The sequence below is a fragment of the Microtus pennsylvanicus genome, chromosome 1 (genome assembly GCF_037038515.1).
Source record: "Microtus pennsylvanicus isolate mMicPen1 chromosome 1, mMicPen1.hap1, whole genome shotgun sequence".
In the NCBI taxonomy this organism is placed as follows: Eukaryota; Metazoa; Chordata; class Mammalia; order Rodentia; family Cricetidae; genus Microtus; species Microtus pennsylvanicus.
In genome coordinates, this window is record NC_134579.1 from 108,515,960 (window position 1) to 108,804,317 (window position 288,358).

Here is a 288,358-nt window from a genome sequence, read left to right on the forward strand (position 1 = left end):
AGGACATGGTGCTGCAGCTAAGACTGCATGTGGAACGGTTCTGGGTGGGTGGGGACATACCTGGTGGACTATATCTCTCAAGGAGAAGGCTGTGTGAGTACTGGGCAGCAGCAGTCAGGAGAGAGACCCTGAATGTGTGTGGTGGGTGAGGAATCAGACACTGTTGGGCCTGGGAGCCATCCCCTCTGACTGACAGTTGGTTCACTCACTAAGTCTTACCAAGTATACATGTGACAGGCCCGAGGACAGCTTCCTGTCCTGCTTTGCTTGCCAATCTTGCCTCACTTCCTGGCCTTCCTTGCTTCCTATTTCTGCTTCACTTCAGGTTCTTGCCTTACTTCCTGTCTCACTTCCTGGCCTACCTTGCTTCCTGTTCCTGTTTCACTTCCTGTCTTTCTTCCTGACCTGCTTTGGTTCCTGTTCTTGCTCCACTTCCTGTTCCTGTCTCACTTCCTGGCCTACCTTGCTTCCTGTTCCTGTTTCACTTCCTGTCTTTCTTCCTGACCTGCCTTGCTTCCTGTTCCTGCCTCACTTCCTGGCCTGCTTTGCTTTCCCTCGTGCCTTGTGTCCTGTCCCACTTCCGGTTCCTGCTTTGCTTCTTATTTCTTGGGCACTTGCAACTCGCTTTGCTTCCTGCCCTGCTCTACTTTCCCTCCTGCACCATCCTGTCTTGCCTAGCTTCCACCTCCCACTTTTCTCCCTTCTGCAGCTTTCTCTTCCTGCTGCACTTGAGCGGCGCCCCCCCCCCCCCCCAATGCTGGCTTTAGAGTCACACGGTCCCAACACCTTCCTAGCCACAGCCTTGCAGCCGGTGGGACAGACCAGTGGAGCATCCTCTGAGGTTGGGGCAGAGTGCTGGAGACCCACTTCTGAGTCTTTTCCACTCAGATGTGCCTGCTGTGCACGGAAGTGCGGTTCCCCAGTGACTGCTCACAGCTGGCTACATTGATTTCTCTGTTCAGGTAATACGTTTCTGTCTCAAGACCAAAATAAAACTATACAACTAAAGCCAAAGGCAGAATCACATAAAAGCAGAGAGTGCTGGACGCTGGTGGCCTCTAATCTCAGTACTTGGAAGGCAGAGGCAGGAGGATCTCTCTGAGTTCAAGGCCAGCCTGGTCTACAGAGTGAGGCCATGGTCAGCCAGGGCTACACAGAAACCCTGTCACGAAAAAAACAAAAACAAAAACAAAACAAAGCAAAGAACAAGGTAGCCACTAGAGGTCAGGATGAAGGCCAGGATACTATACCAGGCAGAAACGGGTCTCCTGGTCTCCAGGCCACCTCCATCAGTGCCACCGTTCCCCACTGAAAAGTCACTTGAGCCCCTAACTAGGGTTCTGCTGGGTCTCTCAGGACATGCTTTTAAAAAGATTTTCCTCCCTCTTCCTCTTCCTCTTCTTCTGTATGAGGGTTTTACCCACACATATGTCTGTGCCCCACGTGTATGCAGTGCTTGAAGAAGGCAGGAGAGCATCATATCCGTGGGATTGGAGTTGCCAACAGCCACTAGATGGGTGCTAGAAATGGAATCTGGGTCCTCGAGAACAGCAGCCAGTGGTCTTATACTGCTGAGGGATGGCTCTCTCCAGACATTTTTGTTTTGTTTTTCGAGACAGGGCTTCCCCGTGTAACAGCCTGGGACTCAATTTGTAGACTAGGCTAGCCTTGAATTCACAAATCTGTCTGTCTCTGCTTCCTGTGTGCTGGGATTGAAGGCATGCACCACCATGCCCAGCCATATGCTATTTTTGAAGGCTATATGTGACATGGGTGAAGCCTTGGTCTCATCTACCGGGATTAGTAGCTGTCACACCCTGGTTTTCTGGAGACTGTGGTCTGTGCTGGTGGGACCGTTTGCTTTGGGTGTCTTTTAGCAGATTGAGCTCTGAAAAGAGACATTCTCTTCAAGGTGTCCATATAGCCCACTCTCCCTACTGTGCTGGGGCTTTGGCTTTTAAGGTCACCTACTCGGAGAGGCCTAGCATGGCCGTTTCCCCTCAAAAATCCCCATTCTCCATTTCTTCGTAGGATTATCCCTCAGTTCTTCCTGCCTCACACATGCTCCGACCAGCAGGTGGCAGCGTTGCTCATTGTGCTCTCTGTTCTAGGACAGTTGTCTGAGTGATACATACATATAAAAGCTAGATATACATATACGTATGTACGTGTAAAATAATACATGCATATACAAATAATGAAGACTCAGAACAGGAGTCACCATCTGCAGTGCCGGCCCATGTCCTTGCGTTTAAATGCTACAGCTGATTTAACATACTGACTCGACTCCTTTGTTCAAGTGTGGGCAAGTATGGAGGCGCCCTTTAACTGGGACTTTGGAATCCAGAATGGGGAAAGGGCAGTGAAATTAGTTCTGTCCAGAAGAGGTGTGTTTTAAAGGGGTTCCCCCCTCCCCCCCACTTAGCTGTTCGGAGAAACAGCTAAGGAAGGGCCTATTTTGGCTCCCAGTTTCTGAGGTTTTGACTGCGGTAAATGGCTCCATTGCTTTGGCAGAGAGGTAAGGACAGGGAGTGTGGCAGAGGCTGTTTACTTTATGACAGGCAGGAAGCAAGAGACACAGAAGCAAGGACCAGGGACAAAATAGACCTTCCAGAGACACATCCCTCTGAGACCTTGTGATAGTTATTTTTTTGTTTGTTTGTTTTGTCCATTTGACACACGGTAGGATCATCCGAGAGGAAGGAACCTTAATTGAGAAAATACCTCAGTAAGATTAGCCTGTGGATCATTTCCTTAACTGATGATTGATGTAGGAGGATCCAGTTCACCGTGGGTGGCACCACTCCTGGGCTGGTGCTACCTCTTGGCTGGTGGTCCTTGGTGAATGAGCCATTGGGAGAAAGCCAGTAAGCAGCACCTCTCTGCTTCAGTTCGTCCCTCCGGGTTCCTTCCCGGGGTTCCTACCCTGGCTTCGCTCAGAGATGGACTGTGAGCTCTAAGCTGAAACGAATCCTTTCTCCCCCTCTTTGCTTGTGGCCATAGTGTTCCTAACAGCAATAGAAAAGTAACTGAGACAGGCCCCCTTCCTCCCAGGAGCCCACTGATAAAGCTAGCACTCCGATCACCTCTCGATTGAGGCTGAACATGAGCCTTTTGGGGGTTGCTTCCTAACAGGACCACAGCAAGGTAAAAGACAAGAATTCCCTGGCCATGCAGGTAAGTGGGGGAAGACAGAGGAAGCCTGCGCTCCAACAATGGAACGGTTTGCAGGGCAGGAGTTGCATAAAAGAGCTTGGTGATTTCTTTAGAAGTGCTAGGAGAGAGATGGCTCAATGGTTAAGAGCACTGGCTGCTCTTCCAGAGGTCCGTTGGTAACTCCAGTTCAAGGGAATCCAATTCTTCCTTTTGGCCTTCCTGGACATCAGGCATACATGTGACATACATACATGCAGATAAACTTCTACACATTAAATAAAAAATAAAATCTTTTAAAAAAAAAAAGTCAAGTTGTCTTCTGACCCAGAAATTTCACACTTAGGTGTTTGCCCAAGAGCACAAAATCATTCATTCATACAGTGACTCCAGAAGCATTCCTCAAGTAATGGAGAGCAACTCCGACGGCCCTCACCAGTGACAGGATATGACTAGCCCCACAGGGAGTGCCCCTCAGCAGCATGGGGTAGCAGGCCATGGACCCACTTCACCATGCAGTGGACCTCCAGTGACAGAAGCCAGACACAAACGACAGCATGCTGCTGTCCACTTGGAACCCCTGACAGGTGAGGCAGGAAGCAGGTTGGAATTTGCTGGAGGCTGGGCCAGGAGGACCAGGATGTCGTCCAGGTTCTGGAGATGGCTGAGAGGGACCTACAGTAAAGCAATGGCTGTCCTGGGATGGTCCGTTCTGCAGCAGGCTTGCTATTCCCTAAGGTCGTGCCTCAGAATTCTTAAATTATGAAGATGCTTGCTGAGTAGAGTTTATTTTTTATGAGTGTTTTGCTTACATGTATGTTTGTGCACCGTGTGTGTGCCTGGTGCCCATGGAAAACAAAAGATGGTGTTGGATCCTCTGGGATGAGAGTTACAGGAGATTGTAACCACCATATGGTGCTGGGAATCAAAGTGGGGTCCTCTGGAAGAGTAGCCAGTACTCTTAACTATCGAGCCATCTCTTCAGCCTCTTTCTGTACATATTTGAGTCCAAATCATAGTCATTTATGTATACAGTGTGATATGATCAAATCAGAGTCGTTAGCATCTTCTGTTAAACATTTTTAAAGTGTTCAATCAGTGTGTATTAACTGTATTGTATGTTTATGGGATACCTTGAAATATTTTTTTAAACATTTATTTATTTATTATGTATACAATATTCTGTCTGTGTGTATGTCTGCAGGCCAGAAGAGGGCACCAGACCTCATTACAGATGGTTGTGAGCCACCATGTGGTTGCCGGGAATTGAACTCAGGACCTTTGGAAGAGCAGGCAATGCTCTTAACCACTGAGCCATCTCTCCAGCCCCCACCTTGAAATATTTTATTACATGCAGTACAGCAAGCAATGATTGGATCAAGATGTTTGACATTTCTATCTTTTAAAAAATACTTTTTAAATTTTTTTATTTTTTTTAGACAGGGTTTCTCTGTAGCTTTGGTGCCTGTCCTGGAACTAGCTCTCGTAGACCAGACTGGCTTCTAACTCAGAGAGACCTGCCTGCCTCTGCCTCCCAAGTGCTGGGATTAAAGGTGTGTGCCACTACCGCCCAGTGGTATTTGTCTCTCTTTAAAAAATTATTTTTATGTGCATGTGCACTACTTGTATACAGTGCCTACAGAGACCAGGAGAGGGTGTTGGATCCCCTGGAACTGGAGTTAGAGATAGTGGTGAACTATCATGTGGGTGCTGGGAGTCAAACCTGGGTCCTCTGCAGAAGTAGCCGGTGCTCCTAACCACTGAGCCACCTCCCCAGTTCCAGTATTTGTCTTTCTGAGTCTGACTCAATTTATTTAATATGATTATCACCAGCTGCAGCCATTTTCCTACAAATGATACAACTAGACTTTATGGCTAAAAATAAATCCTCTCTCTCTCTCTCTCTCTCTCTATATATATATATATATATGTATATGTATACACACATACATACACACATATATGCATATATCTGTATATATTTGCTGCTCCTCAGGCTCATACAGAGCTACTAAGCATCGGGGGAGATCCTGCTCTATTATTAAGGCCAAGACCATTGTTTCACTCCGACTATTGATCAGACAGAACCCTTTCCTCCTTGAGGTCCCTCGTGGGTTTCTACCATCTGACCCTGAGGTGTATATGTGATATCCATCTCACATCTTCCTCACACAGTCCTCTGTTGATAGACACCCTGGTGGGCCTCATAGCTCAGCCACTGTGTACGGTGCTGCAGTGAACTGGGCACGCAGGTGTCTCTGTGATGTACTGACTTAGAGTCCTTTGGGAAAACTATCTGGGAGTTTGGTGTGCCTCGGACACACAGTAGGTCTATTTTCAGTTTTCATCTTATCACGGTGTGGGGAGCCTTTGGACTCTTCAATATGTATAAAACATATAATGGATGGTGAATGACCTTGTTTGCTTTCTGTTGCTGTGTCCAAACACTGACAAAAAGCAACGGGGTGTGGGGATACGAGTTACAGTCATCACCTAGGGAAGCCGAGGCAGGAGCTCAAGGCAGGAGCTTGAAGCTAAAACCATGGGTTCTCTGCTTTCTGCCTTGCTCACAGGCTGTCAGCTCCCTTTCTTACACAATCCAGACCCACCCGCCTGGGGATGATGCCGCCCACAGTGGACGGGGTCCTCCTTCATCAATTAGTAGTCAAGAAAATGTCCCACAGACAGGACCACAGGCCAATTTGATGGAAGCAGTTCCACAGTTGAGGTGTCCCCTCTTCCAAGGTGTGTCAAGCTGACGAAACAAAGACTAGCCAACAGGGTGAGTGATCCTGTTTCTGCCATGGAAGCTGTTTCCAGCTTTGCGTTTGGCTTTCTCGGTGCAAGAGGTGGGATTGTGTGGTCCCTGTTATCATTTGCCCTGACAGCCTGCAGGGCATACTGTAGGCAGCAGAGGGCGCTTGCTCACAGTGCTCCAGTTCAGACCTTGGCCCTTCGTGGAATGTGGTTTCTTTTTACTCCTTGGCAATAAAATCGGTGTCAATCAAATCCCCTTTTCCCCCTGACCTGTACGACCCATTAAGAGCTGTGTGTTGTTGCTTCTGAAGACAACTCTCTTTCAACTGGAGGCCTCAGAGCCAGCAGAACATAAATGGTCCACACACAATGACTACCTGGGAGATATGGTTTGCTCAAGACCTCCTGCTCTGAAGAGACCTCAGGGTGGCAGGCTCAGGCTATGGGAACCCACAAGGGACCTCTGGGGGAAAGGGGTTCTGTCTGATCAATAGCTGGAATGAAGCACCGGCCTGAACTTTAATAATAGAGCAGGAAAGTCTCCCACAATGCTTAGCAGCTCTGAGTGCACCCAAAGAGTGAATATATTGGTGACCTTGAGGAGCCAGCGCAGCAGCACTGTGAGCTCTGAGCCACCTTGGCTCTGGGTGGAGAGTTTAGTTTGTTTTGGAAAGTCCCGCTTGCTGGGTTTTTAGAGGCTTTATTTTTTATTGTGTGCTGGCACATGCACATTTGTGCATGCTATTACATGGGTGTAGAGGTCAGAGGACAACTTGCAGGAATCAGTTTTTTCCTTCTGCCCAGGGCATCAAGCTTGGCAGCGATCACCTTTGCCTGCTGAACCACCTTACCAGCCCAAGGCTGGATTGATTTTAATTTCAATGCTTTTTCTATTCTGTTTTGCATTTCGAGGCTGGGTCTGTGATGTAGTCTAGGCTGGCCACCAGCTTGCAATCCTCCCTCCAGCCTCAGCCTCTGAGTGCTGGGAATGTCAGGCCTGAGCCACCCTGAGACATTTGAATTCCTAAGAGGAAACTGGTGCAAGCCACCCGGATTGCAGGTGCTTGTGGCACAGGCTTGGCACTCATCAGGGTCGGTAACTGCACTGACGAGATTCAGACAGGCTGGGGGCTTCTGGAGGTGGCTTCAGGCCGAGTCGTGGTGTAACTAGAGGTAAGAGCAGCCATTTTCTCCTCCTGTTAGGCAGAGAAGGGGAGCCAGGAGGCTGTGGTCCTAGTTCTGTGTGCAGAGGGCCAGGTAATGCTGGCCTTGGGTTGCTTGGAAGGACTTAGGTTTTAAATTTTTAAAATTGTGTGTGTGTGTGGTGTGTGTGTGTGTGTGTGTGTGTGTGTGTGTGGTGTGTGTGTGTGTGGTGTGTGTGTGTGTGTGTATGTGTGTGTGTGTGTGGTGTGTGTGTGTGGTGTGTGTGTGTGTATTGTGTGGTGTGTGTGGTGTGTGTGTGGTGTGTGTATGTGTGTGTGTGTGTATGTGTGTGTGGTGTGTGTGTGTGTGTATGTGTGTGGTGTGTGTGTGTGTGTGTGGTGTGTGTGTGGTGTGTGTGTGTGTGTATGTGGTGTGTGTATGTGTGTGGTGTGTGTGGTGTGTGTGGTGTGTGTGTGGTGTGTGTGTGTGTGTGTGTGTGTGGTGTGTGTGGTGTGTGTGTGTGTGGTGTGTGTGTGTGTGTGTGTGTGTGTGTGGTGTGTGTGTGTGTGTAGGTGATGAGGGAGGCTAGAAGAGGGTATCAGATCCCCTGGAGCTGGAGTGGCAGGTGATTGTCGTCATCTGACATGGGTGCTGGAAACCAAACTCTGATCCTATGATATGCTCTTAACCAGTGACCGTCTCCCCAGGCCCGGAACTTGTGTTTGATGAGGTGAGCGATGCCATTGGCTTTGGAGCTGCTAACCCTGAGGTGCTGACAGGCTGTGGGGAATGCTCTGCTCCATGTATGTGTGGTACCTGCCACCTGGCCAGGACAGAAGTGGGATGAAGCCCCCAGAGCAGCCGTGGTCTCCTGGAAGATGACAAACTGTAAAGGGTCACCATGCTATACCAATTGAAAGTCTGTCAAGGGTGACAGATCTCAAGGGAAAACAAACAAATATGGGTGTGGTCATGTGGGAAATGAAACTGTGGTTGAAAGAAGTTTACTCAACAATTATATTGTTTTCCCTTTTGAGAAAAGATCTTGCTACTATGTAGCTCAGGCTGGCCTTGAATTCTCAGCAATTTTCTGCCTCAGCCCCCACATCTGACCAATGGTATTTTTAAATTTAAATTATTTATTTATAATACTTGAAATTGACACACCATAATTGCATTTTGGGGTCTAGCATGTCCTCGGTATGAAATGGCCCCATGAAAATAATGAACACGTCCACCTCCTTAACATCGGTCACTGCTTTGTATTGGGGACTCTGAGAACCTCTTCTAGATCATTCCTGAATCATAGCTAGCTGCTATGAAGTGGCCTCTGTGCTTCCTCACCTTTCTGATCATGTGGGACACCATGTCCATATCTCTCCCCAACTCCCTACCACAGAGGCCCTATTGTACTCTTTTTTTTTGACATATTTTATCGGCTATATGCAAATGTGTGACACTAGTCTTTCTGTATAGAGCTGATGTCACGTAACATAACTTCCCCCAGCCATGACCCTGCTGGTGATTTTCATGGCGATTTCAACTGCAAAGAAGGAGAAGTTGCACAGTGACTGTGAACTCTAGGACCCTACATTCACCCATCCCTCCTTGTGCCACCTTCCTTCTTCCTCCTTCTCTTCCCCTTCTGTTTCATTTGTTTTAATCCTAAAAGCTGTTCGGTGAGTGTTGCCAGCTCATGCCAGCCTCCTGACATCTTTTCCACCAAATCTTCATCACGGTGCTGCTGTGGGATGCAATAGAGCTCCTAGATAAACACCGTCAACTCAGGAGCTCCAGTATGCCTGTCTCTAGGGTAAAAGGGCCAGCCAAAGAAATACACCCTGACCCTGAAACTAGAGCCCGTAAAAGAAACACAGTTTTGCCCTGAAACCAGAGCCAAAGAAACACATTGTGCCCCTAAGCATAAAACCAACCAATCACCTGAGCAGGAAAACCAACCAATCTCTGAGCATGAAATCCAGCCAATCTCTGAGCTTTTCCAAGGTCAGGGATGGACATCGACCAATTCCCACCCTGAAAATTTCCTTCCTGGAAAAACTCTGCCCCTAAGAAGCTCTATATAAACCCTGTGCCTATTCAGACTCCTTGACTCCTGGAGACTCCAGCCACTCCTGGACTCCTCTCCCTCAATAAATCTCTTGAATGAGTTTTGGGTGAAGACCTTCTTTTGCTGGAGTGGAGCAGAGAAGCAATGGGCATCTCTGCTGGGAAACTCTCTGCAGAGTGGAGAAGAGTGGAGAATGGCTCTCAGAGAGGAGCAGAATTGCTGCATCCCGCAGGGAAGCCATCCCCCACGGGAACACAGCTGCAGGTATAGCCTGACTTCCGGGGCAGACCTGATACCTTTTCCTCCAGAGCTGTAACACTTGCGTTGTCCGCTAGAGTACATGGCAGAAGAGCATGTTCAGTGGGTTACCAAGGGACACAGAAACAGTAGGGTTGGTGCCATGCTGCTTGTGTGTATCACCTACCTTAGCCCTCTCTGTGCTCTAATTCGCTCCAGGCATCGGCACTGTCACACCCCGTGTACTGAGAAAAGCAGATGCTGTAGGTCGAAGTGACTATCCTCATCCCTGCTAGTTTATGGTCCTGAGAGGGTGTGTGCAGTGGCGGGCGGCAGGCCCTTCCATCTGGGCCTCCAACAGGACTATGTACCAGAAGTACTTTCTCTTTTCTCTAAAAAATAGTTCGTTTCTGATTCATGGTCTCAGGTAGTCCAGAGTGGACCAGGATGACCTTGAACTTCGGATCTTCCTGCCTGCCTACCTCCCCAGTGCTGGGATGACAGGTGAGCTGTACCACGCCTGGTTTATTCGGTTTATTCAGTGCTGGGGATTAAACCCAGCCCAGGTCTAGAGAAGCATTTCTAACATGCCAAGCAGGCAGTGTTTCCCACACATCCGGAGCTGGCAGGATCAGCCACTTCTCGTGGCGGGACAGACACACCGGGAAGGCAGTCTGCAAGGTGGGTTGCTGGCTCTGCACCTCTGCCTCTGGGTACAAGTTACATCCAGGGATAACCATGGAAGACCCATGTAAGGTGCCGCACAGCAGAAGATGAAAGGCACATAGGTTGTAGAATGTTCCGAGCGTTCAAATGTCACTACTTACAAGAAGAGTTGATATTACAGGAGAGTGTTTATTCAGCAGAACACATTAGTGACAAGACAGAGCTTAGAAAAACAAGAGACAGTAACAGTGACTTTTCCCTGGGTGCAACAGTGACTTTTCCCTGGGTGCAGAAAACGGAATGAAAGTGATCTTGTACAGACTGCATAAATAAACAGAGGGGCCAAAACCCCAGCCCACTCAGGTAGGGGTGCAATGACGGGGCATTCTTTTTGCCTCAGGAGTCGGAGTGGCCACCCTCCATGGCTACCATGAATGTGGAAGAGATCACCCAGGGCAGGTGAGATGGCTCAATGGGCAAAGCCCCCCCCCTTAAAATTTTATTTATTTATTTATTAATTATTTATTTGCTCTCTATTCAAATGTGGTGCATGTGTGTGCATGCACATGTAGGAGCCAGCCATGGTCAGCTAAATATGAACAGATCAGCCAAAGGAAGTTCTTTTATTTATTTATTTATTTAGGATTTCTGCCTCCTCCCCGCAACCGCCTCCCATTTCCCTCCCCCTCCCCCGATCAAGTCCCCCTCCCTCATCTGCTCGAAGAGCAATCAGGGTTCCCTGACCTGTGGGAAGCCCAAGGACCGCCCACCTCTATCCAGGTCTCCTAAGGTGAGCATCCAAACTGCCTAGGCTCCCCCAAAGCACAAATCTCAAGGTCCAAATCAGGAGCAGAAGGAGACGGAGCACGAGCAAGGACCTCAGGACCGCGAGGGGTGCACCCACACACTGAGACAATGGGGATGTTCTATCGGGAACTCACCAAGGTCAGCTGGCCTGGGTATGAAAAAGCATGGGATAAATCCGGACTAGCTGAACATAGAGGACAATGAGGCATACTGAGAACTCAGGAACAATCACAGTGGGTTTTTGATCCAAAGGAAGTTCTTTACTTCCAACCATTATCACCTGCCAGAGTAAGACTCAGCCATCCATAAGTTTAATGGAGCCTGAGTCTCAGTAGTTTACCCTGAAGCAATCAATACTTGGTTGTAGAAAGGATCATAAACTAAGATTACCAGAGCACCACCCAAGAACAGACCATCCAAAGGAAATGCCTAACATTCCAACCTCTGTAGATAGGACCACCTGCCAGCACAGTCACCAGGATACCCCCAGACAAATGTCAGCCAATCAAGGGCCCTGGACCTCACAAACCCCTCATCCCCACCTCTACTACTTTAAAAACCCAACTCTAACTGAGCTTGGGGCTCTCCATTTATTCCAATATGTTGGACATACAGAGAGACCGCGTTTGCAAACTTGCATAAAATAGCTCTTTGCTTTTACATACAGTACTCGGTCTCCTTGTTGGCTTTTGGGGCACTTCGCAGATTTGGACATAACACACACATACACACACACAAACACACACACACACACCTTCAACAATAAAATAACGTAATTAAAAAGTGCCAGGCCGTGGTGGTGCACACCTTTAATCCCAATCCCAGCACTCAGGAGGCAGAGGCAGGCAGATCGCTGTGAATTTCAGGCCAGCCTGGTCTACAAGAGCTAGTTCCAGGACAGCTAGGGCTACACAGAGAAACCCTGTCTCAAACAAACAAACAAACAAACAAACAAACAGACCTGACTGACATAGTCAAGTCCCCATTCTTTTTCTTATTTTGGGTTCAGAGAAGGAACCTCTAGGTGGCACCAGAGAGCAATGGATCTTTCTTGCTGAGCCAGCCTGGTGGGGGGCCACTAAGGAACAAGGGACTTGCCCTGTGAGATACTGACACTTCACTGCTCAGGGTTGTCGCTGCACCTTCAGTCTGAAAGAGCAACCAGAGCCAAGACAATGGACTCCCTAAAGAGTCCTCACCAGGTCACACGTGGCTGCTCTGGGTGCCATGCAAAGCCCCAGGAGGCTGACTCTGAGCCTTTCCTTCCTCTCACTGAGGCTGGAGAAAACCAGTTTCAGGTCTGTGTGGACAAAGGACCCCCAGGCAATGTTTTGAGCCCCCGTGCTCCCCCAGCTCCGACTTGACAGGTTGGAAAGAGCCATCAGCAAGTGGGCTGGTGGGAGCCGCTGAGCACACCAGGGACAGGCAGTGGGTGCAGTGCAGTCTTCTCTAACGTAGTGGGAACACTATACATCCGAAGTATATCAGTCATGGAAAGAAGAGGCAGTTGCTCAGTTTGCAGAAGGAATACAGGATCTTGTGCACAGCAGCGAGCACTCCCTGGCACCGGTTCTGCCTGGATCACAGTTGAGGTTCAGTCTGTTTTGTTATTAGAGTGATTAGGGCTGGAGCCTGTGCCCTGGCAGCCAGAACAAGATAAACTTGGTCCTGGGATATCTGTTGAAAAATCCAGGCTTGTGTGTCCCAAAGTAACGAGTTGAACCAGGGACTCAGGCTTAGAAATAGAAATAAAGATACTATCTTAGTTAGGGTTTTTATTGCTGTGAAGAGACACCATTGTTGTGGAATATTAGTTGAAGATATGCTCCGTTAGTTTATGCTGTGGAATATCTGTTTGATGATGCAAAGATATGTTGTATTCTTTTATGTTGCATTTGTTTAACTCTGTAACGCTGTGTTACTTTGCTTGCCTCAAACACCTGATTGGTCTAAAAAAAAAAGCGCTGAATGGCCAATAGCTAGGCAGGAGAGGGATAGGCAGGCTGCTAGACAAAAAGTATAAATAGAAGAAGAGGAGGAGCGAGAGAAGGAAAAGGAAAGGAGGACTCTGGGGACCACCCACTTAGCCATACAGCCAGCCATAGAGTAAGGAGGAAGGAGAAGCATATAGAATAGAGAAAAGTGAAATCCCAGAGGCAAAAGGTAGACGGGATAATTAGTTAAAAAAAGCTGGCTAGAAACCGGGTGGTGGTGGCGCACGCCTTTAATCCCAGCACTTGGGAGGCAGAGGCAGGCGGATCTCTGTGAGTTCGAGGCCAGCCTGGTCTACAAGAGCTAGTTCTAGGACAGGTTCCAAAACTACAAAGAAATCCTGTCTCAAAGAACCAAAAACAGAAGAAAAGAAAAGAAAAGAAAAGCTGGCCAGAAACAAGACAAACTAGGGCCAGACATTCTTAAGTAAGAGTAAGTCTCTGTATTTATTTAGGAGTTAGGTAGTGCCCCCCCCCCCCAAAGAGTAAAGAGTAAAAAACCACCTACTATACACCATGACCATGGCAACTCTTATAATGAAAACATTTAACTGGGGTGGCTTCTGTATAGTGTCAGAGGTTGAGTCCATTATCAGAGTTGGGAAGGATGGCGGCGTGCAGGCGGATGTGGTACTGGAGTAGCTGAGAGTCCTACATCTTGCAGGCAATGGGAAGTCAACTGACAGACTGGGTGGTATCCTGAACATAGAGAACCTCAAAGCCGGCCCCCACAGCGACACACTTCCTCCAACATGGCCATATCCACTCCAATAGAGCCACACCTCCTAATAGTGCCACTCCCTGTGAGATCGTTAGGGTCAATTACATTGATACTACCACAGGCATTTTATTAACAAAGAGAAACCATTCTGGAGAATAGTATGGGCTAGGGATGGAAGGAAATGACCCCAAAGTGCCAGGCCTCGGGTCATGTAGTGCTTTATAAGACATTTACAGAGTATTGATCCTGCCATATTGTGTTTCAAGGTTTGTTTGTTTTTTTTTTTCTGCTTAGAGTAAATGGAGGTAGTGAAGGGTTTCCACCATTTCTCTGCCAACTGGTTTATTTGTTAATCTCTAAAACATTATTTTTTAGATTTATTTACTTATTTTGTTTTTTTGAGACAAGATTTCTCTGTGTAGCCCTGGCTATTCTGGAACTGGCTCTGTAGACCAGGCTGGCCTCGAACTCAGAGATTCATCTGCTTCTGCCTCCCAAGTGCTGGGATTAAAGGCAGTGTACCACCACTGCCTGCTAGGTTTATTCATTTTATTTTCTATGTATGTGCATGTGCTCAAGTGAAGGTAGGGACATTCTGCATGCAGCGCCTGAGGAGGTCTGAAGAGAGTGTCGGAACTGGAGTTACAGATGGTTGTGAGTCACCGTGTGGGTGCTGGGAAGCAAACCTGGTCCTCCACAAGAGCAGCCGGTGCTCCGAACACTTGAGCCATCTCTGCAGCTCCCCCGTCTGTTAATCTTAGTGCTGCCATCTGGGGTCTGTGCTCCCCTGTCACCACCGTGGATCCACCATGAGACTTCTGGGCAAATTCCCATTCCTGGGGTCAAGTGTTTCACTGTCTGAGTCAAACGGAAGGCACAGCAAATCTTCACCTTCATTCCTGCCCTGTTCACCCCAACATTAGAGCAGGAAGCATGGTAGGAAGAAGCCCTAAGCCATCAGTTTAACCCCAGCTGTTCTCTGCAGTCTAAGATAGAAAAGGAGAAAAAAAACCTGCCGTGTGTGTTTAAGACAAGCCTCACAGAAGCAGGACAACACACAGTCAACAGCTACTCAAACCGAGCTTTCCTTTTCTCCCGTTAGAAGAGGTTTGAACGCAGGCCGCTGCTGCCTATGGGCTGGTGGCTGGTCTACATTGGGGCTGCCTTGCTCACAACTTTTTAAGCCTCTTAGTCACACTTGCACCGTGGGTGCCACAGCTCTGGCTCTCACATCTGGTGGGAGCTAGAAGGAAGAAGGAAGGATAGGGCTTGCTCTACCTGCTCCTCTTCAGAAAGAAAAGCGAAACCCAGCTTCCAGTTCCTCTCCTCACAGACCAATAGTGATGACTGTCTTGTCTCCCATTGTAACCTGAGCGCATTGCTATCCTGGGTTAACCCGTGTTCTGCTTGCAGGAGAAAGAGGTGGCTGGTACTGGGGAGTAGCCTATCAGATTTCCTCAGTGTTTGGAAGCAATGTTTCCTCCTCAGTGAAGAGGATGATACCTCCATGGGAGTGGAGAAGAGGCCAGGGGCCTCACAGAGAAGTCCTGCCTCCACCCCAGTGGGCACCCTGGACACCAGGCCATCTGAAAATGGGGCTATTGGGGGAGGGGAGCCTGGTGTCCAGCCTGGGGTCTTGGGGTAAGTGCCCTGAGCCAGAAGAGTGTGTGCCCTCCCAGTGATGACAGACAGAAGTCTTTACGGTGGCTTAAGGATTTCCCATTGAAAAGTCTTTCAGTTTTGATGTAATTGTCAAAATTATAATTTAATTATAATGGAATTAATTAATGTGTCCTTAAGTCCTATACCAGACACACTGCTCACATCTCATCCCAATTCTTTATACTTCCCCCGCTTTATATAAAAATGTTCACCTCCCATAGCCAGGCAGTGGTTGCTTTAGTCCCTCACCTAACCCTAATTCTAACCCTAAACCTTTAATCCCAGCATTTGGGAGGGAGATGCAGGTGGATCTCTGAGTTCAGGGCCAGCCTAGACTACAAAGTGGGTTTCAGGATGGCCAGGGCTACACAGAGAAACCTTGTCTTGGAAAACAAACAAAAATGTCCACTTGTCACCTTCCTATGTATATATTTATCAACTTATCAATCATCTGTCCATATAGATCTATCTATCTATCTATCTATCTATCTATCTATCTATCTATCTATCTATCTTCCACTTCTCTGTATCATCTATCAATCATCTATCGATCTAATCTATCCATCATCTATGTATCTAAATACCATCTATGTATCTATCTATTTATCATTTATTATCTGCCATCTATTATGTATCTTTGATCTGTCATCTTTGTCTATCACCCACCAACTGTATGTTATCTATCTAATGTTCTATCAGCCATTTATCATCTGCTTCTATCAGTCATCTATCACCTGTCTCTCATCATCTACACATGAGTTTATTATCTATCTACCTATCAATTATCTGTCATCTAGCTGTCTGTGTTTCTGTCTCTATGAATCTGTTAGCTGTCCAGCCGTCTCTTAACCATTCCCTTTGCATCTGCATGTCCACAGGGAGAAAGAGAAGGGGAAGTGTGTGTGTGTGTGTGTGTGTGTGTGTGTGTGTGTGTAGGTTCAAATTAGGTATTGGATACCTTGGAGCTGGAATTACAGGCAGTGTGACTCATCAGACATGGGTGCTGGGAACTGAACTTGGGACTGTTGTAAGAGCAGCAAGTGTTCTTAACTGCTGAGCCATTTCACTAGCTCTCAACTGTTTTTAATTGTGTGTGTGTGTGTGTGTGTGTGTGTGTGTGCGTGTGTGAGGGTTGTGAGTACAGTGCCTGAAGATGCCAGAAGAGGGCACTGGATTCTCAAGAGTTGGAGTTAGAGACAGTTGTGAGCCACCCATTGTGGGTGTCTGAACCCGGGTCTTCTGCAAGAACAATGCACACTCTTAACCACTGAGTCATTGCTGTAGTCCCATATTTCTGATATCTTTTAGAAAATCAAGAATTGATGACAGCAGTCCAATGAACTCAAGCATATGATGTCACCCTAAAACACTAAACTCTGCCATCTGCTCCACCAAGCCCTTGGTGTTTTGGGATAGAAAGCTCAGTGGCATGAATTTCTTCAAAATGAGTACTTAAATATATATATTTTTAAAGGATTTATTTTTTTGTGTATGAGTGTTTTGCATGCATGTATATCTGTGTACCATATGCATGCCTGGTGCTCTTGGCGACCAGAAGAGGACATCAGATCCCCCGGAGCTGGAGTTATGGATGGTTGTGACCTGCCATGCAGACGCTGGTAACTGAACCTAGGTTTTCTCCAAGAGCAGGGAGTGCTCTTAACTGTTGAGGCATCTCTTCTGCCCTGGGGCTCATGATATTTTGTGAATTTCCCATCTCCAGCATCTAAATCAAGATGTCTATGGACTCTCTAATTAGGATAATTTTTGAGCAATCTATGAAGTTCAATAAGCATTGAACCTTTTCCCAAAACCCACTGGTAGATTTTTCTAGATACAAACAGGCTAAAAGCGAATACAATAACATAATGATATAATTCAATAAATGCCCAGTTGGGTTGTTATTTCACTTTCTGTGTAAGCACTTGATTTACCTGGGCCAGAATTTACGTGTAAGATTTTGGTCCTCCTTGGGCTGGAGAGATGGCTTAGTGGTTAAGAGCACTGACTGTTCTTCCAAAGGTCCTGAGTTCAATTTCCAGCAACTGCTTGGTGGCTCACAGCATTCTGCAATGTAATGAGATCTGGTGCCCTCTTCTGGCTTGCAGGTATACACGCAGGCAGAACACTGTATACATAATAAATAAATAAATCTTTTTGTTCGTTTGTTTTTCGAGACAGGGTTTCTCTGTAGCTTTCAAGCCTGTCCTGGAACTAGCTCTTGTAGACCAGGCTGGCCTTGAACTTACTTGTCTCTGCCTCCTGTGCTGGGGTTAAAGGTGTGTGTCATCATGGCCTGGCTAGGTTGTATTTCTTAATTACCCAGTTTCCTGATCATTTGTTGAGTTAAACATCTTTTTTTTTTTTCAGTACTAAGATGGAGCCCGGGATCTCATACGTGTTAGGCAAATGTTGTATCCCTGGAGCTCCACCCCAGCCCATCTCTCCTGCTAGAAGTGTCTCTTTGTCTTCGTTGATTGTTAATTAATTTGATGAGTCTTTCATTGAAGCTGGAGCTAGACTGGTAGCCAGATAACCCCAGTAAGACAAAAATCTTATACATCAAATGAAGTCTATGTAAATAAAGTGCTTACACATAATGGGAAATAATAACCCATCTGTGTATTTTTTTTGTCTTTTTAATTAATTAATTATTACATACCAGTCCCAGTTTCCCCTCCCTCCTCTTCTTCCACTCCACTCCTCCTCCCCACTCCACTTTCCATCTGCTCCTCAGAGAGGTTAAGGCCTCCTCTGGGAAATCAACTATGACTGTCCCATCCCCTCACTGTGCCTAGGCTGAGCAGGTATCTCTACGTAGAGTTAGATCCTGGTCCCAGTGCCAGTGGCTCCATATACTTCCCAAGCCACAGCACTGTCACCTATATTCAGGGGGCCTAGTTCAGTCCTATGCGGGTTCCCATCTGGGTGCTTTTTAAAGATTTATTTATGTATGCATATGAGTGCTCTATTTTCATGGATGCCTGCACGGCAGAAGAGGGCATCAGATCCCACTATAGATGCTGTGAACCAACATGTGGTTGATGGGAGTTGAACTCAGGACCTCTGAAAAAGCAGCCAGTGCTCTTAACCACTGAGCCGTCTCTTCAGTCCCGTCTCCCCCAATCTGGGTGTTTGTTGAAGGTTTCAAAATATTCCCAAACAGCACCACTTACTGGAGCACTGGGGTTACAGAAGATCATGCCTGGATCTTTATATGAATTCTTTGAATTTGAATTCAGACTCTCATCCTTGCACACAAGTGCTTTTACCTGCTCAGTGGTCTCCCTTATAGACTCCTCATTTCTTCATGCTGTATTTCAGTGTCTTCTCAAGCTGCTGCTTTCTCTTGACTCTTGTTGTCCGAAGAAGAGGCATTTCAAGTTGATCTTTGAGGCCTATTTTTTATGGGAAGTTCAGGTTCAGAATTCAGATGTCTAAAACCTCCCAACGTTGCATTGTTGTACTGATTTTGTGGTGGTTTGATTAAGAATGTCCCCCACAGGCTCAGGTAGTTGAACACTTGTTCCCCAGTAGGTGGCTCTGTTTGGGAATAATTGAAAACCTTTTGGAGGCAGAGGAAGAATGTCACTTGAGGGAGAGCTTTGAGGGTTTACAGCTCCACCCCACATCCTGTTCTCTCTTTCTCTCTGCCTTATATTTGCATTTGAAGATGTAAACACTCAACTTCCCGTGCTTATTGGTTGCTGCCTTCCTTCCCTGCCACGATGGACCCTTATCCCCCTGGAACCCTAACAAACTCCATCACTCCTTCTTCTCTAGCTTGCCTTTGTCGTGGTGTTTTATCACCACAGCAGAAAAAGTAAGACACAACCAATGAGACAGTTGATTTAGGGAGAATTTTATGAAATCTAAGTATTTTCCCTGTCCTGTGTCGCTTCCTATTTCACCTCTCTGTCGCTGTGATAACACACTGACCAAAAGACACTTGGAGGAAAGGGCTTATTTGGCTTACAGGTTATAGCTCACCATGGAGGGAAGCCATTGCAGGAACTCATGCAGGGACTGGAGGCAGGGACTGAAGCAGAGGCCAGGGAGGAACGCTGCTTCCTGGCTTGCTTTTACTGGCTCTTAGCCTGCTTTCCTCTGTGATGCAGGATGACCTTCCTAAGGGTAGTACCACCTACAGTGGGCTGGACCCTCCTACACTGATCACCATTGAATAAAACAACCCTCAGACTTGCCACAGGTCAATTGAATGGAGGCAGTTCCTTGGCTAAGCTGTTTTCTTCTCAGGTATGTTAACAATGAGATTAGTCGTCATACTCCCAATCCTGCCACCCTTTTGAATTCAGCATCCCCTTTTCGTTCCTCAATCTTTCTGGTGTGAGTCATACATACCCAAGTTTTTTTTTTTGGTGGGGGGGATGTGGGGTGGGGTGGGAAGTGCCACTCTGAGTGGGATCATCCTTTCCCTCGCTTTCCTTGTGGGTTATTGTTCCCACATAGCAATGTTGCTGAGCTTTGCATATCTCTCTTGCATTAATTTGCAGATATTTATTATATGCATGATTTTTGTTACCAAAAATAATTATTATTCACCTCTAGCAGGATATATGTAGGATCTTCTATTCATTCTTCCCATCCCATCCTCCATTCGATCTCCCATCTCGTCCATCCCATCCCATCCACCTCCTTCTTCCGCATCCATCCCATTCCCTATCTCATCGTCTCACCCATCTACACTGTCCATCCTATCCCATACCATCTAATCCCACCCTCCACCCCATCCTCTCATCCACCTCACACCATCCCCATTCCATCCATCCTATTCCACCTCACCTGTATCATTCTACCCCATGCATCCCATCTCACCACATCAATTCCACACCACCATCCATTCATCTCATCCCATGTCATCCCAACCCATGCCCATCCCATCCCCATTCTATCCCTTCCTGTCCCCATCCCCATTCTATCCCATCCCATCCCATCCCAACCCATCCCCATTCTATCCCCATCTCTTTCCTTGCTCCATCCATCCTTCCTGTCCAGTTCTTAATAGCGCCCATTTGTTTGCATGCTGCTCCCGGGGTTTCTGGGAGATCACTGTCTCAGCACATCTTCTAGCCCTTTCTGCTTTCGAGACTTTCCTTCTTGAGCCACAGGGAATTGTGTAGGTTTTTCTATGAAGAAATGCCTAGCACAGTGCTGGACTTATGTCAACACCTGACTTCAAAATCCTGCGTCAAGGACTTAGCCTCACTTCTGCCCACTTTGGAGCCGGCTGGATACGAAGCTGGCTGTGCTCTGTGACAGCCTGCTGGGGCACTGACGTTCAGCATTAGCAGAGAGACCTATTATTAGGCACATTTCAAACAATGTACGTAGATCCTGTTTAATGCTGAGCCCTCAGAACGCCACTGTCACCAGAATGCCTGGCGCTTCTGCCGGCAACAGAACCCCATGGGGGTGGCTGTGTGCCTTTGTCAGGCAAGGGCTGGGGCACAGAAGGGGCGTTCATCACACAGCTGAGTTTCTGACCTTTTTGTGACATCCTCTGCATGGGCTTTATCCAGTATGAGATAAACTCTTGGTGATATGTTACTGGTCATAGCCTGTGGCAGCCTGGTGACCCGGGGAGCCCCATGGTCTGTCATCTGCTCAGAAGTGAATGGGTTGCTTTAGTTTTATCTTTCAGACTTGGCAGTCCCTGCTTCTGGGCTGGACCTGTCTTCATCCATCCTGGAACAGAGTAGCTTCACCTGTCACCTTGTCTAAAGAGATGAGCCCATGAAGGTGAGAGTCTAACACCATTTCCAGTAGCTCATGCACAAACAGACCCTTTTTCTTTCTTTTTTTTTTTTTGTGGAATTAGAAAATGACATCAAGGAACAGTGTGCTACGAGCTGCGCACCGCCCTGTCTAAGAATTCTCACCATCCTGCTGGGTTTCTCAGGATGGCAACAAGGGTTGCAGCCCCGCCTCCACCCCTGTCATGCTTTTTGACCACTCTGAGACACCAGCAAGGAGGGACAGAGCCAGTGAGCCTTGAACTTGGGGCCTACTAAATGTGTAGGAATGCTTTGAAAAATGCTAAGAAAATAGGGCTCGAAAGCCATCCAATTTTAATACTTTGGGTACTTTAAAAGGGTTTATTATTTAGTAATTTGATTTGATTTATGAGTGTTGTGCCTTCGTGTATCTGTGTACCATGTGTATGCATTGCCCCCAGAAGAGGGCACTGGATCCCCTGGAACTGGAGTTACAGATGGTTGTAAGCCCCGTGGGAGTGCTGGGTATTGAACTTGGGTCCTCTGGAAAAGCAGCCAGTGTTTTTAACCATCAAGTCACCTCTCCAGCCCCAAATTTTTGTTTTCTATGGTAGGGGGATGGAGCACTGGATTCCCTACGACTCAGCTCCAGCCCAGCCCAATATAACTATTGTATCAGTGACTGACTTTTAGAGGCAGGGCCTCTGTAGCCCCGGCTGGCCTATAACTTATAGCAATCCTCCTGCCTCAGCTTTCCAGAGTGCTGGGGGGATTCCAGGTATGCACTTCATTCTGGCTCAGAAGGAGTCTTTTAGAGCAGTCGTGGGTTTATTTTCTTCTGTCAGGTATTTTGTCTCACACAAAAGCCCCACGAAGTTGGCGTGATACTTCAGACAGATGGTGGTTCTGCAGGTCAGGGGCCGACTGACCTGTTCAAGGTCAAGTGCAAAGCCGGCATCAGCGCCGTGCCAGTGTGACCCCAGATTAAATGACACAGTTTGGCTGATGTAGAGTGTGTAGTTCAATGGCATGTGAAGTATCCACAGTGTATGTAGCTGCTGCCCCTCTGGTTTCATGCTGTGTCCCAGAATAAACCCTATGCCCATTAAACGGTGGTTTCCAATCCTTATCATCACCAGTCTGCTGCTTATTTCTACGAAATCATCTATCCTGGACATGTCATAGAAAACACCCAGCGAGATATTGTTAAGTATTTACACTGCATAGTGGAAATCAGTCCTTCATGCTTTTTTATGGCTGAATACTATTCTGTCATATGGACATACTCCATTCTGTGGGTCAGTCATTGGTCCCTGGACTTTGAGCTGTTTTCCCCAGGGGCTACTATGACATTACTGCTGTGAGGAAGAGATACGGGTCCTTGAGTAGGTTCTGGTTCCTTCCATGGTCTCAGGGTGTCGGCAGTTGCCAGAACCTAATGGTTCTGTAGTGTAGGGTATGGCAGGCATTTCACTCCCTGCCTCCAGACTTCGGTGTGAGCCTATGTCTAGGGCACAGGGAGATGCCTGAGTGAGAACTCCCTTCCCAAGGGCCAGTTCAGAGTCATATTTAGGATGCAAAACGAGTCCCGATTAGGAAAACTTTTTAAAAGGATTTATTTATTTAATTTAATGTGTGTGTGTGTGTGTGTATGTGTATGTGTGTACATGTGGGTACCCATTGACTCCCCTGGAGTCAGTGTTATAGTTAGTTGTGAGCTGCCGCCCCAAGTGGGCTCTGAAAGTTTTGCTGAACACATTTTTGTGGTAGGGAGCATCATCTTGGGGGCAGGGGGGTGGGCTGGGGAAATGACATCAGTCCCTTGGCCCCTTAGTTTCAGTTGCTGCAGTTCATTCAGGCTCCACAAGTGAACCCCCAGGGAGTGGGTCCCTTCATCAGAGAGGCCACAGACAGCTCCCAGAAGTCCTTCGTTTGGTAGGTGATACGTGCCAGCTTTGTTTGTAGTTTTCCTCAAGCTTTTCCTTACACAGGCCATGTGGCCCCCACACAGCCCCAGTCAGGATGCTGCTGGGCTGGGCTAAGGTATCCCTTTCAGAGGAGCAGAGCTATTTAGCATTTTTATAGAGTTAACAGTGAGATTCTGACCCAGGGGAGTGTGTGTGTGTGTGTGTGTGTGTGTGTGTCCAACTGTGTCCATTTCCTGTTATTATTCTCTCTTGTGCCTCTGTTGCTAGGTAGCTGGTACATCTGGCAATTGCCAAGTTGAGGATAGGAAGGGCACATGGGGGTGATGGGCAGCTGGATAGGGAGGGAGACTGGACAGGGCTGAAGGACCCAGGCAGCTCGGAGCTTTGCAGAGCCGCCTCACTCTCCATTCTTAGCCTGCCAGGGAAGGCAATCCAGTCTGCCTCCACCTGGCTGCAAGGCCCTGGACCACCTGCAGGGGCAGACCCAGCCCTGGGCCGCCAGGGGAGCTCTTTAGCCCTGAGCCCTGCATCAAGGTCCCCAGCTCCGCCTCCATTTCTGCCCTGCTTTTGACCAGGGCTTCGTGAGAGACGCTGCCGGCAGGGAAGGGACAGAGCCATCTTGGGATGCATGTGTGCATGCGCGTTTGTGTGTGCACACGTGTGTGTGTTAAAACACTGCCTTTTCCAAGCTCTGGCTACTGTTCTCTGGCTGCTGGCTCTTTGCGTTCTCTCTCTCTCTCTCTCTCTCTCTCTCTCTCTCTCTCTCTCTCTCTCTCTCTCTCTCTCTCTCTCTCTCTCTCCTTCTCTCTCTCCTCTCCCTGCAAACATTAAATGAATAATTTCTTAGCTAATTCCAAGCGGTGCCCACACACCCGTGCCCTTCAGTGTTGATTGGATCCCTCTCTGGATCTCTCTCTCTCTCTCTCTCTCTCTCTCTCTCTCTCTCTCTCTCTCTCTCTCGCTCTCCTCTCGCTCTCCTCCCTCTCCTCTCTCCTCCCTCCCTCTGGCCCCAGTTTGTAATTTGACACAGTGACTGCAGAGGCTCAGTCTCTGTCTCTCTCTGGGAGCCCGGGAGGCTGGGCACCGAAAACATCCAAGGTAGGCTGCGATTTGAGATTTAATTTTTTTTTTCTCTCTCCTAAAAATAGCTTCTGTTCCATTCACCTTTCTTCTTAAGAGCCGCAGTGGCCTGGGTGACAGGGGCTTAGCCGGGGGAACTCTTTGCCCTGGTGAAGTTTATTTTCCAGCATTGGGAGGATGCCCTTCGGCACTGGGTGGGCAGGGGTGGCTGCCGAGGACAGAGGCTGCAGCGGGTGACGCTTGGTGTGGGAAGCCACTATGCTCCTGTCATCTTGTGGCTTGCCACCAATGGATCCTTGTCAGAGTGAAGGGAAGGGCTGACTGGCTTCTCTCATCTGTACTGTGTTGGCGATGGCGTTGACGGTGGCGCTGTGGCTCTCCCGGTCTTCTGGGGCCCCCAGCCTTTAAGAAAAGCCCCTCTGGGCAAAGTTTGACACCACGGCTGCCGGCGCAGAGCCCTTTCAGAGGGCAGGAAACTCGATCTTGGTTTCAGACCGAACGCCTGGGGCCTGGGACCGACTTCCTGGGGGACAGCGCAGGGGGGAGGGGGCGGACTCAAAGCATCCCAGTCGCTCCAGCATCCACTGCCCACGCGGACAGAAATGTGCAATGTGAATTTGTCAAACAGTGTCCCAGAGAGTGGCTGCAACGGTTTGTTTGTGGAGACAGATATTCTCGGCACAGCGTGGTGTGTGTGTGTGTGTGTGTGTGTGTACAGAGGCCTTTGGCTAGTTGAGATTTTACCCTCCACCTAGAAAGGTAGAGTGTGCAGGTTTACAGTGACCTGCCAGGACACTGGTGTGGACAGAGCCTGAGGGAGGCGATGGCTGGCTGGGACCTCTGTGGGAGCAGTTTGGTTCTGTCCCCAGGGAGAACATACTGGCTGCCCCTTGAGCTGACCGAGAGTTGATGGCTGGGTGATCAGATCAGGAAGAAAAGAGAGAAAGAGGAAAGGAGGGGAAGAAACAAGAGGGCGTAAAGAAAGGGAGAGAAGGAGAGAGGAAAGGAAGAGGGGAGAAAGAATCAAAGAGGAACACACTAGAAGAGAAAGAAAAGTGTGGAGGAAGAAAAGAAGGAAGAAAGGAGGGAGGGAAGGAAGGAGAGAGGGAGGGAGAGAGGCAGGGAGGGAGCAAGCACATTCCCAGCCCGAGTGGAGGGAGGCAGGTCCACCGTGTTGTGGGGACTGGACTTTGGGCTCCCTAGACTCCCCTGAAAGTCTCTTTGTGTTGTAGATCCTCAGGGTGTTGGTGGCCAGGGCTGGGGAGGCAGAAGGTCCTACCTCAGTACAGACCCTTTGGAAGGATCCTGAAGGAGAGGTGGGTGGGAGAGGGTACTGTCACAGATGGAGCTGCCTAGGAGGAAGAGGAGGTGGTTATGGATGTGGAAGAGTGTGGTGGAGGAGGTGGTGCCCAAGGCCCTGGGCCTCTGTGGCAGGTGGTGGAACCATTTCTTCTCTGTCCAGTTCCGAGCTGGGAGCCGAGAGCTGGGAACATCTCAATGAGTCCCTATGTGGAACGAGCATGGGACCTCGGAAACCTGCCCCATGCCCCCATTTCTCCCAGCCTTATTAGAGTCCCCCCCCCACTCCAAACTTGCTTCCTTTTCATCTCAACAGCTGCTAACCCCCAACATTTGTGGTTTTGAGCTCCATACAAAGTGGTTCTATAGGTGCTTGCATGACAGAGGCACGGAGCTTAGGGCCAAATGACTGCCAATGGCTCAGGACCCAGGGCACAGAGCTCAGCTTTTCCAGAAGTCCGGGGTAGAAGAAGCCGCTGGCCATTTCCCTCTTCTCTCACTGTCAGCGTGAGGGAAGATGGGGAGACGTGAGAACCCCACAGTGTCCCCCCCCCCCGGGGGTACAGTGGCTATGCTGGGCTCACACGCCCATCTGCAAAGACACATCAGGCTTCCAGACAGCTGTCCTGTAGAGACTACCACTCAGTGCATCAGGGGCATGATTCAGGGGAGGGGCAGAGCATCTACCTCCCTAAAAGTTCCCAAAGGTGGCTGCTGTTGCTTGGGGACCCCATGTGAAGACCCCTGGATCAAAGGACAAGCCCTCCAGCTTACTAAGCAACTCTGGTGAACATTCTCCATGCTCTCTTAGTCTTTGGTGGGGGCACAGATAGAGCACTGTGACAAGGCACGTGAATACCATGGAGGGCACAGAGGCTTAGAGGAAAGTGGCCTTAAATCTCCTTCGTGCCCAGGCAGCTCCCAGTGGCGCCACAGCGAGTCGGGGTTCAAATGCATGGGCAGTTTGACTGGGGAGCTTCTGGTCTGTGGGGAGGTTTGAGGAGGTGCCAATCTCCAGAGTGCTCCGCCACCTCCCTCAGACCCATCCTGAAAACAGGGACAGTCTTCCATTGAGCTCCCCGCCTTCTCGTTTGCCCCCACCTGTGTGGAGAATGGTGCCGCTTCCTTGTGATGTGGGAGAGGCCAGTCAGCCTTGGGGAGCACCTGCCATCCTTGCTGACATGCTGTCCACGGAAGGGTGGGGCCAGCACCTCTCTCTTTCCGCGTCTCCTGTCTTTCTCACCCTGCCTCCGTCTCCCTCATCTTTTACCCAACTCCACACTTTAAAAAAAAAAAAGCCGTCTCCATGTCAGTCAAACCCTTGCTCCTGTTTGATATGTGACCTTGGTTTGGGGTCTGTACGAAATGTCCAGTATGCTTTCTCTTCAGGGTTGGATGACTATGAACCAGTGTGCGCCAGCCCCTGGCTGGGTTCTGTTGCCTTGAGTGAATCTGGGCACTGCTGTGTTATAGTCCACAGTGTCTGTCACCCATGCTTTAGGCCCCTTTCCCTCAGAAAGGGTGCTGAGACGTCTCCAGAACCCTGGCACACACTAGGGTTCTTGTGGTTGTGAGCACTGCTCCGGGCTGTATCTCAGAGTGGTCAGTGTGAGCGTATACATCCCACGTGCTCTAAGGAATGGCTTCCTGGTCTTGTGACACATGGCGCTGTAACAGTTCTTCAGTCACTGTAGCGGCTCCCCCTCCGCCTTGTGATACTTGCTCCTCTGGTAACAGTATAGGAAGCACTACAGTCCCAAGCTGAGACAAAGGGACAGAGGGAAGGGACCCCGCCCCTGCTCTGTGTGGTAGGGACAGGACTCAGTCATAGATGCTGAGCTGGTACTGACACGGCTGCTGTTACTGGGGGGCGGGGTGGGGACAGAGACAATGGCTTCCTGGACACGATGATGGGTGATTGTCACTGTGGACGCAGAGTGGCCCTGGTTGACGCTGGCCCGTGTCAATGAGCGTTATTTGCGTGTGGAGTTCACAGGCTCTGCTTCCCCACTTTACAGGTAGAGACGAAGCAGTTTGTCCCAGATCATTTGACTATGAGAGACCAGCCCGTGTTCCACATCTAGGTCCCCTGACTCCAAAGCCTGTTGTACTCCAGCCCCACCGTGCCCTTGGTGTGACAGTGGCACGCGGTGAAAACTGACCCTGGACCCAGTGCATGCTCCACTCCATCCCTGGAACTTTGGAGAGCACTCGCGTTCACGGCATGGCTCCTGGTGCCTAGAGTAGGTGCAAAAGGATAGCATTAAGAAAAAAAGTCTTCATTCATTCGTTCGTGTGCATGTGTACATGCGTGAGTGTGTGCATGCCATGGCATGTGTGTGCAGGTCAGAGGCCAACTTGTGGGAATCAGTTCTCTCCTTCCACCCTATGAATTGTGAGGATTGAATTGTCAGGCTTGGCAGCAAGTGCCTTTACTCACTGAGCCATCTCAGTGGCGTGAGGGAGAGAGAGAGAGAGAGAGAGAGAGAGAGAGAGAGAGAGAGAGAGATTAGGGATGGAACCCAGGGCCTTGCACAATGTAGGCAAGTGCTCTATCCCAGTTCCTCCCTCTGGGGGACTCTAGGCAGTTTGCTCTAGCCACACCCAAGTCCCTCACTGGGGGATTCTAGGCAAGCACTCTACTCCTGAGATACAACGCTGGCCTGGTCAGAGCTACTGCAAAAGCAGAGGTGTGTGTGTGTACAGACCACGCCCCCTTCCGCTTTCCTGTCTTGACTGCACATTCCTTCCGTCTAAAAGAAATATTTATTAATGTATTATTAATATATATTAACATATAATATTACCAACATATAATTACTATATAAATATTTATTTAGATCCCCCAGCTCCACCCAGTTTTGCCCACCACTGTCTTCTTTCCCTTTGCATTGAAGTTTGATCTCTCTTGCTATGGCCTTGGCCTGAGATCTCCTCATGGGCTGTGACTCATGTCCGTGGCCTCCTGCATCCATTTTGATCTTCAGGCCACTCAGCATGACAGAGTCCTGTGAAAGCAGGTCTAGCCTGCTGTGTCATGGGAACCCTGTCCTATCTAGTGTCTGTCAGAGCCACTGTGGGGTCCCTAGAGGTCCCTGAGCATTGGTGATATGGCTGTGTTCATTCTTTCTCCCTTACACCTTAGCTCAGAAGCCTCTACCCAAAGCTGCTCACTTGTCCAGGGCTCTGCTCAGAGGTCATTTCCTCTGAAAGTCCCTTCCTGCCTGACCTGCAGGATGCCCAACCTGACATCTCTTCTCTCCCACTCTCCATGGGCAGGGCTGGTCTCTTTGCTCTCTGCTGCCTCCTGGTGGCCTCTTTCTGTATGAGCACCGAGCACAGGGCACAGATGTCTGGTGCAGGGTCTCCTTGTTCCTGCAGGGAACTAGACTTGTGGCTGAGGTGACTTCCAAACTGCTGGCCCATTGCAGCTCGCTTGCAGGTCAGCATCACCCTGAGGCCACTAGCTGTCCACAGCTCTGTGTGGATCAAGCCAAGCTCGGCTCTAAGACAGAGAAGTTGATCCAGGCCCCTAAGTATAAACTCAAATCTTCGGCATTTTCAGTTTACTCAGTCCTCATGGGTTTCCGGGATGTCAGAGCACAAACAGAGCTCAGTGTACACTTATATTCCCAGCGGCAGGAGAGATGAGAGAAGTCCCTGCTGGCCTTTGGACCACTGAGGTTCTCCTGTGAATTCCACTGCCATCCTTGAGAGGCAGCTTGGAACCCAGTGACAGTCACAACAGGGCACCCTCTGGAAGCCAGACCTGTCCTAGAGGCTTTGTTCCACTTGATCCAGGACCGCAAAGGCAATAGCTACTATGTACTGAGTGCTTGCTTATATTCAATATCTTTCTAGAGCACTCTCGTTCCTTGAAAACACTATGAGGACGCTACACTGTGTCTTTATATTGGAGAAACCAAAGCAGAGCGTTCTGAAAGAGGTGCCTGTGGTCCGTACCTAAAGACCCTGTTTTGCCACCAGACTCACCTGGGAAAGGTCACTTCTGTGGGTCTCAGGCATGGAGCTGCTTCCGCTGACTCCATGGAGCCCTCACAGGCCCGCCTTGCCTGATGCCGGGTTAGTGATGCTCACTGTGGCCACGGCACCGGGTTGAACTTGCCTAAGGGGTTGGGCAAGGGAATTTTTAGCACCTCTGGTTGGAAAACTAAGACAATTGACTGTGAAAAGCTGTCAGGACAGGCCACTGCTGTTATTGAGAGATTCAGATGGGGAGGTCCCATCAAGATAGGAATGGGGTTATTGGGAAATATCTGTGGTTTCACAGCTGCTGCATGGGCCTGCCCAAGGAGATTTGATCCAGTGTTAGGGTTTCTAGTGCTGTGAAGAGACACCATGGTCACCGCAACTCTTAAAAAGGAAAACATATAGTTGAGGTGGGCTTACAAGTTCAGAGCGAAGCATGAAGGTGTGCAGACAGATCTGGTACTGGAGGAGGAGCAGAGAGTTCTATATCTGGATTGGCAGGCAGCTGGAAGAGAGAGTGATACTGGGCTTGGCTTGAGCTTCTGAAAGTCCAAAACCTACCCTCAGTGACACACTTCCTCCAACAAGGCCACACCTACTCTAACAAGGCCACACCTCCCAATAGTGCCACTCCCTATGAACCAGCCTTATAGGGGCCCTTTTCATTCAAACCACCACAATTCCTACTTGTTCCCAGCAGATAGACACATGTCAAATTCCTCTTATGTTGAACTTTGCTCTTTGATGGTAGGGGTAGCCCAGCCCTTCTTACCCTGGCTCAAATGGCATATGAGTTGCCCCCTCTCCTCCTTTCCCTTGATCTCAGTGACTGGAGCAGCTGGATAGACTCGCCCTGTCCCTGGGACATCACTGGGACATGATTCACAGAAGGGGCCCCCTGATGGCTGGTTCATTCCCCTGTGCTACCCCAGGCCTGGTGAGCCCAGGATGCTCCAGTCCAGGCTAGGCTGGGAGCTCTGGTAGAGGGAGTTATGCTAACAGCCCCCAAGAGTGTATGGACCTTTGTCCCCTGTGAGGCACAGCCCAGAATTTCTACAGCCCCTTCTGCAATGTGTGTGACTTTTCCTCTCTTACAAGCTGCACTGCCAAGAGCGCATGCAAAGTGAGTGGCCAGAGTGGGAGGGAGAGACCTTTACCCTTGTGACTTACTGCCTGTATCCTTGTGTCTCCATGAGGGATGGGTTGGGGAGAAGTAGCCTGAACCTTTGTCTCAGCCTGAGATTCTTCACTGGTAATCATCAGCTAGGACCCTGGCCATGCCTGGCCTTGCCCTAGGTATTTTTGCTGTCTGGGGCTTCTTTTCTGCTTCAGGCTTGAGGCTCCATGTATGGAAAGCAGGTGTGGGGAGCAGCATGAGGCATCCAAGGAATGGAACAACACCAGGATGCTGCCAGCAGGCCTCATCATCTCTCCCTCTATCTTCCAGGCTCCTGCCCCATGGCTTGCCAGGGGCTTTAACATGATCTTAGGTTTGACAAGAGGCAGCGAGACCACTGTGGTAGCCTGGCTCTTTTGACTGATTGTTCCAGGGATAGCTGTGTCCCCACCTCAGCATGGCTCTATGACTCGCTATCAGGGGGACATGGGAACACACGGTCGGCACAAGCCACTGACCCAAACCCTGTCTCTGACCTGCATTCTCCGGCTAAGGGTCATGAGACTATTGCTTATTCCCATTGGGGTCAGATCCTTCAGCTTCCACCCTGGAGACATGGGTATCCCAGAAGTTTCCCCAAGCTCCAGTGTCGCTGGCTAGCAGTGCAGACCGCAATAACACCGCTTTCTCTACCTTCGGCTCCCCTCCTATGCCCACGTGAAAGCTCGCCTGTGTTTTACTGACTTTATCTGTTTTCAGTAAGTGTGCTTTTTAAAGACATGCATAATTTAATATAATTGCAGACGAGGGCTCTACTTGAGAGCTGCACATCACCCCTAAATAAAGTTAATGTATATATGGCACAGCTGTGATGGGTGAGGGGGTCCCCAGCCTTCCAAGTCTTCATCCTGACTGCCCAGATGCCTACTCTGATGTTTATTGCAAGATCAGCCTGGGAGCAGCTGACAGCGCCACACTCCCCAGACCTTCAGAGCATCCTTGTAAAGCAAATGCATGGGTTGAATGGGGTGGTCAGATCTTGTGTGTGTGTGTGTGTGTGTGTGTGTGTGTGTGTGTGTGTGTTTGTGTGGCTTACTTTGCCTCTTAGGGAGCAGGATGTATTAATTTAATTAAGAGTTTGGGGGTGGGGTCTGAGACAGAGGAAAACACCCCCAGAGAGCTGTAGACCACAGGGGCAGGGGTGAAGTGCTGTGGCTACCTGAAGACATTGGAGGCAGGCAGCCACCAGAGGTGGTCCCCAAAGCCTGTGGGCACTGTAAGCACCGTTATATCTTGAGTGTTGGCATCTATGGTTTCAACACTGAGAAGCCTTGGCCCAGTGTTGTTCCAACTTATTTTGGAAGCCCAGGCTTTATTCTCATCCACACTGTGTGGATGGGGATACTGAGGCATGGAGAGGTGAATCCCTAGCTGAGACTCCACAGTCAGAAGGCAGTAAAACAGGGATTTGAACCCAGGCTCTTCACCATGGTCAACACAATTGCCAGGGTTGGGGTGGGAGGAGGCGGGGGACTCTTCAGGGTGTTCTATGACACAGGATGGCTTCTAGACTTAAAAATTTAAAAACTCCCTTTTAGAGAACATTTGCTTTTATTTACTTAAAAAGTTAATTATTATTTTTCTAAAGGTTTATTTTTATGTGTATGAGTGTTTGCCTGCATGTACATCTTGTGTGTGTGTGTGTACGTGTGTGTGTGTGTGTTTGCTGGTGCCAGAGGAGGCCAGAAGAGGATGTCAGATCACCTGAAACTGGAATTACAGCTGGTTATGAGCCACCATATGGGTGCTGGGAATCAAATTCAGGTACTCTGGAAGAATAACAGTGCTCTTAACTGCTGTGCCGTCTCCCCAGTCCCTGCAATTACTTATTTTGAGTCAAGACCCTATGTATTCCAGGCTGGAGATGATTCTGCCTTTATTTCTGGGATGCTGGGATTACAGGTGTGGGTCACCATGACTGTTCGGGTGGAAGCTTCACCTGAGCCCCTGGCATCCATATATCCAAAGAGTCTGGAAGTTCAGACCGAAGCTCCATCCCAAATCTCCTCCCTCATCCCTCTCTCCAAACCCTACTGCATCTCAGAAACACCAAATGATGACCCCTCTTGCAAAGATGCTTAAGACCACAGGGTATTTGAACTGCCCCCCAGAAAACAGACATGTGGTTTTCCAGTCTTCCTGTCTCTTCTCTGGGGGGCTGGAAAATCATCCGGGAACATGTATTCATTAAACCTAGGCTTTTTCTAATTTGGTTTGATTTGGTCTGATTTGGATTGTTGCATCGGCAGAGAGGCTTATCAGGGTACAGAAACTTATCAATGGAGTTTTATGTAGTGCTGGAGATGGAACCCAAAGCCTCAAACATGCTAAGCAAGCACTCTACCAACTAAGCAATATTTCCATACTTAATTTTTTAACCCAGAAGTTGGGAGTTAACAAAATGGCTCAACAGTTGAAGGTTTTGCCACCAAGACTGACGGTCTGAGTTCGATCCCCAGGACTTGTACTTCAGAAGGAGAAAACTGACTCCGCAAAATTGTCCCCTGATCTCCACATGAATTCTGTGGCATGTGTGTGCGCACACACACGATAAGTAAATTATTTGATGTAGTTAAATATTAAAAACAAAGCAGACAAACCAGCCAAGTTGGGAGCTGGCTTGGGAAAGCACAGCCGGAAGGGGGGGTGACGTCTCTGTGACTTTGGGGGTGGTGCAGGCGCTTGATGTTTTTACTCAGAAGGAAGCTTTTCCAGGCAGCTCCTGGGCACAGAAAGGGTGAGGTTTAAGGGGACTTTATACAAGACCCTATGTGAGTTGGTGGGGTTCATCTTACTAGCCCGCTTTGGGGACCCATCCCCTACTTCTGCCACATTCAGGAGGCCTCTGTATTGCCGAGGATTTAAACTCTGCCTCTAGATTTCTCTTTGCTTCCAGAAGTCTCTTTTCTCCCTGCAGCTCCTAAGCTCTGTCTGCAACTATAATCCTATTTTACTTTCTTCTCCCCCGACAAACTCCACTTAAAAGCAAGCCTCGTGTATACTGTACATTAAAGCTATTGATTCAGACTCAGAAATGTAGAAAGCCACCAGACCCCAGAGGAGGCCTTGACAGCGTGTGTGGAACGCTAATCAGGGCTTGTGGTGGCAAGTCATGCGGGGGCCTCAGACTTCTGTGGATCCGATTAAAGGCCCAGCCAGGCCTGCTAGGGCTGAACAGGGACAGCAGTCACCCAGCCTGGCCATCCCAGCCCAGGGAGGCAGCAGGAGGTAGGGAATGGGCAGAACTGAGAACTTGAGAGTGAGTGACATGCCCTTTAAAAGCTTGTGATCATTGATGGTCATCCCCCTCCCCCCCCACTGCCGCCCCAAAGACAGAGTTTCTCTGTGTAGCTCTGGCCAACCTGGAACTCACTCTGTATGTAGACCAGGCTGGCCTCGAATTCAGAGATCCGCCTGCTCCTGCCTCCCGACTGCTGGGATTAAAGGCACATGCCACCACCGCCTATTCCCCAATGGCCACTTAAAAACACTCTTTCCACTCAAATTCTAGAACAAGGTGGTTTTCAAACACCAACAGTTTTCTTAGTAGTGAATTAGGGATTCTTGGGAAGACAGTGAGGTGACCTGGGACTGGGTGGGTGGAGTGGACCCACTTGGATGGAGGCCTACAGGAGGCCAGTGGAACAAGAAGCAAGCCTTTCTCTGTTGGTTAGCTAATTGTTCAAGGTTCTCGGAGGGACCACTGGCAGCCGGGGTTACTTCTGGCTTCCAGGCCTTGGTGGGAAACCGACTTTTCCTGACTGTGGACCTTGGAACAGCAGTGTTTCATGACAAAGAACACATTGCTGGCATTAGTCATCTTCTCTGGGCCCTTGATGGGGAAGCAGACGCCTTGGCCCACACTGGCGGGCCTAGGCTGTGCTGCTCGAGCATTTATTTCATGAGGTTGCTACGTGGTTGCTACCCAGCTTTATGTATGGGCAAAGACACACACAGGCCACTCGTCCAGAGTCACAGACTTTGTATCTGGGTCTGGGGGTGGGGGAACCAAGACTCCGGTCTAGATGCTGATTTTAGCCTTCCGTCTCCACAAAGCCACACCCTTCCTCCAGATACTCCACCCACCGTGCACACACACAGACCTGCCGACCTAACTAACCCCCAGTCTCCCAGCTCCTTGATGAAATGTGTGGTTATTTCTTTGTTGACTGTGCTGTGGACAGTTTTGGAATTTTCCTAGAAGCACCGCACAGTTTCAGCTGCTGAGAGGTCTAGCTTTCTCTGCCCCTTGTAGTATAAACCGGCAACTCTGGGAAGTGCCAGGACTCTTCCACGCTGTGTTGCTGAGGAGGGAGGTCTTCGGCCTGCAGTCTCTATTTTCTGGTGTTCCAACCCCCTCTAAGAACAGAATGGGGGTGGCATATTCACCTCACAGGGCAAAGGGTCTGTCCTTAGCAAAGGGATATACGGGGAAAGGTATTTATGGGGGCATCACCATCCTCAACCTTTTCCTGAGAATGTGCGTTGGTCATTTTACTGAGAATGTGCATTGGAGGCCTGCCAGCACTACAGTGGGAAGCCTGAGGACTTTCCTCCCCGCCTCCTCCCCAGCACTCTGGTAAAGTGGGATCCTTGACGCTATAAATCAGGGGACAAATCCCAGTTTAGAGGTGAACACTGATTAAGTTAAAGCCCAGGTCGCGAACCTTCCTCCTGAGTGCTGTTTGTTTCTTATTTTTAGCGTCTTTGTTTGAGACGCCTTTGGGAACACACGGATAATCTCTGTGGGCGGTTTCGATTTCTATCAGTTCTGTTGACTTTTCTGACTCTCCCCTGGGATATGCAAAATAGACCCCAGCGGGGAGGGGCTTCTTTCCCTTTTCCTGTAGCCTTAATTTTTCCTAATTGTCGAGTCTCAGGGCTGTGTCACTGATCGCTGCTCCTGGGGCCACCTGCGCTGGTTATGTCTATTGATGATGTGGTGATGTATGCTAGCTGGGGGAGGGGGAGGGTCCCTCCACTCCCACCCATCACACCAGCTGTGCTCAGCATCCTTCCTAGGAACTACATCTCAATCCGGGGGTGTGACCTGCTGTTGACCAGGGTGGTACTGGGGTTGGGGTGGGGGTGGGGGTGAGAGCAGAGAGAAAATGAAGATGCTGAGCTAGAGAAAGGCCTGGCCTGTCAGGAGATTTATTTCTGTAAACCAGCGCGGGCGCCTTTATTAATTAAAACGTAATAAATTAAAAGAGAATAATGGACCTGTCAGGCCATGGTTTGTCATCTGCTGCTCAGAATCAGGCAGTCACAGGGCTTGTGATAATCAGAGGGAAGAAAGAAGTTGGTGGGGAAACAAAGACGGAGCATGGTGGTGGTGGGGGGTTGGGAAGTTGGGGGAATCTTTGGCAGATCCAGGCCCAGCCAATGGCAGTCTAGGCCCAGGTTTGCATTCAGCCCCAGGCCCACATTCAGCCCCATCACGAAGAACTCAGGCTCCACGCCCCTGGGTTGAGGTTGGAAGCTTCCCTTTGTGAGAAGAAGAAATTGATACTCTGATCCTGAGAACATATGGAACCTTCCAGGACAGGAGTCCAGACAGCCCCTCCTTTCCGGAGGCCTCACTTTTTTTTATATTGATGTTTATTGAGCTCTACATTTTTCTCTGCTCCCTTCCCTGCCTCTCCCCTTCCCTTCAACCCTCCCCCAAGGTCCCCATGCTCCCAATTTACTCAGGAGATCTTGTCTTTTTCTACTTCCCATGTAGATTAGATTCATGTATGTCTCTCTTAGAGTCCTCATTGTTGTCTAGGTTCTCCGGGATTGTGATTTGTAGGCTGGTTTTCTTTGCTTTATGTTTCAAAACCACTTATGAGTGAGTACATGTGATAATTGTCCTTCTGGGTCTGGGTTACCTCACTCAATATGATGTTTTCTCATTTGCTTGCAAAATTCAAGATGTCGTTATTTTTTTCTGCTGTGTAGTACTCCATTGTATAAATGTACTGCATTTTCCTTATCCATTCTTTGGCCAAGGGACATTTAGATTGTTTCCAGGTTCTGGCTATGACAAACAAAGCTGCTATGAACATAGTTGAGCACATGTCCTTGTGGCATGATTGAGCATCCTTTGGATATATACCCAAATGTAGTATTGCCGGGTCTTAAGGAAGGTTGTTTCCTAATTTTCTGAGAAATCTCCACACTGACATTCAAAGGGGCTGTACCAGCTTGTACTCCCACCAGCAATGCAGAAGTGTTCCTTTTACCACACAACTTCTCCAGCATAAGTTGTCGTCAGTGTTTTTGATCTTGGCCATTCTTACAGGTGATAGATGGAATCTCAGAGTTGTTTTGATTTTCATTTCTCTGATGAATAAGGATGTTGAGCTTTTCCCTAAGCATCTTTCAGTCATTTTAGATTCTTCTGTTGAGAGTTCTCTGTTTAGGTATGTACTCCATTTATTTTATTAGATTATGTATTCTTTTGGTGTCCAATTTCTTGAGTTCTTTGTATATTTTGGAGATCAGACCTCTGTCTGATGTGGGGGTTAGTGAAGATCTTTTCCCACTCTGTAGGCTGTCGTTTTGTCTTGTTGACCATGTCCTTGGCTTCACAGAAGCTTTTCAGTTTCAGGAGGCCCCATTTATTAATTGTTTCTCTCAGAGTCTGTGCTGATGGTGTTATATTTAGGAAGTGATCTCCTGTGCCAATGCATTCAAGTGTACTTCTCACTTTCTCTTCTGTAAGGTTCAGTGTGGCTGGCTTTATGTTGAGGTCTTTGATCCATTTGGACTTGAGTTTTGTGCATAGTGATAGATATGGGTCTATTTTCATTCTTCTACATGTTGATATCCAGTTATTCCAGAAGCACTTGTTAAATATGCTTTCTTTTTCCCATTTGATGTTTTTTGCTTCTTTGTCAAAAATCAGGTGTTTGAAGGTGTGTGAATTAATATCTGGGTCTTCTATTAGATTCCATTGATCCTCCTGTCTGTTCTTATGCCAATACCAGGCTGTTTTCAGTACTGTAGCTCTGTAGTAGAGTTTGATGTCAGGGATTGTGATGCCTCCAGAAGTTCTTTTATTGTACAGGGTTGTTTTGGCTATCTGGGTTTTTTGCTTTTCCATATGAAATTGAGTACCGTTCTTTCAAGGTCTGTGAAGAATTTTGCTGGGATTTTGATGGGTATTCCGTTGAATCTGGAGATGACTTTTTGTAAGATTGCCATTTTTACGATGTTAATTTTGCCTACTCAAGAGCATGGGAGATCTTTCCACTTTCTGGTGTCTTCTTCAATTTCTTTCCTCAAAGATTTAAAGTTCTTGTCATACAAGTCTTCCACTTCTTTGGTTAGAGTTACTCCGAGATATTTTGTGCTATTTGTGGCTATTGTGAAGGATGTTGTTTCTTTTATTTCTTTCCCAGCCCTTTTATCATCTGTGTACAGGAGGGCTACTGATTTTTTTGAGTTAATCTTGTATCTTGCTACATTACTGAAAGTGTTTATGAGTTATAAAAGTTCCTTGGTAGAATTTTTGGGATTGCTTATATAAACTATCATATCATCAGCAAACAGTAAAAGTTTGACTTCTTCTTTTCCGATTTGTATTCCCTTGATCTCCTTTTGGTGTCTTATTGTTCTAAGTAGGATCTCAAGGATTATATTGAATAGATATGGAGAGAGTGGACAACCTTGTCTTGTTCCTGATTTCAGTGGGCATTTCTCTCCATTTAGTTTGATGTTGGCTGTTGACTTGCAGTATATTGCCTTTATTATGTTTAGGTATGTTCCTTGTATCCCTGCTCTCTCCAAGATCTTTATCATGAAAGGATGTTGTATTTTGTGAAAGCTTTTTTGGCATCTAATGAAATGATCATGTGGTTTTTATTTTTCAGTTTGTTTATATGGTGGATTATGTTCACAGATTTTTGTATGTTGAACCATCCCTGCATCTCTGGGATGAAGCTGACTTGATCATGGTGGATGATGGTTCTGATGTGTTCTTGGATTCAATTTGCCAGTATTTTATTTAGTATTTTTGCATCAATGTTCATGAGTGAGATTGGTCTATAATTCTCCTTCTTAGTAATGTCTTTCTGTGGTTTAGGTATCAGGATAATTGTAGCCTCATAAAAAGAGTTTGGCATTGTTCCTTCTGTTTCTATTGTGTGGAATAGTTTGAGGAGTATTGGTATTAGTTCTTCTTTGAAAGTATTGTAGATTTCTGAACTGAAACCATCTGTCCTGGGCTTTTTTTGGTTGGGAGACTTTTGATGACTGTTTCTATTTCTTCAGAAGTTATAGGTCTGTTTACTTTGCTTATCTGGTCTTGATTTAATTTTGGAAAGTGATATTTATCCAGAGTTGTTCATTTCCTTTAAATTTTCCAATTTTGTGTAGTACAGGTTTTCAAAATATGACCTGATGATCCTCTGTATTTCCTCTGTATCTGTTGTTATGTCCCCCTTTTCATTTCTGATTTTGTTAATTTGGATATTCTCTCTCTGCCTTTTGGTTAGTTTGGATAAAGGTTTGTCCATTTGTTGATTTTCTCAAGGAACCAACTCTTTGTCTCATTGATTCTTTGTATTGTTTTCTTTGTTTCTATTTTGTTGATTTCAGTTCTCAATTTGATTATTTCCTGCCCTCTAGTTCTTTGGCCCAGCAGAGATCTCTGGTTCCTGCCTAATCTCTTGGAGGTTCCAGATTCACCCAGTGTGACTGGCTTTATGTTGAGGTCTTTGGTCCATTTGGACTTGAGTTTTGTGCATGGTGATAGATATGGGTCTATTTTCGTTCTTCCACATGTTGACATTCAGTTATGCCAGCACCATTTGTTAAATATGCTTTCTTTTTTCCATTTAATATTTTTTGCTTCTTTGTCAAAAATCAGGTGTTTGAAAGTGTGTGCATTAATATCTGGGTACTCAATTTGGTTTCATTGGTCCTCCTGTCTGTTTTTACACCAATGCCAGGCTGTTTTCAGTACTGCAGCTATGTAGTAGAATTTGAAGTCAGGGATTGTGATGCTGAGGCCTCACTTTTTAAGGACCTAGCATTCACCTACGCTTTTGCTGTGGAGGCTCTTGCCCAGGGGCTCATGCCTGGAGCAGGCTCCGCTTTCAGAAAACACTCCAACTCAAGGCTCGAAAACAAAACAAGCAATTATTATACTTTCTTAGGAAAAATCTTTCCTGGTAGAGAAACGTGGATACCTTTGTACTCCAGGTAAACAGAGACTCTTTTTTTTTTTTTAAGTGTTTACCTTCTGACTCTTCCCTGTTGTCTAAAGAGTTTTCCATCTCAAAAGTCTAACTTTTGTTTCAAGATAAGGTTCCATTACGTAAACCAGGCTGTCCTTGAACTTAGAGATCTACCTGCCTCTGCCTCCCCCAGTGCTAGGATTGAAGTTGTACACCCCCATGCCTGCCCTACAAAATGTAACTTTGCTTTTGTCTTTTCCAGACCGGGTTTCTCTGTGTAGTTTTGGAGCCTGTCCTGGAACTCACTCTGTAGACCAGGCTGGCCTTGGACTCAGAGATCTGCCTGCCTCTGCCTCCTGCAAGCTGGTCTTAAAGGCATGCGCCACCACCACCTGGCCAAAATGTAACTTTTATTGGTGTACTTTGTTCAGTTTCTAGTCACCTGGTATGCTTCTTGTAGTTTTCTGTCAACTTGACACACCTGGAAAGAGGGGACCCTTAACTGAGAAACCGTCTTCATTGATTGGCTTGAGAGCACACACCTGGGGCATTTCTTGATTGGTGATTGAAGTACGCACGTCTGTGAGTGGGTAGAGGGCGTCACCCCTGAGCAGGTGTAGGAAAGCAAACTGAGCTTGGCAGCAGGAGCATGTTCTTCCATGGCCTCTGCTTCTGTTCCTGCCTTGAATTCCTAGCTTTGCTTCCCTTGATGAAGGACTCTTAGCATATAAGCCAAATGAAGCCTTTCCTTCCCATGTTGCTTTTGGTAGGTGTCTTACTGCAGTGACAGAGAGCAAGTGATGACGTGGGAGGGTCTTCCGTTTTGTGTTGATTTCATTGGTTAATAAAGAAACTGCCTTGGGCATTTGATAGGCCAGCCCTTAGGTGGGTGACGTAGAGAGAACAGAGTGCTGGGAAGAAGGGAAGTGACTCAGAGGCCATGGAGCCACCAGATCAGACATGCTGAATCTTTCCCTGTAAGCCATCACTTCGTGGTGCTACACAGATTATTAGACATGGGTTAATCAAGATGTGAGAATTAGCCAATAAGAGGCTGGAACTAATGGGCCAGTCAGTGTTTAAATGAATACAGTTTGTGTGTTGTTATTTTGGGTGTAAAGCTAACCCTGCGGGAGCTGGGTGGGATGAAAAGCAGGCCTGCCTGCAGCTCATCACTACAAAGTGAGGGCACCTGGGAACTTAGGACAAGGAGTGATGTTTACTGAATGTGGGGGGGGGGAGGGAGGGAGGTGCGCTCTGTCCCCTCTCATGCCTGCTTTGTTTCGTTTTCCTTTGGCTTAGGAAAGGAACCACATGCATACGTGTGTAGGGTCTACAACCCTCTCAGGGCAGCAAGGAAAACCTCTTGTGCTATTTCCATTTTGAAAATGGTACGGCAGAGCTGGGAAGATGGTGTAGCGGGTTAGGCGTCAGCTGTGCGAGCAAGACCACCCAAGTTCACCGCTCAGAACTCATGTACAAAGAATCGGGTGGCTCGTGGCATGCTTGTAATTTCAGAGCTGAGAAGGTGGAGACAGGTGGATTCCCACATACATACACACACACACATGTACACACTCATACACACATATACCTACACATACACACACACACATATACACATACATACACTCAGAGCGAGTGAGTGAAATAACCAGGCTGTTAAAAAGAGGACAGTCCTTCTTTACAGGAACTTCTTCTGGAGGGTGCTCTTTAATCTTATTAGTGACTTAAACCTTCACTGCTTGCTGGGAATCTGCACTACCCAACTCCCCACCCCCTTGTGTTCTGGCTCGCTCTGGGTCCTCCCTCTCTGCTCCTCTCTTTGGCGTCCTTTTCACTTCACTCCTTCCTCCTCCTCATCCTTCTGGATCCCAGCTTGACTGAGGAGCCCCTCCAGTGGCATCCAGCCAGCTGGCGGGAGATACCCACTTGTTGGTATTGAAACACATGGCCTCGCCCTTGTGGACCCAGCCAAGTGATAACTGTCCTAGCTGTGTGTGCCGGGCCCTGAGCCAGCACTGGGTTATTGTCTGCCTTGTGTCGAGTTTGGTCTTGGCAGACTCTGGTCCTCCTGCACAGTGATGACCTCTAATCTTAGCAGATTCTTGAATTTATGCTTGGCACTGGCCCATGAGGCCCTGCTGTTGGGACCAGCAGAGTGACATGAACCCAACACCAGGCCCCTTGTCTGAGTGTCTGTCTTGTGCGGGACGTTGGGAAGGTGACAGTAGCCTCATGGTTTCCATGTGCACATCACACTTCAGCGTCCTGGCACTTCCTGTTTGTGACACCCCATGGCTCAAGCAGCCCCTGGAAGCAGAGGATATCTGTCACAGCTCTCAGTATGATGATGAGAAAGATCTGTGATGGATGTCACATGACCCCAAATGAGACTTCATTTAGAAGGACACTAGAGGAGGTGGGTGAATTGTGGTCTGGAGGGTTCTATACCCAGGACAGCTGCAGGGACCTCCAGAGCCAGGCCTGATGTGTTTTCTCTCTGGAGAGAAGGACAATGAGCTTGAAACAATGGTATGGGAAGTAGCTGGGATGTGTAGCCTGGTGAGCCGCAGACCCAAGTCTGCTTCCTTGGGATGCCTATCCTGGGGAACTGTAAGTTTTGTCCATGGCTCCGTCTTGGGAACAACCACCTGGAGTAGAGTACGGCTCTGTCAAGAGCCTCTTCTTTTCTCTTGAGCATCATACAGAAGGGTCCTCCTGGCAGAGAGGCCAGATTTGCTGATGCAAAGGGAAGTCAGGCCCTGGTACCTGGATCAGGCTGGCGGAGTCCATGGGAGACAGGGATGTAGTGAGATAGACGAGTCTTACCACTGTGTCGCCACCTCAAGCTTCCAGAGTAGACATTTTCTTCTCATGCTTAAATTCAAGGTCAGGGGATTGGCAAGTCATGCTCCTTGGTGGGTGGGTAGGGAAGGTGGGGTCCTTCTGCCCCATCCCAGCTTCCAGTGGTCATCAGTGCTCTGCACTCCCTGGCTTGAGGTCACGTCTCTGTGCTGTCACCCTTCTTTCCACGCATCTAGGCTCTTCTAGGAACATATTGACTAGCTGGAGTGGTAACCTGATCTTCACGTCTACTTGAATTAAATCTGCAAGGGGCCTGTTGCCAAGTGAAGCCACAGGACCCTTCGATGACGAAGGCACTGTTCCACCCACCATAGTCAAAGAAGCTCACTATATAGCCCAAGGTGGCCAAGAAAACCGTGATCCCCAAGCCTCCAGTGATGGGATTACAATCATGTGTCAACAACACCTGGCCAGTAATCTCACATTAAACATGAATTACCTGCCAGCACTTGGGAGGCAGAGGCAGGTGGATCTTATGAGTTCAAGGCGAGGCCAGCCTGGTCTACAGAGCAAGATCCAGGACAGACTCCAAAGCTACAGAGAAACTCTGTCTCAAAAATAAAATAAGATAAAATAAATAAAACAACCCTCCACCCCCCCAAAAACCTCAAAACCATGAATTACCTAAGCCTCTCATGGCCCTAAAGTAATTAGCAAATCGATAGGACTCCTCATTTCTTAAAAGATAAGATATAATTTATTTACAAATCTTTTGGGACAAATATTTTTGTTATATTAGGGCAGTTTGTAGCTAAAAGACAGACAGTCACATGTGTAACACCAGAATCCTGTGGAAATGGGTCTTTCAAGATTTGTTTTTTAAGCCGGGCGATGGTGGCGCACGCCTTTAATCCCAGCACTCGGGAGGCAGAGGCAGGTGGATCTCTGTGAGTTCGAGACCAGCCTGGTCTACAGAGCTAGTTCCAGGACAGGCTCCAAAGCCACAGAGAAACCCTGTCTTGAAAAAGCAAAAAAAAAAAAAAAGGATTTGTTTTTTAGTTTTCACTTATGTGTATGTTGTATGGTCTATGTGACCAAAGGTCATGTTTTGTTTGGGTGCCTGATGAATCCAGAGAGGGTGTTGGATCCCGTGGAACTGGAGTTTTAGGCAGTCGTGAGTTGCCTGACATGGGCGTTGAGAACTGAACTCAGGGCCTCTGTGAGAGCCATCTGTCCAGCCCTATGGCCCAGCCATAGTGAGAGGGTCTCTTGTTACTGTGTGATCCTCCACAGCATGGTAAGGCCTAAGCAGGGATTAGACAATGCTTTCCATGGCAGGGGTAAATCCAGCCAGGCCTTTCCATCTCCATTCTGTGCCTCTGCTGGATCCACGATCAAATGCCAAGTGTGCACGGTACCATCCACCATTTTTGACGCAATCTAAAGGGCCACATTTTCTTAGCATATTGCAACTTTAGAGACACTATTTTAGCAGTCAGTAGCTTCTATGAACTGTCCCCAATGAGCAATGCATTGTGGGGATTTTAGTTGCTCACGTTGGTGTCCTGCTGTGGGGTAGGCTAATGCTTGCCGCTGGGAATGGCCAGAACTTGAATGGCTCAGGCTGGAGGGTTTACCACATCCTGTGGAGGTGCAGGAGCGACAGGTGTGAAGTCCTGGTAGCCATTCGGGACCATGTGTCTTTGCCTATGGTTTCACCGTGTTATAGGATCCCGCATCTCCACAGTGAGCTGGCAGTGGGAAGAAGGCTTCTCTCTGATCCTCCTTTGTTGTGGCACCTTTCCTGTTGGCACAGGAATGCTGACTGAGTGCTTCCAAGGCTCCACATTTGTAGGGACACTGAGACCTGTCCTGGCCACATGTGTATCTGTAAGAAGTATGGTCTGGGGCTGTCATATGGGGGAAGGAATGGGGAAAGAATCAACATTTCTTAATTACGAATGCTTGTAATTAACACCTATGACCTTCAATTCATCTGAAAGCATCGCTTAAACTCAGCTCGTTAGCTCCACTTAAGGAAACTTCAGCGGCACATTGACAGAGGCTGAGGGTGGATGGCGGGTCCCTTTCGGGAGCCGGGGGCCAAGGAGCTGATGTAAGCATCAGCTCAGGACATAGGCTCAGAACACAGTGGGGGATGAGAACTTTTGGGGCCAATGGAGGTGATGGCTGAACAACCCTGGGTCCCCAGTGTTGCTGAATTACTAATATACAAGCCTGGCATGTGTTTTACTGAAAATCATCTTTGCGGAAGGACAGATGTTTTATTTATTCATTTATTTCTTTTTAAAATTAGTTCTTTGAGAGTTCAGATCTCCTCCCCACCCCCACTTTGCTACCCATCCACCTTTGTGGGGTTTTTTCTTTTCATTTTTTTTTAAATACCAATTTGCATTGCCCAGATAATCTTGGCCATGTGGTCTTCCACTGGAGAATGGTCAGCTTACTGAGGACGATACTGTTAGAGCAAAGTATCTCTCCCAGCAGCAAACAGTTATCATTTGTTCCATGAATGGGGTTGGGGTTGTGTGCCCAGCTCTCCTCTCCATGTCGGGATTTGTTCCGGCTTGGGCTTGCTCAGGCTTTGTGTGTGCTGTTGTGATTGCTATGAGTCCCTATGTGCAGCTTCACTGCTGTGTCCAGGAGAGATTTCCTTGTAGCTCTCCACCTCCTCTGGCTCCTGTGCTCTCTCTGCACCCTCTCTGCAGTGATCCCTGAGCCTTGGGAGCAGGAGAGTGGTGTATGCATTCCCTTTAGAACTGAGCATTCTGAAGCCCCTTATAGTCTGTGCTTTGACCAGTTGTGGATGTATGTGTTGTTCACCAATAATTGCAAATAGAAGCCTTTAAGATGAGATTTGTATCTTAGCTACAGTTCTATTACTGTGAAAAGACCCAACAACCAAGGCAATTCCTATAAAAGAGAGCATTTAACTAGGGGGCTTGCTTACAGTTTCAGGAGGTGAGTCCATTATTATCGCGGTAGGGAATGTGGTGGCAGGCAGGTATGGTGCTGGCACAGTAGCTGAGAGCTTTACATCCTGGTCAGAGGGAGGGGCAGGGGGGAGTGGGAGAGACGGAGGGGGGCCTGGTGTGGGCTTTTGAAATCTTAAGCCCATATCCAGTGACAGTCCTCTTTCAACAAGGCCACACCTCCCAATCCTTCCCAAACAATCCTATTAACTGGGGACCAAGCATTCAGACAGCTGAGCCTATGGAACCATTCTCATTCAAACCGTAGGTTGAGAGATGCATTGATTTCACTCGGAGAGCTTGTTCCTTCTGAAGTTTCTCTTGCTTGCTCTTTAGTAACCTGACTTCATCTGCTAAACTCACACAGAATGCGAGGGACAGCCTCCGCACTCCACAGCCATACCACTGAAACATTTTACCAGACACATTGTGTGACTTCCCCACAAGGGGGCGGCAGACCTGGACCAGATGCCTCCTGAGGACCCCTGCCTTTGAAGCAGATAGTCATGAGTGTGTGTTGGCTGAGTAAGACTCCTGCGTGCCTGGCTCTCTGTCTGCCCTTCTACTCCTTGCTCCTCCTTGACATGCATCTCAGACATGATTCAGGTGTGTGGATTGTCCTCACTCCTTGCTGAAGCGGTGCAGTGGTGAAGTGGTCCTTGGAGAGGGGTGCAGGCTCCTTCCAAATTTGGCCATCTCGTCTGTGAAGTCACTGTAGGTGAGACCTCACGGCCATGAGGATCCTAGCAGGATGGATCCCAGAAGAGGAAACATCTATTCTTAAAAGAGGCGGAACCAGGACAGGAGGATTTCCATAAGTTTGAAGTTACCCTGGGCTATGTTGTGAATTCTAGACCAGACTCAGCTTGAGTGTGAGACAATGTCTTGAGCAAAATAAACAGGGTGATGGCTCATGCCTGTAATCTCAGCACTTGGGAGGCTGAGGTTGGAGGATTCCCGCAAGGTCAAGGCTAGCTTGGGCTGTATAGTGTCTCTGAGGTCAGCAGGGGTCCCAAAAATCTGGAGGCTGGAGGGGGAGGGAAGGGGAGAAAGCCAGGCCAGGTCTCCTTGCCTCCCTGGTTTTTCTAAGTTAGGCCATCTCTGAGTACTCTCCACTCTCGACTTTCCACTGGTTGCTCAGGGTGCAGCTTATGGCCAAGGACATTCGTTTTCTCACTCGGGCCTCTCTTGTCCATAGAGAAGTCCTACCTGTCTTTCTCATGTTTAAAACCACGCACAAATCTGGGTAGATCTGGGTGGAAAGTTAAGTATTTCTATGTGCAGTATTTTGAAGTAGGGCATCTCTCTCCCTCTCTCTCTTTTGAAAAGGGGGTCACTCACAACATTTCTGTGTGAGGAAGTTATGTGAGGAGGGGCGACATTGGCACCAGTACTGTCCTATCAGAACGCTGGAAGTCTCTCCCTAAGAAGGCACCGCCACCCCGACCTCTAACATCATCATTGGGTCTCCAAAGAAAATACAGATTTTAAAAGAGGCTTTGAGATGAGTGTCTTCCTTGAGGCCCTCTCTCGGGGATTGATGAACGTGGGTCTGTTCTGTCCTCTGGACAAATGGTTCATCAGACACTAGGTCCTGGAGCAGCAACCCCTTGTCACCTCTGGGCTCTGCCCTGAGCTCACCAGGAATCAGTCATGCTGGCTCTAGCCTGCCTGGAGACAAAAGGACTCGCTCCCGATGGTGTGCGAGGTACCAGTTGGCCAGATGCCCTTCCCACTCTGGTTGATTCATCACTGCGTGGCCTGTATTCTATCAGCTGCTCTTGTTGGGAATGGGGCAGGCTATATTTTCTTTATGGTGCACTGTTTCAAGGCCCCAGAGCCAGTGGGCTTAATACATTCACAGTGTAAAAATACTCACAGCCTCCTTCCAAGGTTTTGTCCTCTCTCAAAAGAAGCTGCGTACATACCAAACTTATATCAACTCCAGCTGGAAGTTGAGATTTGGAGCATTGGCCAATTTATTAAATACTTCATTTGATATTTATATATGTGTATAATGTATTTGGATCCAGCCCATCCCCCATTCTCAGCCATCCAATCCTCTCCCTTTTTCCTCCCAACTTCATACACTTTTTTCCTTTTTTAAATCCACTGAGTCTGCTTGGTGTAGCCTGTATGTGCATGGGTACAGGGCCATCTACTGGAGCATGGGGTCACCTTTTATGGCATATTTTCCTGAAGAAAAATGATACTCCCACCCATAGTCATCAATTGCCAGTGGCTTATTAGGAGTGGGACTTTGTGAGTCTGTCCCCCATTTTTTTTTCTCCATATGGAGTTACATATACTAACTTAGCCTCAAACTCACCATGCAACCCATGTGGCTGTGTCTGGAGAACTTTGACTGTCAGTGCTAGACCCATGAAGAGAGGCAGAAGGACCAGGCCCTTTAGTGGGTGGTCAGGTAGGAACCCACCCACTCTACTCTGGCAATACCTCTATTCTATTGGGAGGCTAGACAAGGAACTGCTTTGGGGATGCTGAGGGGTTCAGCACGAGTCAGATTCCTCTATCAGTGTAGAGGTAGGTGAGATGCAGGGGATGGGGAGTTGGGGGTGAGGAGGGGGTGACGAGCGGGCTGACAGCAGCACCAATCTCTAGTTACCAACAGAGGAGGCTATGGAAGCAAACAGCCTCATAGTGAGGGTACCTGGGCAGAGGAAGGTAAACGTACAGAGACTGGCATTTATTTATTTGTTTGTTTGTTTATTTTTGGTTTTTCGAGACAGGGTTTTTCCGTAGCTTTGGAGTCTGTCCTGGAACTCACTCTGTAGACCAGGCTGGTCTTGAACTCACAGAGATCCACCTGCCTCTGCCTCCCGAGTACTGGGATTAAAGGCGTGCGCTACCACCGTCTGCCCAGACTTCTCTTTTTGTTTCGAGACAGGGTCTGACTCTGTTGCCCAGGCCGGATCTTACCCTGTAGCCCAGCGTTTCCACCCTCCACCTTGATCTTTCAAGTAGCTGAGATGACAGACAAGCTTGTACCACAAGGCTCCTCAACTTTACTTCCTGGAGGTTGCAATCTTTATTCTTCCACAGCCCCTGCCCAGCTCAGCATCTTTGCTTCCCCATCGCAGGGGTTCCCATCCTTCTGTTAGAACACCCGAGGTTTGCCCCAGGTGGCAGCCTGGGTAGCCAGTGAACCCCCCCTCCCGCTCTTCTGTCCCACCTGCAGAAGGCACTGTAGGACAATCTCAGGGTACAGTGACCTCATTTGATTTGAAAAAAAGGGGGGGTCTGGAGAACCAGGAAGCCTTAGGAAATTGGAGTTTGGTTTGTGTAACATGGTGTGTGAGCTCCAGCCTCCACAAGCCGGTGTTTGCCATCATCCCTGCTGGTGGGATTGCTTATTTCCATAAATAATCCGCCAGATAAATGATTTAATTAACTTAATGAATCAGATTGTGAGAATCAGACCTGGCTGAGAGTACACATATATTTCTTGTTCATTCCTTTCTCTGACTGTGGACGTTTTCTTGGAACCAGGGATCTGGGGGCTGATGTCATGGTCAGTGCTGGAGCTTGGAGTTGATTGACCCTAGACGGCCCATTCTAAGGTGACCAACCAACTCAGACCGTGGTGTTTCCTTTTGTCCTAGGGATTGAATTCATGGTCTCACATGTGCTAAACAAGCTCTCTGTTGCTGAATCACGCTCTGAGTCCTCTTTTTATTATTTTTGAGACAAGATCTTACTAAGTCTGGCCTTGAATACACCCTGTAGCACAGACTGGCCTTGAACTTGCAATCTTCCTGCCTCAGCCTCCTAAGTAGCTGTAATGACAAGAGTGTGTCACCAGGCATGGTGATCTGGGGGCGCTGTAAGTGTTTGCTTCTGGAAAGAATCACGCCACCCTGAATTTACAAGGGTTGTTTTCAATGAACACTAGAACCAATCAGAGAAGACATCAGCACATTGACTGGGTTGTCATGTGACTCATTCCACCAGTGATTTTTCTTTACATGGCAATTTGATAGCAGATGTCCCAGCAGGATTTGGCACTCTCGTGAGCACTTGGCAGAGCCTTTCAGCCATATACCCCTGCCTTCATGAAACATGCTTTCTTGGGATGTCTACTGCTGTGATAAACACCTGAACAGGAGCAACATGGGGAGGACAATGTTTGTTTCAGCTCACAGGCTCCACATCACAGCTCATCATGAATGGAAGCCAGGGCAGGGACATGAGACAGGAACTGAAGCAGAGCCCATGGAGGGACGCTGCTTACTGGCTTGCACCTCATGGCTCGCTCAGCCTGTTTTCTTAACACCACTTGGGACCGCCTGCCCACAGTAGGCTGGGCCCTCCCACATCAATCGTTAATCAAGAAAACACCCTATAGACTTGAATAAAGACCATCTGATGAAGGCATTTTCTCCATTGAGGTTTCTCTTTCCAGAGAACTCTAGGTTTGTGTTGAGATGACAAAAAACAGCTCTATGTGCAGGGACACTAGACATGTCTGCAGAGGTTTTGGTGGTCACAGCTGGATAAATCTCATGGGCTAGGAACAGTTTCCTGTTTTTTCCTTTCTGCAGACACCAGCTCAAGCCCAAGGTTGCCAGACCATCCAAACTTCTGGCTTGCTCATTGTCTGCAGACCTGGGGGCCTCTCCTTCCTGCATAGCCCCGAGGATTCACACATGGGATGGATGGCTCAGTCCAGGAAGGTGCTGTGTTTACAGCAGACTTATCATGAAAGACACATATCAGGACAGGTGAAAAGTCTCATCTGGTGAGGGTCTCAAACTTGAAGCTTCTGTGACAGCAAGACAGGCCACCAGTTTGTCACCAGCATGGATGCTCTTTCCTGCATAGAGTCCTATTGGAGGTCTTGCCCTATCTGTGATGGTCTGAGCTAGAGTCCCAGCTCCAGCCTAGGAGAGAGGTGGGGTGTTCGTTCCTCTCTCCTGGGGGCTTCTCCCTTTTCCTCAGGCTCTCCGCATCTATCTGTCCATCCTTGCAGCCGCTGACCCGCTGTCGGGGCTGTGGGATACTTTGCTATTGACATGAGGATTTACCTTGGTGATGGCCCATGGGAGCTTCATTTCTTTTAAAATTATTTTAGTGGGCCGGAAAGATGGCTCAGTGGTTAAGAGCACTGATTGCTCTTCCAGAGGACCAGGGTTCAATTCCCAGCATCCACATGACACCTCACAGCTGTCTGTAGCTTCATTTCCATAGGACCTGATACTCATGGCAAAACACCAATGCACATTAAATAAATAAATAAATAAAATTTAAAATTATTTTATTATATTTTACTCTTGTGTGTGTGTGTGTGCACACACACACACACACACACACACACACGATGACTTGCAGAAGTCAGTTCTCTTTTCTACCATGTAGGACCCAGGGATGAAGCTCAGGATGTCAGGCTCAGCAGTGAGTGCCTTTAGCCACTGAGCCATCTCGCCAGCCCTTTTTCTTTTAAGAGATTTATTTCTTTTGTTTTATGTGTATGGGTGTTTTGCCTGTGTGTATTATTTGTGTCCAGCATGCATGCAGTGCTGGTGGAGGCCAGAAGAGGGCGTCATAGCCTCTGATGCTAGAGTTGTAGAAGGTTGTTAGCTGCCGTATGGGTGTTTGGAATTGAACTGGGTCCTCTGGGAGAGCAGATGGTGCTCGTAACTGTTGAGCCATCATCTCTCTAGCCCCAGCTTCATGTCTTTTTAATAAGGCACAGTGTCACTATATAGCCCTAGCTGGACTAGAACTCACTACGTAGAACAGACTGGCCTTGACTTCACAGACACCTCCACTTAGTTTTCATGCCTTTTGATGCCGTAGCCTGCTCACAGCCCTGTAAGTGATGTTTACCTGTCTCGGAACCACCCAGGTTTGGGAAGCGATCTGTTTCCAGACAAAATGGAATACAGTCTGTTCCCTCCCTCCCCTCCCCTCCCCGGTACACATCGCTGAGTGAGCACAGTGAGCCTAGGTTAGATTCCTAGGTGAGATTCCTAGGCCCTGTGTGCAGATGCCATGGAAAGACTGGACGGCAACAAGCAGCAGTAAGAGTTGGGGTGCCTGGGTGTGATGGAAATTAGGGTACGCTGGACCAAAACTTTAAAAAAATGTTTCTTTGTCTTGAGAAATGTGTTTGTTCAGATGTTAAGATGTTGGCTTCTGCCCATACTGATGTGTGGCTTACTCATAACATCTGGTTGGTGGCTGCATGCCCTTGAGGGCTTCCTGATTGCACCAAGCCAAGCAAAATCAAGCCTTGCAAACACTGCTGATTTTCCCACCCTGCAGGAGTTCTGATTAGACAACAAAGTGGCTGTTGTGCCTCCGTGTCCATGTGTTAAAGCCGGCCTCACAAACACAGCAGCTTCTCATTAGAATGAATTTCAAGCTTGCCACAGAAGTTGGAAGGAGAGGTTCTGTGGTTCTATCCACCCTTCCCATTGTTTGGGGTCGTGTTTCCTTTCTGCGTTCCCCTCTCTTTTCAGTGACTTTTCAGATAGTGTTGTTGGTTATTTTTACTCTTTGTTCTTAATCTTTGGGAGGCCCGCCACCCAGCTTCCAAATAAATCACACACAGAGGCTTATTCTTTCTTAGAAATGCCCAGCCTTAGCTTGGCTTATTTCTAGCCAGCTTTCCTTAAGTTATCCCATCTACCGTTTGCCTCTGGGCTTTTTTCTTTTCTCAGTTCTGTCTATTTTACTTCGACAGCTGCTCCCTGACTGGCTGTGTGGCTGGATAGCTGGCCACCCTTCTTCTCTCGCTCCTTCCCAGACCTCTACTTATCCTCTCTGCCTGCCAGCCCCACCTATTTCTCTCTCCTGCCTCGCCATTGGCCATTTAGCCCTTTAGTAGGTGTTTCAGACAGGCAAATAACACAGCTTCACAGAGTTAAACAAATGCAACAAAAGGGAACGCAACACATCTTTGCATCACTAAACAAATGTTCCACTGCATCAACAAATGTAACACCCCTTAAAATAAAATCCCACAACAGAGAGTTCACAAAGAAGGGAGGGAAGCGCAAGTTTAGTTTGAGACTGAGTGATAGCTCTCCGAACAAAGCCAGGCTCCCAGAAACCCCCAGACAAACCATCAGAGTAGGGAAGTTGGATGTTGGTCCCTGGGGCCGCTGGATGGTGCTGGGCAGTGGACTCAGAGCTGGTGTGGGAACATAGGAGACACGATGCGGCTCTGTTTGGTACGTCTTATCTGGAAGCTGGTTGACTTCAGGGATCACATGCTGAGGGCGGGTCCGCAGTACCTCTTTGGTATGACAACGTTAGTAAGGTGCGCGAGACCCTGTGGGTGCCCGCTCCTTCTCTAACTCGTCTAAGTGCTTCTTATGGTTGGCATTCCAATCAGTTTGAGCAGTTTCACAGTTTCTTAGACTCCCCCCACCCCCCGCCAAAGCTTTTCCTATGCAAGGGAAATCCTTCTCTTCTCCATCCTGTTTATATATAATTTTATTCATTGGGCAAATTCATTGATATTTATGTTTATTTTAATGCTTAAATTGAAAGGGGGTTGTCTTGAGACTCTTCAGGCTGGCTCTTGTGGGTTTGTTTAGACGGGCCTTCTTTTGTAGCTTGGGCTGGGCTGGAGCTCACAATCCTCCTGCCTCAGCTTTATGAGCGCTAGGATGCACAGCCACATCCGGTTCTCCTTTTACGTTTTGACACATGGCTTCCTCTTTGAGTCTCTTCATCTCTGGTCATCAGGGGATTCAGGAGCTCCTCATACTTGTCTGCCACCTCTCTAGAGCCCCTGCTTCTACCCAAGGTGCATACTCTATGGTTATAGCTGTGTTCATTGCAACTGAGGTCTCTGCTTGTGGAAGCTGCTGAAGGCACAGGAGGGCTGCACACTTGGAATTTCAGGCTTTTTTTTTCAGGCTGACTTTCAACCTTATAGTAGTTAAGTACAACCTTGAACTTCTGATCCTCCTGCCTTCACCAAGCACGTGCTGGGATTACTGGCTTATACCATCATGTTGGATTTTATGTGGTGCTAGGTAGTGAATCTTGGGCCTCATGCATGCTAGCTAAGCCCTTTACCACCATCATCATTACCACTATCACCATCACTGTTGATAGAGGCTTCTGTCCTGCCTCAGCTGTTCAGTCCCAAAGTAGCACACAAAGACCTTTCCTCTTCCCAGAATTCCCCTACTCTGGTCACTCACCTATATTTCCTGCCTGGCTACTGGCCAATCGGCGTTTTACTAAACCAATACAAGTGACAAATCTTTACAGGGTACAAGACCATTGTCCCACAGCACATCACCATCTCTGTCTACTTCTCTTTGTTTCCAGCCCCATCCCCACCCCACCTCTATCCCACCCCATCTCATCTTCATCCCACCCACATCCCAGCCCATTCCACCCCGATCCCATCCTCATTCCCCTCTCACCCCCATCCCACCCCTCCCACCCCCATCTCACCCTCATCCCACCCCATCCCACACCCATCCCACTCCATTCCATCCCCATCCCACCCCACCTCTATCCCACCCCATCCCACCCCCATCCCCATTCCACCCCTATCCTCACCTAGCTGATCTTCCCTCCCAGTCTCTACCCCATTCCTACCCAGCTGCTCCTCCAGCCCCACTTACTTCCACCTATACAATCAACTCATCCATTTCTGGTTTACCCTCTTGCGCTTCTTTTGGTACAGATGAGCACACACGTACACATTCTTTCCTCTAAAATCAATTCTATTTTACTTATTCATCTTTTTTTTTTTGTGCTCGTGCATCCGAGTCTGGGTTTGGAAGACAAAGGACAACTTACAGGAGTCAGTTCTCTCCTTCCAGTCCTGGGAACTGAACTCAGGTCATCAGTCTTGGCAACAACCACCTTTACCTGCTAAGCCATTTGGCTGCCCTCTCTCTTTTCCTTAGCCCCTTACACCATGCCCTCATTTAACAGTGTATCTAATTCATTTGTACAGGAGGGGTACGTTCAGGGGGCTTACTGTGTGACCTTGTGACCACAGCTAACAGCCTGGCTATGCTCTTGATAACTAGTAGTGGAGATATCCAGTGTTCTCTCCATAAAAGTGATACAGAATGATATGCTAATGAACTCATTAGCTCCTCCACAGTGTACGCACATTTCAGGATAACATCCTTTCCCCAATAAATGTATCCACCTTTGTCGATTAATACATTACAACTGTTCCCCCTTTTGATTACTTTTCTCATCGCTGTAACAAGTACTTAGAGAAAAACTTAAGGAGAAGGAGCATCATGGTCCAAGGAAATAGAGTCCATCATATGACAGTAGACACGGTGGCAGGAGAGGGAGTGGCCAGCCATGTGGCTTCTGCCCTCAGGAAGCAGAGAGCAATGATAGCAGGTGCTCAGTGCACAGATATCTTTCTCATGGTATTAGTGAATGGCTCATCTGGGGCCTTCCACCGAGGAGAAGCAGGTTTTACACAGAAAATCCAGCTTTCCAACCAGAGGCATTGGAAAGGCTGCCTCCATCAGCATTAAACCAAAGCATATCAGGTGTCTCTAGGTCCCGTCACCCACATCAGGGTAGGTCTTCTGTCCTCAGGTAAACCTTTCTGGAAACTCCCTCATAGACACATGTAGTAATAGGGGCGGCGGCAGGGCTATGTCCCCAAAACCCCAGCCGCCTGCCCGGCTCGGCTAGCTTATGCCCCAAATAATTACACGGACACTGTATTCTTTTAAACACTGCTCTGGCCCATTTCTAATCATCTGTGTAGCGCCCCTAGGTGCGCTTACCGGGAAGATTCTAGCCTAAGTCCATCCTGGGTCGGAGCTGGGGCATGGTGTGCGTCTTCCCTGGAGCAGGTAGCATGGCGTCTCTCTGAAGGCGTCTGCTCTGGAGAGGAGAGCTGTCGAGTCTGACCTCACTTCCTCTTCCTCCCGGCATTCTGTTCTGTTTACTCCACCCACCTAAGGGTGGGCCTATCCAATGGGCCTAGCAGTTTCTTTATTGCTTAGAGCCAATGAAATCAACAGATTGATATATGACACTCCCACATCACTTCCCCTTTTTCTGTTTAAACAAAAAAAGGAAGGCTTTAACCTTAACATAGCAAAATTACATATAACAAAACAGTTATCAAGTAAAAGTTACATCAGAAACATTCATACATATAACAAAATTGACCTTAAAATCCATACCAATGCAAATTATTCATACCTATATCATTTCCCCCTTTAAATGTAAAAGAACATTTATAAACTATATTTGGGAACATGGACGCAGTTTTTTCTCTCCAAACTGCTTCCTGCTGAATGGGGGCGTCGTTAATCAGATTATTTAGGGTGTAACTTGTGTGCCAGGTTTATCTCAGTTGGCAGTTGAGCAAGGCAATTTTCTGAAGATGTTCACAGCAACCCTTCAGGAGGACGTGGTCCATCATACCAAATCGGAATAGAAGAAATCCATAGAGTCTCATCCTCTGTGAAAACAAAAGAAGACTCTCTCCAAAGCATCATATCCTTAGACCCAAATTCTGAAGTCATACCCTCATGATATCCGTTCTGGTTCCACTTGGCAGCCCATATAATGAAATGTCTCTCTGTACTTAGCTCCTTCACAGTCAAAAATTTTAAAGAAAACACAATGTACATAATCCAGACTCTTTGTGAATTTTTCATTTTTACGCGGCTTAGTTTTACTCTATCACTTTACTTTATTCTGTCTCTTTAAAGACTTTACCTTTTTTTTTTTTAAACCATTAACTTTATTCTCTATATTCTTTTTCTTCTCTGTCCCAAGCCTACGTACATTCATCGAACAGTGTGACTCATTCAGTGGTCTGAATCTGTCCTATTGTGAATCTGCAATTTTTTACTATCCAGGAGCACTTTTGATTTGCGCCTTTAAATCACTAGGCGCTAAGCTGCGACATTTCTAGGTTAACCTTTTGCTTTTTGAGCGCATATCTTTGACCTGTAATAACCCTGTAGACCAGGCTGTCTTTGAACTCTCAGAGATCCGCCTGTCTCTGCCTCCCAGGCATTGGGATTAAAGGCGTGTGCTACCACACCTTGAAGTCACAGAGGTCTATCTCCCTCTGCCTCCCAAGTGTTGGGATTAAAGGTGTGTACTAGGACACAAAACAACTCTCTTCCTTTTTTGTTTTTTGCTTTAAGAACTTCAACTTTCAGCTTGCATATATTTTTAACACACAGTAAATCATTTAAAATTTTGCTTTGTCTTTGACGCTCTCTTTACTGTATATCTCTCTTTTTCTGACCACAAGAGCCTTTAGTTTACCAAGCAATATTAGTAGGACTAAAGGCGTGGCTTTGCCGGCTGGATCCAGCCCATTCCTTAGCTTTCCAGCCTCATGGCTGATGTACAGGCTGCAGCCATGTTTATAGCATTTCAAGGTCCCTGCCAGCCAGCGAGCTACAACAGACAACACTCAAGTCCTCACTCTGTAGCCGGCCCTCCTGCCTCAAACAGTCAGAGTTTGCCCTGGCAGGATGGCCCAGAAAGCCGGCATTTTTAAACGGCACAGCTTTTTTCCTGCTACGGCTGAAAACCGAAAAGCATGTGTTCAGCTTTTCATCAACACTGTTTAAGTGTTTTGTGGCAGGACCTCTTAATGAGCCGCAGGGTTTTGCAGCTAAAGCTGAGTCAGGAAGCCTCTTGGGGCTACCAGGTAGGAGCGGCACTCAGCACTTTAATTCTGAGACTGAGCGTGTAGCACAGAAATTCTTTTCATCCAAGTAACATCCAAATCTGACACACAGAGCACTGCGCAGTCTGAAAACACGTCCCTGTATGGCGGCAGGAATCCGCCATGCTCTTCCGCCTGCCTAAGCCTGATTCTGCCTTCTACCCAGGAGCAGGCGGGGAGCTCTGAGTCATCGTCACGGTCTCAGAGCACTCTCCTTCTGATCCCAAGCGGGAACACAAACATAAAGCCAGAGTTTGCACTGGCGGCACAGCCCCAGGAAGCCACGCTTTGAAATGACACAGCGTTTTTTCTGCTGCTGTTGCCGAATCAGGAAATCTCTCTACATCACGCCACCAACAAACAGCAAAAATCTGTGTTAAACTCTCTCTCCCTTATTTTTAAGCCTTCTCAGGTTTTTTAAGTGGGTTTAGTTAGCCACACGTCTGGGCGTCATTTGTAGTAATAGGGGCGGCGGCAGGGCTATGTCCCCAAAACCCCAGCCGCCTGCCCGGCTCGGCTAGCTTATGCCCCAAATAATTACACGGACACTGTATTCTTTTAAACACTGCTCTGGCCCATTTCTAATCATCTGTGTAGCGCCCCTAGGTGCGCTTACCGGGAAGATTCTAGCCTAAGTCCATCCTGGGTCGGAGCTGGGGCATGGTGTGCGTCTTCCCTGGAGCAGGTAGCATGGCGTCTCTCTGAAGTCTCTCTGAAGGCGTCTGCTCTGGAGAGGAGAGCTGTCGAGTCTGACCTCACTTCCTCTTCCTCCCGGCATTCTGTTCTGTTTACTCCACCCACCTAAGGGTGGGCCTATCCAATGGGCCTAGCAGTTTCTTTATTGCTTAGAGCCAATGAAATCAACAGATTGATATATGACACTCCCACATCAGACACACCCAGAGGTGTGTCTCCTAGGTGATTCAAAATTGGCAATCTAGTGAGTTCAAGGCCAGTCTGGTCTAGTAGTGAGACCTTAGAGAGACCCTGTTTCAAACTCCCCCTGCCAAAGATTAACTACCATCCTCTGCCAACCTGCACCTTATCCTGGAGATTGCACACACCACTCCATGAGGAGTTTCTTTCCTTCTGTTGTGCCCTACAGCCCTTGGCTGTGGGAAGCCTCCATGCTCTCTCCCACCACTTTGCTAGATATGAACCTCTATGGCTATTTCTGATTATTTGCCATGACTTAAAAATATTTTATTTTTAAATGTATGTGTGTGTGTTCAGGTACCCAAGGAGGACAGAGAGAGGCAGTGAGTCCCCAGGAGCTAGAGTTACAGGTGACTGCAAACGGCCCCATGTCAGTGCTGGGAATTGAGCTTAGGCTCTCTGTAAGAGCAAGAAGTGCTCTTACCTTCTGATCCATCTCTTCCACCCCACACTTAGCAGTTAGTAACAAGGCCAGTTCGATAATCCAACGCTTGTGTATTTTTAAATCATTACAGATAATTTTTACTGCTTTGAGTATAAATTACCAGGAGCAGGGTTGCTGTGTCAAGAAGCAGACACATAAGCATTTTTTTGGAAGACACCTACAGAATGCCAATCTCAGGGACATCTGGGGTACCTTTCTCACAGAGTTTGCTGCTGTACATGGTAATTTTTGCCAATCTGAAAGAATCTAAATGTGGCTTTAATATGCATTTGTCTAATAACAGGTGAAGTTGAATGTCTTGTGCGCGTAAATGTGCATGTGTGTGTGTGTGTGTGTATACATCTGTATATACCCGTATGTGTGTGTAAAGATATGCATGCACATACACACATGTATATGTTGGAGGCCTGTTCTGTACTGGAGAATGATCTGATAGCCATACTTGTGGTCTTAAATGAGTGAGTTCATAAGCATATAACAACAAAGTGAAAGAAAACAATTAGCGAATAGCAGAGAGAGAGAAGAGGAGAGGAGAGGAGAGGAGAGGAGAGGAGAGGAGAGGAGAGGAGAGGAGAGGAGAGGGGGGCAGTAAAGCATCATCCAGTCAGGAGTTTAAAACATCCAGCAGAGAAGATTGGAGTAGCCTGATTGACAGAGCAAACAAAGCAACATCATCTAATCAGGGACTTACAACATCCAGCAGAGACCAACCGGAGAAGCAGCTGCCGTGCTGGGGTTCCTATTGAGAGTCTTTTTCCATTGATGAGCTTTGGGCTTCCAGTCCCACTTCAGGCATTTTTACACCATGGGGTAAGCATCAGTGGTCTCTGCTGGGAAAGGTTCTTCTTTTAGCTCATCTCAAGGCTGTAATGTGCTCTTGGACTGTTTTGCTCTCGTTTTCTCCCTGTCCCAGAGTTAAGGTCCAGGCCACTTAGCAAAAGGAACTTTAGAGGACATTTGAAATAAAAATGTTTGAGTCCAGGTAAGTGAGGACCCACTGGAGTCCAAAGCCCACTTTCAACAAGCTTAAACAGCACATGGCAACTTAGCAATACAATGTATGCTGCAAAGCCAGATATCAGCGTCAGGTGCTGATCCTCAGGACTCCGTTTACTTTATCCAGTTTTAAATGTACAATATATTTTATGCATAATTGTGTTTTGCCTACATGTATGTCTGTGCACCACATGGAGGCCAGAAGAGGGTACAGAATCCCTTGGAGCTGGAGCTAGAGCCAGTTGTGAGCTACCCTGTGGGTACTGAAAAATGAACCCAGGTCCTCTGCAAGAGCAGTTAGTGTTCTTAGCTGCTGAGCCATCTCTCCAGCCCCGGTCCACTTCATCTTTTGGTCGCAGGGTCTCTCACTGATGTGGAACTCATCCATTTGGTCCTAGACTGGCTGACCAGCAAGCTCCAGGGATCCATCTTTTTGTCTTTGCTTCCTGCACTGGGAGTATAAGCACGCACCATTATCCTGATTTTTTTTTTTTTGTGGGTTTGCAGGATTGAACTCTGGTCTTCACGCTTGTGTAACAAGCACTTGACCAACCGAGTCATCTCCCCAGACCATATCTTTTCACGTTTTGAGGATGCTATCATTGTGTCTGTATGTGTGATCCTTTAATGATCCCAGTCCCCGCCCCCCTGTATCTCCACTTGTTCTTCTCTTTGTTCTAGAGCCTTCTCTTTCTTAGCTGCTGTCCTGCCTCTTTCAAATGGAAAGATGATATTAGGAATGGAGACTAGAGACCTTGTCTGTGTTGCCAGGGTGATGGATTTAGAGCCACTGAAGGCCAGAGAGTCCTGCCAGCAGGTTCCTCGCTGCTGCCTAGGCTGCCTGTCCCTTTGGCAGGGTGTCTCTTTTCTCTATTCATCGCATGGCTGCTGTGTCTTCTGAGAGGAGTGGAGCAGATGGGGAGACATGCTGACTTCTGGTCCATCAGTCACTCCAGCCTGTCCTCCATCCTCGCTGTCATCATCTTGACAACTGCTGAAAATAGCCCACCAGTTCCTTCTTGCCCCCAGCGCCTGCTGTTTAAGCTGATTGTTCCCAATGTGGCCCAATGTTCGAGCCACTGGGGATGGTTCAAAAGAGCTAGGTGTGGTTCCTCCCCTCCAGGAGATTTTGGTTAATTAGTCTAGAGAAGAGTTGGCCTGTCCAGAGCACCCCCAGGTGATCCTAATTCTTAGTACCATATTGAAATTCTCTGGTTCAAGGAACACATAAGTGGAATTAAGCCAAAAAGGAAGGGGAGGACTTGAATTGTATACCCAGTACGGGGCAGGATTGTGCCAGAATGGTCATCCCCAGGGCTCCCTGGGGCACCTGCTGGCTGATTCAGAGGGTGGAGCCCAGGACCAAGGACAGAATCTTTGTGTGGTGAAGGCCTGTGCAGGACAGAAGGCATTGGTACTGTTTTGTGACTGGAGGCTGTAAGAGCCTAGAGGATATAGCCTAGAGGGGGTGGGGATGACTCCTGTGCCCAGGTCTTGTGTCATCAGGGAGACGCTGAATGCTGAAGGGAAGGGTGTCACCTACATGATGTCTACTCCAAGTGTGGAGCAGAGAGGACACAAGCTCAGGCTTTAGGAGTTCTAGAGCCTTCTATGTTAGTGACAAGGGACTGATATGGATGTCTACAAAGAATTTTTTCTGTGACAGGTGTGGAGCTGTGCTTTTTAAAAAATCATTTAAATTTTTAAAATTTACTTATGTATTTTATATATGAGTATTCTGTCTGCTTGTATGCCAGAAGAGGGCATCAGATCCCATTATAGATGATTGTGAACTGCAATGTGGTTGCTGGGAATTGAACTCAGGACCTCTGGAAGAGCAGTCAGTGCTCTTAACCACTGAGCTATCTCTCCAGAGGCTACGGTCCTTATCTAGTTTCCCTTACTCAGTCACATATGGAAGTTATCCTACTAAGAATGACTTATCCAGCTACCACTGGCCAAAACCCCCAACCCAGCCATGCATGTACAGCAAGGAAAACTAGCTGTTGGTCACTGGGTGGACCCACTCAGAAACCTTCACTCTTACGGGGTCTCCATGTGGGATTGTGTGACCTTGTCCTCAGTTTGATCCTGTTGTGTGATACTCTGAGATGTCAAGTTGACAAAGGATGAATTTGTAATGGTTTTGCATTGATTGTCCACAGGCTCTAGAGTCACCTAGGACACACATTTCTGGGCGTGTTCGAGTTCCTAGATGGGGTTAATTAAGGAGCAAAGACCTACTACCCTGAATGTGGACAGCACCAGCCCACGGGCTGGGAGCCTGCGTTATAAAGAGACAGGGAGATGAGCACTGGTATTCACTTCCCTGCTTCCTGACTGTGGATACAAAAGGTTAAAGTAGCAGTTAAAAATAGGTGTTAGTTAGAATGTTTGACTTAACTCAGTGTATCCAAAATATCAATCCAACACCTTCAGTGATGTGGAAGTCACAGATGCTGTTAACTTTCTTTCCCTCGTCATCTTCAGAGCCCAGTGGCCATCTTATAATCATGGCTTTCTGTTTGGACTAGCCTCGTTTTGGTGCTTGATGGTCACTTAAGGCAGCGCAATAGGCAGGCGGAGCTGAGAGCCGGAAGATGAGAGACACCCACTGTGCATTTAGCAAATGCTTTAAGCCGGGCGTGGTAACTCAGACTGTAGTTACTGGCACTTGGAAATCAGAAGCCAGAGAACTGCCAATTCAAGGCCAGCCTGGGCTACAGAGTTAGATTGTGTCTAACCTCCCCTCCTCCTCACAAAAATTAAGAGATGGAGGAAGGAGGAGAAGAAGGCAGAGAAAGGCTCACCACTGAGCTTCATCCCCAGTCTTGACAAAGGGAGGGAGCAGACATGGCTTTGGGGCCTTGCTATAGCTGGGGTTTGAAGGCCGATATTAGTGAGGATGGCTGCAATGGAACTGAGGAGGAACTGCTGCCTCACTCCTGTGTTTGCCACCTCTCTGAACCCCAAAGACAGGACCAGCTCTCTTGCCCTGTCAGGATTCAGGCCTCCACTGCAGTGAACAAGGGCCATTGGATGTTCCCAGGAGCTGAGCCCCCATATTACCCAACACCCTCTCCCAAACCACAACCTGCTGGGAAGGAAACATGAATCTCTTTTACTACGGCCTCTGCCTCCAGCAGAGGCCCCAGAGTGAGAGGCCACAGACTGCAGCTCTCTGCCTTGGCCTATAAATATTTAAATGGCAGTTTGGCTCTCAGAGCGGAGTGGAGTGCGTCAGAGGCCAAGGGCAAGCTTTTTGACCCTTTGTCAATTTACACAGTGAAATACGATTCTGCTGGTTCCTGTTTTCAGAAGTCCTCTGTGGCTCCTTTTCCCATAGTCCAAAAGGTGGCTGCGCCTCCAGATGCAGAATTCAGAGCGGGCAGGTATGCCTGCATTGATTGCAAATATATTAATGCAGATAATAAAATTCTTTTTTCTTGCCCACAGAATCAGGCCTTGTGGGTTTTCGGCTCCTCCCGCCTGAGCTGTTTCAGCACTAGGGCGGATGGACAGCTCCTGGCGCAGGCCTTAATTTCCTAGGGCTGGGTCCCTTAAAAGCCTCATTCCTGGCTCTCACTGCTTCTCCCTAGGCTGCCAAGCCTGACCTCAGAAGGCCCTCAGGCTCCAGCCTGCCACAACTCCTTCCTGTGTGCTCTCTGGTATTCGGGTTGTCTGCTGTCAGCTCCTGGGATCTTCTCAAAGCCTCTGGAAGGTCAGCCAGTAGAATCGTGGAGAAGAGGATGTGGGGGAAAGGCTGGCACCTGGAGACTTGCCATCTTACTGTTGAAAACACTCCCCAGTGAGCTGTGGCCTGGTGTGTGTCCAGATGTTTTTTTCATGTCTGGTACTGTGATAAAATAGCCCGACAACTGTGAACTAACAGAGAAAGGGGCTTGCCTCAGCCCACCATTCCAGATTACAGTCCATCACTGTGGGGAAATCAAGGCAAGAGTTTCAAGTAGCTAGTCACGTGACATGTGCAGTCAAGGGTAGAGAGAAGTAAATGTACACTCACCTGCTTGCTTGTTCTCAGCTTGGTTTCTTTACTCACACAGTTTCCTGACTACGGAATGGTGTTGCCCAACCAACATAGTTCCCCACAGGCATGTCCATGGGCCAACCTGATCTATATAAGACCCCATTGAGACTCAAGGATGAGAGGAGTTCACTCTGGCTCTGTGTCACATCCCTGACACTCCCTGCTTACACAGCTTTCATATACCCCAGACAGGCCCACAGGACAACCCAACCCCTCATCAACACTCTCTTTCTAGACAATCCTAGATGACAAAGACAGCTAACCAGCTCCTCAGCAAGACAAGCTTCCAACAAAGGAAGGATTAAAGAACAGCCACGGGAGGTGCTTCTGAGTAACACCAAGGGTTGAAAACACAGATTCTATGAAGCTCAGTTAGAGCTATTAGGATGAATCCATCAATATTTATAAAATAAAACTTAATAATTGACTTTCCCTGCCTCTAAAATACCATCTTGGCCAGCCAGATTGTCTCTTCTGCCTTGGGTCAATATTGCAGGTAGATGCGGTTTGCTTTGTTTCAACAGTAATGTTTAACTTTTAAACCATTTCTGGAGGTTTGAATGAGAAATGTCCCTCATAGATCCAGGTGTTTAAACACTTGGTCCCCAATAGGTGGCGCTGCTTGGGGAGGTGATGGAACCTTTAGGAGATAGCACCTTGCTGGAGGAAGTACATCAATGGTGGTGGACTTTGAGGGTTTATGGTCTCAATCCATTTCTCTCTCTCTCTCCTCCTATTCTCCCTCCTTTCCCCATCACTCTCCTTCCCCCTTTCTCCTCCTTCCTCCTTCCCCTTCTTCTCTCCCTCTCCCTCTCTACCTGCTCCCTTTTCCCCTTTCATCTTTCTCTCTTCTCTCCTCCCTTCCCCCTCTTCCTCCCCTCCCACCTACTTTGTCTATATAGCTAAGATGTGATCTCTCAGTCTCTTGCTCCTATTAGCATATCTTCCCTACCACTATGGATTCTGGCCCCCTGGAATGGTAAACTTGGGTTGCTTTTGGTCATTTTTTTAAATCACAACAACAGAAAAGAAACTAATACACTCTCATTTGTGTGTGTGTTTGTGTGTGTAGGTGTGTGTGTCTCCTATGTGGTGTGTGTGCATGCATGTGCCACAGTGCACTTGTGGGGTCAGAGAACAACTCGTGGGAGTTGGTTTTCTCTTTCTCCCATGTCAGTTCTGGGGAACTCAGATTGTCTGGTTTGGCGACAAGCTTGCCAGCCCCAGGTGGTAAACACTCTGTTATTTATCCCTAAGCACTGCCAGTTTAGCAAGGGGATATCTGCTCACTGCCAGCCTTGTCTTCACTTGGACTTCTCTGTCTCCCAGCCAGGGCCTGCTTGGGCCAGGTGTCTTCAGTGTGTCATGGACACTCACCTCTGTTTAGCTTTCTGGCTGTGATGGGTTGACAGGTCTCCCCAGAGCTTCTGAAGTTCTTTCCCTCGGTGCCTGTGAACATGACCTTGTTTGAAAACGGGATCTGTTGTCACAGATGCAAGGTTAGTTAAGGTTATTCAGTGGCCCAAACCCAATGTGACATGTGTCCTTACGGAGTGGGATTTCTCACATGCATAGAGGAGAGTGGTATGAAGACACCAGAGAATTATCCTGTTAGGCCTGAATCCACAAAATCCCCCAAAAGCCAACAAGGAGACCGAGTCCTGCATGTAAAAGCAGAGAGCCTTTATTTTATGCAAGTTTGCAAACTTGGTCTCTCTGTATGTCCAATGTATTGAAATAAACGGAGAGCCCTGAGCTCAGATAGAGTTGGGTTTTTATAGTAGTAGAAGTGGGGGTGAGGGGTTTCTGAGGTTCAGGACCCCTAATTGCCTGGCATTTGTCTAGGGATGTCCTGGTGAGCATGCTGGCAGGTGGCCCTATCTACAGCAGTTGGAACCTTAGGCATTTCCTTTGGATGGTCTGTTCTTGGGTGGTGCTCAGGTAATCTTAGTTTATGGTCCTTCCTGCAACTAGGTATTGCTTCAGGATAAACTACTGAAACTCAGGCCTCCATTAAACTTATGGCAGGTGATAATGGTTGGAAGTAAAGAACTTCCTTTGGGTGATCTGTTCATATTTAGCTTATCATGGCTGGCTCCTACAATCCCAAGCTGAGGAATGCCACAGGCTGAGAGAGGCCTGGGGACAGGCTTAAAGCAGGTTCTCCCAGTTGGCCCTGAAAAGAAACCAGGGACACCAGCCCCTTGACTTTGGACCTCCAGCTTTTCAAACCAAGAGACAGAACACCTTTTTCATTGAGCTCTCAGACTGTAATACTTTTCTATTCAGCCCCAGGGACAAGCCACTGGCTCTGTGTGAGAGAAGACATGAAAGGGACAGTCCTGTTTGCCTCACACTGTCAAGAGCTGGCCTTGTCAGGGACAGGTAGAATTCTAACCTCTGCCATCCATGGTTTTCTACTCACTTCTAGTGGGAGGGGACGCATCTCCTCACAGGACCCTTCATGATTCTTGCAGGACCTGCTCTTACCATAAATGGATGCAATCTCCACTTAGAAGGAGGTTGTTGGGGCTGTAGTTTCCCATACTGCTAGTTAAGACTGTGACACAACCACATTCAAGAAAACACACAGCTTTAGAATCGCTTCTTTCAAAAAGAATATTAAAAGTCAGCCTAAGTATTCGACACTGGAAACCAGATGAAGAAAATAAAGTAGAAGAGGAACAAAAGGGCAAACAAAGGGAAGACCAGAAAATGATGAGTTAGCGACAAGCAGTAGAAGCAGAAGTTATATTTCTAAATTTTGAAAAGATTTATTTTTTTAAATTTTCATTTTTGTGGTTATGCACATGAGTGCAGTGCCATCAGAAGCTAGAAGGGGGAGTCAGATCCCCTGGACCTGGAGGCACAGAGGGTTGTGAATCCCCCCATATGGGTGCTTGAAACTGAACTCAGGTCCTCTGTGATAGCAGTACACACTCTTTACCTAGATCCATCTCTCCACCCCCCCCCCCAGCAAATGTTTTTAAGTCCTAGATAGGCAGTTTCCATTGCAACTCTTTCTAGAAGACTTCAATTGTCTATTCTCCCAGCAAAGGGTAAGACTGGTGCTTCCATAGTTCCTTAAAAGGTCCACGAGTGTGCATCTCCAGATTCAGAGTTCCACTGATCAGCTCAAGCCCTTAGGAAACCTTTACCCAAGACAGTGGTGGGAGACAGGGCTCTGGAAAAGCTAAAAGAAAAAGATCAGATCAAATGCTATTGCTTCCTAGATTGTTTCTGAGCGTGGCTGCCAAGCTGCGTGAGCCTGTCTGCCTTTGCGCCTTTACACCAACGTGGGGACTTCACCTGTGCTGGGATGGGACAGTACCACGGACAGCTCCAGGGCCTGAAGGCTGTGTATGTCCTCAGTCTCTCACTTTCTGCCCATGCGTATTTGTTATGGTTCACTCCTATGGTAAAATACCTGATGCAAAGGCATTCAAGGAAGGAAAGGTATGTGTTGACTCATGGTTGGAGGGCGCCACCCGTAATGGTGGGGAAGGCAGGAGGCCATGATACATCCACAATTGGGAAACCGAGATGAATGCCCGGGATCCCGGCTCACTGAATGCTGCTCCCGGTTGGGCGCGTCTTCCCGCCTCAACTAACACAGTCGACAGAGACAGAGGAGCACGGGACAGAAATCTCAAGGTCCAAATCAGGAGCAGAAGGAGACGGAGCACGAGCAAGGAACTCAGGACCGCGAGGGGTGCACCCACTCACTGAGACAATGGGGATGTTCTATCGGGAACTCACCAAGGCCAGCTGGCCTGGGTCTGAAAAAACATGGGACAAATCCGGACTAGCTGAACATAGAGGACAATGAGGAATACTGAGAACTCAAGAACAATCGCAGTGGGTTTTTGATCCTACTGCACGTACTGGCTTTGGGGGAGCCTAGGCAGTCTGGATGCTCACCTTAGGAGACCTGGATAGAGGTGGGCGGTCCTTGGGCTTCCCACAGGTCAGGGAACCCTTATTGCTCTTAGAGCAGATGAGGGAGGGTGACTTGATTGGGGGAGGGGGAGGGAAATGGGAGGCGGTTGCGGGGAGGAGGCAGAAATCCTTAATAAATAAATAAATAAATAAAAAAGATAAATTGTGGGTTCAACTAAAAAAAAAAAATAAAAGCCTATGCAGTAAAAAAAAAAAAAAAAAAAAAAAAAAAACTAACACAGTCTAGAGACTCCCTCACAGACACGCCCCAATGGTGTCTCCTAGGTGATTCCAGATCTTGTCAGATGGACAGTCTTACCCATGACACCATGAGTCCATGGCTAAGTGGCTTGCCTCGGGGTTGGTGTTCTCACCTGTAAAGTCAGGCTGAGAGTATCAGTTACCCGGTGGGAAGGATGTGGTGGCTTCCGACACAGTGTGCTCGGAACTCTGCCAGGCATGTGGAAGAACTCAATGGATGCGACCGACACCTCTCTGCCATCACGACGCCTTCATTCTTGTTACGGTCTTCACATTTTACCCTAACAGCTCCTTTTTTTTAGCTGTGTCTTTCAGAGCCTGCAACTTCTCTCAGTAACCATGTGACTTACTGTTCTTTTACACCTCCTGCTTCCTGTGGCATCTGTGTGTGTCTGCATCTGTTTGTCCCATCAGTGGGGTGAGAACCTGCAAAGCCACACACAAGCTTGGTTCCATGTAGAGAGCAGTGGTTCTCAACCTGTGGGTCATGGCCCCCAAAAGACCATCGGAAAACACAGATATTTGCATTATGATTCATAACGTTAGCAAATTACAGTTATGATGTAGCAACGGAAATAAATTTACAGCATTGGGGGGTCACCACAGCATGAGGAAGTGTATTAAAGGGTCAAAGCATTAGGAAGGTTGAGAACCACTGCTGTAGAGCAAAATAAATGAGCTGAGTTTTTTTGGACAACAATCCTCTGGAGAGCCTCAGTGAAGAGCCTTCAGGAGGCAGGAGACTCCCAAGGAGCAGGGGGTGCGGGGAGACTCCGCCCTAGCTCTTTTCCCTTTATAGATGTAAGCAGTCCCAGGCTCTCTCCATCCCTGCTTAGCATCCTTGCCATGACATTTACAAAGCAACTATTTTTTTAAAAAAATAACAACTCCTGCTGCATAAATTTCCGTTCATGAAAACGCTGCCTGCAATCTCTTTGACATTTTCGTCTGAGGTCAGCCGCTTGAATGTTATGACCGGCAGTTTTAGGGTATGGTGTTCTTTAAACTAAAGAAGTCACGCTTGTTGGGAGGAACACCTCCTCCCTGTCACTCCCCTTTGCCCCTTGGAAAACAATGATTATTCACAAATGCCACTCGAGGGGCTGGGGGTGTGGCTCAGTTGGTGGAATTAATCCATTGCACTAAATAAACTAGGCATGGAGACACAAGCCTTTTGCAGGAAACTCAAGTGGAGAGGGTCTTTCTAGCCCTAAGTCAACAGGCACTTTGTGGGCAGGGTTTGGAGGACCGCATTCGTTTCTTTTTCTTTTTTTTATTGAGAAAAGGAAAAAAAAAAAACCAAGTTTCCGCCTCCTCCCAGCCTCTTATTTCCCTCCCCCTCCTCCCACCCTTCTCCCCCTCCTCCTACTCCTCTCCCCCTCCCTCTCCAGTCCAAAGAGCAGTCAGGGTTCCCTGCCCTGTGGAAAGTCCAAGGTCCTCCCCCCTCCGTCCATATCTAGGAAGGTGAACATCCAAACTGGTTAGGCTCCCACAAAGCCAGCACATTAAGTAGGATCAAAACCCTGTGCCATTGTCCTTGGCTTCTCATCAGCCCTCATTGTTCGCCATGTTCAGAGAGTCCGGTTTTATCCCATGCTTTTTCAGTCACAGTCCAGCTGGCCTTGGTGAGCTCCCAATAGATCAGCCTCACTTTCTTAGTGGGTGGGTGCACCCCTCGTGGTCCCGACTTCCTTGCTCATGTTCTCCTTCCTTCTGCTCCTCATTGGGACCTTGGGAGCTCAGTCCAGTGCTCCATTGTGGGCAGCATTTGTTTCTTGAAGGGCTTTCTAGATGCTTCCAACAGCATGTCTAAGGCTGAGACAGGAGGATGCTCTTTGGGTAAACAAGCTTTTGCTCCTGCAGGGAATGGAAGACACTACTTCCCCTGACCATGGGCTGTAAAGAGACTCCACCTCCCTGTACCAGGGGCTGTAAGGAGACTCCACCTCCTCCCCTCCCCGTGGGCTGCGAGGCATGGGAAAGCCTTCTCTGATATGCTATGAGATGATTCTTTCTAAGGCCGCAGTGCCTGGCGCAGGGCTGCCTCCAGTAGCAGCAGACACAGGTGTGCTGTTAAAGGGAGTTCTATTTAGGGCCACAGAGTGGAGGAGCGGATGGCACAAAAGCTGAGGATGCTCAAATGTACCCTGAAGGGCTTTTAAGAAAGGCATTGGCAACTGGCTGTCGGGGGGATGGGATGAGCTTGGTCCCCAGAAAGCACCGCCTCCAGGGGGCAGAAATTGCCCTCTGAATGCCTTGCCTTTGGTTCTGGTGCTGGCGGTGCAGATGATTGGCTTTCTCTTGCCACGGTAGTCTGGGGATCAGTGCAGGGTTGGTTTATCCCTCGGTGCTGGTGTGTTTGGTATCTGAGCTTCCATGATGTACTCTATGCAACCTCTGTCCTCTCTGACGTCTGTAGTGCTTTCCCTATTTGAGTTCTAGCTGTATGATCTCCCGAGCCCATAGATGGAGGATGCAGTGGCCTCCCTGCCACCTGGCTGTCTGCTGTAGCAGCATTTTTAGTGAAAGGAACCGGAGGATATTCTGTTAAGTGAAACAAGCCAGGTGTAGACAGACACGGACCATATTATTTTTTTCATGCAAGAATTTTGAAAATTCAAGAGCTGGGCATGGTGGAGCATGCCTTGAGACCTAGCACTTGGGAGGCAGAGGCAGGTAGCGGCCTTGTTCAGAGCCCAAACTGAGAAAATCAGGCACAACGGCTAAGGGTTCTGGTAAGGGATACTTGTCGGTGTCTCCTCCAGGGCACATGCTCTGTCGGCATTGGAACTCACCCTTACTCCTGGCCTGGAGTTGTGATAGGGAGCTGTTTGTTTCTCAGAGGTGGACCTCATTCCCAGAAGTCCTTGGGGCTAGGTGGGACATGTGACTGATTCTAACCAATAAGAATGGGATGTCGCAAGTATGCCTATGTGTGTACACGTATGCATATGTGGTACATGTATGCACATGTGTGTGCATGCATGTGTGCATGGGTATGTACGTGTGTACAAGGCACAGCCTCTTCCCAGCGTGCCTGCAGCTGGATGCTGAGGGCAAGGCCCACAGGCATGTGATAGAGGGTTGCATCTGACTCAAGCCAGGTGAGAACACCCTTACCACCCTCATCTCCCAGGGAGGCATAAAGGAGTGTTGCAGAGGACCTGAAATACCAGCATCTTACTTGGAGCAGAGGTGGCTAACACTAATATGCATGGCTCTGACCCCTTCAGTCACACCCTTCTCCAGCAGTCTCTCCTCTCTCACTCCAGACACTCGACTGAATCTGCGAGCTGCTGCAAAGGGTCTGCCAGAGACTAGGGTCCTGCTCCTTGGGCTTTAAGCTATGGGTTCACAGAGAATCCTGATATCCACATATTGTCATGGGACCAGAGTTAAATACGGCATCTAGGATCCCACGATATTTAACTTATGATGCTTGGGACTGATAATCCCTGTATGTTTTGTCATGTTTGTATGTGCATATCTGCATATGTATGTGCAGATATGCCTGCACATGTGTGCATGGGAAGCTAGAGGTCAACATCTGGGATCTTGCTCAATCACTATCTTATTTTTTGAGACAGGATTTCTCCCTGACTCTGGAGACCCTAGAACTTGCACACAAGAATAACTAATTGCCACCAAGCTCCAGGAGTCTTCTTGTTTCTGCTATTAGTTAGTACTGGGGTTACAGAGGTGTGCTACTGTGTCTGGTAAAAAATTGTTTTTAAAAAGATGCAATTTTATACATAGGTGTGTTTTGCCTGTGTATGTGCACTGTATGTATTCAATCCCTGTAGAGGCCAGAAGAGGGCATCAGATCCCCAGGACTGGAGTTAACAGGTGATTGTGAGTGACCATGTGGGTGCTGGGAACTAAACCCAGATTCTTTATAAGAGCATCAAATGCTCTTAACCACGGAGCTACTTCTCCAGCCTTCTGGCATCTGGCTTTTTAATGTGGGTTCTAGGGGGGAGGTGTCTAAACTCAGGTTCTCATAGTTGTGAAGCAAATCCTTCATTGAGCTGTCTCCTCAGCATCATTTAAAAAATATGATAATGTCAATAGTTTTAACTCCATTAGGGATTCTTTGAAAGAATAAGAGTTTAGAAAACATTTGCATCACCCATATGTCTGTCCATCCAAAATGCTATGCTAATGCATGTTTGTAGCTGGGGTCTTTCTTTGTTGGGCTGTGTAGAGGATGTGGCTGAGTGTATTTTGGGGTATTGTTGGAATAGTTTTATTTAAATCTTCATGATTATTAATATTCTGTGTTTAAATGATACATTCTGTGCATAGTTTAAAGGGGTGGTTTAATTACATCCATTATTTTCCTTCAAACAAATTAATGCGAACCGAATTTTGAATTCAAAGAATGTTTCGAAGGCATTTGGTAAGCAGCCAAAGGCCTCTTAGGGTGGGCGTGCCTTTCTTCCTGTCTCCAGCCCACAAGGCTCTTCCTTTCCTGACAGCCCTGGGAGCGTTTTTTTTTTCCATCTGTAATTTATTATAAAATATTCAGATACTTTGAATATAGACTATTCAAAGAAATATAGACATTGGGCTAAAGAGATGGCTCAGAGGTTAAGAACAGTTGGTGCTCTTGCTGAGGAACCACGTTTGGTTTTCTGCACCCATGTGGCAGCTTACAATCTATAACTCCAGTTCCAGGAGATCTAGTGCCCTCTTCGGTCCTCCTCAGGCACCAGACATTGCTGTACTGTGCATAGATACATACAGGCAAAACACCCTGACACAGAAGACAGAAATAAATATCAACTAGGGCCATGTCTACTCCTTGACAATCACTGCTTATATTTCCTATACAATGATGTGTGTGTGTGTGTGTGTGTGCGCACATGTGCGTGCATGCACTTGTGTACAGAGTCTGTATGTGTTCCATGGGATCCTATAGGCTCATGTTGTGGTGTAGTAAGCTGGGGACCAACCCACGGATGCTCCTCTGGGTGCCCATCACCTCTGCCCCTGCTCTGGGTTCAGAGCCCAACTCTGTGACAATGAATTGTGTGGCCTTCAACAGCCTCTTCACTTATGAGACCGTGTCCCCTTATTTCCCAGGAGGTAACTTCGAAAGCATTCACCATCTCTAGCTTTGCACGGCATGTTTTACAGGAGGGTTTTCTAATTATTGCGGGGTCTCTACCCGACGAGTCAATGCTGAAATAGTTCATTGTCTCTGAGCTCATTTCCATCACCCAACTGAGACCTTTGCAACCCCCAGATTGGTGCCAGGCAAACATGGAAGGGCTTGGTCTCTTAATTTTGGTCAGAAGGAATAATATGCCCTAATCCAAAAATCCACACTGGCTCTGCTTGGACCCCAGGAGAACTTCTATATGGTGAATACAGCCTCCAGGGCAGCCAGCACTGAGAACAGAGATGTGGGGCTCAGACTGAAGAAAGGATGGACACACAGCACACAGGAAGAAGGACTTTCAGTCCTGATGCCCTGGCTCGGCTATCCCCAGAAGCAGGGTTAGCCTAGGATTTCCTGACGTCATTGCTGACTGTGCTGACTCCCCAGAGTGACTATGATGAGACCTTAGCCTTGAACTCAACACATTGTGTCCCCAACACATCATACTTAGCTTCTAAGTTCACACACAAGCATGGTAACTCAAGCAAATTAATTTGGACTTGTTCTTCAGATACTGATAGTTTTAAACCTCTCCTCTGATCCATGGAGACTTGTTGTAATGTTAGTTTTCTTAAGTGGCTAACGAATCAGGGTTTGGCAGGGTCAGGATCCATGTGCAGTTATATTTTGAGGCAGCATGCAACCTGGGTGGCATGTGCGGGTGCGTGCGCGTGCGCGCGCGTGCGCACGCACACACACACACACACACACACACAGCTCTAATAAATTAAAAGCAGCTAGGCTCTCATTAAAATCACAGCCCAGGAAGTAGGTCTGACCTCATTTGCCTCCCTCATCTTCCATTCTGGCTTCAGACCTTTGTGCAGTTTCAGGAAATCTTGCTTCCCCATTTCCTTCCCTTATCCTGCAGTGTGGACCATAGATCGCACTAACTCAGGGTCTGGGAGGCAGAGAAGTGCTAGTGTCCGCTGGAGTTGCCTGGGAGTGGCTTTGGGAGGGTCGTTCTTTGGCCTCCTACGTCAGGGCCTTTGCACCTGCTTCAGCCATGCTTGAGCCCCCTCTCTCCTAGTCCTGGGATCTTCTGTAACAGCGCTGAAACAGTGAAGAGACCCTGCCATATGACCCCACTTGAACGTTCCCGTCCTGTGCTTCACCTCCCAGCACTCACTCCATAGGGCCATGCTACCTCTGGGGTCCCAAGACTCAAAATCAGCACCACAGAAGTTCGTTCTGGTCCTCAAAGGCACCCAGGTTAGGGTAGGGACTTCTGCTGTAGGTGACAACCCAGAGCGGCACTTCACAGCAGGGAGCAGTGCCAGGCTTATTGCCAAAGCACGCTGTGGGTGGGATCTGGCTTGATATCTGTTGTGTCCCTCACAGGGACTCTTCCTCTCTTCCTCTGACCCCAGGGGCCTGTCTTTGATGTGAGGGTCAGGTGGCATCAAGGGCCTCATTTCGGAGCCTTCTCTTTGGAGTGGTACTCAGCAGGAGAGTGTTAGGAACATCTGACTTCCTGTCACCTGCAGGTTATCGTGTCCTGTCTCTGAGTGGCTCTGAAGCAGCCTGATATCAGCTGACAAGAGACAGGGTGGGTTAAGAGAATGAAATGATTCCCTTCTTGTCCTTCTCTCGGGGCACCAGGAGGGCCTTGTTGACTTTATTTGTGGGTATGGCTGCTCAATCTTCGCTTTGTAACATTCTCAGCATTTTATGATATTGATTTATTTCATTTTATTAACAAAAACGGGAACTGGAAAGATGGCTCAGTGGGTAAAGCGCTTGCTACGTAAGTGTAGGACCTGAGTTTGAATCCCCAGCACCCCTGTGAGTGTATGAGAGGCAGAGACAAGGGCTCCCTGGAGAAGGGTGACCAGTCACTCTAGGTTAGACAGTAGCTCTGTGTTCCCCGAGTGCCCCACCTCTACATATGAGGGGAAGAACAATGAAGAAGAAACCAGATATCAACTTCTGACCTCTATATACACTCACACAAATGCACCCACATATGTGTAAACACACACACACATACATACACACACACACACACACACACACAGTGTTCCCTTGGAAACAGCTCAGACCCGTTTCTCTGTGATTTGTACCAACCACCTACATCTTATGGGGTGAGAGGGAAGCCCCATGGCCACATAGGTCTAGATCGGTCAAGTTAAAATTCCAATACCTCTCCTTTTGAGCTGTGCCTCAGTTTCTCCATCTGTAACACAGACACAGTCTCAGTGCCCTCATGGGTCTCCGAGGGGTCCATGTGATACTTTAGCTCAAGTGCTTAGACTGTAGGGTTTAATGTTCAGTAAGTGCTCACAGTGCTGGCTGCCTGCTATCGCCCCAGGAACGTTAGTAATTAGCATTAAAGCTGAAGATCAAAGCTCCCAAATTATTTTATTTTAGAAAATAAATACCACACGCTGAATTTCAGTTCCGAGACAAATAACTGAGCTTGGTCTGCGGCCGAGCCATGTGGTTGTCAGAGGCTTTTAGGAGCGGTGAAATGAAGGTTTCTGGAGAATGATTAACCTGATGGGGTGGCTCCTGGGTGGGAAGGCGTTTAATTAAACTCCAGGCTCGGCTGCTGGGGAGCCGCACTCAGGCAGGCAGCATCCCAGGTGTCCCGCTCTCTGCTCTGCGGGCTCTGTCTTTGAGTGACAGCGGCAATTCCGGTGGTGGGTCCTCCCACCGTCTTCCTTGGAGGCTTAAATACCATGACAGACAGCCCCAGAAAGGTCCCGGTGCTGTTCACCGCCCAGAGCATATAGGTGACAAATCCTGGGTATCGGATATGGAGGTGAAACATGCCAGCCTTAAATGGAAAGCCGCACTGGAGGGCTGAGGGTTTCTGACATATGAGGAAGTGTGTAAGTGATTTTCTTAAATTAGTTATTATGATTAGTGTGTGTGAGTGCACACATGATGTGTGTGTGAGTGCACACATGATGTGTGTGTGCCATGATGCGCATGTGGAGTTTAGAGGACAAGTTTCGTGGCGTTGGTTCGTGCGGGTTCTGGGACTTGAACTCAGGTCATCAGGGTTGTTTAGTGAGCGCTTTACCCGCTGGGCCACCTCGCCAGCCCACAAGTGTCTTTAGATCTCTGGAATTCCTTTATTGATGTCTCTCTAGGGCTCAGAGCAGTCTGACTCCTTTTCCTGGGGGAAGGTTTTATCTTGCTTTCAATTTCCACTCGCTAATGCTCTGTCACTCACGGCCAAGTGGGATGCAAGACAGAAAGTCTTTAATTCAACAATGGGCTTTCTGGCACTTCTGAGGAGCAAGGTGCCTTCCGGGGATGAAGACAGCTTTAAACACAGTGTCCCAGCTCTAGCCCTGTGGGATGTGTGACATGGACCCAGTGAATGAGTCTCACATGCATGAGCTGGAGGGAGATGAGAAGAACCCCTTCCTAGGACGGTGTAGGTACTTGCTAGATGCAAAACAGTAGCCGCTAAGGGGTGTGTGTGTGTGTGATATTTTTGGCCATTTAAAAAATTAGATTTAAACATGCAATTTAGGTTTAAAGTAAACTGATACGGAACTTGGGGTCCCACTCCCCACCTTTTATTCCCCCCATCTTGTGAGTAAGGCACATTTTGATACAAGTGAGACCCAATATTGGGGCTTCGCTATGTTCACATGTCCATAGGTTCCCAGAACTGTGTGCTCTATGGGGTATGGGACCCACAAGGGAAGGGAGAGACAGAGTAGGAAAGGTAGTGTCTTCTGGGCCCTGCTTACTGTTGAAACACGAGATCCCATGGTGGCTCCGTCCGTGTGACTCACCATGACAGATATGCCCTGTGCTAGCAGCCCCCATTTACAGATTGAATTTCCTCTCTATTGACTGACACAAAGCCGCTCCCGAGCCCAAGGCTGTCCATGAATAAGTAAACAGTCTTCCAGCCCCGTGCAGAGCAGAGCAGCCAGGGTTGGAGCTGAGAGAGGCTGGTGAGCACTGGGTGCTGGAGGGGAGGCTTGGCCAGCCTGTGGGAGCCGCTGACCCCATATCCCGTAAGTACCTTCTGTGTGGGATGGGGAGAGCCAGGTGAGTGACTGAGCGTCCACTTAGTTGGATGCACAGAAAGCCTAGCATTCTTACGGGCTGTAGCTGGCAGAAAGAATTGCTGGACCCCTGGGGCGGGGTGGGACAGGGGCAGATTTTCCAGCCTGCATGTGTAACTCACACTTCCAAACTTTCCAGGTTCTAACTATGGTTTGCATTTTGTTTGTCATCGGTGGACTTAACTGTAGACAAGTCCACAGGCCGATGTCAGCCAGGAGAGAGATCTTTGGCCTGGAGGTTAGCTCATGGGCTAGATTGCGAGAAAGGTGTTTGCCATCCCGCATCACTCAGGGCAGTAAGGGCCTCACAGGTAGACAGCTGTGGCAGGCTGCCTGCTGCCGCGTTCCTCTGAGGCTGGCTTTGCCCTTGCTTGTTTAAACATCACAGCCGAACAGTGTCTATTAACCCCGAAGATGCCTTGGGCGGAGCTTTTTCTCAGCATCCTATCCCATTTGAGAACAATGATTTTCAAGTTTTTGAGGCTGACTGATGAGACCATGAAGAGTTTAGGGGTTGAGTAGAATCAGAAAACGCTCAGGAAGATCTCAGCCTTCTCGCTTTGTATCCAGGGGGGCCGAAGGTGGCTCAAGGTAGTTTATTTTGTCAATGTAGGGTGAATCCAAGGAAACAGACCCAACCTTGTGGGTGGAAGGAACAGATCCTCTGCTCCTCAATGGTCCTGTTTACAGTAGAGCAGGTGGCCTGTGTTTGTGTATGTGGCTCGGCATTTGATGGCCGCGGTAAAAGGTACATCAATTAATCATGGCTTTTGTTCCCATCTTCCTACACAGCTCAGTTAATTAAAGCTCGGCACGAAGTGATAGCCTAGCTCTGCACTCAATTCTTCCACGCACGTTCCTCTCAAAGCTGTTATCCAGCCGGACCACTTTTGAATTAATAATCCTAGCTCCTGGGAAGACTCAGAGAGCAGTTTCCCACGCTTCGCAGCCGTGAGCAGACTATTCGGCCAGCCAGGTGGGACATTAGACCTCGCACAAGAGCCAGAATGGTGGTAGAGAAGCCAGTTAACTGATTCTATACAGAGACCCTCCCCCCAAGTTCATGCAATGTATCATGGACCTAGGAATTACTGTTCTAATAACACATAGGCTTAGGGGCTGAGGAGATGGCTTAGTGGTTAACAACTTGCCAAGGAAACATGAAGAGCAGAGTTTGGGTCTCCAGAATGCACAGAAATGCTGGGTGCACACAGCAGCCCCCCCACCCTGTAATCCCAGTCTCAGAAGGCTGAGCCAGGAAACTCCAGCACAAGTCAGCTAGCAAGATGAGCAGTATTGGTGAGCTCTGGGTTTGATTAACAGATGCTGCCTCAATGAATGAGGTGGAAGAGCAAATGAGGACGATTCCTGACATCAGCCTTGGGCTTCCACATGCACGCGTGCACACATATCCGCAAAGCATGCATACACAGACAGGCACACACGCACCTGAAAATGGATAAAGAAAAAAAAGCCATAGGCTTGGGGAAGGTTCCTGTAACTTGCAGGTTAGAATGATTTCTGTCATCTTGCTTTTACTCTTCTTAACAGTTTTCTTGTGAGCATGATGCCTCCGAGAGGCACGCGTGGCAGAGGGAGGAGTAGGGTTCTTGGTATTCTTTTTTTTTTTTTTTTTTGGTTTTTCGAGACAGGGTTTCTCTGTAGCTTTGGTGCCTGTCCCAGAACTAGCTCTTGTAGACCAGGGTGGTCTTGAACTCCCAGAGATCCGCCTGCCTCTGCTTCCCGGGTGCTGGGATTAAAGGCGTGCGCCACCACCGCCCGGCAGGTGCTTGGTATTCTAAGGAGGAAGTCAGGTGACAATCCTGACACATCTCTGCCAGGCAGAGGGTCACACTGGAGGGCTACACTTTGGTGTACTTTCTCTCTCTCTCTCTCTCTTTCTCTGTGAGTGTGTGTGTGGTGCGTGTGTGGTTTGTGAGCATGTGTGGTGTGTGTACTGCATCTGTGGCTCCAGGGTTGAGACCAGACATTGCTGTTAGTTGTCTCCCTTGATTGTGTTCCACCTTAGGTTTTGAGGAAGGGTGTCTCACTTGAACCCGCAGCTAGCTAGCTCCAGGGATTCCTCGATCTGGGTTGCTGGCATTACAGGTGGGCTGTGGGTATGGATGTGAGTTTTGGGTATCTGGGCTCTGGTCCTCACATTTTTGTGAGCAATCTCCTCCACGCTGTACTTAAAAAATGTATTATTATTATTGACTGCTTATACATGTGAGTGTGTGTGTGTGTGTGTGTGTGTGTGTGTGTGTGTGTAGGCCAGAGGGAAACCTAGTTGATCTGAGAATCCTTAAACTTTGCTGCTTATCTCTGTCTCTCCAGACAAGTATGCACTGCTATGCCTCCTTTTCTATTTTATTTTATTTTTTTTAAATTGTGTGTTCTGGGAACCAAACCCCGGTCTTTTGAAAGAGCAACACGTACTCTTAACTGCAGAGTCATCGCTCCAGCCCTATATTGCTATTTTTTGACTCATCAAATTTCATAAATAAACAATAGCACTTTGTACAATGACAGCTGATTGGTTCTCTGGCAAGGACAGTTTTGTCTTTCAGGGAAAACTCTGTCTTGTGAAAGGGAGAGCTGGTCGCATCTGGATTTAGGGTTACTACTCAATTGTCCACTCTGGGAATTACCTGCCTAGAATGTAGATAGGATGAGGTTGGGAAGCCCTTTAAGGGATGAGGAGATACCCATCACCCACACGACCTACACGCACGGTCAAGTCAACAGTTAGCATTGACGTAATTGTCATGCAATGTATTAGCTACAGACCCAGCCAGCAGCAGGGATTGCAGCTCTTCTTCATTGCACAGCTTTTAAATTTTCCTTGAGTTATTCATTCCCTCTCTTTTTAATTATGCCATCTTCAATCCAGATATTAATACTTATTCCTTACACCGAGCCTGGCGGTGCAGCATTCCTGCCTTAGACCTTCCTTAGATCCTCTAGCCCCTCCCCAAAGCCACATACAATTAGGGCACAACTGCGTACAATTGGCTGTGATAAGTGGCTAGATATTCAGGCGAGGGTCTCAGGACCCTCCTTTCAAGGGAACATCAAAAGTCAATGAGCCCAGTTGGGATGATCTTTTGTGAGCAGGCCCAGTTGAATTCCCAACCCCACCCCAGCACACACTTCTTTGCAATATCAAGGGTTTTTTGTTTGTTTTGTTTGCACACACACTTCTGCTTTGGATAGCTCATGGAGGTCAGAGGACAGCTTTCGGGGGTCGGTTCTCTCCTTCCACCATGTGGGGTCCCAGGAATGGAAGTATCTCTCACCCACTGAGTCTCATCACCAAATCTCGAGTTTTAAGCTTTTCAATTGGTTTTAGACATCTAGATAGGAGGTTTGGTTTGAACGAAGAGTCATTCTTGGATTGGGGAGGGGGGCTGCTTGATCCTGGAGAGAAGTCTAAAAATCTTAGTAGGTGTCAGAGGTGGGCTCAGTCTAGATGGCTGGAAGGGAACTGCGGAGGCTTCTGGGGCTACGGTAGGGAGAGAGGCCTTTGCTCTAGATTAGCCTTCTATCAACTTGTTATTTCTGTTCTCGTACCTAAGTGAGGCTGGGGTGGGGTGATATTCGAACACAGGACACCTTCAGAGTCAGGAGGAACGCCCACAGAGAGATTCAGTTCTCTGTTTCTAATATGGTGACCTCTTGTGGGCTCCATCTGCCTCCTCCTTCATCCGGAGTACTTTCATTAAATAGCCCCAGAAAGCAAGCCTTGTCTCCTGTCTAGACGGCCCTTCCTGCACATCCTCCTCACACATCCTCCTAATCTTATTAAACCCCAGCTTCAGATGAAATGATACATGAATGTTCTGCCCTTCTCCAGCCCCGAGTCCTGGAAGGACTGGATCTCATTCACCGTTGGTCTGGGGACCGCCAGGCAGGGCAGAGGTGTACGGCAAGCGCTTGCTTAATTGACAGAAATTGAATCTCGGTCACACAGACGGGTTTTCAGTTCTGAAGTCTGAGATAAAGTCTGGCTGTCTTTGTTCTTCCTGTCACTCACACTGTTTTAATTCCTGCCCGGGTCACTTGCGAGCCTGCTGATGAAACCCAGGGCCATTCACGTTGTCATCTTATCCCCTTGACTCCAGACAGTTGAAAAAATCTTGTTTTAGCCAAATAAAAGGGAAAAGGAACAATGTCCAATGCTTGTTTATCTCAATTAAAGGGTCTGGAGTTCAAACACAGAAACACAGCTCTAATCAGCCAAATATGAGTGACCATGGCCTGGGAACAAAGATTCAGGTTACCATGAGTTCCAACGATTTGTTTCATGAAGTTTTGTAGTAACAAAGTCCCAAATAAGGCAAGTTGCTTTTCAGACTCACTGGGGGAAGCATCAGGTAGACAGCTTATAGCAAAGATGGAAAACCTCTGCTGCAGGCCTCACGAGCTACCAGACGGATGTCTCTCTTAGCCTTTTGGTTGATAGAAAGGAGGGGTTTCCAATACGTTTATACATTCAGAAGGATTCGCTATTGACTGCCATGCTGTTAGCTCATGTACAGGGGTAGGTTATAAATGTCTATTTATAAGGGGACTAAAGGTGGCCCAAGGTAAATTATAACTGGACTCTGGACCTGCGACATCCCAACCTCTCCTCAATTATGGGGCCTCTAACCAGTGAACTGGGCTTGCAGAAGGACGGTGCAAACTGGCCTTCTGGTCCCGGGTGACATGCGGATATTTCTGTTCTGTGATGCCTGATGGCTAAATGGGCATCTCCTCACGTTTTTTGTTTTTTACCGATTTTTTTATTTATTTGTCTTATGGAAATACTTTCAGGATGATCAGTCCTGTTTTGATAATAAGGGCCAAGAGTAGAACAAGCCCCATGTTGACTTGTACGCCACTCACCCCTCCCCAACCCCGTTGTCATCTGGGTAATGAGCCTAGGGCTGGTTAGTTTTTAACTGCCAGCTTGACATGGTCTAGAGTCGCCTAGGAAGAGGACTTGCCTGGTGGTTTGATCAGACTGATCTGCAGGCATGTGTACGAGAGATTATTTTGATTGACGAAGGCTATGGGTGGGTCCACCGAGGGCAGCACCATCCCTAGGCAAACGGGCCCAGGCTATATAAGAAAACTAGCTGAGCACAAGCTTGCGAGGAGCCACTGAGCAGTGGTCCTCCATGGCTTCAGTTCAGTTCCTGCTGTGATTTCCTTCAGTGTTGACATCTTAGTGACCTTTCTATTGTTGTGAGAAGATACCATGACCAAGGCAACTTATAGAAGAGAAACTTTACTTGGGGCTTCCAGTTTGAGAGGGTGAGAGTCCATGACCACCATAGAGGAGGACATGGCAGCAGGCGGGCGGGTATGGTACTGGAGCAGTAGCTGAGAGCTTACATCTGGTCTGCAAAGAGGAGGTAGAAGGAACACACTGGGAATGGCATGGGCTTTTAAGACCTCAAAACCCACCCCCTAGTGACACTCGTCTTCCATCTCCACACCTCCTAACCTTTCCCAATGGTTCCACCAACTGGGGACTAAGCATTTAATCAGAAGAGCCTTTGGGGCAGGGGGGCAGTCTCATGAAATCACTGTAGTTGGACTGTGGCTTCAAAGTGTCAGCCAGATGACTCTTTTCCATGGTTGCCTTAATTCAGTCCTTCCTTCCTTCCTTCCTTTCTTCCTTCCTTCCTTCCTTCCTTCCTTCCTTCCTTCCTTCCTTCCTTCCTTCCTTCCTTCCTTCCCTCCTCCTCCTTCTTTTTAAATCTCAGCTAAGGAGAAGCTATCCCTAAATACATTTATCTTGCAGAGCCTAGAACCTGGAAGATTGATAACTCAGGGCCCACGGAGAGGCTAAGGGTGTGGCTTAGTTGGTATACCACTTGTGTAACATGCAGGAAACCTGGCTCAATCACTGGAGCACCTGCCTCCAATCATAGTACTTGGGAACTGGAGGTAGGAAGACCAGAAGTTCAAGGTTATCCTTGGATGCAGAGTGAATTCAAATCACCATGATCTACAAGAGACCTTCCTTGGAAGGGCTATACAGGAGTTATATGGTTTTTCATAGCTGCCAATCAGGAAATCTGAGTGGTGAAAAAGAAAGTTCCAGACTGGGAGGGGGCTGAGAATCTAGTCACTCACTCTCTCGGCTGCTATTGACACTGGAAGGGTAGCGTCACCCATGACTCCCCTGTCTCTCAGGTATGGAGGAATGTGGAAGAGACTGAAAGCCAACTAGGAGACACTTCTGCCTGCAGAAGCTCATGTGTGCTTTCTCCTGCTCTTTAGAAATGACTCGACACACCTGAAAACCATAGGTGCTCAAGACCATTTGACGACCCAACACGGGGACGAATCCTGCGTGTCCAGGCACAGGGAACCCAGCAGTAGTGCTTGGTGGTAAGTGGTCCTCTGGCCTTTTGGAAACTCTGGCGTCCCTGTGTCGTATAAGGGCTGTGTCTGGCCCTCGTGGTTTGGCAGTTTAGTTAAGACAGATTTATCGAGTGTCAGTTACGTCTCTGGTTTGGGAAGTTCAAGTGAAGAACACTGTGGAGCAAGGAACATTCAGACAAGCGTGACCTCCAGGTGTTTGGCACTGGAGTGTGTTAGGGGGGTGGTGTTCCTCAGAATGAGTGAGAAGACTTGGTAAATTCACGTTCAAGTCTGCCCCGATGCTCATTCATTACTCAGGAGTCACTGAAGCACACGGAGCAGTTCAGAAGAAAAGTGATTTCTTTGGGGTAGCATTTGGTTTGAGGCTTCCCGTGCAGAGAGAGAGGTGTGGCCTAAACACAGGGAAGTTCACACTGTGACCAAGAGATGGGGTTAAGAGGTAAAACATCAGTTGCTTCTGCTGCCACAAGCATGCTTTCACCCCGAACGTGGTGGAGCAGTCCCTGATGGCGGCTATAATCGCTCCATTTGCATTTGGGTTGTGAAGCAGTAAACGAGCCAGGAACTTGCCTGTGTATGAAGTGAGGTGAGGCTCTGGCAGAATCAAATGGTGGTGAGCCTCAGACTCCAGGCAGCAGGATGGCAGGAGGGGGATGATGTCTCATGGTAGACACAGCAGCTGCAGAGGAGTGGGTGATGGCCATGGTGGAGATGGTGATGATACTGACGGTGATTGGTAGTAGTGGTGCTCATTAGTGGCAATATGATGGTGGTGATGATGTTGATGATAGTGATGGTGATAATGATGGTGATGCTACTGATGATGCTGATGGTGATGATATTGATGGTGACCATAGGGTGATAGCAATATATAGTGATGGTGACAATGACACGGATGGTGAAGATGGTGAGGACAGTGACAATATTGATGGAAATGACAGTAATGGTGATGACAGTGCTGTTGAGGAAGGGACCCAGACACTGTGTGCTTCCTGCCCTTGAATTCACACCTAATCCTCTGATTTCTTTTGGCCTGTGAGGAGGCAGAAATGGTCTGTTATGTGGCTCTCAGCTGCAGGACGTGTGCTTGGTAACCTTTTAGCTCCTATGATGAGAAAGTCACAAATCTCACTGTACAAGGGAAGGAGATATCTTCAAAGGAGGGAACTGCCTGGAAAACACTATGTAACTTTAAATTTTTATCATTGACTCTATAATGGCATCAAATTAATTCCACAGTAGGTATCATTTGTAGCGAGCCGTTGTTTGTTCTAAAAAGCCTGAAGGAGTCATTGAAGAATGTTATGCATGGGGGCCTGACTTGGCTCAAGGAGTGAATCATAATTTCTTCATGTTTTTTTCCAAGTGTGCCCATTATTTATCAGCTCCAAGACAAGATACGTAACAGTTACCCTGTTGTGTTATCTCAGGCATCACAGAAGAGTGTTTTGAAGTCTCATTACTTTGGAATGTTTTCAAATTTTGGTTGTTCTGGAGCCGAGAGCTATAGGATGGACTGGACTGATAGCGTGCATAATTTTTTTTGGGGGGCTCCAGATTGTCACCTACTTGAACTGAACACACATGACTGAGAACCACATCTTCGCATAGCTTTGCTCTCACTTTGGAAGGGTATAGAACATCTGAATCACTTAACCACGAAGGGAAAGTGAGAAGCTAGATTTCATAGCTTTTAGAAACAAGAGGTCTTACCCATGGACCCAGAGACTTAGAGAGGGGCTGCTCAGTTGACTGAAGCGTGCCTCAGTCCCGAGGGCTGTCGTAGACTGTCCCCTTAAGCATGCCTTCTCGATCACTAGGCATTAGGGTCTTCCAGGGCAGAGTTTTATAGTCTGTAAGGAACATGATTGTCAACACTGTTGCAAACATACCTGCAAGCAGAGATCAGGGCTCCCTGGTGGGTTGAAAAAAATATTTAAACGTTTATTCGCCTGCCTGAGCTGGAAAAGCTACGGCATCCACATCTCTTTCACAGAAGCGTGATGTGTGTTGTAGGTCTGCAGCTTTAAATAATTTACCCTGTCTTATTTCAAAGGCAACAGAAGTGCCAGGAAAAAGAAATCACATTTTGCAGAGAGGCGTAAGAACGGAAATGTTAAAATGCCCCTGGATAGCTTCCCCGTTGCTTGTCACTACCACAACCACAACCAGACTTTGGTATTTCTTTGCTGAAGTTGTAGTCCCAAAGACACAAATATGCAAGTGGCGTGGTTGGTGTTAGATCAGAAAATGGGCGAGGGTTAATCTTTCCGGTTCGTGCTTGGACGTGTGGTGTACACAGTCTAACATTACCTGCTGGCGTTTGCTACAGGAGTTGGGCAAACATTTGTTGAGATAGGGATCTCTGACTGCAGCAGGAAATGCCCCCCCCCCCACCCTGTGCTTGAGAGTCTTGAAGTACACCATCTGTCATTTACCCTTCTGATAAGCCGTCCAGTACCAGTCTCCTGGCTTGGTGGACAACCACTACCTGCTGGATGTTATGATCTCTGCAAGCAGAGGTTAGATCCACGCATTGAGTTGTGTGTGTCGGGGGGGGGGAGGTGGAGAGAGATCAAGAGATCATTTCTTCTGTCTCTACAGAATCTGAGGGATTTTCTGTTTGGTGAAGTCATCCCCACAACCTGACATTTTCTGGAATAGTCTGCAGGCAACAAAAAGAAACAACAGTGATTAACAAACTTCCTATTGTATTAATGGGGAAAAATATAACCCTTCACTCATGGGGATGTGTTCAGAGACCCCCTCCAGGGTGTCATGGAATTCTGAACCCTACACTTACTCTGTTTTGTGTCGGCTCGTGACCAAACTTCATTTACAAATGAGCAACAGGAGCCCGGATGTAGCTCAGTGGCCCTGCATTTGATCCCCAGCTCCAAAACATATTAACTAATAAAGCACGTGGCAGAATAGCAGTCGATGACAAAATGGAGCAGCCATAGCAATATCCCGCAGTGAATGTTATTTAAAACTTATTATTTCAAGAATTTTCTGTTTAATATTTTCAAATTGTGGTGGGTGTGAATAACTGTGGCTGGGGTGGGGTGGGGTGACTGTAGAATTATTAGAAAAATCCTCACTTCCTTGGGAAGTGGAGGAAGAGGATGGAGAGTTCAGGGTCATTCTCTGCTATTTGGTAAGTTCAAGGCCAGCCTGGGCTATGCAACACACTGTTTCAAACTAGTGTGTGTGTGTGTGTGTGTGTGTGTGTGTTGGGGTTATAGGTGAGGTGGAGCATCTGCTGACTAGTAACCGAGTCTATGCTTTCATTCAAACTTTCTTCTTTCCATATATTTGCATTTATGAATTATCTCATTAAACAAAGTGGCATTTAACAGTGGGCACACTCAGGGAGCTACGTCTGAGAAGCGGGGACCCTGTCTCCTCTGTCCTCGAGATGCCTTGGGTTGCTTGCTACACAGTGGTCGCTTCCTGAGGCCTTGAACCACCAATCTAGGCTGAGTTCTTGGTGGGTGGTTTGGTGAGAACCCCAGGCCTTCTGGTCTGATTATAATGTCGTTTGGGCGGAGACATCTAGTTTAAGTGGCTTTTTATGTCATTATTCTTCCTGGATAAAGCAATTATCCTTTTCAAATCTGATTCTGTTTACTCCTTTTCCTTAAGTAGACAAGACAACATGGAGTGACTGTGTACATGTCAGAGACGGTGTCTGCCACAGGTACTTCCTGTCAGGGAGTACGTGAGGATGTCTGGCTGCAGGCCTGGGGTGCTCATGGCCCTGGGTTTGCCTCAAGGGCAGTGAAGAGTAAAAGGGAGAGGGAAGAAAGAAGGGAGACATACTATTGTAGTTAGGGTTTCTGTTGTGATAAAACACCCTGACCAAAAAGCAAGTTGGGGAGGAAGGAGTTTATTTGGCTTACACTTCCGTATTGCTGGTCATCACTGAAGGAAGTCAGACAGGAAGTCAGACAGGCAGGAACCTGGAGGCAGGAATTGATACAGAGGCCTTGGAGGATGCTGTACTGGCTTGCTCCTCACGGCTTGTTCAGCCTGTTTTCTTTCTTTTTTTAATTGGCTTTCTTGAGCTATACATTTTTCTCCATTTACCTCCCTTTCTTCCCTCTCCCCTTCTATCCTCTCCTGTGACTGCCACACTCCAAAGTTACTCAGAAGATCTTGTCTTTTTCTCCTCCTATGTAGATCCATGTATGTCTTTCTTAGGGTCCTCTTTGTTGTCCAGGGTTGTGGACTATAGGCTGGTTTTTCTTTGCTTTATGTCTAAAAGTCACTTATGAGTGAGTACATATCTTATTTGTTTTTCTGGGTCTGGATTATCTCACTCAATATAGTTATTTCTAGATTCATCCGTTTGCCTGCAAATTTCAAGATGTCATTATTTTTTTTTACTGCTGAATAGTACTCCATTGTGTAAATGTACCACATTGTCTTTATCCATTCTTTGGTTGAGGGCATCTAGGTGCTTTCCAGGTTCTGGCTATTATGAATAATTCAGCCTGTTTTCTTATAGAACCAGGGACTACATGCCCAGGGATGGTACTACTCACCATGGGCTGGGCCCTTCTCCATCAAAATCACTAGTTAAGAAAATGTCCTACAGCCAGATCTTATGAAGGCATTTTCTTAATTGAGGTTCCCTCCTTTCAGATGACTCTAACTTGTGTTAAACTGACATAAAACTAGCCAGGACACATCCTGAGAAGAGAAGAATATGTGTTTGGTAGGAATGGTGAGGACTCTGAAGTTGGCAGAATCCCATGGCAGGAGGTTTTTTAGTGCCTCGGAGAGAGGTCTCAGGTAGCCCAGTCTGGCCTTGAACACCTGATTCTCCTGCCTCCACCACCAAGTGTGTGGACTACAGATGTATGCTACCATCTCTGCTTTTATGTGGTGCTGGATTGAACCCAGGCCTTTGAGTATCTAGTGCTAGGCAAGCACTCTATCGACCGAGCCACACCTCAGCCCTCAAAGATCTTGATGTCGCGTGTTTCCCACTCGCTTTTGACAAAGCAAGTCCTGGGCCACGGACGACTGGCTCGTTTTTCTTTGTTCTGTAGACTAGAGAGGAATGAGGTTGCAGATGTGGCTGCATATTTAGGTTTCTGGAGTCACGACACCCAGTGACATCGCTAATGTTCAGGACTTTAGCTGACTGCTGGTGGAAAACCAGCTCAGAAGTCCCATAGGTAAGGACCGTAGGCCTGGGAGTTAATTGACCTCTTTAACTGAAGTGGGTGTTCTCTGGTTCTGGAACGGCTTGAGCCAGGAGCCCAAAGACTGTCTGGGAGAAGCAAGCTCCTTCCTCTTTCAGGCTGGCTTTGCTTTAAGAGCCCCTTAATGAGTACTTTGCACACAGGCCTGGCACACTGTCACCTTCTGTTGGCAGGCAGGGGAATGGTGCCATCATTGTGTGGTCTCCACACTTGTCCCTCAGGGGTAGTGTCCCCAGTCTTCATGGGCATCTGTTAAAGAACCTGTTTCCCAGATCCATGCAGAAGCTTAGGGGAGCCAGGATGTGAGAGCATTGAGACCATCCTTCAAACTAGGGAGGCCATACTTCTCAGGGTGCCTCGGGGGATGGGGAGTTACTTCTTTGCTTCTTCTCTAAAGGGTATTCTCAATTCTTTATAAAATACTGCATTTGTGTGTGTGTGTGTGTGTGTGTGTGTATACATACTATGGCTTTGTGTGGAGGTCAGAGGACAGCTTGTGGGAGTTTGTTCTTTCCATTCATAATATAGACCTCAGGGATCAATCTCAAGTGGTTACGCTGGGCAGCAAGTTCTCTTGGCTGATGAGCATCTTGCCAGTCCCTAGCTATTTGTCTTATGAAGGGAACTCATTGAAGAATTCAGAAGGGCAAGTACCAGAGAAGCCTTAAGAATCCAGAGAGCCCTGTCAGCACAGGGACCTTCTGGGGTGGTCCTGCAGGATGGCCCCCTCACCACTTTCTGTCTTTGGGTCCTACTGCTTAAGGATTAAGTTCAAAGGGGTGTGACTCACCTCAGGCATCCTCCGTGGGCTGGGGAGGGGACCCGGCTGCACTCTCACTGGACCATCCCCAAGCCAAAGGAGTGAGCCATGCTTCTGGCACTGTCTCTTGGATTTGGGAGCTGCTTGTTCTTGTAGGAGGCTGTCTTAGTTAGGGTTACAGTTGCTGTGATAAAGTACCAGAGCAACGTGGGGAGGAAAGGGTTTAGTCTGCTCACGATTCCATGTAACAGTTCATCATCAAAAGCAGTGAGGGCAGGAACTCAAGTAGGACAGGAATCAGGAGGCAGGAACTGACGCACAGCCATGGAGGATGCTGCTTACTGGCTTGCTCCCCATGGCTTGCTCATACACACACACACACACACACACACACACATCATACATGCACATATACACACATACATACACACAGACACACACACATACACACACACACATACATACATACACACATACAGAAAGCATCCTGGTGGTGCTCTAAGGACAGCTGTGGCTTACAAGTCCCTTCATATGGACTGGGGGTGGGGAATTCATGGTTACTGAGTAGCCAGCATCACAGGCCTGTAGCCAGGCTGCACCTGGTTCCAGGGTGACATGGGGAGAGGGTCCTGCATTCTGGGGCAGAAGTGTGCAATTCAGAGGCTGTGTGGGAAATGAGGAGGAGGAGGGTCACATTTTAGCTGGGCTGTGGCCACCTTAGCCCTCCTTGTAGGAGTGAGAGTGGCAGCTGTCATCCTTCCGGCATCTGTGGACTTGGGGACTCTGTTAGGGGAATCATGGGCAGATCTCGGTAGGAAGCTTGCCATTTCCTCAACTGTAGCTTTGAGAAATGGGAGGCTGCGTGGCCTGATCAGCTTCTCGCTCAGAGGCCTGTAGACCTGAGCTTCTGGATACCTCTGTCTTTATGCATCATTTAAAAAGGGTAATTAACACCGCGTGTGGCATTTTAGCCACTGTCTCTAAAGACTTTGTGTTGGTGGCATTCAAGCGGAGAGAGTGTAGTGGGGCTCCCTGAGGGCTACAGGGGGCAGAGACAGGGGCTTCTTAGACATGGACAGACAGCCTGGGGTGGATACCATTACTTCAGCAGTTTCAAAACTGCTCTAGGGACCAGGGAGCCTCCTAGGAGAGTCACGCCGCGTACCCGCCTCAGAGTTCTAAAGTGACCCGAAAACCTGCAGCTCCACCCATCTGTCCTGGCAGGGCTTCCTAACAGCTGGCCGTATCTCCAGGCAACGGAGACAGCTAAGCTAAGCCAGTTTGAAAGGTCACCAATACACAGGTTCAAGAGGCACAGTGAGTCAGAGTATTGGGGGGTAAGTAGTTGCTTGGAAAAATTATCAGCACTCTGGATGGACAAAGAGCAGCATGGTGTGGGGGCTCTGAGGAGAGAGATTGGGGCCCTGGTGATGAAGTGGGAGTCTCTTCTACCTTCCTGAGGGTAAGGGTTTCATAGAAGGTGCAGTGAGGCGCTCTGATTCCCACGCAGGAGCCTGGGAAGGGGTGGGGAGCAGGTTGCGTGACCACCATACCTACTTTGATATAAACTCACTTTCCCACGTGAGAGACCCTGGATCTGGGGAGTGTGATCGCTAAAGATACACCGACAATTTCTCAGTGGGTGCCTGTGAGAAGGGAAGGGTTGCTGCCAGGACTGCAGCCTGAACAACAGCTTGACTTCAACACCGCATTTTCTTAAAACTCTTTGTCCAAAGTAGTGCAGGGCCATTTGCCTTGGAGGGTCCGAGGCTCTGCCAGGTGGTTCTAGACCGGGACATGAAGCCGCTCATGGGTCTTGCAAACTGCACCCCCCTCTCCAAGCCTCCTTGGAGCAGGGCAGCTGCCTTCCTTGAAGGGAGGGTTTGGGGTCTTCAGTGCCAGACACTGCAGGTGGCAGAGGCCTGCCTGTCGCTTTTAGTCCCAGATGCAACAGGGTATTCTCAGAGCAGACAGTCCCCTGTCTTTGCCCTAGGGCCACATGCACTGAAAAACACTAGCAATCAGAGTGAGCTGGGGTATAACAGTTTTTTTAAAACTGCCTTTGAGAGGTACAGGGTAGTAGGTTCGCCCTGTGACGGACGGGTTTCCAGGTGCTGAGACATCATGGAGGCATGCATGCATGCATGCTTGCTTGCTTGTTTCCTTGCTTAAAGATTTGTTTGATTTTAAATTATATGCATGTATGTCTGTCTCTGTGTGGGTATGAACACATGAGTGTAATCGCCCATGAAATCCAGAAGAGGGTGTTGGATTCCCCCCGAAAGTCGAGTTACAGGAGGTGCGGACATGAGCGCTTGGAACTGAACTCAGTCCTCTGCAAGATCAGTACATGCTTTTAACTGCTCAGCCATTTCTCCTGTCCTAAGACCTTTCAAGTTGGTTCCCAAGGGTGGGTCCAATACACCACCAGTCCTGTTAGTCCCCTGAAATGTCCCGTGGAGCTTCAGAGCTGAAAGGACAAAGGCTGACGAGGTTTTCATGAGAGAAGGAGGGTCCCTGTTTCCTCATCCGCAGAGGAACCATAGTGAATACCTGATCCAGCATGCTTGGTGAGCGTAGGGGTTAATGCCTACCATGTGCCTGTTATAAATTGGCACTACGTAAAATGTTCATTAAATAAAGAAATCTCTGGAAACCTTCCATGGCCAGAGGGAACGGGCTATAATAGACAGCACACTCTTGAACCCCTCTCGAGTTATACACCATTTACTTAAGAGGAGAGCCATAAGCGTCTCCAGGGAATCGGGCCACGGTCGTTTGCATTCTAAATGCACAGGCGCTGCTGAATTAGATGTTTAATTTAATTAATGAATATGCATCTCTGAAGAGCCTTTCTCCCAGCCATGGACTCAGCTCCCCCATCTTTCCCATCTTTCTCTCTGAGCCTCGACTTGCTGGAGCGAGCCTTTGAGGATGTGCACAGATCAATAACTCTGTTTCCATGACGTGTGCACAGAGAGCCAGGGTGGATTCGGAGTGGCTCTAGAGATAAGCAGCCTGTGTGCTGGGAACTAATTGCATTACAGAGCTCACAAACCTCTCGCCCAACATTGAGGCCCCGGCCCCAGGGCCGAACCATAGTAGCTCTGTACTACCCCCTCGCAACAAACTCAATTAAGGCCTCACGTTGGAAGTCAGGCTAGGCAGTAGATTAATTTTTAATCTGTGGCCATAGCTCGCTTTCAAGCACAATGGACATCCTGTGTCCTAACGGCTGCCGGTCCAGCAAGAAATAAAGGAGACAGACATACTGGCCAGCGAGCAAGCTGACCTTTGCTAGGGCCCTGTCTGGGCCGTCCGGAGACGGCCTAACCTGGAGGCTGGCAGCCAGCTAATGAAGTTTGTCTAATTTCTGCAGACAGGAGCCCTGGTGGCTTGGACTGACTTAGCCTTGCTAGTGATCTTGATGGTGGCGCCAGTCACATTTGCTGAATTGCAGGGAATTTACCTTGACATTGAGACTCTAACCCCTCATGACCTTTCCCATTGTGATTTAGTGTGGTTCTGAGGAAGAGGTCTCTGTCTGTGGTCCTGGCAGGAAAAGGGCAGAACCCTCAGGTGTGATTTTGGTGGGGATGTTCCATTTGTAGAGATGTGGGCAGGGCTCAGGGGTTAGAGAGGGATCCAGGTCTGGCCACACAGGGAAGTGATGTCATAAGTGTCCATTTTAGAGTCTTCTACAAATACTGCTTTTCATATTGGTGTTTTTTTTTTCTTTCAAATTAGCCCCCTATGATTTGAATGAAAAAACACTGTATTCGTCAGGGTTCTTAAGAGAAACAGAACTTGATAGAATGAATCTATCTATACTAAAAAGGGAATTCAGTAGAGTAGCTTGCAGGCTGTGGCCCAGCTATTCCACCAATGGTTGTTTCCTGACTGACAGACCAAGAATCCCGTAGTTGCTCCGTCTCTGAGGCTGGGTGGCTCAGCCAGTCTGCCTTCTACATTGGAGTCCAAAGAAGTAGGTTCTGGTTCCAGTGAAGGAATACCTGCCTCAGCATCAAGTTGGGTAAACTTGCCAGCAAGGGTGAGGGCAAGCAGGCAAAAAGCAAAAGCTTCCTTCTGCCAAGGCTTCATTCTTCCAAGTCCTTTTACGTGGTCGGCCACTAGAAGGTACGGTCCCGAGATAGGGTGGGTGTTCCCACTTGAAATGATCCAGTCAAGAAAATCCCTCACAGGGGTGTCCAGATTTCTGGGTTTTAGTTGCTTACAGATGTAGTTTAGCTGATTGGCCATTACAAACACTCCTTTGAATGCCTTTCCCCAAAGCAGGTGTGCTGTTCATAGCTGCTACCCCAATGCCTGGGAGGCTGAGGTAAGAAGGTTTCTAAAAGTTAGATGCCAGCCTGGGTTACACAGTATGATTCTACCTCAAAAAATTTTCTTTTCTTCAAGTGAGATGATGTTCTGGTTCTCAGTAGAAAATACTTGTTAAGAAACAAACTGTGTGCATTTAAGGCATGTAATTTAGGTGTTGACACACGCACATGACCCTGGAACCAGGCTCGAAAGCTGGGGACCTTCAGACTGAACAAGGGTTGCTCCCCACCCGTTATGAGCATCTCTGGCCCCATCAGCAGGTGGCCGCAGCATCTGCGCTTACTCTGGAGGGTGCAGGCCTGTAGTTTTGCAGAAGCCGAGTTCTCTGTGTTTATTATACATAGCCTGCCCACTTGTGGGACACTCGTCTCAAGATTCTCCCAGGTGTGCATGTGTGAACAGCTTGTGGCCTGATGCCCAGGAGTGTCCGCCTATAAACATGTCCCCACTAGCAGAAACCTCCTGGAGAGGGACTCAGCTACCATGACAGGTTGCTGGCAGCACAGTGCTCTGGATCCCCTCCTGTGAGACTTCCACACAAATGTTTAGCTCTCCAGAGCAGTGCTACCTAACCTCCCTAATACTGCGACCCTTTAATACAGTTCCTCAGGTTGTTGTGACCCCCAACCATAAAGATTATTTTCATTTGTACCACATAATTATCATTTTGCTACTGTTATGAATCATAATGTAAATATCTAATATACAGGATACCGGAGACGCAGCCCCTGTGAAAGGGTCATCTGACCCTTTAGGGGCTGCGACCCACAGGTTGAGAACCACTGCGCTGGGGTGAGAAAGCAGGGGTGGAATAGATTACTGGCCCAGGAGTTGATTCCCTCCTATGGGATTCAGGAGTCCACTGTCCATTCCCACCATGGCCCTTTTTGCTCTGGGCTGACCATTTCCCTCCCATAGAGACCTTCTTGTAAGCCATCCATGAAACACCTCAGCTAGCCAGGGCCAGTTTGACTTGTAAAGGCGAAACTGGAGTCTTTCCCGCCATGGGAGGTGAGCCAATCCCAAGGTGCCACCAAGGCTGCAGTTTCTCAGTGGTTCCTGGCAGAAGGGTGGCTCCCAAAGTTACGGAGACTAGCAGTGTTCTTTGGGGACATGCAGGGAACCTGTCTACAGACCTGTCTGGCTGAAAATCTAGGAGCTTCTAAACACATCTGTGGCCCTTCCTGAGGCAAGAGTTTCAATGATTTTCCCAACCAAAGATATGTACACTTTCCCCTGATGGGTGGGGCTGGAGTTGAAAGAGAGGCTGTGGATAGTCTTGCCAGAGTTAATTTTGTAATGGAGACCAAGGAATGGAGGAAGGTGAGGGAGAAGGGAGGCCTGTCTTGGGGAAAGAAGAGGATGTCTTGGCGGGGGGGTGTGATTGTGCACCTTGTCCCTCAGCAAGAGACTTGGCATCTGCCTCCCTCCTGGTTAGCGCGAGGCAAGAGTTCTTCCACAGAGCTACACCTCAGCTCTAGTTCCCACTCAGGTGGTTCTACATGTGTTTAAAAACTTAACCGCACACAGTACTTGGGCACAAATTTTCTTGTACAGAACTGCGCTTCCAGGGGCCACTCTGTCATCCCCAACTTCCTTTCTCTAGGGCTCAAGCAATAGCTACAGCTCATGTGTGTTTCCCCTCTCCCCTGCCCTCCCCAGTCATCAGAGGCTCCAGAGAGGGAAGGACAGGGGTCCTGGACAGAGGTAGGGACACCTGGATGGCATCCTTGTTCTGTCTGTAGTAGCTGTGGCTGTGGTTGTGTGTCTGAGCCTTTGTAGCCTGGGTTTACTCCTCTAGGTGGGAAGTGAGGACTAGACCTGAGTCACAGGTGGTGGTGAAGAGAATGGGGGACAGTTGGTGACCGTGTTGAGCATAGGCCAGGTGTCCAATGCGTGTTCTGTCACTCCGTGCCTGTAGCCTATGGGTGTTACCCTGGAGTGGTTGTGTTGGCACTTCCTCCGAATGCTGCAGGCAGATGAGGACTGAAATGATGTCCTGTTGGGAGGGCACCGGAGGATTGACAGGCGGTTCCTCCTATCAGAGAAAATGTACCCATCTGTGGTCTACCTAACACAGCTAGAAGTGACCCTTTTCCCCCTCTCTCTTTTCCTTCCTTCTTTCCCTCTCTCCTTTCTTTCCTTCCTCCCTCTTTTTCTTCCTGGTTCCCATCCCTTCTCTCTCTCCCTCCCCCTTTCTTTCTTGTGGTGCTGAGATGAAACAGAGCTTCTGAATGGTAGACAATAGCTACCATTGAGTTGGACCCCAGCTCTGAAGGAAGAATTGTGGGAGCAGTATAAAGCCATGCACCCAGGTTCTGGGGTTCTGGAATATTGGGCTTTTACCTCCTGCACCCATGAGCTGGGTGGCATTTGCTTTGTTGCTAGCTCAAGGGTCCTCCAACTTAAGTCTTTGGCAGGGTCGTGGGATGATGGGGGGGTCTGAGTCTTCAACAGGCTCTAAGTCTCTCTCCTCCTGCTGCGGGCTCAACCTCTGCTTCAGCCTCCACGCTGATGGAGTAGGCTACCGGGGCTATTGGTAAGGCTGACCCCACACCAAGGGTCATGGAATAACCTGGAGTCCCCAAGCATGACGAGCACACGTTGGTTACTGGTGCTGCGCATAGAGGTTTGCTATCTGGAGTTCTTTTTTGCTTCAGATCCCAGGATCGTTATATAAACAGAGCTGGGCTCAAGCACCTGTCATGCTAACTTGAAAAATAATTTGCAGTTGGATCCCGGCTCCGGATCTTACACTGAAATAAATTCCAGATGGACTAAAGGTCGGAAGGAGCCGGGTAAAATGCTAAGCCCATAAAAATAGTGAATGATTTACTGGGTGGGTGCCACAGGGAGGAGAGGAGCTGGGTGGCCTCAGGGCTTTTACTTTGATGGACACTCATCATGTGGGGGGAACGACTGGGGGACACCCCAGATGCTCTGGAGCAATAGTTGTGGTTCCTAGGAGGCTTTGTTCAACTCAGGCAGTGGAGTGGATGCAGCCTGCGGAAGAGCCCAGAGGCAGCCACTGAGGACTGGGGTCTCTCCATGATGGCTGCTGGTGAGACTGGCTTAGTGGGGAGAGCCAAGAAGCTGATGCAGGAGGAAGCGATTGTGCCAGCACCAGGGCGTTCCCAGTGGGGCTGGCTTTCCTCAGACCGCTGTGGCCTTACCAGCTTTAGAGATGACAGTTCCTGTGTCCTGGGGTCCCCTTCAGTTCTCAGGAAACCTGGCAGGTAGGAGGGAACACTGGGCAGAAAGTGGGGTATCTGGGAGGAAGCCTCACAGCTGGTGCACGTCTCAGTTTCTGGTCCATGTGCTGGGAGCCATATGTCACAACTGGTGTACTGTCCTGTAGCTGACCCATCCTGCAGCTGAGATTTCAAAGAAGCCTTGTAGGAGAAGTGACACTTTGTGTCTCTGTGTGTTTATGTGTGCAGGTACACATGTGTACCTGTGAGTATAGAGTCCAAAGGACAACCTTGGGTGTCATTCCTTAGGTGCCACCTAACTTGTTTTGCATTTCAAGACAGTCTCTTACTGGGCTATAACTTGCCAAGCAAACTAGACTATCTAGCCAGCCATCTCCGGGGTTCTTCCATGTCTCCCTCTCCCAACAATTAGATTCACGCCTGTGTGCCACTGTGCCTGACTCTTCCTGTGCGTTCTAGGGATTGAGCTCAGGTCGTCTCACTGACTGAGCGATTGCCCTACCCCTCACCCACGTGAGAACCTCTTATTCAGCCACAGTCTCCTGGATAGGAATCGGTGGGCTGTGCCGCTGTACTGGACGCAACTGGAATACTAAGGTGTGTCCCGGGAGGTTTAGTGTATTGATCTTCTGGTCACTGGGTAGTATGTGTGACCAGCATGGAGCCACCAGCTTCCTCAGAGGCCAAGGCAGAAGACAATCTCACGGCACTAAGCCAAAATGCATTTGACTCCTAGAGAGATTAATTTCAGGAGGGAATCCTGATTCTATCATTGCAAATCCCCCCCAGGGGACCCCCGGGTTGCAGGGAAGAATTTCAATCATGGCAGTTTAATAAAGCGCCCACCGAATGAATATCCTCTGTGAGCAGTGTTGATCATGAGGCACCTCCACAGACCCCTAGGGAAGCTGCAAACTGACTCTCATTTGGGGAGAAATCAAGAAATGCCCATTTCTTAAAAGGCTCTGACCTCAACAGTATAATATGTCCTGGGGACAAGCAAGAATTTGATGTATAGGAACATGTCCCAGTGTGTTACAAGACATCAAATCCCAAGGTACCAACTTCCACTCTCCCAAGACTTCTGTCCTTAGGATGGAAGGGCCCCCAGGTTGTTTACAGTATCCCTGTGGCCTCCTGTCAGAGCCCCCCCTCCCATCACACCCCAGTTCTGATAACCTATATAACAAGCACTAGTGACACACAGTGTCCAGCAGAACGTGGTCTGTCCTGTTTGTGTTTTTATTTATCTTTAGAGGGGGATGATATTAGTGCTTTGCCTCACTGTGGTATAATTTAGTGTCCTTGAAGGTCAGATTATTTGATAAAATATTAGAAGAACATGAATTGATCTTTATCAAAAATATTCCTACATGAACAGAATAATCAGGGTGTGGAATTGGCACTGGAGGAAGAGGAAATTGCTTGTGTGAGGGTTGAGAAAAAAAAAAGGCTTTGGAAGAGCTGGAGGGAGGACCAGGAAGAAAGACTTCCCCAGGGGGCAGGACCCCAGCTGGGTTTTGAAGGTTGAAGAGAAGTTGGATGTTGGCCTGGGAGGAAAGGGTGTAATGCCAGGAGCCAAGGTCAAGAATGCAAGTGGCAGCAGATGTTCTAAGGGTTGAGGCACCTGTAAGGTTGGTGGAGGCGTAGTGGACCTGGAGGGGTGCGTGGTGAGGAGGGAAGGAGGCTATAGAGTCAATAGGTCCTCCAGACTTCTGAGAAGCATGACATGGGAGCTGCCACCCAGCTCCGGGGACAGAGCAGAAGGGGAGGAAACCCCTCCTCTGAGTTTTCATTGTAGCCTGCAAATTTCCCTGGGGCTAGACAGCCAGGAAACTCAGGGAGCTTATAGGAGACCCACCCATTGAGTGTTTCCTGATTGGTTGCTGGGGCAGTCAGTCCAAGAAGTCCATTACTGTGGTCTTTTCTGGGCACTTTGTTCTTAGAATCTCAGGGCACATGCTCAAATCCTGTGGTGGAGGGGGAGCCAAGAGGGAGACATACAGACTAGCAAATGAAAGAGAACTGGTATATGTGTCTGGGACCAAGCTACCTTAGCTGACCACCTTGAAGGGGACACTTCTGACCTTGACCTAGCACCAGAAGAATGTGTTAGCTTGCTACACTATTTGGTTTTAAACAGAAAGCAGGAAGTAAGACTTGGATAAAATTTTCTACTTCCTAAAAACAACTAATTAAAAAGATTGAAACAAAACAACTTCTAAATCAAAATGTGAGCGAGTGCTGTTTGTTATTGTGTTTTAGATGGAGGTGTGGCCTCTAGTCATTCATCTTGCATCCAGCTACTAAAATAGGAAGATAAGTCTCTCCCGTTCCCAACATTTTAAACAGGTTTAAACAAGACACAAGGCACTACTTCGCAGGGATGGAATTGATGGTGATGGTGGTGGTGATGGTGATGATGATGATGATGATGATGATGGTGATGGTGATGGTGATGGTGCAACCAATACTTTAAAAGTGCCTGATAGGTGCCAGGGACTTTCTGGGCAATATTCTGTCATTAACTCATTGAACCCTACCAACAATCCAAAAGAGAGGACCCTAATGCTGGGCCCCCTTACTGACCATCCTTTCTGTTCTGCAATGGATACATGGACAATGAGTTGGGAGGGGTGCTCCAGGGGGACAGTGGCTTTGCGTGGGTAGCACAGGTGATTCCCTGTGCTGTGTGACATGTTGCCACCATCCAGTTGGCTAGCACTAGGCTTCTACGGTACAAGGTGACGTCATTATTGTCTTTGTTCCCCTATACCATCATTCCTCCTTCCCATCTTCCTCTCTCCCTATCTTCTTTCTCCTTCTCTGCCTCCCTTCTTCTCTTCTTTTTATTTCTTTTTGATAAAGGATCTCATTGTAGTGTAGTCTGGCTTGAACTTCACCATGTAGCTCAGGCTGTCTGGGGGCATGTGGCTAGCCCCCTGCCTCAGCCTCCCATGTGCTGGGATTATAGGAGCCGCCACCCTTGTCACACCATTTCTTTAAGGAAAGTGTCTGAAGTCAGCTTTCCCACTGGGAGAAGTTCAAGAGGGATGTGGCTCCCAATTCATGGTCCCTGGCAGTGTCTGGATTGTTTCCAACTATGGCGACCGTGGGATTGAGACCAGCAAGAACTGTTGTGGCAGCTGTGGTCGCAGCCAGCCTGAAGCCCCACTTCCTGGCCTTTGTGTTTAGAATGCGAATCCAATCAAACCCGTTGCTGCATCTGTCTCCAGAGTCAGGTGTGTCGCTGCCCCCGTTTTACAGGGGAGAAAACACAGAGTTGGAGCGGTGTGTTAGAGACCAGTGTGCAGAGCGGCCTCAGGCTGTGGCCGGTGCTCAGGACAGTGCGGAAGACTGCAGTGTACTGAGGCTCATCCTGGCCTCCATGCCTGACAGAGCGAACCTCTCTTTTTCCTTCCTTCCCAGCCACCAGGAGAGGTCCATCGGTCACTTATTTTTCCTTCTTAGACTTATTTTATTTTGCGTATATGAGTGTTTTGCCTGCATGTATTTCTGGTGTACCACATGCGTACCTCGTGCTTAAGGAAGTGGTGAGCCTCCATGTGCGTCCTGGGAATCGAACCTAGGTCCTTTGTAAGAGCAAGAAGTGCTCTTAACCACTAAGCCAAACTCTCTGAGCCCCTATTAGACACTTAAAAAAAAATCTCTTCCCCTCCTGCTTTCTTGATTTGAGTCTCACTTTAGCTCAGGCCTATTGTTAACTCACTGTGCACTCAAGGTTGGTTTGGAACTCATGGCTATCCTCCTGCCTCAGCCTCCAAAGGAAGGGGATTTCAAGCATGGGTCAGCCTACCTGGCTCCTTCTTTAATCCATAGCTGGCTCATTCTTCAGTCTTTGGCCCCGATGGAGCACAAAGTGCTTATTCTTTCTCCTGGCTGTGGTGTCAGCTCTTTTCCCCGGGAAGGTCTCTGCATCCTGGCCCTGAGCCTGCGGGGCTGCGATGGAAGCCCATCGTCTTGCAATTTCTCCCCTGGTGTGATGCGTTTAGGATTTGGGACTTCGTTTATGCCATGTGGTGCCTGCATATGCCTAGGCAGCTCCGACTGCTGCTCCCAGCAGCTTGTGTTAAAGAGCTTGCGGCCCCCCTCTCATCCTGCCAGTGCCTCGCCTCGCCTTGTCTTAATCCTCCTCTCTGCAGCTTTTCAGGCCCAGCAGGACACTTGGCTAGCGGGAGCAGTACTGTCTGGCTTGATTCTCCTTTTTTGGGTGATTGCTACGGTCTGAGTATGAGCAAGCACATGTACACGCACCCCCAGGCACCATCTGCTTCTAGTGGAGGAGGTAAACACCTCCACTTTGCTCCAGAGCCATCACTGCAGGGTTCGGGCCAGCATATCATAGCACCTGAGCTGATCTTGGGACTTGGGGGGAACAATATACTGAGACCCCAGATTTGTGAGGTATGGAAGTCACAGTTCATAGTGGGCCCCTGATAGTATGGGAACCATTTCATTTGTGGGTATGTACAATGGTTTTGTCCCCCGGCACTAAGTCAGGCCCTTCTTTTGCCTGCTGGCCCAGCCTCCCTGCTCCCTCCTTCCTCCTTCTCTCCCTTTTCCACTCCCCTCCCTCTTCTTTCTGGCCCTGTGGTATTCGAGTCTGCATTAAAAGACCCAGAAAACTCCAAGAGATATATTTCCATGCTCAAAATAAGATCCAAGGTTCTTAGCACAGCCACAAGACACGCCCATCGGCAGCTCCTCCCTCTCCCCCACGATCCACCCCTAGGCTGTCCAGCCTAGTCACACCAGAGGCTCACTGTCTTCCAGTCTGTCCCCACTCCATGTCTTCACCAACCTGGCTTCTATCTGTAGCACTTTTCCCTGAAGAGCCACGTCAGCGCCTTCCTTATCTCGCTTGGCTTCCATCTTCCCTGGCTTGGTGTCCTGGTAAGCTGCCATCTGGGGGAGGAAGACACAGGAGGGTTATTTTCAACCACTAGACTCTCGTGGACCTGGGCCAGACAGAGACTCTCATGACCGCCCTCAGGGGCTGCTATGAGCTGATACAGGGCGGCCCTGGCTGCCCATGCGCCAAACCCATTCTTCCCGTCGCTCTTCCCTGTTCAGATTTTGCAGTATGCTCCTTGGCCTGTATGTGGTACCCACGACAGTTGTTTTTTTTTCTCACACTAGGAGAGTGGCACTTTTTCTCTAGTGTGGTGCTCAGTGCCTGGAACAGGCCTGGCAGTCGCGGGTATCCGGGGAATTCCAGGCGCTAGTGATAGTCGCATACAGAGGTGTCCGGGGCAGCAGTGTCTGTGACGGCGGCGGCAGCAGACTGGGACTCTGTCTCTTCTGTTGCTCGTAGGGCTGTTGATTCTTGGATCTGTCTGCAGAGCGTAGGGCATGCTGCGGTGATAAGTGACCCCCTGTCTCTGCAGTTTTCACAGCCTGGGGAAGCTCGCTTCTCGCTCCTACCACCCACCACCTGTCCGTTCTGATCAGCTGGAACCTCTGCTCTGCTGCTGCCCCACAGGGACCTAGGCTCATCTGGTGCTTTCCACGAGGGGGAGAGAGGTGTTTAGGTGATCTGCCCTCCAGTCTCGGGTGCTCAACCCCTCAGCTACACTGGGCTGAGAATAGACCATATGGTCCATCCTGTGAAGGTGTCCCTGGCGGAAAGACCCAATCGAAGCTTTGCACCAGGGTAACCGTCGCAGCGCTTGGGAAAGGAGCTGAGCTGAGGGTGAGGGTAAGGGTGCAGATGGAGCTGCTGGAGTCATCAGGCACCCCGTTCCACATCCAGCAGCAGAGGCCCCAGGGTCTTCCCATGAGCCCAGCACCACAGTCCTGCTTGTTGTAGCTGAGTTTACTTCTGAAGCCCTCAGAGGTCTGCTGCTGGTGCCTGGGGCCCCAAGATTTTCGGGGGCTGCCCTCAGAGAGGTACAGTCTCAGAGGAGCAATACTTGGTCTGGAGACCACCCACCCACAGTGCTCCTTGATATAAAACAAAAACAACAATTGTAGTAACCACTTCTCCAGGAGTTTCTTTATCTCTTAGTCTTGGTCTCTCTAGCCTGGGGTTTCACCAATGAGTCAGGCATTCTTCCACCTTCGTCTTGATTTTGGCACCATGGGCGATGCTTCTCCACTTAGGATGAGTTAACTTAGGATATGAGAAAAATCACTGTGCAGCTGGGCTAGAAGGCTGAGCCAGGAGGCTAGTCTGGGGTTCAGGCTAAGTGCAAGGGCAGCTTGGGCAACCTTTCAAGTCTGTCTCAAGATAAAAAAAAAAAAATAGAGAATCTGAGATGTGGCTCAGTTGTCAACTACTTGCCTAGAATGCATGAGACCCTGCATTCAATTCCCGTTACCCGTACCACCCAAAAAATGACTAATGAGCTTGGGAAGGCCGTTCTCTCCCTGAACTGGCTCTCCATCCATCATACACCTGGGAGGGCGACACAAGGCTACTTGCCGTTTAAAAGGACGGTCAGTCTGCTGAGAGGGTGGCGGGGACAACTCGGGAGACCCCGTACCCAATACTGAGCCAGTGTGCGTGTGGCAGAGGTGGGCTGTAGCATAGGTATAAGTAAATATTATGGACACGGCGATTCTTCTGGGACCTGTTACAGCAGGTGTTTGTTTAAACTTTCCAATGCTATTGTTATGGCACTGAACTCACGTTTTAACACAGCCTCCATCATAGGTCGACACTTTCATAGTGTCATATACTTTGCCTCTTTATGTCTTTGAAAGGCTTCATTCAGAGCTGGAGGGAAGGGCTGAAGAGATGGCTTAGTAGTTAAGAGCCTGTTCTGTTTTTTTTTTTATTTCTTACCATTTTTTTTTTTAAATATTTATTTATTTATTCCCACACACTGAGACAATGGGGATGTTCTATCGGGAACCCACCAAGGCCAGCTGGCCTGGGTCTGAAAAAGCATGGGATAAAACCAGACTTGCTGAACATAGCGGACAATGAGGACTACTGAGTACTCAAGAACAATGGCAATGGGTTTTTGATCCTACTGTGCTGTTTTTGTAGTCGATGTGAGTTCAGTTCCAGGCACTAATGTTGGTAGGCACACAGTGGCCTCTAGGGAATCCGGCGCCCTCTTCTGGATGCTGTGGGCACTGCATACACATAGTTAAAAATAAATCTTAAAAAAGAACAGGGGAGATTGAACTTTACCCTATTGACCTTTATTGTTTTATTTTAAAAATTCATTTACATGTATGGCTGTTTTGTCTGAATATATGTCTTTGTACTGTGTACAGTGTCTGGTGGTGCCTGCAGAGGCAAGGCAAGGGTATCAAATCCCTTAGACTTGGAGCTAGAGATGGTTGTGGGCCACCACGTAGCAGCTGGGAATTGAACCCAATTCTCTTTACTGTGGAACTTTTCTCCAGCCTCCCATTGACCTCCTCTCTGGTATTCAGGCCACCGTCAATGAGGTACCCGTGTCTTTCACAGCGTTTGAGCTGGTTCAGCATCCTGTTCAGATGAACCCAGCCTGGACTGTCTAGCTGACGATTTAGCTGAGGAAAAGCTGGGTATGGAGAAGTGTGTGCTATGACCTACTAGGTCACTTATTCATGGGAGAGCGCCGCAGACTGCTTAAAAGGGTGCTGACATCATGAGAGAGGCAGGGTGGGCTCCTGCGCCATGTGTACAGATAACTCACGAATGAATTTTGCAAAGCTCTTAGACATAGGCCCAAACTCTGGACATTGATGTTTCCCTGTTAAATTCCACATGGCACCCAGGACTGCCAGCTTCTGATTTTGCCTTTAAATGAAAGAAACAGGGAGCGGAGTGGACAGGACATGGGTCTGTGCCCACATCAGTCATGCTGACCCAGCTGTCACAGACTTCTGCTTGGATTACGTGCAGGGCACAGGGAGTCTATGCACGCTGCACAATACTCCTGTCTTCCACATTTCCCTTCTTTTTGGAAGTGGCCAAAGAGTTGTGACAAGCCATCACTTGCAGACAGCTCCCTGGAGAGAAGATTCATGTTTACTATGGCCATTGCCTTCCCTGCTCCTTTCTAGCAGAGTTCTGTGCCTTTTCAGACATCTGTCCCTTTTCCTGGTCTCCATGTATATCGAGAGTGGGGACAAGAGGAGCCTGAAGGTTCTTCAACAAAGGTTTCCCCTTTCTTCTCAGGGACCTTCCAGCACCCCTATGCTCCCCCATTTCATGTACTTCCATGCAAATATTCCTAGCTTTGCTAGATCCATTTAACTGCAGCCCAGGTGTCCGTCTGTCTCACACATGGGGACAATTAGAGGCTGGTCACTCGCTATTCCTGAGGCTGGTCCGCTTTGGGGGCTTACAGCTCTGTGTGTGCTCCCAAGTCTCCTGATATACACTGGGTTGTTGTTTCTTACGAACCATTCTGAAGTCTCTCAAGGACTTAGTCAACACATAAGCACCCCAAGTTCCTTGGTGAGTAGCTTTGAAGTAATTTCACGGACTCTGTTTTCAGGTTAGACACCCATTTCACTTGCTGAGTCCTCAAAAAAGACTGCGAGATCAACAGGCACCTGTTTTAAGATCTAAGAGGGTTCACAAAGTGGTATTTCTGCTGCCTGTGTCTAATGATGCTAGTCAGCATGAACCTTGCTCCCATAGAGTCAGTAGAACTCTATGACTCTACTGGTAGGAAAGGAGCCTTGCTTGAAATGGATATCTAGCCTTTAGAAGGCAGGACCTGGATGGCTATTAGCCTTCAGGAGCACTGGAAGGTGTAGCCCATCTTGACTTCCAGTCTCGTGCTCTCTGCTTCCTGTCTAAGGTTATGTGAATAAAAGCTCCTTCATACTCATCTCCCGTGGATACTCTTATGCCTTCGTCACTAGGATGGACTGAACCCTTTGAACCTGTGAGCCAGAATGAAGTCTCCCTCCCTTAAGTTGCTGGTGTCAGGAATTTTTTTGTCATAGATGCAATAGTAACTGCTAATACCAACTGGGAGAGCATCAGCCTCGAGCCTCCCTCCTGGTACTGGTGGCAGCTAACAATCTCGAGTGGTCCTTGGCTGCAGAGTCCCGCCCCAGCCTCTGCCCCAGTCCCCCTAGGCTCCTCTGCCCTTATCCTTCTGTGCCTTCAAACTGTCCTCTTGAAGAAGGTCAGCAGGTATATGGCTGCAGGCTCTCGGCCCCCCCCCCCCCGCCCCATGCGACCTCATTCTAACTTAGACTGGCCCATGAGCCTGTCTTCAAAGAGAGCAACATAATGAGACTCTGGAATCTTGACGTAGGAAACTGGTGGTTTGGCCCAATTCACCCCCCACATACGCATACAGTTATGAGGAATTTTTATTGGGTTCTTGGCTTCTGGGTGGGGTAAGATGTTTTAGGTCCTAAGGGTTGATCCCTACCAGTGGAATTCCTACCCTTACAGAAGCCGGTCTCCATTTGATATAGTCGTGTATGATGGGAGGAACTCTCATGGCTTGAGTTGTGGGTCATGGGAAGGAACAGGTACCAAGGAGAAAAATCCTGTTGCCATCCAGGTGTGTGTGTGGGGGCTCCAGATAAGGTTATTCCAAGTGAGATTGGGTTCTCAGAAGGTCCCAGAGGACACGAGGCTGTGCCTGGTGAAGGGCCTGGTTGTCATGGCTGGATGTAGCTAGGGACTCTGCTCCACATCTAAGAGTCATCCAGAGAGAAGGCCAAGTGGGTTAGCCTTGCAGAACTCTGGATACCCAATCCAACTAGGTCTTTACCAAAGATGGAGGCAGACCAGACAAGATTAAAGAAGGGGTTTGATAGGAGTCATGGCCCTGAATCTGAAACATACTGGAAAGAGCAAGGAAAGCAGAAATCCACCCGCCGCGAAGCCTGGCTCTGGGATGGCTATCATCTTTGTGGTAGCTGTCATACTTGCCTTTCCCACAAGGTGAAACCCTGGCATTGGTACCTTATCATCTCGGTCCCAGGGAGGGAGTGACTTCCTGTTGGCTGTGAGCAAATACTGCCTCTCAATAAATCCATTTTTTGGTATCATAACTGGGGGTGGGGGCGGAAGACCTGTGATCATTAAGGCTTCCTGCTAAGAGATCCATTAACAACTTGGGAGGGATGCAGTATCGCTCACTGGCCTGGAAAAGTCCGAACCATGGAAGAGGAGAGAGCTGGGCCCCAGATGGGCTGCACAGTGTTGGGGTCGGACTTTGACTCGCTGTCTCCAGGGTGAAGCGACCCATAGCTAGCATCCTCAGCAGCCAGGCTGCAACCTCACACAGTAAGAGATGGGAAGAACACACGCGAAACAGCACAGGAGCTGGCGCCCTGTGCAGTCTCAACCTACCTCAGAGGAAGCCGGCCTCGGGCCTGAGTGGCTGCTACAATTTCATGGCCAAGCTGGCAAGTCATTTGAGTGACAGATTTTGTTTGCAGCAACATATAAAGTGATGGTTTCAGGAAGGAACGTGTGTCTTGGGGGCTCCTTAGGAATCCAAGGTCAAAGGCTAGGGCTATAGCTAAGTGGTAGGGCACTTACTTGCCTGGCATGTATAAGGTCATAGGTTCATTCCTCAGCACTGCTGGGTTAAAAAAAAAAACCAGGATGTCCCTGGGTTTCAGAGATCAGTATCTTCCTTCCCATTTTGTCATCTGTCTAAGCCTCGGGAGTGTTGCCTCTGGTAACCTCTTAAAAAGGGTCACCTGCCCTTCACTCCAAGACAGCCCATCCAGGTAAATCCTGATTGACCACACCTCTGCCATCTTCCTTCCCCTCTAGGAGCCCCTCCAGCTGGGCTAACGAATGTCCTTCACCTTGGTGGTTCCAAGGATGGTGTCAGCTGTTGTCAGCGCTCACACGCCCCAGATCTGGCTCACCTAGAGGGTGCCAGCAGTTGATATGAGCCTGTCCCCGGCGGAAGAAAGCCAGCTTCCAGCAGCTGTGTTTGTTCACGTGGGGAGGTGCGCCTGTTGGGGATCATAAAATATTATGATCCCATATGTCCCACCAATCACGTCTGTTTCCACTTTCGTCTGGTGTGTGTGTTATCACCCTGTTAGGAGCTGTCCTCGGGGAGACAGTGAGGGACGGCTCGGTGGTGGACTGACTCCTTTGGGTGACAAGTGTTTACGTGCAGCTGCAGGAAGCCTGGGTTGGTGTCTGGCTATTGCTGCTGAGCCTCATCCCCAGGCGATCTCCACCGTCGTCATGTTCAAGGTGGACAGACGTGTTCTCTCCAGGCGCCCTGCGCAGGGCAATGACGATGCGTACACACGACACACGTATGCCACCCCGTGAGGCTGGAGCTCTGTCAGGCTCACTTTACAAACGGAGAAACTGAGCCACAGGAGCTTGAACAGAAGCTTAGGTTTTACTCTTTCATTAAATAAAAAAGTGTGTGTATGTGTGCGTGTGCGTGTGCGTGTGTGTGTGTGTGTGTGTGTCTGCCATAGATGTGGAGGTGGGAGTTGGTTCTCTCCTTCTACCACAAGGGTTTCAGGGTTGACTCTCAGGTTGTCAGCCTTGCCAGCAAGCATCTTTACCTGCCGAGGCGTCTTGAGGCCTTGTACAGCTTACTTACAACCGGCTGTGGAGTACAGGAACTGGAGGGAGGCAGTTTGGCTTAGCCTACGGTCTTGTCCCTTTTGTATCATCCTTTCAAGATGGCAAAGGTGACAGTATTGTCTGTGGACAAGTCTTGGGAAGGGGGAGGGGCTTATGAGTGGCTAGTATTCTTTAAAGACAGCAGCATCTGCTGCTATTGCCATGTCGTAAGTCACCCCAGGCTTGTGTCTTCAGAGGGCTCCCATGGCTTTGTCCCTGTGGGTCAGGAGTAGTGACACCTTGAACAGGGCCTACTCTGGGGTCTGACATAGGCTCATAGGCAAGGTGTCACCTGGAGTTGGCATTGACCTGGGGTGGGGGTTCTGTTCTCAAGCTCACCCAGAAGTGACTCGCCTTCCACTCACATGGCTATGGTATCCCTGGCGGCTGGACACGCAAGGCTGAGGTGTGGCTCTGAGTGTTCCAGCCCCTCATGGGACTTCCAGGGGTTTCTGCTTTGTGGACACATTGCCTGCTTTCTCGCTGGTCTTCGTAGAGCCTTCCTGGCATGTGTTTATATCTAAGGGAGACTGGTTATATGGGAGGAGGGGCCCCTATCCTGCAGGGCGACTTCCAAATAAGGCTGCCCTCTGGGAGGTGGGGTCAGCAGGTCAATGCGTGACTCTGGTGGCAGGGAACACAGCTCACCACGCAGCAGGTCATGTGTGGGTGAGGTCACAGAGCCTGACATATTTGACAGACATCTCCTGGCCTGTGGTCAATCCTACGGGTAGCTCAAGCACTGACCCTATGTTTTCATCTCCACTCTGTCCTGAACGGTGCTGATCCAACCTTGCCTGAGACTCAGCCAACCCTGTGGATGCCACCACTGCTTGCTGCAGCTGTCTGCCTTCCGGGGGTAGTGAGTGAGTAGCATCCTAGAGCTGGGACAGGAGAGAGCTGTTGGGAAGATGCACCTTGCCAGGCCCTGTAGTGTAGAGCCATCCGACTCAGCTTCCCCGATTTCCTAAGATTCTCCATCCTCCAAGCTCCTTGCTCTCCCCAACTCCTCTCTCCTCTCTATCTTCCTTCCCTGGGTCCTCCCAAATTCTCCCTCCCAGCTCATCCCTCATCCCAGCTCCTCTCTCCTTTCTTCCCTCACCCCAGCCTTTCCCTCCCTCCCAGCCCTTCCTCACACCAGCTCTTCTTGTCTTTGATCCTCTCTAACCCCAGCTACTCCTTCACCTCAGCTTCTCCCTCTTTTCAGTTCCCCACACTGGGCTCCTCCCTTCTTCTGAATCATCTGTCACCCCACTCCTCCCCAGCCCCAGTGTGCTCAGGGCTGTAATTGCTTTCCATAGTTGCTCAGCCAGTTATCTCTGGTACCTGAGCATCCCTGCTGGGACCTGAGCTCTGCCCACGCCCTTCAGAATAGCTCCTTCATTAACTGTCTGGAATCCCAGCTGCAAGTGTCATCTGTCCCCAGATGGCATCTTCGGAGGCCGCTTCCTGAATTCCTGTCGTTTGTGGGAGACAAATGGCAAGAGGGATATTTCACAAACAGAGTAGCTCCTGGGTCTCAGGGTTCTTGGATACCACCTGAGTCACTGGATATGGAGCTATTCCGAGCTTGTTCCTTGTGTTGTGGGTGTTAATGAAGGTCTGGCTACACAGAGCACATATCCCGTGTCCCCAGGAGAGGTCTGCCCATGGCATGATTCGAAAGGAAAGAAGTCTGTGCGTTAAAAATAGAGCTGTTCAAAAAGCTAAGACCCCTGTACGTCAGCATAGCCTGGGTGGGAATCTAACTCCACATCACCACCTCGGATTCCTTTCTTGCCCAAAGTAAGGACCGATAGATGCACCTGCCTCGCCAAGTGGTTGTCGTGACAACCACAGAGTTTCCTTTTGGGCACCGCTTAGCCTGGCTCGCCACCACCACCGTATTTATAGAAGCAGGCCTCGCCCGTTGCCTTTTGTGGTTGCTGTTCAGAATGCAAGCATACGCCGGTGAAGTTCTACCACACGAAGTGTGCTATTTCCGGGGTCTCTGACAAAGTCTCTCTCATGGCCCTAGTGACTGGCTTTAGTTGGCATGAGCTGTTTCATGCAGCCATCTTTCCAAGGTTATGGCCATAAAAAAACCATTAAATTCCTACTGCAAATCAGAGGCCAACTTGGGGAACCACAATCCCCTACGGGTAGAGCTTAATTTTAGATTTTGGAAACCTTTGTGTCATTTCTGAGAAGTGTTGGAGGTATGACTCTGCCTGCAGACAAAATGCAGCAGACTTATGCACAGGAGCTGTGTACAGACGTATGCACAGGAGCTGTGTACAGACCTATGCACAGGAGCTGTGTACAGCTCTTCAGCACAGAAAGTGCCGTTAGCTTCAGAGGCCCAAAGACGAGGTAAGGTCACCGTGTTCAGGACAGCAAGCGGCAGGCATTGTGCAGTCTGATTGCCACGTCTCAGTCACTGCAGCTACTCAAGATGTGATGGGTGCTGTGGAAATGCTTTTTCCTCTCAGGGCTTTCATGCTGAATTCTTAGTGTTCAGTGGATGTACTTTCTGTCTTAACAGAGGAAGAGGTCTCCAAGAGCACTGGGTAAATGGTTGCATGAGCAAGCTCTGGGATCAGAACCCCTTTTTAAATCCCAGCTCCACCGTCACCTTCCTGTGTGACCCCAGCAAGTTAGTGAACTGTTCCGCAGTAGCTTTCTCTTGGTCAGATGGGTGTGATGGGGACACTGGGCCCACAGAGTCATTGTAGACTTTGAATGAATGAATCCAAGTTGAAGAAATGCCTAGGGCCAGCAGAATGGCTCCGTGGGCAGAGGTGTCTGCTGCTAAACCTGATCATCTAAGTTCAATTTTTGGGATCCACAAGGTGGAAGGAGAGAATCAACTCCTGCAAGCTGCCTTGTGACGTCCACACATGCACCAGGATGTGCAGTGTGCACAGTCTTGCACACGTGTATGCATGTGCATGTGTGTGCACACACCCCCCAACACATATTTAGTGTTTTTGCTCAAGAATGCCTTCATAGTCAGCTTCTTTTGTATCTGGCTCATTTGGTGTGTGTGGGGGGGGAGTGTACATGTGTGTACATATGTATGCAGGTATAGACGCACCTGTGTGTGGAGTATACATGTGTGTACAGGTATGTGGAAGTCAGAGGACAATCTTAGTGTTATTTTATAGGTATCACCTGCTTTTCATCCACTTTATATCTTGAGATAGAGGTTTCACTGTCCTGGGACTCGCCAAGCAGGCGAGAATGGCTGGTTAGAGAGCCTCAGGGATCCCCTTTTTCTGTCTTCCTGGCTGTGGGATTTTAAGCATGTACCACCCTGCTGGCTTTTATTCATGGATGCTGGGGATTGAATTCAGGTCATCCTGCCTACAAGGCAAGCAGCTTACAAACTCCATCTACCAGTCCTTGGTTCTGGCCTTTATGTCCTTTTGACCGAGTACCTGTTGTTGGGCATGCATGTATGATGTATGTGACAGTTGCATGGGGCATGCTAGCAGGGCTGTGTGGTTTACTCACGAACATGAGATGTCCCACACAGCTCCCACCATTTGCCTACCTATTCTGCTGGCCTCGGCCAAGTACTGATAACGTCTGGCATTTTTCTAGGCACTTGCTATGAACTCAGCCAATGGAGATCATACCACTTTGTCTCCAGAAAAGCTCTGTGGGGTGAATTAGACCCGTGGGAGCTGAAGGTCACAACAGGACTGGTGTCAGAGCTCTTGGGGGGGGCTGTCTTCCAGTCACAACTTGAATAATGCCCACGGCTCAGTCAGTCTAGGCCAGTGGTTCTCAACCTTCCCTTTAATACAGTTCCTCATCTTGTGGTAATCCCCCTGCCCCCACAACCATAACATTATTTTCATTGCTACTACATAACTGTAATTATGCTATTTTTATGCATCATAATGTAAATATCTGTGATGCAGAATACTTCATATGTGACCCCTGTGAAAGGGTCAGTTGATTCCCAAAGGGGTCGTGACCCACAGGTCGAGAACCACTTCTCTGGGAGCTCATAGATCCGCTGACCACTGTTAAGGGTCAGTGCAGAAGACTCACATAAAACTTGCCTGTGTGTTTATCTCCTGAAGTTTGTGCTGCTCGGTCTGCACCACCAGGGAGGACTGCTCCATCTGTGACCTCGTTGTATGGATCCTTAGAGCCAGTACTGCGCATGGGCCACCGTGGACAGATGACTCTCGTTCCCAGCTCTAAGCTATCGACACCACGATTATTGTGGGAAGCCTTCCCCTATATCTTAGACAAGCCTTTTTCTGAGAGTGATTTTATCACTGTCTTGAAAAGGAGTTTTCCTTCATAAATATAGTTACTTTAGAAAGACAAGGTGACATGTGCCGAAGATAACTAGGAATTTGTGCTGGGAACGTTTGACTGCTTTTCGGTGGACTCAAATGTCCTCCACTGGCAGGGCTGGAGAGATGGCTGAGCAGTTAAGAGCACTGGCTGTTCTTCCAGAGGACCCAGGTTCAATTCCAGCACCCACATAGCAGCTCATTACTGCATGTAATTCCAGCTCCAGAGGATCCAACACCCTCACACAGACATTCATGCAGGAAAAACACCAATGCGCAGAAAAATAAAAATAATAGTATATAAATCATTTTTTTGAAAGTTCACTTACATTTACCCCATTTAACTAAACAGATCCTGAGAATGTGGGCTTTTTGAGTCTTTTGACCCAACACAGGCAACAATGATATCCGTTCTATTATAAGCAATACTTCTCAATTTAATGCCCGGGGCATGGGTTCTAATCACATGGGCCATTGGGTCTTGAGAAAGAGAATCAGGGATGGTTGGGTACAAGCCAGGCTGGGGCAGCCTTTCTGAAATCTCTCCCACACCACTATAAATTCCTAGCGTTAGTTTAATATCTAAAAAGATGGGTCTTGAGGATCATGTCTTGAGGACTTCATTTCAGGATACTGTAGCATCCTCAGTTAGTAACCTCCCTCCCCCCGCCCCTTCCAGAGCAGAAGCTGTAATCCTCCAGCCTCGCTACCAGGCCAGGAGGCTTCTGTGGGCTTTATTGTATCTTGAGGCCTTCACCAGAAGCCTAAGTAGTTCCCTCAGGAAGTGTTGGTGTAAGATGAAAGCCTTGGACATAAATCAAGATTTGTCTTCCCAAACAGTTCATATAGCCACGCCCAAGATCTCCACCCACCCCATAGCCCAACGTCATTATTTAGCTAGAAAATCACCATTATTAAGGAACACTAAAGGAATTCAGGGCTTGGAGGATGTTGCAGTGGCATACATGGGCATACACACACATGCTTGAAAACGTAGCTTGCCATCTTTACACAGAGCCTGACTGCTTGGAGCTATGCTGCCTATGAGGAGGGAAAGCAGAGCCTGTTCCCTCAAAGGCTTTAGCAGAGAAGACTTGGAGAAAATGTGGAGCTTTTACAGCCTACACTCCAGGTCACTGTCTGCAAGAGCAGGTGTAAGGAAATGTTCCTTCTGCACATGGAACTCTCACAGCAAATCACTCCCCAGTACCACGGGACAACGGGGAATAGACAGAGGTTCTCAGCCTTCCTGGTGCTGTGACCCCTTCAATACAGTTCCCCATGTTGTGGTGACCCCCAACCATAAAATTATTTCATTGCTACCCCATAACTGTAATTTTGCTACTGTTATGGTTGTGAACAATAACATAAATATGTGATATGTGACCCCAAAGGGGCCATGACCCACAGGTTGAAAACCCCTGGAATAGAAGCAGTGTGGGACTCCAGGGCTCCCTCTTTTTCAGCAGAGGTGACAGGACTGGGGAACATTGGGGTGGCTGGCACTTTCGGTTTCCCCAGAGGGTCCATGTTATCTCTATGAAGTATCTTGGTTTTAAAGTTTGGGCTAATAAATTACATGCCAAAGGAATCTCTTACACAGCCATTATGTGTGTGTGTGCATGCATGTGTGTGTGTGCATGTCTGCATAAGTGTGTGTGTGTGTGTGTGCACGCACACGCGTGTGTATGAATGGCCGTGCTCAAGTATAGCTATGGCTGCACGTGGACAGTTTTGCCGTGTTGTGAAGACTGCCTCTGGAGCAGAATAAAAAAGATAAAAGCCAAGCCTGCTGAGACATGCTTTTAATTCCCTCTCTCTGGAGGCAGAGGCACGTTAAAACTCTGTGAGTTCAAAGCCAGCCTGATCTACATAGGGAGTTCCAGGCCAGCCAGGGCTATATAATGAGACACTGCACCCCCGAAAAACCCCCAAATTAAAAACAAAAACAACAACAAAAATGTAAACTAGAACGTTGGCGGGAAGAAACAAGCTGTGACTCCGTGGGTGGTGAATGGTGTCGCTGAAGGACGCAGCCCTAGCCCACGAGGAAGATATTTGGTGTGGGTGCCTCCCCTCCCCCTCTTCTGCCCTCCCCTCCCCCCTTTTCTCTTCCTGCCCTCTCCTGCTCTCCTCCTCTCTTCTCCCTTTTAGCTTTTGAGGCAGTGTTTCTCCGCATATCCCAGGCTGCCTTGTGTTTATGACCTTCCTCTTCAGGAGTGCTGGGATTATAGGTGCTCAATACCGTGTTGGACTCAATTCTTTATATAAACTTTGTTTAGTTTTTTCTTTTAAAATTATCTCTTAGAATTTGGAAGTGATTACTCTATTGCACTTTAAGCTTCTATACATACTTATTCATCCATCCATCCATCCATCCATCCATCCATCCATCCATTCATTATTATGTTTGTGCAGCCATGTGTAGATGTATGCCATAGGTTATGTGTGGAGGTCAGAGGACAGCTTGTGTGAGTTGGTTCTATCCTTCCACCTTGTGGGTTCTGGGGATTGAACTCAGAAGGCTGTTGGGCTTGGTGGCAGACACCTTTACCTGCTGAGCCACTAATTCTTTTGGATAAACCCCAAATGTAGCTTTCCGTTTCTCCTGATAGCATGAAGCAAGTAAGAGACACAAAGCCGCAGAGTATGACACCCCTAATGTGTGCATAGAAACCAAGAGCAGCCATGCTTTCTAGTACCATCATGACAGGTGAGATGGACTGCTGACCTGCAGATAGGGCTTGTTAGCTGTAAAGAAGTCACTTCAGGGGACCTGCCAGTGGTGACATGTCTCCTCCTCCTCCTCTTCTTTATCTTCTTCTTCTTCTTCTTCTTCTTCTTCTTCTTCTTCTTCTTCTTCTTCTTCTTCTTCTTCTTCTTCTTCTTCTTCTTCTCCCTCCCCCTTCCTCTTCTCCCTCTTTCTTCTTCAGATGTGATGTCCAAATCATTTTGAGTCAGTCTTGTCCCTCCATCACTCTTCCCAGATCTCCTGCACAGAACCACAGCTGGACAAAAAAAAAAAAAGTGTTGGAATTTTCTAGTAGCCAAGTCACAGGAAGAAAGGAAAAAGCCAACATATTAATATTAGCAGACGCTAATTTCAATATGACCAGGCTAGTACAAAACCAGTGTGAGTTTTGAGCACTTCATGTTGCCCCTCTTTAGGTACCAAGTCTGGAGAACCAGGTGTGTCCCGTCCTTGAATCATGACCTGGGCCACTGTGACTTACTGCCAAGGGACTCCTGCATTGGCTGCGGCTCATGCCTGACTTGACTTCTTAACATTTCTTCTCTACTCCCTGGGCTGTGGATGTCAGGGAGCCAGAACAACAGGCTCTGCCTTTGATCACCTTGTTGTATTGTTTCTGAAAAAGGTTCCTGGACCTAAGAGATGGCTCGGTAGGCAAAGTGCTTACCACACAAGTCTGAGGACCTGAGTTCGAATATAAAGTTGAACATAGTAGTCTGCATCTGTAGTCCCAGTGTAGCTAAGGTGAGAGAGGAAATGGGGCCAGGTAAATCACTGGGTTAGCCTGGCACACACAGCCATGAAGAAGAGAGATGCTGCCACACCCAAAATGGGAGGGGAGAAATGCCACCTAAGCTTGTCCTCTGATTTCCATAGAAGGGCCATGGCATGTGTATTCACATAGACAAATGTGCTGCGCACACACACACACACACACACACACACACACACACACACGTCCATCCATCATAGAGACACACATTTACACATCAAATACGTAATTTAAAAACTAAAAACAAGCAAAAAAAATTGAAAATTGAAGACTAACGAAATCATGGCTGCTCATGGGGTTCCCAACAATGGGAGTGGGTGTGTCTCTGACTCTTCTGCCTGTACTTGGGACCCTCCTACTGGGTTGCCATGTCCAGCTATGATATGGGGGTTTGTGCCCAGTCTTATCATATCTTGTTAGGCCATGTTCATGTAAAGATCTGAGTTCAAGTCCCAGCACCCATATAAGATGCTAACCTTATGGCCTGCTCTCGTGATGCCAGTGCTGGGGATTCCCTGAGGCTCGCTGGTCACCCAACACAGCCTACTTGGTAAGTTTGATGCCAATGAGAATCCCTTCCTCAAAAGAGGTGAACATATGGGAGAAATGACACACGAATACCTGAGGTTGATCTCTAGCCTCCGTGTGTGTGCATGCAGACACACACACACACACACACACACACACACACACACACACACACCCCCTCCAGATTAAACTGTTAGAAAAATAAAGCTGTTAGATGCAGTTTGGTTCAGAGACAGGCTCAACTACAGCCACAGCACCAAGCAACATTTGCTCAAGGAATGGAAAGTGCTTGAACCTTGTCCCCGGAGCATGCTTCTCCAAAATGTGTTCTCAAGAGAAATAACACATCCAGGAGCAAGATGTGACATGCTGCTAAGACTGGACACTGCTTGACCCTGTGACTTAGGGATCCAAGGACTCACTGGGTCAGACCATCTCTCCCTGCCAGCTCTCTGCCTGTCGATGCTAAGCTCAAGTACCCAGCAGGCAGAACAGCCCACTCAGTGGGTTGCCAGAACAAAGGACTCTGTTTATACCTGAATTGAAATCTTCAGACTGGAACACTACCTGCTTTGGTCTGAGACTCTCAGGAGTGAGCAGCATGCTAAGAGGCTGAGGAAAGAGGGGGGAGGGAGAGAGGAGCCCCAAGGCAGCCTTCATGCGGCTTCTCAGTGCCATCCAGGGAAGCTGCAAGGACACTACTGTGAGCCTGGCATTGACCATGAAGCTGGACACCCCAAGGTGACAGCATTGTGGAGAGCAAAGCCCCAGAAAGCCCACAGGGCACCTCCTCTCTACAGGGACTTTGAGAGGCTGGGGTGAGGTAGTCAGGAAGTGAAGGGGTTGGGATGAAAGAGGGAGGAATCAGGATGGGAGGGCAAGGGAGTAAACCAAGCTGCCTCAATGGATAGAACCAGCAGGGCGTGCTTTCCTGGCATCCTCTGGGAATTCGAGATGAATGGTGGATCAGCAGGAGGTTTGACAGCAGAGCAAACTCCAGGTCACCTTCTGTCAATGACAGCTTTGGCAGGTTCCTCTGTCTTGAGAAACATTCTAGAAAGAAACACTGACTGCTGAGCAGTGACACTTTCTAGACTCCGAGGACCACGAAGCTGTTTGTCTTGTGGTCACATTGGCAATAAAGATGACAAGCTACGCTCTTTTATTACGGATTTATTTTATTTTTAATTGTGTGTATGGGTGTCTGTGGGTGGGTATGTGCATGTTGGGTGCAGGTACCCGTAGAGGCCAGAAGAGGGTGCCAGAGCTGGAGTTACAAGTGGTTGTGAGCCACCCAATGTGTGTGTGTGTGTGGGGGGGTAGGAATTGAACTCAGGTTATCAGCAAGACCATTTTGCACTCTTAAGCACTGAGACATCACTACAGCCCCCACTCCTTGCAAGGGGCCCCAGTGTCAGGAACCACCCGATGTGAGGGGTAGGAACCAAACTCAGGTTATCAGCAAGACCATTTTGCACTCCTAAGCACTGAGACATCACTACAGCCCCCACTCCTTGCAAGGGGCTCCAGTGTCAGGAACTCTTGAGAATGAATGCATGACTTGCTTATCTCAGTTTTCACATTTTGACAAGACTTGTATGTCTCTGCTATGCTGTCTCCATGGAGCTACCCAGACCTTGGAAACGGGGAGGTCCTTATTTAAAAGAATATAAATTCCTCTTTGGTCGGTGTGGGATAGGCCCTTTTCTCTGCAAGCTCCTGGTCTCTTCACATTAATGTTGGTGTCTTTGCTTCCTAGTTTTATTTCTCAGCAATGTGGTAGCTATAGGGTTGTGTGGTTTCTGATCTGGAATGGCATCCCCATTTCCTTTCTGAAAATGAATAACGTAAACTTTTGAAGGTGCATTTTCTCATAACATAGGATGGTTCCCCCCAAATAGAAATGAATATATATACTAGAAATTAATTTAATAAGATAATGCTTTACGTGTATACAATGTAATACTTTCGAAAATAATAGGGCTGTGTGTTGGCAAAGGTGTGGGAAAATGTGGCGCTTCTGAGAGAGAGAGGAGGTGGAGCCATTCTGCCGGAACTGCAAATAGCCTTGCACCTCCCACAGAACAAAAGACAGAAGAACAGTCTCAGTGGTGGGAAACAGTAGGGAGAACCCTGAGGGACACATAGACCAAACTGTCCGGGCTTCATTGAACATATGGCTAAGTTCTTAGAATTTATCTTTTATTTAAATTCTTAAGTAGCGGAATCCATCATGACATTTTTCCTTTGTATTTTGCTTTTGTTTGTCCCCTTTGCCATCCCTTCTGCCCTCCCGGTGCTGTCTCCCTCCCTTCCTCCTTCCAAACAGTCCGCCTTCTGCTTTTGTGCCTCCCTTTTTTCCATTTCTTTTTAAAAGATTGGTTTTATTTAATGAAGGCTGGCAAGAGGGCTCAGTGGTTAGGAGCACACAGTGCTCTTGCAGAGGACCCCAGTTTCGTTCCCAGCACACGTAGTCCCTCTGTGCCCATGCATGAGTGCAGTTATGCATGAGGCCAGCAGAGGGCGTCAGATTCCTCGTAGCTGCCGCTGAAGGCAGTTGTGAGATCTGCCTCATGTAGGTGCTGAGAACTGAACCCTGGTCTCTGGAAGAGCAGTACATGCTCCTAACCACTGACATGTCTCTTTTTATCTTTCATGGGTGGTGGTGCACGCCTTTAATCCCAGCACTCAGGAGGTAGAGGCAGGTGGATCTCTGAGTTTAAGGCCAGCCTGGTCCACAAAGTGAGTTTCAGGACAGTCAGAAACCCTGTCTCGAAAGAAACAACAAAACAAAACAAAACAAAAACAGAAAAGAGTTCCCTTAAGATTTTTCTTTCTTTTCATAGTCTTCTTTCTGCTTTTATCACAAGCACTTGCTTCCTTGCTATTCCGAATCTGGTTTGTTTCCCTTGAATCCGAATCCTCCAATTCCATCTGTTTCCCTGTTAGTGTCATGACTCCTTTCTTCTCTACAAACCAAACCTCACTCCGAACCCTTTACACCTGCTGGTCCGACATCACCTCACATGACAGCCCCGCATCAGGGTCCCCTAAGCATCTTCTCAGACCCACATGATGCTGCCTTAAGGGGTTGATGGAGAACAAGAGCCGGCCACTTAGGGTTCTTCATCCTCACCTTATTATGCAGGTTGTTGATCCTTGTCTGCCATGGGAGCCTGATGAATGAGCCTGGGGTGACAGCCCTGGACCAGTCAGACATGGTCCCTAGTGGGGGAGGCTGCTGAATGCATGGGGCTGCAGCATCTGGCCTTTCTTCGCCCTGCTGTAAAGCTGAGAACACCATTGTCACACAGGGAAAATGAATCCTTTTTTTTGATAAAGAAAGGCTTATTCCTTTAGTGATTACTTGAAACTGTGTGGCCCAAAGACTCTTTCTTGCTCACCATTCTCTTTTCTTAAATCCATTTTCTATTTTCTTTCCTGAAGAGGATTAGGTGTTTCTAAAGCGCGGGGATTAAACAGATCCACAGTGATGGAGACCCACATGGGCTTCCGAGCTGAGATTCTGAGATGGCCTCCATGTGAAGCTGAGCTGAGGCTCTCAGACTCCAGGTGATGTCTTTCTCAGAGCTCGGTTTTTCAGGAAAGAGACTGTAGCTGGGGGAAAACTCAGGGTTCTGGGTTCCAGCAAAGCTACAGTACAAGAGAGAAAGATTCCAGCTGGGTGCATGGAGGGATTGCAGGTCCCAAGGTGGCAGCTCACACGTGGCACTGTCTCTGGCTAGGCGATGCTGTGGCTCCCCGTGAAGCCATGTATTTTGCCTGCTGCTTCATCCTGGTTCTCATCTGTGACTAGTGGCATCCTGGATGTTCTGCGCTGCCTTCCTGAGCACCTGCCGAAGCCCTACCTGCCTCCAATTCTTCCAGAACCCTTGGTCTCATCTCCTTAGGGTCCCTGCTCTTGATACAGCCATGAACTCTTCTCGCTGGCTAGGTTTAGTTCATATCATCCCCAGACAATCCTGCTCTCTCTTTCTCTCTTTTACTTTTTTGACTTGTCTTTTCCTAGAACCTAATCCATCTGGCAAGGTGTGGTCCTTTGTACATCTCCCCAATTAGGATGCAACCTACAAGAGCAGGGTTTGTCTTGGGGTTCCTTGGGATGCCCCAGTACTGTATTTGGGATTTCTGAGCAGGTTGATATAATCCCCTGGCCAGAGTCACAAGTTCACCCATAAGAGAATCAGTTTGCACAAAGCATCCCAAGTTAGGCACCTTGTAAGCATCTAAACATTTGTTAGACTGACAACATACACAGCAACCTAAAGACAGGTCTGAGGCACAGTGTGGTCCTCACAGGTGTGATGTGGTCTGAGTCCCCAGCTAGTTGCTGCCCTAACCTTGTGGTCTGTGGATGCTTCAAAGGAAACCAGTCCAACTTCTCTTGTGAAGAAGCCACAGACCAGAAGGGATTCTGAAGGTCTTGTGGGGGTTGAGAACTCTTTCTTTGAGCAAATCCACATTGAAGCAGAGAAGGAAGGTGGTGTCTTGGGTTTGAATGTGGCTGCGGGCAGGTTCACAGGCGAAGGATGTATCTTGCATGAGTTGCGTCTGAGTACCTTGCAGGAAATGAGGGGGACAAGCCTCTCAAAATGCATAGACCCAGGCTGGAGAGAGGGCAGAGCACCAATGCCAGGCACTTGGGGGACGTCTGTAGAGCTTACCATCACCTGAACACAATCTGTCAGGGTGCAGCCTCAGGAACCAACTGGAGCCTGGATATGGGTCCTGCCTGATCTAAGATGTTAAGCCTCTTAAACTATGCCCTGGCAAACCTTTATTTTTTTTTCCCTACAGTATCCAGCATCAAGTGTTTCTGTTATAGCAACAAACTAGAGGAAGACAATGTATCGACTGATTTGGGCTCTGAAATAGATTTGCTGTGTGATCCTCCGTATGTCTTATAACCTCTCTGAGCTGCAGTCTCAGGAGGAAGCCTGTAATAGACAATTAGGTCCAATGGCAAACACATGGATGTTTACTGCTAATTGTCTGGAAACACAGACTGTATTGCTAGCTTTTCTGCTGGTATTTATTTATTTTTCTTTGCCAGAAAATATCAATCCTTATTTTCCCATTACATTTTTTATTTTTTTAAATGTTGGTCGCAGTCTCTAAACCTTGAAAACACTTAAAGGATTTGGATCATAAGCTGTCATCTGCTGCCACGCCAGAGGCCTTCACTCTCTATGGGTTGCTTATGTCAGCTTTCAGAGCGAGCCCAGTGACTCCACAGGAAGAAAGAACTGCATGTTTGTTTGCAATGCTTCCAGCTAGCTGTAACGGAGCTTGCATGCTTAATACTGCCTTTTTCTCCACCCAAGTCCTGCTCGCAAAAGGGGCAGTTTCAAAACTGACCCAGGCCTGTACCTAAGTCGGACAGCTCTTCTGTATCTTGTTCAGATAGGCTAGGTCACCTCTTCTCATTTTGGGCATTGGGAGGCATCGCTCCGAGCACTGGAACTTGTGGATTTAGTAGGAAGGGCCCTTGCTTGTGATGTGACAGATGTCCTTGTGGAGGAAGCTGCATCAGGGAGACCAAGGCACTGTTTTTCTCTAGGCCCATACCATAATCTGTCACCTAACATATGGTGCTCACATCAATCTCCCAAGATTTTATTAGGCATCCCTAGCAGTCCTGGTACTTATTACATAGCCAAGGACGGCCTCATATTCATGGCAATCCTCCTGCTTCAGTCTCCCAAGTGCTGGGATTACATGGGTGGACTTCCACACCTGTCTATAACATCATTTTTAAACAATAATTGATAGATTGAGTTTTGGTTGGATTGCCATAAGGAAACATAAGGAAAGCCAGTCAGTCATCAGTCTAAGGAACCAGTCTTGGGGAAGGGAAGGGGTCCTTCTAAGTGCCGATGAAATTTCTCTCTAGTAGTGAGAATGACTACGCCATACGTGTATCATATACGCCATTGTGGGAGCCCACGGATATGGATTTGTTCCACTTCAACTAAAGGTCAGAGAGTTCTGACCTATTCTTGCTCCTTCGAGGTTATGTGACAGGAGGTTTGAGCCAATGTGTGGCTACTAACAAGATGTTTTGACCTAGGGTGTGGTTACTTGATGTTTGGGTATTGAGAAGGTGATTACTTCGTTTGTTTCTTGTGCCATGGTAAAGAAGTCTCTTGCCTTCCCCTCCTCTTTGGATTGGGGTGTATAAAGACTGTTTGAAATAAGCACAAGGCGAATCTCAGTATTTACTAGACATTCTCCAGACTCTACCAATTGTCTCTTGCCTATTTCTTTTTAATCTTCACGTTTCTCTCCAAGCATGGATGAATAAGCCAGGCGGAACCCGGTAGTTGTTGCCCAGACGTGGGACACGATACCCCATCATCTCCTCAGGGACAGTTAGCCACACAGCATCTTCATCCTCTGGTGTGCCTGAAGCAACCATCTCTGGGAGTTTCCAAGGCAATGCTAGAGGCTCAGGGCTGGAAGGAGAGAAGGGGGAAGAAGGCCAGTGGAGTCTTAATGGAGAGTGTCATTGTTTCCAACCATTAATCAATCCTCTCTGGGAGAAGCAGCACCTTTTTAAAAAGTCACTTAATGTTTTCATGGCCTTGTTATCTGTGGAGAGATCCAGGGAGGCTCATCTTTTACAGTAACCCAGACATAATGGATGCTCCTGCCTTCCCGTATTAGTGGCTAGTGAACTCCGAGCTTAGCCTTACCACACAGCAACAGGCCAGTGTCTTGGGCATGGGATTCTAGCTGTACAATTTTCTACCTATTGCCCCCTTTCTTCTCTTAGTTTATTGTTCTGAGCAGTCTTATTGCATGGCTATTTTATTACAGGTACCCTTTGATCCTTTTTAGGAGCTAGGAGTAGTTTATGTGTTCTTGTGTGCAGTTCAGGCGGACAACCTATGGGCTCACATCTCCCGCAGAGAGGCAGCTCTTAAGTCCACAGGTCATGCTGAGGTCACAAGAAGTGAAAAATTACCCAGAAGGTCTCTCAGGCACAAGGGTTTCAGAGGGGCTAAGTACCATGAGTCTCAGAGGAATTCTTGGCATCTATCTGCAGTCTGTCTCTATGGGAACATATACCTGTTGTGAATTGTTAATATGAGTGGAATTAAACAATGCATGGCTTTTGGGGTCCAGATTTCTTTATCTTGCAGCACGTTATTGAGGACTTTCTCAGAACAGAAGGAAATTGAGACTTAGAACTGCCTCCCCTCCCTGTCATTCTGGGAAGGCAGACTGTTGTTTGGGTCACACCCCCTTAGTTGCATAATGGTATTTCATAGTCAAATGGTCTCATGAAAATCACCAAGAATTGAAGGGTTAAATGATTTCCTCCCAATCAAACTTGGAGTGGTTGGGACTAGAAACTCCAGGCCAGGCTCTTTGAGGCATGATTATCCAGATTATCCTGCAGGTCGCAAAATTAGGTAGCTCTCATGGTGTCAACGCCACTGGGTGCATGTGGCTAGAGACGATCAGGACCCTGGACAGAGCAAACATTTCTTTCTGCTTGGTTTTTGGAGAATTTTGTGTGTCCTATTGTATTTACATCACACTTTCCACCCCTCCTGCTCCTCTCATATTCCCCACACCCTCTCAAATTTATAAGCTCCTTTTCTTTAATTATTATTGTTATGTATGTATGTTACATAAATACAACCTGCTGAGTACACTTAGAGTTGCTCATAAGTACATGTGTTCATTACTTGGGACTGGATAATCTATCAGGGGAAGACTGATATTCATTCTCTCTCTCTCTCTCTCTCTCTCTCTCTCTCTCTCTCTCTCTCTCTCTCTCTCTCTCTCTCTCTCTCTCTCTCTCTCTCTCCAGCCATTGATGGCAAGTCAGTTGGTGTCATTGTGTAGGTCTTGTTTAGGCGACTGTACTATTGAGATTTCATGTCACCTATAAAAGACACAGTCGCACAGTAGACATCTTGTCCTGGTCCCCTGGCTCTTGGGATCTTTCTGCCCCATCTTCCTCTTTGTTTCCTGAGCCTTAGATTGGAAGGGTTGTGTTGGAGAGGCAGCAACTGAGGATGAGGCCAGCTCATTTGTTCTCTGCATTTTGACCAGCTGTGGATTTCTGTGATGGCCTCCCACCTGCTTCAAAAAGAGGCTTCATGATGAGGGACGAGAGCTACTGTGTATCCAAGGACAGGCGTGAAGAATGCAGTTGGGAATGATACTGGTCTCTCCATGGCTCATTCCTTTGCGCACTGCAGATCTCTCTACTCCTAATCTATCTTCAAGACCCCTTCATCCCCTAGCAACTCCACCCTCCCTGCCAATGACAGCAGGCTGGCATCTCTTTCAAATTCTTCCTAGAAAGAATGAGACAACAAGCACCCAGTGTTGGCTTACTGCGTCATTGATGGTGCCATTCTTGTATGGTAATATTAGACTAGACTTTGTGTTGTAATGACACAGTCTATATCTGAATCCAGTGAGGTTGCTCTTTATCATTTATAAATCATTACACACGTCCAGACTTGAGAGTGAGTCTTTTGTCTTACTTTTCCCGGATGACAAAACCAAAGTGGATGACTCATAAACAAATGGACAGCGCTAACCAAGTTCAGAATACAAACCCAGGCTCCTTTGGTATGACATTAAGATCCTTAAATCAAGTTTCCCTTTGGAGATGAATACATTACAGTCAGGGCGGGGCAGATGGCTCAGCTGGTGAAGCACTTGCCATTCAAGCATGAGGAGGTGAATTTGATCCCCGGGAACCTGCCTACAAAGCTGGACTGCCTGCGTTTCTGCAGCTGTCAATCTTTTATGTGTCCTATCTTGTCTCCCTTTCTCATGAGGCCGGGGATGGGAACTATTTCTAGAATACATATGTGTTGAGGGGCACCCATGAGGGGAACTAGGAAAACTCAGCTTACCTCCCAGTGCTGTGGCAAGGTGATAGACCAGTCTGGGAACCCTAGGCTGGGCGCACAGAACGGCAGACACTCCAGAGGCCGAGCTCCAAGGTCAAGGATCTGGTTAGTTCCATAGTATCTCAGTTCCCTCTATGCTCGCAGGAGGCTTTGTCTTTACATGTCTGTGTGTATGGGAGGGATAGAAGAAAAGGGGGAAGGGGGTATTACCTTTATAGCATCATTGAACCTTACGAATCTCTCAAGAGCTCTGTCTAAAATATTGCTACGTTGAGGCTCCAAGATATACCTTTGGAGAGAATAGTTCAGCCCACAGTAGTGCGTATGGCCTTACCAGGCTTGGATGAGTAGCACTGCCCCAGCACCCTGCATCGCCTGCTTCCTCCCTGTATAAAGGGAACTCCTGCCCAGTAGATCTCCATGCCCTCACTTGCTCGCCAGTGTTTGGATTCTACCTCTGCCTGACTTCTCTAACAGAGACCCCCACTTTCAAGCCTGATCCAACCTGTAGATGCATCTATTTTGGGAATAAATCCACTATGCTTGTTTTGAGTCACTGGGCCATATATCAAACAGGAGTAATCGAGAGAGAAAGTCATGGTGACAGCTGTTGAAGGAACAGCAGCCCCAGCGACTCCAGGCACCCCTCTTCCTGTGTGGCTTCTACACTTGGGTCTGTGCTGTAGCTGACTGAAGTGGGCACATCCCATTTACCGTCCATGTAGAATATTCTTGTGTTTTGTCCAGTTGTCTGTGTTGTGCTTCTCTGTCCCTTGAAGGTGGCTGAGACTCGAACTCTGGAGTAGGTCTTACCTCACTCCCTGACCCTCATTGGAATTTCTTTCTTTTTTTTTGTCCATAATTCTGCTTGACACTCCAGAAAATCAATTCAGGTTTTTCCACGTTATTGTTTCAGTGAATATTGAATGTTTGAGAAAGACCTATTTACTAGACTTTCTGCTTTGGCCCAAGATTTCAGTATTGCATTCCTAGGAGATCTCAAGTCTGGTCCTGGGACCATCTGGTCACTTGCCTGGAGCTACCCATAGCTGTGTGCCCATCTGCAGGGTGTAAGGAGATGGTGCTTTCCTGTGTGCAGTGTTGACCCTAGGATTTCACATACACACTGTCTCACGTGACTGTACTCTCTCTTATGCATCCTCACTCTGGTGGACCTGAGCCCTGTCCCTTTGCTGGGCTTTGGCTGTAACTACATGCATCGCTTTAAGGTCTGAGGGTTAGGCAGATGGCTCAATGGGTAGAGTGTTTGCTGTGCAAGGGTGAGGATCCGAGTTCGATTCCCAGAACCTGCATTTTAAAAAGCCAGCTACGTACTCTAGAGAGGGAGAGACAGGAGGGTCCTTTAGTTTTGCTGGCCATCCCAGACCGCTAACAAACTCCAGTTCAGTGAGAGATGGTGCCTCAGAAAAAGCAAGCTGACGATGTCTGATGTGTGACAGTCGCAGTCATCCTCCTGCTTCTACCTACAAGTACACATATGTGTAAACACACATGTACAGATTTAGCTCTCTGAGGCAGCAGGGAAGTCTGCGTAAGCCAGATTGCCTGTTTTTGCAATGCTATTCCAGGCCAGAAGAGACTGGGAAGGAGGGACCCTGTTCCCAGAATCACTCCTCAACATAGTCGTGACAATAAGTGAGTCACACTCTCCCCATCTCGAGGCTGTGGGCGTGTGTCGCTGAACTTAATTGCTGAGCCCTCCAATGTGGTCAGCAGCCAGTGGGATCCACCTCCTCAGGGGTCCCACTCTGACACAGAGGAGAGCCGCATGCACTTAAGTGACAGGGGTGTCCAGGACTTCAGCCTGTGGAAACCCTGTATCAGAGTGTGTCATATCCCCAGTCCTCCCTGCCGTGTCCTTCTGTGGATCCTCAGCTTGGTTGTCACCCTCACTGCCTGGTACAGATAGATTTGTCGTGTTGCGGCTGCAAGCCCACACATTATAGAAGCCTTATGCTCATATATATATACATATATATGTATATATATACACATATATATTGCACAGAATGGTCTTTATTTGGCATTTCTTAAACAGGGCTTGATAATTAGAGCAGCTTAAACTTCAGAGGGGCTCAGTGTAACTAGAGTGATAACGATTTCCCTAAGCAGACAGCCCTGATGCCTATGGTGTTGCCTATGAAGCCTTTTAGGGTACATCTCGCAGTCTAAGGGTTCGATAGGATAAGGTGAGCGCTGAGCACTTGCTAAGTTGTCCCCAGGTGTTTCAATGGCCACGCATCAGAACTGCATGTGTGCTCTGCTCCCACAGGGGACACCAGAGCCTATGCGACTTAAGCAGGCGCCTTGAGATCACAGCCACAGCACCCCTTCCCATGTCAACTCTGGCTTCTTTGAGGGTGGGCCATGTGCTTATAGGGGCACACTCAGCCACGGAGCCCACTCAGGTTTAACCTGGCTTCCTCCCTTATTCCTTCCTATCTGTCACTGATCAGGTTTGACATCCCCGCCCAGGACTCAGCTCTTTCTTGGCTGGTCTATGGGTTATTTCCCATGACCTCTTTCTGTGGCTGACTCCTTGCCATGGGGACTGAGGTCATAAGTGGCTCCTGAGTGCTTCATGACTAGATTGATTTGCAAACACCACAATAGTAGGAAAAGGAGGTGGCATGTCTTTCTCTTCGCCTGGCGCTGTCTTGGCGTCGTGTCTCCTGCCTCGAATTAGACAGCCTGTTGTTTTCCCCTCTAGCAATACCAACTGCAGCCACTGAACCCAGTAGAATGGAATATCATAGGGTGAATAAGTTGGGCCCCTCTGCAGCTACTAGAAGACTGGATGACCGAGCCTTACCTCCTCAGTGCCAAATAGCTCAATAGTCACATGACATCGCAGTACAGGTCACCAGTCCCATTCTGTACCTGGCATATGCATGGCTTAGACAAAGAAAGATGGGGTCCCACCTGGCTGAGGCTTCAGAGTCAGCACCAAGCCTAGATCTAGTCTCTAAACCGGAACTTCATGTCCCCAGGCCCGTCTTTAGCTCACTATGCCCTTTCCTTCTTTTCCAGAATGCTGAACTCAAGGCTGATGTGCAGAGGGAGCATCATCTGAGGCCCCTAGAAAGGCCTTCCCTCGAGGGCCCAGCACCATGACCAGGTAGGTAACAATGCCTCTATTAACCCACTTTGAGATACCTCAAGAGGATCCAGGAGGAGCCACAGGGAAGGGAGAACATGTGGGATGAATGCACAGACTCTACCCAGCCGAACTGGCCCAAGCCTGCTGAATCACCCAACAGCATCTCTCAAGCATGAGCCTCTACCTAGACATCTACCAGCTACAGAGTCAGGGGCCCAAACTGGAGGGTGACGATCCATCCTGAATCCTTCCTGGTCCGCTATGCTGTGGGGATGCTGGCCAGGTCCTAGCTCTCCACCCGGCTTCCGTAGCTGCTGGCATCCATGCCAGATTACTCTTTTTTGCTTACCCAGAGGCAAAAATGGTTTCTTATTTAGGCTCTCTACCTCCCTGCTTGCCATCCTGTCGCATTCCCCATAGCAGATGGAGTGATCTTGGCTTCTTCAATGCACACCCTCCCGTGGCTCCCATAAATACTGGAGTTCTGGTGACCTTGTGTGACCTTGGTATCTGCCACTCCCACCTCACTCACCAAGTTTCAGCCACCCCAACTTTTTTTGCAACTCGGAACCTCAATCTGGTCTCAGCTCCAAATAGTTTCTGAATGCCCTGCCTCCTTCTCTTCCCAAAGTTCCAGGCACTGAAGCCCCAAAGCCTTCCTGTGAAGCTTCCTGTCCACACCAGTCTGAAGGCTCTCCTCACCTCACCTCTCCTTGTATGGGACCTGGTTTCTATGTCATTTAGTCTGTCAGTTCTTTCTCAGTCTGGTCTGTCTTCTCTGCTGTGTCTGTCTGTCTGTCCCCACTGGTCTGGTCTTTGCTGTCACTTCCGCTGCTGAGCCTCCAGCCTGTGGAATGCAGAGATCCCTTCAGTATTAGCTGAGTAGTGGATGAGCACTTTTGGGCTTTGACTTTTTAGAGTGCGCATTTCATTATGTATATCAGATGGTTCTAGAACTTTTTGTCCCCCTGCTTTAGCCTTTTGAGATCCAGAGTGACAAGCCTGTCCCAGTGGAAAAATTCTTTTTCTTTTCAGTTTGGGGAACTGAGCCTTGTGCGTGCTAGGTAAGGGCTCTACCACGGAGCCACACCCCCAGGAGCCACACCCCCAGGAGCTCCAGCCCTAGCTCTGAGTGGACGGTTTGAGCTGCTGACATCACAGTTTCACCCAGCTGTATGACAAGGCATAGCTAAACCCTAACTGTTTGACACCTGTGCACCAGCTTTTCTACTTAGCATCTTTTGAAAATTTGTTTTTTGAATATAGCTCTACGGTAGAGCACTTGTATATAAAAGACCCTCAAAAGAAAAAAAAACAACCCTGGGAGCAGAGAGATGGCTCAGTGACTAAGAGTATGAACTGAGTGAGGACCTGAGTTTGGTTCCCAGCACCACAGTTGTGTGGCTCACAGCCTGTTACTCCAGCTCCAGAGCTCCTATCGCCCCCTTCTGGCCATGATGGACATTGCATTCACGTGCTCAGCCTCCCTGTAACTTGTAAACACATAATTAAAAATAAAATCTTAAAAATGGGAGGGTCTTTTTCTCTGTCAAGAAATTGCAGTGTCAATGAGAGTAGGGACCCCTATACATTGCTGGTGGGTGATAGGGAGCCAGTGGGAAAGGTAGGCTGGACGTCCCTCCAGCATTTAGCTAGGACTATGTGCGATCCAGCAGCTCCACTTGGGGTCCGTACTAGTTCCTCTAATTAATGCGGTGGTAAAATACTCTGATGAAATCAACTTTATTTTACGGTCCACCATTGCAGAGGAGGCACAGGGACAGGAGTCTGAGGCAGCTGTCACATCGCATCCACAGTCAGGAGCAGAGAGCAGGGGATGACGACATGTCAGGGTCCAGCTCACTCTCTCCATCTTACACAGACCAGGATCTATCTAGAGAATATAGTCCCAGTTACAATCGAGATGAGTTTTCCTACATCAGTTAACTAAATCAGATTCACCCTCCTCCCCCATAGGTATGCTCGCCAGTCTCTCAGGTGAGCCTAGATTCTGTCAAGCTGATAGTTCACGCTGTCACAGGGTGTGTGGTCAAAGACATCAAAAGCGGGGCACCGGAACTGTGTTTGTGTGTCCATAGTATGAACTTACAGTGACCCAAAGCTGGAAGACACCCATGTATTCCCTGATGATTAACAGACACACAAAGGAGTCCACAGGTAGCCCGGTTTGACTCTTCCTAAAGACCAGAAATGTCTGCTTCTGCTGCCTGCTCTTCCTGCTCTTTTAAACAGGCTTTGAGCTTCTGAGTGAGTGTACCTCCCCTCCCCCGCTTTGTAGGGGTGTCAGAGAAGCCTGGTGACTCACAGGGTACAGACGGTAACAGCACACTGGCAGGGGTGTGCCCAGGCCTTTCCCACCCCCACACCAGCCTGGCTGGGCTCTCTCTATAATGAGAAGCCATTCTAATATGAGCTAGGGCATGGGTGGACCTAGGGGACATCAGGGGAGGCCAGCAACAAAATGATGGAGACTGAACAATTTAACTTTTTATTTGTTTGTTTATTTGAAGTCGGGGGGGGGGGCAAGGACCTTATGCATGACAGACAAGCTTCTACTACGGAACCACACCACCCGCCCTCTTTCTGCTTTTCATCTTGAGACAGATTCTCAAGTCGTCCAAGGTGGCTTTGTCCTTGCTCAGTCACCAGGCAGGCTTTGAACTATCAACTCCCGACTAAGTTTCTTGAATAGCTGCGACTATAGGCCTGATTTTGATTGTACTTAAACAAGGTCCCTGGAATAGCCAAATGTGAGACCGAAATTGGAGTGGTGGGTGCCTGGGGCCAAGGGAGCAGAGGTTGGGAGTCGCTGTTCAAGGGGACAGAGTCTAGACAGAGGTGGCAGTCATGGGGGCAGGGAGCAGGCTTATTTAGTGTCACTGGACTTGAAAACAGTTGAGGCGATATTGTGGATAGTTTAATCTCATTTTACAAATGAATGTGTTTTCCCATTGATGCCCTCTCTCCTGCTCCCATCAGCTTCTCTTCTTTCAAAGCAACTCTGGGGGAAGACCAAGAACTTGAGGCACACACACACATACACACACACACCAAGGATACACACAGAAGCCTCAGTGACCTTCTCAGCCCAAGAATGACATCAATTGATGACATTTGTTTTAAGCTCTATATACAGAATGACAGGGTTGGTGGGGAACTGGTGGGGAGCTGGCCCATGGGCTAGCTTTATTCCTCCTTTTCAAGTCACCCCCCTTGGTGGGATGGTTCTATGGGTTTCTGATCAAGACAGCACTCCCGCAGAAGCAAGTACAGTCTTGGCTCCGAAGCAGCCTCTTTGCCCAGCCTCTGGGATGCCCTTGACAACCTTATTTCTGAAGAATAGGACTTCATTCAGCTTTGTGTTTTCCTTAAGGCTGGTCACTTATGGGCCCCTTTCCCAGCATTCCCTTTGAAACAGGCTGTCAGGGACCTGCGAAGATGGCTCAGAAGTTAAAAGTATTTAATGCTCTTGTAGAGGACTTGAGTTCCGTTCCCAGCACCCATAAAAACACCTGCCCCTCCAGTTTCCAAGGGACATCTGATACCTCTGAGATCTGGGGGACCTGCATTCATGTATATATCCTCACACACAGACAGACACATATACACATAATTAAAATTATATGTGTAAAAAATAAACCTTTGAGTAGGCTTCTAGGTGCCGAAAGAGACTGTTTCCCTCCTGCTTTGTAGGGATGTCAGAGGAGCCTGCTGACTCACAGGGCCCAGACAGGAACAACAGGCTGGCAGAGATGTTCCCAGCTCTGTCCCACCCCCTTGCCAGCCTGCCTGGGCTCTGTTCTCTTCCCAGTTCTGAGCGAGCTAGCTTGCAGGCTTAGAGCCTTCCACGGAAGACAGCAGCTCACCAGCTTGCCTGTGGGCTCAGCATCTTGTGTCCTCGAGTAGCTGGGAAGTCCCACGACAACAGTGAATGCTACATCTGATTCACAGTAGGCAGGGGCTTGTCAATACAAACCCGGCTCGGGGAAGCCTTCAGGGTCCGCTCTTTCCTTTTTCCATTCTTGCATGGAGTTGCAATCTGTTTTTTCGTAGCCCCCATGAAGAGAGCAGCATTAATTATGGAAGAGAGGAGAAGTGTGGCCTCATCCTTCCTAAGCTTGAGCAGAGCTGATAGATTCTGAGATCCAGATGTGGTCCAGACTATTAAATACTGCACCAAAGTCCCTCTGGTGGACAGCCTTGTGGAGGAGCGTCGAGCCCGGAAATCTGGGACGCAGTACAGAAAATGTCCCCGATACCCCGAGGCTTTGCAAAGTCACCTGTGTACTGATCTCACAAACTAATTCCTTGGCTGAGCTAGACAGAGCTGGGAGCTGCCTCCAGGCGGGACAGCTGTCCTGTATCAGGTTGAGGTTGGAGGCTTCTTTTGCTTCTGGGAGCTATGGCTAAGTGTTGTGAGCTCCTCCCTGCCAGGCACCTTGTGGCTCCCTCTCGAATCAGCTGTGAACTGGAAATGTTCGAGCAGATACCTGGCGGCTAGTGTTGCCGAGTGAGCTTTGTCTGCCTGACGGGGCAGCATGCAAGCCTGGAGGTGCCAAGTCCCCAAGCCGGGGGTTGTATCAGTTAATCTATAGCCCAAGGACTTTGAGACGCCATCTGTAAATCCGGTGACCCTGTTGGCAAAGTTCACATCCAACTACAGAATGCCAGTATAAAAAATACTGGCATTAGTTTAATTGAGAACGTTGTGGAGGTTTGTGGGGACGACCCATAGGTTTAGGATTTGATAGGCTAGGCAAAGGAAAGCACATGACCCGCCCCTGCTTTTATTTCCCATTTTATTTCAGAGATACTTGCATGCATACAGGGACCTCAAGTCATCTTTATGCTTGGGATAAAGGAGAGCAGCATGGCCTCGTTCTTTGGCCATTTGGATCCTGTACTGTTTGTCCTGGGATTCCTTGTTGCTTTGAATACTCCTCTCTTGCAGGATGCACCTTGGCTCAGTCCCCAGGAGAACATTCTAGGCCAAGTACATCTCCGACGGCAACGTGGAGTGTTTTAAGAGGTGCTGTATGGTCCTAGGAATGCGGACTGTGAGCCCCACACCTCTGTTTAGACACACATCTGTTTTTCCCTCCCTCCTCACCTCCCCACATGTGCCGGGCTCTGCTGGGACCTGTGTGCTAAATTACTAGGTTCCTGGTGTGCCCTGGACTCTTCTTGCCAGTTGGGCCTCTTCCACTCACTGGGCCCTGAGGTGGCAGCAGGGTTACGAAGGCTTGCACATAGAGGTAATGGGTCTATGTCCCTTTAATGAAACCAGTGGCCACCGACAGGGCCCTTCTCTGGCCTGACAGCTTCAGTGCCCCTCCCCCTCTTTACCCAGCAGAAATTGGAGTCAGGTCTCTGACTAAGGCAGTGTTCATGGATGTTTGAGAGGAGCATCCTGGGTGGGGCTACTAATGAGGAAGGGACCTGAATACAAGTCCTGATTTGCTCTGCCCTGTAGTGGCTTCTGTGACACTGTCACAGGGTGTTCTCCCCACTCTGAGCACTGTATCCTCAGTGTGGCTGGAAGAAGACCTGTCAGAACCTTTCTTACATGGTTTTAGGTTCAAATAGTCATTGTCACTGGGCTGCAGTGTTACTGGGGCTCACGTCACATGGATTTCTGAGTCCTAGCTGTTGGTTGAAGCCGAGTGCCATCCCTTGATAAAGCAATGGGGGAGACTGAGTCAGGGTCACTATGAAGAATGGGGGCTTACAAGACAAGGTCAATAGCTATGGGGTGGGAGTATGCTGGAAGTTGGGGTTACAGCCTTCAGACACAGAGCAAGAGGGATAAGGCTGGGTAGTACCCCACCTGAGGGCTGGACCCCACCTGGGCAGTAGGCTGTGTCTCCATCAGTATAAGACTTTGGATAACTGACCCCACAAGGTCTGACAGAGGATGCTGTCTGGAAACAGGCTGAAGCAGCACAGGGTGCTTTCTGGGGACAGTTCCAATGACATTCAATAGGAGCCAGCTTCCGTGCAGTATTGTCACCCACACTGCAAAGGCCTGGAGAAAAGGAGTGTGGCAAATTGGGAGTGGGTGGAGGCAGGTGGTCGGATGAGGCTTCCGTTACCTTCTGTGGGCAGGGAAGTCTGCCCAAGGTGTTCTGCTCCATAACGGGGCTGGACCCGGATGGGGATGGTGCAGGATGGGTGGGTACATCTTGACAGGCAATGGAGTCCCTAAGTGCCAAGGACCAGGGGTGGGAAAGGACTTGATTTGTTTAGGAAGCAGGACCAGGGTGTCCTCAGCATGTGACAGCCCAGGCCAGAACCAGCAGAAGAGAGGGAGATCTTGTAGAAGCTCCGACTCTTGGGGAGTTTGGATTTTATTTTGATTTCTATAGCAACCCCAAGAAGTTTCTAGCAGGGAGAGGCTGGACTTGAAAACATTTCATGAAGCTGTACTGGGCTCCAAACGAGACCAACTTCTGAGTGCTCAGAGCCCCCTCCCTCACCCCACCCCCTTTTACTCTCTTGACAAGTGGGAACATAAGACATGGCAGTTCCAGCCAACCTGTGCCCTGGGGTTGAGGTTCAAGAGTGAGGAGCATTTAACTGAAATAGATGACGACATCTTCTTCTGAGACTGTTGCCAGAGGCCTCCGGTGGTGACAAGATGACTCGCATGAGCTCCTGCCTACCAGACATCCCCATGAACCCCAGTAGCAGCCCCCGTAGCCACCAGGAGTGTCACAGGCCTGCCCCCTTTCTCCTGGAGTCAGGGGAATTGTCTAGCAGAGAAAAGCCTCATAGTTCACGAGATCTCTGAGATGACAGGGACTTTGGAGGTGGGAAACAGAGCTTTTTTTTAAAAAAAATATTTATTTATTATGTATACAATATTCTGTCTGTGTGTATGTCTGCAGGCCAGAAGAGGGCACCAGACCTCATTACAGATGGTTGTAAGCCACCATGTGGTTGCTGGGAATTGAACTCAGAACCTTTGGAAGAGCGGACAATGCTCTTAACCACTGAGCCATCTCTCCAGCCCTGGAAACAGAGCTTTGCAACAGTCTGTTCCAACATTCGGGAAGGAGGGAAGGAAGCTAGAAGTCTGCCTTTGGGTTGGAATATGTTGTTTCCCCTAAGATTAATAGAAGCTCAGTTCAGGGAACTGTCTCATCAGTAGCATGCCCTGACCTACTTTGTAGAAACAATAAGAGAGACAGAAAAGGGTGTGTGTGTGTGTGTGTGTGTGTGTGTGTGTGTGTGTGTACACATGCCATTTCCATCCATTTCATCATTGACTGGGTAAAGGTTTTAGACAGAATTAGTACTTGCAGAATTAGCACGTTCTTATCTATTAGGATTCTCATGATATCAGGGGCAGAAAATGATTCCAATTGACCTCAGTAACTTTGGTAGAAGGATAAACAGCTTCAGGTACAGCTGGATCTAGGTGCTCAAGCCTTTTCCCTCTGCGTGTCTTGGCCCTGCGTCCTCATTGACTTCATCCAAGACCAGTTGTTCCCTTATGGTGGCAAATGACATAGTAGTTCTAGCCCTTCTTCTCAATTTCCAAGGTCCCCTAAGAGGAGATTTTTTCCTTTTTATCAGGGTCTTATACAAGGGTCACAAGACTTTCCCAGCCAGTGACTATATCTAGGGAATAGAGTATTGCCCATGTACCAGGAGTGGGTCTTATTCCAAGTTGGAACCAATCACTCTGGATGTGGTGAAGGTGTGAGGGGGCAGAAGGGATGTCCCCTCTGATTTCCTGATGGCCCTGACTTGTATGAACAGCCCCAGGCAGTCTGCCCAGAAAAAAACAAAGGCTCTTTACCACTCCAGAGGAGCCTGTACAGGTACTGGAGGGGAGCAGCATGGTACCCCTCCCATTCTGGGCTGATCCTAATGGCCTCCATGTCTCCTGTCCTTCTGCTCACAGGTGAAGGCTGAACATGCCTGGCTCTCCCTGGTGACCTGAGAGGAGAGCTCAATTCACTGTGCAGGAGAAACGCCAGCTCCAAGTCAAACTGGAGAACTTGGAACAGGTCCTGAAGGTAGGAAGGCTTCATGGCGACCCTTCTGCAGGCAGCAATGGGGTGGGGTGGGATGGGGAAGGTGACTACTCTCCTAGAGGCTCAGAAAATCTCTCCAAAACTGAGGACTCTTGGGGCCACATTGACTCTGTCACTGGTGGAAGACCATGTTTTCTGGAAGCCATCCCGACTTGTGTGTTCCATCTCTGAGGTTGCTAAACACAACTCAGCACCATGGAGGTGGGAATGGGAATGCTTTAGCTAAGCCCAGCTTCCTAATCTCCATGAGGTTCCTATTGTTCTCAGAGGTTGCCATGGTTAGAACAGCACCACCCCTTCTGTTGATGTGGATCAGACCAACCGAGTGCTGCCTACAAATGCCTGATGTGGGCAGAGCCCCCTCTGCAAGTAATGGACGGATGTCTATGCTGTTGTTGCAGAATGACAATGAATGCATTTTTTAGGGTTTTTTTTTTGTTCTTGTGATGTTCAAAACATATTAACCACTAGATGTTAGAAGGATACTGTGCTGGCTAGTTTTGTCGATATAGAGTCACCTGAAAGAGAACCTCAATTGAGAAAATGCCTCAGATGTAGGCATTTTCTTAAGTAGGGATTGATGGGGGAGGGCCTAACCCATTATGGGTGATGCTATCCCTGGGCTGGTGGTCCTGGGGTCTATAAGAAAGCAGGCTGAGCAAGCCATGAGGAGCAAGCCAGTAAGCAGCACCCTTCATGGCCTCTGCATCAGCTCCTGCCTCTAGGTTCCTGCCCTGTTTAGGTTCCTGTCCTGACTTGATAATGAACAGCAATATGGAAGTATAAGCTGAATAAACCCTTTCCTCCCCAACTTGCTTTTTGGTCACGGTGTTTTGACACAGCAATAGAGACCCTAAGTCAGAAACATAGGGTGGATCATCTCCAACCCTACTGGCCTTTTGGTAATTTGCTTTTTTTTCTGGTGTGGCCCTCACAGCCACACTTCAGATTGAGCAGCACTTTGAAACCAATGCTAATTCACTTGGAGACTCACAAGAAATGTATGTCCACACAGCACTTTGATGGAGACATACCCAGGCTCCTCTGTGCAGCTGGCTTCTCTGTGGGCTTCCAGTTCAGAAGGCTCTGATGAGAGAGAGAGTACCACGTCAATCATTAAGCTGCTATTTCTACCTAGCGGGCACTCTTCAGGACATAAGCTGCCCAACCCCTGGCTCACCTCTTTTTTGTAACAAAGAAAGTGTCTGGTAGAGCTGATGGAGGGTAAACCTTGAATCCTGGCTATCTGGAGCTCACGCATGAAAGTGACCAGGAGGGACAGTTTAAATTGGTCATTCTTGGAAGACCTGGGAGTCACTTGGTGATGCCAGAGGCACATTGATTGGTATAGGAAAGGGACCCACTAGTGGTATGCTAAACCTCCTGTCATATAGGCCAGGACCCAATAGCAAGGAATTATCTCACACCAAATGCTGGCGGTACTGAGACAGGCCAGTTTTACAGGTGTCAGATGGAATCTCAGAGTTGTTTGCATTTCTCTGATGACTAAGGATGTTGAACATTTCCTTAAGTGTCTTTCAGCCATTTTAGATTCCTCTGTTGAGAGTTCTCTGTTTAGGTCTGTACTCCATTTTTTAAAAATTAAATTATGTGTTCTTTTGGTGACCAATTTCTTGAGTTCTTTGTATATTTTGGAGATCAGACCTCTGTCTGATGTGGGGTTAGTGATGATCTTTTCCCATTCTGTAGGCTGCTGTTTTGTCTTGTTGACTATGTCCTTTGCTTTACAGAAGCTTTTCAGTTTCAGGAGGTCCCATTTATTAATTGTTTCTTTCCGTGTCTGTGCTGCTGGGATTATATTTAGGAAGTGGTCTTCTGTGCCAATGTGTTCAAGTGTATTTCCCACTTTCTCTTCTGTGAGGTTCAGTGTGGCTGGCTTTATGTTGAGGTCTTTGATTCAGTTGGACTTGAGTTTTGTGCATGGTGATAGATATAGGTCTATTTTCATTCTTCTACATGTTGATATCCAGTTATGCCAACACCACTGTTAAATATGCTCTCTTTTTCCCATGTGATATTTTTTGCTTCTTTGTCAAAAATCAGGTGTCCAAAGATGTGTGGATTGATATCCGGGTCTTCTATTTGGTTCCATTGGTCCTCCTGTCTGTTCTTATGCCAATACCAGGTTGTTTTCAGTACTGAAACTCTGTAGTAGAGTTTGAAGTCAGGGATTGTGATACCTCCAGAAGTTCTTTTATTATACAGAATTGCTTTGGCTATCCTGGGTTTTTTGCTTTTCCATATGAAGTTGAATACTGTTCTTTCGAGGTCTGTGAAGAATTTTTCTGGGATTTTGATGGGCATTGCGTGGAATCTGTAGATTGCTTTTGAACTTGATTCTTGTAACCCACATGGTGAAAGAAGAGGACCCTCAAAGATTGCCCTCTCACGTCCACAAAAGCATGTACCCTCACCCATACACCTGAATGAATACATCCATACACCTGCACACACATGAATACTAATGAGAGTAACAACAGCAATAATATAAGCAAACATATATGAAATGGCAGAGAACCACTGAGGAAGACACGGCTTCTCCCAGAGTCTAACTTGTCTCCAAGTACCCAGGGAGACTGGATATAAACAGGGATGTGAACCATTCCATACATTCCACCGTCTTGGAGAGAGGAGCTGTAGTTTATTAAGAATGGCAAACCCTAGAGCCAGGAGTAGATTTTCCACCTGAATTGTGGGTTGAGCACCATGGGGCACTCCTTGGCATCACTGTCCCTTCTTTGTGTGTGTTTGTGTGTGTGTTGTGCACACACACACATGCACACATGCATGCTACTTTGGTTTCTGTAGCTGTGATAAACACCGTGACCAAAAGAAACTTGAGGGGAAAGGATTTATTTCACTTTCTGCTTCCAGGTCACAGTCTCTTTTGGGGAAATCTGGGCAGGAACCATGGAGGAATGCTGCTTACTGGCTTGCTCTTTTGGATTATACTCAGCTAGCCTCCTTATTCAAACCAGGACTGCCTGCCTAGGGTGGCATTGCCCACAGTATGCTGGATCCTCCCATATCGATCAACAATTAAGGCAATTCTCATCACGTAGGGCCTGAGATAGGCCATCCCTCAGTTGAGATTCCTGCTTAGATCTTGACCCGTGGTTAAGTTGACAATAAAAACTCACCAGAGCCAGGTAGTGGTGGCACATGCCTTTAATCCCAGCACTCGGGTAGGTAAAGGCAGGCCGATCTCTAATAAATTCAATGCCAGTCTGGTCTACAAAGTGAGTTCCAGGACAACCAGAGCTACACAGAGAAACCTTGCCTTGAAAATCTAAAACAAAACCCCCAGAACTCACCAGGGCAGGGAATTATGTTAGGGGAAGGACACAGTCCAAGGCAGCATGTGGTTCTTGAGGCTTCCCTTTCTAACCATGAGCAGAAAAACTCGGGGGGAGTGGGTCAGGTCAGGTTGCCACCATACAGGGAGAATCCAAAAGCATCTTAACAGTGGAGACTGGAGAAGGTAGCCTGTGGTGTTCTCATCCCCCAAGTCCATGCTGCTTAAAAGCCCATAAGATGCTGTCCATTTTTCCTTTGGGGATAGTAGTTTGTTTGAAGATACTGTGTGTTTACCTACCATTTCTGTCGGAGAATGCTGGGTCCCTAGTGTCCTAGTCAAAGGGATAGGACCATTGCAGTGTTTCTGCATGGGATCTACACAGCAAGATTTCTCAGTGGTACCCTGCGTGGCTTATGAGGGTACTGTGTGTCCACTCCCAGATGCCACCAGGTAGTGACCATCACTCATGCACTGTAATAGCAAGCTGGTGGGGCACATAGTCTCCCTCAGTGGTGCACGGGGATGGTGCTCTGAAGAAAAACTCACGGGTAGGTAAGGTGATGGGATGCATCTTAGGAATGTGCTTGAAACCTTCACACGCAGAGGGAGATGTTTCCAAGTGACGTGAGGGAGGGTCTCGTCAATATCAACAGGATAGCACCCCCATGTCGAAGTGTGGGGAGCCTAAGAAGTTAGATTTGTCCTTAGAGTCTTGGGATGCCAAATCTACTTCTTACTATTATAGTGTCACCACGTGATGGACTGTCCCCAGGCTTGGTGGCTTCAAAGAATTGTTTAGCCATTCAGTGTTGCTCTTCCATTCAGGTGGGTGAAACTGCTTTTCTGCATGACCGCGCTTGGCTGGAGGACTTCACTGTCCAGCCAAGGTTACTGCTCATGTCTGGAGTCATCTGGGCCAGACTGCTCTGCTTTGATGGCCGCTTAACTCCTATTTAGATCCTGGCCCGCTGTCCCCCAGCAATGTATGAGGTCTGACCAATGGCATGGAGGACTAAGGAGAGCAGGAACAGTCACGTCCCCACAGGGACAAGCTTGAATCTGGCACAAGCCTGTCTCTGGCACCATATTCTGGAGGCCAAAGCAGGTTCCAGGCTGGTAAGGTCTCAAAGGATGGAGAGAGCATTCCATCACTAGGTGCCTAGGCCCAGTGGAATCTGGGCATCTTCAACATTGTTTGTCATAGATGCTCTTGAGGGCCGAATGAATGGATCCAAACTCTAGTTGTTGTTGGTTGGCAAAAAAAGCAGTATACCAGGCTTTTTTCTTTGGGTCGCCAACCAGCTCCAAAATCATGACATAAAGAATTATTAGTTATGAATGCTTGGCCTAGCTTAGGCTCGTTTCTGGCTAGCTCTTTTAACTTAAATTAACCTGTTTCTCTTTACATACCTTTTGCCTAGGGCTTTTACCTTTCTTTCTATGTGTCCTGCTCTGTGTCTGTCTGTCCGGCGGATGCCTGACTGGCCATGGGCATCTCCCTTGTTCTCTCCTCTCTTCTTCTCTCTGGAGGATAGATTTCTCCTCCTACTTATTCTCTCTGCCCTGCAGCCCCACCCATCCCTCTTCTGCCTGGCTATTAGCCATTCAGCTTTTTATTAGACTAATCAGGTGCCTTAGGCAGGCAAGGGGGCTACAGCAACACATCTTTACATAATTAAACAAGCGCAGCAGAAGCAAGAGTAACACACCTTTACACAGTTAAACTAAGGTAGCGGAAACAAATGTCGCATCCTTCACACAGTTAAAGCAATATTCTCCAGCATAAATAAATGTAACACATCTTTGCCCAGTTAAAGTAATATTTCACAACAAGGCAAGGATCAGGAATGACGGGCAGTCCAGTCAGGAGATGGCAGCAGTGCCCATCAGGAGAGGAGGTGATGTTCAGAATATGAGCTCGAGGTGGAGGCTACACGAGCTGCTCGTGGCTGGAGGGGGCAGGAAGAGTCAGGCTGGAGTTAGGATGTTATGGGGCTTGGGCATGAGTCTTTGCTGAACTTAGGGACCATGCTCTATGACAAGACTCCTAGGGATGGACAGCTGGACTCAGCAGCCACTTTATGTTAGAAACAGTTCATGGTGACCACGGTCTCCTCGGTGCAGAGGACTCCAGGCTCACGCTGGGATCAACCACTGGGAGATGTCTCCACTTACTGCTGAGTGGAGCATACGGAGGAACTGACCCATTCAGCCCGATGCTGGGAAGCTTACAGCAGGCAGGGGTGGGCCTTCGTCTCTGTCAATATGACTCCTCCGTCAGGTGTCTGGTGGTCATGGTTGTCTGAATCCTATGACCTTACAGTGTGATGGTGTGGACCTGATGTTCAGCAAGTGAAGGACACCTGCCTTATGTTCTATCATTTGACAGCAGTCTGTGACTAATTGTTCCAATGGCCACGTTCACACACTGGCTTTTCTGTTAACCATGATCATTTAATGTCACTGAAGACACTAGATGCTGCTTCCCTGCTGGCTCCTGATTGATTGGCGAAGCGAACAAGAAAAAACTAAGGCCCAGTGATGCGTGTTCCTTGTGCTGGAGCATACAGCTGGCTAGCGTACCCCAAGTGGCATTTGAAGGCAGTCTGGTTCACTTTGTCTCCCCTCCCCAATTCCTGGTCTCTATCCCTGGGGCCGGGGCTTGGGGACCACTGATGTGGGATGTGAATTGTGTTGGGAGGAGCTTTTCCATACTTGTGAGTGATGGTTCTGCTATCCTGGGTTCTCAGGGTCCGTTGGGGAAATCGATGGAATAGAGAAATGCCGGGCAAAAGGGTGGCTGAAAGAGCAGAGATTTATTTTAATGTTCACACCTTATTATGTACTTTGTTGTATAATGTGTGTTTGCATGTGCATGGACTCGTGTGCCATGGGAGCCTGTGGAGGTCAGAGGGCAACTCAGTGGGAGCTGATTCTCTCCTTCTCCCATGTGGGTTTCAGAGACTGAACCCAGGTCATCAGTCTTGGTAGCACATACCCTTATCTGATGAACCACCCTAGCAGCCCACAGGGAGACTCTTCAGGTTCCTATGTAGTTCTTCTGCCCAGTTGGAGATACTAGGCTAGTTTGGGTGAAAATAGGTTCTAATTTCTGGAACTTTAGTGACTGTCTCACTGTGGTGAGTAAACCTGAAGCAAAGATGGGTTAGGAAGTCATGCACACTGAACACAAATAGCCTGATGTGTTCCCTCCCACGTCTGAAGGTACAGACACAGAACCTGTACACGCATGTGCTTGTGTACAAACAAAACAAAACACGGCTCCCAGTCTGTTACCACTACAGTATAACAGAGTCCCCAGTGTGGTTTTCTAAGCCATTACCTTGAAGACCCGCCAAGGGAAGCCATGTTTCCTTCATGCTTCTGCTCAAACAGGACAGCCCACAGCACAGGACCCTGAGGAGGAGAGGAGGGGATAGCTCAACTAGCTCCATGTCTGCTCCTATGGCTGCCGTGGTTCCTCAGGAGATCGCCCTTGACCTTTGTAGGCAACCTAAGCACCACGGTTAGTGTTGACAGCCAGCTATAAATACCATCACTTTAAAAATAAATCCTGCCATAGGCAGGCTGGAAAATGGTGATTTTTTTACCCCCTTATGGTGTGTAATTGGTGTTGCTTTTGATAAATAAGGTTTTCTCGCTGTGTAGCACAAGGCCCTAGGGACCAGGCATGGTACTGGGTAGATACTGCCTTGGGGGAAACAGGGCTTTTGGTTGTCCTTCAAGGGGGCCTTCACCGTGTGTGCTCAGGGACAGCCAGCAGTGTGACCATGTGGACACTGTATTAGTTACTTCTCTATAGCTGTCATAAAACGCCATGACCAGGGCAATTTACAGAAGGATGCATTTACTTGGGTTTATGGTTCCAAAGGGTTTAAGAGTTCTTGATGGCTGTATCTTGAACCCATGCATGAAGCAGAGAAATCAAACTCCAAATGGTGAGAGTCTTTATATTATCAAAGCCCATGTCTGGTTACATCATTCTTCCAATAAGGCCACACCCCAAGCCTTCCAAAACAGTGCCACTAACCGGGGACCAAATATTCAAATGCTTGAGACTATGTGGGACACCTCAGTTAAACCACCATGGATACCGTGTATGAGACACTGAGAATTAGCCCCTTGGTGAGATTCTTGGCTACTAGTTTGTCCACTCTGCATCCAGAAGAGGAGATGCTCAATGGCCCAAGATAGCAGGAGGGAGGGTAGGGAAGAGTTTGTGGTCCTGCAGGAACATTTCACACTGTGGTAAGACCCACAGGAGACTCATAAAGTGGAGGACCTATAGGGGTAGAATAGAAGATAAGCCCAGGGGACTAGAAAGAATTAAAGTCCTGCTCTGGCCATGAGCTTCCGGTATTAGCAATTGTTCGTGTTGCTTTTGTTAAAAAAAAAAATCTGGGGGAAGCAACTTAAGAGAGGAAGGGTTCATTTTGGCTCATGGTCTGAGGGTCAACAGTTCATTATGACAGGATGTCATGGTGGTGGGTAACTCTATGGAGGCAGGAGCTCACAGCTAAAATGGCTTACCTCCTCACATGTCAGTAGAGAGGGAAACACTGACGAATATTGGCATGCAGTCTACTCTTATTTTTTTTTCTTTTTCTATGTTGGAGACAAGGTCTCATGTAGCCCAGACTGGCCTCAAACTTACCATGTATCTGAGGATGGCCTTGAACTTCTGATCCTCCTGCCTCTACCTCCTGAGAGTTGGGATTACAGATGTGTGCCACCATACCCAGTTTATACAATGCAGACAATTGAACTCAGCACTTCATGCACGCTAGGCAAGCATGCGGCACCCCCACCCTTAATTTCTCAATTTCCCATTCTCATTCAATGTAAGGCCCCAGACCGTGGGATGGCACTGCCCAGGTTCAGCACGAGGACTTCCCTTGTTAATTAATTACTTCTGAAAATACTCCCAAAGTCACACCCACAGACTATCTCCTAGGAGATTCTAAATCCAGTTGACAGGCAAGATAGGGCCCACTAGAGATGATATACATTCCTCTCTGTTTCTGTCCAGGACAGCAGGTTGCATCCCAGAGAGTTCTCTGTTTGGAGTCTAGCCATGTCCCTCCTTCCCAGAATGCACCAGCTGTTTTATGGAATGTGAGAGAGGATGGGAGGGAACCTGAGTTCATCTCTTCCAGGGTTTGTCTGCAGCCTGTGTGATTTGCTGCACATTTCGGAGACAAGAACAACCTGGGTGAGGTGGCACGCTGCAGCATCCGTCATGCCTGCCTCAGCCAGTTTGGAAAGTGGGTGCGCCCTTCTCTGTCCACGCCTCATCTATCCCCTCTGTCCTAGGGCTGGCTCGCAGATGCACGAGGTTCTCCGCTCCGTCACCGTCTGTCTGTTGTCTTAGCTCCCACTCTTCACCTGGCTCCGGGAACTTCAGCTTCAAAACCAATCATATTCTCTCTCTCTCTCTCTCTCTCTCTCTCTCTCTCTCTCTCTCTCTCTCCTCTCTCTCTCTCTCTCCCTCTTTTCTCTCTCTCTCTCTCTCTCTCTCTCCCTCTTTTCTCTCTCTCTCTCTCTCTCTCTCTCTCTCTCTCTCTCTCTCTCTCTCTCTCTCTCTCTCTGTGTGTGTGTGTGTGTGTAGCCACATGTGCGCCACAGTACATGGATGGAGATCAGAGGACAGGTTTTGAGAATCAGTTCCTTCCTGCCACCTTGTGGGAACCACGGATTGAATTCAGGTCACCAGGCCGGTGTGCAAGTGTTCTGATCTGTTGAACCAACCTTCCCGTCTCTTCACCAGACCTTTTTTGAGACAAGGTCTCTTGCTGAAGCCAACATTCACTGATTTCATTAGGCTGTCTGTCTAGCGAGCTCAAGGGATCCCTTGTCTCTGCTTCTCCAGTACTTAACCTGCTCTTTCTGTGGGTGCTGAGGATCCGAACTCATTTCTGCATGCTTGCATGGCAGGTACTTCACCCACTGGGCTAACTTCTGGCCTCCCTCACTCTTGTCTTGTGTTTGACAAAATTTGACACCTGCACTTGACACTCACTGCTCTGGGACGCCATTCTCCCTGAGAAGTGTAGCATGTGGAGGTGTAGTAGGAGCCCTCTGAGAGAGCTGGTGTGTGCCTGGTCACAGCAGTTTTTGTCTTGAGTCCTCTGTCTTCACCAGTCCATCATAGTCAAGGCTGTCATGAATTCCTCTCCTGGGACCACAGCCTTAGTGCCTGCACACATACAAGTGAAGGCACCTAGAGTGATTGGGGACACCAGGGTCCTTCAACTTCCCTGAGGCCCCCACAGCAGGCGTGGTAGAAAGAGTGATGGCAGAAGCTGTTCATGTGGAGAGGAGAAAACAGGGCTGGGGGCTGGAGGAGTGGTCCAGTCCCAAGCCAGACTTTCCAGTCCAGTTGTGTGGTGTCACAGGTCAGAGGAGAAGTGACATCAAATAGACACAACTAGATGGTCAGCCATGTAGACACACCAGAAAATGTTGTAGCACAACAGACACGGTGCGGGCTGAGATCTGGCAGAAGTAGAGGTCAGAGTGGCTAAGTATGGTGTTGAGGGGGGCAGTGAGGAGCTCAGGCCAGTACCAAGGCTGAGCCCTGAGTTGCTTGCCAGCTGTGGTCCAGTCTAAACTTTTCCCAAGCTGGGTAGGGGCTACTGCAGCCTCTATGGTGAGGGGAAGAAGGTGGCTTGACTAGGAACTATCTCGTAGGGGCTGCCAGAGGAGTATGCAAGCCTGATCCAAGGAGATACCTGATCAGGACCTGGGAGGGAGAGGCTGGGACTCGCCTGGTGGCGGATGCAGATGCCAGCAGGTATAGGAGAAGACTGGATGGTAAAGAGGCCTTTTACTGTGTTGGATATTGATTAATGATTGAAGGAGGTGAAGAATGGCTCCCATTTTCTTAGCTACAGAAGCGGGCGGCTTGATACTGGTATCTGCAGAGGTCTTCCAACATCACTGATAGAGAAATCAGGGCTTGTCTCTGGGATGAGCTGAGTCTGGGCTTTGTCGGACTCCTAGGGGCTCAGAAGTAACCTGTGGCAATACACAGAGGGGGAAGATTCCTCTAGAAGTCAAGCATACAAGAGACAATGAGGATGGGGAAGCAGGTCAACTCACTCAGGAAGGACAGAAGCAGAACCGTGGCCGTTCCCATTGTCATAGACCCACAGGAAGAACAGGAGCCCCACAGATAGATGTCCAGGGACTGTGGCTAGGAGGACTGGCCCAGAACTCATCAGACCTGCTGAGGGATTCTTTCTGAGGGGATAAAGAAGGGCACAGCATGAGGACACCTCTGTTGTGATGTTGGCAGGGGGATTCCAGGTGAAGGATGCAGGCACAGAAATGATGGGGAGTGCCAGTTCTCAGTGGGTATATGAGTGAAATCCATTCTTTCTGGAGGTCCTGTGACCAAAGAGCCAGGTCGGAGGCAGTACTGAGGGGACATGGGTTGGCTGGAGAGGGGGACACTGAACCCAGAACAGCTATCGGCCAACCTCTTCCCTCAGCTGCTTAAATACTCAGTCTATTGTCCTTTGGGAATGTGTTTTCTACCTCGTGTGTGTGTGTGTGTGTGTGTGTGTGTGTGTGTGTGTGTGTGTGTGTATGTAGGCCAGAGGACAACCTTGACCTTGGGTATCATTTTCCAGGCACCATGATGCCTGTTCTTAGTTTTCAACTTGACTCTTGAATTAATTAAAACTCAAGCAGTCGGGTACACCTGTGAGGGATTTTTTCTTAATTAAATCATTCGAAGTGAGAAAACCCATTTTTAATCTGGATTAAAAGGTGGAAGATCCACCTTTAATCTGAGACATATCTTCTGCTGGCAGCCTATATAAAGAACAGGGGAGAAGGAAATTAGCTATCTTAGGGTTTCTTTTGCTGTGAAGAGACACTATGACCACAGCAACTCTTTTTTTTTATCAATTTTATTGAGCTATACATTTTTCTCTGCTCCCTTCCCTTCCTCTCCCCTCCCCTTCAACCCTCTCCCATAGTCCTCATGCTCCCAATTTACTCAGGAGATCTTGTCTTTTTTTACTTCCCATGTAGAATAGATCCATGTATGTCTCTCTTAGGGTTCTGATTGTTGTCTAGTTTCTCTGGGATTGTGACTTGTAGGCTGGTTTTCTTTGCTTTATGTTTAAAAACCACTTATGAGTGAGTATATATGATAATTGTCTGGGTTACCTCAGTCAATATGATGTTTTCTAGATCCATCCATATGCCTGCAAATTTCAAGACTTACTGCTGTGTAGTACTCCATTGTGTAAATGTACCACATTTTCCTTATCAATTCTTTGGTTGAGGGACATTTAGGTTGTTTCCAGGTTCTGGCTATGACAAATAATGCTGCTATGAACATAGCTGAGCACATGTCCTTGTGGTACGATTGAGCATGCTTTGGATATATACCCAAAAGTGGTTTTGCTGGGTCTTGAGGAAGGTTGTTTCCTAATTTTCTGAGAAGTTGCCATACTGTTATTCAAAGGGGCTGTATCAACTTGCACTCCTACCAGCAATGCAGGAGTGTTCCCTTTACCCCACAACCTCTACAACATAAGCTGTCATCAGTGTTTTTGATCTTGGCCATTTTTACAGGTCTAAGATGAAATCTCACAGTTGTTTTGATTTGCATTTCGTTGATGACTAAGGATGTCGAGCATTTCCTTAAGTGTCTTTCAGACATTTTAGAGTTCTCTGTTTAGGTCTGTACTCTATTTTTTTATTGGATTATTTGTTCTTTTGATGACCAATTTCTTGAGTTCTTTGTATATTTTGGAGATCAGTCCTCTGTCTGATGTGAGGTTGATGAGGATCTTTTTCCATTTTGTAGGCTGCCGTTTTGTTTTGTTGACCATGTCCTTTGCTTTACAGAAGCTTTTCAGTTTCAGGAGGTCCCATTCATTAATTGTTTCTTTCTGTGTCTGTCCTACTGGGATTATATTTAGGAAGTGGTCTCCTGTGCCAATGCATTTAAGGCTACTTCCCACTTTCTCTTCTATAAGGTTCAGTGTGGCTGGCTTTATGCTGAGGTCTTTGATTCAGTTGGACTTGAGTTTTGTGCATGGTGATAGTTATGGGTCTATTTTCATTCTTCTACATGTTTACATCCAGTTATGCCAACACCATTTGTTAAATATACTTTCTTTTTTCCCATTTGATATTTTTTGCTTCTTTGTTAAAAATCAGGTGTTCATAGGTGTATAGATTAATATCCGGGTCTCCTATTCGGTTCTATTGGTCCTTCTGTCTGTTCTTATGCCAATACTAGGCTGTTTTCAGTACTGAAGCTCTGTAGTAGAGTTTGAAGTCAGGGATTGTGATGCCTCCAGAAGTTCCTTTATTGTATAGAATTGTTTGGGCAATTTGGGTTTTTGTTTTTCCATATGAAGTTGAGTGCTGTTCTTTCGAGGTCTCTAAAGAATTTTCCTGGGATTTTGATGGGCATTGCATTGAATATGTAGATGGATTCCGGAAATATTGCCATTTTTACTATGTTAATTCTGCCTACCCAAGAGCATGGGAGATCTTTCCACTTTCTGGTGTCTTCTTCAACTTCTTTCTTCAAAGATTTAAAGTTCTTGTCAAACAAGTCTTCCACTTGTTTGGTTAGAGTTACTCTGAGATATTTTGTGCTCTTTGGACCATGACAACTCTTAAGAAGGAAAGCATTTAATTAGGGCTGGCTTACAGTTTCAGAGGTTTAGTCCATTATCTTCACAGCAGGAAAGATGGTGACATGCAGGCAGATGTGCTGGAGAAGGAGTTAAGAGTTCTACATGATCTACAGGCAGCAGACATGAACTGTGAACCACTAGGCAGGCTTACATTTCTGAGACCTCAAAGCCCACCCCCACAGTGACACATTTCCTTCAACAAAGCCACACCTACTTCATCAAGGTCACACCTCTTGATAGTGCCACTCCCTATGAACCAAGCATTCAAACACATAAACCTATGGGGGCCATTCCTATTCAAGCTATCACACTAGCTCTCTTTGCCTGCTCTTTCTCTCGCTGGCAAGTCCATTCCTTCATTGTCATTAGAGCTTGCTTCTTTGGGATTCTAGCATATACTGAAGATCAACGGAGACATCCAGACTCATGGGCTGAGCAACTACTGGGTACTTGGACCTTCCTTTGGTAGACAGCCATTGTTGGACTAGCTGGACCACAGTCTGTAAGCCATTGTAACACATCCATTTTCTATATATACATAGATTCATTCTGTAAGTTCCGTTCCTCTCGAGGGTCCTGAGTAATACAAGCATTGTGTAGTGATGGGGCGAGCAGGCCTGCTTTTTGTCCCACCTGGCTCCCACATGGCTAGCTTAGTTTCAGAAATAATAACACATAAACTGTGTTCATTTAAACACTGCCTGGCCCACGAGTTCTAACCTCTTATTGGCTAGCTCTTACATATTGATTCAACCCATTTCTAATAATCTGTATTGCCACTTGACTGTGGCTTACCGGGATGAGTCTAACCAGCATCCATTTCAGATTGGAGAGCCATGGTGTCTGCCACACTGCCTTCTTCCCAGCATTCTGTTCCGTCTACTCCGCCTATCTAAGCTAACTGTTCTATCAAAAGGCCAAGGCAGTTTCTTTATTTGACCAATGAAAGTAACAGACAGAAGGCCCTCCCACTCCAGCATTGTGCCAGTTTTTTTCTTTGAGACAGAGTCTCTAACTGACATGGAACTCTCTGATTAGGCTGGTCAGCAAGCCCTAGGCATCATCTTGTCTCTACTTCTCTAGTGTTGGGATTATATTCAAATACCACTGTACTTAGTTTTTTATTATTTTTATTTTATTTATTGTTTTTATTGAGCTATACATTTTCTCCATGTCCCCTTCCTACCCTCTTCCCTTCTACCCTCTCCCGACCCCCATGCTCCCAATTTACTCAGGAGATCTTGTCATTTTCTGCTTCCTATGTAGATCTATGTATGATTCTCTTAGGGTCCTCTTTGTTGTCTAGTTTCTCTGGAGTTGTGGCCTGTAGGCTGTTTTTTTTTGCTTTATGTCTAAAAAGCACTTATGAGTGAATACATATTATATTTTCTGGGTGTCTTACCCCTCTCAATATGTTTTTTTCTAGATCCATCCAGTTGTCTGCAAATTTCAAGGTTTTTTTTTACTGCTGTGTAGTATTCCATTGTGTAAATGTACCACATTTTCTTTTTCCATTCTTTGGTTGAGGAGCATCTGGGTTGTTTCCAGGTTATTACTATTACAAATAATGCTACTACGAACATAGCTGAGCACATGTCCTTGTGGTATGTTTGAGTATCTTTTGGGTATATACCCAACAGCAGTATTGCTGGGTCTTGAGGTAGATTGTTTCCTAAGTTTTTGAGAAATTGCCATACTGATTTCCGAGGTGGCTGTATCACTTTGCACTCCCACCAGCAATGCAGAAGTGTTCCCTTTCCCCCACAACTTCTGCAGCATAAGTTGTCATCAGTGTTTTGATTCGTGGCCATTCTTACAGGTGTAAGATGGAATCTCAGAGTTGTTTCGATTTGCATTTCTCTTGTGACTAACGATGTTGAGCATTTCCTTAAGTGTCTTTCTGCAGGTGCACTCCAGTCCTTTAGTATAGCAGTGACTTCGATCGTACTCAGCTTTTTATTGTGAGTTCTGGGGTTTGAACTCACGTCCTCATGCTTTTGCGGCAAGCACTTTACTGCCAGAACCATCGCGGCAGTGCTGTTAGGCTAACACAGGGGAGGTGAAAGTGACTTACCTCCACCTGGTGCTACAGCCTGCATCAGCTTTGTGCATCCCAGCAGGATGCATGAGTCTCTTTCCCCTGCGACCTCTGAGGACCCCCCTGCCTGCAGCCCCACATCTAGAGCGGTGTCTGCGTTTGGCTAATATGTCTCCTGCGTCCTCGTGAGGAGTGTGGTCTCCTCCTCTCGCTAATCACTTCCTTCCCAGCACTAAATAAAGAGTGCCCAGGCTGCATTTAGCAGCACCCACTTCCAAAATAAACAGAAGTACAGAGATTAGCTGGGATAATAGTGCCGTTCCCCAGCTGCAAGGCGGCGGCTGCACGGGGTCCATAGCATGGGGAGGAGGCCCACCTGCTCCTCTGGGAGTTTGGAGATGGCCACGGTGGCAGTCAGAGATGCGCAGGCTTTGTGCTTTGACATTCTCGGATGGTGTCCAGGCTCTGCCCTGTTCTAGCTGTGTGGTGTTAGGCAGCACATTTGGCTTCTCCAAGACTGTTGTAGAATAACAACCATGGCGGCACAGGACTCACCATTAACTTGGTAAAATGCTGGCCTGTGGTTGGTCCAGCCTGCATCTTAATTGCCATCATCATCTTACCAAGGTCACTGTGGTCACTTGTAGGGCTAGTGGCAGAGCCCCTGGTCACCTCACTGGTCAGTGTTTGGGGGTGATGTGGGTTGGATGTGAAATGTCCTTCATAGGATCATGTACTTGAACCATCGAGCCCCAGGTGGTGGTACTGTTCTGGGAAGTTGTGGAGATGGTAAGTTCTGCTGCTTGGTGGAGGTGTGCCACAGTGGGCCTCTGAAGGTTACAGTGTCACTTGCTTCTGCTCCCCCTCACTACAGATAGATTCACCTGGTACCTTGCCTTCCCCTCCATGATGGTCTGATATCTTTGAAATCAGGATCTAGGCTAAACCTTCCCATCCTTAAGCATTCTACTAGGACCTGGTGACTGATGGGGAGTGCCAACACTCCCTAGGAACCCAGAGAACTCTGATAGATGTGTCCAGGGCTCTGCTGCTGTGGGATGGGGGAATCCTCCATACCTTTTGTCCTAAGAATGCATTGTACTTCATACTAAAGTGGAGGGGAAGTGAAGGCTGCAATAGTTATGGTTAGAAATCTCCAGGACCAAATTGGCAGCCACAGCCAGGCAGAACCAACCAAACATGTAAAAACGGACAGACAGGAGGACTCCATGAAAACACACCTATCCCCCTTCCCCATCTCCTGCTCAGGAAGTCAGACCTGAAGGACTCAACTCTAGGGCAGGCAGCAAGGGTCCAGATGGCACACTGCCTGTGGATCTTCTGTATGAGGCTTCAGCAGATATGGATGGAGATGTCTGAAAAGCGTGCGCATGTGCCGGAGTGCAGCCTTGCCCCTTGTTGTTCCCCTTACACGATGCGACTATTTACATGGCATCTGGTGTTCTATGTCATCTAGAGATGGTGGGAAGGATGTGGAGGAAGTGTATGTCAACACTGCCTTGGTGTGCGAGGGGTCTGAGGAGCTAGGGTTTTGATGTCCCTGAGAGTCTGGGGAAATCCCTAGGGTATTTCTCATGGCTGTCTGATGGTCCTCTGTCTGCCTTGTCTTCAGCCAGATATGATGACCCAGCCCAGCCCATGTGAACAGGTTATAGTAACTGTCTTATGGGATTTCGTTCGTATCTTGAGGAGTTCTGTTTTCCCAGCATCCTGAGTTCCTGTGAGCATTTCCATAGCAACAGTGAAACCATCATTTTGTCTGCGGAGGTGCAGGATAATTACAGCTCTGGAGTTCCCTGGGAATGACTTATGGAGACAGCAAAGGGGATGCAGAGGTCATGGTGCCTGAACACTGCACCCAGGGAAGACTTTACTTTTCCAGGCCAACAAACAACCAGCTGAAATTCTGTGTCCATGAAAACAGAGACTCAGCCCAGGCAGAAGGCTAGGCTCAGTGGTAGAGTGTATACCTAGAATCCCCCAGTGAGGAGCTGAGGGCACGGCTCAATGCTAGAGCCCCTGCCTAGAATCCCTTTGTGAGGGGCTGGGGTGTGGCTCAGTGGTAGACCTCCTGCCTAGACCCCCCAGGTGAGGGACTGGGGTGTGGCTCAGTGGTAGAATGACTGCCTAGAATCCCCCAGTGAGGAGCTGGGGTGTGGCTCAGTGGTAGAGCACCTACCTAGAATCCCCCAGTGAGGGACTGAGGTGTGGCTCAGTGGTAGAGTCCCTGCCTAGAATCCCCCAGTGAGGGGCTGAGGTGTGGCTCAGTGGTAGAGCACCTGCCTAGAATCCCCCAGTGAGGGACTGGGGTGTGGCTCAGTGGTAGAGCCCCTGCCTAGAATCCCCCAGTGCGGGGCTGACGGTGCAGCTCAGTGGTAGAGCACCTGCCTAGAATCCCCCAGTGCGGGGCTGATGGTGCAGCTCAGTGGTAGAGAGCATAGGTCTAGAGTGCAGAAGGATATAATTCCATCACCACTATGGCAAGCAGGTTCCACACTGTTTCAGAGGAGAATGGATCTTTAGGTGCCGTGAAGTGAGGACGCTCAGGGAACAGTGTCACTTGCCTTCCCCCAGAGACATGCCTCTCATTTCATGATGTAACTTTAAAATGCTGACATCAGGGGATGGGGGTGTGTAGCTTAGTTGGTAGGGTACATGTTATCACGCATGGGCCATGGATTCGACTCTAAGCAATGCACAAATCAAATGTGATGGTTCAGACCTGCATCTTAGCCTTGGAAGCAGGAGGAACAGAAATTTACGTCATCCTCACCTACCTAAGTTAGTTCCAGGCCAGCCTGACACCAAACCGTCATGGTGCCACATGCATTTATATCAACATGCTGGGAGCTGAGGCAGGAGGATCGCAATTTCATGGCCAGCCTGGCTACTTATCAATCCTGTCATCAATCAGTCAATCAACCAACCAATCAATCTAAAACCAACTAATTATAGTAAAACAAAACAACAGCAAAACCCCAAGACTCAATGAAGTTGCTAGGTTAAAAATAAACTATAATAAATCATGAACTAGTTCAAGCAAAAGAGCCAGGTAGCCATGCTAGGTCTCTCTGTTCCATGTACCAGGGTCCCCCTTCATCACAAACATAAGTATGTTCGTGACCCTCAGAGGATGCCTAGAAAGAGGGTAATAGAATTGCAGGGTCTCTTGCAGGTGGGAGGTCACCATTTGTCTGTTTCTGAGGGCATGGTTGGACGTTAGTCTCTGGTACCCAGGTGGTATGTGTTGAGGCCTTCCTGCTTTGGAAGGAACCTAAACTTATAGGTGAGAGATTCAGACTTCAAGGGGTTAACTCAGTGGAGAGAGTGCCTTCAGCGCAAGGGTGAGGGCTTGAGTTCAGATCCTGAGCACCCACAAAGAGCCAGGCATCTCCTCTAATCCCAGCCCTGGGAGCGGGAGTGGGGAGTAGATACAGAAGAATCCTGAGGGCTTCCTGACCAGATATCCCAGTCAACCAGCAAGCTCCAAGCTGATGAGAGACCCTGTCTCAAAAAACAAGGTAGAGAGTTCTATAGGGAAGGACCTGCTGTCATCCTCGACTCTCTGAATAAATGCAAGGGGGCGTGCACCTGCATACACATGTGTATATGCATGCATATAACACACACAGACACACACACACACACATGAGAGTCAAGCTTTGGAAAAGGTGATCATACATATTTCATAATATAAAAAACTAAAGAAGGAAGTAAAAATTAAATGTGAATGTTTTGTTGCCGGCGACCTCCAGGCTGGGAAGCATCTCACATAGGAGGTTCATCCTCATGCATGTGCTGGTGCAGCCAGGCTGGAGGTTGGGCAAAGTGACAGTGCTTGGGTTCTGCAGCCTCTGACATTCTTATTGATCCTCATGGCTGGGATTCTGGGGTGGGTGGACTGGTGATGATCAGAGGTCAAAGGTGAACATCAGCCCCTGAGTTCTGAGGGCTTGAACTTGTCTTTCTCATGAAGATGGATGGGTGGTTCTCAGGCAAATGAAAAACTACCTTGTGCATTGGGACCGTCTCTGGGGGACATACTGAAGGATGGAGCTAGCGGTAGGGGTAAATTGGGACTCTGAGGTTCTGTGGAAGGTATGGACTCTGGTGTTGATCCTGGATACATGTGCACTTTACCTGTTGTGTGAGACCATGCCTCAGTTTCCCCGTGGTCATGAAAGGAAAGTTATAGCACTCTCCTCTAGTATTCGTGGAGGGTCATGTGATTTTGATGCAGGTAAGAAGCTGGAAGCTGGAAGCGATACAGGCTGTGCAGGAGCAGATATGAGCCTTGTCTGGTGTTTGCAAAATACCTGAGCTGAAGCAGAGGAAGAGGAGCCAACGCCTTCCCACGCCACGCTGGGGGAAGAGGAGGTTCCCTCTGCCTGAGCCTCAGCTCTGCCAGATCTCCTGTGCTGTGAATATAGACAGCCAAAGCAGGGGAGGGTGCCTGGGGACCAGGGTTTCCCAATCTCTCTGCCTCCCAGGGAAGAAGCCTGGGAGAGGAGGCGGGTGTGTCGTGCCGCTCCTGATGGTGGGGGCAGAGAGAGCCTGCTGTACGTGCATGGTGGTGGGCAGCAGGTGCTCAGGGGCCTCCCTGTCCCCACAGCATATGCGAGAGGCTGCTGAACGGCGGCAACAGCTGGAGTTGGAGCATGAGCAAGCCCTGGCCATCCTCAATGCCAAGCAGCAGGAGATCCAGCTTCTGCAGCAGGTGAGCCCAGGAGTGTGCGCGAGAGAATGGTGTGTGTGTGTGTGCTTGGCTGGAAGGGTGGGGTGTGTGTATAAGCTGGTCCTGAGAGGGTAAGACATGTGTATGTATATTATATATGTGTGTGTACATGTCTGCTGGGCCTGGGGAGGTTTTTGTAACTGTGCACCAGGCTGAGTCTTGGGGGATACAGAGCCCTTTTGGGGCCTTCATTTCACCCCAAGCCCTGGTTTCCCTGAGGCTGATTCTAGGCTGTGCCTTGTCACACACAAACCATGCAAAGCTGTCCCACCTGATGCCAGGCTGTGGCAGGAAAAGCATGCAGACAGTTCCAGTTCCTGCCAGGGGCGTGTCTTGCTTAAGCCTTGGGGAAGCAGGTTGCTCACTGACTTCACCCTGGCCTGGGATTAAAATCCTGTCCCAGGGAAAGGCACAGGCCAGGCCAATGCTATGGCATGTGGTGGAGGTGTGGGAACCTAAGCTATGTCTGTGTGAGTTCAGCACATTCCTGAATGATATCCTGTTATGATATCACTAGATGGAAGGATTTGAGTTCATTGCTGCTGTTGTTATTAAGTGGTATTATTACATGTGTTATTAAATGGTAAACCTAGGTTTATTTATGACAAGATTCCAGAGGGGGGGCGGTGAGGAAGTCAAGAGAAAACAGGAGAGAACCTTCCTGATGAGGAAGGAAGGAGGCAGGTCCAGAGTCAGGCATGTCTTCCACCACACTGTGATAGGTGGTGCTGAGGAAGCCCACCCCTACCTCAGCCCAAGCTTGCTTTACTGGCCTGTCTCTTTCCCAGGTAGAAAAATTCCTATTGCAAGAATAGGGGCTGGGTGGGAGGGGCACTGAAGAATTAGAATATGGAGACCAGAGACTGACTGGCTATCATCTTTCTCTTCTCTTGCTTGAAGCCGGGTGTCCCTGGCTCAGTGCTGGCCAGGATGGGTAGTGGGTGATTCTTGTAACTTCTGTCTGGCCCCATGCCTGTCTGATGATCATCACGGGTCTTTGATCTTACAGGGAAGCTCAGTTGCTCGACCCAACTGGGCGGTGATAAAAATCTGTCTGCTTTTCCCAATCAGAGGCAACAGGTAGCTGAATTGTGAAGCCCCCCTTTCTAGTCAATATCCGAGACCTTGTATTAGGTATAGATTTTATTAAACTGCTGTTCGTGGGGACTGTCACAACCACACTGCCTGTCATAACAAGTTGGCCAGAATACTGAGAAACAATATTATGTCAGGATATTATTCTTCCTCCCCAGGGCTGGGAGGAGCGAGATGCTATTCATTACAACTTGGAAGCTGTATCCCCCTGCCGGGTCCATCTGAGACAGATAAAGAGTCTGCAGAAATACAAATAATATCTAATAAGGGTGGCAGGATATGGCTCCTTCACAGATGGCTCCCTGGGAGCCTGGGGTCATATTGACTGAGTGTCTATCTGATTAGAAAAGGAGCCAGCCCCACCTGCCTGCTCAGCTTTTCTTCTGCCATCCAATTTCCCTTGAACCTTTTGTCCCTTCATCATGCTCTTTATTTTGGACATACGGATGCTTCTTCATCTGTGAGGACAGATAAAATCAAACACCAGTTCTGTAATGTCTGAGAGACAATGGCTCGAATAAAAAAGTAGCAGGGATGGTGGCGGAAGTGGAATGAGACAGCGAAATCTTCCCCAAGTTCATGGTCCATTTGGTCTTTTCTGGGCACAGTCTGAGCACTGCCCATGCTGTCCCCACTTTCCTCACGGTGTTGGCACTTTTGGTAGACACTGAACAGTTCAACAAGGGAGATATGGTGTCCTGGGAGCCCCAGGTGTTCCCATCTCGGGATGGAGGTAAACGAAGAAGTATATGACAAAACTATCAGACCCCATGTTGGCTAACACCTTGAAGGTAATCAAAACCTCTCAGGGTCCCAAGCTATTGCATATTGCATAACTGTCATGTTCTGAGAGTTCGCTCCCAACCAAACTACACTCTCAGTACCAGCATGGGTGGTATTGAGATGCATCTGCTTGTTGGTTTGGGAACATCAGGGTTTCAGGACTGGTCAACCTGGGTACTCACAGTGATCACTGGGTGAACTCCAGAGCTGGGGACCCAGGTTGACACAGAGGACAGGTAAGATGCTGTTCCTATGTGGCCCTCATCGTAGTTCCTCTGTGAGATAGAGATGGTCAATTCTTGCCCTTGCACATGCCCCTCACATCCCGGTAGCATCTGCGGAGTGGCTTGTGACCATGGCAGTCAGCCCTCTTGGGACCTGGGCTATGGAGCCCTCCTCTTCTACAGCTACAACCAAGGAGCTTGTGGTTACAGATGGGCTGGAGGTCCTGGGATGTAAGCCTGATCCCACGGTGACCTCTTCAGAGCCATTCTGAGCTCCTAGAATACCACTTCTGAGGCTGCAGATAGTCAGAGTCTCAGGCCACCTGTGCCCTTGTTCCACAACACAACAATCTACTGTCCCTACAAAGGTTTGCTCATAGGAGGCCGTGGGCTTCAGTGTGACCGTTCTCAATCCTGGGTGTGTTTCGGAAGTGCGAGGTACAGAAGAGCCAGCCAGAGTGTGCTGCACGGCATCTTTTTTGTTGATTTCTGCACTTCCCATGGAAGTCGAGGCTTTGTTATATGTGGAAAGCGGGGTACGCACAGACCAACACCACACATACTCAGGACAGCATGGGTCCTGCCATTATTTGTGCTTCTGGGGATGGCAGCCAGGACCTTGTCCAGGCTAGGCAAGTGTTCTGCCACGGAGAAGTGCCTGGAGCTTTGGGCACCAGTCTTCCATTGTCCTAGACATGCCCCTGGGATGTGGACATGTGCTTGTCAACATCTCAGCCCTGATAAACGTCAACTCAAGGCTCCTGTCTGAGTCCCTGCAGCCCCAATAGTTATAAGGCGCCCATTTAAGTCACAACAATAAAAATGACTCTGCTTGGCTCCATTCCACACTTAGAGCAGTCACCCTGGCACAGGATGGCTCCCGGGCCAAGTGTCCTATGCCTGTGTCCCGTGTCTCTCCTATGTGCATGTCTGTCTCAAGTCTATCACTGCAGCCTTGGCCTGTCCCTCTCTCTTGGACCACTGCCCCTGCAGGTGATAGGTCCCTTCTGTTCTGGAGAGCGCTGTAGGCATCCATGGGAGCCATAATTCTTCCTCCATGCTTCTCCGTCTGCAGGCATCCTGTCTCCACGAAGGTCACACATCCCCCCTCCCCGCCTCCATATTGGCAGTGGCCCCAAAATGAGCCTTGCTTGAGTTACTGCTCAGATTTTTTTTTTCCAAGACTCTGGAGCTGCCAACATGGAGTGTTAAATTTAACAATCTATTCCAATCGCCCAAATGGCCCAGCTTGGAAGTAGCCTATGAAAATGAACTCCTGATCAGCCTCCAGAGGCAGAGATGGAGTCACTGCTGCCAAGTTGGCCCGGCCTCCCCGGCCTGCCTGAGAGCTTTGTTGATTGAACCCTGACAGTTAAAAACTGTCTTTGACTCGATGACAGAGATATTTATAAAACCTCTCTGTTCCCCGGCTGTTCCTTCACCCCTCCTGTCCCATTTTGTTATTTCTTCTGTCATTGTTGCTGTTTTGTTGTGAAAGGAACAATTTCAAGTGTCAACGCGTGAGCCGAATTCAATAACCGTGTGATTAGCGGGCCTAGTTCTAGCGGCTCTCTGGGCTCTTATACCCTCATCGGGAATCTGCGAGAATGAGACGCGTGCTGAATGAGCTTTACGGAAATCTTGGGCTTGTTCTCCTTTGAGTCCTCGCCACGGAGCTGAGTTCTTGCCTCGGCCCAGTCCACACGCAGTCTCACAGCGGAGGAGATGAGGTGATGCTCACTTGTCACCCGCGAAAGTGCAAAGTCCAGGCTGATGCTCTCCCCAAATGGAAACCCCAGTGTGAGCCCAGATGGGCACGTGGCTGCTTAATTAGAGCAGGTGATGAGGCAGGAGACTGGAGTGCCCAGAAACAAGCGAATTCGCAGGCTGAAGAGCGGGGGCGTTGGGGGTGCAGCTCGGTTGCTACAGCCCTTGCCTAGCATGCACAAGGCCCTGGGGTCAACCCTCAGTATGGAAGACATTTGTTGTGACAACATATGCCTGTCACCCCAGCACATGGGAGGTGGAAGGAGGAAGATCACAAGTTTGTCTTTGGCTACATGGTGAGTTCGAGGCCAGCTTGGGCTACATGAAATCTCATCTCACAATAAAACAATAAATGAAGCTGAAAAGTGCTTGGAGACACAGATGAGCCCAGCTTAGACACACAGCCTGGCGAGGCAGGGGCCTGAGCTGTCTGTTTATTCCATCCCATGATGCAACTGCAGACCCCTTGAGCCTCAGTTTATCCACTTTTGGTGTGAGCATCAATTCTTACCAGTGGGCGATGGCATTTATCCCAGAAAGGTTGTCTGCCTATATTACCACAGTGTGACTTAGGATGTAGTCAGGTCTAGGGCCTTAACCAGCTGCCTCAGGCACACATGAATCCCAAATGCTATCATAATTCATTTTTCTCTGTCTTCCCCTGAGAAAGCTTCATCTTTGGCTTCAATGTGGAGGCCCACAGCACTCTACCTTTTCCCCTCATAGTAAGATGGCCACAGTTGCTCCAACTTCTCAACTCAAGTCCCAAAGAAAAGGGCCCTCCTATTCTCTCAGCATTCTCCAGCAGAGGCTCCGGGTGGGAATTAGTCCCTGTGGACATGAAGGCGAGAATCTGGGATTATATTTATTCTCTTCCTTCAGTCGTATAAATTCAGACTCTCTTCTCAGGTGATGAGGCCATGAAGGCAAATATGACATGAACTGTCACTATGCTGGGACCTCAGGAGCAGTGGGGACAGGAAACAAAGAGGTTGCACTTAAATTTTCTGTGTAAACTGCCCTTAGCCAGACAGGGGCTCTCATGCAAAATGTCTTCAGTAAAATGTGTCATGTGTCTTCTTCTGTGTGGTGTGGCTTTAACTGTGGGAAGGGGGCAGGCCCCTGCCGCAGGTTGGGGGTGTGGGACTCCATGGCACCTCTTTTGGGTGAGGGTGATTTGAGGAGGACCTGGTCCTTCAGCAGGATAGTGCTACATTTCCCAGGCAGGAGGATGGATGAGAAGACAATGTTCCTCAGGGTTAACATGGAGACCCCATTGCTCTGATTCAAACCCACATGGTTCCTTCTCAGCTGAAGGTTCAGAGCCATCTCTGTGTAGCCCTGGCTGTCCTGGAACTCACTCTGCAGACCAGGCTGGCCTCAGACTTATAGAGACCCACCTGCGACTGCCTCCCCAATGCTGGGACTAAAGGCACGTGCCAACACACCCATCTCCAACTACCATTCTTTCTTCAAGCTTTCTCTTTATTTATTCTCTGTGTCTTTCACATCATGCGTCTCCACCTCATTCATTTACCTGTCCCTTCATATCTATCCTCTGCCCGTGCAACCTGCTTCCCCAAAATAAAATTTAAAAGAAAAGGAAGGAAAACTGAATCTCATCATGGAAGCTGTCGTATGACATAGTGAGTCACACAGTAAACCCTTTTATCCACTTATCTTTATTTGCAAGTGTTCATTGCAAAGAGTCATTGGTCTAGTTCAAGACCTCTGGTTTCTGCTACACTATTGATGCTGGGCCCTCACTGGGACTCCTCTTGGATATCCTGTTGTTGTCTTGTATTGTGGAGATCCTGCAGGACTGGTACCTTCATGTGCTCCAGCAGATCATAGATGAGGTGGATGTTGGGGTTCTGGTTCTGGGCAGGATTGGTCATCCAGGCAGCTCCCCGCCATCCCCACCACCAGGGTGAGCTCTCCATCATTGCCCTGGCTAGTTCACCCCTTGCAGAGATGAACAAGGGGAGGGGCCAGTTCTCGATCCAGCTGCCATCCCTTCTCTGCCTGACTGCCTGGAGATCATCAGAAGCAACCAAATCCTCACCACGTGGCGCAGCTCGAGGGGAAGACCTGCAGACTCTACCCTCGCTCTGGGGAATTGGGAGCCATGGGCATACTCTGGTCATGCAGCTTCTGATCCGTGTCCCTCCTCTCCTTCCTAAACACTTTTTCCTTTCTCCATCACGAACAGGCTCAGGTTGAAGCTAAGAAGGAGCATGAAGGTGCTGTGCAGCTGTTAGAGGTGAGCACGGGTGGGTGGCTGGGGTTGGGAGGACTACAGCATTCCCAGAAAATAAACGGTATCCACCGGATGTTAGAAACTAGACGTGGCCATGGCACCCCTCACTCTCATTGTCCTCACAAGTCTGCTCTCCCCTGGGCACCGTTACCGTTTCTGTCCTTACCACTGAGGAAACAGCACAGAGAGGTGGATCAACTTTTCCTCAATCACACAGCCTGGGCCAGAGCTGTGTGTCTCAGTAGTCTGTGCCCTTTGGCTAGCTGCTCTCAATGGGAGGTGAAGAGGGGGAGGAGGAGGGGGAGGGGGAGGATTTTCTTCTAGAATTGGTGTTGGGTTATTTGGGGCGCTCCATCCTTTGAGGGATGGCATAGGGGACATTGCTGAAGCTTTGTGGTCCTGATTGGGGAGACATTTGCAAAATCAGAGAAGGGAGGGTCTGGGACAGTGGTTGTCAACCTTCCCAATGCTGCGACCCTCTAATACAGTTCCTCACATCGTGGTGACCCCCCAGCCATCAAGTTATTTTATTACTACTCCATAACTGTCATTTTGCTACTGCCATGAATCACAATGTAAATATCTGATGTGCAGGCTATCTGACATGGGCCAAGACCCACGGGTTGAGGAATACTGGTCTAGGAGCAAAGTGGTTAGTGCCGTACCAGCTATTTCTGGAATCATTGTTCCCGTGGGAATGGCCATCTCAGTCATGTGCAGACCTTCCTCGGTGGTCCTTGGGGTCTGGAAGCAAAACAGCCACTGGGTCCCATCATCTGGGTCAGCACACTGGAAGTGGCCACTTCTGGTCTGTGGCTTTGGTCCTACATCAGTTGGTCTTCTTAGAGAATGATAGGCACATAGAAGGCAGTTGAGCTCTTGGCAGCCTTAGGAGTCTTTGCCATTCATTCCTCATGTATAACGACCAGTTCAGTTCGCCAGTGGAATGGTGGTAAACCGAACTGACCGTGTGGCTCCCCAGGCTGCCTGCTGCCAGGGAAGGGGAGCTTTCCAGGAAATTGCAAGATGTCCCCTTCCCTGGGGGAGTAGCTACTACTGAACACAGAGTGTGTGCTCCTCTTGCATCTCCCTCTGGAATCTATTCCTCCCACAGGAAAGGTTCCATGGCCACTCACCCATGTATTAACAGTGATCTTTGGAAAGTTCCTGTTAGTTAGTATTAAGAGGGATGTGTGTGTGTGTGTGTGTGTGTGTGTGTGTGTGTTACATGACAGAAAAAGTACACATCCTGGGAAAATGGAACATGTTTCCTCCAGATGAGAACAGTTCAGTCGGACTTCCCTAGCTAAAAACGAGTCCCTTCAGTTGCCCCGAAGCTTATAGACTTGGTTGCCTGTGTGGCTTCCATGTCCTCCTGAGCTGTCACTGCAACCTGTTACAGCATTGCTGGGTAGCCCATGCTTTGAGCTCTCTTAACACCCACGGCACCTCATGCCTTCATTCTAGAAGCTGGGGAAGGCCGTTCTGCCATGGGCTGTACTGGGCACTGTCCACTTCATTCACGCCATCTTTCTGTAATTGTCTTGTCTGGCTCTCCACCCAGAACACTCTGGAATGCATGCAGGTATTCAGTGTGGCTTTTCCACCCACGCATGTGTCCTGTGGTGCTTTCCCTGTGTGGGCAGCTCTAAGCTCCAGGTCTGCTCCTCCTCCTATAAAGCACCTTGAGGGTCTGACTTTCATAGGTGCCTGGTATGAATCTGGACCAGAGTTTCTTATCCTGGTGCCAGCTGAGGAGTGGGCGGAGAAATATGTACTTTCTTGGCGTGCTGAGCTGGCCCTGTGCACACGTCTTCCTGTTGCTTGCCAATGCTGTGAATTCAGATGACCCGTGGGCAAGAGGCAGGGACTGATGTTCCTTGAGACTGGCGTGTGGATGGGAGGGCCAGGCGCTATGCCTAGAGTTTCATTATGGGTCATCAGAATTCACCGTGTGTCCCCTGTATGCTTGCCTTTTTATCCCATCCATCCAGAGCCAACAGCAAGCTCTTTCCACAGAGGCAGGTTATTCTGTTCGTTCTTTCCAACTTCCCTTGGTGTGATCCCTGGCTCAGACCAAGGACTGGTACTAAAGTCAGAAAGGGGTGGCTTTCCTCACTGCTAGATGGGGGTGGTTCTCAAGAGGGGTCCTTAGACTGACCGTCATGTTGATCCCCAGGTCCAGGAAACACACAGAGCTCTGTCTTATCCAGCCCTTCAGGGCCCCATGTGAATGGGACTCAGCTAGTCCAAGTCACGTGTCAGGAGGCATCAGGCTACCTAACGAGAAAGAGGGATACTTGAAGTCTTGACCAATGCACATTTGAATGTTATAACTGAGAACCCCTGTTCCCTGCAGCCCAGCCCAGCCCCCACCCTAACACTGTAGAGAGTCAGAGGGGCGAAATCCCACACACTAGTTGTCAGTTCACCTTCAAAGGGCAGATATCTTCGGAGTGTGTGGAGTACTCTAGCTGCCACCTGGGTGACTGTCTTTAGGCAGAAACACTGAATCTCTGTGGCTTCAGCAGTAGAGTCACTAGAGGTGACTGAGTTGGGACGTGTGCAGCCGCAAAGCCCTCTGCATACCCACCAGCTATGTAGATGGTTGCAGTTCCCAGTGGGTGCATTAGCAGCATGTGGAATGGAGAGGCTGCTGCCTAAGACACCCAAGAAGATACCAGTTTTGGGAGTTGATTAGAAGCACAGTGAGCATCCTTTAGTTCATTCTCGGGAGGGGGGGTACCCCAAGGGCAAAAGGCAAAATCCCCAGCACACAGTTGCACCCCTCTTCCCACAGCAGGTGAGATGGGGCCAGCTGTCTTGCTGAACTACAAGGGAGCTTTAGAGAATGCTGCCCCTTAGCCTGTCTGCTCATTTGTCCCTGACAGAAGGCAAGAGTAAGCCTGTAGACCTCTCTGTGCCACTGAGAAAAGTCTCAGCCAGGAAGATGTATGGTGGAGACCACCGTTTTTATAGTCAATGTCAGGACAAGAGCAAGGGCTCTGGGCCTTGGGGACAGGGCTATTTCCACACAGATCTGTTCCTATGGCGACCATGATGGATGCATGGAACTCCATGTGCTTGCGGGTAACTCTGCAGGTGATTTCTGCGTGTCCCATTGTCTAAAGACTGGAGAAGTGTCCTTCACCTTCAAAGCTACCTTGGCTTGGACACAAGCCCAGCATGCAGCTCCACACCATGGAAAATGAAAGTCAGAGAAACTCCTGTGGAGGCAGCAGGGAAGCCGGCAGTCATGTCTTGCGATATTTGCCTCTGGCTTTTGAACGCTCCGCCTGCCTATGTAAGCTGCTGCACTTGTTCCAATTATAGAACGCTTTGCCATCTGCCACAGCCATGGTTGTGGTCACAGCACAGACCCCTCCATCCCCCGCCTGCAGGTGCTTGCTCTCTGAGAGGCTCGGGCTGAGCCAGCAGAGAAGGGTGGGTGGGTGTGCCCACAGGCCCAAGTGAACACACACAGGCTAAGTTCCCACCATGCAACGGAGACTCCACAGTGTTCCCGATAAACTGAAATAAACACCACAGAATCAAAGCAGTAGCCAGGAACAGAAGAGGGCACTGCTGTTCCTGGAAGTGTCCTGGAAGTGGGTGACTTCACGCTATCAGAGCGCCTAACCTATGAGTGGCCTAGACATGCAGCAGCTGCAGCCAGGGAAGGCTGAGGCCTATGTGCACAGGGGCTCCTGAGGAAGGGAAAATGGGGCACCTAGGCATTTGAGGCTTCTGTGGGCTCTTCTTCCTTGTTGTTGGAGGCTGCTGAGGCCTGAGTTGGCATCCATCTCCCAAAGCTGTTTTCTCTGATGTCCGAGGAGAGACCAGCCAAGGGGTTGGGAAGAAAGACAGTGTTTGTCACGGGGTGGCCCGGGACCACACTCAGATTCTCTGTAGTAACCTTGAGGACCACGCTCTACCCCTACCTTTCAGTTCACTGTGAGTCACCCCCAAAGCTAGGCCCACTGCAGCGCCCCTAGTGGACATACTTTACAAACAGTGACTGACACATGCCAAACAGGGGACACTGGCCTCATGGCTCAGTTGGTCCAGCAAGAAGACCCAGGCCTCTTAAACGTGCATGTCTCCACCATCAGCTCCCTGTATGCTTACTGGAGGGAAAGCTTCAAGTCCAGCCTATCCCCAGGCGGCTGGGTCCCTGGAGCATTGTCTAGACAAGAATATTAAAAACCCCAGCCTTGGCCACCAGCTCGAGGACAGCAAGCTTTTATCATCCTGTTTCTTATTTTTTTTTTCACCTATGGGACAGTGCTCAGCTATGTGAGCCAACTCCATGTTTCAAAACTTTAATATTTAATTTTATGTCTATCAGTATTTTGCCCGTTTATGCACCATGTGTGGCCCATGCTCGCAGAGGCCAGAAGAGGGTATTGGACAGACTGGAACTCGAGTATCAAACAGTTGTGAGTTTCCATGCAGGTACTGGGAATGGAGCCTGGGTCCTCTGGAAGAGTGGCCAGTGCTCTGAACTGCGGGGCCATCTCTCCAGCCCCACGTTCATCTGCTTTCAATTCCATTAACCAATGCCATCTTTTCCTATTTCTCATACTTAGAAAAACGTTCGTATGGCTATAACCCTGGCATACAAACAAGTCCCCTTAACTCTGGGACCTCTGGTCTGGCTGCTGGCGGCCTCCAGGGGCCAGGCAGGGCACGGATCTGGAGAGGCAGGCCAGGCTAGGTGGTCCGAGCTGGTCATGCTCCTTGGTTGCAGAACCCCAGTCGGTGCTCACTGACCTCCCCTCATTTTTGTTTAGGGAATCAGTTGTACATGTAGGAGGTCATAGATTGTCATATCTGTGTAACGCCCAGTAATAGTTTTGGACTTTCATAGCCACAACCAGATCTATGGAGTCTTCTGCCACCCAAGGACACAGCCTCATGTTGCCCTTGAATACTCACTCCTTCCCCCAAGCTGAACACTGACAAGCACTGACCTGTTCCCTGATGCGTGGTGTTTGTTGACACTGTGTGGTGTGGGTGGAGAGTCCTTCTGCCTCTCCTTAGTTAGGTCTGGTAGTTGTGTGCGATGCTTTTCAGAGGTAGGATTATTCAAATGTTGTTTCCTGCTCATCCCAGGGGCCTCACTGGCCTCTGCAGGTACTCATGGCCCTGTTTGATGACTCGGGTGGTCTGATGGCTTTCCCCTCATCAGGGCCTTTGGTGCTGCTCCCTCTGGTGACCCCACTCATCATGGAGGCTACTTGGATGCCTTAAGTATGATCGGGGCTGCTAGGGCTCCAGGATCCTGTTGTCGCCATCCCACACATGGGTTTTGCTCTTGGGGTCACACCTGTCCTGGCTCATGAATCTCCCTACGTTCTCCACAGCCCACCTGTGTGGCAGAGCCCAGAGGTTTGGTCCCTCGCCTTCCTTTGAGGTGACGGCTGTCTCAGCCAACCTCATTCAGCTTTTAAAAAGAGGAACCCTGCTGATTTTTTTTTAATGAATTGAAGAAATTAATTATAGGCTTGGGATCCATTGCAGTTATTTTTAGAAACCCGTGATCTCAGACATAACTAGCACTCTGTTCTGGATGAAAGAGCTGAGATACTTAATGTTCATGGCACGGGGAAGAGGGAGAGGAGGCAGAAGAGGAGGGGGAGAGGAGGAAGAGTGAGAGAAGGGAGAGGAGGTGGGAGAGGAGAGAAAGAAGAAGGGAGGAGGGCAATGAGGAGGGAAAGAGAAGGAAGTATAGTATGAGGAAGGAGTAGAAGAGGTGGAGGAGGATGGGAGGAGGAGGAAGAAGAGGAGGTAAAGGAGGAGGAGGAAGGAAAGGAGGTAAAGCTCTGGAAGAGGAGGGAGGAGATGTGGAGGGGGAGAAGGGATGAAAAGAGATAAAGGAAGAGGATGAGAGAGAGAGAGAGAGAGAGAGAGAGAGAGAGAGAGAGAGAGAAGGAGGAGGAGGAGGAGGAGGTAGAAGAGGCAGAGGAGGTTAAAGAGGATGGAAAGTGGAAGAGGAGGACTGTCCACACTCCTGAGCCCTCATCAAGCCAGGCAACAGATGGACTCACAGCCATTTTTTTCTACATTCCCACATGCCTGTAATAAAACAAGACTCTATTGAACACCAGCTAGGTACTTAGTTAGGTCAGGGTCAAGTTTTTGGGGAGCAGCAGGAAGCACAAAGATTCAACCCTCACCTCATGATGCTGACATTCTAGTAGAGTCGGACGACCTTCCCCACCTGTCCTGCTCAAGGAGGGAGCTTGCTGGCTGCTCTTCTTTTCCATGCGTTTCCCTGGGAGATCCTTGTCTTTCCCTAGGTGTCATGGTGGTGTTGGCCAATGACGGTGGTATTTCTAACCCAATACCCAGTAGAATTTCCCTGGTGTTGCTGCAAGCCATGTTCTTTGGGGGTCTGCAGACCTATGGGATGGGCACCCGTTGAAATGGCATTGCATGATGGGTTGGCAGCTGGGCTGTTCCCTAGTCAGTGCTGTTTCAGCCTCACGCTCCAAATATCAAGCAGGCGTGCCAACCACAAAGTGCCCAGGCTGCACGCAGAACCTGGAACAATCCATGCTTGGCTGGGAGCTGAGCGATGGCAAGATTTCTTGGCACCTGTTGTTCCCCATGGTGGCCAGCAGCCAGGCTGCCTGTGAGGCTGGGCTACCAGACACTGCTGTTCTGTGGAGGTGGAAGCAGCCCCTGCCATACACAAGCACACAGCGTGTGCACGCAAAAGCCACATGTGATGCGGTGCATATCTGCGCCACTGAATACCCCTCTTTGATCACTGTCCCGCCTCTGCTGTGTAGTCCAAGGTCCGAGAGCTGGAAGAGAAATGCCGTGTGCAGAGTGAGCAGTTTAACCTTTTGTCCCGGGACCTGGAGAAGTTCCGGCAACACACTGGGAGTTTTGACCTGCTGGGCAGCAGCTCGGTGGCCTTGCTGGATGTCTCCTTGGCCCCTGGCAAGCCTTTCCCACAGTACATGAATGGATTAGCCACTTCTATACGCAAAGGTAAGTGGCAGATGTTTGCAACAGCTGGGGAAGTGTCTGTGGTGGAGAGTATAAAGAACTACCGCAGCAGGACTAAGGACAGCCCAGGCTGCTGTGTCCTTATCCATTCACAGAGTGGCTCGGATACGCTAGTGGTGGTGGTGGGGGAGCATGCTTGTGTGGGTAGAGGTGTGCATGCATGTCTAAGTGCATGCCTGTGGAGGTCAGTCTTTGGTGGTGTTCCTCAGGAACAGTCCACCTTGATTTTGAGATGGGGTCTTCCATTGACCTGGGCTGTGCGGATTAACCTAGGATGGCTGGTGAGTGAGATCCAGGGCTTTGCTTGTCCCCATGGCCCCAGCCCTGGGATTATGGATGTGCTGCCCTGTCTAGCTTTCTGCATGGGTTCTGGGGGATGGAACTCAATTGCTCATGTAGCCCCTCTCCCTCCAGATTACAGGTTCATACCTGTAAACCAGCATTTGAGTAACTGATGCCAGAGAATTGTAGCTACTTCCAGAACAGCCTTGGCTAGAGTGCAAGACCCTGTCTTAAAAACAAAAAACCAAACCCCCAAGTTGCTGATTTATTTTAATTAGGGGAACAAGTAGGGATCTGAATGCCAGACTTCCTTTTGTAACTTTATTAAGACAGTTTCCAATCTCTCCTGGTTCTTATCAAAATAGAGAAATGCTCCTGATTTTTTTTTATTGTAAAAACGAGGCAATGCTCATCCCTCTGTGTCATCATCACTGGAGTTCTTCCTCCCAGTTCCTCGGCTATTGCATCTTTCATTCTAGCTCTCTAATCACAGGGACTGACAGACCGCATCGGTGGCTGTGGCTATGAGAAACGAGACTGAGGGAGTGGGACTGCCCCCAACCTTCTGGTTGTTTACTGAGCAAAGTGCATCCAGGTGTCTGGGTGTCAAGGTTGTGATGTCTTAACATCAGGGTTGTGATGGCAGGGTCATGTAGGAAGCCCTGTTCTGATGCAAGAGATCAGATAAGCTTCAAGGTGGCCTTTGGCCCAGACAGATGCTCGCAGATAGATGGTATGGTGAAAAAAGAAGTTGGGGCTGTTCTAGAAGGGATGGTTGGGTTCAGAAGGGTGGCCAATGGGAGATGTATTCAAGCCGTAAAGGGCACAAGACAGTTTCTGTTCTCCCCAGAGAACCTGAAGCTTCCCATTTTGCATCCTAGCTGCAAGGGAGTCATAGAGATCACCCCTTCAGCATGGTAAAATCTTAGGAGGCCACCTGAGCCAGAGCTCAGGTTTCTTTGGGGGAGGGTGCTGGTTACACACACACCTCTAACATGGCTGTATCCAGTTCTGACTCAGAAGGAATACAAGAGTTTGGCACCAGTCACAGGTATGCACTGCTTCTCTCAGGCATGAAGCGACTGGTGCCCTCGTGAACTTTCAGCAACTATGATTATCTACAGGAGAGTTGCACAAGACTGGGTCCATTAACTTCCTGTCAAGAATGGGCTCATGAGACCTTGCCCCCCCCCCGAGGATTTATTATAGACATTTCATGGCTACTGTGGGAGGAGCTTATGAGGCTCCCAGCCCATAAGGGTTATGTAGGTAGTTATGTATTGTGTTTTCTTCTGTGGCATAACTGCTTGTAAATGTCTCTTGTTCTTCTAAATAGCTCTATTTAAATTTGTTGGCTTACCAACCTATAATCCCTTAGAGATGTGCTCATGTGATAGGACTCAGGGCATATGCTTCCTAATTGTGTATGGGAGCAACATAGCACGATGCACTCACTCTAGATGCAGCATTGAATACCAGGGCCTAAACCTATTCACCTTGGGGCCTAGGACCTCGCCGATACTGCTTCCACACCTTCCCACTCCCTTGCCCAGCTGTCCACCACTTCCTCCTCTCTGCTTCCAGGAGTCTGGCATCAGCAGAGTCCACATGTGACTGGACAGTGTGGTCTATATCTTCTGCTGTTTATTTTATTATTTTGATTATTTAGACTATTATTATTTTCTTTTGGATAAGGCACTCCAGGTTCTTCCATGCTGGTAGGAGAAGCAGGGTTTTCCTCTTTATTTAAGGTGTTTGCTAGGTCACTCATTGCATTAGTTTTAGCTACTTTTTTATTTCCTGGCTTGTTCTTGGTCTCCTGTCCCTCAGTGAGGTGACCTCTTGATGGGGCAGTTTAGGAAGCGGCTGGATGCCCCAGGCAAGAGACATGTGGACCTGAAGGCAGCAGAGGGTGCCAGGAAAGGCCCTGCCCTACTTCATGTTTGGATCCTGATGTAAAAGAATGTGGCTTCGGGGTTTAGATCAGGCCATCCTGAGTCAGTGTGCTCCAGGCCTGGCCTCAGTAACTCAGTAACTGTGAGCATAGTGTTTAAGCACCTGCTTTGGTACTGAGAAGCCGCCTACCAAACAATTTCTAGCCAGAAACTTTGTAATTGGACAATTTTCTTTTTCTTTTTTTCTTTTCCTTTTTTCTTTCTTTTCTTCTTTTCTTTTTTTTTTTTTTTTGTCGAAGTGACAACAGACTTCAACGTAAACTGGTATGAACAGGGAGGTCATTGTCACCCAAGAGGGGAAGAGCTAGAGTGTAGCTTCAGGTACAGCTCCACTCAGGTACCTTTGGTGATGTCCCAGAAAGTCCAGACTCTGCCTCTCCATATTACAGTGCCCAGCTCTATGGGCAGACTATGTTCTTTCCTATCCCAGTCAGAAAGGCTCAGGGACCACTGGGCCTCACAGCCTATCGATTTCAAGCCAACAGAAGGGAAAGACCCCCTGCTCAGGATGCACTCACCATCTCCGATTGGGCCTTGCTGTGTCTCCTATCACACATCACCACTAAGCCCTCAGTACAGCCGTCCTGTGCTGTCTATTACATATGACTGCCAAGCCTTCAATACAGTCAGCCTGTATGCTACCCATGATGATCCAGTCCAGAGCTGCAGTGAGGGGACTAGGACATGGATGGCCTTCACACAGACACCAGAGAGAGGAAAGCTCAGGGAAGGCAAATAGCTAGCATGCTGTGCTCATGGCCTGTCTCCTTCCCCCATCCACACCTGGGTCCTGGCCAGGTCACGAGGGTCCCACTGGACACTACTCTGTGATTGGGGACTATATCCTGTTGTCTGGGGACAAGCTGGAGCCTCCGTGTGTGAAGCCCTCCTTCCTGTTACGATCCAGCAGCCCAAGATGCAGATTTGAGTCCGAGGTGAGTCCCACCTAGCTGGCTCCAGAGTGTGTCTGGGAGGATGCCTATGCCCCGCCCCTCCATCCTTCCATGCCTTCCTCCTTCATTTCCATTAATTTTCTACATCCATCCCTGGTGAACTACCATGTAAGCTGTAGGTCTACAGGCCAAGGTCCTGGATATTATGGGGGGAATACATATGGTGGGAGGACATAGCACCCCATCAGTATCTGGACAACCAAGTCCTGGTGAGGGTTCTGCAGACAACGGAACTGGCTGTGTGGAGTTGTGATTGGGCAGGGAGGGGCTGTGAGGCCAGGAGGGCTGGCCATTGGTGTCACTGTATGCCCTAGAAGCCAGGTGTTTGGTTGAGGAGAGCTGGGAGGTGGCAGGGGTGGGGATAGGTGTAACCTTGGTCCCTTGAACAGCATAATCTCTGTGTAAGCCACACAGTGTGGTGCTGGAAGGCTCCCAGGAAGGAGCGGCATGGCTTGATCGTCATCATGAAGGACCACTCTGCCTTCCACACACAGAAGGGATGGGAGGGGAACTTTCCCTAGGACACCGGGACTCAGTCTCCCTCTTATCTGAGACTGAGTCAAGTGTCCTTATCTCAGAGGCACGTGGCCTCTGAGGAAAGGCTACACGCTCCTGGGATTATTGCAGTAGAGGGATTGGTGGCCGTCTCTTTACGTTCTGCAGACCCTGAGACTGCAGGCTGAAAGAGGGGAATGAGAGGTGTTTAGGTGGAGGCTCTACTTCAGCCCCACCTCTCTCTCTCCAGACCCTGTCCCTGAGAAAGCCCACCAAGCAGTGGCTCCTCCCCCTGAGACGCTCAAGACCACACGTGCAGGATATTTTTTAAAAATTGATTTTTATCAATCTCTGCATTTTTCTCTACTCCCCTCCCTGCCTCTCTTCTCCCCTTCAACCCTCTCCCAAGGTCCACATGCTTTCAATTTACTCAGGAGATATTGTCTTTTTCTACTTATCATGTAGATTAGCTCTCTCTTGAATTTTGCAGGCAAATGGATGGAGCTAGAAAACATCATTTTGAGTAGGGTAACCCAGACCCAGAAAGACAAATATCACATGTACTCACTCATAAGTGGTTTTTAAACATAAAGCAAAGAAAACCAGCCCACAGATCACAGTCCCAGAGAACCTAGACACCGACAGGATATTTGAGACCTGGCTCATAGCCTTGCCGTGTGATTTCTCTCCTATTTTCTTACCCTGAGAATTACCCAGGACTCGCTTTGCTCAGATTAAATCCAGTCTCATTAATTTGGCTGGATTTGGCTTATTGCCTCAGTGGAGAATCCCACAGCTGGGGATTTTCAAAACACATATCCAGAGGATCCCTACTTTTTCCTTTCTTGTGGATCTCCATGGTTTATCGAATGCCCCTGGAGATGACAAATGGGGTCCTCCATAGCAAGAGCCCTCTGGAAGCAGAAGGTGTGGTCACCTCTATCTTCCACAAGCTACTTGGTATGACATTCTGGTGTCTTAGGCTACAGCATTGGGGGGCCACCCAAGTCTCTGCTGATGTTCAGGCTAGGATTCCAGCGAAGGTCTATGGAGGTGATTCTCATTACATGAGAGTTTCACAGACTGGGCTACTTTCCTAGCAAAGCCCAGTGGGGCTGCAGGCAGATTTCCTGAGTGTCACCAGGGAAGGTGTTGTATCACTGGGTGTGTGTGTGTGTGACATGTAGCCTTTATTATCACCAACTGTAAACCACAATCACTCCTCACAGATGGACAATGACCGGAACTCTAACAACTCCAAGCAAAGCAGCTCGGGGAAGGTGCACCTGTGTGTCGCCCGCTACAGGTAGGGATGTGACGCCACACCTCCACCCCAAGTGCTGGGGCAGAAGAAGCAGGTGAGAGACAGGGAGTGCACAGGGTGAGACCACACTTTGTTCTCCGGAGCTGCCGTGATTCTGTGTCTAAAGCTGAGCTCCCAGGAGCTTGCTCCCTCGCAGCTCCAGAGCTCAGCAGCTGAATTAAGGTACCTTACTGCCATGGCCCAGGCAGACTCTGACTGAGGGTCTTAGATCTTTCTCAGGTTCTGGTGGCCCCAGGGCTCTTGGTTTGCTGCTGTATCTCTCTAGGCTCTGTCTCCCCCTTCCCGTGGCCTCCTCTTCTACGTGTGTTCCCATGTCTCAGGCATCAATGTCCACCCTGGCCAGTGTGATATCCTGGGTGACACGTGTAGGAACTTCTTGGCAAATGAGACCACATTCACAGAGGTCAGAAGCTGAGACTGTGGCAGATCTTTATGGGGAACACAACAAGTGCCAAACAGAATGCCACAGGGGAGACCTCCTCCACTGATGCCTCCGATTCCTCCCTCTACAAAAGTCCCAGGCACCATATCTTAGAAGTCTTCAGTAGAGCATACCATTGATCAAGCAAATGCAGTTTTTAGAATGTCTTTTCTTGTACAAGTGCTCAAAGATATGTTATCAGGACATTACCTAGGACACTGAATGCATTGTTAGTCAGGAGGTAGAAGCAGTGTCTACATCTGACATTAGAAAAACAGTTCCATAAAGTTTGGTGACCTCAACAGTGGGCTACTATACTTAAACTAAAAAGGCAATGGCAGACTTGGTGGGGTAGAAATACAGTATCCTACATAGTAAGGTGGAGAAAACGGTAAGGAGTATGTGCAATGCTGTTCTACGTCGGTTAGCTAATCTTTGTTTAGAGACAACATAATTGGACTGGAGAGATGGCTGCTCAGCTGTCAAGAGCACTGAATGCCCTTGCAGCAGACACAGGTTCAGTTCCAAGTAACCACATAAGGCAGCTCACAATCGCCTGGAACTCTAGTTCAAAGGGATCCAGTGCCCTCTTCTGGCTCCCACAGATACTGAACACACATGTGCACATATACACACCCAGACACATACACATAAAGAAATAAATAACAAAAAAACAAAAGCAACAGCCTTCGCTCACTAATTTGGAAATGTGTAGTTCAGGTGAAAGAGACACATGGGAGCAAGATGTCTGGACAAGATGTCCTCAGATTCAAAGAGCTCTCAGTGGCTTCAGAATCAACTTTAACCATTGGTGTGAGCCAGCCAGAGGAGGCTGAAGAGGAGACATAGGATCTCACTAAGTGAGCTGTGGCGCCATTTGACATATAACAGGTGTAAGGAGCCATATACTGGCAGACCATGGCCAGGGCCACTAACTTGCAAACTGCTTCTTCCTGCAGCTACAACCCCTTTGATGGGCCCAATGAGAACCCGGAAGCCGAGCTGCCTCTCACGGCGGGAAAGTACCTCTACGTCTATGGAGACATGGATGAGGATGGATTCTATGAAGGTCTGTGGATGTGCTGCAGTGGGTGGGCACTGGCTTGTTCCAGGCAGAAGACCAGCCTGCCCGGGACCCTGGGAGATGCGCCGGGTTCCCTCATGCTCCTGGCTGCTAGCTCTCTGTTCTGTCGCTCCCTATCCCCAGAGGTCCCAGTCTCCCTCTGTGGTGATTGCCAGGACAGTGGAGCTGGCTTTCCAAGTGTTAATGGCAGTAGCTGGCTGGCACTGGGGAGCCCTGAGTGTTCATCTTGGCAGAGCTCCTGGGCAGCTGCGGTCTGACACTGACGCTGATAGATGCTTTGCTGTCACCTCTCACTATCCATGGGGAACAGGTCGACACTCAACCTCAAGGATGCTTGAGGCCCTTTTAAAATCGTGAGGTGTTTGCACATAGCCTGGGTACCTCCTGCGCACTGGGACTCCTTCCTAGATGGCTTCTAACACACACAATGAAAATCCCTACCAACAACAATCAGACTGTAGACTCTGAACATGTTCTATACAGATAAACCTATTTTTTTTATTTTTAATTTTACATTCCAGCCACAGTTTCCCCTCCCTTATCTCCTCCAGCTCCCTCCATACACCTCCTTTCTACCCCCCACCATCCACTCCTCAGAAAGCGTAAGGCCTTGCATGGGAGTCAATAATGCCTGGCATACCAAGTTGAGGCAGGACCAGCTTCTCTCTCTTTCATCAGGTTGAGCAAGGCAACCCACCATAGGGAATAGGTTCCAAAAATCTGGCTTATGTACCAGGGACAGATTCTGGTCTCACTGCTAGGGGCCCCACAAACAGACCAAACTACACACTGTCACCCACATGCAGAGGGCCCAGGTCGGTCTCATGCAGGCTCCCTGGCTGTAGGTCTAGAGTCCATGAGCTCCCAAGAGCTCAGGTCATCTGTCTCTGTGGGTTTCCCAATCATGTAGTTTCCGCATTCTGAGGACAGGGGATTGGTGAATCCTAAGGGGCACTATGTTCTCCAAAGTGCCATCTGTGTCCTTGATGGTGCAGCTATCACGTGACCTCACGGAGTGTGATTTTCCCATTCTCAGAGGCCTCCGAGACTCTTGTTAGCTCGGGGGCCCAGCCTCATACCCTGACACTCCCTTCCCATCCTACTCACCACTAGAATCTGCAGAAAGGACCTGGACTCTGTCTACCCAGAAGGCCTCAGTTTCATTGCCTTTTAGCCTGACAGTGGTGCTGCTGCCCACAGTCAGCCTTCTGGTTTTATTTTGTTCTTATTTTATGTGTATGGATGTTTGGCCTGCTTGTATGTCTGAGCACCACATGTGTTCAGTGCCTGTGGAGACCTGAAGAGGACATCAGATCCCCTGAAACTAGAGTTGCAGGTGGTTCTGAGTCATGGTGTGGGTGCTAGGAATCGAACCCAGGTCCTCTGCATGAGCAGCTCATGCTCTTCAGCATCGAGCCATCTCTCCAGACCCTGCTTTCTGATTGTAGATGGAAGTTGTCTATCCCCTGGCTCTTCCGCTCTGTGGGAAAGCCTGGTCTTGTCCTAGTCTTCTGAAAGGAAGGGACCTTTGTTGAGCTAGTCTTCTCTTGCGTGAGCTTGTGTTGCTTCTCAGAGTATATGGGAACTCCGGGACTCACTTTCTGGATGCCCACTTATAGGAGGTTGCATTGCTGCTGTGACATTATAAGCTGAGGCCAAGTCAGTGTACAACCCTCTCCCTGGCTGTGCAGCCCCAGCAGATCTCACCTTAGGGTCAACAGCATGCTCAGTGCGACTGCCAAATGACCTGGTTGAAGTCCCTGAAACTTTCCCATCATGCATCGTGCCCACTAAAAGGTTCCAAGGGCCTCATTCAAATGGGTTCCAGACTCAGGTTTTGATAGTCTGTATGATAGTGGGACTTGCTTCTATTCTCTGTGGCTCAATCTTTTCCATTGCAGAATGGCGATAGCTCTCACTTTTCTGTCTGGAAGATGGATTGACTGCTAGGAAGTGCTTGTAATGTAGGCTTGTACATGACTATAGCTCAGTAAATGTTAGATACTGTCATCATCATCCCCATCATCCCCACCATCATAAATACCCTTATCACCTCCATCTCCAGTACCACCACCATCATGGTCCCCATCAACATCACCACTATCCTAATCACCATTGTCATCATGACCATTATTATCACCGCCATCATCATTACCACCAGTATCATTCTCATCATTGCCAGCACCACCATTATCATCGTCAGCAATATTACCATATCACCACCACTACCGTATTATCAGTATTACCACTACCACAACCATCCTCACCACCACCAACACTATGACCTCCATCATTATTATTACCAATATCATCACCATCATTATTTCCATGTACCGGTCTGTCTTTGGTGCCAAGGATTGACTGCCTCAAGACTATACCCTAAGTAGAGGTTGGGAACAGAATACAAACCCTAATTAGGTGGCTGACTTGCCCTCTACAGGCATGTCACAGGTCCTCTAAGGCAGGGGGATCTGGATAGGGGAAAATCCAATGGTCATGGTGCCCCAGTCTCCTGGGGCAACCTGGCCTCTCTTTGAAGGTATGCTATGATGAATGGTCTTTGTGTGTGTGTGTGTGTGTGTGTGTGTGTATGTGTGTGTGTGCTGGAGTCCTTAGCTCTTCTACATAGTCTCCTTTGACTGCTAGCATCCATGTGAGCCCCATTTATCCAAGAGCACACACACACACACACACACACACACACACACACACAGAGAATTCAACTCAATTCCAGAATAAAAAAGGCCACCCTCCACAAAAAGTCACCTGTATAGCATTTGCTTATGCCATACAAATTAATGACAACCCTAATTGTTGTAAGAAGGTCCCTTGTTCATCTTCCAGCTGCCCAGACTCCTGAAATAATCACACAGAAACCATATTATTTAAATCATTGCTTGGCCCATTAGCTTAGCTTCTTATTTGCTAACTCTTACATTTTACATCTTAGTTTAACCCCATCTCCATTAATCTGTGCATCACCACGAGGTCGTGGCCTACCAGTAAAGTTTTAGCACGTCTGTATCCAGCAGCGGCTCCATGCTTTCTTTTTCCCAGCATTCAGTTTAGTTTTCCTCACCTAGCTCTGTTCTACCCTATGAGGCCAAGCCAGTTTCTTTATTAACCAATGGTATTCACAGCATACAGAGGGGAATCCCACATCACCTGCTTATCTCTGACACTTTGACAACCAATTCCGTGTTTTTAATCTCACATCAGGTGGATAATAGGTGCTCTGGTGATTTACCCAGCAGGAAGCTGGGTAAATAGATCCCTATTCACATGATCGATCATATGATCAAAAACGATAGATATTTGTTCATCTCCCAAAGCCATGGATTTGACATGTTTGTTTATCCTGATATATACTGAGCACCAACTGTGTGCTGGGGTTTTCCCAGTGCTGGACATTCAGTCAACATGAGCTTTTAATCCCTATTGAACAGCTTCCCTGCTACCAGTGTGTGCTTGGTATGTACACTCAGATTCTCATAGCTCTGGCTAAGGAAATCAAACTTGGTGATGGATGGGGTTATTGCAGACAGAGGGTATGGAGGGGATAAGCATGTGACTACCTGAGATGCTTTGCTATGTGCCAGTGCTGTGGGGCCCAGGGTCCTGGGGGATGGTGAGTGAGATCTGTTCTTATATCCAACAGGGGAGCTGCTGGATGGGCAGAGGGGCTTGGTGCCCTCCAACTTTGTGGATTTTATCCAGGACAATGAGTCACGGCTGGCTGGTACTCTGGGGAGTGAGCAGGACCAGAACTTTCTCAATCATTCTGGCATCAGCCTTGAACGTGAGAGTATCCTTCACCTTCACTCCCCAACTCAAGTGGACTCGGGCGTCACCGACAACGGTGGGGGGACTCTGGACATGAGCATCGATGACATCGGAGAAGACATTGTGCCTTACCCTAGGAAAATCACCCTTATCAAACAGCTTGCCAAAAGTGTCATCGTGGGCTGGGAGCCCCCCGCTGTACCACCCGGCTGGGGCACCGTGAACAGTTATAATGTGCTGGTAGACAAGGAGACACGCATGAGCCTTGCTCTGGGTAGGAGAACCAAGGCATTGATCGAAAAACTTAACACAGCTGCTTGTACCTACCGCATCTCCGTGCAGTGCGTCACAAGCCGGGGCAACTCGGACGAGCTACAGTGCACGCTGCTGGTGGGCAAGGATGTAGTCGTAGCGCCATCCCAGCTACGTGTGGACAACATCACCCAGATCTCTGCTCAGCTTTCCTGGCTGCCTACCAACAGCAACTACAGCCACGTCATCTTCCTCAACGAGGAGGAACTGGACATCGTGAAGGCCACCAGGTACAAGTACCAGTTCTTCAACCTCAGGCCTAATATGGCTTACAAGGTGAAGGTCTTGGCCCAGCCCCACCAGATGCCCTGGCAGCTGCCCCTGGAGCAGAGGGAGAAAAAGGAGGCCTTTGTGGAGTTCTCCACACTGCCTGCAGGTGAGCCATATCCTCAGGGGGGTTCTATAATGAAAGGATGCCAGTGCACACCCTGCATGGGTAGGGAAGGGCAAGAGGAGGTGACTCTAGGTGTCTGTGTTATCCTTGAAAACCTTCAGATCCCCATGGGAAGTTCAGAGCATGGGTACCTGCTCGTGGGTTTAGAGTTGGCTCTTGGATAGCATCTGGGATGTGTCCCTAGCATCTTGGGATGTGTTCTTAGCATCTGGGATGTGTCCTTAGCATCTGGAGATGTGTTCTTTGCATCTGAAGATGTGTCCTCAGCACTTGATCTGCCAGGGGCTGTCCTGTAATAGACCCGAGGGCAACGGGGCCACCTCTGGGACTGGAAAGTCACACCCTGCCCCTCATACCTCCTCTAATAACACAAGGGGGATCATGGGTTGAGGAGCCCATGCTTTTACTGCTGTCCTTCTCTCTTGGTTTTGGTTATAAATAAATATTGATGAACGGTACAGAAGATGAAGTAGTCTACTGAAGCCACCACAAGGCAAACCTGACTCCTTTGCCTTCTTGGCTGTAACTTGGAGATAGTGTGCTCCCTCTCGTCCTCTCCAATACTCTTGGGGACAGGGCACATCAGGTGTCTGGAGAGCTCTGGTATAGACAGGACCTTGTGCTCTTACATTAGTGAGTTGTCACTTCATTGTCCTGGAGTGTTTGCGATATTGGTGGCTGCTATGTGCATCCTAGTAGGTGTCTAAGGCTGAGGCAGCCCACACAAGTGCAGGGCACACACTTGCATATATACACTCGAGGGTGTTTGTATGTCCGAGAGAAGAATAAAAGAAAGGCTGGATGGTGTCTGTCAACCCAGTGTGACCATCCTCAGGAAGAAGATGGGAAAGAAACCAAAGTACGTCATAAAAACTTGGTCACACCCATGTATAGGTCACTGGTTAAGGGAAGAGGGAAAGAAGTGACCATTGGCCCTGTTACTGTGGGACTATTTATGCAGCCTGCCTAGGAGGGATGTTCTAGAATTGAGGGTGAAATGAATTCCAAGTAAAGGGAGAACTTGGTGAGAGAAGTGATTGTCCCTGCTAGTGTCTTCCCATGCAATTACAATGGGTCCTTTAATTGCAACAGAGTTCTGATCTAGAAAAGCATCGCCACTGGCTCATGATTCCTGCTGGCCACCATTGCCTTGTTGCTGGCTTTTGACTCTGATGAAGAAAACTGTAGAATTGTTTATTGTTGGCCATTGGTCACAGGAACCCTAACTAGTTACACATAACTCTAGTTAGGTTTAACTGTCAACTTGACACAGTTTAGACTCATATGGGAGGAGGGCCTTGAGGAGATGCTTAGATCATATTGGTCTGTGGGCTTGTCTGTGGGAGATTGTCTTGGTTGTTAATGGGTATAAGATGGCCCAGCCCACTGCAGGAGGTATCATTCCCTAGGCGTAGCTATAAGCTGTGTAAGAGAGCTAGTTGAATATGAGCCAGAGAGCCAGCCAGTAATCAGTGTTCCTCTGTGCTCTGTGACTTCTGTATCAAGTTCTTGCTTGAGTTCCTGCCATGAAGTCCCTCAGTGATGGGATGAAACCTAGAAGTATAAGCCAAATAAACCCGTTCCTTATCCAAGTTGGTCTTTTTCATCAGTGTTTATCACAACCACAGAAAGAAAAGTAGAACATTGCTCTTCATCGGAGTTTGACACTTCCTTTCGATCCCCAGTGTTCCCAGAGTTTTTTTTATCAAGATTGAATTAAATTTTCAATCTTGATAATCTCTCCATTTTTCATGTTATGATCATTCTTTATTCAGTTAATGTGGTGATGATGCTACTTTTGAATATTCAGTTATTTCATACTTTTTGGGTTCAATTTGGTGTTTGTGGGTGGGTGAGCCTTATTTTTAAGTGATTTATTTTATTTTCAGTTATGAGTATGTGTGTGAGCACATGCACATGTACACATGTGTGTGTTTGTATGGGTATGTGAGCCACGTGTGTGCAGTTAGCCACGGAAGCTAGAACCTACCTGCTGTGGTGCTGGGACCTGAACTCAGGTCCTCTGGAAGAGCAGCGGGTGCTCTTAACCACTGAGCCACCTCTCCAGCCTCATTGGGGATTTTTCCATCTATGTGCATGAAGGATGCTCATGTACAGTCTTCTTGCAATGTCTTTTGGTTTGGGTACCAGGCCTCTGCTGGGTTCACACAGTGACTAGAGAATCCTGTCTCCCGTGGGTGCTTGTGCAGGTTTTTTTTTTTTTGTGTGTGTGGCATTACCATTAGCTCTCTTTAACAGTTGATAGATGCAGTGAAAGCCACGCAGACCAGTGGTTTTCTGTGAAGAAATGTTGAAAGTTTCAGGTTTAAGGTAGTTAATAGACACAGGGTTATTTAGCTTTTGTGTCTTCTCATTTGTCAGTTTGAGTTAGCTACATCTTTTTCTTTAAGTTTATAATGCAATTATGTTATCCCTCCCTTCTTTTCCTCCCTCCACACCATCCTATATATCTCTCCCTGCTCTTTTTTTCAAATTCATAGCCTCTATTTCCCATTAATTGCTATTACATGTTACATGTTATACATGCAGAGAGACACATATAGGCATATATGTATGCCTACACACACACATCCTAAATACAACCTGCTCAGTCTGTATGTTACTTGTATGGTACTGGATAACCAACCAGCGTGCCCTTCCCTGGAGAAAACTATTTCTCCCACTTGTGGCATTCCTTGGTTACCTGTCGCTCTTTGTGTAGGGTTGAGGCCTCATGGGCCAAGTGTGGTATTTCAAGGAATTTCCCTATCGCGCTAGCTGACCTGGAACTTTCAAAGATCCACCTGCCTCTGCTTCTCTAGTGCTGGGATTAAAGGTGTGCGCCACCATGCTCAGCTAAATTATCTTTTAACTGTCTTGAATCCCTGTTCGAAATTTATGCTGTCTCACTTTAGTGATGAGAATTGTACTGCGTTTGTTACTTCACTAATGGATTCAAAGCTGAAGTTTTTGGCTTGGTTGAGTTCTATTTTTCGTGGCTTTATATCACTTTGTCCTCCTTTTTGGGCTTTGCCTCACTCTTATGTTTTGGCTCATGCTTCTGAGGTAAAATTGAGATAACTAATTGAAAACCGTTGTTTTCTAATATAAATATTTAGACATGCAAACCCACAGCTCTCAGCATGTTCTTATTCGCTATTGTTAAGTATATTCTGATTTTCCAGGTAGAATCTTCATAACCCTGGTTATGAATAGACTGCTTAGTGTCCAAATATTCCATGGTCAAGAAAAGAAAACACACTACTATTACTGGTTTCCAATTTGCTTCAGGGTTGGGTACAGTTTCCTGTGTGAATCCAGAGGTGCTGAAGGCTGTATGGATATTGTCTGCTCTGGTGAATATTCCTGGTGTAGTTCCAGCAGCCCTGGGGAACCCTGACAACAGTCAAATGACTTAGCAGTGCTTCCTCAGGGCCCCGTGTTCTCACTGGGCTTTGCTCGTCTGACCCATCAGTTACAGACAATAATTGTTTCTTACTTTGGTTTTTGCTTTATGTATTTTGGGCTTTCTCTACCAGTTCCATATGTATTTGAAAGTGTGAGCTCTCCTCAATGAAATGTTCTCATAACCAATAATCCTCTCTGGCCCTGGTGGTCTTTAGGTCTGTTTTGTCTGATGTTCATGTGGTTGTTAGGTTTCATAAGCTAGAATCCACACATCCTATTTCCCAACATTTACTTCCAAATTCTCTGAGTCCTTATACTTTAAACCTGTCTTTTATAGGTAGCATGCAGTGGGATCTTTGAGTTGCCATAGTCTGATAGCCTCTGCTTTTTACCCGGAATGTGTGTTTTACATTTCATCATTGATAAGACTTAAGTCTCCATTTTTGCTCTCTGCACCCGTCCTGTCTGCTCTTTCTGTCGTTACTGACCTCTTCCTTCTTTCTTTTAACTATTTTTTTTTTAAAAAAAAAACATGCGTGCATGTTCTGATCAAATCCGCCTCAGCCACTTCACCCCCACCCACCACATTGCTTTCCAGGCACAGGTTGACTATTTTTTAATACTTTATTTTCTTTCTACAGTTGACTTTTTTGGGGGGGGAATAACACACAGTATTACGTTTTAGAGATGATTTTTATGTACATATACACAACATACTATAAATTGCCTTAAATGATAACGTAATTCCTTTTGTCCCTTTTGATTTAGCTTTTACAGACTCTGCTTTTGCAATGCTATAATGGCCTGTTCTATACAGTCTCTAGAATAGTTACCGTAGCTGCACCTTCAGTTTTGAATGGGTTTGTTATGTAGGCGGCAGATAGAGAGAAGCAGACATGTAGAAACGCATCACCAAACTGGACACTTAGGGCATCCAGCCGAAGTGACTGGAGTAGCCGGACTGAGGGAAGAACAAAGGTAAGTTTGTCAAACCAAGAACTGGCAGGCATCCAACCAACAGAAATCAACAGGGGAAACTGAGGCAGCTGGCTAGATTTCTGGGTTGAGTTTTCTCTGTGTTTGAGCCCCACCCCAGCTTCTCTCTCTCTCTCTCTCTCTCTCTCTCTCTCTCTCTCTCTCTCTCCCTCCCTGTTATGGAACCAGGTCAGCCTGATCCTCAGGGGAATTTTAGGGAGATCTTGAGCCAAGCATGCTTGGATCTGAGCTAGTGGAAGACAACCTCACTTCCAGAACCATTTTTTTTTTAAGCTAAAACAGCTCATGACGCTTCACAGCCCCGAATACATTTCTCTCCGTTCAGATAATGCTTTCTTGGGAAATTCTCTGTTTCCTAATGCAAATGCCACTTACAATGCACCTTGGTTTTCCTTTCTGCAGCCCTAGTTTCCACCCGCTGTCTCCTTTGAACCCCGACGAGTTTCCTTTAGAATTCCTCATGCTTTTGTTTATCTAAAGTAACTCACACTATTTGCCTTCATTGTTCAAATATATCCTCTTATGAAACTGAGTTCTGGATGATTTGTTTTGATGCCATTCCACCTTCGGTTGACCTGCCATTGTCTCTGTGGTGAGTCAGCTGTCAATCCTACTGTTACCGTCAGAGTGCCTCTCAAAGAAGGGCTTTGGAAGCTCATTCTGAATGCACCTTCCCTAGACAAAGGTCACTCATGAGCCACTGGGGAAAAATGGACTCTGATCCAGGCTGCGCTTCTGAGACCTTTGCTTCAGTAGAGTAACATAGACCTGTGCCACAGGTACATGCTATGGAGGGAAGGATCCGGCTTCTAACCCTAGGCAGCAGAGCAGATTTTCTGAGCCTCAGTTTCCTCATTTACAAAATGATGTTGGAGACACCATTTATAATATCAGTATGAAAGGATGTGCAGAAGTCCTAGGACTCTGGTGAGGGCCAAAAATACATAGCATACAAAGTACACAGGGCGGCTGGCGTGTGGACATTCCCTGGTGAGTGCTATCCTCCTCTGGGATGCCTTAGCCAGGTTTGTGACATATTTGGCCTTCTTCCTCTTGAGCTCATGAGTACATTCCTTCCTAAATGAAGCTATCCAGACTCTCAGTCAAGAAGAGGTGAGAAACTGTACCCCAAGTCTAGAGTAAAAAACGTTCTGTCCTTGGTGTCTGAGGGCAGATGGACTTTACCTTACAAACACTGAAATGGCTTGAAGACCTGGCCAGTACTTACCTGAATTAGTGGCTCTGGACATATTTTTTTTCTGAGATGCAGTGAGCATGGTTCACATGATGTCAGTCCATAAGGAAGCCACCAGTCTGGAGACTTGCAGTATCTGGGCTTTTTCTATGTGAGTTTTCCCAGTTCCATAGAATAGTCTGATGGGTGGTTTGAGGTCAAACATTGCTGTCTCTAGAGTTTGATGATGAGCATGAAGGCGGCGGGTGGCAACAGTCAGGAGGAGAAGGAGTAAGAGAGTAAGAGAAGGGAAGAGGGGTGTGTCAAAGGTATCTTTCCTCTGGAGCCATCCCAGGCCACGTGGCTTCCAAGCCCCTTGGCAGAGGAAGCTCCATTCAATTGGAGCACAAGGGCAGGCTTCTCAGAGGCACAGAGAGGTCCTCCCCTAGATGCAGATGAATAGATGCCAAGGCTGGGAAGCAGCACAGCTTCCATGGGCATCGAGCTGAGTGCTCGCCTTCACTACCTCCAATCTACTGTTTACATCCTTGGCTCTATGTTCCTTTCTCTTCTTCCTTGTCAACCATATGGATGGCTCCTCTTCCAGGTGTGACAGAGCCCAAGGACCATGCTCTGACAGCATCTGTCCCTTCTCTCCTTCCAGGCCCCCCAGCCCCACCCCAAGATGTCACCGTCCAAGCTGGGGCCACAGCTGCCATTGTTCAGGTCTCTTGGAAGCCCCCCGTGCTGACTCCCACTGGGCTGTCCAATGGAGCGAATGTCACAGGATATGGAGTGTATGCCAAAGGGCAGAGGGTGAGCATGGGATGCGAGGCTCTACTGTGCAGGGGTAGGCTTAGGGAGGGAGGAGGGGGCAGATTCTCAGGGGAGAATCTGAGGCTCTTCCAGCTCCAAGTCTCTGCCAGCCGGGCCTTCACTCTGGGGACTGTCTGCCACAGGTCAGAGAGTGAGGAAGTCCCATCCTGTTTTGGTTCCACCTGGGTCCAGTGTCCTCTCTGCCTCCCTCACCTCTGCCTTGCTCCACTCCACACTGAATTCAGCAGCATCAGGCTCCCAGGCTTGCCAGTTTTCACAGACTATGTGTTAGCAAGTTAAGACCCACCCAGGCAATCTTGCGTTTGCAGGGGAGCAGACCTGGACTCTGAGAAATAGCTGTGTCTCCGGTGTCCCCAAGTGGAGAACCCACCATCTTAGCTTGCCACCCCTTTCCTGGCACATGGAGCAGAAACTCAACCTGAGGAAGGCTCTGGAAAGCTGCTGTTTATCTGCCCACTGCCGTCTTAGAAAGGGCTTTTATTGCTGTGCAGAGACATCATGACCATGGCAGCTTTTATAAAGGAAAGCATTTAATTGGGCTTGCTTACATTCAGAGGTTTAGTCTATTATCCCACCTGGAGGCACATGGACAGGCATGGTGCTGGAGAGATAACTGAGAGTTCTACATCATACATCGGGACCAGTAGGAAACAGGAAGAGAGAGAGACATTGGCCCTGGCTTGAGCATCTAAAACCCCAAAACCTATGCTTAGTGACACACTTCCTCTAACAAGGCCACACCCACTAATAGTGCCACTCTCTGGTGACTAAGCATTCAGATATATGCACCTAGGGGGGCCATTCCTATTCAACCCGCCCCAACTGTTGCCACCCCGCTCTTCCTCCCAGTGGCAGATTGGGCTGCCTAACTTGGGTGTGAGGGCCCCAGCCATTTCTCCTATGATTCACCTCTCATAGGCTGTAGGCTTTACGGGTACAGGAAGCCCCCCCTGATCCCCTCCCTACAGCTGTGTCAGTAAGCAAGATCGCCTTCAGATCCCTGTGGAACCCTGCATCTGATCTAGAGATGGAAGAAGAAGGCCGTGCTTCATTGATCTCACAACCTACCTGGGTCCTGGGCTCCCAGAGACTCTTTGGTTTTGTTAGCTCTATGAATGACTTGAGCCAGATGTTGGGCTCAAGCTATTGGCTCTTTTCTGCCAGATGTCTAGCTTCAGGAGAGGCCACTGCTGGGTCAACACATGCTGACAGCCTGTGACATGGCTTTCTCTGTGTGCAGGTGGCTGAGGTCATCGCCCCCACAGCAGACGGCACAGCAGTGGAGCTGGTCCGGCTGCGGAGCCTGGAGGCCAAGGCCGTGAGTGTGCGCACCCTGTCTGCACAGGGGGAGTCCATGGATTCTGCCCTCGCAGCCATCCCCCCTGACCTCCTGGTGCCTCCAGCCCCCCACCCGAGGACTGCTCCCCCACCAAAGCCATTAGCAAGTGACCTGGATACCAAAGACCAACACCTGGGTCCCCACGTCAAAGTGGACGAGTCCTGGGAGCAGAGCCGGCCACCCGGCCCCGCACACGGCCACATGTTGGAACCACCTGACATGCACAGCGCTGGCCCAGGCAGAAGGTCACCCTCACCCAGCCGGATCCTCCCTCAGCCACAAGGAGCCCCTGTGTCCACCACCGTTGCCAAGGCCATGGCCCGTGAGGCTGCACAGAGGGTGGCTGAAACCAGCAGGGTAAGTTGGGTCTTCCTAGCAGGTTGGACCCTGTGCTCTTGGGTGTGGGGTGGTATGCCCTGTGCCCGGCAGGTAGAGACAGATCTACCAGAGAGCACTCTAGACCTCAGCTTAGGACTGTTGTCCTGAACTGGACAGGGCCTGTTCTTTCATTGCAACTTTCATATACATATACATTGCCTGAGTATATGTGTGTATATTGCTGGGGAGGGGCTATTGTGACTGTGGATATTGGGTGAGGTTTGGACAATGATAATGCACCTACTAAGTCACCTATAGGGTGCCCCTTCCCCACTACTGGGGGAGTAGGACCCAGGACTGAACTGGCCCAGGACCTTACCATTTCTCCCAGATATTTGGGGCAAGTTAGAGTTTCTCCACCAAGGAGGCAGCAGGACCTACTGGCAGGACCCTCTTGGTGTCGGGTTGTTCTGTGGGCCTTGCCAGGATGGTGACCCCTGGAAATGTCTGCCAAGGCTGGGGCACCCTCCTCTCAGGGCCCAGGTCAGGAGAGCAAGGATACATGGCCAAGGGTCAGCACTGGAGTTGCAGGGACCTGGGAGGATGTTTCTAACATAAGTTCAGTCCTGTGTATCCCCACGAGGGCACAGGGCTACCCTGACCCCAGGGCCCCAGAACCCTTTAGGAAACCAGAGGGTAAGCCTGTCTGTGAAATCTGATTTGTAAACAGCTGCTTCTGATACTTATGAACTTGTGAGCTTGGGACCTCTGCGCTGAGGCTTAGTGAGGCTGGAGCTGTGTTGGGATCACTGGATGGTACTTATGGCTGAGGAACAGAGGATCCCAGGGCAGCCTCAGAGCAGATCCAGAAGAGTCCAGTAGCTGTTAGGATGGGTCAGAGATCCTTCCTGGGCTCCTGCTTCAATGGCATGATCACTGTCTAAATAAGCCAGGTGAGGTGAGCGATGGAGGAAGAAGTTTCCCACTGAGTGAAGCTCAGAGTGATCCAGGTCTCATGAAGAGGAGGAAAGGTGAAGGGAATAGCTGGTCCCAGGAACCTGGACCTCATGGGAGCCATCCTCCGGTAGCAGCCTGAAGCCACATGCTTAAGGGGTCACAGTCCAGCATATTTTATGCGTCTACCCTGAGGGAGTCCTCAGGGCTCAGTGTGTGTGAGGCCTCTCCAGGGTACCTCTGGGAATCTCCTTGCCCTTCTCAGGACTTGGGCCGAGGATAACAGCCGTGTGTGCTCCTGGGTCCCCATCCAGCCTTTCCCCATATGCCTGCTCATCTTTGTCCCTTTCTCTTTCCAAGTTAGAGAAAAGGAGCCTCTTTCTAGAGCGAAGCAGTGCTGGGCAATATGCCAACTCAGACGAGGAGGATGGCTATGCCTCCCCCGAGGTCAAGAGGAGGGGTACATCTGTGGATGACTTCCTGACAGGGTCAGAGCTGGGCAAGCAGGTGAGAGTGTGTACCCCTGCATCAGCCCTTGGCTGGCAAGGCCTTTAGCTGGATGCATAGGCGCTTAAAGTTATGAAGACATTGCCCTAACCTGTCTTGGGCGTGTGCCCGTGTGTTCATATATGCATGTGTGTGTCCAGGCATAAGTGTCCAGGTATGCACATGCATTTGCAGTGTATGTGCTTGTGCTTATTGGATATATTCATGTGTGTAGAAGTGTATATGCCTGTGTATGAGTGTGTATGGTGTGTGTGTGTGTGTTCCTGTTTGTGTATGCTCCTGTGTGTATGTGTGCCTCTGTGTGTACCTTTGTACACGAATATGTATGTATGTATGTGTATGTGTGTTTATGTGTGGACATGTGAAAATGTGTTCCTGTGTGTCTATGTGGGTGTGCATGTATGTGTGTTCATGTATATCTGTGTAGGCTTGTGTGTGTGCGCATAGCTACTTGTCTGGTATGTATACGCATGAGTATGTTTATTCATGTGCTCATATATAGTATCTATGTACATGTGTCATATGTACATGTGACTGAATTCCCATGTATCATTGTATACATGTTTATGTGCACAGAAATGTATGTGCATGTGTGTGGACATATACATGCATGTCATCATGTGTTCCTACGCATCTATGTGTCTCTGTATGAGTACATGTATGTGTATTGGGATGAGTGTGCATGTGAGCATGTTTTTATGTGCGTTCTCATATGTGGACCTATACATGCACATGTGTCTGTGCATGTGCATACACATGTACATCTGTTTACTTTCCAATGGTTCTTTTAAAAGCCTCAGCGTCACCCCGGGTGACCACCTGCCCTGTCATGTCCTCTTGTGTGACACTGTGTAGTCATGTACACATGGGTGCCCTGGCCCTCAGCCATCTGAACTGGCAACGTTGGGCTTAAGCCTCTGTTCAGCTGGTGAAGTACAGAAGTGACAGGTTGGAAGTTGAGCATCATAGGATGTGACTTACCAATACCGCTTGCTCTGTCTCCTGCAGAGTCCAGGATCCTCATGCCTGTCAGAGTGGGGTGACCCCGTGCTGTCCTCTCTCTGTTGCTTAGACAAACTCGTGTCAGGTTTTGTTTCCTTCACCAAGATGAGCTGGGCATGCACTGTTTCCCGCATTCCTTGTTCCATGGGCTCTACACGTTGGTAAATATGGGCCCAGGACTCAGGGAGGATAGCCTGGGAGCCTGTGGCATGCACAAGATGTCCCGTCAGGAGCCGGAGACATACACAGTGGTTAAGGATAGTTCCTTCAGAAGACCCAGGTTGGAGTCCCACCACCTACATGGTGGCTCACAACTGTTTGTAACTCTAGTTTCAGGGGAGCCAATGGCTTCTTCTGACCTCCACAGGCACTGGGCACACATGTAGTGTACAGACATACATGCAAAACATCCAATACACATAAAAATAAATAAAAAGAGGAAAAGTTCTGTCTGTGTGCCTTTTTGACCACAGCCCCACTGTTGCCATGGAGATGATTACCACACAGAGAGCAGCCGGGGGTCAGACCTGTCGGACATCATGGAAGAGGATGAGGAGGAGCTGTACTCAGAGATGCAGTTGGAGGATGGGGGCCGGCGCCGGCCCAGTGGCACCTCTCACAATGCCCTCAAGGTGAGCACTGGGCTCATGACAGGGTACCCCAAATCTAGGGGATGCTCCCTTCTGCCCTTTTGCTGGGATTGTTTTATGGTTGCATTCAGGAGTTACCTGCTGCTCCTGTCTGTCTTGCCAAGAGGGTCTGGGTACTGGAATTTGGGGGATCCATTTGGAACCCCTGGACACAGCCAACACTGTAGTGGGAAGAGAACAGAACCAGCCCAAGCCTTACATGTTCACACAGTAGGTGCAGCTTCCGGGTTAGCACTGAACTGGCAGTGTGGGACTGGGCCCCACACTTCTATGAATGAGGAAGACTCCACGTGGGCTAGAGCCATGCCACTGAGGCCACAGGAGGCCTAGGACAGCACACTCCTGGGTCCATCACCCAAACCCCATACCAGGAAAGAGTCCACACCATCTGCCCCTGGAGATCTGAGATGGAAGGGTGGCTACTTCATCAAAATGGGGGTGGGGGTGATGAAGCCTGCAGGGCTTATTTCTGCAGATCATCCTGCGCTATGATGGACGGACAGAAGACCACATTCATTACTGCTGTCTACTCAGGGCCTCTATAGGGACCATATGAAGGTTTTACCCATGAAGGTCCTTGCAGGGACTTTGGGGACCTCCATGAGGTCCTGCATGGTATGACTCACACTGTTCCCTGTGCCCCTCACGCAGTGGGTCCCACACATGCCTCTTCTGAAGACTTCTGACCTGAGCCTCCTACCTGTCTTGGGTTATGTTCCAGAGCAAGAGCCACCTTGAAAGTGCTCATGGGTGGGTCAGGGAAAGGCATACACCTGTGTTTTGCACCTTCCAGACACTTCTCTGGACAGGGGAAGATATTAGAAGCTGCCTCCCAAGCACTGCTTAGCAAAGGAAGGGCCACCAAGGGTGCTGTGAAGCAGGAGGTGTGACCCCACCCATCCCTCACCCTCTTATAAACAGCCCAGCAGTATCCTAGGGGAAGTAGGGTCAGGGTAGCCACAGGGGTGTGCCACTCACCCACAGGGCTTCTTATGGGTGTGGGTTTCAAATTTTTCCTAATAACTGCCAGTAGCAGTTGGGAGTGGTGGCCACACTAGCCCCACAGTCTCACATGGTAGTGACAGGCTAAGCCAAGCCAGGTTTCCTGGAGGGACCAGCGCCCACGGCCCTTCATCTCCAACTGGCTCGGCTCACCTGCCTACCCCACGGTACCCTCTTTTTCAGCAATCATCCTTCACCTTCATAGTGCTCAGCACACCTGCGCCAAACATCCTTCAATGTGGTGCTATAAAAGAGAAAGATACATGAGTTAGCAGATTCTGTGCCCATCCACTCGTGGGCAGTGGCACAAGCGTACAGGAGACTGCATTAGGAAACAACCCCCCCACCACAGTCAGAGGTGTCCACAGACCAGTGGGGGCAGCTGGCCATCATGGGTACTCATTATAAGATATAACCCCAGATCTCAGCAAAGGATAAAAGCAGCTTTCCCAGAGTCAGCCAGATCTCCCCAAAGGGGACTATGGAGCAGTAGTTGGCACCAAAATATGCCCTTTGGAAATAGATAGGGGCCGAGGGCTGCAGCTGGTAGGGAACGGTGCCCAAGGAAATAAATGTAGGCTAAGGCTGGAATGCAGGAGGGTTTGCATAGCAACCTCAAGACTAGCTAGCTCAGTGCCAGCTGCTGAGCCCAGATGGGCCAGACATGGTAAATCCATCTCAGGTGCAGAGGCAGAGGACCTTGGTCCTTTGAGGCACCAAGTAGGCACTGGGTCTGCTAAGGCGACATTCACTAAACTACAGGTGCGCTTCAGCTAAGGGAAAGGAGGGTGGCAATCAGCTGGGGCGCTAAGTGCTGGGAAGGCAACAGTCCGCAGGACCGGACAGGGATACGGTGGGGCCACCTCCAGCCACACTGGGCATTCAATGGCAGCTGCCCCTGGGCTGCAGGGAGTCAGCCCCAGTGGCAGACAAATTCCCCTCACTACTCTGGAGAACCCCTCAGCATAGGAACAGGCAAGGGCCTGGGAGCATTGTTTCCTCCCATCTGGGCCACCTTTTTCTCCCTCTGGCTCACCCGCATGGCGTCTGCTCCTGACGTCCCACTGTCTCCTCTGTGTGCTGTCCCTTACCTTCTGCTCTGCACCCACCACGTGACCCATTGCTCCATCCCAGAGCCCCAGCAGGCATGCTGCAGGTCCCCCATGAGCAGAGGCTGCCTCACGCTGCGCCCCCCTGCCTCCCTGCCAAGACTAATTCTGTGTGTGTTTTCTCTCCTTCCTCCACCGCCTCATATCTGGTCATACACCGCTCTCTCACACATGCTGTCCCCAAGGAATGCCATAAGGCTAGGAGTTTGGAAGGCGCTTTCCTGGAGCAGCCCGAGTTCCCCCAACAGCCCCACCGCAGTAAGAGACTGTTCAGTATCCCCGAGGTAGCTGAGGAGGACACGGAGCATGGCGAGCCGCTGCTCAGACAGGGCATGGGGTCCTCCAGAGCCAGGGCCTTGTTGGCTATGGAGCGTGGGCCGGCGCGGTCCTGTTGGGGACATCCAGTCCTACAGGGTTCCTGGCTCCCTGCAGAGCACAGGGGCCCGGGCATCCATATGGAGGATCTCTTTCTGGAAGACAGAGGCTGTCGGTTCAGCCGCTCGGCCACCAGGAGCCCGGACAGTGGTTTGGACTGTGGCAGTGAGGAGGAAGAATCTCGGTTTAGTTTCAGGAGCACCTCGGCCAAGTGCAGTCCAGGCCCTGGTCACTGTCCATGTAGGAGAAGCCCAAGGCCCCTGCTGGCCCGGAGGCGGACGCTGACCCGACAGAGCAGCATCGAAGAGGACTTTGGGGAGCAGGTGGACCCCAGTGACGTCATCAGGAGCGATGACGCCCAACTCAGCCCGGAGAGGCCCGTGCCCAGGAGGGATGGCTGGGACGAGGCCAGCGACCACGAAGATTTTCGGGGTGTCTGGAGGAAAAGCCCAGCCATGCCCGACAGTAGGGCAGCTGAGCGTCTGGCACAGCCTCCTCCCCGAGTGGCAGACGGCCCTTTGGTGTGTCAAGTAAACCATCCTCCCCGCGCGCTTGCCAAACCAATCCGTGCTCTCATCCTTTTGTTGGTTTTGCCTTTGGTTCGGGTTTTGGAGTGCATCCGGGGACTCTCTGGGCCGCTCTCTTTGGTTCTCCTTGCATTTTTGATTTCTTCAGTCCCATTGCTTCCCAGCTGCTTGACCATCCCGAAGGTTTTCTTGCTTTGGAGTAACAATCTCCCCCCACAGAATCAGCGATGGTTACGGCTGCTTTACTTAAAGGACAACTGAATCTAAGTTTTAATTAAGGGTTAGCTGAACTGCTGAGTATCTGGAACTCGAGAAACACACAACCCCCATCCCCCTAAAATGATCCTTAGGGGCCCACGGAGGATGGTTGGTATGATCAAAGGCTTTTTGCCCTTGTTGTTTTAGCTTTTTAAGTTTTCCTTTTTCCTTTTGGCTTTCATCTATAACTGTTTAAAAACACAGAGACTAACCAGGGAAGAAACTCAGTTTTGCAAATTGTTCCCAAAGTCTTCCTCACCCCCACCCAATCTCTGTTCCCTCTGTGTCTACCACACAGCGGCGGGGGGGAGGGGTCATCCGAGGCTTCATACATTTCTGTAATTGTATCCTCTCTACAACATCTGCACCCCTGCTGTGATCAGCTGCCATTGGGCACACAGGTGGGCCATCAACACCGCAGCAAGCCACCTTCTGAGTTTTGCACTCTTTGATGTGTGCACGCCAGGCCCTGCCTGCACCCCATGGCACCTGTCCCATTGGCTCCTGAGTCCTGGGAATGGCTACCAACAGGCTGATTCTTACCAACTTGCTTCCCTTCAGTCAGTTCTGCCCCTTAGTCCAGATGAGAAGTCAACATCTCTAGACAGAAGGCCTGCTGGAGCCCAGGTTAACCACAGGGCACCATCAAAGCCGATAGTTACAGGCACTACTCTCTGAGGGTCCAGAACCCTCCAAACCCCTTCTATCCGTGAGGGATTTTGGGAACTACAGCAGTGTATCTCTGGTACTGTGACACTTGAGGGTGGGACAATCAAACCAGGAGAAGACTTAACTGACATGGAGCCTGAGCTGTAAACCACAGTCAATTTGCTTCAGTGGATTTGGCTTCAGGAGCAATAGCATCAGCCAAAAGCTTCCTCCTATGACTCCTTTTGACTCCCAGCCGTACCAGCCCCACTGTGGCGAGTCCAGAGTCCAGAAAGGACCCTGATGTAGAAAGCAGGCTCCTGGGTCTGGCTGGCTCCTCCCCCAGGTCACTCAGCTAACCTTTCAGTTAAAAGCTACGTTTAGTTGCCTTTAGTGCTTCTGCTTCTGATCCGGATTGATTTGGCTTTAACTCCTCTTTTCCTTCCAAGGCTGGCCAGATCTAACCACGGTGTTCTCTTGGGTCTAGATTTTAGGAAACCCCGCTTTGATGGGCCGAGGAGACCGGATGGATCACGTGAGCCGAAGGTATTCTCACAGTGGCGGAGGTCCTCAGAGGCACCGGCCGGCGATGGCTCCATCCATTGGTTAGTGGCCTGATCCCTATCATACACTCTCTGTACACCACCTACTTAAGAACAGTTCATGGGTCACACATTAGGGCTTTTGTACTGGGTCAAGTGCCTGAGAAAAACAATGAAGAGGAAAAAGGACAAGGGGACTCATAGTGTCAGGGTTCAGTCCACTGTGGCAGGGAGGATGTAGGAGGAGGTTGGGAGGGGAGACACAGAGAGAGTGGGGAGAGGAGGAAGAGAGAGAACAAAATACTCTATCTACTGGCTTGATCCTTTCCTCTCTTATGTCATCAACCCCAGTCCCTGGGATGGTGCCTTCCACATTCCCACATGGAGGACACAGTTCCTCCTGCTAAATCCTTTCTGGACCCACTCTCAGAGACATAGTCAGAGATGTGCTTTAGGAATTTCCTGGAAGAGAGAGGGAGAGAGAGAGAGAGAGAGAGAGAGAGAGAGAGAGAGAGAGAGAGGTTGAGTTGACTATATACCCCAAATATCCAGATAAGCTCCTGGTGAGTGGAGTCATTTGAGGTCATAGGTCATATTGGTGCAAGTCTTGGCAACACTTGGAAGCTGGAAGTGTCCCTAAGACATGTGCTCCCTTTCTTACCCACCACTGGCCCCGCCCCCTCGCCATCCACCTCAGTCCTATTCTCTCCACCCACTCATGACACCTGGGCTTCCTTTTCTTATAAACCATTTGGGATTCAGTCAGTGGGACTCAAAGCTGTCCTTTGGCTGTTGGTTGTCACCAACTCATGCTAAGGGTGTCTGCAGATGGGGCGATAGTGCTGCCATTGGCATAGAACCATGGGGACAGTAATTCTAAGAAGTGGTGTTCGTGAGGTCACAGGGATCACGAGGATCCAAATAAACCAGGCTTCTGTGAACACACACACGCACGCATATACGCACACATGTGCATGCACACCATAGGAAAGACACTAAGCAGGAATGGTGGGGACAATACCAGGTTCGCCATTTCAGAGTGGAAGAAAATCTGCTCAGGTGACCCAAATTGGAAAGGATTCAAATTACAGTGAGCAGGAAATGTTGGAACATGATTCTTTCCCCACCCCAAGAGGAAGCCAAACAGCAGTAGGAATCCCTTCTGGGCTTGTTCCTTCTGCAGAGAAGCATTTGCTTCTGCAGCTCTGCTTTCATCACCAGGCACCTGCTTTACCCTTAAGGATGCCATGGGATGCTGGACGTCCTCAGCTCATGGAGTGCGACCCACCAAACCCCACCCAACCACCGCCACCAAAATCTGTCTTTACTAATCCGAAAGATAGCAAGAGGTGTATGGCCAGACTCAAAAAGCATGGACTCCAAGATAAGCTGATCAGTGCAGGGCTCTGCTCTCCCAATCCTAGCCCGGCCAAATGTCCCTGACAAAGTGAGCAGAAAAGGGTTTGGGCTGCCCTGTTCAGTGGGACTTCGGTCCTGAGGCTTGAGAGCCAGGGCCGACCCACTCAGGGTTCAGCTCCTGCTCTGCCAGCCAAGTTGCCTGCTCAGTCTCAGTGTTATTGTTGGGCAAAGAAAGGGTGAAGTGCTGCTGGAGATGTCACACGACCAAATAAACAGGCTTCTATGAATCCCACCACCACCCCACCACTCCATGCAGAGATGTCATAGGCAGGAATGGACATTTCTATGGGCACTGAGATTTATGTTATTTAAGGAATTAGAGTAGAATTCCTACTTCAGTCTCCCAGGCCAGGAACTTATTGCTATGACCACAGAAAGTCAGGGACAAAAAAAAAAGGTAGGGACATCCCATGCCCAGATAGATATTCAGACATCCTTGTCACTGAGAGCTGGGGACAGCCTGCCTGCACTGTCCTGTCAGATACCCTTGTCAGTAAGAGCCAGAGACAGCCTTTTCTGTCTTGGTTGGGACCCTTGTCATCGGATCTTATGCAAGGTTTGTCTGGATTCTTAAGGTGAAGAACTCGAGAGGCTGCAGGCATGTGACTGGCCCCAAAGAGAGTAATGCCGTGTAACAAAGATCACACCCTTCATCCTAATACTTGAAAGAGAATGAGCCCATGGCAGCTCCCTTATCTCTTCTTCGTTCTTGTAGTCACCCAAGACCCTGTGTAAAAAAACATAACTTAAACCCAGCACTTTTCACGGTGTGGAAAGACAAACCCAAGTGCCTGTGAACAGCTCGGAAGGAAACATCCATAACATCCATGTGATAGGCCTGTCACTCACCAAGGACACATGCAGGTGGGCCCAGCAGTCAGTGAGTAATAACCAGGGCTCAGGGGTCAGAGAACATGTTTCTCTGCTCCTCAATTCTCTTTGCATGTTAAAGCAGTAGCCATTAGGGTCTGGAGAGATGGCTCAGTGGTGAAGAGCAGTTGCTGCTCTTGCAGAAGACCTGGGTTCATTTCCCAGCACCTAATAGCAACTCACAACCAGCTGTGACTCCAGTTCCAGGGGATCTGGCGCCATCTTCTGGTCGCTATACATACATAGTTCACATATAAAATAAAAGGTAAAATTTAAGGAAAAACATCAGTAATTAGCATTTTGGGAACCCGCCATATTCCAAAAGCATCAGTTTTTCTTTCCTAGAGGTAGTGAAGTCTTCATATCATATTTTCCTGGGTACACTTTAATAGACAGTGGAGCCACGAATAAGAAAAATACGGTGGCTATTAATATTCCGATTTCTAACAATAATATTAACTTTTATTTCTTGTCACAACCCCCTAAACTGTAGGACAGCCAAGCATCAACACTGATTTGGAAGTGCCCTGGAGCCAATTAAAGCAGCCAAGATAGGTGGAGGAGGGGCATGGCTAGAGAGGTAGCTCCATAGTTAAGAACATGTATTGCTCTTCTAGCGAATGTTTGACTTCAGAAACTGCATCAGAAGACTCATGACTGCTTGTAACTTCAGCTCCTGGAGGATCTGACTCTTCCAGCCTCTGTGGCCCCCTGCAGCCATATGCGCATACCTACACATAATTAAAAACAAATCCTTTTAAAAAAGTGTCATAGTGGGAAGGGCAAAGGTTCTAGTTGCCATCTTTTTAAGGGGTAAGATTATGGTGCAGTTTAGTGTCAGCATGAGAGGAGTCCACAATGGGCACCTCGTGGGTATAGCCAGACAACCGTACAGCTCATGATGTCAAGTGACCCTCACACACTCACACACACACACACACACACACATACACACACACACATTAGGATCCTAAACAAATCGCAATTAGATACTCAAAAGACATGGATTCCCTTTGGTGGAGGGTGTAACATCCAGATCTGGGAGAATGGCGCTGTCCGCCATGTTGAACCCTGAGATGTGAGTGGCAAATAAACTTAGACTTGGCCTTGTGCTCTGCTGAGGACCCAGGAAACATCTCACGAGGGTCACACCTGCACTCTGAGGGGACCAAACACCTATTCTGTCAGAGCCACTGACCCAAGGCTTTTCGCTCCGATGACTTTCTCTCACTTTATGGCTTAGTTTGGAGTGAGGTTCTGTTCTGAAGCAATCCCCAGTCTACCTTTGGGGGATTTCTGGCCCATGGTGAGCCCAAACAGACAGAGAGGAGCACCCAGGGCTGCCCTTTCCACAGATGCACCCCTGGTGTCACACCGTCCCTCTGCTCTGTCCCCTGCACGCTCTAGATGAATACACCCGACGAGACCGCCTTTCTCCAGACTTCTATGATGAGTCAGAAACTGACCCTGGTGCTGAGGAGCTCCCGGCCCGCATCTTCGTGGCACTGTTTGACTATGACCCACTGACCATGTCCCCCAACCCTGATGCCGCTGAGGAGGAGCTTCCCTTCAAAGAAGGACAGATCATCAAGGTAGTGATGGCTGCGGTATGGTGGGATAGGGGGCCGAGACTGGCAGCGAGGCTGGAGTGGTGCTTGTGCAAGCATGGGAGATCGTAGCCTTTAGACTTCAAGGGCTGATGGAGACGACTCAGGGCTGTGAAAGCCTGGAACGTAGGCTAGGCATTGCCGCTGCTCCACCTAGGAAGAGGGTCACTGCTTTCACCTATCTGCCTGATGGGATTGTGCACGTCCCTATGCACGCAAACCTGCCTGCCTAAGTGTGTTCTGTGTACTTCGTGTACAATCAGAGCCTATGCTTACAGATCCTGAATTTGAAAAGCAGAGGTTTCTGTGTCCTACACCCCAAACTTCAGGCAGGCACACCAACAAAGGGGAGGGACGAGAAGATGAGGAGCCATGGTCACTGGGCCAGCGGGCCTATGACTGATGCAGGTCAAGGGTGGGCTTTGAAATGTGTGTTCTAAGCAGTTTGGGCTTGAGGTGCCTCTGCTGTTGGTGGGGCAAGGTATGGCTGAGCCAGTCTATCAAAATGCTCTGCTGTCCCCAACGGCTCCAGGTATATGGAGACAAAGACGCAGACGGCTTTTACCGTGGGGAGACCTGCGCCCGGCTCGGCCTCATTCCCTGTAACATGGTCTCCGAGATCCATGCGGATGATGAGGAGATGATGGACCAGCTGCTGAGACAAGGCTTCCTCCCTCTGAACACACCTGTGGAGAAAATAGGTGGGCACAATCCCTTAGGCTCGGCTGTACTTACATTTAGAGTAGCCCATAGTGGGGTGTATGGGGGGAGCCTCAACCCCCAGAAGCACGGGCCGCACAGTACCTCTGAGTGTCTGATATGGGGGGGGTTGCTACTCCCTCCCTTCTTGTTGGGTAGAACTCACTCTGCAAGCCAGTACTGCAATCCACCTGCATGCTTTAGGAGCATTTACTACATCCTAGTATTTGTTCTAGTATTTGTGCACACACAATGCACACACACACACACGTGCACACACACACACGCAAGTGTCTTGATGGGTGAAGTGCAGCTAAAAGGCTTTGTTTCCTGTTCTAGGTTTTTTTTTTCTGTTGTAATAAAACATTACGAGCAAAGATGACCTGGGGAGGAAAGGGTTTATTTCACCTTACGGTCCACAGCGCAGCGCTGAGGAAAGGTAGAGCGGGATCTGAGGCACAGACCAGAGCGGACTACTACTTTACAGGCTTGCTCAGCCTGCTGCCTTTACAACCTAGCACCCAGGGGGGTCACCGCCCACAGAGGGCTGTCCCCACCCGTATATTAATCAATAAAAACAGATCCCCCCCCAGACTTGCTCACAGGCCAATTTGGTGGAGGCAAATCCTCAGTTGAGGCTCCCTCTCCCCAGTGTACAGATACACTAATAAAAGGCCATAGGGCTCTCTGGAGAAGGATGGGAGGAAGATTGACGGTAAAACCTGTCGGTGCCGTAACGTGGCTCTTCCTCGTGGGGTCTGCCTCCCCTTTATTCAGGGGGCTTGGGATCTGTAATTAGCTCGAGTCTGGAAACTCGCTGATGGGCTGTGATTCTGTTAGTATGATCCAATACAGCCTTTCTTTCATTTGTTTTAGAGTTTCTCTGCTTATACGATCACACAGTAACTGGGTAGGCGTATCTGCTTTGTTCCAAGGAACACCATGATTAATGAGCCTGTCCCCAAAGTCAGGCCAGTGTAGGCGTTGTTTGGCCGGAGCTGTCTATCATGATAACTATGCTCACCTTGCCTTTGGTGAGACAATGTTGCCACCTGGCCACGCTACTCTGAGTGGTGACTCAAAGACAGCACCCCCAGCATAGGTGATGACTCACCAAAACTGTACCTATCACCAAAACTGTACCGAGTTCCTGCACACCCAGCAGCTGGTTTCACCAAGAGCTGTGTTCCCTAGCATTTAGTCACAGCTTTAGAAGCTTGGGGTGGGGCCTTGCGAGCCTTGTAAGCTTCTGAGTGTGCTGAGCCATCTCAGTTTCCTTAGCTTTATGAGTCTCAAGAGCCTCCATCTTCCCTGCGGGAGTAAAGGTTTCAATTCAAGGGGTAACTGTGGCTTTTTTCCAAAGCAATGGTCAGAGCCTCATGGTGCCTACTAGGCCTTCCCAAGTCGTAGCCACCTGGTTGCACTCACTTTGGGAGGAGGTCCCCTACCTCATGGAGCCCCCATGGCATGGTAGTCCCAAGGGGGAATGTCACTGTGAAGGTAAACACTGGAGGCTGAGACCATTTTCCGAAGCCAGGGGTGTCAGCAGCTACACACACCCTTTGAGCACTGAGTGGCCTCTTCACAACTAGATCTTCTGGTTTTGCAGAGAGAAGCAGAAGAAGTGGCCGGGGTCACTCTGTGCCCACACGAAGAATGGTGGCTCTCTACGACTATGACCCGAGGGAAAGCTCCCCCAATGTGGATGTTGAGGTACCAGCCCAGAGGTCTTTCACACTGACCTGGACCTGCTCCCAGTGCCTTTCTGGCTAAGCCTCTCATGGGTGCCACACTTGGTCCATGTGCCTTTAGGCCGCGCTCTTCCCTGAGCATTGTAGAGAGGGAGACCCGGTGGCAAGCCGCGTCAGAGATGGCAGTCGCATTCTCTGGCTCACAGACAGCTGCAGAAAACACAGCTCCACGTTTTCAGTTACCTGTGGCCAGCCGAGGTCCAAGGATGCCAGTGGAAACTCCAGAAATCAACGATGAGCGAGCAAATGTCCATCCTTAGCCACACCCACAAACTGTCCCACCGCATTCCACCCAGCTGGGAATCACCCTGATCCAGCATAGTGCACGAGTCTGCTGCTGAGAATGCAGATGTGCTAGCCTTATCTAGGGTACTCTTTCGCCATTGTGTTCTAAGTTCCTACCCATCTATTAGGGTGTCTAGTTTACAAACTGTGTCATGAAGATGTTTGCCAAAAATATACGTATAGTATGTCACAAGTGTTTGATGTCATGAGGGCAGTTACAGTGGCAAATCCTTGTCCCTGTGGTCCAAGTCTCCCTGCATAACTATAGAAGAGCAACCTATGACCCACACTTACGGCAATATGGAGTCCCTTTCAGCAGAGAAACCGACGTCACTGTGGCTGATGATCCCTCGTGTGCATATGAAAGATGAGAGGGAGGGCGGGTGTTCTGGGTGCCTGGGACTGCCGGGTACCCCATAGCATAAAAGCAGAACATGATCAGAAATAAGAAAAAAAAAAGTTGCCCACCCCTAAACCAGATTGAGCTGAATTCCTGCCCATAGCTTTGCTTATCAGCTGCTGGCTGGGAAACCTATTCACTTCCCTCTTATTAGAGACACAGTCATGTTTGCAGTCATCCCCAGGTAGCTTTCTGTTTCTCCCTTCTTCCGGGCTCTATGACCATAGTCCAAAGGGTCTAAGGACAGTTTGACTCCTGGATACGTTCTCTGCTCTCCCCAGACTGGGACCTGACATTTAACAGATGGGTGTTGAACTGATGGTGGGGCTGGGCGATTTTCTTGGTGCTGAGAGGTTTGCCAATAGTCCTCATTCTCCAGTCTTCCAGGTGTGTAGTTACCACGTGACTAGAGTTCCTGTGCGTTACCAGGAGGTGGCAATGACCTTTAATCTACACGTTTCTCTTAGGTTTACTTAGAACAGATGCCCCCACCCCAGCTTTGAGCAGATAACCTCCCTCCCTGTCCCCTCAGCTTTGCACCCTACATCCTATCTTAGGTGAAAGACAGATTAATTCCCAAAGAATAGGAAGAATCCAGGGCCTTGTAGGATGCTCCTGTGTCACAACATTCTCTTAGCTCTGTCTTCTATCTTTGCAGGCGGAACTTCCGTTTTGCACAGGAGACATTATTACTGTTTTTGGTGAAATCGATGAAGATGGGTTTTATTATGTAAGTTTTTGGAACATCGAGAAATGCTGTTCATTTTATCCCAAGCCCTGGTTTGTGCTCTCTTAAAGTAGCACATAAGCTGTGATCTGTTTATATCACGTTCTGAAGCATTTGCCTGGTTTGCTGCCTCTCTGAGCTGAGTTTTCTTTTGTATATAATATAGAAATCTGGGGGCCAAAGTGACACATGGCTACGAGCCTGGGACATGGGGGGGGGGCTGAGACAGGAGGATTGTAAGTTCAAGGCAAGCCTGGGCTATATAGCTAGATCCTGTCTCAAAAACAGAAAAGGAGAGGAAGGAACAATGAGAGAAAGGAGGAAGGACAGCGAGGGAGGGCAGGCGAGAGGAATGAAGGGGAAAAAGAAGAGGAGGAGCAAGGAAGGGAGGGAGGAATGAAGAAAGAAAAGAGGGGGAGGGAGGGAGGGAGGGAGGGAAGGAGGGAAGGAAGCTAGCACTGTGGTCTCTTGCTAGTCTCTACTAATTATAGTATTTTCTGTGTCTACAAACCATAGACAAAGCAAACACAAAATTGCCACCATCCAAACATTTACAAAACAATTTGATTTTCTAGGTTATTTATGGCCTGGGTGGTGGAGTTTCTCTCATGGAGAATGGGATGTAAAAAACAAAACAAACAGGTGGACCAGCCCTAGCTTTCCCCACCTCCCCTCACCCACAGCCAAACCCTCAGGTGGACCAGCCCTGGCTTTCCCCACCTCCTCTTACCCACAGCCAAACCCTCAGGTGGACCAGCCCTGGCTTTACCCACAACCCGAAACCAGAGAGTTGCTCTTCCTGCTCATTCCTGTGTCAGCCACGGTGCCTCCCTCTTCTTCTACGGCTAATGAGTAAAGGAGGCCACACACAGGGTGGGCTTGACTTCCTGCGTCTGTGTCTAGCTGTTCTCTGCATGTCCCTCACCCCTGTGACCACTCTCTGTGGTTGCCCCCCATGGCCACCTCCTCTTGGGAGTCCTGCTTCTCCATACAGTGGTGGATGCTCCCAGAGATCCCCACCTCCACAGCCTCAGGCACACAGGGTTTTAGAGGTTCGATCCTCTAAGCTGCCGAGATTTCACAGCAGGTTTTAGTGGGGTAGCCACACTGCCATGCAGATTTTTGGTGAGTTTTCAACACCCCATGTGGGTTTTGGTGAGATAGCCACACCTCCTTTCACAGAGTAACAATGTCTTTCTGTAGGCCACAGTCTACTGGTTAGCTTTTCATTTGGAGCAGTGTTGGGCTATGAATTTGTATGAGGTCACAGTGCGTTGTCTTCATGAATAGTGTGTTGAAGGCGGCTCACCGCAGTGAGCTACCCTTCCTTCTTCAGTTCTGTGCCTGTTTCTCACGTGCTGACTTGTGGCTATGTTTCGTTTTCTCCTGAGTTAGAACCTTATAAAGATCTTTCCTAAAGTGACCTGTCCTGTGCCGGAAGAGCTTGCTCAGAGCTTAACAGAACTTGCTTCTCTTGCAGAAGACCTAATTTTGGTTCAGCCCCCCCCCCCCCATGCCTGGTGGCTCGCAACTGCCTATAACTCCAGTTCCCTCTTCTACCTCTCCTCCATATGCACACGCGTTACATATACTCACACAAGCACATAAATGGACACAAATGGAAAAAAAAACAAATCTTTTTTTCAAAAAAGAAAGCTGCTCTCCTAAATATCTCATCCATACCATATATGCTAAATTTGACTGGTATGGATGATTGCATAGACTGCAGCTCTTGGGTCTGCTCTTTCCATCTCTATTTTTATAATATGTTTATAATATATTCAGGGTTTTATAATATATTCAGTGAGCCTTGGCTCTATAGCAGACCCTCATTCCTCTGTTTAGAGAAAGTCTATGCCATATTTAGTTTAGGCTCAGGGGAAACCGTCATGTCTGACTGGGAATACTTCCTGTCATCTAACAAGAGAGTCAGAAATTTATTTTTATTCCCTTTTTATGGGCCTTTAAATTATTAAGAATTTATGGATCTTACTGCTATTCTCTACCCTTGAGCCACAATCCCAGGCTTTAGTTTACTTTTTCAGTTTGAAAATGTAAGAGACCCAGGGAGACACCCTGTGTCATTCAGGCTGGCTTCCTGAGTGGCTGGGTCCCAGACCTGCACCTGTAGGCCTGGCTGCACAGAATCCCTCTTGGGATGTGTGTGGTCTCCATGAACTACTGTCATGAATGCATCTCTGTAGTCATCAGCTGATTCTCGAGTGCTCCAGATGATGACTGTTTAGTCTCTGATGTTAACAGCTGTCACCTCCGTTTGCTGTCTTACTGTCATAACAGTGCTGGGAAACATGTCTGGGTAGCTGGCCTGTGGCTTGCTGCAGACTTCAGTAGCAGATGTGTCTGCACAGGGTAGACTTCCTTCTTCCTGATTTAGCTTACTAAATTCTTTTTATCATTAACCCATTGACTGTGGAATATGTACGCACATAGATGAAAATGCATGTAAGCACATACACATATACACATATACTGAACGGGCTTGTTTTCCTAATTTTTTTCTTAGCACACTTATTACTGTATGAGATGGTTACTAATTTTTGTATTTTAATTTGCATTCTGCCATTCTTCTAGTGGTCCTTATCAACTGTAGGCAGTTTCCTGTTGGAGTCCTGGGGTCTCACACATAGGATCATGACCTCTGCAAACAGAGACAGATACTCTGACCTCTTCCTCTCGAATCCGCTTCTCTTGTCTCATTGCTCTAAGACTTTCAACGCCATATGGAATGGAGAAATGAACACCCTTGCCTTGTTCCTGGCTTTAATAAAAATGCTTTCAAGTTTTTCCCACTTAATATAATGCTGGCTGTAGGTTTGTCATGTATAGGTTTTATTATTATGTTGAGACATTTGTCTTTTATTTTGGGTGACTTCAGGACTTAACATGTAGGATATTATATATTGTCAAAAGCTTTTTCTCCATCTTTTGAGATAACCATGTGATTTTTTTCCTTGATGATATCTACTTAATGTAACTTATGTTTGTTGATTTACATATATTGAAGTCTCTGCATCTCTAGAACAAACCCAACTTGGTCATGGTCAATGATCTTTATTAGCCCATTGGTTACAGAATATATATGTGCATATATGTGTGTGTGCGTACATATATACATGCATATATATACTAAATGGGCTTGTCTTTTCTGATTTCCTTCTTCATACACTCATTAGCATATAAGAAGGGTCTTGGATTTGGTTTGCAGATATTTTGAGAATTTTAGCATTTGTATTCATCAGAAAAACTGGTCTGCAATTTTCTTTTGCATTGCATATTTTTCTGCTTTTGGTATCTCAGTCATACTAGCTTTGTTAAAAGACCTTGGTAATGTTCCTTTTCTATTTTATGGAGTAATTTGAGAAATGTTGGTCTTACTCTCCTTTGAACGTCTGATAAAATTCACCAGGAATCCACGTGGGCCTGGACTTTTATGTGGAAGACTTTAATCACTGCTTCAGTCTCACTGACTCTTATGGATCTAATTAAATGTTATCTCATTTTGGTTTACTTTGGTGGGTCACTATGCATCTAGAAATTCATCCATTTCAGTTTTTCAGTTTATTGGAATATATGTTTTTCAAGGTAATACACAATGATCTTCTGAAGCTTGTCAGTATCTGTTGTGATGGTTCCCTTTTCATCTCCAGGTTGGGTCTTTCCTTGCTTTCTGTTGGTTAGTTTGGCTAAAGGTTTGTCAATCTTGTTTCATTCTTCAAAGAACCAACTTTCATTGATTCTTTGTATCTTTTTCCATTTCATTAATTGCTACTCTGATCTAATTATTTCTTTCCATTTGCTGATTTGGCATGCTCCTTTTCTGGAGTTTTCAGGTGTCTTGTTAAGATATTTACTCAAAATCTTCAATTTCTTGACATAGGCATAAATGTAGCTATAAACTGCCTTGCTAGGACTGCCTTCACTATATCCCAGAGCTGTTGGTATGTTATGTTTTCACCTGACTCTAGGGGTGTTTTTATTTCCATTTTGATTCCTCTTTCATCATTCAATTGTGTTGTCTAATCTCCAGGAGTTTGTATATGCTCTAGGGTTTCTCTTGCTGTTGACCTGCATGGTCTTATTCCACAGTGACCAGAGAGGATATACAAGGAATATTTTAGTTTTCCTGTATTAAGTTTTGCATTGTGTAATATATGATCTCTTTTATACAAAGTTCCATGGTCTTCTAAGTACAATATGCATTCTACAGTGGTTGAGTGGAATGTTCTATAGATGTCAATCAAATCCATTTGATCTATGGGGTCATTTAATTCAGATCGTTTTCCTTCAGAATGCCCGATTGCCCACTATTATTGTGCTGGGGTTACTGTGTGACACTTAACAGCACTTGTTTATGAACTTGGATGCTCCTGTGTTCAGGCATGTGTGAATGGCAATGTCCTCATGAGGGATTGCTCCCCTTAATATGAAGTCCCCTTTACTATCTTAACTAGTTTGGTTTCACATCTATTTTGTCAGATGTTAGAACAACAGCTTTGTTTCCTCGTTTCCATTTGCTTGGACCACCCTTTCTGGCCTAAGGCAGTCTTGGCCTTTTTTGGTGAGGTGCATTTGTTTTTTGAGGCTTCATGTGTTAATACAATCTACTAGTCCAAGTCTTTTGAATGGACTCTAACGGTCTCATTTCTTCAGGGTTATTATTGAAAGTTGTCTTTTTATTCCTACTACTTTGTTGGTTTTGTAGTGCTTGGTTTTTCCTTCCTTTATTGCAGTGTGGTTTGCTCTTCTTTTTAGAGTCTTGTGGCGGATTTGGTTTTCTCTTCGGTCTGAAGGATTCCTTCAAATATTATCTGTAGGGTTGGCTTAATGGTTACAAATTCCTTCAGTCTCTTTACTGGGGAAAGTTTCAACTCTATGACAGATCCTACTGCTGTGTATGAGTCCAGTTTGCTGGGCTGTCTTTCAGAATCGGAAGTGCATTTTCTACACCATCCTAATTCTAAAGCGTCAGTTGCCAAGTCTGCTATTACTCTGATGGGCCTGCTGTTATTTGTGACTTAGCGTTTCTCTTGAATATCTTTTTTGTTGTGTGTATTTAGTATTTTGATTAAAGCATGACGAAGGGAGGTTCTTTGGTCTATGTCATCTGGATGGGCCTCTCTCCCTAGCTCTGGAGAACTGTTAGTCTTGAATATGTTTTCTGTGCCTGTAGAACCAGATTCTTTTCCTCCTGTGCCTATAATCCAAAGGTTTGGTTTTTTTTGAGTGTTGTTTATGTCTTAGAACTCCCACTTGGAATAGATGGTGTCGGGATTTTATCACTGCCCTTGCTGGATCATTCCGTTCCTTCACCTTGTCCTCAGGCTCGGGCATTCGGTTCTTTCCTTCATCTATGATATCATTGAGACTTTCCATGGACTTGGTTTTTCTCTTTTTTTCATTTCTGGTACATCAAACTAGGTTTTCCTCAGCATCTCTCTTTGTTGAATCCTTTTTCACACTGTCTATCGTCTTTATTTCCTCTAGCTGTTTGGGTTTTGAACATCCTTATGATCATGATACTGAGTTCTGTGTCTGGAATTTCATTTAACTCACTCCCATTAGATGCCGCTGCTACAGGATTGGTAATTTTTGGAGGGGTCCTGTGTCTTCATTTTTCAGGTTTATGACACTGTGATGGGATTTATGTATCTTATTTTTGCTGCTTGGTTCTTTAAAATTTGCTATTTTCATTCAGTTGCTATATTTTTAACATACAAGATTGGTACAGTTGTGTAGTTCATAAAATAACACCTTGGTCCAGGAGCTCTGAGCGCTTGGGTAGGCTCTGCATTATCCCCTGGGTGGCATGTTAACTGCTGACTATTGCCATCCAGTTTTTAGACTCTCCAGTTAACGGGGGCCCTTGAGACGTCAACAACAGTTGGAAGACAACCAAGGACAGTATGGCGTGCACATGGACTCATTTAATGAGATTGGGAGTGGGAGGGCAGTATTGTGGGAAGGAAAAGAATTAAGTTGACTTTGAAAAGAATAAATCAGATGGATAAGGTGGCGAGAGGGAGAAGCTGGCATGCTGTTAGGGCTCACAGATCTAGAGCGTCAGATCTCAGAAGTAAAAACAAGAGAAGAAATGTAGGAAGGGGAGAGTATGAGCTATGTCTGAGCAATATAGTTAAAAATAGTAAACTTGGGGGCTGGAGAGATGGCTCAGTGGTTAAGAGCACTGCCTGCTCTTCCGAAGGTCCTGAGTTCAATTCCCAGCAACCACACGGTGGCTCACAACTATCTGTAATGGGCTCTGGTGCCCTCTTCTGGCCTGCAGGCATACACACAGATGGCATATTGTATACATAATAAATATTTAAAAAATAGTAAACTTGGGTAGGGGGGATGTAAAACAAACACTTTAGATATGAGCAGTACACAAACAAAAGCAAAGTTATGTATTTATGTATGTGAGCTTAGAAGTTATATAATAGAAAATAACAGAGCATTTACAGTTTGACTTGGCTGGCATAGCTGTGCTGAGTTGAAAGGGGGAAATTCTCAAATCCCTATGGCCCTAGAAGGCTTCTGTTGCCATGTGCAGGAGGGACCAATGGGAGCCACTGATCTCTGCAGCTTCAGTCTTCTGGTTAAGGAATGGGAGGCTCTAAGTCCTTTCTTGGTAGTTGTCTTGGACTCCTGGACCCAGGCAGGCCTCTTCTGTCCCTGTAGGTGGTGTGTATTCAGGGAGCAGCTTTCTCCTTGCAGGTTGTGCCTCTGTCTCCAGGGCAGCTTGATTGGCAGGCCCGCTGGTGTAAAAAGGGCTTCCTGCTGAGCCCTGCTTCCCTGCAGGGATCTCCCTGGCTTAACAAGCTCCTTGGCAGACCTTGTCTCTTCCTAGAGAGCACACTGAGCACTCGCTCTTTTCTTTTGTCGGATTTTGGTGGTTAAGACTTCCAGCCTAGCAGCTTACCCAGAAATCCTTGAAAAAATTTTTTACAGCACCGGGTTCAATTCGCCATGCCACGGATGTGTCGGAACGGGGTTTTCATCTCAAGTCTGAATATGCCGTGGCATGCATATGTCCTCTTTTGTTGATCCATTTATCCAGAGGTAGACATGTTAGTTGCACTTGGCTTTTGACTGGTGCAGACAATGGAGGCATAAACACTCGTATGTGTGGCTCTCTGAGACCTGGATCTGTCTCCAGTTTTTGAGGTGCACACTGTGAGGTCACATGGTAGCATTGTAGTTTCTGGAGGACCCACAGCGCTATGCTGCACAGCAGCTACACAGGAGCTCCACCACTGCATTCCCATCAGTGCTACGGGAGGGTCCATATCTTCACCAGTATCTGTCTTCTGGTTTGAGGAGCTGCCGGGAAGTTCTTGACCGTATTCATCCTGATGGTGTAAGATTCACATATTTATTCTTTACTTTTTATATTGGCAGGGATGGGGTGGGTGGTAGGTGCCATGTGGAGGTGTGATGCTCCAAGTTGATGGAGTTCTCTCCTTCCACCCCGTGGGTCCAGGGATTGAACCCTGGTTGTCAGGCTGATGGCAGGCACCTTACCTGCTGACCCACCCTTTAGTGTAATCTGTGTTTGCCCTGTGACCCGTAGTGTTGTGATCTTCCCAAATCTTTTTTGGCCTTTATCTATTCATCTGAAGAAATGCCTATTTTTAAACATCTTTTGTTTGGCTGTTTCTTTACATACTGTGGTTTTAGCTTCTAGCAGAAAGACCATTTATAACTATATAACTCTCCCTTGGGTCCACCATTACACTTTTGGTTGTGCATTGTGAGGCTTGCACGTTCTGTTTGATGAGGACAGAAGGCTAATTTGTGTCCCAGACCATCAATGAAGAAACGTAACCGCATGTTGTCAGGACCAGCCAGGATTGTTGCTTTGTTTTGGAGCCAGGACTATGCTGTTTTGCTCATGTTGGTCTCAAGCAGTCCTCCTGCGACATCAGCCTCCTAAGTAGCTGGGATTATAGGCGTGAGGCGCAGTCCCAGGCAAGTTTGAACTTGGTTTGAGTATTTGCAGGCAGGGTGGTGTTGGAAGTCCTGAGGATGGAGCGGTGTGGCTGCTGAGGGAGCTGCATTCGTGGGCTCCACCTTAACCCGGTATTTGTGCAGATGTGTGAACACAGCTGCAGGAGTTTCTGCTACCCTGAAGCAGAGGTCTACGGGCGTGAACACTCATCTTTGCCTTGTTGGGTCAAGATTTACAGTAATGACACATTCTTATATAAGAAGGAAAACCACAGGTTTTTTTGACATGAGCTGGTCTGACCTTCTTTGCTCTTTTGGATCTTTGGCTCCCATATTCTCCAAGGAATAGCAGTGGCTGGGGTCACTGCTGTCACAAGCTGCTGTCTTTACACCCTCATCGTTCTGATTTTGATATAGGATCTTGTCAAGTTGCCAAGGCTGGCCTTGAACTCCCTCAAGTCTCCCAGACTGGCTCAATGGAATGCAGACACCAGGCAAGTGCTTCACCACTGAGCTGCACTCCAGCCCTAGAGGACGTTGGGCTTGAGAATTAAGGAGTGGCTCCAAGAAGAGTTGAATCTTTAGAATCTACTCCTCAGTCCTAAACAAGAGCTGCACTTGACAGGCCAGAACAAAACTTGTGGAGGACTGGAGTTCCCACTTCCCAGGATGCTGAGCAAGAGGGTTGTGAGTTCAAGGCTGACCTGGGCAACTGAGATCTTATTTCAAAGTAAGCCAGAAGAGAGCTGGGGATGTGGCTCAGCTCAGCAGCAGGGCACTTACTTGGCTCTTGTAAGGCCCTGGATTCCTACCTCATGCATGGCTGGGCTTCTTGTCATGATTCGGACTCTGTAGGGAATGTTTACCCAACATACCTTCAAGCCCTGCCACTTCCAGCCAGAATCAACTGGTCACATCTGTCCTCTTAAGTAGGGTGTCCTTGTGGGAGAAATAGGTTCTGGAAAAAGAAATGGCTTCCTTGACCCTTTCTCCACCCTTTGTTTACAGGGAGAGCTGAATGGGCAGAAAGGCCTTGTGCCCTCCAATTTCTTGGAAGAAGTGCCTGACGATGTGGAGGTCCACCTTTCTGATGCTCCATCCCACTACTCCCACGACCCACCCATGCGTTCCAAGGCCAAAAGGGTAAGCCAGCCCCCTTAGCCTGCCTGCCTGCCTGCCTCTTCCCCTCTCTGCGGTCTGGCGCAATCTTTGCATTGCTGCTTCATGACTTGGGTCCCACCAGCATCTGCCCTGATTTTTTTCCCCTCTGTTCTTCTTTGGGCATTGTGCCCACAAAATGCTTAGCTCCAACTTGTATGTTGGTGTCCCACAGAAGGGCCCTTTGGTTTCAGTCAGTCCGCCTGACTCCAAGACCTTCCTTGGCCTCTACAATAGGTGCACAGTTCAGCTGACAGAGAGTGAGGTTTGGGGACCCAAATGCCACTGGCCACCCCCCTAGGGCTTAGATGGCAGGGCTTCTGCAGCGTAGCACGCCTGCCTGAGACTGCATTCTCTTGAGTGTCTCATCTTCACGTTTCGCCATCACTGCGAGTTCTTATCTGTTGTATTTTACGTATATGTTTTTATCTCTTCGCTCATCTGCTTGGACATAGAAGAAGAGTGTTCATTTCACACCCTAATCAGGCATGTAGCCTTCACGTAAGTGAGCAACCGAAGACACCTTAGAGAGATACCGACTTAAGCTACCCTAAGCGGACAGCGTGGTAGTCTTAAGACTTCAATGTGGGCTTAAAGAAAGAGAGAGAGAAAAGAAATATGTCTCAAAAAAACCCCATTGGACCTAAAGTATTATAGGCTATCTCACCTGGTCTCAGTTGCCCAGCAACTGGATTCATAGTGAAACGAATCATCTTGAACAATCATTTTTAAATATGTCCATTGAGAATACGGGAAAGGCCAACCTTGGGAACATATTTCTTACAGCCGTTTGTTTACACAGAGTGCGCCAGCGTGTACTCAAAAGGAAAGCTGCCTATTGCATTGTTAGCCACCCTCGGGAAAAGCACAACCCGATCCACGTGTTTACTGTGAGCGAGTTTGACTCACACTAACAGCCAAGACAAAACTTTAATCCCAGATCAAGCCCTGAGGGGCAGCCTTGGCTCTGGGCATGCCAAAGCTGGCCGGAACACCCAGCTGCAGCACCTTGGCCTTAGGAGCAGGTGTTCCCTCTCCTCAAAGCACAATTGTTCAGAGCTCATGGAGGTGAGAGAGAGGTGCTGGCCTACCAATGCAATACTGTCTCCCGACGTGGCAGCTCCCGTGACTGCACTAGCTGGTCCCGTGGTATCTTCAGGTGTGCTTTGGGGTGCACCCTAGGTGTTATCCATTAGAGTTAGACCTTGATTTTAAATCCAAGCAAGCTTGGGGCCCCCTTGCTTTGTATGGTGTATACACCCACCGAGTAGCCAGCTCTCATTTGCCAAGTTTTGCCCTGGGGAGTTTTGAGAACCAGAGGCCTGGCAATTACTGGCCATGCTCAGTAGGTGTGTGCCTAGCTGCAGAATGAAGTTAAATTGGCACTCTATGTCCCTTAATCAAATTCCATCCCTTCGAAACACTGTTGGTTGGCTTTTTTCCCCACCTAATAGTCTTTTTCAAAGCCCACCATGTGCTGGGAAAAACATACCTCTCTTTGGAAACCGTGAGAAGAAGGGCCTCTGAGCTTCCTTAGATTGCAATTAAGGTTCATTTCAGTTTTTTTTCTTTCAAACAGTGTGCCATTCCCAAAGTTTCTGTAGGATTCTAACTGACCCAAGGGCTCACTCCACCATGGCAGGGTCTTATCTACCCACCTAGTTCATGATCCATCCAAATTCCCATTGAGAGCTTTTGCTTTACAATGATTGATGGGTTCTCGGCCACCTTGCCTATCCATCTGATTGACAATAACTTCCCCTGCTTTTAGTCTGAATTTTCAGAGTAAATTATGACCTGGCTTTCTTTGCCAAAGCGATGGCCACCCTGTCTCCCAAGACACAGACAGCGAAAGCCCATCGAGGCCAGCCTCTCTCTCAGAGGGGGCTTGGGAGCGGGCGTGTGCTTCTCATGGCATACTTTAAAAATTGAAAGAAGAAACGAACCACCCACCCTTTCCCCTGGCTGGCGGGAGATGGGGCAGTACGCGTTACCGAGTGAATTGTTGTTGGCGCTGACACACCCAATAAAACTGTCGCAATGTACCTACTAGGTTCCTCCCGAGGGTTCAGGGACAGCAAGGAGAGCTCCATCCCCCACAGCCCATCTCCATTCGGGGTCACCTACGTCATCTATGGGTTCTGGTAGTCCTGGGAGAGGCAGGGAAATGTCCTCGAAAAAGAAAAAAGGGCTGCTCTCCAGAGGCAAGAAACTGCTGAAAAGGCTGGGTGCGGTGAAGTGACCCGTGAGCCTCCGGACAATTCCAAATCCATGTCACTTGCTTTAATTCCAAACTAGGGCTTTCATGACTCCCAAAACCCAACCTTGACCTTCCCCCCGCCCCCCCCCCCCAGCAGTAGAGAGATGCACACTTACACTACCATCCACGTAATACCATTGGAGAGATCAGGGAGGGGCTGCATTGTGGGCCCCTCCTTCTCCACTCCCAAGGTTCTATCCCAGGTCTGGGGCGGGAGGTGGGAGGGACAGCTGGCTGAGCAGCAGGGGAGGGAGGGCTCTCTGCAGCGCCCCCTACCTGCAGTTCCAGCCGGCACACACTTGACATCAGCCCTTACAGGATTTCCGACCTCCCCCACGTCTCAAGATGCTTGCCTCGTTATGCATTACTGTCATTTCCACTCTGGTCTTGAAATTCCTAGTTTAATTCGCCTTGATGTTCTGCCTTATAACTGCACAGTGGTTTGTACTGTCGAATAAAAACACCGTGTATACTTGGCATGTGTTGTGCGTTCCTGGGCTTCATCTTCACTCACACAGTGGCTTCACATCCCAGTGGCTCGGGCCCTACACTTTCAGATGCCTGCCTTGGTCTTTTCAAAGCAAGCCAGCCACACACAGATGTTTACTTATCCCACCACACAAAAGGAGAGGGAGCGACCGGCAGCATGCACGTCCTCTAGCTAGCCAGGGCGCTGATAATCTTTGCTCTCCGTGTCCCATCCTGTGGCTTTAGGTTTCTGTTACTTTCATTATTTGTTGAAATGCCTTGCCCCGAACCACCGCCAACAGCACACACAGCAGAGTCACTACATGCTTCCTTAGCCAGACCAGACAGAGCCCAAATTGTGATCTCTCAGACACAGCCCCACCCACACCCATCTTTATCGTTAGTTAGCCTCCAACAGCAGACCTCCCGGAAGGCTGGCAGGTGTGACGGTCACTACTTTGTAATTCCTGTCCACTGTAAACTGTTTTTACTCTTTCTACACACTTTTCAGACTGCCTTTCTTTTGTAATTTCTGGAAGGTTTATATATGAATGACAAAGTTTCCCCCATTGTGTCTTCAGAAACTCTATTGTAAATTGTAATATAACTGTATGTGGTAGATGGATTAAAAGGCCGTTCGTTCCTCGGTGTGTGCAGTGCTGTGTGGATGTGTGCATGTGGATGGTTAGGGTGACATATTTTCTAGAAATAAACTTTGTTATTTTGTACAATCCTGTGCATTCTGCATCTTTATTTTAAATACTCTTCTCTTGGCAGGGAAGGAAACAGAATTCCCTTCTGCTCTGTGTCCATAAAGAACTCCAAGGGCTTGGATTTGCTGGGACTAACTAAAAATATGACCTTGAAACATGTTCTAGGAGTCGTTTACATGGCATTCCTGGTGGCAATCTTCAGGGAAAACAGACAGCAGTAGCTAGTCTACATGTTACTAGAGACATGCATACAGAGACCACAGGAATCTGTTGAACTGGGGATTCAAGCCAAACCTCTTAGCAGCAGCACCCCCCCCCCCCCCCCGCTCCCACCTTTTCTAGGAACGTCAATAAAGAACCGCTCGGCTTCAACACAGTGAAATGCAGCCTGACTTACCACGCGGCTCTGTAGAGGTTTCCCTCGTAGGCTCGGTCTGTTGGCCTCATTTTTCCTGGGATGAGGTGAGATGGAAGGGCATGGTAGAGAAAGGATGCCCTCCTCGGTGTGGGCAGAAAGCGCAGGGAACCAGGGGACAGACCCTTCCCACAAAGCCATGTTCCCACAGGCCTACTTTCCTCAGCCAGGCCCTGGCTCCTAAGAGCCTGTTCAGCTATGACCAAACTCATCAATAGATTAACCGACTGATGAAACCGTCACCCTCTCCCATGCAGCCACTTCCCAAGAGCCCCTCAGATGGCAGCCAAGCCCTGAGCACATGCGACAGTTTTAGGTTCACTCCTCAACAAGAATTGTTCAGAGGAGGAGAGAAAACCAGGCTGTTTATGGCAAGATGAAAATAACAGTTCAAATCCAGCACTTCGAATCTGACCGCACATTATGTAGCTACAGCCAGCGCTGCGGTGCCATTATTCATGCAGAATCATACTTTACCTACTGCATTTAAACAAAATTCTCAAAATGGGGGAAAACAGCCAAGATCCCTAGGATAAGGTTTGCTGTGCTGGTGACTTTTCTCGCTGCTCTCGGGCTTCTTCTGGCCACAACCCGGGGCACATCCACTGTGTGGCCCTGGTCACACCGCACTACACCCAGTGGGGCTGCAGACAGACAATGCTGTCCCTCATCCTCAGCCCACGGGATGGTTCTGCCAGGCTCAGGGTGGCTCTCTCCTCCCAACACCATCCCCGACAGGTCCATAAGTGTTTCCATGGAGAGTCTGAATCCCTTCAAGTGCACAAGGAGGAGGAACCATCAAACTTGATCAAACTTACATCCCCCCACCACCAATAAACAAGAGACAAATCAAAGGTGATAATTAGCTACATTTAACTTTGTCTCACAACCTCTTGCTTGAAAGTAAATCTGAGTTTCTCATGGTAAAGGCTCCTCCCTGCCTAGAAGGGAGGGGCTTCCACCACCTCACTAGGCTCCTCTGGGGAGATGTCATAGACAGAAATGCCTTTTAAATGACTTTAAGCTTCATCAAAAATGATCAATAATGAGTTCATAAAATACAGACAGCAGGCACAATCCCACACCACTGGCTGAAGGAACACAGAATGTAATATAGGTCCTTCTAGCTCAGAGTCGCTCAGACAAGGACGGAGTCTGCTCCTGCATGGCCAAGCTGCTGACTCGACATGACTGGACCTGACATGTGCGCATGCCCTGTAAATAAATTGTTTCCAGGACTCCAGCTTAGGAAAGAAGAGTGAGCAGGGATGGATAAGATACTTCCCATGACATGGTCAGAGTGCTCACTTTCCCAGGCATGGTCCTGTCCTGAGGGGTAGCGCCCACTGGAGGGTCACAATCCATGTCAGCTCAGGGACATCATCTGTGCCTTTCCTCCTCCCCCTTTCCTGCAGGCTCAGCCCATTTACAATAGCTGCTGTCTAGTTCCAGCCTGCTTACTCACCAACACACCACAGTCCTGTCCCCCAGACCACCTGGGAATACACAGCTCAGTCAAGGGTGACGCAGCCCTCCCTTGCTCAGAGGCCGCCTCCTGCATCCCTTGCGGGCTCAGTAGCCAAAATGCTGCAGTTCATTTTTCCACCTTTCAAAGCAGGGCTGCTGCCTAGACACAAAGGGATGATCTTATCTTCCTACCAGTGTTTCCGGGCCTCCTGAATTCCCCACTGCCAAGTTCTTTGTGGAGGTGAAATCCCCTGGGTGTCTACTGTCACCCCCGCCTGTGTTCCGTGTCCCCATGGTTACGGATGCAAAGCCTTATCTTATATCCTGGGACTTGAGAGCCCCTCCTTTTCAGATAGCGTGCTCTGCCTGTAACTTTTCAACCCGAGGATGAACTGAGAGGCCCAGACAAGCAGGCAGCAGCTGCCCTCTGGGGAAGACAGGAGTCCAGTGCCTCTTGCTTGTCTGGGATTCTCTATGAGCTCTGAATGTACCTGATCCTGGAAGCGGGCCACAATAATTTGTTCCTTGTGGTAGGGAGAGGACCAAAAAGGCCAGAGTCCCTGGGTACCCCTCCTTTGTGCTCAGGTCTGGGCCTCCCAGGAAGTCCTCCCACTGATTGCTGAATTTATATCAGATTTGGGTAACAGGTTCTATCTGCCTCAAGGGCCTGGCAGTCTCTGGTGACTCTGTTCCCTTGGTGGCAGTTCCCTCAGCAAAAAGGTACCAACCTTGGCCACAGATGTAGCAGCCACTCTGCCTCTGGTCAGAGCTCTGTGTCTGTTTCTATCAATATCTGTCTTCATCATACCCATGACTTCTGGGTACAGCATGGAGTGAGGGGAGCAGATGGGCTGCCTGAAGGAATGACCAACAAGGAGCGCTAGGCTAGAGGAAAGGGACTGGACCCCTGGAGACATTTCCCCTCTGTACCCATCCCTGCAGGGTTAGCAGGAAAAGGAAGGGTATGTTGGGGTCCCCTGTATATACCAGGTGAGAAGAATCTAGTTGTCCCACAGAAGACAGAGCAGACCAAGCCAGGACACGGTGCTGTCTGTGACAAGAGCCTTACAGAGCCTTAGCTTGTGAAAGTTGAAAAGGAAAGGGTGGGAGATGGGAGAGAGTAGTGAGATAATTAAGGCCCACTCCCTAGGAGAGAGTCCTCGCCTGGTATTATAGGTTAACTACTCCCTCTTCCCTAAACAGGCATAATTCTTTTTTTTTAAATTTATTTATTTATTAAGGATTTCTGCCTCCTCCCCACCACCACCTCCCATTTCCCTCCCCCTCCCCCGATCAAGTCCCCCTCCCTCATCTGCTCGAAGAGCAATCAGGGTTCCCTGATCTGTGGGAAGTCCAAGGACCACCCACCTCTATCCAGGTCTAGTAAGGTGAGCATCCAAACTGCCTAGGCTCCCACAAAGCCAGTACGTGCAGTAGGATAAAAAACCCACTGCCATTGTTCTTGAGTTCTCAGTAGTCCTCATTGTCCGTTATGTTCAGCTAGTCCGGATTTATCTCATGCTTTTTCAGACCCAGGCCAGCTGGTCTTTAAATGGAAAAATGGATGAAGAAAGTATGGAATATATACATATTAGAGTATTACTCAGCAGTAAAAAAACAAGGACTTCTTGAATTTTGCATACAAATGGATAGAAATAGAAAACACTATCCTGAGTGAGGTAAGCCAGACCCAAAAAGAGGAACATGGGATGTACTCACTCATATTTGGTTTCTAGCCATAAATAAAGGACATCGAGCTTATAATTCATGTTCCTAGAGAAGCTAAATAAGAAGGTGAATCCAAGACAAACACATAGGCATCCTCCTGAACAGGCATAATTCTTAACTGCATTCTAAATCCTACCCTTGTAACTATAGATGAGTGTAGCTCTCACCTCTCAAAGTTTTTTTTTTAAAAGCAGACAGAAACTATTATAGAAAGTCACAACTGATCAAAATGCAGAGAACAAATGACCATGGGGTACCCGACCCCCAGTTGATAACATCTACAACACAACCCCTCACCTGAGCTCAGGAAACATCAAGGAAGAGGGAACAGAAAGACTTCAAGAGCGGAAGGAGCAGGACATCTGCCGTGAGACAGTGTCTTCTGTATATGACAGGGAAGCTGTCGCCTAAATGAGACCTGCACAATGACACCTCCAGGTGACATGCTAGTGTGGGTGGGGGAAGCTCACAAGCCACCACCCCCTAGATGAAGAGCTACAAGCAATCAAATGGCTGACTGCTCAGAAAGAGAGATTAGTCTTCTCCAGGAACAGTCCAATCCCAATTATCCAGTCCCAAGGGATCAGCCCTAAACATGTGCAGTTATAAAGAACCCTTCCCCACTGGGCATCAAGAGCTAGGTAACAATTCAAACAAGATGCCAATACACCAGGGCATACTGTCTGGCCAGAGTCATCACATCATGGGAAGCTGGTGTGCAGCTGAGGCAGGATCGTGGGTCAGTGCGACTGATCTGTTGAGGGTGAGGATATGCTGACTGGAACAGTGTGAAGCTGCATCCCTGGGGGCTTGTTTCTGTGGGCTGGTTGTGATGTGTCATGATGAGGTTCCAACCACCACCCTTCCTGACCCCAGGATACACATTGTTTGAGGGGTTGCTACACCTACTGCGGAGATGGCAGATGGTTGGCTGGGGCTGAGACTCCAATGAAGCAATTCTGACGAGCCATCACCAGGCTGGCGAGAGCTGCCTCTGAGTGACCCATGCATCTGTTAAGTGACCCCAGCATACACGCTGGTTCACCGAGGACCCAGATGGAATGGCTTCCTTGGTCCATTAGTAGCCTTTTGGAAATGGACAGGTGTTCTGTGTACTGCCCCAGGACGAGACATGCCACCAATCCCTACTTAAGATCATACAAAAAGTCAAGGATTTGTTTTTTTCTGGGCTAGCTTCAGACTCATGGCAATCTTCATAGCCTCAGCTTCTCCAGGGATGCTGCCATTTAAGACATAATTCCTCACATCTGATTACAAGAAAAAAGGAAAAAAAACTGACTACAAAAGAAAACAATGGGCCGGCCCATGGTGGTGCATGACTTTAATCTTGACAGGCAGAGGCAGGTGGATCTCTGAGTTTGGAGTCAGCCTGGTTGGTCTACAAGAGCTAGTTCCAGGACAGCTAGGGCTGTTAAACAGAGAAACCTTTCTCGAAAAAAACCAAAACAAAGCAAGCAAGAAAAACAAACAAACCCAATGGAATCTCAGAAATTGGAATTTGTCTACGAGTCTCATGATGGAGGACAGAAAAGGATAGGACCCAGGTACCAAGAGGGGGAGCTTGTGCCCTGGAGAGATATTTCATGAAGTTCTGACAACTGGTCAGATTACCTTGCAGGAAGAATGAAGCCCAGGCAATGGTGTGCTGACCACACCCCCTTAGCTATGCAAACCTCCTGCCCTAATTTGAATATAAACCTTATTTCCAGATGCTGAGAATGGCTTTGGGTCACTGGCTCTCCCTTTCCTTTCCTAGGTGGCCACGCTGAGTAATTCTCCCTTTTGTGGTTTTCACTGTAACATGCAGTTTCTTTGGCCTCTGGGGGATAGGACTGAGCCTAGTCTGTCAGGGTTGGTAAGATCTTCAGAAGGGCAGGATCTTCTGCTAACTTGAAGAACCACTCTGGGTGAGGCCCCTGGAGCAGGGCCCTACCGCTGCAAGGCAGGGTGGTCCTGTCTGGGTGACTGTGCTACCCTGGGTGTTGGGGTCCTCAGGGAAACTTCCAGGTTGGCTTTCCCACCCTACTGAAGGGGTATTCTGTTACGGGAGGTCCTCCCACTCCTCCAGCCTATCGCCGCTGAGATACCAGCCCATTGGGGCGTGGTCTCTCTCCCTTTAAAAAAGCGGCCACTTCCCTCTCCTCTCTCTCTTCACTTCCTGCTCCGCCGGCGACTAGACTCCCTTCCTGGTTGCGCAGGGGGCTGACGGTGATCTGTAAGTTTGTTCCCCTTTAAATAAATACCACCCTATTAATCATAATTCCAAACCGGTGTGGCATTGTTTATGACTTACGCCTTCAGTTGGCACCCAACGTTTGGTTTTAGAACCTCTCCTTTCCCCGCTCAGCTGCCGGCGGCGAGTTTGGCTTGGCGGGAGCCCTCCCTTCCTCAGCCTCCGCCGGCAGCCTTGGCCTCCCCACGTGGATTTAAACTCCACAGGCCCGCTTAGTCTCTGCCGCGTGGTTTGCTCTTTTCTGAGCCATTTTTAAATCTCCCTTGCAAGCACAGCTCTTAAGTGGCGCGAACCAGAGCACGCAGTTGCTGAAAGCTGCAACCCCTCAGGGTGACTCTGTCACGTGGAGGCATAAGCGGCTTCCAGTTTGCTCTTCTCTACCCCTGGATTCTGGGTTTCTGGTTCCGTCTCTGGAATTGATTTAATTACATTTACTTTGTTGAGCAACTTACATTTTCCAGTTTTTAACAAATACTAGGCGGACTCTGAAACAGGACCCTGTTTTCGTCGCGACTTGGCAACAGCGCCACCTGCTGGATAATAGGTAATATGGCAGTTTTCGTTTCCAACGCGAATTTTACTGTTCTGGTTACCAATACAATGGGTTATATCATGCAAGGTTTATATGACTATGGGGATAACTTAATTTACTAGTTACTAGGTTTCAGTATTCTTTTGCATATTCTATCATTTAGGAAGATCATGGCACTCCTAAGAACCATACAATCTTTACTAGAAACTCATGCAGGTCAGGAGATTCAGGATTCAAAAGAGACAATAATAAAGACAATAATAAAAAGACTTGAAATGATTGAAGAAATGATTGGAGCTGGTGAACAGAGTAATAAGGCACAAGGACAGAATACAATGCCAACACCAGCTATTAGAACTGGCTTACCCAAGGTTTTAGCGGCATACCCTATACTTAATTCTGACAAAGCGTCAACTTCTAAAGGCTCAAAGGGAGTCAGAGAAGCTAGATGGACACCAATAGCAATGAATGATCTAAAAGAAATTAAGCAAGCTATTGTTAATTTTGGCTTGCACTATGCATACGTAAAGGAAATGATAAGGACTTGGGCTTCTAATGCTAGAGCTACCCCCCATGATTTCCATCAGTTAGTGTCTGCAGTTTTAGATAATGGACCTTCCTTGATGTTTGGAATTTATTTCAGAGAAGAATCCAAACATATGGAACAGCAAGGAAGAGGAAAAGGTGTCGAGGTTTCCCAAGATCAAATTCTTGGTGCAGGAGAATATGCTGATCCACAGGTCCAAGCTCTTTATGATGATGAAGTACTGTGTCTATGTCACCAAGCAGCTTTAAATGCTTGGAATAGGATACAAGATCCAGCAAAAAGGGTTGAATCATATACCAGAATTAGGCAGGGACAGAGAAAACCCTTTATTGACTTTTTGCAAAGATTAATTAAGGCTCTGGACATAGGGGTAACAGACCCAGAAGCTAGACAAATACTTCTTGAATCTCTAGCTTTTGAGAATGCAAACATAGAATGCAAAAAGATAATTGGGCCTTTCAAGTCTAGATCAGCACCTATGGATGAATGGATTCAGCATACGATGAATGTTGAGACTTTTAGCTATAACGATGAATCTTGGGTAGGAGAAGCGATTTCCACAGCAATGAGGAGACATCAAACTGCCAGGTGTTTTAATTGTGGTAAATTAGGACATCTGAAAAGGGATTGCAGGCACAGAATTTCTAGGAATAATATCTCCCCTGGGAATGACAAAAATAGGAGACCTAGGCCTTCAGGTATATGTAGGAGATGCGGTAAAGGCCGACATTGGTCCAACGAATGCAGGTCAACAACAGACAAACAAGGCAACCTGATACCGTCGGGAAGCTCCTTGAGGGGCCTCTCGCAGGCCCCCAAGCCAACAGTGGCCCAGTCATTCCCAGTCACAGTGGAGAATGTGCCTCACCAAGAAAATTAAAAGCTCCAATTTCTGCTGTAAAAAGTAATACTGGTCTAAATGATGAAATACGTGTGGAGGATGAGTCAAAAAACCCAGTAGGACAGAGTAAACGTATATTTTGACAGACTTCTATTAATGATCAAAGACCAAAGCTAAGAGTCTGTATAAATGACACTTTTATTGAAGGCTTATTAGACACAGGTGCGGATGTAAATATCATTACCCCAGAATCTTGGCATCCAAATTGGCCTCTTCAAGAGGTAGATGTTCAGTTCCTAGGAATTGGAACCCTATCTCATGTAAAACAAAGCACAAGATGGGTTGAATGCATAGGGCCCGAAGGGCAAATAGGAAGACTAAGGCCATATATAGCCAATATTGCCATAAATTTATGGGGCCGTGACCTGCTACAGCAATGGAATACCCAGATTAACATTCCTGTAGTTCCAGGAACTCATAATTCTGGGAAGGCTATGATGAGGTATTATGGAAAAAGGTCACCAGCCATTCAGGCTGTACAAGAACATACAGCAGATACCAAACCTTTAGAGGTACCCACAGCCCTACCTTTAAAATGGCTAACTGAGAAGCCAATATGGATCAAACAGTGGCCTCTAGCTGAAGATAAACTACAGGCATTGGAACAGCTGGTGCAGGAGCAACTAGATGCTCACCACATTGAAGAATCAACCAGCCCTTGGAATTCTCCTGTGTTTGTTGTAAAAAAGAAATCTGGTAAATGGAGAATGGTGACAGATCTAAGAGCTGTCAACAAAGTAATTCAACCTATGGGCTCACTACAATCTGGAATTCCTTTGCCTTCTCTGTTACCAAAAGGATGGCCTCTTATAGTTATTGATTTGAAAGATTGTTTTTTCACTATACCGTTACAAGAAAAGGATAGAGAAAAATTTGCCTTCACAGTGCCTACTTATAATAATTCTCAGCCTAATAGGAGATATCAATGGACTGTCCTCCCATAGGGTATGCTCAATAGTCCTACATTGTGCCAATATTTTGTAAGTAAGCCATTGGAAATAATTCGTAAACAATTCCCCAAGTCCATAATTTATCATTACATGGATGACATCTTGTTATCTGATTCAAATAAAGATACTTTAGAAAGGATGTTTGAAGAAGTAAAGAAAGTCTTGCCTAGGTGGGGATTACAAATTGCCCCTGGAAAGATTCAAAGAGGAAATTCTATTAATTACCTAGTTTACAGAATAGGGTTAGAGAAAATTAAAACGCAAAAGGCACAAATTAGGAGACACCGGTTAAAGACTCTTAATGACTTCCAAAGATTGTTAGGAGACATTTCCAGTCTACAACCAGCTGTTGGGATAACACCTGATCTAATAGTTCATTTAAACAAAACCTTAGATGGTGATAAAGATTTGAATAGTCCAAGAGAACTGACAGCTGAAGCAGAAAAGGAACTGACAATGATTGAGGAAAAATTACAGGAGGCACATGTGGATATGGTGAACCTAAATCTTAGCTGCATCCTAGTCATATTGCCTTCCAGAATTTCTCCTACAGGGATTCTAATGCAGAGGGAAGATATTATTTTAGAGTGGATATTTATACCTAATAAACCAAGTAAAAAATTAAAAACTTATGTGGAGAAAGTCTCTGAATTAATTATAAAAGGTAAGCTGAGACTTCGTCAACTAGCAGGTATAGACCCAGCAGAAATTATAGTGCCTTTTACTACTGAAGAAATAAAAAAGTTATGGGAAGACAATGAACCGTGGCAAAGAGCTTGTGCTAATTTTTTGGGAGAAATTAATAGCAACTATCCCAAAAGTGGTAGACTTAACCTTATAAAAAGAACTTCTTGGATTCTTCCTAGAATTGTACGTGATGCTCCAATAACTGGAGGCCATATGTTCTATACTGATGCAAATAAATCAGGGAAAGCAGATTACAAGTCAGATGAATTGAGTAAGGTGGAACAAAGTCCTTATAATTCTGTCCAGAAGGCAGAATTATATGCCATTCTTATGATGCTAAGGGATTTTAAAGAACCTCTTAATATAGTTACAGATTCACAATATGCAGAAAGAGTTATCTTGCATATTGAAACCGCTGAATTTATACCAGATGACACAGAGTTGACTTCATTGTTTATCCAGGTACAAGACATAATCAGGAACAGGCTTTGTCCATGTACATAACACACATCTGTTCCCATACAGGTCTGCCTGGTCCTCTAGCCCAAGGCAACGCTGAGATTGATCAATTATTGATTGGAAGTGTGTTGCAGGCCTCGGAATTTCATAAGAAGCATCATGTCAATAGTAAAGGCCTAAAGAAAGAATTTTCCATTACTTGGCAACAAGCTAAGGATATTATAAAGAGATGTCCTACTTGTTCTTTCTATAATCAAACACCGTTGCCTGCAGGGAGTAACCCAAAGGGTACTAAGAGAAATGAAATCTGGCAGATGGATGTGTTCCACTTTATGGAATTTGGTAAATTAAAATATGTACACCATACCATAGACACGTATTCAGGTTTTCAATGGGCTACTGCCCTGAGCTCAGAAAAGGCTGATTCAGTAACCACACATTTCTTGGAAGTTATGGCCATCATGGGTATACCTGCGCAAATAAAGACAGATAATGGTCCAGCATATGTATCTAAGAAAATGAAACGCTTTTTTGATTATTATAATATAAAACACATTACAGGTATACCAAATAATCCTACAGGTCAGGCAGTTATAGAAAGATCAAATCGTACTATAAAGAATATGCTGAACAAACAGAAAGGGACCAAAAATACCCCCAGAAATAGATTACATAATGCTTTATTAACCTTGAATTTTCTTAACGCTAATGAGAAAGGAACGACAGCAGCAGAGAGACATTGGATAATGGAAAAGTCTGCTGAACTAAATCAACCGATTTATTTCAAAGATGTGCTGACCTCTCAGTGGAAGCCAGGAGATGTGCTACGATGGGGAAGGGGTTTTGCTCTTGTTTCCACAGGAGAAGAAAAATTGTGGATACCATCAAAATTAATAAAGTTTCGATTTGAAGAGGAGAAACCTCTTGGAAAGGAGAAATGACAACTTATCCACAATGATGATATTCATACAGGTGGTAAGAAAAACATATAGAATGGGGGCAGGGTTCTGTTCTTATCTCTACAGGAAAACACTCATCTTTGAGAAATTCAAGGGACCCTGGATGTTTGGATACTGACAGATGGAAAAATACCTGCCCAATAGGAAATATCAAGAAAACTGAATGGGTTGTGTAAGTAATATTAAACCATATTTCTAAATTTATAAAGCTGGTTTTGAAGTTGGACTCTGGCTCAGTCCCTCTCCAATTCCAAGCCTGTTAGTAAGAGAAAAACCCAGAGTTTCTGGAGTTTCTGTCTCATGTCAAGAGCCATGATGTGGGACAGAAAGAAATATGAGTTTAGAAAACATCTTTGCTTTTCTTCATATCTATCATACTTTTCATTGAATATATATATCATGTCTTTCATTGAATATATATATGTCTATATGATTAATGTTTAAGTTTTTCATAATGAACAATGAGTTTTTCCTGAAGTGACATTTGAAGTTTCCAGGAAGAAGATGGGGCCCCATAACAACAACTCCACCTGGTTGATATGACGTCATGATACTGATAGCGCTACTACAAGACCGGCTTTGGGTACCAGATGCACAAGACAGTTCCAACTTGGTTAGCTGAAATGGTGCACATCTTATACAACATTTTGGCCAGACCTGCACAAAATACTCAGAGACTATTGGCAATTTTAAAAGACATTGATCTTGAAATTTAACCATCATTTTACTTTCACAGGATCCCCCAGAAAGAACGTCGCCCCCATGACAGCTGGAAGTAATTCGAGAGGACGACGTCCCCTTTCCCTGTAAAGTTTGCCCTTGGGTTTAGGGACATCATTTAGGGGTTGATTATAATTAGTATACGATTGAGGGTTGGGGGAGGAATTTTATAAGCTCAGGGATCATTTTGAAAAAAAAAAAGAGGGATGATGGGATAATAGATTTGTAATTGTGAGTTACTGTTTTTAGACAAATATATTGGTATAGATTCTTGTATATTGATACAAAGTTAAATTATATTGACTATTGTATGCATGCATGTTTCTGTTTAAAACATTTTTATGTATTGACATATATTGTATTGATATATATATTGTATATATTTACCATATTGCAGTGTACATTTCTACCTCTGATTAAGATACTTATATAATGTTTGTGTATTGATATATATTTACCTACTGCAATGTATATTTGTACATTGTTTATATTTGGAGGTCATTGTCCTCATTTGTTTCACAGTCGTTTATTGTCTTAGTCTTTAAGTTAGATATTGAGAATTATATAGACTAATAGTCATCTAAGTTTGTCATTTATAATTAGACTAATCAGGTTCTTTAGATATATAGAGATTATACTCAGTATAGATAATCTTCAACTTCTTCAAAGAGCTGTAGAAAATGGCCTTTAAACTAACTCAGAGTTTTGTGGTAGTGAGACACAATTGCTCCTGGCAACACCACTCTATTCCCGAGAGAATGTTGAGCACCAAAGACACTCCACCTGGAGCCTTTCTTTTTGGCAGAACTGGCCTTGGAGCAAAGAAATGCCCATACCTCAACCACTGACAAAGATACAGAGCGTGCATCAATGGATAAAACAGGGCTGTCATATCCTGCCAAGACAGGGTAAGATAGTTTTGAAAAGTTGCTTGCCTTTGAAAATGGTATGTCAGTTATGTTAGGCCTTAGCCAAAGTTGGTTGCTTCAACGCTGCTAATGTGACTTTGGGTGATTGCCTAGGTAGCTAGTTGTCTCTGTGATTTGTTGCATGTTTTGGAAGTTGTTTTACTGAACTTCCTAATTACCCAGGTAACATTATTTCCCTTCTCAGATCTTCGATGGGGTTGAAGACTATATAAATGTAGTTACTTTCTCTCATGACTTGGCCAAGTTATTTATTATACAAGACCTAAGCTAGTTAGAATAGCTTGTACTTATTGTATATAATTTCATAGTAGGTTTAGAACTCTCTTATTTAAACAAAAGGGGGAGGTGTTACGGGAGGTCCTCCCACTCCTCCGGCCTATCGCCGCTGAGATACCAGCCCATTGGGGCGTGGTCTCTCTCCCTTTAAAAAAGCGGCCACTTCCCTCTCCTCTCTCTCTTCACTTCCTGCTCCGCCGGCGACTAGACTCCCTTCCTGGTTGCGCAGGGGGCTGACGGTGATCTGTAAGTTTGTTCCCCTTTAAATAAATACCACCCTATTAATCATAATTCCAAACCGGTGTGGCATTGTTTATGACTTACGCCTTCAGTATTCCTCTTGGGGTGAGGCTGACTACCTTGTACCTTGTATAAAAGGAGTCCACCAACACCAAAGGCAAAAAGCAAGACAGGCCAGACCCCATATACCAGGCCAGTCAGCAGCTGCCCCATTATCTCTGGACAAACCAGCTGGGCCTATCCATGTCCTGAATTTCTAGTATAATCCAGAGCCCAGGTCCTGTGTCATGGTCTTTTTGCCAAGGGACAACAGCAGGTAACACTGAGTAGGGGCGTCAAGAGAGGGAAGAGAGACAGGCTTCTTTGAGAGCCACCTGAGTACTCTCAGCTGTGGGTATGACGTTTCTAGAAATGACAACGAGAGGTATGTTGTAGCTCTGAGGACCCTGTAGCCTTCCTTCTGTCCTCAGAGAATAGAGCTGCGCTGGCCTGTCAGGCACCCAGCTCTGAGATCAGGCACTTCTCAGGGCCTGATAGAGAGTGTCTCCCTCTGATGCCAGGAAAAGGATAGGTTAAAGGCCACATGCCATGAGCCCAGATGGTGGCCCAGGAGCTGGCTTTAAGAACCACAAGGAAGCAAAATGTAGAGAAACCCTCAGCACATGGCAGTACAGTGAGACAGAACTTTATTGAGCTGCGCCAGGGACACACACATCACCAATGAGTACAACTCATCCCCCGTAGCCACACTGCAAGCTGCTCTCATAACATACAGAACTCCAAGACTCCTCTTTGCAAGAGAGTCAAATGGATGTGGGACCTATACTGCCCCACAAGTCGCAGCCCTCCAGACCCTAGGGCAGAGGCAGTGCTCACTCCCAAAAGTTCCTACAGACACTGGCACCCACGAACTCTATTACTCTATTTTTTTTTTTTAAAGACAAGGTCTCACTATGTAGCCTAGGCTGACTGTGAATTTGGGGTTATCCCAGCTTCACCTCCTGAATGCTGAAATCACAGGCATATGCCACCACACCTGACACATTTACTTTAAGGGGTGAAATTTTATCCCTGAGTGGTCTCAAGTAGTTTTAAAACAGAAATAAAATACAGGCTTTCAAAAACTAAAAACTACCCTGTTAAGTAAAGCGATGGTCACTAATTTTACTTGATACGAAAATTGCAAAACAAAACAAATAACAGCATCCACTTCTTTACGGCCAGCCCCATCAGTCTGAAAACACTTCCATGAAGAAAAGGTGAGATCTTTTCAACAATTCTTTTCATTCTGTATGGCCTAACTCTTAAAAGAAATACCGAAAGGCACCCCAGTCTTTATCTTAGTGCCTGCCTATGATGCTGCAGACATTCTTGTCTCATGTCCTTCCCCCCTTTTAAACTCAAACATGCATTAAACAAAGTTAGAGCAGTGTACAGTAAGAGGTGCTCCTGGGAGCACCTCTGAGAACCTGGCGACATGGCTGCTTTAGGAAAGTCTATCTGTGGTACCAAGGGCCTTGCTACAGCTCTGCCAAGCAAGCTGTCACAACACACTATGAGAAACAAAGCAAACATCAAACCTATAACCTAAATCTATAGCCGCTACATACCAACCCTAAAAACCAAACTGTGGCTCCCTGACCCCCACTCCCAAACCCCACTAGAACAACAGTCATGTGAAAAGTAGAAAGGGAAGGATTGGCAGAGTTCTGGAAGGAAGCCAGCACGCAGGCCCTTGCTGTTGGTCAGAGGTAGTAGAGGCGGTTGGACAGGGACAGGTTCGGTTCTCTGTGGATGCTCTGGCCCACAAGGAAGGCCAGCTTATGCGCATACTGGCAGGGTGCAGGAACTCGGATGACTCCCTGTGGGGGAAAAGAGGGCCGGTCACTGAGCTGAGCTGGGTGGGACTCCCAGGGTCCTTACACAGCAGGCTGAGCAGGACAGGTGGCCCTGAACAGGGGCCCGAACAGAAATGCACTCACAGGCCAATTGTAGTACACATGGCAGAGCTTGTAGGTCAGTCGCTGGATGTGGTCGGGCTTCAGGCCACTGCTGTCATAGATGACATTGTAGTGTGTTGGGGACACACTCCCACTCCTCACTGCCTGGCTCACGATGAAAAAGTCATACCTGGAAAGGCAGGAAGAGCCAGGCAAGGCAAGGACACGTGCTTTTATATAAGGAAAAACCTCGTCTTCTAAACAACCTCATTTTTTCTCCAGCCCCAGTGTGTCTGTGGTGCCCAGGACAGGACAAACTCTTCATGAGCCACTGTGGCAGCACTCACAGAAGACAAGACTCTTTCCATACGCGTCACCATGCTGTGTGTGTGTGGAGGGCTTGCACACATGGGCACGCAGCAGTGGCGCCAGAGTAGGGTGGAGCCAGTTTCCTCCTACTGCTTCCATATTAGTAACAGCAGTGCAACAACTTTAATCACCAGGGACTCAGAACAAACGTGCACAGCTAGTAGAGGGCCCAAGCTAAGGCCAAGCTAAAGAGCACACTAGAAAACTTAGCATCCATCCGAGTTCTGTTCCCTGGCAGTGTCAGTCAGGAGGCTCCTGTGATCTGATCTTATCAGCAAAGGAAACTGACCCTGTGATCCTGATGTTACCTAATTAGACAACCTGGAAATCAGAAGTGGTCTACACTGGAGTCTATTTGGGATAGAATGAGTCCGAGATGTTCAATGATGTGCTGGCCAGGAAGAGACAAGCTCTGAACAAGAGAGGGAGAGCTCCGTGTGTAGCATCCAGACTGCCACCTTCAAAGGTTCTCCTGCCATTGGCTCCAAGGGCCTGAGTGGCTCTCACAGGACTTAAACGGCATCTGGTGAGAACACATGCCTTCTACTCTAAACTCACGTGGGTGTTGTCCCTGAGCTCATGGGCTACCAACCCTCTTCTTGTCTAGTGCCCTGATCTCCAAAATATATAAAGAACTCAAGAAACTAGACCGTAAAAGGCTAATCGACCCAATTATAAAATGGGGCACTGAGCTGAACAGAGAATTCTCAACAGAAGAACTTCAAATGGCCAAAAGACACTTAAGGTCATGCTCAACTTCTTTAGCGATCAGGGAAATCAAGACAACTTTAAGATACCATCTTACACCTGTCAGAATGGCTAAAATAAAAAACACCAATGATAGCCTTTTCTGGAGAGGTTGTGGAGTAAGGGGTACACTCATCCATTGCTGGTGGGAATGCAAACTTGTCCAACCACTTTGGAAAGTAGTGCCCTGAACACTCAGTGATAGTCCCAGGTTCTGTGAAGGGTGAGAGAGGCCTCAGACTGGCCCTTCCTAGGTACCGGCCTTATCTGTTAGCCCCACTTTGCTCCTGGAGTGACAGCAACTCTCTTCCAGAGCCAATCCCATAAGCAGCCTCGGAGCAAAAGAAAAACCCAAAATAGTATATTTCAAAATAAAACCCCTACTCAATCACATAGCTGAAAAGCAGCACCAAACATTTTGTAGCCATTTCCGTCTCTGAGATGCAGGGTCCACAAATGATTCAGAGTTCCGATTTTGGAGCATGTGCTTAACCCGGGAGAGTTAAGTACCCAATTTAGGTTTTAAGATCCATGATGCTTTGCTGTTAGCAGCAGCTCACCCTCCCGAGTCAGGGAACATGGGGACATTATGGAGGTTCCCAGCTCTCGCCTGCAATGCCGGGAGCCCTCTATAGCCTCACTCTCTAGAACAAAGGGTGTCAGACTAGGTGGTAAACTTCTGCCCCCAGGGACAACCATCACAACCCCAGAAGAGAGCTAGTAAGGAGGTCGCCAGAGATGTACATCTGTCTACCTATATGGTTAAACCTGCATGCTGTGACCAGCCTAGCTTCCTCTTGCTTTCTTACTTTGGAACTTTGAAGTCAACTGTAGGCTACAGATCTGCTGACAATAGGCCCTCTCATCACCTTGAGCCCTGGAGGACTGTGTGAAACATCACAGAGCTAAAGATCTGGTAGAAACAACCTATAGATGGGTTATATATGTCAAAATATAGATGCTGCCCGCAGAAGCTGTTCCTAGAGTCTGAAGTGCCACACACAACTATAACTATCATGGAGCTGCCAGAGGGCGTTGCTTCCCGGGTCTCAGCATTGAGAAACCTGGGCTTTAGGAAATACGTCAGATCAGCTTAGCTGAAGAATTGGGACATTTAAGAAACACGGTGTCATTCAGGAACTGGAAAACAAACAAGCTAACATTGATAGTCATGAGGCCCCAGAACTCACCACTCTGGCCTAGTGACCTCCACATCGATGACTGTCCCCGGTAGAGGGTTCTGGAGTCTTCCCCCAGACTGAGCAAAAAACCTGGCATTGACACGCTTCTTCACCACAATCACAGTCAGTCTTGGGCTGAGGACAAAGAGAACATGGCCATGCTGAGCTGGTGGCCTGTCTAGCTAAGAAGGCACATGTTCATGTATCCGTCAGGAAAGAGCCCCCATGCCCTTGACACATCATCTCATTGCATGCTGGAGGAGGGTCAGCCCATTCCTCTGGGACAGACCGAAGTCCAGGAGTGACCTGGAGGTGGACAACAATATGTCTCTTGTGGGTCCCATGACAGGCTACTAAGGCGTGGGCATAGACCAAACCTACTACGCCTATCAAATCACAACACTGCCTTCGGCAGGCTTCCAAAGTATTTGGTGTCAGTGCTACAATGGGCATTTTCTACTCTGAGACCTGTCTGGAAGAGCTGGTTCAAAGGCATGTACACCTTACCACCAGCTCCCTCTACATTGCTCACACTAAGGGAATCATCAGTTGCACAGCCAGAACATGCAGCCTCTAGACAGTTCTTCTCCCTGAGGGCAAGTTAGTCTTCCAGGAGACTCACTGCCTCACCCTCCCACCTCTTGAGGTGCTCCTCTTAAATTCCTCGGGACAGTCATTTGTTCATACACAATCCACATGGAAGTCAGTGAATCGGACCTCAGAATGAGGCTGCCATCTAACATGACTGGCAGTCCCGATTCAGATGACATCAGTTCCTCTCGAGCTCAGACATGGCTGACCCCATTCTCAGGGAGAGTGGGGCTCTAAGAAGATATTACCCAGTAAACTGGTTGTTCTCCAGTGATCATCAGCTCCTAAGGCCTTAAGCATGAAGCCCACACTGGGGGCTTCTCTTTCACAGTGTGGTAGCAATGAGAAGCAGGGCCCTGCCAGAAATGTCACCAGCTGCCTCTAAAGCTTTGCTGTTGCAAGACCTGCCAGCTGCTTGCAGCTCTGGGTGCAACACAGAACAAAGCTGGGTCCTGGGTCCATGTGCTTGCCTAGACTGGGCTTAGATCAGGAAGCTCAGGGTGGTGTGCTGGCAGGGACTGCTGAGGAAGAGGCACAGAAAAGTGCCCTACCCTGAGCAGCGCTGACCTATAACTAACTTATCCAGACCCAGTTTCAGGGAACAGGAACTCAGACTACCTGCTCAGCCCTGCCTCCATCTCTTATCCCTACCTTCAGCCCGATTCCTAGCAAGCCCATGCACCCTCTCCTTGCCATTGAGTGACACTTATTTCAGAGTGGGCAGCCATGTCCAACCCCATGGACTCACTTGTAACCTCTCCCAACTGACTTGAGACAGTCCAGGAACTGCGGGACCTCATAATTGACCAGGGTCTTCAGCTGTCCATCCCCTACACCATCTCGGTACACAATGACACGGCTAGGCATATATTCATTGCAGCCACTCCAAGCCCTCAGAGCAGCTGCAAAAAGTGGGGGAGGTTTTGAGTTCACAGACACAATACCTGTTTCTCCCAGTTCCCAGCCACTTTTGGGAACAGCCCAAGGGCCCCAGCAGATTACAAGGGTACACAGACCCACCTTGCAAGCACACCTTGAGCCCATCCACCAATTCCTGGCCACGGTCCTGAAAGACGCAGCGGGAGAACCAGCTGTTCAGAAAAAAAGCAGGGTGGTGAGGGCGTGGGTCTGCCAGGCTCAGCTGCTCTGGCCTTCCTACGAATCTTCTGAGGAAGATTCCTGCTACCCTTCCCATATCCCCAGGAGGCCTCAACTAAGCAGAACAAGTGACCATTTTCAAGTCACCCATGGCAGTTTCCCAAATTTTAACTCTCTAACTCGGCAGGGGACAACTGAGAGACCAGATCACCTGGGAGCACCCACCCACTAGAACAAGTGCTGTCCGCCCTGTTCCTGACAGATGTTTTCCGCGCTTCCCTTTTGCTCCCCAAGACCAAGACCACAGCCACTAACATCTACATGTAACAAGTGGTTAGGCTCCAGGCTCTGCGGCTATGGCTATTCCCTCATTCCACAACCACTGAAAACTAATATTGAAAAAGCAGAGGACTGGGTGAACTGGGCTGTTACACTGAAAGCATGAGACACATTTCAGGGGCCAAGAACAGCTGTCAAACCAAGGCACTTTCAGAGTTGGCCATTTAATGTGCCCTAAGGTCCACAGTAGAGAGCAGAATGGGGATGTCTGAGTGTGGCAGGACAGGGACAATGAGGGCCAGTCCCATGCTTCATGACACCACTGCTGCTCCCTGGCTTACCGGGTCATCCCTTCATTGATGCTGGCAACGAATCCTGCGATGGACCTCCGCCCAGCTGTGGTGTCATGGTAACAGTCGATACCCACGATCATCGCCAGCTTCAGCTTTAGTGAAAACAGTGTCATTTAGCTGTGGCAGGGTTTTGGCAGCCGTGAGCAAGGCTGGCTCCTTCCTCTAGGTGTCCACATAACCAACCACCCCATCTCTGATGGAAGCAGACTCACAGGCATGTCCACCCGCCAGAGTTCACCACCACCCTGTCTCCATGACAGCAGACTCACAGGCATGTCCACCCGCCAGAGTTCACCAATACTCTGTCTCCATGACAGCAGACTCAGAGGTGTGTCCATCCCGCTAGCTGCCCCATCTCCATGATAGCAGACTCACAGGCATGTCTACCCGCTAGCCGCCCCATCTCCATGACAGCAGACTCACAGGCATGTCTACCCGCCAGAGTTCACCCCCCATCTTGCAGTTCATCTGCAGGGCAATCTTGGTGGCAATGGCCATGACTGTTTGCTGCTTGCCCAGGGTCCGGGCCACCACACACTGACTTGGGGTAGGGCAGTCTGTACACAGGTACTTTTTGATGGCATCATATTTGTCTTTCCGATTACTTGACAACAGACAGACAACCTGAAAACGAACCAAGCACCTCATTATAGAGAACCAGGGCATGGAAGGCCAAGAGCAAGGGGGCAGACCTAAGTCCTGTGTTGCAAAGGACACTTGTCACTCACGCCACCAGTCAGCTCTGCCATGTGGCTAATCAATGGGGCAGGAGTAATGTTTTAATGCTGCTGGTTTACTCTGAGTGACAAGCACTCACACAAGAGGCGCTGCACATAACAAACCTGGGCTTTAAACAAAGTCATTGCAACCTGGGACCCGGGCATGGCACACTATCGCATGAGTGGTTCCGGGTAAACAGAAAGGCAAGCACAGCTTTGCCTCTGAGGTGGACAGACATGCAGCTCTTTGAACCTGAACTCACAGCTCCCCAAGAACCATGGCTTTTGCTTGGGAATCTGGTCAGAATGTAAACTTTCCCAGGAAGGAAGAATGACAATTCTGAGAACAAGGAGGAGCCTTTGATCAGGTTCCCCCAGCCCAAACTCTGAGGGTCTACATTTAAGTTCCTAAAACCAAACCTAGCTTGTGACTCACAATTCCAGCACCCAATGTGTACCCAGACTCTTGTTTTTCAATTCTCTCTGGTCCCCAACAAATTAGGCTCCACCTGCTGTCTCCATTACTCTAGGTAAAATGGCAGCTATCTGCCTGTGGCCTCTGAGAAGGAAATGAAGGAATAGTGGATGAAGCATTGCAGGCCACTATTCAGGTCTCTGGCCACATGGGCAGCCTGCTCCTGCTCCTCGTGGTGGTGTGGCCTCTTGAGCTAGAGGGAACCCACCAGGGTACGGGTCACTCCTGTGCTCATCAATGCCTCTGCATGAGCCAGAAAAAGCTTCCAGCTGGTTCTTCAAGGCCGCTTGGCTTGTTGAAGGCTCAGACTCTGGTGCATTAGTGTTCAGAGGTAGGCTTTGGGCACGTGGTGGGACATCGAGGGCTCTCTGTTGTTGGTCTGCCTACTGAGCCATGCCGTGGTGGCAATGGAAAATGGTGGAAAACACAAGAGCTGAGGCTGGGTGAAAGTAGGTCGGGTCACCACTGAAGGATGTTCCCTTTCCTCTCTGTTCTGGGACCACCATAGGGTGAGCAGGTAGGTGTGAGTCTCCACATGCTCCCTGATGGGATGCCCTGCTTCACCAGAGACCATGGAGCCAAGCGATCCTAGCAGAAACTGAGACATGAGCTACAGTCAATCTTTCCCCACGAGAAGTCTGACTAGCTCATCTAGACACGCTCCCATCAGCAGCCAGCTGTGAGCCAGCATGGCACAGCTCCAGTCCTAGACTTCCCTTTACAACAGCCACAGAGGACCGTGTCCCGTTCACTGGAGGTCCATCCTGTTTGTTCACCGCGTGCAGCACACAGGCTCCCCCTGAGCCACAAAGGTGATGGGGGCCGTGGAGCTTCACACCGCTGGCTTCGGCCCCCGCTATCACAGCTTTAAGCCTGAACAGTGAGTGGCGTCACAGAATCTGCTCCTCTGGGACTTTGCTCTGTTCTTGGAGGCCAATGACTTTACAGGCTAATGAGGTCTGCAGCAGTGGCCTTGGGGTGTGAGGCGGCAGAGATCAGCAAAATACATCAAAACGTGGGCCATGTTCATGGGAAACTTGGAGCGTTAACAGTTAACTGGCTAGTTGCTAAATTCACGTATGCAGAAAGAAGCTCCTCCTTCACATGTGGGGGCTGGGGCGGTGGGTGCAATGAACCTCCCAGTGTGGTTCCCGTGCAGACAGTCTTCCACCTTTAGCCTGCTGTAGTTTCCTGCCACACAGAAGGCCAGGGCTTCCTGGGCAGAGGGCAGTAGTGAGGTCACACTAGGCCAGCTGCCGCCTGAGCCCTGGCTCCACACTGCTGCAATGCTTGGTGGCCCTCCCCCACTTTGCTGGGGAAGGCCCAATCGAGTGGCAGCCCCATGAGCAGCAGCATGATCACAGACCAAGGTGGACCGGTCTTCGCAGAGTCCAAAGCCTTTCCAGGAAATGCACCAACGTAGATGTGTGCCTGGTATGAGCAGGAGCACCAGGTGATGGGATCAGGGCCCAGCACAGTGATGCCTCAGACAGCATGACTGAGTAAGTGGCCCAGGTGGCTATCTACACTTCCAAGAGCCAGCTTAAAGCTGTGACCAAGTCAGAGGTGGGGAGTGTGAGAATGGGGTGATGCTCTCCTCAGGCTCGTGCTCTCCCTAGACACGCTTCACATCACTGCGTGGACTCACACAGCACACATGGGACCTACTGTCATCAAGCTACCTTATCACCATGCCTCTCCTGGGTGCCAAATCTCACACGATGGAAAGATGGCATTCACTAATGTCAAGGTAACCCAGCTTAGGAGAGAGTCTGACTGCTGACCTCACCCTATGACCTCCAGTGTCTAGAACCAGAGAATCAAGGCAGAACGTGGCCTTTTCCTTCGTGGCTTCTCCTCATCTTGTGCAAGGCACACACCCACACAGGCACCAGCCTTACTGAGCTTAAAACCCCAGTCTTCTGTCCCTCAAGACCCCCCCTGCCCGCCTCAGGCTGCAGCACTGTCTGTACCCAGCAGCTACTCACTATCTGAGTGTCTGATGTCACCTTCTGCTGCAAGGCTCTCAGGTAAGCTTCTGTTCTGTCGTCCACCTCAATCCTAGCATCAACAACATAAAGATGGGCAGTACACAACCCTCAGACCTTAACACAGTCAACATCCCTGCACCAATCCCAAATGGTACAAAGTAGAGATACAGGAGCTCAACTCAGTGAAGGGCATGGCTAACAAGCTGTACCACCATCCTGGCTTAAGAACCTACCCCGAGGCCCGGCAGTGGTGGCGCATGCCTTTAATTCCAGCACTCGGGAGGCAGAGGCAGGAGGATCTCTCTGTGAGGTCGAGGCCAGCCTGGTCTATAAGAGCTAGTTCCAGGACAGGCTCCAAAGCTATAGAGAAACCCTGTCTCAAAAAACAAAACAAAACAAAAAACAAAACAAAAAAGAAAGAAAGAAAAAGAAAGAAATAAGAACCTACCCCAAGAACATCCTATCTGCTCTTTTCTCCCATCCATTCTCTCTGGGGTCCATGGGGCTGTGGAAAATCTTAGAGCTGTCATGAGCTCACTGGTGCATCACACACCCTTCTGATAACTGCCAATCACAATGCAGACCAGAGAGTAGATGGCCTCAGACACTCACATGATTGCCTTTTTCATCTGGATGCCCATGGCTGGAGTCACTTTGAACAGGTTCTGTATCAGTGAGTTGGCCGCTTCATAATTCCTGCGGGTATAGATCAGCAGCCAGTTATCCAATGGCTTCACGCTGATCAGCGGTGCGCCTCTTGTCTCTTTGGACCAGTCTGCAAACTGCGGGTTGTAATCAAACTAGAATAAAGGGCAGAGATGCTACTGTCAGCTGTGATGAAGCCACTGGTCTTGCTCAATCCTATCATGCATGTAGAACCACAGACTACCACACTTAAGTTTGAATCAAAGTGACAGATCAAAAGTCCCCACTAGAGAGAAGACACCAGATGCATCTGGAGGACTTGTTCTACACCATACCCTTCTGAGGGCCCAGGACAAACTCTCCATCCTTCCTCTCATTATTGAAACAAGTGCCATTTTCTTCATGAAAAAGGCTCAGGCTATGGGTGGCGGCTTCATGTTTTTCATTCCGACACTCAGGAGGGAGAGGCAGGTGGTAGAAGTCAGCCTGGTCTACACAGTGAGATCCTGTCAGGGGCTGGTAAGAGAGCTAAGCCCTTGACAGTGGTGTCCTGTGCCAACAAAGTTCAGGGAAGAGCCACTTGTGGTCTCCATCACGGCAAAAATCCAGAGTTTCCCTTCACCTGGCTGGACTCTATCTTTCAGCCCTGCCTGTGGCAGGAAGGCTCGATTGCTGGCAACAGTTGAAAAGAACAGGCATTTATTTGTAGTATTTGATTTCATCTGAAACTATTTGAGAAATTCTATTTTTCCTTTTCCTGAAGATGAAACAAAAAGCACTCCAGTATTTAGATCAACTCCTGAGAGACTCGTGGCCCACACAGAGACAAAGCCAATCTAACGGGGCTCCTTGGCAGCACCTTCGGCTCCTAAGTTATGTTGCATACCCACCCCCTGCAATGGTTTCTTTAGATAGCCCTGACTGTTCTGGAACCTGTTCTGTAGACCAGGCTGGCCTTGAACTCAGAGATCCATCTGCCCTCTGCCTGCCGAGTGCTGGGATTAAGGGTGTGCACCACCACCACTCAGCTCTTCAGTTTCTCTTTAGCAGATCTTCCCTTGTCACGAGGATTGGGCTTTGGTTCTACATGCGCTAGAGTCACAAGCTGCCTCTTACAGAATGACCCTGTCAGGTGGCTCTGGTGGTTTTCCAGAGTTGGCAGAGAACAGGACCAGGGGATGGAGAGAAGCGGTCTGGTGCATGGTAAGTTGTTCCCTGCCCCTGTGAGACTCAGCCTGGACACCACCTTGCCAGCCTTACCGTCTTCCCACCCTGGTGGATCTTCTCAGACTGTAAGATTCTTCCTGAGAAGGACAGCAGGTTTGAGTCGAAGCTCAGGCCCCAGTCACGAAGCTCCCTCTGCACGTTGTCATCCCTGTGAGTTGAACAAATGGTACTCAGCACTGTTGACCAGGCCGCAGCCAAGCTGGTGACCCACATTCAGGTGGATCGGGTGCCACTGTGGCCTGCAGCACAATTCAAGGACACTCTGGGCCTAGAATACATGGATAAGCTTCTCTCCACCTCCCGAAGACTCCCAGTACTCAGACACCATGCCAGTGAATGACCCACAGTCTACACAAGCAGGGAAATGTGTGCCTGAGATTTGCTTCATCTGCCCCCTCCACGGCCTTCCCATGACAGGGCTGGAAAGGACACATGGGCATATCAAGTTTCACTTCTTGGCTCCCTGAGAAGAACTGGTATCAAGAACTCAGGACAGCCCTCCATAGTCCTCCCAACATAGGAGGCCACAGTTCCTGCCTTCCAGACCCCTCTCAGACCTATAGGGAAGCCCAAAAGAGAAGCTGGAGAGCTGAGCCGGCCTACTTGTGGATGTAGTCGATGAGGCGGCCCACCTCCCGCTGCCGCTGCTCAGGGGTCAGTCGCGTGTGCACTGCTAGGTCCTTCATCACGTTGAAATCGTTGCGCATTTTATCAGTCAGACCTGCACCCAGAGCAGTGCCAGCGAAAGCCAGTCAGCAAGGCTGCATAGCCCCCAGCGGGGGTGGGCAGGGATGAGTGAAGAGAAGAGGGTAGCACTATGCACCTGTGAGGTAGCAGAGCTCCGGGATGAGCATGGCTGGGCCCGGCAATGTGCCTCCGGGGCCTCTCCTCCGCTTGGGCTGGCTTACCAGCACTGGCTGCTTCAAGTCTGTGATTTCCTGGTTGTACTGCTGCTCAGGAGGAAAGGAAGGCATGCTTCGCACCAAACAGGGTGTGTGGCACACCCGTGGGTGCGGTAGATGCCTAACTGACAATGGAAGCTGGGTACCAAGCTGGGCTAGACACACGTCAAACCGTCCTGAAGGGTGGTGTGTATGCTCTTTCCAGCCACCGAGGGTGCAGGAGCAGGACGGGGCTGACCCAACTCTCCCAGGTGGATGAGCTCTATGTAGCCATGTGGTCAGGACTTAGCTTTGGAGACCTGACCATGGCGACACAGAACAGACTTCTCAGGTTACTGTCATGGTGCTCCTAACCCCAGGGTGTGAAGGTCTTTCCTGTCATCTATAGCCCAGAAGCTGCTTATTCTGCAATCATTCTTATTTTTAATTTGGATTTAAAATATTTCCACTGAGCATAAAAGAGTATCATCACGTCAATAATCAAGTTGTAACAGTCTAGTCTTAATGCCCACCTTAGGGCAAGATGTCACCAGCCAGCATGCCATCAACGAACCTGATCCATGTCTCTGTGCCTCAATGAACCAACCATCATAGTTAAAAAAGTTAATGTACCCGCAGACATGGTGTTCATATATCACTGAACATGCATGGCTAGTATGGCAGGAAGTGGGGTCTCCTTCTCCCCATCTTATTAGAGTCCTGGCCACAGGATACGGGTAGGTAAGCTGGAGCCCATAGGTGCTGGATGACCTTTGGCCTCCTACCATCTGCCAGCAGAAAGCTGTGCCTTACTGAGACCTCTCCGAGAGCTGGACCCAGCTGCAGCAGCCCTGGTTGACAAGGACCAGGCAAAAGCTACAGAGCTAGGGATTAGGGCAAACTGCTTGCCACCACTGGCAGTACCTGTCTGTCCCCATGATGCACTGTCAAATGCAACTATTCTGCTGGACAGAGCCACTAGGGCAGCGCGCATCTGGTATGTGGGGAATTTCTCAGTGATGTAGGCAAGACTGAGCAGGGCCTGTGTGCTCCTGCACGCCACCCAAGGGACAAACCTACCTTCCTGTAGTACTCCAGGAAGCTGACCTCTGAGCCATCTGCCTTCTTGAAGGTGCTCTTTGGATTCTGGTCCCAGTCAATGTCATCCACCCTGTAGGTCTTGTTGTTGTACCTGTGGAATTCGGGACATGAGGCTCTAACTCATGTGGAGATGTGTGATGGGGGTGGGAGGGCAGGGGAAGGCACTGAACAATGATGGGAACAAGGGAATGGAAAAGGGTGAAGAGCAGGAGGCACCTGTCCTTTGTACCTGACCACAGGAAAGGCAACAATACCACACATCTGACATATCTGGCTCCCTTTTATTCACCTCTGCCTGTCTCCCTCAGCCCCACTGCTCTCTAGCCCTGGGCTCTTGAGATGAAGTCGTACTTGGTGAGAACAATTAGGCCTATAAGCTCCTTGGACACTTGTTCCTGGAACTTGTGCTCCTCTGTTTGCTGGTACAGGTTGAACATGAAGTCCAGAACGGTCTCACTGCGGAGGACCTTGTGGCTGACGTCCGTGCAGAGCATGATGTTGTTCTCATACTGAAGGATGGAAGTAGTGAAGCCAGGCCAGATCACCAACCTGCAACACAAGGTGGGTCAGGCGCAGCCCCATGCTCCACTCCGTGTCGGAAGCAGAATGTGCCGCGCCAGCTCACTTCCTAGGACAAGACTCTAGACAGAGCCCTGCCTTTTCCACGGCTTCACCAGCATTTGCTAAGTACACACTGAGCTGATTAAACCTATCCTTACTTTGGGCCATCTAGCCTCCTGAGCCACCATGTCTCAGCACCCCTAGCTGCTGGTGCTGAGGACTGACGCAGTGCAAAAGGTCTGTGCTGCTGGCTACGATGGGATTCCTTTGACGTTCAAGTCATCTGGCGTGACTAGGTATCGCTCAAGCCAGGTTACATGCTCCCGTAACTCTTGAGCACTAACAGGTGGTTTCTAGTTTACAGAACACTGCAATGTCTGTGCCGCCCAATGGATGGTGGAGTTTTCTACAAACCTGTGATTTGGAATATCAATCGGGTCACTTGGATTGTAATAATTCCGTCCAATTTGTTGCAAATTCATGATTTTCAAGAGCCTACAAATTTAAAGTCAGAACAGTTAGCATGGCAAATCCTAGGGACTACCTGGAGCTGCATCCAGTCAGCAGGGCTGGCAAGTTGTCACCCAGAGCCAAGCCAGTCAATTCTGCACTGCCTAAGAGTTCACATTCTTAAAATGTCTAAAGGTTGGAAAAAAATATTTCAAGACATTTGAATTGTGTCGATTCCATTTTATCAAGATACACCAGGATAACCCACTAGCTGCAAAAGTAGAGGTGAACAGCTGCCCAGTACTCCCCGGTAGCTTTCCCTGGAAGAAAAACGCACAAAGCAAATGCATCCATCCCCTCAGGCCAAGTATCCCTACAGTGAGCTATCTATCCTTCTACCACTGAACCATCTATGAATCCAGTAAGCTATGAATCCAAGGACTGCCTCATTTAGATGGCTTCTTACAGGGAGGGGTCTTCTGGAGAACATTGTGTGTGTGTGTGTGTGTGTGTGTGTTACATGTGTGGGGTATGTGTCTGTCCATGCTCAAATGAGGAGGTATCAGGTATCCTTGTACCCTATTCTGTCACTCTTCACACCTCACTTGCTCCCTTGAGACAGGGTCTTACAGTAAACCTGGAGCTAGGCTAGTAGCCAGCAGGCCCAGTGACTCTCCTGTCTTGCACCACCCTCAGCACTGGGGCTACATGCAAATGCCCATGGCTGGCTTTTTGTGGGTGCTGGGCATTTGAACACAGTTGAATATCATGCTTGCATGGCCATCTCCCCAATGCCTAGACATGTCCTAGCTAATTGCTCCTCGTGTGGTTGCCACTTGCCCCAGCGGCCACCCACCCACCCATCCATCCTGGGGAAGGGGCAGCCGGGGTGCAGCTCAAACAGTATTTCAAAGGCATAGTGTCAGCACCACTGGGGAAGGGGTAGAATCCTGGAGGCAGATAAGTTAATTTTCCTATCAGAAACCACATTTTCAAATGACCACACAGACCCCCCCCCCTTACAAACCACAGTGCGCACGCCCTGCCATGGCATGCACCTTCTGAAGATGATGTTGTAGAACTGTAGGCAGGTGGGGGAGGTGGGTGGCAGCTCATTGGTCAGGGTAATGGTGATCCTCACGTGCTCCCCATTCCGAGTCTGACTGAAAACTTCCGTGACCTAAAGCCAGAGAGGTGGGAACCCAGGTCTTACCTCTGTGTAGAAAAGATGTCCCGGTTCCTGGGGCCCCTGAGCGCAGACATGTGACCTGAGACTAAGAAGTCAGCTGAGTAGCTGAGAGCCCTCACATAACTCTCCACAGCCCTTCTCTCTGACCCCAGACACAGTGAGTCATAATGGGGCCTCTGAGAGCCCTATCTCTCGGACCAGGAGACCCTTTCTGAACTTGGCTTTAGGGTGGACACTCCCCCTACCCCCGCCAGTGGAGACATTTGAAATAACCTTGTGCTGTAGTCTCTTAGGTAAAAACAGTATTGTCCCATCGAAAGCATGACACCTTCCAATAAGGTCCTCGTGCTGGAAGAGCAGTGCCGAGCGCAGCCTGCGGGCCTCCATTAGGGGGTTATAGTCGATGTGGTACTGGTACAGGGCCCACTGTGGGCGCGAGGTCAGCCGGAAGTGGTTGGTGCTTAGCTTCACGATGATACCGGAGGAGCCTGAGGGGCCATCACACAGTCAGGCCCTGGCATGGTTCTGCTCCATGAGAGCTTTCCTTCAGACCCAGCAGAGCTAAGGACAGTGGTCAGCTCTTGCCTTCAAGGCAGCTGGCCCTGGGGACTAGGGCTCAGTTGCTTGGGGGAGACCATACACCCACACAAAAACAACAGACACAGGGGAGGGGCTGGAAAGGCTGTAGCTGCTGAGCAGAGCGTTCTTCTTTTCCCTGAGCCAGAGAAGCGCTACAGCCCAGTGCCAGAAAAAGTGCCCCCTAAAGCGGTGTTTCTGGGAGCCCACCTGTCTTTGACTCTTTGACGTGGTCAAGGTTCTGTCTGGTGTTCACACCAAGGTCATGGAAGTCTCGGCGACGCCCTCCTCTCTCTGCCAATGACAGCTCCTGAAACCCAGCTGAGATCTGCAGCTCTTGAGGAGAGAGAGGAAAGCATCAGTGATTAGAGCCAGTGGGTGGGAGGACAGCAGCTTTCCTGCAGTGGCTCAAGGGGGCAGATGCAGCCCACTCTTGTCTAATTGTGTGACCTCATCCTTTGCAGAGCCATCTACCCTGGCTCTGCCCACTCCAACAGGCCAGGAGCCTGGGCTATGATGATGCCAGGATCCAAGGGATGGATTTCTTGATTAGGAAATAAGGTTGTCATTTTCTAAGTCTCATGGCCTTTGTGTACTCTGTAGCCTGCATGCTGTAATCATGGCTGCAGGGAGCCAGGGGTCAGGGTCCTAACTCTATAAACTGGGTAAGACTATGTCACCAGTGTGACATGTGGCCTCCTGGCTTCTCGGCTCTCCTTACAACCAGCAGCAGGGGCATGTACACACCTAGACTGGGTCAAAATGCACAGGGAACAGCACTAACACGTCAATCTTTGCTTCTTCTGAAAACAGGACCGTGTGTATACAGCCAGGCACTTGAGAACAACAGCATGCCCGGGCCACAGGACAACCCTGGCTTTGGGATCTGGTGGTGGCGTTACAGCAACACCTACTAGTGGATTTGCCAAAAACCAGTCTCCCCTCCTTCAGAGGAGAAACACATATGTGCAGAGCAATGTCCCTCAAAGACAAGCCTTCCCATGCTCCTGGCAGCCAGGCACACTTTGGCAAAGTGCCTGAGAGCTGGCAGTTGGCTGTGCTGATTCTCTGCCCGGCCCTACACAAGTGAAGATACACTAAGTCAAGCCCACAGGAAGGCTGTGAGGGAATCACTACAGATGCCAAGACAACATTCTAAAACTGGCTAATGGACACAGAGCAGGCAAACTGAGGCCACATATCTGAAGTTTCCGTGTTGCTGAGATGGCCCTGGCTAGCTGCAGTCTCTCATTCCCAGCCTGCATGGGGTGGCACACATGCCAATATGCTGCAGTGTGGTGCTGGGCCCTTGCAGAAGCACCAGCACCCTGCACATGGCAGCCCCTCCCTGTACACTCCCTCCCCTACCGCTTACCTTGTGACTTGGATGTGGCTCCAACTACCATTCCTCTCTGTCGTCCTCGGCCGACCAAGTCCCCCTCTGTGGGTGACTGCTGAGTTCTTGGTTGGACGTACCCAGGCTGCTGGCTCTGCTCACGCACAAACACAGCTGAATTCCCTTATGCCGCAGGGTGGGCACCAGAGACCTAACTAGTCCTAAACTGGTCCTAGCATTCAGAACTTAGTCGTTAAGCATGTGATCATTAAAAAGGGATCTGAGCTGGGCAATGGTAACTCCACCTTTAATCCCAGCACTTGGGAAGCAAAGGCAGGTGAGTTCGAGGCCAGCCTGATCTACAGAGCTAGTTCCAGGACAGCTAGGGCTGTTACAGAGAAACCCTGCCTCAAAAAATCAAACCCAAGCCAAACCAAACGAAACAAAAAACCCACAAACAAACAAAAAAGGGGTGGAGCATATTTGAAGCAAAAGTCACCAAAGGAGGATTCAGTTCCTCACATCACACTAGGTCTCAGATCCTCCCAGCCCCCAGGTTACTCCTGTTGCAGGTGGACCTCAGAGCTTCCTGCATGTTGGGCAAGTTCTACCACTGAGCCCTAGGACAAATCTTTTGATTCCCTGCCACAGGCCCCACTGGCTGGGTGTCAAGACACTGGTGAGCTGAAAAGGGTGGGGTACTCACCGCGGCAGCCCCAACATGCTGCACCGTCTCCTGACCGCGGGCCCTGCCACGGGCCCGTGCTCGGGCTCTGCCCGTCATTTTCTGTCAGAGAGGAAAGAACTGTGGCTAGCGCTCAATGGACCCATGCATATTCGACGAATCTGTCTCCATTATTTTAAGGGTGCTAAAATAAGCCCAAAATTATAATATTTAAATCCTTCCTATTGAGGACTTGCCTCGTGCATGAGAGTCTCTCATCCCAACACAGCTTTCTTAAGGAAACCAGACACTGACTGGGGACTGCCAGCTGTGCTAGGTGGCAGGGCTCAGATGGAAATGTACTATAAAACCCTTTGTTTTCAAGGGGCTAGAAGTGGCTCAGCAGCTAAGAACCTTTTCTGCTCTTGCAGTGGATATGGGCTTGGTTACCAACACGGTAACCAGCATGGCTCACAACCACCAGTTCCAGAGGATCTGATGGCCTCTTCTGGTTTCCCAAGGCACCAGGCACACACACATGGTACACACACACAGGTAGGCAGGCACCTTACACGGACATATAAATCATAATGATACATAATACTAAAACTGAGATTTTTTTTAAAGGTTTTGATTGTGATAAGGCTTAGGGAGCATTACACTGTTGGGATGGGTTCCTTCTTTCACAGCTGGGTTCATGTGTCACAGACACCGAGTATGACCCACAATGAAGAGACACCTTCGCAGTATGTTAGCAAGTGACTCCTCAGAGGGCCCTTCCTCAGACCCATGGTGCCCTCCAAACACTTCCTCAGGTCCACCCGCGTCTTGAAAGGAATATACCCAAACCAAGCCACCCCACCTCTAGTCTCTCTGATTCCTGTCTCACACATGCATGTCTAGCCACGGTCTGTGAGGAGAAAACACAGAGCTGTCTCTCTGAACTGCTCCTGTCTCCCCGTCTTTCTGCTGTGAGCAGCTCATCACCCACCACAGTGAAGAAGATGAAGGTGGGGTCATCTGGACTCCAGGGCCCGAACCTTAAACAAGCCCACGTGGGCCAGCTATTTCCAAAGCATGTCATACATGGCCACCTGTCAGGAGCAGCATGTCACCTACTGTCAAGTGTCATGCTAAGCACAGACACCTACAACATGACTGTGTCAATTGCTGGGCCATGCCTTTTTCTCCATAAGAGGAGGAAGAGTCTAGCAAATACAATTCCCTTCCTGCCAACCTCGTGACTCGGGGATGTCACAACGCTCAGTTGAGGTGCTTCCCGCTCTGTGAACTAGAAGAAATCTAGCTCATCCTTTAAGGGCCAGGCCAGTGACTCTCTCCCCTCACCCTTCCCCCTCCCCCCACAGTGGCCTCTCCCTGGAACATGTGCCCTACTCCAGCTCCACCCTGGATCTCAGAGTGTTCCTTTGCACTGGGTCCAGTGCTTGGCACGCTGGCAACAACTGCCTGGCGTGACATTTGAAGGATCCCAAAGTGCACCAGCAAGGGGCGCAACAGCAGCCACCTACAGGGGATGTTCTCCTAGCTGCCTCTGACAGGCAGTATCTACAGCCGCATGCTGGTAATAATGAGCTAAGTCTCCCCCTCCACTGCCCCCACCCCTGTGGGAGCCAGTGCTGCAGGGCTGTCCGCGCAGCATGCAGAGGTTGTTCCCATAAGAACTCTGCCCTGGGCTCACCCAGTCAGCTCAGGTTTTCAGCTCAGTCTCCTTCCAATTCCACAACTGTCCCAGTCTGGATTGCTGGTGTGGTCACTCCTGCAGGAAAAGTCAGAGGCCTAGAAGTGAGAAGAGCTTAAACCACAGCTTCCAGACCCCCAGCAATGCAGCTCTGACACTAGCTTAGAGACAAGACTAGCTCTAGCTAGCAAGACCAAACGCTATTGCATCTCCACGCTTAAGAAGGCAAAGATGCTAACTTTGTGGTATGCGGGATAGCTTGCAGCCAGAGAAAGAGGAGGCTGCACACTGTTCCTCCTCGCATCCCACCACATGACCAGAGGACCCACAAAGGCTGGCAATAATTCAAGGTGATAATTTTCTTCCATCCCAAAGACCTCCCTGCTTCCTCTCTACCCCCTGCACCAATTTGGGGCCCTCAAATTCCTGCCTAGAGGTCTGGGTGCTCAAACCACAGGGCTACTCACTTCAACACATCCCAGCTCTCGATGCTAAACCACCTACTCACGATTTTGTGGTTCTCTGGCTCTCAATCCTTATACTTTCAGCTCCCGGAGGCATCACCTTTCCTTGAATTGATTCCTTTACCCCTCACCCCCCAGATCTGAACCCCATAGGGAGTTGGATGTTTGGGTAAGAAAAGACTTGATCTCAAAGGCACCCAGGGAACTCAGAGCTGGCCATGTAAGTTACCACATCTCTGGATGTGGTTAACACCGGTAGGGGTAGCTACTGGAGTCCCAACGCAGAAGGACAGGTAGACAGGTGGGAAAACCAGTTATAGATACAAGATAGAGTTGGGGACTGCAGCAGGTAGGGTTACAGGCAGAAATGCTATCATGTCCTTGGTCACAGAGAGGTTGGGGCCAGGCTCAGACACAGACAACAAGGAGACATAGGGAGGAGATCCAGGAACAATGAACCATGAGGACAGGCAGGAGGAAGGATACAGGCCAGGTTTCGGCACTGGAAGAGGAGGAAATAAGGCCTCGGAACAGTGAGAAGAGAGGCCAAGGTCCAGGCAGAGAAAGAGGTACAGATGAGGCCCTACATAGTGTGAGGTAGGGACCAAGCCCAGGAACAAGTGGGGATCAGGCTTGGTCTGTCGAGGCCAAGGCAGAGGTGACCACAGCTTAGTTCCAGACCCTGATAGTTGTGGTCCTGCAGCGTCCGGTCCTCTCCTGCTCCCGAGCTTGGCACGCCTAGGTCCGCCGTCCCTGAGACCCTCACGCCGCAGGCTTCTCGCGGGCGCCTGGCTGCTACCACCACGCACTGCCGCTGCACCCGCTGCTGCAGCACCCGCTGCAGCACCTGCCAACAGCCCCAACTGCCAGATTCCTCCGCCCCTGGGCACAAGTCTCGGGGAGCTGCGGCCTGAGCCTTCTGGGTTAACGGGCGAGGCAGACACGTGCTGCACCCTGATTGGCTGCCACACAGGTGGCGGTTTTGCATGGGGCGGGGCCTCGAGACCCTGCCCAAGCCCCCACCCTCTGGTCCTTGCTCCAGGTGAGAATCCATGCTCAATGGGTTGAGATTGTACCCAGGTGGCCTTCGGGTGTCCTGGAAAGAAAGAGTTGGACTGCCCATTTGGGGTTGAGCCTTAAAAAAAAAATCACAAGTCATGCTGGGCAGTGGGGGCGCACGCCTTTAATCCCAGCACTCGGGAGGCAGAGGTAGGCGGATCTCTGATTTCTGAGTTCGAGGCCAGCCTGGACTTTAGAGCAAGTTTCAGGACAGGCTCCAAAGCTACACTGAGAAATCTTGTCTACGAAAACCAAAACAAACAAACAAAAAAAAAAAAAAACAAAAAAAAAACAGGCATTCCACCTTCTTAGAAATGTATGATTTGAATTAAAGTCTAAAGGATAAGTCAAGAGCTTAATTTTCCAAATTCTCAGAGAAGTAGGTGCCGAGTGTGTGCCAGCTAAGATGAGGCAGGTTCATCACTTGCTGCAGTATTACACAGGCCAGGTTAAGCATCCCCACCCTCTACAGATGCAATTGAGCTGGCATGGGCAGGTGGAATCCTCTCGTCTAAGCAGTTGCACGTGATTCAAAAGGAGCTGTTCCGGGTCCAACCTGAGTTAGGAGCTCTTGTTACTTGCCTTTTCCTCCTGTAGTCAACACCTACCCCAGTAAAAACCGGTGGGGACAATATAAAATAGATCAGGGCTCCTCCACCCGGCTGTTCAAGCAACATGATTTGGGATATACAAAATTATTGATATTTATTGAGCTCTACATTTTTCTCTTCTCTCCTCCCTCTCCTCTCCCCCCTTCAACCCTCCCCCAAGGTCCCCATGCTCCCAATTTACTCAGGAGATCTTGTCTTTTTCTGTTTTCTCCTTCTCATGTAGATTAGATCTATGTCTCTCTTAGTGTCCTCATTGTTGTCTAAATTTTCTGGGATTGTGGTTTGTAGACTGGCTTTCTTTGCTTTATGTTTAAAAACCACCCATGAGTGAGTACATGTGATAATTGTCCTTCTGGGTCTGGGTTACCTCACTCAAAATGTTTTCTAGCTCCATATGTTTTCCTGAAAAATTCAAGATGTTATTTTTTTCTGCTGTGTAGTAGTACTCCATTGTATAAATGTACCACATTTTCCTTATCCATTCTTCAATCGAGGGGCATTTAGATTGTTTCCAGGTTCTGGCTATGACAAAGTTGCTATGAACATGGTTGAACACATGTCCTTGTGGCATGATTGAGCATCCTTTGGATATATACCCAAAAGTGGTATTGCTGGGTCTTGAGGAAGGATATTTCCTAATTTTCTGAGAAATCGCCACATTGACATCCAAAGGGGTTGTACCAGCTTGCACTCCCACCAGCAATGCAGAAGTGTTCCCTTTTCCCCACAAACTCTCCAGCACAAGTTGTCATCGGTGTTTTTGATCTTGGTCATTCTTACAGGTGTAAGATGGAATCTCAGAGTTGTTTTGATTTGCATTTCTCTGATGGCTAAGGATGTTGAGCATTTCCTTAAGTGTCTTTCAGCCATTTTAGATTCCTCTGTTGAGAGTTCTTTGTTTAGGTCTGTACTTCATTTTTTTATTGGAATATGTGTTCTTTTGGTCCAATTTTTTGAGTTCTTTGTATATTTTGGAGATCAGACCTCTGATGTGGGGTTAGTGAAGATCTTTTCCCATTCTGTAGGCTGCTGTTTTGTCTTGTTGACCATGTCCTTTGCTTTACAGAAGCTTTTCAGTTTCAGGAGGTCCCATTTATTAATTGTTTCTCTCAGTGTCTGTGCTGTTGGGGTTATATTTAGGAAGTGGTTCCCTGTGCCAATGCATTCAAGTGTACTTTCCACTTTCTTTTATAAAAGGTTCAGTGTGGCTGGCTTTATGTTGAGGTCTTTGATCCATTTGGACTTGAGTTTTGTGCATGGTGATAGATATGGGTCTATTTTCATTCTTCTACATGTTGATATCCAGTTATGCCAGCACCACTTGTTAAATATGCTTTTTTTCCCCATTTGATATTTTTTGCTTCTTTGTCAAAAATCAGGTGTTTGAAGATGTGTGGATTGATATCCGGGTCTTCTATTTGGTTCCTTTGGTCCTCCTGTCTGTTCTTATGCCAATACCAGGCTGTTTTCAGTACTGTAGCTCTGTAGTAGAATTTGAAGTCAGGGATTGTGATACCCTGTGTTCTTTTATTGTACAGGATTGTTTGGGCTATCCTGTTTTTTTTCTTCCATATGAAGGTGAGTACAGTTCTTTCAAGGTCTTTGAAGAATTTTGCTGGGATTTTGCTGGGCCTTGCCTTGAATCTGTAAGACTGACCTTTCTGTAATGGCAAGCTAGCTATAGCAGGAATCTCTAACCTGAGAATCAAGATGGCTCCTGACTTGTGTTGAGTTACCTAAATCAAGAAGGTACATGGATGTCTTTTCTCTAGAGTGCTTGACATCTGTTTGGGATTTTGAATAATTTTTACTAACAAAATATGTGCATATATAATAAGGTTATCTTGGAGATAGGAGCAAATTCAAACCATGAAATTCGTGTTTCAAGCTTACGTTAGACACAGCCTAGCGGTGATCTTAGGCCAGGTGTTTAGTGCACCTGTACTCTAGGGCCATCCTGTGAGGTCTACTGTGGGGTTCCCCACCAGTGGCACCCCATCAGTGTCATCGGTTTTTGAATTTTGGAGCACTTCAGACTTGGGGTTTTCAGAATAGGAATATTCATCCTGTTGATGTATGGGGTTCTCTCAGGTTTGCTCAAAAGTTCCATTTACAAAGCAGATTGCCATCTTACATTTATTATTGAAAGAGTATATTGCCAGGAGCTGGGAAGTGGGTGGGGTGATGGTTTCCCAGGCTGATAGTCTCCTATTGAGGGAAGGGGACAGCCTAGACTCCAGGGTTTCCCATACTAGCCTGAGTGAAAAGAGTCATTGGAGGAACGTCTAAAAATCAAAGATTTCCACACATCCCAGATTCAGTAAATGTGGTAAGGGAGAAAGTAATTTTCTTTTTTAAAGTGTTGGAATATTTTGGGTATGGCAGAGCATTCCAGTTATACCAGCATTCTGGATGCTGGAGCTGGAGGAGGACCGTGGGGGGGGGGGGGTGCGAAACTAACCTGGTGTAGTGTATGTAGAGAAAGAAAGAAAAAAAGCCAACCTCACCCACTCTTAGAAAGTTAATGAGAAATGCCAAGAGCATGGGGCAAAGAGCAGTCTGAAGAACAGGATAGTCTCATAACAGATTTCTTTCCTTTTCTTGAGATAGGGTCTCCCTATGTAACTCTGTTGACTTTGACCTATGAAGGCCAGGTTGGCCTTGAACCTGCAATAATCCTCCTGCCTCTCTGTCCTCCAAATTCTGGGATAATAGACCTGTGCAGTGTGCCCAACGCTTTCACCTTTTAAGCACTAGAAGTCATAATTTGAAAAACAGCTCAAATAACTTTTGCACAAATGACAAGCAAGCCGTTCCACAGGCTGCCAGTAGATGGTGCAATAAAGCAAGAAACTGAGATTTACATCTCATCCAGGAACAATCTGGTTCTGACTGGACCACAGTGGAAGGAAGTGATGACAACATCCATGTGGTTTGTAGAACGGTTTGGTACACAAAGCACCCAAGGACCAGTTCTAACTACCTGGGAAGTGTGGCCACAAGTCGCCAGAAATGCCTTAGCTCTCCCAATGATACATGCATCGGATGTCACAAAGCTCACCTCAAGTTTTAAAAGTACCCAGAGAGGAACTAGGGAAGTGTTGTAATTTTAACTTTTTTCTATATTGACAGCTGACCAGAACCCTAAAAGTATCAGTTATTAGGTGCAACTATATCTTCACAGGGATGGAAGCACACACTTGTAACCTCAGCACTTGGGAAGCTAAAGCAGGGGGGTTATTAGTCCCAGGCAAGCAGTAGGCTACATAGCAAGAGCTTGACAAATAAAACAAGAAACAAGTCTGGTGTGGTGGTCCACGCCTTTAATCCCAGCACTGGGGAGGCAGAGGCAAGTGGATCTCTTTGTGTTCAAGGCCAGCCTCGTCTACAGAGTGAGTCCTTCTGTGGTGGTTTGAATGAGAAATGTCCCCCACAGGCTCAGGTGTTTGAACACTTGGTCCCCAGTAGGTGGCGTTGCTTGGAGGGGGGGAAGTTATGGAACATTTAGGAGGTGGAGTTTTGCTAGAGGAAGTATATCTGGGGGCAGGCTTTGAGAGCTTATAACCTCAACCCATTTCCTGCTTTCGCTCACTCACCCTCACTCTGCTTCCTGTGGGTGATATAATGTGATCTGTCTGTCCACTCTGTCCTCCTGCTGCCATGTCGTCCCTGCTATGGTGGGCTCTATCACCCTGGAGCTTTAAGCCAAAGTAAGTCCTTTCCTTCTCTATGCTGCCCTTAATTATGATAATTCATCATAGTGAAAGAAAAATAATCAACTAATATACCTTGTTATCAGTGGAATCTACATCTATGGATGCAACCAACATTAGAACAATTTTGAATACTGCTGTCTTTTTCCTTGTTTTTACTTCGTGATCATACAGTACAACTGATCACGTAGGATTACACTGTATTAACTATCCTAAGTGATCTATAGATGAGCTATAATCCCGTAAGGCATGTGGGACACAAGTTCCCACAAGGGCCCAAGAATCTGAGGATTTTAGTATTCATGAAAAGCTTCAAAACCAACCCCCTTTGGATACCAAGGGATCATTGTTTTGTTAAAGCTTAATCTTAGATGGGAGTGTACTTCAGCAGTAGAGTTTGCTTAGCATGTGAGAAGCTCTGGATTCCATTTCCAACATCAACACACACACACACACACACACACAGTGACTGCCAAGGAACATACACACACATACAGAGCTCAGACTAGGTACTGGCTTCAGGATTTCTGCACTAAGGCTATGGGAGATCACAGCATTAAATGAGACATCCTGAGAATGATGAGGTGGTTAAGCTGAACCTCTGAGCTCAGTGATTCCCCCAGGAGAAAATCTGAACAAACGTGGCTGTCTATATGCTGATGTACCAGCCTGCACTATAGTCTGAACAAAGCACGCCAGGACTGGACCACATTGTGTATTTACAGCAGGTTCTAGGTGATGCTGTAGGTGCAGAGACCCTATTGTGAGAACACCTGACTTGGTGTATCAGGAGTGCAAGACAGGCAAGAGACGGGGGATGTGGGCATCCCAGGATGGACAAGTAGAAATGGAAAAAGACCTTAGTACCCAGAGGTACAGGGGTATGACTGGGATGGGGAATGAGTTGCCCATCAAAAGAGACCCTGTGAACTTAAAAACAAACTCTGATATTTTCACGGATACACTTGAATTTTATCATACTTAGATTTATGAATGCTATGAGGCTTTTAAAATGTTTTCTTAAATGTGGCCTCATTCTCATTATTCCTCTTATTTCTTTTCTGTGCCGACCACTCTTTCGCCCTCACTGGAGACTCTATTTCAAATTAGGGCAAAACACCCTGATGAGCTAAGGTGATGCAAGCTTGGCATTCGATGTCCAGATTGGTCACCTTTCTGTTGCTGCAACAGGACACCATAACCAAAAACAGTTTAAGAAGGGAAGTGGTTACTTTGACTTATTGTTTCAGAGAGATAGAGACCTTGTGTAGGCAACAGGCTGCGAAAGCACAGTGGCAGGAGTGGGAAACTGGCTGATCACATTTTTATCTATATGTATGAAACAGAGAGAACAGAAGGTCCTGCATTGCTGGCCTCTAAACCCTCAAAGCCAATTCCCCAGTGACGTACTTCCTCCAACATGGCTCCATTCCCTAAAGGTTCCATAACCTTCCCAAACAGTGCCACCTAACCGGGACTGTGTGTCTGAGCACAAGAGCCTAGGGTGGACAATTCTTCAAATCTCAGTACTTATGAGTGCAGTTCAAATTCGGCTTTTATAAATCCACTTTAAGAGCCACTGTACCCAACAGCCACTAAGGAAAAAGAACCAATTTATGAAAAGCAGATGTCACGAGAACGGACTATGGGGCAACCACAGAAATACCCAGTTGTGTGGGTATTATGCAAGTTAGCGTACGTGATGGTACACACCACAGCAATTTTCAGTCATTAAAAAGCGCACATAGGCGTGTCTTCAGCACGAAACAGTACACAGTTAAGCAACTGCACATTTCTTTGTGTTAAGCGATCTCTTTGGCGAACCTCTCTCAATCCTTCCCCACCTCCTATCAGAGGACTGTTCTCTCTCTTGCCTTCTTTTTAGACCACCTTTTTTCTCTCTCTGGCATCTCTCTTCACCCACGAACTTAGAGACACGCTGCATGCACGTACACACATTGCATAGAAATCTGTAGATCTAGAAGGACAGAATCCTGCATTGAGGCAATGGCAGTAATTTTTGCTGCTCACACTATGTGTTTTTTTTAATGCCACTGGAGTATTGAGGTGGGATTCAAAACTTGAAGCTTATTTCCATTTTAAAGCCGGTGCTACAGAACACAGACACCAGCTATGCTATATCAGAGGCTCCACTTGTATGTCAAGTTCATGGTAAAGGTTAGGAATGTGTCCCGCCAGGTCAAGTCCCTGGTGACCCTTGGAAGCAAGACATTCAACACACTGAGGCTGAGCTTCCAAAGAGGCTGTGGAACCCCTCTTCCCAGGGTTTCTGGGCCCCCATGACCATCCACGCAGATGAAAGCTTCCCAAGTTCAGGCACAGCTTCCAGAGGCAGGCTGTGCTGGCCCTGGGCTGTTTCCCTACAGGGGGCACGTTTGTTAAGCGGGAACCTGCTGGGCTCTCCGGTGGGTCAGGGGGTTAAAGCTACATCAATAAGATGAGGGTCATCTGTGCTCAGCCTCTTTGGGAAGGTAAACAGTGAGCTCAAAGCTTTTGAACAATGCTATTTAAATGGCCCGTGATGGGGCGGAGCAAGAGAAATAGGGCTCAGAAGCAAGCCCTGGGAGCAGCGTCACGATCCAGAAAAACCAGGTTGGAATGTACCCCGCTCCCTCAAGCCGAGGCTAAAGTATGAGTTATCTTGGCTGAGGTGGTTCAAAGCTGTCTTCTCCTGGCCTTAGAGAGAGTGTTAGGGAAATGGCTCAGTCCATAAAGTGCTTGCTGCATAAGCCTGAGGATCTGAATTTGAATCCCCAGCACCCTTGTAAAAGCTGGGTGCAGGGCACATCTGTAATCCCAACACTGGGGAAGATGCCGTGTGTGGTCCTGAAGTCTGCTAATCATCCTGGCTAGCCAAAGTGAGGAACTCGGGATTCAGTGAGAGACCTGATTTCAAAAGGAAAGGTGGAGAGTGGCTGGTTTCCACAAGTGCACACGTAGGCGAGTTTACTTGCATTCACACACACTCACAATGTAACAATTTCCCCTATGGAGCTCGTGTCTTGTTCTATGTTGGAGTCATGACCGGGGGGATTTGAGAACACCTAACTTTCAGATTTGCTTTCCAGGGTTAGCAGTTTTCTGGTTTGAAGATCACCACCATCTCATCTTCCCCCTTCTCCTCCTCCTCCTCCTGTTCCCTTCTCAATAACCTCTCGTGATGGCAATACACCCTTCCCTGCTATTCTGAGCCCTCCTTACACCAGCAGAATCAGGCAGGTGTCTGGATCACTGGCAGTAGTTGCTTTAGACTCACTGTAATGGACAAGGCAAAGGCTGACCAATAGTACATCTTGGATGGTTTTCTGGGTGGGCAAGCCTGGACTCGCCCATCGCTGCAGGCATGGAAAAGGATGGTAACCCTAGATGCTCAGGGTTGGATGAACTATGATTTGGGCTTCCAGGGTCTTTCCATGCTGCTGGAGTCACGTGGTGTTTTGACACAGCCTGGCCCTGTTTAAAAAATCCGGGGCCCATCCGGATTGTCATCAGCCGACATGAGTGACTGTAAACCTATTATACACCCAGTTTTCCTTGGGAAAGCACAGTGTCTCCAGGGTGGCACTAAACATGTTAAAAGATTTTGAGCAAGCAAGAAACAAACATTACTAGGGAGAGAGCTAAGGTATAAGAAGTGTGTGTGTGTCAGGGCGGGGAGGGGGGACCCGCTCCCTTCAACTTGGGTTTCCACTTTCTTTTGGCTGAAGTGATTGAAACTGACAAATCTCTCTCCACCAGATCAATTAACACTTCCTAATGGGAAGCCCTTATTTTCCTTTTTTTTTTCTAACAGGCTGAGACTATTTCTCCAGAGAACCTCTAAGGTGACTCCATCCGCTCAAACCCCCTTTACTACCAATAAAATTATGTTCAATGTGAGACCTTCAAGAAAGGCCTAGGCAGTATAACTTTGTCAACTCAGGGAGATGGGGGTGGGTGCCGCAGGACACTTGACTGTCACCATGTCTTAGTTCCATTTCTTTTGCTTTGACATCAGCAACTTCAAGAGAGAGGAGTCTTATTATGCTTTTACAGCTCCCAGTTGCTGGCTGGCTGTGTGGGGAAGTTGGGGACAGAGCCATGAAACAGCTGGTTACATCCAAGATCAAGCAGAGAGAGAATGAATGCATTCACCCTTAATATTCCACTCGTTTCCTCTTCTCTTATAGAGTACAGGATCCAAACCCAGGGAATATGTCCCCTACTTTCAGGCTGAGTCTTCCCACATCAGTTAACACAGTCGAGACAACCTCCATAGACACACCCACGGGCCAATCTGCTGGAAACAACTCCTTACTAAGACTCTTCCCAAATAGGTTGTATCAAGGCCACACGACTAACCAGCAGACAGCTCAGCAACTCTGGAGTCTTGTGATAAGTTAGCCATTGGTAGCATTGAGTGAGGTCCCACACCCAAGTAAGTTACAGATCCACAATTTAAAATTTTATGAGAGTTCTGAAGGGAGCCAGCACATACCATCTGTGCTAACAGTGTTTTCTGGATTCTTCCTCTGAAACCATTTGATTTTTTTAAAGTGTATTTTGTGTGTATGAGTGTTCCCTCTGCATGCATGTATGTGTACCATGTACATGTGCAGTGCCTGTGGAAGGTGGAAGAGGATGCCAGATACCCTGGAACTGGAGTCACAGTTGTGAGTTACTATGTGGGTGCTGGGAATCAAACCTGGGTTCTCTACAAGAGCATAAAACACACTAAACTACTAAGCTATAGCTCCTGCCCCTATTTATTTTTTAAAAAAAGATTTTTAAGTGTGTGTGTATTTGTGTACACATGTGTGTGCATCTATAGAGGCCATCAAAGGGTCTAAGATCCTCTGTAGCTGGACTTATAAGTAGTTATGTGTCACCTAACATGGATTCTGGGCACCAAACTCAGGTCTGTTGGAAAAGCATCAAGTGCTCTTAACCAAGGAACCACAAATTGATTGGTTTTGAGACAAGATCTTAGCATGTAGCTCAGGCTAGCCTCACCTCCAACTTGCAATACTCTTCTGCCTCAGTCTCCCAAAGTGTTGGGGTTACAGGTGTGGGTCTCCATTCCCAGCTACCATCATTTTATTTTAATCTATGAATTGTAAAATCCAACTAAGGTGACCACTAGGCCCCTCATCAAAAAAAGGGGGAGGCTATCAAATTAAGACCAAAGTGTTGGGTGTTCCTGGAAAGGCATTTTCCCCCCAGCGAATTGACAAGAAGAGTATTAAATGTCACATGTCACACTGGTTATTTCATCCGAGGGGAAGTGCCCAGGAGAGCAAAGAAGGGTGGGGTATGGAGTGAAGCCCCAGGGTTGCAAAGCCCAGAGCTTAACCCTTTCCCTGCTGCAGCCCTTCATCCCTAGTCAGTGGAGACCTTTCTCTTCTCTCGGTCCCTCTTTCTGCTTGCAGATAGCTGCTGGCTGGGCCCCTCCCCTTCTCCACTCATAAAGGGGAGGGAGAACCCAGAGTCACAGCCAGGATGAAAGGATCTATGTCATTAGATCTTGGCTCTAAGGTTCAACGTGCAGTCAGTCCACTTACATAGACAAGGAAACTCAACAAGTGGTATATGTTTTTCCGAGCTCAGAAAGGCTCCCCTTTTGTCTGCTCCCACGAGGGGAAGTTCTGTCCTGCCACTGCAGAGAAGGCTGCCTATCTAGACAGGGGACACTTGGGCTACACACAGCAGTTTCTCAAAATGCAGAGGCTGACACGCACCTTTCCAGGCAGGAATGCTTAGAAAGGCTGATTGTTCTGGCCTTCAGGATCATGGCGCTTTGGTCACAAGCGATTTCCATGGTGTGTTGACGTTTGGTCCTTCCCCCACCCCTCAGTGTTGGAAGAGATCCAGGGCCTCACTAATGCTAGGCAAACACTCCCACTGAGCTATACCCCAGACCTTTTCACCTTTTATTTTGAAATAGAGTTCCACTATGCACTCTGGGTTAGCCTTGAACTCACTCTGCAGTCCAGGCAGACAGCTAACTTGCAATCCCTTGCCTCAACCTCCTGAGTAGCTGGAATGACAGGTCTGTGCTATAGGCCCAGGTCCAGGCACTGCTTTCTTGGAGGTGGTGGGGGTGGGGGGAAAGGAGCAGAGGGAGAGAAAAGAGAAGGAATGAGGAAAAGGGGGGGAACAAAAGGAAAGCTTACACAGGCGTTCATGATGATTAGATCAGTGTCTGCTGGGGGAGGGGACGAGGGACAGAGTACTAGCTCAGAAGGAGGCATGAAACTGTAGTAAGCAGTCAAGCTGGGCATTTATCTGCCAAAGCCAAAGCCAACATGATGCTAGAGGGGCAAGGAAGAGCCAGCCTCCCCCAAGCCCAGGCAGCAGTGGGTGTGTCTCAGAGTAGGTTTTGGGTCGCGTGTTCTGCTAGCAACAACAGCAACAGCAGCTGGCGGTGTCTGAGACCACTCAGGCACCACTCTTAATATGGTACACACATGACCCCATTTGATCCCCGAAGCCTCGTTGAGAAGTGGTATAGACGACTTATGGCCTCTGCTAGCCTCGTCCCCAAGAGCTCAGGCTGGTGGCTCATTGGGAAATTGTCTTTGGAGATGTCATGCTTGCTATGTGGTCATAAGGATGGCCCCTTGTCACTTTGACCAGTGACCTTATAAGGGAGACAACGGGGCTGAAGGTGTGACTCAGTTGGTAGTGTCCTTGTCCAATGTGTATGAGGCCCTGCGTTTGATCCCCAACACTACATAAGCACTAACATACATAAACACTACTTGGAGGTGCTAGCCTATAACATGTCAGCCTAATCCATCCTCCCAAACAGTTCAAGACAGAGAGCAAAGATACTCTCCTTCCTCAGTAAAAGGCTCTAAATCCTAACAAAACACTAGAAAATCAAGCTCAAAAACCACACTGCTTAGATGGCATGCCACGCACGGCCAATAAGGTTGACTTTGGTAACGTGGGACAGCTCATTCTTTAGATGAGCCAATGCCAAGTGAGTCTGCTAAAGGGAAGCCACAGGGTTGGCTGGATGAGGGCCTGGAGCTATCTGACAAAGACACAGGAAAGAACAGCCCCATCTGGGATCAGACACTCCCCTACCCAAACAGTGGCACTGACAGGGCAGAGGAAGTGAGAGCTCCCAAAACATCAGAATCCTGACTGTGGGCATCTCTGCTCAGATCTGATAATCTAGCTGATGCATGGGTGAAGGAATCAACACTGTGGGGGTTTAATGCTGGGGGCAGGGTATGTGGGAATGAACAGAAAACACTTAGAGCTTTGCTGATGGTGATGGGAACATGGAGGTGCAGGAATGTCCATTTCTGGTCAAGGATGGGGATACTGAAGACAGGAATTGAGTCCGGCAAACTGGTTCTAACTTGCAGATGGGAGGACAGCGGCACAGGCGCAGGGAAGCTCAGCTGTGTGTGCACTTGGAGCACCTGGCTTCCCTTGACCTCCATATGCCGACCCTATCTGAGGTCATTTTTCCTTGGTGCCCTGGCAAGGACGCTCTGAATGCTAGGTTCCAGCCTGCACAAGCCTCTCTCTCTTTCTCTAAAGGCCATGAGCTGGTGGTAGTTCACACCTACACCTGAAGGGGCTTCCTGCTGATCCAGTGACTGAGAATCCAGGCTTTCTTTGTCCCTGCAGGTCACTACAAAGACTCCTCCCATGAATTCTTAGCAGAACTGAATGTCATTTCACACACACACACACACACACACACACACACACACACACACACACACAATCCTAGGGTGCCCCATGTTTGGGAGTTAAATCTTTTATGCTTTGTATTAAAACTTCTGTTCACACTGATCTGTAGGCCCTGAGTCATGACTGGACCCTGACTAGTATAGAAGGTAGTCATCTCTGAAAAAGGACATAGAGGAAAAACTTGTAACACAAATTATACACGTGCCTGCGCACATAAGCCTGAAGCCAAACTGCAAATTGTATGTGTGCAATGATTAAGTCACTGGCCAGGATCAAATAGGTCATTAGAACAAGACAGAAAGACAAACATTTCAAGTCAAAGGCAGAGGCCAAAGCATTCAATAACTGTTCTCAGACAACCCGATGACCAGTATGGACAGAATTAGTACATCAAAATTCCTAATGTATGACTTCATCTAGGAAGTGGATCTAAAGTGGTTTAAAGAGGTAATGGCAAAAACAAACACAGATACTGGAGAGGTTAAGAGCACTGGCTGCTCTTGCAGAGAACCTGGGTTCGATTCCCAGCACCCACATACATGGTGACACACAATTGACTGTAACTCTAGGTCCAAATCCCTCTAAGGCTGAAGAAGAAAGGACTAGAGAAATGACTTAATGGTTAGGAATGATTGCTGTGCAATCCTGAGGACCAGAGTCCCCATCCTCACACCTACCCACACCAACAGGTGTCCTGCAAATGCCACAAATTCCAGCCTAGAGTGACCCAATGCCCTCTTCTGGCTTTTTCCCATGCACGGACATAGACACATACACAAAGCATGTAATGTAAACATATCTCTCTTAAAGATCTTCACCAACCCCACAACTGACAAAGGTCTGATCTCCAAAATATATAAAGAACTCAAGAAACTAGACCATCAAAGGCTAATCAACCCAATTATAAAATGGGGCACTGAGCTGAACAGAAAATTCTCAACAGAAGAACTTCAACTGGCCAAAAGACACTTAAGGTCATGTTCAACTACCTTAGCGATCAGGGAAATGCAAATCAAGACAACTTTAAGATACCATCTTACACCTGTCAGAATGGCTAAAATAAAAAACACCAATGATAGCCTTTGCTGGAGAGGTTGTGGAATAAGGGGTACACTCATCCATTGCTGGTGGGAATGCAAACTTGTGCAACCACTTTGGAAAGCAGTGTGGTGGTTTCTCAGGAAATTCGGGATCAACCTACCCCTGGACCCAGCAATACCACTCTTGGGGATATACCCAAGAGATACCCTATCATACAATAAAAGTATATGCTCAGCTATGTTCATAGCAGTATTATTTGTAATAGCCAGAACCTGGAAACAACCTAGATGCCCTTCAATGGAAGAACGGATGAAGAAAGTATGGAATATATACATATTAGAGTACTACTCAGCAGTAGAAAACAATGACTTCTTGAATTTTGCATGCAAATGGACAGAAATAGAAAACACTATCCTGAGTGAGGTAAGCCAGACCCAAAAAGAGGAACATGAGATGTACTCACTCATATTTGGTTTCTAGCCATAAATAAAGGACATTGAGCCTATAATTCGTGATCCTAGAGAAGCTAAATAAGAAGGTGAACCCATAGAAAAACATATAGACATCCTCCTGGATATTAACCTTCATCAGGCGATGAAAGGAGACAGAGACCGAGACCCACATTGGAGCACCAGACTACAACTCCAAGGTCCAAATCAGGAGCAGAAGGAGAGAGAGCACTAGCAAGGAACTCAGGGCCATGAGGGGTGCACCCACACACTGAGACAATGGGGATGTTCTTTCGGGAACTCACCAAGGCCAGCTGGACTGGGTCTGAAAAAGCATGGGACAAAACCAGACTCACTGAACATAGCAGACAATGAGGACTGCTGAGAAGTCAAGAACAATGGCACTGGGTTTTGATCCTACTGAACGTACTGGCTTTGTGGGAGCCTAGGCAGTTTGGATGCTCACCTTACTAGACCTAGATGGAGGTGGGAGGTCCTTGGACTCCCCACAGGGCAGGGAATCCAGTCTGCTCTTTGGGCTGATGAGAGAGGGGGAGTTAGTTGGGGGGGGGATATGGGAGGCGGTGGTGGGGAAGAGACAGAAATCTTTAATAAATAAATAAATAAATAATAATAATAATAATAATAATAATAATAAAGTGGAAAGGGACAATTCGCTAAAGAGCATTACGGATAAGCTTGGTGAGCATGGCTGCACACATACTTCTAGATTCTCCATCCACCTGTGCGTTCCCAAAGCAAATTCAAAGCATGATGACAAACTAGAAACACTGCTTTGGACAAAGGTTCATTTCAAAATAGACTTCCTAGCTTTCTAGCCAGCCCCTCTAAAGAACCCAGTGAACGGTTTAGAAACGGATGGGGATGATAGTCACACATATGGCTGGAAAACTATGCCTGCATGCATGTCTGTATGTATGTATGCATGTATGTGTGTAAGTATGGTGCCACTCAACAGGAGACAGAGGAGAACAATACCATCAGACCTTCTCATCACAAAGTCTAAGGCACAGTAGCGGGCCGACAAGATAACTCAGCTTGAAAAGGTGCTTGACATGCAAGTCCAATGACCCAAGTTCGATTCTTGGAACATACGGAAAGGTGGAAGGTCAAAATCAATTTTTGAAAATTGTCATCTGGCTTCTGATCATGCCCATACACAATAATAACAGACAACCACCATCTTTCCGTGGGATCAGCTGAGGACACACACGAAAGTTTAAGATATGAAGACCTTTGACATCCGAATTATCTTACAAATAATTCAGCGCGAGAAGATGGTCAGGAATAAAAAGCGCCAAGAGCTGAAATAATGATGCTCATGGTGGTGTTGGTGATAACACTGGAAAATCTTGAACAAACCTGATGCCAAATATAGATGACTGGCTAAAGCAACCAATGAGGGGCTCAGAGTGTAAATCTATGCAGTAATTATTGGTAGTCACAGAAGAACCCTTGGCAGCACGTGAAAACGCTTGTTACATTTTAAAGGTGAAAAAGCTAAGGTCCCCTTATATACACAAATCACACACCCCTACAGGACACAGATTCCCACTAATAAGGGACCTGGGTCCAATAGTCAGTGTGGACAGAACAGAGAAAGCATTGAAGTCTCTGGTTTGAGCTTGTACCTACGACGATTTTTCTGGGGGAGATGATGATCTATCTGAGCAGCTGAGGTTACCCCCTCTTGCCTACGCCCCATGTGGGGACACAGATGTGAGCTCCTCTTCCCTCTAAAATGACAGCTCCCCCCCCCCCCGCAACCCTGTCCCAGTCCCAGTGTGGGCATGCTCCTATCTCTGGCAGCCAGACCTTGCAGCCAGGATCACAGGGTGCCTGCCTGCCTTTCCAGGTCTCAATGAGCATGGCGGGACGCAGCAGCGCACACGAGGGTTTGCGGATTGGTCCCTCAGAGGAATATTATCAAACGGGACACCAGCCGCGCTTGGTAATCAAACCACCAGGCACAGTAGGAAGATAGCAAGCCTGGGCAGGAGAGACCCTGGAGAATCTAGGCACTGCAGGAAGTAAGAAGTCAGGCTTGCTGACTGAGCCAGGACAGCCATCCTTCTGCACTCCTGGTCTTAAAGGGAATTTTAATTTAGCAGTGTTACTAGAGTATGCAGCCCAGCTCCGCAGATCCCCTTTTTGCTGGTGTGTAGATAAAATGCAAAAGCCACTCACCCCGGCTGAGATCACCTTTATCTCGTGTACATAGCAAAGCAGCTGCAATCGCTGACTCAATCAGAGGCCCAGTGGGAAAACAGACTCCCTTCAGATGGTCTGGCGGTTGTCTTTTAATAAGGGTTTTCCCCCACAGAGGTCAGGGAGACAGAAAGAGAGAGCTGAACATCCAGGGACAAATAACAATGGGTTTGCCACTGCCCCTAGGTCCGGGGAAGAAGGCTGCAGCATGGAGCTGGCTCACCAGGTCACAACCAGACCTTGCGGATGCTACAACTGAAAGGGGTAGGAAGAGATCCCAATGGGATAGGCCCCGATTCCAGCTGCTGCCAGGAATGGGTGAGCACAGCTGGAATCAGGGCTGCAAACGAGCCTGGGTGGGGCCCGATCGTAAGAATCCTGCCCCCCCCCCCATTCGTGTCCACACATAATCTCAGGGTGGCCTTATTCTAACAACTGCCCTAAGACAGACCCCAAAGCCAACGACCAGTGACTTAAAAGGAGAAGTCACCGTCAGACATACAGAGGGAAAGGCCACATGCAGAAGGCGATGTCTGTTGGAGTGTAGACGTGAACTTCCAGGACACCCCTCCCCCAACAGCCTGCACAAAGCAGGAGAAACCCAGAGTTTCCAGGGCCTCGGTGGTCTCAGACCCTGAGGATTGTGGAAGGGTATACTTCTGCTATTCAGAGCCTGGTTTGTGGCCGTTTATCACATTAACCTTAGGATCAGACGCAGCTGCCCCACTGGCCTCCCAAAACGTGGAGTGGGACCCTGAAGAGTGAGCAGGAAGGGGGTTAAGTGTTCACAGACAGTAGCATGCACAGCTTCCATGTATGTGGCAAACGGCTTCCCACGAGGGTAACAGGCTATCCCCCACCAGTGACAGGGAAAGGAGCTCATGGGTGAGGATGCTTGAGAGTGAAGCCCAGAGAGAAACTTGCATCGTTATACTCAAGGGTGCCATGACTAAGAGGCGGGGACTAATCTTTTCCAATAAACAGTGAGCGGCAACCCCACAATCAAGAGAATGGAAGTGTAGCCCAACCTCACGGCATAGCGCGCTAACCCTAACAACGACGAACACCAAATGGACCAAAGATGCCAACTAAGGAATAAAGGTGTGCACATCACGGCCCAGGACTGGATCCTGGTTTAATAGGAATGACACAGGCAGCAAAGAGATAAGAAAACAAGACAAAGTAAGTCTCATCAAAATGAAAAAAAGATGAGTGCATCAAAATATACTATTAAAATGTTAAGAAAGTGGGCTGGAGAGATGGCTCAGGGGTAAGAGCACTGGTTGCTCTTCCAGAGGATCGTGGGCTTGATCGTCAGCACCCACATGGCAGCTCACACCTGTCTGTAGCTCCAGGGTTTCTGATACTCTCACACAGATACACATGCAGGAAAACACAAAGGCATTTTAAAAAAAAAAGCTAGAAAACAGATCCTCAGAATCTAAGAATGCGCTTTGAAGCCACATATGGGACAGGAGACTTGGACCTGGCCCATGCCTTTCCACAACTCATTCATAGGAAAGAACAAATGCAAACAGCTTTTGAAAATGGGCAGAGGTCTAAACAGATGTCCAGAAACCTAATTAGTCATTAAGACGCGCACACCAAAACCGAAATAAGAGACTGGGGAGATGTTCACTGTGTAAGAGTGTTTATCTGCAATCATGAAGATTGCAATCACAAAGCCTCCTGCTATGGGTCAGTTATCACGTTAGGATCTGACGCACCTGCTCCTTCAACCTTCCTGAAGGTAGAGTGGGCAGGAAGGAGGTGCAAGGAGCAAAGGGAACTGGGACCTTTACCCATTACTAGTTTGATGGTGAAATGGGGTGGCTATGCTGGAAGAGCTTAGTAGTTTATTCAAAACTCAAAGCATGGCATTTCCATGAGACTTAAAGCATGGGACCCAGCAACTAGACCTGTAGGGATAAATCCGAGGGAACTGAAAATGGTTTGGCTACTTAAAGGCTTGTGCCTGAATGTTCTCCAAGCCTTCAAAGTGACAATAACCCATACATTCATCCGTGGACAACAGGCTAAACAAGATGTGGAATAACCATGAAATGGATCATTATTCAGCCAGGAAAAGGAACGCAAGGCACATGCCATGGGCTGGATAAACTCTGAAAACCTATGTCTGAGTTGAGCCCATTTTAGAGGCAGCCCAGTCCTGGCAGACATCTGGGGAAGGTGGAATGCGTGATGATTGCTCACCAGCGTACGCTAACTTCCCGCGTTCTGAAATTCTATACTGATGACGGCCCCACAGCTACAGAAATACACCAACAATCCTCAGGCTGCAGACCTGACAACTTTACATTCTGACTGTGGAGTATGAATGAAAAGATTGGGGAGAAACTCCAGTCTTTGGGAAATCACGCGTTTCCTTACATGCAGCCTGCCAAGATCTGTCAAAAAGTATTTGCTGAAGTCTCTTCAAAGCCTTGGCATTTCCCCCAAGAGTTGGGTCGTCACCATTTGTGGCCGTGTGATTTATGTTCTTCTCAGTCGGGTCATCTGTGTTTGCTTTCCCACGCAGAGTACTCGGCAGGGCAAGAAGGAGACTGTATGTAATTTTTTATTCTTTGGAGACATTTGCTTGGTGTGTTCATATGTATGCACCGATGCATGTGAGGAGGCCAAAGGTCAACACTGGGGGTCTCACACTCTCACCTTACAGTTTGAGATTCTCTCTCCCTGAGCCTGGAGCTGACGGCCTTGACTGGCTGGCCACTGAGCTCTGTGATCCACTTGTCTCCACCCCTGCAGCACAGGGGTTACTGCTGCATGCTGTGTCCAGCTTAATGCATGGGTGCTCAGGGTCCAAATTCAGGTCCCCATCATTGTGCAACACACCTGACTAGCTGAGCCATCTCCCTAGTGCATGCACTCCTTGTTTTGGTTTAAGATTTGTTTTACTTTTGATTATGTGTGTAGGGGGCATATGTACATGTGAGTGCAGTACCCACATGGGCCAGAAGAGGGCACTGGATTACCTACAGCTAGAACTACAGTGACCTACGAGCTGGGAGGATCCAGATCCTCTGCAAGAGCAATATGTACTCTTAGTTGTACGGGTGCTCCTATCTTCTCAGGCCCAGAGCATTCCCTTTGAAAACAGTAGTACTGTCTCTCTCCACCCTCTGATTGAAGCCCTCACATCTAAATATTTTATCATCTGTCCGGCGATGAAATAAAATATTTTTGTTTGTAAACATCAAAGACTATTTTCAAATGTATAGCACTCATGTTCTGTACATTTTAAAAAATAACTCTGGTTCAAAATTAATCATCCTGTCAATGTGACTCATTCTATCACATTATAAAGGACGGAAAAGTTGCTCAGCAGTTAAGAGCTTTTGTTCCTCTTGCAGAGGACCCTGGTTTCAGTTTCAGCACCCACTTTTGGTAGTGCACGACTGCTTGAACCTCCAACTTCAGGGGCTATGACACCCTCTTCTGGCCCCCCTGAGCACTTACACACATGTGCACATACACACATATACACATAATAAATACAAATGAACTAAAAGCACATTATATATCATAAAGATGTGATCTCAGGGCTGAAGAGATGGCTCAGAAGTTGTGAGCAAGCAGCCCTTTTGTCGAGGACCTGGGGTTCAATCCTAGACCCCACATAGTGTCTCACAACCATCATAGCTCCTTTCAGGATAGCGCGTGTGCGCGAGCGCGCGCACACACACACACAGCACTCATGTAAAATATAAAATAAAATTGAAAAAAAATTGATTTCAGAGGTTCTATTGAAAAGGATTATTCATCTCCATAAGACAGGTATTTATCAAAATAGCTAAATCGGAAATGAGATTTCCGAATGCCTCATAAGGACACACCTCATTTTTGAACAGAGAGTAGTCACCATGAGGAGCCTTTTTTTCTTCTTTCAACCTAAGACACTTGTTTAGTTAACATGTGGTACGGGAGAATTGTCTGTATTCTGTCAATCATGTTTTAAATAAACGCTGATTGGCCAGGCAGGAAGTATATGTGGGTCAACCAGACAGGAAGTTCAGTAGGGCAATGAGAACAGGAGAATTCTGGGAAGGAGGAAGCCCATTCCACCGAGTCCTACCCAGACCACGGAAGAAACAAGATGTAATCTGCCCACTGAGAAAGGTACTGAACCATGTGGCTAATGTAGATAAGAACAATGGGTTAATATAAGCTATAAGAGTTAACAAGAAGCCTGAGCTAATGGGCCAGTTTTATAACTTATAGAGATCTGTGTGATTTTCTCTGGGACTTGCCGGCTGTTGGGTACCGGGTGGGACAGAAACCCCAACAAGCCGGCCCTCCATGTTACAAACATGGCAATTAAAATTTGAAGATATCTATGGGTGGGTTTTGGCTGAGATTATATCATGTCTTTGCAAGCCTCAATCTGCAGTTGTATTTGTTGCTTTGGGAGGTAAACTTTGATACTTAGAAGTCCCAGGAGCAAGTAGCAAGTGCCCACCTGGGGTTCCATCTGCCAGTCACTTTGTAGAGGACTAACGCTTCATTGAGAAGGGGCATGGCCTTTCTGGGGTGTGCGTGGTCTCAGTGGGAGCAGACATTCTTTCTAAGCTCTCCTCTCTAGATGGTCTGATCTGGTGCTGCTAGCGTCCTGGCCGCTGTGGGGTAGCTCACTGGTTTGTAGGATCCATGAGGGTCCTTTGTGAGCAAGAGCCACTGTGCAAATTTCTGAGCCCAGCCAAGGAAGAGGGGCAACAGCATCAGCAAAAAGGAAGAAAGTGGTAAGAAGGGGACCAAGGACGGGGTGCTGTGAGTTTAGGAGGTGTGTTCAGAGGGTGTATGTGTGCCCACTGAGAAGGTCATGTCTGAGGGAAGCCTGAAAGGATACAGGCAACTCCATGGCTGTGAGAGAGATGAGCTAGTGACCCACGAAGGGAAAAGCGCAATCCCTAAGACATGCGGGTTGAAGTGTTCGGTGTATTCAGGAGGCCCTGGAACTATGCTGTGAAGGTCAAGGACCCCTGGTTTCAGGGGAGGGAGGCTGAGGGTGCTGAAGACTTGGGGTAAGGGTCTGCAAAAGAACCAGAAAGGTTGGTGTGTGTGTGAAGATGTGTACCAAAGGGGGCGAGTAGCCCATGCCCCTTCCTGAACCTCTCTGTCTCTACTCTGCAGGTGGTTTCCTGACCCTGAAGCCCAGCACTACTTCCTGCCAGCCCCTGACTCTGGCGAGGCCCCCCAACACCATGTTACATCTGTCTACAGTGATGGCGACATGACAGCATCTCTAGAGTGTTCTGTCATATGACTCTGCTGCCATAATTCCCCTGCCGCTTCTGTGTAGCAATGGTCTGGAAATGGCAGGCCATAGACACCCCAGTCTTCCTTGATATGGCTGACCAGTCTTTCCAGCGCTGGAACCCATGAAGGAGGAGTGTTCTCCAGTAGCAGAGGTGAGCCTGAGAATGGAGCCAAGCAGGGCTAGGCTGTCACATGTTACATAGCAACATCAGGAAAGGGAGGCACAGGCTCTGGTCTATGGCACCTAGGACAGACAGGGTCACTGGATGCCCCAGAGGGAGACTCTGAGGATCTCCATGGTGACCCATGGAGGTGACATAGGGGGCAGAGATGTGTTGTGTTCTGAGGACATGCTGAGAAAGGAAGAGGCTGTCTCCTACACAGCAAGCCACCTGCTGGGGGAAGGCATGTGTGGAAGAGTCACAGACAGCCAGAAAATGCCCCGAGCAGCAAAGAGGAACGCTTGGAAGGGGGACGTTCCAACAGGTGACTGAACCCCATTTGTAGAGATGCTGCGGGCCTCTTGGAGAGTAAACGGGTGGTCTCTGGCAATCTCTGTGGCCTCACCTCACTCACACGGAGCCCGAAAGTTAATTCATTGAATGACAACCAGCAGTTTTAGCAAACCTGAAGCAAACGGAACAGCAAACGGCACTGTGTACACAGAATCTATGTACGCAGTCATCACAGGAACACTTTTCGGGCCATGAGTGATGATCATAGGGTTTTGGAAAGGGGAGATTTGACTGATTATGGATGAGGAAAGCAAGGAGAGGGATTAGGTGTGAAGAAGGCCCCTCCATGCAGAGTGGCTAGACACCATGCTACAGAGCTACAGGTGGCCATCATGGCCAGAGTACACAGGACAAGAAGTGTCTGGAGAATTCCATTCCTGGGGAGACATATATAATATCCCTTCAATTCCCATAAAGTCCTACCAATAAACCTATGTACCATTCCACCGGAGTTCATCCTGGGGAACCAATGAGGTTATGGGCTTGACTCCCAGAGCTTGAATGAAGACTTACTGACAGGAATGTGGGGGACCCTAAAACAACTGTGGTAAGCCTGTACCCTGTGTGAATCCTGACATCCCCATAACTACGTAGATGGAGCAGACACACACCTCCAATTAACCTTCCCTAGCCTGTATATTCTAACACATCCTGAGATCCAAAGCCTGAAACTGTGAAGGCAGAATTGCACACAAATGGCGGAGAGAACAGGAGAGAACAGCTGGAACATTAGGTCAGGGTCCAGCGACCTTCTCTGAGAGAATACCAACAGTCCACAAAGTCCACTCAGGGAACAGCTGATCTGATGAAGATGGAGACTGTTTTGCTCTGAGGGCCATGTCCTATGACAGGAAGATCCAGGTTGGAATGCTACAATATTACCCCAAATGAGCCTGTGTGGGCACAGTGGGATCAGGGAGGCTTGAGAGGCAAGTGCCAACCACTGTCCCAGAGGGGCCTGACTTGGCACAGTGGAGCAGTAGTGGAAGGTGGGTATAGTAACGGAAGCTGTGCCCATATGCAAGAGAGCACTGTGAAGACTGTGGAGTCCAGAGTGGGTCTCAAGTCAGCAGCCCCAGCTTCTAGAAGCCAAGGAACAAGACGAGAAAGGGGCAAGCAATTAAGGAACAAAGACGGCAAGGCCAAAACATAAACAAGCCTTTCTCTTTACCTCAGTAAATGTTTACATTCTGGAGCTGGGGGATGGCTATCTTGGCAAAATGCTTGTCACTGGAACGTGAGAACCTAAGTTTGATCCCCAGAGACAGTGTAAAGAGCTGGACATGGTGGTGCACACTTGCAATCCCAGCACAGGCAGAGACGGAAGGACCCCCATGGCTCACTGGCTGGCGTGGCTCGCTGAATGACTAGTTTAAGCTATCTGTTGAACTATACGGAGATGTTGTCTCAAAAGGTGACTGTCTCCTGAGGAACAACAGCCAGTGTCATCAGGCCTCCACACACATGTGATGGTCTTGTCTGCATAGAATATGCACACGCTTCATCTTTGGTATCGTCCTCTAAGTAACACGGCACAAGTGTCTCTGGGGCACCTACCTTTGGTATTGGGTATTAGATGTGATCCGGAGGTGGAATATCAGCGGCAGGCACAGAGCCTAGAAACAGGGCTCTCTCTGTTCCTGCTGCGTGCAGCTTGCGATAGTCTGAGGAGTTCCCTCAAGAGACCTCTAACTCAGGTGAAGCTGGAGACTTCACTGCAGAAGAGAAGTTTCAGGCCTGGCCAGCATGAAGCAGAACTGAAATGTAAGTTTAAAAAAAAATCTTAACACGGGAATTAGGATAAAATGTAGAAACACAGGCCAGGAGAAAAATCACCCAGCCCTGGCCTTGTCCCTGAACCCAGGACTTGGAAATCCACACCCCCAGGACTCAAGGTAACCAGGCCAAACAATACTTCCGGCTAAACAGTACTTTTCCACTAGCTCACAGCGCATGCTCCAAAACCCTGTAAAACCCACCCTTTCTGTCCAGCCCACTGCTGTCTCCAGTTCCCACTCAGAGGTAGTCACGGTTCTGTCTCTTTCCCTAATAAATCCCTTGTGTGAGGTTTGTTGCCTGGTGTGACTTTGTATTCCTCTGCTCCTGATTGCTAAGATACCCTTGTGCTGGAAACCCTTTTATAAGATGTACCCAAGAATGGCTGTGGGCTCATTCAGCTCCCCTCTGTACAGCTACAGAGAAGATTCTAGAAGCTTTGGGGATTGCTTGTTCAAAAAGCTTCTAAGTCCCTCCCCCCCCCCTGTTGTTTAAATAAAAGAGGCAGTAGGAGAACTCAGAAGATGTATCAGCTAGGATTGCAATCTGATAAGGTAAAGCCTTGGGCCTTAAGGATCACATAATGATGTAAAGACGCTGTCTTCCAGGGGGCTGGAGAGATGGCTCAGTGATTAAGAGTGCTGACTGCTGTTGCTGAGGAGCTTTGGTTCCCAGCATCCACATGCTAGCTCGAGACATCGTAACTCCAATTCTGGTGCCCTCTTCTGGCCACATGTGCCAGGTATACACATGGTACACATGCGTACATGCAGATAAACACTCATACATATAAAAAAAGAAAAGAGCCTTTAAAGACATTATCTTCCTTTGTAAATGTGGGTCCTTGTGAGATTCCCGGGGAAATTCCAGGTTTGTACCTGGGAAGAGAGAAGAGCCACACTTTGTCCTGAACACTGAGGCCTTAATGAGCATCCGTTGCTATTTTAATATCGTTTTTTAAAAGTTATTTTTATGTGTTTGCTCATGTGTTTGTGTGAGTGGAAGAGGCCAGACAGAGGGTGTTGGAACCTCTGGAACTTGAGTTAGGGTGGCTGTAAACTTCCCAATATGGGTGTTAGGAACCAAAACCAGGTCCTCTTGGCCTTCCTCACGCCTCAGCTCCCAAGTTCTAGAACTACAGTTGCTCACCACCTCCCCTGTAAAGTGTCTGTCTCCATCCAGCCAACTCTCGTCCACATATGTAAGAGACTGAGGATAGAGTCGGGAGGGCACTCCAGTGGCTACTGAATCTGCCCAAGTTTATTTTTTATACCCCAAACAGAGGGGAAGGGCAAAATGACTTTGTAGGAACAAATAAGAGTGATTACTTCCTTAATATTCAAAACATCCAATTGCTAGGCCCTAAGTTAAACATCCTGTTATTTGGTATCAAGGAGCAAAACATCCAGTTGCTATACCTTAGGCCAAACATCCTGTTGTTTGACCTTGTAGGAGCGATACTAGGCTCTAACTCTCAGACCTTAAATGTCAAGATGGAGCGGAAGCCACTTCTCCGAGCCTCCACAAGCATCTCCCTGTTCTTCTATGCTATTTGGAGCTAACGAATTAGAACAAGAAATCAGGAGGACAGATTCAACCTGAGAACCATCAGGGCTTTCAAAAATGGTTTACAGCTGGCTCAGTGGGAAAGGCGCCTGCCATACACACCTGAGGACCTGAGTTTGATCCCTGGAACCAACATAAAAGTGAAGGCGAGAACCAACTCCACATAGTTGTCCTCTGATGCCCATATTGTGGCATGCACACATCACAATACACACATGCACACACTTCAAAAGTTTCTCTAAGCATGCACTTTAAAAGATGTGGAACTGGAGAGATGACTCAGTGGCTAAGAGCACTCACTCGCTGCTGTTGCAGAGGACCTGGGTTTCATTCCAGGCACCCACGTGGGTGCTCAGAATCAGGTGTTTCGCCAGTCTCAGGGGAATCTGACGCCCCCTTCTGGACTCTGTGGGCACTGCATGGATATGTTGTCCCATGCATACAGGCAGACAAAACACCCACACATTAAATACAAACAAAAATTATTAAATCAAACAACAATTTGTAACAAAACAAAACTCTGCTTTTGTTACTCAAAACAAAGATGAATTACTCAAAAACAAAGGTGTTTTGAGTACATGGGTATTGCGTGGGGTGTGTGCAGGCCCATATGCCTGAGGTGCAGGGCTTTGCCGCAGCCCTCCCTTGGTGAGAGACTTGTGGGAAGGGTTGGGGGTGGGGCAGAGAGTCTAGAAAAGGAAGCTGAGCTGCTCTGATGAACCGGGGAAGAGAGGAAGGTTCCCCCCTGCCGGGGGCGTGATGAATAGTCCCAAATCTCAAGCTGGGCCTGTCTGCAGCGGCCTGGAGGCTGGCAGCATAATCCAGGGGGCTTCTCCATTCTAAACGCAAATGAAGAGGCCCTGAGACCAAAGGGGGGTGGGGGGGATCGGAACCTGGAGTTCAAAGCTCAAAAATGACACATTGCCTCTTTTTTTCCTCCCATCCCCTCCCCCCTTTATTTTTTAAAGGGGCCAGAAATATGGATGGTTATTATCTTGAGTTATTGCTACAAAGAATTTCAAAATTAAAAGATAAGCATGCAGAGGAAGCACAGTAATTTTCATAAAAGGGGGACTTAAAACAGATGTGCTCTCTTTAATCGAAGCTTGCTTGGGAAAATAGGCGTACATTTTTAACATAGCAGGGGAATGGCACAGGGCTACCCACGTTTGTCTCCAGGGCTTTCCAGGGCGTGACGGGTCTTTGGGCAGGGACAGACAGGACAAATGTGTTAACATGACCACATATGACCAGCCAAGTGACTTTATCTCCTGTTGCCAGGGCATAGGACCACTCTGGGCAGCGGCCAGCTCTTTCACTAACTACATGGTTTAATTTCTTTTTGAATCTGTCGGACCATTTGCCTTTCAGAACATGCCTCCGTTGTACGAACCCCTGATTCTTGTCCAGAAAGAAAGCCAAGGTTTCATCTGTCCTCACCTTAACCCCTTTCTTCTTTGCAGAAGATTTAGGGGGGCAGGGGTTATATTTTTTTTAATGTTGACACAAGAGAATTCATTTTTAAGTGACGCAAGCCCTTCTGCTCAAAGAGTTAGAATGGTGCCTAAGCTTTGGTCCCGAGTCCCATTCAGAAGCTTCCGGCTTCGTTTTCTGCAAGGAATAAAGACCAGAGTGGTCTATCTGAGTCACAAAGAAGTAGAATGATTCGTTCCAGGTACCGGGTAGGGACGTGGGGTGAGGGTGGGGTGGAAAGCAGAGGAAGTCAATCATATCTGTAGCCTAGCCTTTGACTAGGCCAAGAAGCAAATATTTAAATTCTCTTAGAAATGGCAAGGTCATCCAGGAATAACCATTCAACATTAAATTAGGGGATCGTAAATAAAATTATTTTTATTATCAAATGCTATGTGCATGTCTGTGCATGTGTGACAGACGCCTGGGGAGCCAGAAGGAGGGCAATAGATGCCCCGGAGCTGGAGTTTAAGATTTGTGAGCTACACAACAAAGACGCTAGTACTTGAACCCTGGTCCTCTGAAAGCGCAGCAGACACTCGGTCATCTCTCAGTCCTGGGAATAGCAAATTAAAACAGTGAAACAGACTGCAACTAGCAAAACACCCCAAATTGAGGACACCCACCACGGAAGACTGCTGAGGAGGCCAGAGAAAGCAAGAACTCACCCAGCTGCTTTGAAGAGGCTCTTGGAGAACTCAGCATACTCTCCCTGTAGGCTCAAATAATTATGCTGTTCTGGTCGGCTTTCTGTTGCCCTGAAAGACTGCCAAGCAAAAGCAAAGGAAGAAAGATTTCTTTGGCATACACTTCCACATCACAACTCAACACTGAGGAAAGTCAGGACAGGACGTCAAGCCTGAACCTTGAGGCAGGAGCCGAAGCAGAGGCCATGTCCAGTCACAGCTTACTGGCCTGCCCCCCACACCTTGCTCAACCTGCTTCTTTATACAACCCATGATCACCTGGCCATGGGTAGCGCCACCCACAGTGGGTTCAGCCCCCTCTATCAGTTTGCAATCAAGAAAATGCCCCACAGACTTTCCCACAGGCCAGCCTGATGGAGGTAATGCCTCATCCGCGTGGATCCTTCTTCCCAGGTGACTCCAGATTGTGTCAGATTGGCAGAAACTAACCGGGGCGCATTTCTTGGTGTTTATGCAAAGGATTTAAAAGTTTATATAAAAACCCAACCCAGATGTTCTGTAGCAGCTCCATTTGTGACAGGTCAAACTTGACAGCAACTGGCTTGCCCCGCAGTGAGTAAATAAAGATGGTAGCCCAACCAGACAGCACTGCTGTGCCCTGGAGACAGTCCTAGAGTCACACACAGAGATGTGGGAGACCCTTATGTCCCCTGATATTCCAGGGAAGCGGACGAGGGGACAGAGAATGATCCTGGCACTGGGGGAGGGACAGATGGATGAGCAAGTGGAGAGGGATATCAAGGCATTGAAACCACTGTGTAGAACGGTAGTGGATCCACGACGTTTCGCACATCCAAATCTATGTGTCGAACGATACATGGCGTCCGGCGTATCCAAGTCCATGGCACGAGTAGGGGCCCTGGTATGAGCAATGACATTTGGGTGGAAAGTTCCGTGGCTGGAGTCATTCTACTTGTGGGTGTTGGCAGTCTGGGAGGCCACGGTGTGTGGACAGGGCACAGGCAATACTGGGCCCCTCTGTGCTTTCTGTTTAATATCTCTGTAAATAAAAAAAAAAACTGCTCTAAAAATTCTACTAGTTACAGAGAAAACAGAACAGATTATACCGTATGTTTGTTTCTGAGAATTCCGAATTAGCCACATCTGAGTTTAAGTGAGACTCTCGGTGACATTTCGTTTCCAGGAGTTTTTACTTAAGCATCAGAACGTGGCGATGGTGACTCACTGCTACACCCAGAGGCCAGTGTGTCTGTCAGGCCCCTTTCGAGAAGTTTCTTGTACTAGATGGCAATTAACACAATGACCCTCAGCTGGTCAACACGCAGAGCCTAAGAGGCTGCAGAGTACACCGCCCTAAATCAACGTTCGGATCACAACCCCCACCCCAGGACTCAGGGGTCTCCGCTGAAGATTATAAGAGCCAGAGGCAGTGGCTAACGACCAGGAAGCTGTTTTCCTGCATAAAAGGCAGTGTGGCCCATATGAATTCACATCAGTTATGACAGCATATTCAAGACCTTGCAAACTCAAGCCAGATGAAATCTCAGCATGGAGGGGGGAAGGTGGGCACCAAGTCCTGCCACCCGCCTCCAGCTGAGGAGCTGTTGGCAATTGATAGCCGCTGGGGGTGGGGGGAGGAAGAGAGCACGAGAGTGAGAGAGACACAGAGAGAGAGAGAGAGAGAGAGAGAGAGAGCGCATGAGAGTGAGAGATACAGAGAGAGATAGAGACACACAGAGAGAGACCAGAGCGAGAGGAGAGAGTTTTTTTTTTTAATGGTGTGACCCTGGTAGTTCAAATGCACTCCTAGGAGGACCCACTCCCAAGAGCAGTTGGATAACACAAACTAGGAAGAAGAAGGAGAAGGAGGAAGGCGGGGAGGAAGAGGAAGATGATGGAGAAAGCTAGGTGGAATAGGAAGGGAAGGGTGGAGGAGGGTGGCTCTTGGGGGAAGGAGCGAATATGATGAAAACACATTATATGGAATTTTAAATTAATAAAAGTGGTATTTAAGAGGAGGTGAGAGGGACCGCATGGGTACCATGGGTTTTTATTTTCTGAGACAGGGTCTCACATAGCCCAGGCTGACCTTGAACTCACTGAAGATGACTTGAACTTCTGATGCTCCTGTATTCTCCCAAGGGCTGGGCTTACAGGTCCACCACACCCTGCACCCTTTGTGGTATAGGATCTGTCAATAAATTGCAAGACACATCACTTTTGACAGCTGCAGACCCTCACTCTCTTGGTGCCCATCCCCAGTCTTACAGAGATTTTAAGTTGTGTCTGTGAGTGCCTGTGTTGCTTCCTCTGGCTTATACCACAGTATTTTACAATTATCTCCATAGCCGCTTACATTATGCAGATTAAATGTCCTTAAATTTATTTTTGTATGTGGTGTATACATGCCTGTTTGTGTGTGCGCCTGAGCCATGACACAAGAGTATAGATCAGAGGATAATCTCAAAGGTCAGTTCTTGCCTTCCACCATGGGGGTTCCGGGAATCAAAACCAGGTTGCCAGCCTTGGTAACAATCAGCTTTATCTACTGAGCCATCTTGCCTGCCCTCCACCTGAAAATGATCCATTCCGCTAGACTAGCTGCAGGCCAGCCTCAGGGATCCACCCATTTCTACCTCCTAGTGCTGGGATTATGGGTGCTCTCTCTCATGCCTGGTTTTTTACATAGGTGCCAGGAATCTGAACTCAGGTCCTCACGCTTGCATGGCAAAGTCTTTTAGGGGTAAAATCATAGCCCCAGGTCTTAAATATCTTTCGGTACAGCTATCCCTAGCATAGGTGACCTTCAAATAACTGTTTCTAGGGGGCCATTGACTTCATGAGTCAAGGCAGTTGAAGAGCAGAATAGAGACCAGGGGAGAGAAAGAAGGAACCAGAACACTTAGCTCTTAGCAGCTGTTTGATCTTTAGGCCGTTGTCATGTGTGAGTCTGTTTCCCTGCCTGTCAACAAAAACCTTTGTCTGAGTTCCAAGTTGCAGTAAAGCTTCCCACAGTAAGGACACCAAGGGCACACTGGTTCAGTTCCTTCCTGATCCCGATGAGGCCTGGAGACTGCTTCTGTACAAGGAAATACGGAAAGGGCAAGCTGGCCACTTCCTGGAGAGGCTAACTAGGTCTCTAGGAAGCTCTCCTAATGGGCGGTTCCCCTCTTACCCAGAGCCTGGTAGAACGGTGGGTGGTCCACTGAGTCGGGGAATCCCAGAAGATAGGGAGCTGATCCCCTAGGACAGCAGCTGGCAGCACAGTCCTGCTATCTGTGCCCACCAGACTCTGGGAGTAAGCCTCCCACAAATGCCACAGTCGGAATCGCTGTCTGAACTGTCCACATTGACTCATACAAGCAGGGTCTCCTAGTGCCACTGCGTAAACCCTTCAACTTCCTCTGCCAAGAACACAGCCATGCACAGCAGTCTGGGAGACCAGAAAATTCACTTTGCTGTGTTATTACTCTTCTGCCAATGTAATAAAACACCACGACCAAGGTAACCTATGGGAGAAAGGACTTATTTAGACTTACAGTTCCAGTGTGGGGAGCCCTGACAGCAAGCAGGCATGGCGCCTGTAGCAGTAAGCAGACAGCTCACATCTCAAACCACAGCCCAAAGCAGAGGGAGCAACTGGAAATGAACCTGTCTTTAAACTCTCACAGCCCTCCTGAGTGACATCTTTCAGTAAGATCGTACGGCCTGAGCCTTCTCCAAACAGCGCCACCAACTGGAGGCTAGGTGTTCAAATACAAAGCCTATGGGAGCCAGTCTCATTCAAACTGTGTTTGGTAAAGATCCAACTATCTAAAAAGCTAGGAGACTGCAGGGAGGGAATGGGGCGAAGCAGGGTCTGCTCACCTTTGCCATTTGTAAATCTCTTTGTTTCTGGAAAGCTACGAGTCCTTCTTCAAGTTTTGGATCCAACGTTTTAGAATTTTAAGCCCCTCATAGACCCTAAGGGGAGGGTCTGGCTCTACAGTTGTGACACGCTGGCTGAGAACTAGGTACCTGGATGTAGACTGGTGTGGACATTGTTCCCAAATGAGTTACAATTTCTATTAGAAATGTCCTCCCAACAGTTTAGGTATTGAAGGCCCTGTCTGCAGGGGCATCTGTGTCCAGAGGTGGGAAGGGAATGAATTGTGGGGGCTCTGTCCTCTTCAGTGGAATAAATCCCCGACAGGGTTGTTGCTGGGTAACTGTTGGGAAGTGGTGGAAATGACAGGGGGCAGAATTTGGGTTGAAACGTTGGAAGGATAGGTGTGAAGGCTATACCTTACTCCTGTCCCCTTCCTCTGTCTCTCTTGACTTCCTGTCCACAGTGAGGTAGGTGAGCAGTCCTGCCCCACAATACCCTACCGTCCATCAAGTTCTGTCGTACCACTGTAAGGAAGCAAGGAGTCATTGGATCGTGGATGGAAATCTCTGAAACCACGAGCTAAAATAAAACTTCTTTTTTTCGAGACAGGGATTCTCTGTGTAACAGTCCTGGCTGTTCAGGAACTCACTCTGTAGACCAGGCTGGCCTTGAACTCACAGAGATCCGCACGCCTCTGCCTCCCGAATGCTGGGATTAAAGGTGTGTTCCCCCCCACACACACACACACTGCCTGGCAAGACTTTTCTTTTTAGGTTCTTTTTTTTAAATTTATTTATTTATTAAGGATTTCTGCCTCCTCCCCGCAACCGCTTCCCAGTTCCCTCCCCCTCCCCCGATCAAGTCCCCCTCCCTCATCTGCTCGAAGAGCAATCAGGGTTCCCTGACCTGTGGGAAGCCCAAGGACTGCCCACCTCTATCCAGGTCTCCTAAGGTGAGCATCCAAACTGCCTAGGCTCCCACAAAGCCAGTACGTGCAGTAGGATCAAAAAACCCACTGCGATTGTTCTTGAGATCTCAGTATTCCTCATTGTCCGCTATGTTCAGCTAGTCCGGGTTTATCCCATGCTTTTTCAGACCTAGGCCAGCTGGCCTTGGTGAGTTCCCGATAGAACATCCCCATTGTCTCAGTGGGTGCACCCCTCGTGGTCCTGAGTTCCTTGCTCGTGCTCCGTCACATTCTGCTCCTGATTTGGACCTTGAGATTTCTGTCCGGTGCTCCCATGTGGGTCTCTGTCTCTGTCTCCTTTCATCGCCTGATGAAGGTTAATATTCATGAGGATGCCTATGTGTTTGTCTTTGTATTCACCTTCTTATTTAGCTTCTCTAGGAACATGAATTATAAGCTCAATGTCCTTTATTTATGGCTAGAAACCAAATATGATCTTCAGGTATTTTGCCATGGGCGACAGTTGACTAACACATTTGTCTTGTTCTGGGCTCAGGTTTTTGGAGCTAAAACATGACTTTGGAGGATTGAGTGCTCTAGGCCATCCAATGAGGTGGGGGGAGTGGGGTGGGATGAATAAAATATAACGAAGTCTACTCCCAGTTTCCATTAGAACAGGGTAAGAACACATGACTTTTACATTTGGCCTAAGATGGCGCCTTTGAAAGAATCTACCTACCAACTTTCCGCAGTAACAGAGAAAATAGCTTGGGAGGCATTTCTGAACGGCTTGGAGTGATATGTATGATATATGCCTATGAATGTGCATAAAAATCAGGATTAAAAACAAAACTTCAAGCGTGACTTTGAAAAGAAATGGAAAAAGTGTACACTAGAAAGCTCCCAATTCAATGAAGCGTTGTATTATTCATGGACAGCGGGAAGGCCGGCACCGTCAGAACAGGGGAGTTCACAGACATCCCGAAACGTCCAATTTCCCTCTCACCCGAATGGCGGCGGCGTCAGGAAACCGGAATCCGTACCGCGCAGCGATGCTCGGAGAAGTGAACCTGGGCCAGGTTACGCCAATAATTGCCAGCCCCCCAGGACACAAGCTCAGAAATTTTTGTATGTTCTCCGGAGACAAAAAATGAGTGATCATCAAAGGCTCCAGCGCTCAGCGGGACTGTCATGAGCCCGAAGTTACAACTCAGACATGCAACAGAAAATATCACCCGCACCTCTCCCGCGCTTCGTCTGTAGTAATTAAAAACTCGATCCCTGCTGTTTTATCATCTCATTAGCAATGGGGGCACCAGACTTTTATCCTTGTTTGTCGGGAATCAAACATACCAGAGGAACTCTGATTATAAATTGATGAAGGTGAAGTTAAAACTTTTCAATAAGAGAAGTGACTGTTCGCTGTGGGTTTTTTTTTTTAAAGCTGATTAAAGGGATCTATTTCGCACCCCCTCTCCCTCTATCACAGTCATGTCCCCTGTCCTGCCCAGAGTGGTGGAGGTCAGCTCCAGACTGCGACCCTGCCATGCATGTTATAAAGGGAACTTGCTTTGTTCTCCCTTGATGTAAAACAAATACCGGCCCTAAAGAAAAAAAAATTATCTTCTGAAATCACAGATACAAAGCGATCCACCCTTTCTGAGGCTTTTTAATGAAGTCAGAATACCTTTGACCTTCTCAGTGACACACATTTGATGTCTTTTATTCAGGGTGCTGTGCTGGCCCCAACTTGTACAGCCAGGAGAGTTTTCTGCTTATTTTTATAACTTGTCCTTTACTGAGCTTAGGTGAAGGGCTAAGGAGGGGGACAGCTATTTTCAGTGTTTGTTTCCAAAATGACACTGTCTTCCAGAATTTATGTTATCCAAAGAATGGCAATGCCATGCCCCGGATGGGCACTTGGGCCCCGTTCTAATCTGTGTTTCCGAAAGCCGAGGCTGTTTGGAGCAAAAGTAAGCAGGGATGGGCTGGCCGTGTATTGCATTTTACTTCAATGTCTCACTCAGAAGTGGGAGGTGGCTTTTGTTATCACAGCGTCTTGACAGGGGCATGCTATGTGTCCTTCTCACCGACAGGCACCAGGGACCACAGAGCAGTTGGAAGAATGTTGGTTGCAATGGCTGAAGAGGCAAACCTGGAAACAAAACAAAATAAAAAGCTAACAAAAGCCATACCTGCCTCACCTCAGCACTGTGACATTTAGAGTGGGTAAGTCTCTATGAGCGCTGTCCCGATCTCTGCCTACCACATGCCTGGAGCCCCCATCCCCACGCCTGCCCTAATTGCAATGAACGACAAAGTGTCCAGGTGTTGCCAAGTGTCATTGCAACTCAAAAACGGTAGCTGAGAATGACCGGAAAGTTGTGTGACCCAGGCACATAGCCCTGAACTGGTAGACGGTCCTAAGAAACCTGAACAAAATATCCTAACTAGATAGGAAATCGTTTCCTCCTGAGTGCCCTCTTCGCCTGTCTCCTCCTGTGCTGTGCTGTGGGTGCGCGCATGCACGCGTGCGTGTGTGTTGCCTCCTCCAACCCAACATTCAAACAAATGAATAAATAATGCAAGCTGGAGCCTTCACTGAGATAAATAAGCAGAGAACTAAATTCAATAATAAATCACCCAACTGCATGAATGGTTTTGCCGAGATGTTAATACAAGGCGCCTTACAAGCACTGGGCCTTCTAAACAAATTAAATACATATGTAACTGCCTCCGGTGGCCCCGGTTTAGAATTAATCAGAGCCGTTACAGCTGAAGCCCGAAGTGAGTTTGTGGGGGGTAGGTTTAGGGGTGTTTCAGGTTTTATCTTTATGAGCCATGCCAAGAGAGCATGGATGCTTCATCCCGTCTGGAAAATTAAAGGTTTCATGAGCTTCAAGGGCCCCATGAAGTCGAAGCCAGCACCGCACAGAGGGAAGAAAGATGCCTGAACTGCTGGGAGGGTCAGCGTGTATCCTGGTTTGTGGTACTGGTGTTTGCTCTGCCAGGCAATGAGAAAGCTGTCCCGGGGTGGGGTGGGGAAGCATACAGCTGTATCTGGCAAAGGGTGTGTCTGATGTCCCATACTATCATGAAATGGTACTTGGGAAGCTCGGCGTGCCACTGTCTTGCTCCTTCATCCCTAACCAGCTCCCTGGCAACAGCAGGCGTCTCTGATCTGGGCCGGCTGCTGCATCCTTTTGGAAGATTTAAACACATATAACACAAACTGGAGGGAAGCCTGGTGTGGTAAGGTCAGTCTAGAGCAGGGAAGCTTGGCTTTGCCAAGTTTAGAAGGGCAACCTTGGCAGCAGGGTTCATTCCTTGTAGCTGTGCTAACTCACCCCTGAAGCAAGAAGAGCAGAGGAGGAGATGATGCCACTAGGAACTTATACCATCTCACGACTCCCAAGATGCCCACCTAGAGGAAGACCGCAACCCTCCTGGTGCAAGAGTTTGCGAATAGCTTATTTAACAACACTGTTGAGGGCTGCAAATGTAGCTGAGTTAGGGCAGCGCTTGCACAAGGAAGGCCCTGGTTTTACTTCCAGCACAAACCAAGAACAGCGGAGCACACTCGTAAGACCAGAACTTGAGGGGTTGAAGCAGGAGGATCGGAAGTTCAGCATCACCCTCAGCTACATAGTGAGTTTGGGGGCTAGCCTGGGCTACATGGAAACTTGTCTTAAAGAAAAACATATGGAACATGACAGGGGCCAGGGAGATGGCTTGGTGGTTAAGAGCACTTGGTGCTTTTGCTGAGAACCTGGGTTCTGAGTTACCAGCTCCCATACAGTGGCTTATAACCTTTTGTAACTCTAGTTCCAGGGAATCAGACACCCTCTTCTGGCCTCTGTGGAAACTGCACATTATGGTATATAGACATACATACAGGCAACACACACACACACACACACACAATAAAAACAAATAAGCCTTTTAAAAAGACTGAGAATTCATTATTATTTCCAGACACGTTACTCCACAGAAAATATGACCTTGTTTATTTTTACAAGATTCTGTGGCCTTTCCTCTCAATTTTGTGGATGTTTGGTGTCAAATTCTTATAAAATTCAAGTGTTATACGGAGATTAGAAATGCTGAATATTAGGAATAACAGAAGCAAAGCCTAAAAAACTTCGCAGAGATGAGGAGGTGCATGAGGTGCTATGATGGAGGTGACATTTGACCTTGAAGGAAACCTGAGGATGCTTTTGTGGTGTTCCTTGGGAAAATGGTGGCCTGCAAGTTACCAGGAATGTGGCCAAAGAGCAGGAAGTTGGAAGCAAAGCAAGCTCACACATGTTGGGGGTGGCTGTGGAAACCTGTGGCTTAGGTCTCTAGTGGACATCTGAGGTTTGCACACACACACACACACACACATACACACACACACCTGGACCGTCAGCAGCTTTCCATGGACACCCAGGACTCATTGCTGAAGAAGCAGCTCATGAGTCCAATACTGAGTTCAGATTTATATGCCCCACTCTATCAATTGCTTTTAAACAAGTTTTTGTGTAATTTTTCAATTGTGTTTACACGCACTCACTTGTGCGTGCATGCGTAACACACGTGCGGTCAGCTCTAAGGAGTTCATTGTAGCGCCCCCCCCACACACAAGTTTTTTAAGGTTTCTCTGTGTAGCCCTGGCTGTCCTGGAACTCACTCCGTAGACCAGGCTGGCCTCCAGCTTCTAGAGACCTGCCTGCCTCTGCCTCCCGAGTGCTGGGATTAAAGATGGCGCACCACCACCACCTGGTTCATTTTATTCCTCCATGGTGGGTTCCCGAGACACAAACTCAGGACATTTCGGGGCTGGAGAGATGGCTCAACAGTTAAAATCACTGTTCTTCCAGAGGACCAGAGTTTGAGTCTCAGCACCCAAAATCAAGCAGCTCTCAACCACCTATAACTCCAGCTCCAGGGGATCCAATACTCCTAGCTGCTACAGTCACCTGTACGCATGAGCACATATCACTGCCCCCACCCATCAATGAAAAGAGTAAATTCTTAGAAAAAACCCTGAGGTTATGAAGACTTGGCAGCAAGCTCCTCCACCTGCTGAGCCATCTTGCCACGCTTGCAGCAAGTTTTCATTTGTTTGTGTTTGCTGTGCTGGGGATGGCTGATGCCTAGGACCCTGAGCCTGCTAGGTAAGGACTCTACGGCTGAGCTACATCCCGGAGCCGCCTTTGTA

The 288,358-nt window shown here is 48.3% G+C and overlaps 2 protein-coding genes across 13 annotated transcripts; one reads left to right on the plus strand and one right to left on the minus strand.

The window, feature by feature from the left end:
• Positions 1 to 23,420: 23,420 nt before the first annotated feature.
• Rimbp2 (RIMS binding protein 2) lies at positions 23,421 to 215,986 on the plus strand. Of its 12 annotated transcripts, none has more exons than XM_075978031.1 (23): positions 23,450 to 23,966; positions 83,153 to 83,263; positions 128,633 to 128,720; positions 136,633 to 136,747; positions 156,445 to 156,549; positions 162,649 to 162,699; positions 169,494 to 169,698; positions 172,752 to 172,888; positions 174,631 to 174,707; positions 176,106 to 176,215; positions 179,889 to 180,701; positions 186,962 to 187,113; positions 188,375 to 188,830; positions 190,106 to 190,252; positions 191,728 to 191,886; positions 194,201 to 194,911; positions 196,311 to 196,428; positions 200,062 to 200,246; positions 200,794 to 200,962; positions 202,570 to 202,673; positions 204,055 to 204,126; positions 213,100 to 213,234; positions 215,303 to 215,986. In XM_075978031.1, the coding sequence occupies exons 5-23, from the start codon at positions 156,448 to 156,450 to the stop codon at positions 215,489 to 215,491; spliced, it is 4,092 nt and encodes a 1,363-aa protein (XP_075834146.1). In that variant the 5' UTR covers positions 23,450 to 23,966; positions 83,153 to 83,263; positions 128,633 to 128,720; positions 136,633 to 136,747; positions 156,445 to 156,447; the 3' UTR covers positions 215,492 to 215,986. The 12 variants fall into 12 exon arrangements, with proteins under 12 accessions (XP_075834153.1, XP_075834157.1, XP_075834161.1 ...); XM_075978037.1 differs by lacking the exon at positions 215,303 to 215,986 and adding an exon at positions 215,021 to 215,187 and having other exon boundaries at positions 23,879 to 23,966; XM_075978035.1 differs by lacking the exon at positions 215,303 to 215,986 and adding an exon at positions 213,705 to 213,857 and having other exon boundaries at positions 23,879 to 23,966.
• A 14,438-nt stretch (positions 215,987 to 230,424) lies between these two features.
• On the minus strand, positions 230,425 to 248,247 carry Piwil1 (piwi like RNA-mediated gene silencing 1). Its single transcript, XM_075957350.1, has 20 exons — positions 248,170 to 248,247; positions 247,503 to 247,617; positions 246,338 to 246,463; positions 245,825 to 246,039; positions 245,421 to 245,542; positions 244,327 to 244,407; positions 243,703 to 243,900; positions 243,331 to 243,442; positions 242,193 to 242,319; positions 241,973 to 242,090; positions 241,403 to 241,517; positions 240,110 to 240,297; positions 239,495 to 239,567; positions 236,736 to 236,936; positions 236,301 to 236,404; positions 235,603 to 235,673; positions 235,331 to 235,484; positions 234,001 to 234,126; positions 231,737 to 231,884; positions 230,425 to 231,616 (listed from the first exon to the last, which is right to left on the minus strand). Exons 1-20 carry the CDS (start codon positions 248,245 to 248,247, stop codon positions 231,500 to 231,502), a joined length of 2,589 nt encoding a protein of 862 aa, XP_075813465.1. The 3' UTR covers positions 230,425 to 231,499.
• Between the last annotated feature and the right edge of the window lie 40,111 nt (positions 248,248 to 288,358).

Bases quoted from the DNA above. Each gene is read 5' to 3' on its own strand.
- Piwil1 (XM_075957350.1), bottom strand. From the start codon at position 248,247: ATGACGGGCAGAGCCCGAGCACGGGCCCGTGGCAGGGCCCGCGGTCAG. The intron at 246,464-247,502 runs GTAAGCGGTAGG...TCTCTCCTCAAG, and splicing joins AGCCACATCCAAGTCACAAG to AGCTGCAGATCTCAGCTGGG. The intron at 239,568-240,109 runs GTGAGTGTCTGA...TGTTGATGCTAG, and splicing joins CAGATGAAAAAGGCAATCAT to GATTGAGGTGGACGACAGAA.
- Rimbp2 (XM_075978031.1), top strand. From the start codon at position 156,448: ATGCGAGAGGCTGCTGAACGGCGGCAACAGCTGGAGTTGGAGCATGAG. The intron at 180,702-186,961 runs GTGAGCCATATC...CTCTCCTTCCAG, and splicing joins GTTCTCCACACTGCCTGCAG to GCCCCCCAGCCCCACCCCAA. The intron at 200,963-202,569 runs GTGGGCACAATC...CTGGTTTTGCAG, and splicing joins CACACCTGTGGAGAAAATAG to AGAGAAGCAGAAGAAGTGGC.